Source organism: Copadichromis virginalis, linkage group LG7 (assembly GCF_057382275.1).
Source record: "Copadichromis virginalis isolate Kocher_CV1m ecotype Utaka linkage group LG7, C_Virginalis_male_GT1.1, whole genome shotgun sequence".
Classification (NCBI taxonomy): domain Eukaryota; kingdom Metazoa; phylum Chordata; class Actinopteri; order Cichliformes; family Cichlidae; genus Copadichromis; species Copadichromis virginalis.
In genome coordinates, this window is record NC_140624.1 from 56,864,060 (window position 1) to 57,109,089 (window position 245,030).

Here is a 245,030-nt window from a genome sequence, read left to right on the forward strand (position 1 = left end):
CCTCTGACCACCACCAGTAGGCAACGGGTGAAGTGTCTTGCCCAAGGACACAACGACCGAGACTGTCCAAGCCGGGGCTCGAACCGGCAACCTTCCGATTACAAGGTGAACTCCTAACTCTTGAGCCACGATCGCCCACAATCGCCCATAATAATAGGTAATAATAATAATTACCTTGTAATAACTAAGAGTGTTACCAAAACGCCTTTAGCTAGTTATAAGTATTACATTTTGCTATGTTAAGGGCCTCAAGCGGATTTTTTTTTTTTAGGATAAAAGTTTTCCCTGTCAACTGGTATGGTTCATCGCTTCATCACTTAACAACTGAATTGGAGATTCGGTCATGTTCTCCCATTTGGCTACTGATGGGTCCTTTAAGAGCAGGAGCTGGCTCAATCATCTATTCATTCAGGTGTCTTTCATATTGTCAATGACAATCACAGGATGCACAGTTGTGCTTTTATTGTGGAGTAAACCTACAATTGACAGTTACTGCTTCAAGTCACTATTTGTTTCAACAGATCTCAACAGCCACACAAACACAACTACCCAAATTCAGATTGTGTGGGAGTTTTAAATTCCGCTATGTGTAGCACTTTGTGGCATACACAGCAACGCATGCAAACATGCACACACTCGCACGTCAGATTAATTTGCCAAGTGTGCCCGACTTTAGCTATCACATGCAGCCTTATTTCCTTGCAGGTTAAAGTCCACGCCCCTGCAGAAACTTGCTTCAGCTGACACACCCTACATATCAAATATATTGATATATGAATTTGTTTAACCAGTTAGTGAGGGCAACAACATCACTGTTAATCACACTTCAAAAACTGTTTTACCTTTCCATTCTGAACCTCTTCTCTGGCCAGCTGAACTACTCGGTGGACTTTGGAGGCAATGCAGAGATACTTAAAGAACCTTTGGTGGGCAGACCAAAACTGACCCCACATGGACTTCTTCATGCGTTGCTCTGCATCCATGAGGTTTGCAGCCTGCTGGAACCTTTCCCGTGCCCTCACCCACTGGAAGAAGCAGGAGACAAAGTTGAAATAAAATAGTGCAAGCACAAACGGAAGAATTAAAGTGATGAAGAGGTAGATGCTCACCAGTCTAACAGATTTGTTGTACATATTGATATATTTCTGAGTCAGGGGAACCTCGTCGATCTTGAAAGTCACACCTGTAAAACTCAGCTGTCTTGCAATGTACATCCCTCTCAGCTTCATGTCCATAGCTACAATCTCCATGGCACCAACACCTCTGGAATTGAGAGGAAAATGTATGCAAAAATGACGTGCATGTTATGACCTACAAGAGGCTTCTATGAAGTATGAAGCAGCCAGTGGAAAAGTAGAAAAGCTATTAGCTAGCACCCTTTTTCGAATGTTAGCTCATGTAACTTTATCCTTAATTTTTTTCCCCTCCTTGTATCAAAGCAAGCACTTAGTGGAAAAAAAAAAAAAAACCCCACACATACAAAATTAATCACAGGGCTGGGCGATATGAGGAAAATCTAATATGGCGACATTTTTCGGCTATATCACGATACATGATATACAAATGTTATTTTCAACCATATAGTGCCATAGAATTCAGGACACAAAATAAAACAGCGGAAATTAAAAATGTCCTCCTTTGTGCTTATAACGTATATATTAAAAAATAATAATAATGTGACAACCTCAAATTACAGAAATAACAGTGTAGACATTGACTATAAAAACTGACCAAGAACAGTCACAGGTATCACAACAGATTTATTTAACGTTTTCTTTGGTGTGCAGGGAGACAATGACATGCCAAGTTGAAAACAGTCTTCGTTTCCCAGTGAATGACTTTTCAGCTGGTGAAATAAATTCGTGGTGCTGCTACCTTTTTCCAGCAATAGCTTTAACACATGCTTTGCAAATGAGTGCATTTTGTCTGTGGTGGGGACCAGTTTGCAGCATAATTTGCATAGTACAGTTTTCTGGTCCGTGTCAGACTTTTCATAAGCCCCTCATTTAGGAATATGGCCCTTGATTTGCTTTGACAGGTCCTTCTGTTTGGAGCAACCTGGTTCTGCCTCAACTTCACTCGCCATGTTGGTATTCTTTGTGTCTGCATCTACGTGGTGACCATCCAAACGATGAAGAAAAAAATAAAAAAATAAATAAAATACTGCAGTAAACAATGTATTTTGCGACACCACGAAACAAACGATAGCGTCTAATATGAAACAATAGATGTTTTACTTTCGCCATCCGATATATTTCATCATACCGCACAGCCCTCATTAATCATTTAGCAAATTTTTCAGAGAGACCCCTCATGACCTTGATTCCAATATCAGACTTCTTAATGACTTTTGGGAACTTTGTCTTTCAAGTCTATGGCTTCTTCTGCAACTTGAAAGGCTTACCTGCGCTCAACAGCTTGGATAAAGTCCCCAAATTCTCTGAAGGGTGTTTTGTGTCCCCATATGCCCAACCGGTTCATGTAGGCCATGTTTCGTGGTTCAGAGGCACCTACATAGGAATTTTTTTTGTTACAATATTTAATGTTTACAAAGATGCATAATAGTAGGATTTAAGACTGCCAATTTATTCATGGATCAAATTATGTTTGTGTTGTTAACAAACCTGTAGCACTTGCATACACAACCCGAGCCTTTGGGAGCTTGTTCTGCAGCTCCAACACTGCAAGCCCAGTTTTTGTAGGCTTGGAGGAGCCAATTGGACAAACGTTTTTGGCTTTATGACACTCATCATAGACGATCTAAAGGACACTTTGTTAAGGAAACCCCTTATATTTATCTTATTTATATCATTTTACATATAACTAATCATACTCGTGGTTACATGAAAACAAAAATGGTCTAATCAACCTTTTGTATGCATTTAAAAAAAAAAGAAAAAAAGAAACACTTCTGAAAGGATACGACTCCATCAAAGTCTTCGCCACACCAGTGGAGAAGCTGCTCAAATCTGGTCTTATATTTCCCTCCTGACTGACTCTCTCCTATCAAAGAGGAGTAGGTGGCAAAGATGACACCTTTCTTCACACTTCCATTGTGCTTTGAAGAGATTTTGCCATATTTGAACTGAAAAACAGAAAAGTGTAATGTCATACGAGTGAGTAAACACTTGACATTATTGTGTACATCATAAAAGTGTTTTACCTTGTTGAGGGAATGAACCTGGATGTTCTTGGCTCCAATGTCTCTTAAATCCCTTTCAGCGTCATACTTCAAATCATTTGAGACACTAAACCTTAAGAGAAGACAATAAAACACAAAATATTATACAGAGGACATGTTTAGGTTTTATTTTACGGTCAGTCAATCATCTGTCAACGACTGTGGCGAATATTAGAACTTACCATAGTGACCTCTTCCTGCCCAGGAGGTAATTCTCATAGATGATCCCTGCAATTGTCCTGCCTTTCCCCACACCAGCTCCATCGCCAATCAAATAAGCCGCTCGATCACCATTTGGGAGGAATGTCTCATGTTGCTGTGGTACAGTGAGATAAGAAATTTTATTTTTCAAGATAGGGAATAGCAAAGAACTCCGCAAAAACAAAAATACCTAAACAACAATCGCAGAAGAACAGAAGATCATCACATTAAATATTATACGCCGTTTTCAAATAGCAAGTTTTGGTGAAACAACAACAGAAGAGTTAAAGTGGAACAACCAACCACAGATGCATTTTTTAAGTCTTTTTTTTTTTTTATTATGAATAAAAGAAAGAAAGTTACTGTATAGTCAGTCAGTTTCCAGTGATTACCTGAGCTGCATATGTAATAGCTTCCAGCTGCAACGCAGAGAGGCAGCCCCTATCAATGACTTCCTCTGGGATGGTCAGTCTGTACCACACATCAGGAGGGCTCACACTGGACAGAGAACTGGTCTCTACAACAGGATCTGGGTGCCTCAGGCCAACCTTTACTGCAGTGACAAAACCAAGTGGTCAGAGGAAGAAGGAAGCAGCAGCAGCAGCAGGCGGCTGCTTCTTGTTTGATTTGATGGAGCAGTATTGATTAAGGGTGATGCTGACACTGCTGTTACTCCACAGTCTAGTTCATTGGCCTTGAGCTCCTTGCTTTGTGACAAAATGCCTCATTATTGATGAAACTCTGATTCTTTGATTTAAAACAGTAGTACTTACATTTCTGTGGCATGTACTCTGCATAAGTCTCAGCATGACCCAGCTCATCCTCCTCTTCCTCCTCAGGCTCATCCTCTTCCTTCACCACTGGAGGTTTCTGTATAGAGTCATGTGTAAGCAATATTCTGCTTTTAAAATTGTACGCCAAGGCCAAGCAAGACCAAAAAGAACTATTTAGAATCACTTATATCTACTCTATAAAGAAAAATTAAAAACATGAAAAAACCACAACTGTCCACCTTTAATATTATAACACTTACCAGAGAATGTGGAAAAGTTTGTAGTTTAATGTCATCATGAATCCAGATCCTGGCAGCATCTTTACCCAAAACTTCTCTCTTGATTCCATTGTTCAAGTCACCTAAAACACCAACACGCCATTAAACTGTTACTGATATGGTCAATGCCCCATGGATGACTTGTCATTTTTGAGGCAATGCTTAAGAATCAGAAAGATGTCTCTGCTAAACTATAATAGTTAGCACAACAAATAAACAGCATATTGTTAGCATATTGTTTTATTTTCCAGGTAAACATCTCTGTCTCATGAGATGCAAAAAGAAAATGTTCAGCTCTGGATGAGCTCAGCCAGGATTTAAACCAGTTACAACCGCTTCAACCAACTACAACTTTAAAGATCATTTTAGCTCTCTGGGATTGAGGTGAGCTTAATGATTCTTATCAACAGAATAATTAAAACGTCACAGCTGTGGCATGGAGTTGGAAAATTAAACTTAAGACTTAATACAGACTCATGATAAACCCATCCGAAATATGAATGATGAATGAAAACTAGATCAAAACCCCATCACCACTTACCTATGTTTATTAATACTTTTCAATAGTATAACAATAGCAAAAATAATAGGTCAGAAAACTACCGGCAGACTGAATGTTAATCAGCAAAAACTTCAAATATAAAGTTCTTATATTTATATGAACACATGTATTCAAATAAAATATCAGTTTTCAACTTCTTAAATGCAGAATGTGTTTTTCTCATGTTTTAGTCATTTCAATTCATAGACTAAAACTTTTAACTATGACGTAAACTCAGGCTCTAAAGTTATTATTTGCCCCTCCCCCTTTCCTATGTTTTATTAACCTACCAATAAAGTGATGACAATGCTGGTAAATAATGTTAACAGCAGCCCTACTAGGAGTCATTTAGGATAATATAAAAAAGTCATTAGGTAGGTAAATCCGCTTCCTCCCACAGTCCAAAGACATGCTTACTGTTGGAAATCCCTATCTAAATATACTGGAAGAGAAACATATATTCAATTTCAGTGGTCAGGGGACATCAAAATGCATGCATAGATTTCCTAGTCAAACTAAGTTTAAAAAAAAAAAAAAATTATTTGTTTTTTTACTTCTTTTTTTTTTTAAAGCAGCATTTCTACAACACAACAGCTTTAACTCAACTAAGAAACTCCAGACTGGCAACACAACGAGCATCTCTGGTTCCTCCCACCAGAGCACTGGAAAAAAGCCATGCTAATTCGTGTTATTGATAAATTAGGCCAACCATAAAATTGACTTTTTCCCCATTGCATTAATAATGACAATGAAAAGACATGCTTGCCACCACACACTTTTAACTGTCATAATCCTCTAATGTACGCACACGTCAGCAGAACAACATGACTGTCTAATGTGTTAGTCTTTTTGGCTGTTCGCATGGAAACAGGAATGGGACGATTCTATTTCTATTCAGGACCATTTGGGTACCATGTCTTTCTCTGATAATGCCTTTGATATAAGTTACTTATGAACAAGTGCTTAATAAGTTTTTGCTACAACCACATTCAGTAACACTGTAAGAAATAGACCATTACCATCTATGACATGATTTGAAGAACCTGAAATGATTTATTTATGCGGCCTGCTGTGTTAAGTATTAGTCGAAATGTTTACAATACATATTTACAAGAACACATGATAACTCACCTGGGCCTGTGGCCGTTGCTACTGGTGGAGCAATATCAGGTGGAGGCTTGAGCTTCATGAGCTCTATCAGACTGTTGCCCTTTAGACCAGTGCTCTTCACACTGTTGGGCCGAAGGAGGTCTTTCAACTGAATCTGCTGAGATTAGAATGATTACCATAACCAAGTAAAATGCTTTTCCACTGACTAAACTATTTACCCACTGAAAATATGAGCTGCATAAACTCACCTGATCTCTGTTAGAAGGCACTACTGTGGATGCTGAAGGGGGAATACTTGTGGAAGAGGGGGCTAGTGAACTTCGCAGGGTTGAATTCGCCACATGAACCACCTTGGTGACAGTTATGGTATGCTTGACAGGGTTAATAGCAGGCTGTTTGGTCACAACAGCTCCCAGTGGAGGCAACTGATTCAGCTGATTTAAGACAAACGTGGTGGTTGATGGCTGAGGTTTGTGCTGGTAAAAAAATAAAGATAGTACATTTGAATTCACACCGCAAAACATAAACTGCAAAATACCAGAGTTAACTAAAACAAGAGGAACATATTGTTCTGTAATCTCACCCTGATGGTAACAATGGGGACTGCAGCAGGATGTTCAGGTCGAACAACTTCTACTGACTCTGTCCCCACACCAACACCAACATCCAGGGCACTGATGGAGATAGACTGTAGGAAAGCAAATGATAACATTAACATATATACAGATGTATAAACAGTAATTTCTCCATAAGAACAAAAACTAAGGATCATCTTACTTGCTGGGTTGTAGAGGGCTGTGCAACATCCTGAGAATCAACATCAAATAAGCCAATATCATTTGGGCAAATTCCACTCTCACTGAGAGCGGCGAGAAGTAAATCCTGTCCGGGATCCATCTGCAAGACAAACGTTAATATAACCTTATGGAAACATCTTCCATTTAGAGTGTTGATTATCTACAGGTCCAATAATGATGGTATGATGGAAATCACACTCAGAAGTTAACACGGAGTGGATAGAACATCAGCAGCCATTTTGTTAATTGTGTTATAATGAACCAAAGGGGAAATCAACAAAAAAATGTTTCCAGCCTCTCAAGTGGGAACATTCCCAGCCTAATACGAATCCCTCTAAAAACAAGTAATCCGAAGACCTTTTTGTCATGTGTTAGGTACGTGTCATCTGCATTTTTTACAGTGTGTAATCAGCCAATACAAACAAAGACTAATTGTTAGTATAACTTGTCTTCATCCGCAGCCCTAAAAATTCTCCAACACAGAGAGACACCCTTCCCTGGGATGCAAAAGAAACTATTCACTCTGTGCAACCATGAAACTCAACTGTGAATTTAAAAGTGAATGCTATTTTCAGCCAAATGAAAACTTTCCACGTCAAGCAACATGTGTAGCCTCATAAGGTTACATCTTTTACCCATTTAAAGCTCATTTTAGTCTCTAGTTCAGATTCAGATGAATTAGAAAAACTGAGCTCTGCTTAAACAAATACAATCAAACGTTGCCATCAAAAGCAGACCAGTAATAATCAATCCTCATTCTTACATGTCATTTACAGTAACCAGACATAGACATACAATGGGGACAGCTTACAAAGGAAACCCAAAAGAGTAATGTAAACCACAAATATCAAGACCCACATGTAAAGCACACGTGGGGTACAAAACATCCATCCATCCATCCATTCGCTTCCGCTTATCCTTTTCAGGGTCGCGGGGGGCGCTGGAGCCTATCCCAGCTGTCATAGGGCGAGAGGCGGGGTACACCCTGGACAGGTCGCCAGTCTGTCGCAGGGCCAACACACAGGGACAGACAACCATTCACACTCACATTCACTCGCACATTCACACCTAGTGGCAATTTGGATTATCCAATTAACCTATCCCCACAAGCTGCATGTCTTTGGACGGTGGGAGGAAGCCGGAGTACCCGGAGAGAACCCACGCAAACACGGGGAGAACATGCAAACTCCACACAGAAAGACCTGATGGTGGAATTGAACTCAGGACCTTCTTGCTGTGCGGCAACAGTGCTAACCACCGTGCCACCGTGCTGCCCGGGGTACAAAACAATCAGTGTAAAACAAAATTCAAAGCTACGCTTTCCAATGAAAAATAAATATTTCACACTCAGCATGAAACAACAAACTTTTGATGCTAAACTTAAATCCGCAAATACTGTTTCAATCAAATATAAGCTGTTTGGATGTTTAAACTCTCCTCAACTCTTGCAGGATCGAAACAAGCAAATTAATGATGAACAATTCTTGTAAACTCTGACTCGATATACTTTAATTCAGTCGTTGGTAGGATTAACAACACGAGAATTAAAGCTAGTCGAGTACTATAGCAACTTCTACACACCCGTGTGATACAAAGACTTGTTCCAAAGTGACCCAAAACAAGACACGTGTTTGCAATGCCCTCTTATAACTTCCTGCTCTCATCAGAGGTTCTCCTTCCTCGTTAGCTCGGGTGGTTCATAGCCTTATTATTTATGCAGACAATAATATCGTATATGCTAAAATATTATATAAGCTCAAAGAATACATATATAAGATAAACACCAGTCTGCAACAGCCACTGCGTGGTTTTTCAGAATGTTGTACAAGCTAAACTGGCCTGCTTAGATCAGGGTGACACAGCTAAGCTACGCTAGCTTGCTCACTAACCGAAAGCTAAGCTGCTGAAACTGAAAACCAGTTTCATATTCAGTATTTCAGTGACAAGTCAGAAAGGTGAAATACTCTCAAACTGACAGAGGCTAACCTAATGCCAAGTTCAACCACGTACAAAATTCAGAAAGAAAGCTTACAGCCGTTATGGCTCAATGTTATTAATGGTAACCACGGATACTTGCTTACGTCCATATGTCAGTCCATTTATCCTACTGTAGATTCTCGCTCCTGGAAATGTTTGTTTTCTCCAGGTTTACTTTATCTCTCACTGGTCTAACTATCACGGATACTTTGATTCCACTACACCGTATTAGAGACCTCTAGCTAGCTTGTTACGTCGGCGCTCCTTGAAGTTGATAACGAGTTGCTGATAAATGACGTTAGCAAGTTTTTTCAGCACTAAGTGAGTTTTAAAAAATACCAACTTCGACTATTTCCAGCAGGCTACCACTCCTACTCTCCTGCACCACAGCTAACGAAAAAAAAAGAAACATGCTATCGACCCCTCACATTGTTTTGATACTCACTGTACTCTCCCCCACTGTGTCGCGGCTTTTGCTAGCTAACATTAGCAACAAGGAGCGTTCAGACCAGCTACCCGCTATCTTCAAATCGAGAACTTGGAATTTATTCTTCAACAATCAGCGCAACACCGTAATTTTTACATTTTCCTCGCGAAGAAGTTGAGCTAGCGTTAAAACGAAGCGTTCCCACGCCGATATGCTCACCTGGTGGTTGAACGGCCGCTGCGGCTCGCGATCGGCAGCGCTCAGCAGTTCGGGGCTTGTTGTCCTATCCGCTCCGTCGCGCTCACGCCATCTTTTTATCAAACGCTCCGCCGCATGCTGGTCACGTGACGTGTAGGCCTACAGCGTCCGTTTTCGAAGTCAAACTCTTCGGGCAGCGCCGACAAAAACGAGTCTCTGAGCAGCCGCGCGGCATCCCCCGATGACAGTAAACTGATAAAAGCGTGAAAATCAACATTTCTTCAACGTTTCCGCAAACGATAAACATAGCAGAGTCATCGAGCTAATACCACATCACGTGACCCGACCAGGTCTGGATAGGAAGTGACGATGAAAATTGTTTCTTCTTCGTCTTCTTGTTCCTTTCACACCTCTTCTTGGTTCTCTTTTATTAAACAGAAATATGCGCATGCCTCAAATATAGAGGCAAAGTATCGATATCGTTCGTTTTTTAAAAAAATATTTTCATCGTTTTTTCATTGTTCTATTTTTTTATTTTACTATGAAATAAGATGTGAACCCAGTGGGTAAAATTTGGAACGACGGGATATTTCAAAAGGATATGACTGTTATGAATATCTTCCAGCACCCCTCGACCCTGAATCGTATAAGTGGGAGTGAATAGATGGAAACAGAGGGGTGTATACTTTACAACTGCATGAAGTTAATCAATATAAGTAATAAACAAATACAAATACAAAATTAAATAAAGGTAAATGAATTTTTGGGACACGAGGTTTTTACAGACTTCTTGTTCAAGTAAGAAGAAATAATGCTCACATTAGCTGTCCAAAACACTAAAGAAGTGTTTTTTGTTGGCAAAGTTGATTTATGAAAGTTGAACACATAAACACAGAATAGTGATATAATGAATTTATGGTTATTCGTCATTCTTTCACCTATAAAAATCAGCAGTCCACAGTCATTTCATAATCCAAAATCAAATAGTCATTTCTAGAGGCTCTAATAATCTTAGTAACCACAAGGTTTTCATTTAGTAACAAAGCTAGAATATGATGAATGTGCCATTAAAAAAAAGAAAAAGACATCAATCCAAAATCAGTGAGAGTACATATTACAGGCCGAAACATAAAACAGGAAATATGGATTTAGGACTAAATGAAATACTAACTGGAACAGATGAACAGCCATATGTTTCATGAGCACCATGAAAGAAAATGTTCTATAGTTCAGTACTTTGAGTATAAAAGAAGCTGGAATAAACAGAATTAGCAAAGTAGACATAGCAGGTGGTATTACACCTTATAGTGGAACAAAGCAGCTTTAAAAATTTGGGCAACAGTGGATATAATTATGTTGTTCAACAAATGGACAGTTATTCAAACAAATGGACAGCTATTCAAACAAATGGACAGCTATTCAAAGGCTGTTTTCTTGTATTTCCGTCAGTGTTGATGGTATACTTGCACATAAACCACTATATTGGACACTGATGTCTCACTCCATACCCTGCCACCCACTGGTCGTTTAATGTTACTATAGATGTATGACGTGTTTCATTGTAATTATTGTTATTTAACCCTGTCATGCATGAATTATGACAATCAATCAGGATTTTGTTTTTAAAGTATTTTATTCATCTTTACATCCCTAAAGATGAATACAAATTCTTAAGAAAAAAATCCTGATTGAGGTTGTCATACTTCATGCATGAAAGGGTTAAGGGCAACTCCAGGGCAGTTGCACAAGTTGTCATCAAGTGCAGAATATAACAAGGTGATGCCCTGTCCCTGCCGTTGTTCTGAATACGCTTCAACCCCCGAAGCCAGCTCTTTAGTAAGTGTGGATTTGATAGATTTAAGAGTGGAGTGACTACTAGTTACCTCCTGTACATGGATGATTTGAAGATGTACACAAGCAAGCAAGACATCGACTCACTGATCCACTTCACCAGGATCTCTATTGTGGACATCAGGATGTCACTTGGACTAGATAAGAATTGCCAGAATACACACTAATGGTACCAGCTACAAATACCAGGGTATCCTACAGGCAATTGGGAATCATGATGAAAATTAAAGGTCAGCTACAGCCAACTGCCTTGAGAATTATGGAGCATCCACAAATACATCAGGAATATGGACCCAGAGATGAGCTATTACGAAAATGTCTTAGGTAGCTGGATGAGATGGAGGAACTATCATGGAAGACATATCATTGTACCATTCACAAACAGAGGAAGTGGCTGACATTAGGAAATATTACCAGTGGAAGAAAATACAAAAAAGGCTGTGGCCTAAAGAGCAACACAGAGGCTCTGATAATAGCAGCACCAGAACAGGCCTTAAGCACCAGATCCACAGAGGCAGGAGTCTATCACAGCCAACAGGACCCAAGTTGCAGACTATAATCAAAGGTCCCCAAGAAACAGTCCAGCACATAGTACCAGGATGTAAGATGCAAGCTTGGACAACATACACTAGACACAAGTGGGAACACACAGCTAAGGGTTTTTGAGAACTGTACAGAGCAGAAGACTGTTGTGATAGAGTGGCAATCTCAGTGGACATCAACATAAAATGTAGGAGCACAAGAAAATAGAAGAAAAGAGGAACCGAGGCCTGAAGAAACAAGTGGAGCAGATGTGAAAGATTAAGTCCAAAGTCTCCCCAGTGGTAACAGGAGCATGAAAAGCGCCAAATCACAAAAACAGTTACCTCAAGGCGCTTTTTATTGTAAGGTAAAGACCCTACACTGATACAGAGGAAACAATATAAACCCAAATCTTCAAGAGTGGCTCCAGTAGATTCCAGGCACAACATCAGAGGCCTCTGCTCAGAAGAGTGAAGTCCTAGGAACACCTAAGATGCTGTGCAATACCTTCAAACTCCCAGGCCTCTGGCAGAGGACCCGAGCTTGAGGAAGCATGCAATGCACTCATGTTTTCTCTATAAACAACTAAATTTCCTGGTTTCTTTAGTTAATGTAAACATATAGAGTGAGTAAACAACAGATTCCCTTTCCTATCATAAATTATGAACCAGATTCAACTCTTTGAGTCATTACAGCATGGTGCTGCAATGGTTGATACTGTAACCTCAAAGCAAGATGGTTCTGGGAGAGAGTACTGTACGGCTGTCTGTTTGTCTGAAGAAACAATTTTGAGTAATATATGAATATATGAAGCGCCTTGAGGCGACTTTTGTTGTGATTTGGCGCTATATAAATAAAATTGAATTGAATTGAATTGAATATATTTTATGAATGGTCATGGAGAGAGCTGTACAACACAGTTTTTATTTTTTTCACTGTGACAGCTTACAACATCACAATGACGCCATAACAGTCTGATGTAATCATATTGTAGCAAAAGCAGGCTGGCGTCAGCAGTAATACAAACAGCATAAAACATCAAAGCTTTAGCATAGCCCTTGTCCATCAGGGGGCCCTGCACTCTCTGAGTGCTGTTGTTTATAAAGCTACTGTTTTTATCTTCATTATATCAGTGTAAAGAGTCAGATTTGGTGTCTATACAATCATTATGATATGTTACAGCTTTGGCAATATTTTGGGGATTTTTCACTCTACTGGTATCCACATACCTTATGACAGATATCAACACAGAAGCCATGTAGTGTTATTCAGTTATGAAAAAACAGTGGCTTTATGTATTGTACTGAATTGTATTATAAAACCCTTTGCACAGAGGCAATTGTAAGTGTGAGTATTTTAAAAATGTGACAGTTAAGTGAGATTTCCGCTAAGCTAAGAAATAGCACATAGTTTTAATTTCAATCTTTTGCCCCTTGTCCTGTAATTTTTTTTAATGTTTAGCAAGTAGACCTAAACTGATTTTAGTAAACACAGATACTCAATAAAGAAATAAATTATATTAAAATGTACAGTGAATGTACATTTTATTATTATTATTTTTCTTATTAATTGATATATGCGCACATGATGACTGACATTTACTTTTGGTACTTTGTACTAAGCTGTACATGAAAGATTTTGAAGCAGAAATTAAATCTTGCCTATTTCTAACTCTATAGCTTTACTCTTAGACTCTACTGTTGCTTTGATTCACAGTTACAAATAATCTGTATTTTTCTTATACTGGGCCTTTGTGATACACCTCAGTTCATTATCTGGTATAAACGGGACATTTGAGTTTTCTAAATTTTAAGCCAATTTTCTTCTCCCACTCTCAAACAGATGCTCTGAAAAGCAAGTGGGTGTGGCTCCTTTGCCTCAACAGTGAACTCACCATATTATGGATATCATACTTTGGCATAATAAAAATTAAAGAACAGAAAATAAATCTGAAAAGAAAAACTGTCTTTGGATTACAATAGCTGTACACATACTGATCTGAGAATCTGAAACTTTGCCCATGTTTAGTATGACCATCTGCTACTGTAACAGTTATGATATGTGTTATGAATATTGAATCTAATTCAGTTCAGTTCAGTTTTATATACCACCAAATCACAACAACAGTTGCCTTAAGGTTCATTATATTGTGTAGTGGAGGGAAACGGGACAAAAGATGAGGGGGGGGGGGGGGGGGGGGTAACCAGAGATTAATAATAACAGACATAATTTATAACCAAGAACTTATTAATTAATTAACTAAGAGGTCCTCTTTAATATAGCTTTAGCTTTGTTTATGGAAGACTTGCTCAAAAGGTAGAGTGGTAGTCTACCAATTAAAAGGGCAGAGGCCTCCAGTCCCCAGACTGAGCCATACTTGGGCAAGGTACTCAACCATCAGAGTGTGTGTATGTGTGAATGTTAGAAAGCAATTAGGCATAGATAAATTACCCTACAGTAGAAAGTGCTTTGAGTGTTCAACTGGGTAGAAGGCCACTATTGAAACATAAATCCATTTACAAACTTACAGTCTGCACTGGTGCCCTCTGAGTGTTGATAATACAGTACCTACACAGGCTTACTGCGTTAAAATACCAGTTAATTTTAAAAAATAAGACAACATGGAAGCCTGGAAGTGTTGGTTTGTTTTGCGCGGCAGACACTAAAGGTATCGAAATTTTGGCTAATAAAACCAGAGAAAACGTAAAGACAAAACACACAATAATTGTACTGTCGCTGTGGACCTGCAGGGGGCGCCGGAGCTCCTCCACACCTCTCCTTCATTTACAAGCAGACAGGAAGATGGCGGAGCGGAGCTGTGGAGGCTGTATTGGCTGAGCTGCTGTAGGTTTAAATGCAACAGAAGGGCACGCAGTCACCGTGGAAGCGGCCGACGTGAAGGGACATCTTTCCCTTGTAGGAGCAGGGCGAGGTTAGCCTTTTACTGGATTTTCTGTTCGTGTTTTTCTCTAATCGAGAGGAGAGTGCCGAGCGAGGAGCAACGAAAACAAGTCGGACATGAACGGGGTAAGTTTTCTTGTTTGGTCATCGCCGTCGAGCCTAACTGTGGTTAAATACGGAGAGCTAGCTAAAGTGGGATAACTCTTGAGACTAAGGTGCTTGTCGGTGGAAATGTGTTTAGTTAATACTTGTAGCCCAGTTGGGTAGCATTTTTTTCTGTAAGTTAGTGTCGTTAGACTCGCTACAGAGGTGCTGTTTTGTTGGGGAGTGCTTGTTTTGGCTACTGAAAGCTACATGCATGTGTCAGGCAGCCGAGGACACGGCAGCATTTTCTGATGTTAGAAGAGATCGAAATACGTGCATTTGTATTTCTATTTTTGAGCGGGGTTTATAGATTAAAATCAGTTCCGTGGTTTGGTTTGAATGGATGTGATCGGGAGATAATGAGTCAGGAGGCCTATCTGTGCCTTGACTCTGGATTTAAAGGGGCTGACTGGGGAGTGTAGGTGGGTGTGGATCCAGCGTGGTCCCCTTTTCCAGGCCCCACCCACAACACTGGTGGAAAGTAGCGACTGTTTTGTACTGAATGAAATGATAAGATTGAGGAGAGCTATTAAGGAATCAATGAATATAGAAAAATAATTACACGCATATGTAAATAAATGTGTGTGACAAATTAAAGGAAAAGCTGAACCTCCTACCTCTACAACGAGGCGATCCGCTGCGCGTGTCATGCTTTGGGGCCATTTATGATGGATTTGCTTAGCTACACTTCTTCTCGACAGAGGATAAGATCACTCAAGTGTCTCACCAGAAAGAGAGCACCAATTTGTTTATTTGGTAGTTCAATGAAAGGCTTCAGTTAAGAGTAATGAAAAAATGCGTTGACTTCTGCAGTTTTGTCTTGTTATACAATATTGGAATTTTTTTTTAAAAAAACTAACAAAACACTAAATTTTCGGAAATATTTGTGGGTGTTTTCTTGTTTGTTTGTTTTTGTACTACTCTGAACACTAATGTGGCCCTCGAATGAGATGACAGTACCAGCAGTGACCCACAGCTCATTTAAGTTTGAGACCCCTGCTCTAAATGAGCACAAAGTTACTGTGAGTGATCACCTTCGTCCTATGTTGAAACATTCTGCCCTGATAAGAATGCTAATTTCCAGGATGACAATGCTTCTGTCCTGAGGGTACAAGGTTCACTGAAGGGTTTATTTAGGATGAAAGTCATGTGGGTCATATCTTTTGGGTTTCACAGTCTTCAGATCCCAAGTTAATCGAATACCTGTTTGTGATTTGGGTCAGACCTATGAGAGTTCTCTCTAAATATTAAATGAATACATTTCTTTTAGAAAACTATCTATCATTTGGCACCCATCTTGATATTTTATTATAATGATTATAATATTGTCTTTCCTGTGTGTATTCTAGTGTTTAGACATTTCATTTACATTTAATATGCAAATCAAGCTCTAGATTTTCAAGTGAAGTAGTTTAATAGAATTACCACAAAACACACCCCAATCTGACTGTTTTCACCGTGACAAAGTAAAAGTGGCTGTTGATCTTATCCCTTCCTGTTGATTGCATCATTTCAGCTTCATTCCTACAGAAGAAAACAAGCTACATCTTATAAACAAATTATCTAGAGAGTGATCAAGCTTTCTCTCCTTTCACAGGACACTGTATGCAACAGCCATTCATTCGCCCTCTTAAGCTGCACCAACTCCATATCATCAGTTCAAGATGAAAAGCCCACCATCAGGTTGACACAGGAAGGAAAGTGCTCTCCAGTTTTGTCCTTGCAGAATGATGTCCAGAAGCCAGGAGAAGGTGAGTATGTTTACTCCAGTTCTTCAGTTTGATCGCTAGCAGAGGAGAGCTGGTTGAACAGTCCATGGGACAGTAACTGAATCCCTGTTAATATATATATCATGTAAGAATTTCCAGTGAGAGAAACTAGAAGCACAAGATTTGTCTGAATCTTAAGGATGATGTTTCTCTCCATTCACTCTCAGGAAAGACAATGAATACCATCAGCACTCCAACGAAAGACCCAAAGGCAGCTTTCACAGAGATGGAGAACAGCTACAGCCAGTGTTCACCCTGCTGGTCTGATGAACAGCCATCACCTCTGCAGCTCCACTGCACCGAAGCCTACCTTTGTTCTCATCCTGAACTCTCCCTTCCCCTCAGCAATGGCTTAACTCATACTCCCCTACATGCCAATAATGGCGGCGCTCTCCATGGCCTCCAGAGGAGGGGAGCCCGGGTCAAGGTCATAGGAAAGAAATCCACTCGAAGAATGTATGTGTTGATTACTGGTGCATTTTTACGACCTTTCCTCATGGTACATGCAGAAGAGTGTGCCCTCATGCTGCCTTTTGTATACAGGAACCATACATAGTATAAATGTCATGTTCATACCCCAGATACCATGTATGGATAAGGTGGTCTGATTAGGTTTTGGAGCACCTTTGTAAGTGAATTTATATCTTAATTACTACATTTTCTTGTAAACACGTTAACACACAAGAGCTACACACATGGACACTATATAAGGAATATAGTTATAGTCTGAACTCTTTTGCATAATGTATTATATGTGTTTTTGGTGACTAACTTGGACATAATGTTAGACTTTTAAAATATTTGGTCTAAATTTTCCAGTGCTTTCTTGACTAGTGGTAAGCCAACTAGCTGTGACTTAGTTACTTAGAATATATGTGGTAAGTTTTAGTCTGGTAATGTTGGTTGATGAAGAAATGTAAAAATTGACAGTTAAATGACTAAATCAGCCCTGGTAGCTTGGATGAACGAGCCAGTCTTATCCACTCAAGGGAAATTTTGCTACAGAAAATCCTAGACATTACAGTTGAAGAGCCTACAAGGACTTGGCTAACCTTAGTTAGAAGAATGTTGGCTCAAGGTCAGATTTGATCTCAAAAGCCAAGTGATCCATTAATAAACTGAATGTCTGTTGACTGTAGTTTTTCACTGACAGCCAAATTTCTGTTTGGCTAGATGGGCTTAATTTGATTAAACAGACTTTCTTCTGGCTAATCTTGATTAATAGACTAGTGTTTAATAGTATAATATTATACTATAATATTATATTATATAATAACAAGTTAAACCATCACCACCGAGTGTCTAAATGTGGTTAGGGGAAGGCTTTTCAGTTGGAAGGTCAGTAGTTTGATCCTTGGTCCTCTAAATCCAAAGAAAACTTTTTTCCCTTTTTGGCCTGAATGAATATGGCACCTATCCATGAAGGAGTTCAAATGCCTCTTGGTAATAAATGGTGCAGTGCTGTAATAGCCTATCATTAGGCTGAATGGGTATAATAGTTGTTGATGTTGCAATGTGTTTTATTTACTATAGGGCAGGAGGGGAAAATTCCCAAAACCGGAAAGTTACTGACTTCTATCCAGTAAGACGAAGTTCAAGAAAAAGTAAAACGGAGCTCAAGGTAAGAAAAAAGTCTATTTCATAATGTACTACAACATATGTTATAGGTAGTTAGGCATAGGTGTTCATATTATTCGATATTGAAGTGGTTTTATTTGGAGAAGTGGGAAAAGTATGGGTCTTATTAAAGTGTTTGCCCTCAGCCAAAACCTGTTTTGTCTTTGTGACAATTATGTGCAACTCCCACCCCCACTCCACACTTTGACACAAGAGCAGGTCTGAATTGTTTGTGGTGTCACTGAATATCAGAGTAAGGGCTGAAAATAGCTGATATAAAAAATGTTTTTAAATGTATACAAATCACCATTAGAAGATATTCTCTACAAAAGCATATCTGAATATGAGTGTTTAGTACCTGTAGGTAAGATGCAACATACTAGAATCTGCTTTTAGTTTATAGTGTACCTGTATTTGTAGGCTATGGCTGGATACATTATGATGATATAGCCTTTTTGTGTGTGTTTGTTAGTTCTTGTTTTTTCGGTTGATCAAAATTTGTGAACAATAACTGTCAAGCAGAACAAGCATGTTTAGTATTGCCAAAAACATTGTCTTTATGTTTGCACTTGTGTGGTGCTCTGACTGTGTTTGAGGGAAATATACTTTTTATTAATAATGTGGATGTACCGTGGGGGTAATAGTTATCTGAGCCCTGCTTAAATTATAAGTTTGCTCACCTACAAAATGAACAGTTTCTAATTTTTATGGTGGTTTTGTTTTAATGGAGAGAGACTTAATATTTATCAAAAACATAAAAAAAAAAAATTGATTTCCGTTGATTTGTTATGGAATGAAAGTATTTGATCCCCAAGCAAAAGATGAGTTGGCACTTGATAGAGAAACCCTTGTTCGCAAGCACTGCGAGAGATCTGGGGGTTAAATAACTATTACCCCCGCTGCATGACTCTGTGTATGAAGAGAAATCTGGTCTGGCCTGTTTCATGTTCCATTTTGTTACCAGTGCGAAGAAAAGAAGCTCATAGACGATCTCATTACAAGTGGAATAGAGGAAGGAATGGAGGTACGTTGAATTTTCTTTGTTTCTTCTTTCTTCATCTGAAGGAAAAATCTTATTGTCATTGTAAATGAGGATTTACTGTAGACCTTTAAAAAATCCTTAAATTTTACTCAGTCATGTTCTCATACAAAAATGTCTTATTTTAAGAATTAATTTGAATATGAAGCCCGCAAAAAGGCTCAGAGTGACCAAATTCAAATTGTACATTGTTCATATGTTTACTGAAGAACCTTTACTTTGCCAAGCTGTGTCATCACAGAAAGCCTCTTGTACTGTTTTTGTAGGTGCAATACATAGAAGGAAAAGGGAGAGCGGTGTTTGCCACTCGGTGTTTCCAGCAAGGCGATTATGTGGTGGAATACCACGGAGACCTGCTACAGATCACCGATGCTAAAAAGAGAGAAGCCGAATATGCTCAAAATCCAGCAACCGGCTGCTACATGTACTACTTCCAGTACCTCTGCAAAACATACTGGTAGGAAGAAAAGACTTCTCTGGGATTCTATGAACACTCATTGGACATTTTGGAATTTGTGTTATATTAAGTTATGAAACCAAAGCCACCAGTTTGATAGGACAAATTATTAATTTCAATTTTTTTGTTTTATTCTTTTAATGAAAATGAAACATTAGCATAGCAGCTAATATGGTCACTGAAAACAATTCAGTATTTAATGTGAAAATGTAAATGCTGTCTTGCGAACATATTGTGTATGTGGGACGATTGTGGCTCAAGAGTTGGGAGTTCGCCTTGTAATCAGAAGGTTGCCGGTTCGAGCCCCGGCTTGGACAGTCTCGGTCGTTGTGTCCTTGGGCAAGACACTTCACCCGTTGCCTACTGGTGGTGGTCAGAGGGCCTGGTGGCGCCAGTGTCCGGCAGCCTCGCCTCTGTCAGTGCGCTGTGGCTGTGGCTACAATGTAGCTGCCATCACCAGTGTGTGTGTGAATGGGTGGATGACTGGATATGTAAAGCGCTTTGGGGTCCTTAGGGACTAGTAAAGCGCTATATAAATACAGGCCATTTACCATGTATATTAAACAACCTCTAATACGAACACCAATGTAAATGTATGTGTTTCTGCCAACAGTGTGGATGCTACAAAAGAGACTGGTCGAATGGGTAGGTTGATAAATCACAGTAAAAATGGGAACTGCCAAACCAAACTCCACGACATCAACGGTGTCCCTCACCTCATTCTCATCGCCTCTCGAAATATTGACGAAGGCGAGGAGCTGCTTTATGACTATGGAGACCGCAGCAAAGCTTCCATCGCTGCTCACCCCTGGCTTAAATATTGATTAAGAGGTCCAGAGAAAAAGTAAAGGGGAAACGTACAGTAAGACTTGTTTTTTCATTAGCTAGTGTACAAAAGGCCTTAGAAACAGAATGTGTACTATTTTTTTGTTTGTTTCAATAATGAGGAAGCTGGGGTGTGTGAGGGTTTAGTAGACATTTATGGGTCCAGGTCATGGGGGCTGATTGGGTTCATATCACATTTCAACTAAGGTCCATCTGCCTTGTCAGATGTTATCTGTACTTTTTATTTATGCGTGTTTCAGAAACATTCTTTTGTTTTGCAGCACATTTGTTTTGTACATTTTGTATTACCTATAGAGTAGTGCTTCTACAGCATGCAGGTAGTAGTTGATGCTCTGCATTTTTATACAGCTTTTTTAATTAGTACGTAGATACTTGGCAATACTTGTATTTGCTCCCCTTTTTGAATCAGCAGAAACTATGAGATGCAAATTACAAACTCTTTTTAGATATGTATTCTATTCAAGGGGCATCTATTTTCAGCAATCGGACCTCACACTCATTGTTCAGTGGGGTAGAATAGTTTATCACATTCACGGTTTATTTGGCATTTCAGGGTTTTGGTTACCAAAAAAGATCACATGTTTTGACACTGGATGAAATACTTTGTGTTGATCATGGAAAAGATTACATTAGAATATGGAAATTACTGTTATGAATGTTTATTTTTTAGCATAGATTGTATTTTATAATATTAAACATGCCATATACAAAGAGTTAGTATGTGGTAAATTTTAAAAATTAAAACGAAAAGTATCTGGGAAAACCTACAGAATATTCTGTGTGACTCGAAGAGATGATTCGCTCATGCAAGTAATAGTTTCGGTGTCTCTCTCTAACCTCAATTGGCACACACGATTATTTCATCTGTTTAGTTTCACTTAATTATAACTTCTCCCACTGATGACGACACTGTCTGTGGTGCTGCACTTTGTAAATATATTTATTTGCTTGCTGTTACAAATCCAAATATTGTTTCAAAAGAAATACTGTGACATTTTGGGAATTATGTTGTATTTTTTTTTTAGTTTTTGCTGAGACTTAATGGGAAGATTGATCAAACTCTCCTGTCTATGCAAAATGTCAATCTGATCACCTTTTTTGAGAGCGGACACCTGAGCTTAAATCCAATGCATTATACTTGCAGTTGCATTAATTTAAGAGGGGAGAGAAAATGTTGATGGTTAGGCTAAAATGCAAATTCTCAGTTTTATTCATAAAGGTTTTATCAGACAGATTACACCCGTTGCCTTAAAATTAAACTCCTAGCTGAAATATCATTTTGAATTTTTGGACTATCAAATCTGTCATTACTGTCAATTATAGAGAAGTTGTGTCATGGTTTGAAGAGCCCAGGGGCCAGGGGAGGTCAAATCTGCTTATTACTGTAATATAACACCACTGTTAGCATTATTAGAGTATTTGCTTCTGAATGATCGCTTAAACACACATCTGGATGGAGAATAGTTTAAATTTGCTTTACTGGTGAAACTAAAGTTGAAAACCAGCCAGAAGGGTGTGTGCTCTTGTAATGAACAAGGTGCAGTACAGGTACCAATGAAAGAGTTTGTTTATGTGCCAAATTTTCACGATTTTTGGTAAATATAAACTGTGATTCAGTTCCAGTATCAGTAGATTCCTGTTTCAACATACAGACATCATAGTCTTATTGAACCCACAGTAAAATGGGAAAATTAATGTATTTTAAAAAATACACACAAGCAGTTTTTGACTGTGAACTCCATTAGTTTCTATTTACGTACACATATAAAACAGTCTCACAACAACTGCATGGCTTTTCTTCTTAGATGTTCCAAATTTATTAGCTCAATTGCCAACAGATTTGCTGTTGTTGCATATATATCCATAATGAACAGTGCTTATACAAATCAGTGGACAACAAAAAGCCAACTCGATAACAGCTGACCCCTTCCTAACAGTGTAGTGTGTTATAAATGGGTAAAGCTCAACAAGTTAAACAACAGAAACACAATCAGGCTTGGTTACACACAGTGTTAATTGGCAGCTTAATCCACATTTGGTGTTCTAGTGAGGACAGCACAGGATTAGATCATGCATTTGTGTTTATGGTAATGAACAAACATGTCACCCAGTCCCACAGTCTGACGCACTTATGTTCTTGAGCAGTTTATCAGTAACAACAGAACTCTGTGGTACAAATACAAGTAGTTAATTAACAGCATAGTTCGTTGTTTGTTGTGGGTTATTCTGCAAGTGTGTGAAAATGATGATAGAGTTCAGTTCCAGTTGGATAAGATAAGATAAGATAACCTTTATTAGTCCCACACGTGGATGAGTTTAAACGTACTCAAGCTGCCACTGATGCTTTTCATCGCACTGATGCAGTGGTTTTAAAATGGTGTACACATGATCTGCTTACCCATCGTTTGTAGTAGTAGTTCAGACTTATACTTTATTTGGTTTTCATTTATTTTTATTTTGTGTAGTTTTAATTATGGTTTTAGTCGGGGGGATCCATCGGGGCCTGTGTTTAAAGACACAGTGTTACCAGATCTCAGAAAAAAAAGTGTGACAAACAGTGTTTATGTGGGACAAAGTAGGACAGGATAATGCAGGGAGGCAGTCCAAGATATCTGAAAGCAACTTTTCTGGCTTTCTTGCTCTCTTGTAAATACAAGAAGAATAAAAGGAAACGGAAGCTGCCCTTCTTACTAGCGCAAATTTAAGACAGTTGGGATACACAAATGCATACTGTGCCACCTCACACCATATTTTCTCCTGTGTGAAACTGAAAAATAAATTTAAAAAAAGACATGTCAATTACTCAAAATATACTGCTGCAAAGCTTGTTATGTTTTGGTAACTTGAACTGATGGGCTAAGCTTCAGTTGACTATAATAAACGTGTGCTTGATCAAAGCCATACTTTAGAAAAGTGTGAACCAGTCAAAATGTGGGGCATTGTCTCAAGATGTGGGACAGGAGGACAAGGAATGAAATTGCAGTGCAGTCCCACATGCAGAGGGCATCTGGTCACCCTAGCTCTTACTTATTGTCTAGTTGAGAGTTCAAGAAGACTAGCCTAGTTTCATGCAAAGACTGAAAGTGAGAGAAACCATGTATGACCTGTGGCTGCTTCCAAAGGTCAAGCCCACAGACTGGCATGTTATATATTGTGTTGACTCAACCTTGCAAACATTTGTACCTAAATAACATGTGGTCTAATTCAGCTTTTTCAACCGTAACAAGTTAATCATGAATTAAATAAACTGAAATGCTGTCATTTAATTTAGACTAAAGCTCATTTAATTCAATTCAGTGAGTGGCTAAGCTTAGCTAGCTCATTTTTTTTTTTTAAGACATTAAAAAAAAATTATTCATTACTTTTCTTCACCAATTTTACCAAGCCTAATAAACTCATAAACTATTTAAATACATTAAAGTATGTGATATATGAGGTAGCTTGTACTCATGAAACCATGAAATCCATTATAGAGACAGGCACCACAGCCAAGCTTGACTAGCAATTTTAGCCTCCTAGCTTTTAGAAGGATGAATTCATTCCCCTTGTAAGTTGTCCTGTGTCCTGTACACATTACTGAAGCTTAAAACTTGCACAAAACAAACTAAAAGTTCTTCTAGAATCAAGTCTGCTATCTTGTTTTGTTTTTGGGTGTTTGGCATGGTGCCATATTTCTCTTATAAAATCTCTACTTAGCTGTAACTAACTAACTAGGTACATGTTGTTTCTTTTCTGTTTCATAGTTATTGTGATTTTTTGTTTTGTTTTGTTTGCTCATTTCCCCAAAATTACACTCTAAAATATCTTTGTGGTATATTTTTTTTAAATTTATTTTTATAGCCAGGCTACTGTTTCCCTTGTTTCCAGCCTTTCTGCTATGCTAAACTAAGCAGTTCCTGACAAATTCATGTTAACTGTACAGATATGACTTGTATTGATTTTTCTCAGCAAAAATCCAAATGAAACACAATTTCCTAAAATGTTGAACTATTTCTTTAAGCCTTTTATTTTATTTTTTTAATTTCTTACCTGATTGTAGCAGCTTTGTTTAAAAATGACCCAGCTAAACAGTATATTGTACCTTTTGCACCAATTTCTCTACGTTCTTATTGTCTGTACAGCTGTCGAGGTTATGGAGATTTCCAAAAGACAACAACAAATCCAGCTCTCCAAGTTATTCTTAAAATATTCAGTATATTTAATGTTTGGATTTCTGTTCTTGTTAATATTATTTAAATGCAAAAGGAAAAAACAAAAACAACCCAGTGTTAATAATAAATAGCCCAGTCACGTGTATCCGACGAAGTACATCTTAAGTGATGCACTGTGTTTAATACATAAGGATACGCCTTCCTCTACTCCCTCTACCAGTAGCATTGTGTATGAAATGTTTTCATATGAGCCTTTCTTGACAGAGATATTCCACTCTGGATTATTCCCTTGTCTATGTGGAACTAATGCAATAATAGTTGAGGGGCAAAACAAACCTGTTGGCTGTTTTTTAGGGCATGATAGATCTTTGCTGTTGTAGCGCTGATTAAATCTTGATGCTGGGGTTTTAGGCATTGTTTAATAAAGATGTAATATGCAAATTAAACGTCTTGGGCATCTGATTTGTTCTTCCATTAAAAGAAAGAAGTACGTTAATGCTTAAAACTGTTTTGAATAAATGAGAATTCAAAAAAAAAAGATGGGAAGAACTCTTTTCTACCATGAGGGTTGTTGTATAGTTTGTTCACCAGAGGGCACTTTGCACCACGCCATCTGTCCATTTAGGGTTGGGGCTGGATCCTATCTCAGGTGTCACAGGGCGAGAGTTATAGTACACCCTTGACAGGTTGCCAAGGTCAATTTAGAATCACAAATTCCACACAGCAAAACCCCAGGTTGGAATCAAAACGAGACCAGGACTTTCTCACTGTGAGGCGACGGTATTAACCCCTGTACCACCATGCTATCATCATCTAATTGAGATAAATCATATTTCTTCTTGTCACAACTCTCCACACTAACCCAGCATCTTAAATAAATAAATAAAATCATCCTTTTTTTGGTGAATTGGACGACTACTGCTGTGCTTTCTGTTATGTTTCATATTTAGTCTTCTTCATATAGACCTGATTTCTAAATTGTTACATAAGTGCAAAAGGTGATATATTCTGTACAATGGAATTTCAACCAAATACACTGCTTTGTGCCTTATGTTTAAATTGAGACAGAGGAAAATTAATGTAGTTAAACTTTTCCCCCACACCAGTTATTTTACCACACTGGATGTTCTTTGTTTACAAATGTATGTTCCCTTGCCCATTTCCTTTTACAATTATGAACAAATCAAACACTTGAACGTGACTGCGATCTGTTATGCAAGTTAGGAAAAACAACAACAAAAAAAAAAACACGTGCAAAAATGTCAAATATTACAGATTTTTATTACTGGTGTGACATGTTTGAATTTCATAAAGCACTGATCCATTCAATATATCTCTTAAATCTCCACTTTAATGGGCTTCATAGGAGACTCAAAGGAAAAAAATGAAGATTGGAGTAAGCACTCGGGTAGCAGTTCATTTCCCTTAAAATATTTCACTGTTTAATTCCTTCATGAATAAATTGAGCAGATCCCTTTGACTTCCAAATAACATGTAAAATATAGTTTCTCTTTAACATATCTGTGATTTAATAAAAGGGGGGAAGCTGCTTTGACACACGTCTTTAGCCTCATTTCTCAATCTTTTCATTTGCCATTCATTTATTCCACCTTCCTGGGTGAGTATAAATGAAGATAAAGTGCCACTACTGTTAACGTTTCCATGAAGGCATCAGCTGTTAAAGCACAAGCACCATCCGCAAAATAGTCTTTTTTTTAAAATAAATGTAAACACACTCTTCAGCTTAATTACCATTATTTTAAACCATGCACAATCTGAGAAATAATTAATCCTTCATGACTTACACTGTTTCTAAACAGAGCCTTGATTCATGTTTAAATTTGAGGCCTTGTATAAATGATGCATATAAACACAAACGCACTGACTTCTATTTTGCACATGTGTGATGATATTCGGGGTTATTATTGCTGCTTATGCTGAATATGAATATTTTATCTAGGGAAAAAGTGCAAATGTAATGTAAGATTTAGGCTCTTACTGATGACATAATATGTATTAATTAAAATACATTTTAATTTATTTTGCTTTTATTTGAAGTGAAAGCTGCTGTATGTTTTTGTTATAAGTGATTCAAATACAATATTACACTGTCTCTTCGGGCCTATGTTTGATTATAGAAATTAAACAGAATCATATAGATGTAATTTATTATTGCCTGCTATGGTTTGGCTGGTGTTACAAAACTGCAGGTTTGCATGAGCACAGTGTGGAGCGTCACGTTTGTCACTGAAAGCATGAAATCAGACTTTATGACAAATGTAAGTTTGTATGTAAAATATTAGAGGAATTCCCATGGCACAGCTATTCTGTGTTTCACAAAAGAGAAATCTGTGTTAATTGTTAGAGAAAAGGGGCACATAAAAAGAAAAAAGCATCACAAACATAAATATATACAAATTTCTCGAACAAAATAAAGAGATACTAAGTCAAAACTATAGTGGGTGAAGAGCTTACTATGTCAAAATTATGAGACAATATCATTATTAAGTTAATAAATTAGAATTAGATTGACTAAAAGAAAATAAAAAATTGCAGCAATGAACAAAAAGCTCAAGCTATGATTTACAACTTTTAATCTATAAAAAGATCACTAGTATTATAAAGATCTAATAAATAAAACGGGCTTGCTAAATCTTACAATTTAATTTGTAATTTGTTTAGTCAAATGCATTACATTCATTTACGGTTTTCAGATCATAAAAACAAGAAATTATTAAGTCAGGTGTTAAATTTATACTAAACCATGATGAGTGAGTAAAAAATGTAAAATAATTCATCAGTAGTAGTTGACTTAAATAAAACTGGAAAAGTTTTATAATGAACTAATTCACCATGTCAAAGCTTTTATATTACCATGAAATGATGGAATATTGCAAACATTGACTTAAAAAGTACAAATATGTGAATTAATGACTCACTAATTCAACATTAAAGCCACAATGTTGCTTATTTGGCTACATACAACATGTAGCCAACATTATAGGAGATGTCATGAAATGCTAAAATGCTTAAACCATCCTGTAATAGGATAGTAAAAACTATTATGAATGGGTAAAAATGCAAAGACAAATTGGGATTATGATGGCCAAAATCTAACTTTCACTTTACACGAGTACTTTAAATTCTCATACCCAAGTGTTTATGCATTCATTCTTTTTAGTCACAGAAACTGCTGCATTAAATATGAGAACAAAATATCTTCACACCTTCACACAGCTTTAAATTGTGACTGCATGCAACATTTAAACAGAGGCCTCAATTAGATTTCATAGAGCTGCATACTCAACTTGCAAAACGCTGGTGATGGACTGATTAGCTGCCTACTTGACAGAAATTTGAAATAACTAAATGGGATATTAAAATGTTGCTCTCATTAAAAAAACTAGTGACACTCAGGTGTGCAGTCATTTCCCCCCTTGTTTACTCCGGACCTCCGGCTCCTTATCATTTACCACCTGCCAAAAAATTCCACTTTCCACAGTCAACCTGAGTTTACCCTCTCGCCTGCACGTCAATCCTGTAAAACACTTTCAGGGATTTTTTTTTTTTTTAAATGGCAGAATTTGAAGTATACACAGTATTTTTTCCAAGGACATTAGATTCTTCTTGTTTCTTGCCATCTTCTCACCTCATGTACATGGCATTTCAGCTGCAGTGTGAGTTGCTAGTGTTGGTTTGGTGTGCAGTTGAATGATGGGAGTGTTAAGAGTTTTAAGTCCCATACGGTGTCTACATGTGCTGCAACGCCTCCTGGGCTTGTTCGGTGTACACGTCGTCTTTGCCTGCCCACGAGCCGAAGCCGACATCGAAATGTGCACTGCGCTGCGAGCTCCGCTGCTTGTCACGTGAGAAGAAACTAAACCTGAGACGAGAGAACGGAGAGAAGAAACAGGCGGTGGGTTACAACTCCATGTGTAGGGCTAACACTGAGTATGAGCTACATGTAAAGCAGTGTTAGAGTAATGGCAAATTTAACAGAATGCATCACAAGTGAATTATTTTAGTTTTTAATTACGACACCTCCTGTAAAATTAGTGTAAACAAATGCCTCTATGTTACACCAGTCGTTTTGTTTGGATATCTGCTCCTGACACTTAAAACTGGTTTCTCTTAATCTGAACACTTCTAATGTCAACAGGATTGTTTTCCTTTTGTCATATGTCAAGTTCTGTTGTAACCCTGATTCAAATTAACACAAAACTCTACAAACCACTTAAGGTGAAATAACTATATAGGAATTGAAGTAAATTTCTGCTCATTTAAACGTCCCCTTAATTCCAATATGTAATTTTCTTTCCAATTTAACCTTGTCAAGTGAGGTGATGTGCTGCATTCATCACTACAAAACACAGACACTATTTTTCAGCGATTTTTCCCTCATGAACCTATTACTTTCATCTCTAAAGTTCTCTGTCATTTTACCCCCTCTTACCCAGCCCCTTTTTCCTCTTCACCTGCCCTAATACACTATTGTAAAAATTCATAAATTGTAGCAGAAATTATTTCGTCATTTTCTGTAAATTGATCCGGGCAGATGATAAAATATTAAAGCATTAAAAATTAAATTAATCCCTAGCTATGATCTAAAAGCACTTTAGATCAATTTATATTGTAAATTCCACACAATCATTTTTAGTGCGCATGGTCAGTCAGGATGGTCAGTGAGGGCAAAAGTTGAGACATTAGACTACACACTATTCTGACTGGCTGATTTATTTTTTGCACGATCCTTGGTCGTCTCATTCGACGAACACAATAAGACAGCCCCACAATCAGCCAATCAGAATACTACAAAGGTGCGAAAAGAAAGCAACCCCGTGGACATGCAAAGGGGGTGAAGCCTGTTAGCTGAGACAGTGATGGATTGCAAAGCCAACCAAATATAGAGTCATACAAGTGACATGAGGCGTCTGATTGGCTGTAAAGTGGGGTCATCTGGGATCAAACCAGCCGCTACCATCGGCATTATAGCGGTGAAGATCCTGTTACACAGAGGTAAAGACACGAAAACACACATACATAGGGGATGGGGGAGGACAAGGACCACATCAACCGTTGACCTCTGTCTGAACCAAACCTCATTAAAGCTCAAAAGATGTCAAGCTGAGTTTATTTTAAACCAGAGAGGAAAATAAAATTATGATATTGAATTAAAAAATACAACAAAATCCAAGAACAACTCACAGCATGTTAAAAACCAAAACACAGTGAATGCAACTTAGTTTGCACAGATAAACTGTATAAACATGCAAACTGCTGCTAATGTTGCCACCATATTGGTATAGCGACACCTCCTGATACATTTAATTAATGTCCCAAATCTTGTACTTACACTTGCTACTGTGCACACTGACAGAGCTGCCATAGAATTAATTTAAAAAAACTTAACCAGAAAGCTTGTAATAGTCTGCCACACACACTGGGGCAGCCTGGGATTGAATCATTTCTTCCTCCTGAGGCACAGCCACCTCGTATAAATAATGTAATGCATGGTAAAATACAAAGAACATGTTTTTAAATACTAAAAAATATTGTAAAAATGACCATTTATTGATATCACCCTAATCTTCTAATGTCTGTTTATTTTTTTTGGAAAACAATTGTTTTATATTTTGAATACTTTTAGTTTTACATTCATGAAAATATTTACCCTCATACAGTCACAGGACTTACAGGAATGATATGTACTCTGTATCAGAGAGCTATACAGAGACACAGATTAACAGGTAAACAATTTCATTAAAAAATTCTCAACACTAAAAAAAAGACATTCAATTAAATATTACGTTAATAAAATAGTAAAGTGTCCTACAATTAGAATACTTGGAGCTGCTTTTAGTCTTGAGTCCTTGTCACAATGTGACAGCTAATTGGAAACAACCACAGACTCCAGTTTGTACATGGCTGACAAACACAGGATAATGTATGTTTACTTGTTAGTAGCCCAGCTACCTCTGTAAAGTAAAGTATATATAGTATATGGTATCACACGAGGGAAGCGAAGTCTAAAGCTAAAGCTGCCAGCCTGAAACAGCGTCTTGCACTGCTGCTGAAGAGACAAGAACAAGCATGTAATATGCAAATGACTGAGCATGTAGAGACCAAATAATCAACCGCTACTCACAGCATGCAAAGTTCCCATTAATCACAGGAAGCAAGGTTTTCACAGGCAAGTGTTTTCATTAGCAGATGTTACATGAGTGAGAGTATTTGTGTGAGTGTGAGCTCCACATACAGGCGTTTGATTCCCGATTCTGGCTGGGCAGAAGAGCGGGAGCGAGTCCTTAGTTCAGGGGAGGGAGAAGAAGATGGAGTTCCAATCTCCTCGTCTGCCTCATCACTACAAACACAGAGACAACCAGAATTACAGAGATCAGGATTACTTTGTCTATGAAGCACAACATATCAGGCTTTTTCACAGATGGACAAAAAGAATTAGATGTAAAAAGTGGGATTTTTTTGGAGTAAATACATTTTTAACTTAATGTGCTGGCAGAGGGATGACCAAAAGATGTGCGGAAAAAAGGGAACAAAAAATATGCTTTAGAGAATTTAAATGGGTTGTTAGTCAGATTTTAAAGCTCTGTGGCAACTTGTGTTGGTTGTGAGCAACCCTCCAAGAAAAATATTAAACAATGTCTAAAACTAAGAATACATCAAGCAATACATCTTAATTGGGAAATGCATATGGTTTCTTTATGGCTTCTTCATGCATGTCTTTTTTTCTCTTCATCATCCCACAACAAGTCATAGTAAATGTCTATCCCTTGTGGAGGGACTGAATATTTCTTTACTCAGTCCCTCCACCCATACTTATGATATAGGTGGACACCAATAACATAATTTGCCAAAGTATCATAATAATCTTACGGCCGAAAAGGCTTCACAAGCACATAAACAAAAGTCTGAAAGTTGAAGTAAAAGCAGAGATAACAGTACAAGAAACACGAGGCTAAAATATAACTGTGCTAAGTAACAGAGCATAAACATGAAAGAATATAATAATTAAACTGAAAACAACTACAAATAAGTGCAATTTTAACATATATTAATGAGGAAACAGCAACTTAAAGCACTCAGCAAGAAGCTGGCCCTGTGTGGTCTGACTGAGAAAACTAAACTTCTAAATCCTGTTGATGCTTTAAGCACACGATAAACACAGTTTTGTGCAGCTCATAAATATCTCTCTCCACAGGAGGTGGGTAATTGTCAATATTAACATGTTTAACACCTATATGTACCTTTTATAGTAGGCCAGCTCCTCCTGCAGCAGGAACACTTTGGCCTTTAGCTCATTCCGCTCATGCAGGACATCCCTCAGCTCCTGCAGAGTGAATCTGGGCCTGTTGGGGTCCTTTGGATCCAGGCCCCCTGACTCCTCCTCACACAGCGCCTCCTGCCGAGAGAAAAATACATTACACAGAGTAAACTAAACCAGAGAACAGAAGGGAAGAGGCAGGGGCGGGGAGTAAGGATACCTTAGTGAAATATTGGAACACAGCAGGCATATCTTCATCGCACATCGCCTCCTGGTGGCAAATGTTTAACTACAAGTCAGACACAGGGCCTTTTTGTTCCAATGCATTGGTTTAGTTCAGACTTCACCCCAGTCTGTGAGCTAAAATGCTGTTAGCTTTTTTAACTCAGCAAAGAGAAATTCACTTGAGTGTTAAAGGAAAACACCTGAAACACATGCTGCGGACACGAGGCACTCATGCAAAATTCTACTCTAAAATGTCTAAAATTCTCACGCTTTTCAGGATTCTGTACACAATCTCAAAGTCCAACTGGAATCACATGTTTCGTCAAACTTTTTAAACATTAGAGATTATCCGAATGTGTGTGCAAATGAATAAAAAAATGGTTTTGTGATGCGCTTTAGCTCAGCCACTCCTGACTTTGTTGTCTGCTCCAGACATTTTCAGCTCACTTGGCTGTTTCACAACTATTCTTCCCTGCATCACTTCAAACAAATTATTTTACATTTATATGTTTGTTATATATTTGTTTATATTGTCTATCTTATTACTTAATGTTTTCTTTATTTTAACCTTTGTGTACAGCGCTTTGTGACTGCCTGTCTACAAAAAAGCGCTTAATAAATAAACCTTACTTACTTACTTATATTTTTTCTTTCATTTAAAACCAAATAGTACAGATTTTTTCATGTGGTCGAACTGACAAATGCTTATTGTCTAGCAGCCCCGATGCTAAAGTGAGACCATCTTTGCATCTTGCTGGTTAATGTCAAGCAGCAACAGCAGGAAATGTTTGCATAACTTGGATAACTTGTAACCACTGATTGTACACCAAGGTGAACAGATAGGCATCTCAATAGAGTTGGGCCACCTCCTGAAGGCTGATCTCGGACATAAAACAGTCGTTTTGGAGGCTGATGAAGTGAAAAGGACCAGATGTGAGTCAGCTGTGGTCTGTGGCTTATTTTCTCATTTATCAGGGATCAAAGAGCCAGAACACACAGACCTGTTTGACTCACTGAGAGCACACAGTAGTAAAGACAATGGTGCATGTACATCTTCCACCGCAGCCGTCTAGTGTGTTTATTTGGCTCAGATTCAGTCCAGGTTCAGTGTCACCGTGAGAACAGATTTATCGGCATGTCTCCACCTTTGTTTAGCACGTCAGATGTTTCCATCAGTGTGGTGAATACTGTTGAGCGGCTAAAAAAACCTCAACCATGAGCTTTCATGTCATTAGCTGCACTAACTGGCTAGTTAGAGCTGTCATTCATTTATCATTTATGAAATTTTTCTGAATGTGTTTTAATGTGTTTCGAAACATAACATCAATTGTAGTTAATATAAAAGTCTTAAATGTAGCTACATTTAAAAAAAAAACCATTGTAGTACTCTTGTTTTTTTATTCTTTCTTACCACTATTACAGCAGAGAAATAAAAAAGAAACACTTAATTGTAGCTTTTCCTGCTGTCTGTGTTTCAATCTCAGGGTGCATGAAAGGACAGATTCAAGTGTCGTTGAAGGCTGGGCTCTTGCAGTATTCTATATTTAGAGGGGTCATGAGTGCACTTGTCCAGAAAGTCACTTAGCTGTGGAGAGGAAATCCTACTGATACTCTGTTAGCTTTCTGACACCCATGCAGAGTTGTTTCAGCACAGTCCACATGTCACAGAAATGTTAGTCTACTATCTTCCTTTGTTTATACCCACAAGGCTAATGTTCCATGGGGAGGAGTGCAGGTTTGGAGTTAGAGTCAGGACAATCACATCACTCTAGTTCCAATCAGCACATTTGCATTACCCAAAGCAACACTGCATCGTCCTCAGCATCCTCGTGTGTCTCTGGGCTGAGGGAACCACACAGAGGCCACGATACACCATCAACCCCCCCGGGTGTCAGCTCTGAGGAGCCCTCAGCCCCCACCAACACTGTAGCAATTTTACCACACTGGTGAGGCAAAAGACAGTTTGTGAGACATATAAATAAACTATTGAGTTGCTCCGAGGATTTGTGGTGCACAATCTACAGTTCAAATAAAAGATGGTGGTTTGAACAACTGCATGTGAAAATGATCAAATCTGTTATACAATGCAAACGATTTGCATAACATGCTAGTTTGTTTGCTCATTTCTCACAACAAGTCAAGAGAAGATCAAACTAAAAGGTTAGCTTCACACAAAGATGGAAGCTGGGGGAAACTTCCAATAATGTTTCTTTTATTATTTTTCACCATCATTTTCTGTTCCAATGTATGTACAAATATTCCAATACCTCAGGCTTCAGACTACCCTAACTAAAGTATTTTTTCTGTGTTTGGCTCTGTATGACATTATGACAGTGGATATTCCTAATATGGTCATCTCACATTGGCCCCACCTACTTGCTAGTACAAAACTTCTGTGTTTTGTTTGCAAAGGGCAGTGAAGAAGAATTTGGGGGAATTTAGCAAAAACATCTTGTTTCACACAGAGAATGACCTGAAGGGCTTCACCAAGGCCCAGCATAAGATAGAGAAGGATTATTTAACTATATAACATACAGAGAGTCCAAAAATTAAGAAATATAGAGCTTGTGTAATAGGTCCACATTAAAGTAAGCAATGTTATCTGTACAAAAAACTAAAACGTGAAAAGAAAAAGTTATGCTCAGTTTTCCCTGTGCTGTTACCTCTGCGGGTGAAGGAGGCTGAGGTGGGGGCTCGTCCGGGTTCTGAGCAGGCAGCTCTCCTTGAAGCCGTTCCCTTAAGCGTGCCGCTTCCTGTCGAAGAGCAGCAACTTCCTGTCCCCGAGCCTGAGCACTGGCCTCCAGCTCAACCTTCTGTTCAATGAGAGCTTTCCCTTGAGCTTCTACCACAGAGATTTTATGGCGCAGGTCATGGTTGATTTTCATTAGTCGAGACTGTTGCTGCTGGAGCTGGAGAAAGAAACAGAGAGACAATGGGCTGCATGGTCTCGCGTTTCTCAGAACTGCCACACAGGAGGTAAAAGCCACCCATCAAAGGTAAGAGCACGCATTTTCAGGCAATCTGTCTGAGGAGATATTGATTGTGCTGTACTGGGTGACACACAAACCATTAGTGGGTGTCAGGGGGTTTCTAAAGCCACAGAACAAATGAACAGCTAAATTCATGGACAAGTGAAATAATATAAATGACTGAAATGGAAATTCACTGTTAATATCCTAAAATACCTGGGCCTTAGCATTTCAGAGTGCGAGTGCCTAGGCTGCCTTTCCCAGCATGACAGCAAAGGAAACCAAATGAGTGACGTCTGAGTACTCAACTTCACTGTATATCTAAAGTAAGTTTCACATGTGGAAAATCTTGGACTAAAGAACATTTTGAAGTCTCACAATGCACATTATTTTTCTACCTACCCATGCGTACAAATTCACATAACTCCTGAAATGTTCAGGAACCTTTACATATCAGCCTTTACTTGGCTGATATGTTTCCTGTTTTGAATGTTCAACTGTAGTATCACATACTATCACATAGTTCTGTGTTGTGTCTTATCTGCCTATCCAAGTTTTTTTTCTTCAGATCTCTAGTAGCTATTTTGGTGTCTCATCTGTCCTCTGCTGTCTCCCATCCTGCTCACAGTAAACAGGAAGGTTATGACAACAAAAACTGTTCCCTAAACTGTATTTTTTTGTCATAATTAGATCATTAACCCATGTTAATTATCATTTTACTACACACATAAGCACATGTCTTGGTATCAGTCTTATCTATGATGTTGTATACAGCTGTATTCACAAGCTAAAGTGTGAGCTGCTGATATTTATGTTAGTAATGGTTTAGTTTTCTGACAAAGATTTGGAAAACCAGTAGATCAATAGTAGATTAGCTGACTTGCTAAAGAATCTTCTTCATCGACATCCTGAACTTGAGGCCACAGCATTTTTACGTTCCCTTTATCCACCACCTCATCCAGGACTCATCCATCCTTTTTAAAAATACTTCCATATTCATAGCAGAGCTATGGCCAAAGGCCAAAAGATGAGTTGTGTAACCTCTTCTGTAACATGTATAACCTCTCTCGCTCTGAGAGAACCAAAAACCTGCATATTTGCATTTTGCACCAGCACATTCTGGGGGTGTTTAATGCATGACTGGAATGACAGATCAACAGATCCGGGGCTCTTTTTTTTTTTTTTTTTTTACAAAAAATCTGAAGCTTTGATGCCTATGGTGACACGTCAAAATGTCTGCTGTGAAAAAGGTTTTATTGAACCTGACATTAAAAAACTGGCTCTGCTGTTATTTTCTGGAAAGCCATCTTGTGAAATTTTACATGTTTATTGGAGAAATTTTAGTCCTCTATGTCAGCTTCTGACTCGTTGACCTTTTCCAGATCTATGGCCATGTCTTCAATTTGCCACACAATCCAGACTGGTCTGTAGTGATGTCCTTTGCATGACCTTTACTCTGGCTTGTTCACACTACACTGTCGCATTTAGGTGGGGTCTCTTTGTTATCTGAAACCTAATCTATACAAAAGAAATACTCACAGGCAAACAAAACACATCAAACACCCTTCATCTGATAATGTGAGACTTTGTAAATTATACATGTAGGCTATTTGTTTTTGAGACTTGTATGATCCACTTCAAAGGTTTGTAAAATCAAGATAAAGAAGTTAAATTATTTGAGACTTTGCAGAAATTATTTACGAAAATAAACAAATACTTTGCACATTTCCAGGGTTTCTTAGCCTATGTTGAAGTGGGAAGCTAGAACTTGAAGGTAGGGAACTTGGGCACTCTGATAAAATAATCTTAAGAAACAAAAGTCTGATCAATGATTGGAAAACTAATTTGTTACAATCTATTTTTAGCTATTTTTAAATAGATGCTCGGAAGACCCATTCTATCCCTGAACTTTTTTTTTTTACCTTTTTTTAAACATTAAAACACTGGCAGCAAATATGTCTGCTTAATACTGAGCCAAAACATTTGCTGCTCGATCTAACCAGGCCTCTCTTATATTTAAAATATAGAAAATATCTGAATTCTTTATAATTCACACAAGAAGAAAAAAAACAGCTTCTTCTCATTGAGGCACCGAGTTTTTGTGTCCTTACTGCTTCTATGTCCTCGTTTTTTAGAGTCAGTTCACGGTCCTTGGCTCGAATCTCATCTCTCTGCTTGTCCACCACTTCTTTGAGCTTCTTCATCACCTGCCTCTCCCTTTCTGACATACCTGGAAATCGGTGACAGAGGGGGGAAAAATTGTCAGCCATAAAAATAAACAGGACAAATAGATTTTTCATCTGGGCTGACAGGCAGACGTGAGCTCTGATTTGTGTGTGAGGCTGGCAGGTGTGCTTGTATACTGAAGCTGGTCTGTGCGTCAGGGTGACTGTGGCCTCTGTGTGAGACCACGGAGAAGCCTCTGACGCAGGGATGAGACTGGCTCACCATTAACACAGAGAAGGCTCCCTTTGTTTGTGTTTGTATCTGAGTGTGGTACTGCGTGCACAGCAGAGAGAGAGAGGGACACACACATGAGAAACGTATCGAGGGCAAACGGACAAGTTTCGGGGCGCACACGGCAGAAACTTTAACTGAATTTCCAGGAAAATCAGCAAAAGACAAGCTGTTTCATGCTCTGCTGTGATGTAAACATTACTAGGTATTAGCAGGTTTTGAGTGGTAGCATGCAGACTCCCAACACTGAAGCAGGAGTCTGTTATTTGGAATTATTATCAGGAACATGCTCACAGTGTTAGTAAAAAAAAATTACCCATGCACATGTTTCAGAAATCCGACAGTAACTGCAAAGCTCTTTGTAGGAACAATGCATAACCACACTTTCCCTGAAAAGTGACAAGCCTACTCAATGAGCCTACTTTTGACTCGATTCAATCTTGGTCTCAAAGATTTGCGTAGAGGGCAGTAACATTTCTACACACATATTAGTGAATAACACATAATAATGTTTTAAAGCAACTGACTTGTAAGTCATTCACATTCTCAGTCACTTGTAAACTGGTGTGTATCATGAAAAACACACATACAAACACATTTTCTTTTTCTTTTAAGCTAGACAGTACTTTTCTTAGATGGAGCTCCACATCCTCACCCTCATGCCTCTGCAGCTCCTCCTCGCTCATGGGGTCTTTCATGGACATATTGGTGAGAAGGGTTTTGTTCTCTTCCTGCAGCTGAGCAATCTGGGAGAGCAAATCCTGAGCTTCTCCCCTCCACACATCCTCCACCAGCTCCAACTCCTGCACTCAGACACATACACACAAACTGTTATACTGTACATGTATCATTACCGATCACGTTTGTTATGGCTCGGTAAAACTAGAGTTAAAAAATCGGACTGAAGGCCTCATTGCATTGAGGTTTTTTTGCTGCCTGACTGCAAGGTGATTGTACATAAAAGCAATATTACCAAGCACTTATGTACAGACCTGCTTCCCTGGTTCAAAGAAACCATTTTAAAGCCAACAAGCAATTTCACTGCAAACATTCGCAATAATTTTGGTTGTGTAATGGGAGGATCAATGCATTGCTCCACTTTGGTCCTGACTATCTCAACAACAACTGGATGGACATAGTTTCTACGAGCATTTATGGTGCCCAGACCGGCATTACAAAACAAAACTGGCACTGCTGTGGTCTTCTGAGTTTTTCCTCTTTGTGGTTTATGCGCATGTGTAAGAAAAAGAAATCTCAACATCTCTAACTTTCAGAATTTACTGCAGTAATTTGCTTTTAAAGAACACAATTGTCATATCAAAGAGTAATGCGTTAATGACAAAAGCCTATAAAACACAATCGAATTGACTTGCTTTAAATTGTGGAAAATTTTTGGCAGATACTAAAAACGAAACATCTTCCTCAAGTCAGTCACTCAGACCCTAGATGATTCATATAGCAACTGGAAAACCAGGAACAAACAGGAAACAGGAAGCATGAGTCATTCTGTTCATATTGTCAAAGCAGCCACATTAACAAGAATGCATAATTTGCTGTTTGTACTTCATTTTTCCAGTTTACCTGTGAATGAATAGGCAAACATCACTATTACTTTGAAAGTGTGATGCATGTTTTTCAAATGTGATTCCATATTTAAATGTTTATTTTCAATTATATCAGAGGTGACTGTATCCGAATCGTTGTTGAACAGCTAGTTAGGATTCTGAGCAAAAGTAAGAGTTGCAGTCATCAACAAGAGAGAATTTTAAAGACTTTTTAAGGATTGTAAACATGCAAAATTTGACACGTTGGTCGCTACCATGGTGAAGGTACCACGGGAGGCTACGCAGACTGTGCACGGGAGGAGTGGAAATGACGGATTCTGTGGACATGTGCCATTTCACACTGCTCCGAGGCCTGCTGGAATCAGTTTCATTGATTTTAGTGGGAGCATGTGCACTACACATGGGCAACATATGCTACATGTTCAGTCATTGGGTTCATGACAAAAACAAAACAAAAAACCTACACAAAGTTTTATTATTATATACACTGCTGCACAACTCTTACATTAGCTTTTATATACACAAAAGAAAACTGTGCACGGAGCCAATAAACACTACACCGCATATTTTCACTGTGGATGTGAACTTTTCATTTCCATGTGAAAACTGTGCTGGCTTCAAATGGCCTGTGAGTTGCAGCACAAACAGCCTTCTCCGCTTTATCACGGTCACGAGACAGTTAATATGTGAACCACTGGCTCAGTCACTGTCACGAGAAACTGACACTAACTTTTTTTATAGCACTGAGCAGTCTGAGTGTCCGGCTTATTTCAAACCCCAAACACAGGGTCTCCTTTTAGATTCACAAAGATGGAAAATAAATGAAAACATTTAAAGCTCGATGCTTTAATGCACTGCATTTAGATTTTACTTGACCATTTCATAATACTTTACATTTAGATTCCAAAGGGAAATGTACTTTTTACCCAGTTCCTTTATGTCTGTCAGCTATAGCTACTTTCAGATTATATACAAATATATAATTGCCTTATAAAATACAGCATGTGGTTAAGGATGATTTTTTTCCTTTCATGGTGTATGAATACATTTTTACTCCATAAATTGTTTTTAGTGGTTCTTGAACCATTGGAAAAAGAAACCCATTCCTAGACATTTCTAAAGTTTACCCAACTCCTACACCAATGAATATGAATTAATAATTTATACTCACCTCACTACCACACTGGATGAATCTATATCTAGATTTAGAATAAGTACTATCTGTATGTAAAGTCATTTCAACCACTGGAGCTCCACCTCAACCAACTTCAGTCACAGACTGTATTTAATCTGACAGAAGTGCTTGATGATACTACGTACAGCCACACTGTGACACTGTATTCATACTGTAGTGATTTTTCAATCAAAGTAAGCCTCGCCCCAAACCTGATTTGTCGATTTTACTTTAAATATGACTAGAATTTACTAAATTAACATCGTATGTTATTAAATGAGACTTGAAAAGGCAATTCAGATCATAAGTTCACAAAGTAAGTGTTTGCCAAGATTATAAATCATGTCAGAAACAGGATCACTTTATCGTAGACTTCTTTCTAATCTAACTTCCGTTTGAAACCAGAGTCACTTCCCCCGCTATCTATTTAAAAAAGTAAAGGTTTAGAAATTTCACCTCCTGCTTCACTTCTTAGAGCTTATGTCCAGCTTTTATTCTGACTGAAACACAAAAATGCTACTTACTATGGCTGCAGCTATGATGTTTTAATTTTTTGACCATTTTGTGCATTTCTATTTAGTGTTATACATTAATAATGTGCACTAAAAGCATTTTATACATGTTTTACTTTCAGTACTTGCTTTTATTTAAATATAATGGAAAAAAATACTCTTTTAGCAGGGCATCCTTCCTGTTATAGGATTTTTACTTAAGTAATTGTTACCACTATCCACGTGCCTTGTAATGCTTTTTGTCGATATTTTACTGTTTGTTGTTTTCTTGTTTTTTCTATGGTTGAGTGCAAAATATTACTATACAACATTGACTGTAATGGATCATATTAATACTCTGTGTACGTGTAGGGGTGTTGTTGTTGTTCAACTTGTTTAACATCCAAAACTTTATTGTGCCTGATTCGTTTTAGAGCAGAGTGACACTTTGACTCTGATCACATTATAAATGCAGGACATTTTACTGTGGTATTAGTATTGTCCTAGGAAGACGATCTGAACACGTCCTACACGGATCAAAAACATAGTCTGACAGTCACTGACAAATTAAATCTTGACTTCCACTTTTATTCTGTATAGCAGAGAGTGATTGGCTCTGTGGCTGTGCAGTGTGAGACCTTTCTATGCTTCTTCTCCTTCTCCAGCCGGTCTATGCGCTCCAGACGCAGCTTGTCCAGCTCCAGCCTCAGCTCTTCGGTCTCCGGGCTGATGCTGCTGCGGCTCACCATCACCTCCAGGATCTCCAGGACCCGCACCACTTTGGGCATGAGCCTAGACAGAGCCTCGCAGCCATACTGGTCTATGATCCGCTCAAACTCCTGCCCCACCACTGCGGCGATGTCATACACGTCCATCACCGTGAGGTCAGCCACATTTTTCTCCAGGGCCGACCCGAAGTCCTCCATGTCGAGATAGTTTGTCCCTCCCCGGTTTCCTATTATGTTCCCTTCGCCGCAACAAACTTCCTCCCCCGTGAAGAACAAGCCTGCTAAGTTACGCTTTATGTCCTCAGCTTGATAAGCGGTGTCCAGAGACTCCTTAAAGCAGCATATAACACTGGAACTACTGCATATCCATCACTAGCGGCTCAGTCCAGCCTTCCGTTTGATTTTTTTGAGATACATATCGCCTAAGTGCCATCGCTGTCCCGCCGGAGCTGCGGTGCCCTGTAAGCTAGCAGCTACCACTGTCAACCACTACAAAAGTAAACTTCACAATTTCGGCAGCACGTTTCAAAATAAAACCCGCAAGGAGAAAGATATTCCAACCTCTTCTCATATATTCATAATTGAGATGTTTTAACTAATGCAAAGCAAAGCAATGTGCTTTTTAACAAATAAAAACAAGATTCCAAAACGTTACTTTTAAGTAAAGATGGAAAAACCATTTAATTCTATTCTTATACAACGAAAAGTAAAGGCTCATTCATTGAAGGAACATTAGAAGCACACTTATCGACTCCTGTATATCAAAATAAGCCCTTCCAAAATTAAATAGCTTCCAGCTGAACACGAAGAAACAACTGCTATGATTTTATGGTCAAAACATCTGTGTATGGTGTTGAAGAAAGATCAACAGAATTTTAACACGGGGCCGAGTCAGCCTTTCAGGTAATACCTGAAGGCGACGCCTTAAGAACATCTTATTTCCTGGCAAAAGGGGGAGTATCTTGAGGGAGTGTGTGTAAGGCTAAAATTAAATATGAAACACTGAAAGCGCCTACCTTAGAAAATTTCAACATACCCCGAAGTAAAACGTGGTGGAACGCTGATATATTTTGCATCACCATGTCACTAGTAACGTCATCCCTTTTTGCATGTGCTGTTCATGAGGGCCATGACCTAGTGTATCCACTGCTGTTCCTATGGAGATCAATAGTCTTATCTCAGTGGACAAAACAATAATTTAACAGTGCAGCAGGTTTGTGCAGAGTACCAGTTGTGAATACACTGTTACCTTGTACCGTTTATTAGTGCTTTTATTTTAAATATGATGAAGTCGAACGCCGGTTGCCTTTCCCTAACTTTACTTCCTGTTTGGTCCCTGCGTGAATCACAGTGGCTACTTCCATAGTGGTGAGGTTGCAGTTTGTATTGCGCATGACTGAAATAAGAGACGGACGAGGTCGCTGTGTGAATATATTACAGCACGAAGAGACGATTAACGCCTAAAACAACGCATTACTCTTCAACTAAACCGAATAAAGTGTGCTTTATGGAGGGGGGTAATCCAAGTCTACATAGAGTCTTTGAACATTTAATGAATCCAGAAATAACAGAACTGCATTCATATTTACTGATGTCATATTATATGAATTGTAACACTGGGTTATAATAACAATTATAGGAACAATGATATATAAAGGAATATTTCTAAATGTTAACAAAGAAGGAAAGAGAAGTTTAGGGCTTTGAGAATTTTACTGTTCATAAACCAGCAATCTAAACATTTAGATTTGTAAATTTTGTGTCAACAAATCTTTTGACAAATCGTCCCAGCTTTACTTTACACCTGACACTCATACTGAAGTCAGTTAGATGTATATATGAAGATCTTGCTGTGAGGCAGCAGTGCTAACCAACGTGCTGCCCACTTCTACAAATAAAACATTTTTACTCAGCTGTGCAATGTAGTTTGTAGTTTTTCAGCGTAAGTGTTTGAAAAGAAGAATAGCTGTCTGTGGGGGGAAATTAGCTGAGGCTAAGAAGGATGTGTGTTGTGCGGAAAGAGTTAGAGAACTGGATTAACTCTGTTACTTGAGGGCTTGAGTGGCTGAGGACCAGGAAGGGTCATTGTGCAGGTAGGGACATTTCTGGAAAGTCCTTCACCTTATAGGTGATAGATTCTGGTGGTAAGCAGCTGATGGTGAACTCAGATTTCCTCAGAGCAACATGAGGAGAACAGGAGAGGTTTTGCATGGCTTGGCACAGACTGGCAACAAGGTAACAAAGTTAGTCAATGACAAGCAGAGACATAGCAAAGACAATCTGGCAGACATCTGCTACACCATCCAGCCCCCAGGTATGAGAAGGACAATCTGAGCAGAACTCCGCCCACAGGCAAACCCACAGAGCCCACTTCCACCTAGAACTCAAAGCGACTTTTACAAAGTGAGAGAGGAACAGAAAATAAACACAAAAACATCAGACCCTGTACAGACCATGACAACTATGTTGAGAAATGAGGGTTGAAATGTGGGGAGAGTTCAAACTGTGGATTTTTGAGAAATATAAGAGCAGGTTATCACTAGCTGGCTAACCTAAATGCTAAGATCCTCAGAAGTGAAAAATGACCATTGTGTGCTTATGTAAAAATTTTTAAGCCCAATAGCAAAAACTGTGACTAACAAAGAAAGGATAAAGCTTGAAGCATATGGAAGACAGAAAAATAAAAAATGAATAACATGCATTAATGCATGGTAAAGATGAGCTCGATGAATCATGGGAAGTCCAAGGTTAATCAAAAATGGAAGTTATAAGCCACGTGACTGTTAAAAATCACATTCTTTAAGAACAGAGGAATGCCACTTTCAGGAAGTCAAACATCTTTCTTTTGTTTTTCAAGAGGAGCCAGAGGATCATAAGCAATGAGTCTGTAGGACTACTGATGATCAGGCTTTCAGATATCTTAAATGTAATAAATAAAGCACAGTCAAAAGACAAACAGCACCTTAACGAGAGAAACAAAAACAGATACACAAACTTAGCATCTTCTTGTGTGAGTGTGATAATGAGGGTGAGAAGCTAAAATAATGAATCCCCTTCCTTGCACAGAAGAGGCCTAGCCACGCTGGATCACAACTCCCAAGGAAGTGGGTCGACAACTACACCAGATCATGTGGCCATAAGCCCTTGAAACACCAAGTACTCACATCCCCAAGGAGGCAGCAACGAGGAGGGGCAGTAGGAGGGGCAACCCTTCATCCTCTATGTTGTACTGAAGTTGAGGCACAGCAACCCCAGACATATAGACATATACTGGCCACACAAACACAACAATGCACAAAAATACACATCCATCCATGTTGATGTGTGTATGAACAGAGGGTGGGTGCTGGGATGTAAAACTTGAGAAGGCGAGAAAGGAGAGTAGGCTCCAACTGGCTCAGTAGGTACCTCAATTCCCCATACTACCCTGCCACACAGTGGGAATAAGTGGGCCTACTGCAACCACATCCCGGAGCACCCCAACATCCAAGGCCAGAAAAAACAAGATAAGGGTCTCTTTTACAGAGTGAGGGAGGGTGGCTAAAGTCAAGAGTTGTTCATTGGGTGGGAACGTACTGCTTTGGCGACACATTTGATATGCATCTAGACAGAAAGTATTGAGTCCAGAACGACACCCAGGTGGCAAATTTCTGGGCATAGCCAGATGGTGCAACTGTCTACATCAATGAATAGTCTTCCAGATTAGGGCCATGGGAGCTGCAACCAAGAGCCGTTTTATTACTGTTGACCTTGAGTAAATTAATATGTCTGACTCTTATCTAAACAGATTTTGGCAGTGTTCTCAACAACAGCATTCACATAGCATTTGGGAGTTCATAAGCAGGTGGCAGCACCTGTTGGTGCGCCTTAGTATCAGTGGCGTCAGACACTTGGCCCTCAGCATCTGCTACCACTCTTTTCCTTGGTAGGAGGGGTTTAGGTGACTTTCTGCTTTATAGCATAAATTGGTCCAACAGATGAATATGAGTGAGACTGGTCATGTTTGATAGACACCATAGCTGAGAATGTTTAATTTCTGTGGTAGGAGTACAAGCATAAGATGTGGTTGCAGGTGAGGGATTAAGTGTTAAAGCTTCCTGTGCACATTCCCACTTAAATGCAACTTCCAGAGCTTGAAGCAGTAGATAGAAACCAGCAACAAGGAGTTACATTGCTGTTAGGGAATGCATCTGATACCAGCCTTATAAGTTCTGCAGCATATAGTCCTCCTGGTAGGATATGCCTGGATAACGGAGCCTTCGTGGCGGAAGCTGTTTTGCCACCAAACATTTTTGAAGGTTAATGTCTGACACTCATCCAGTGCTGTTGTCGTTAATGTGATCCAATCACAAAATGATTAAAATATTGTGAATAGAAAACCTAAAGAAAACTGAACAATACAACTTTATTTCAGACAATTATCTCATTTTTAATATAGCCATCAGTGTTATAATTCAAATATTACCATTTAATTTCCAAATTAAGAGCACAAAGAAATGTTGATTTGAAATTCCTCTAACACAACATTTTCAGGAGCCTTAACAAGTGATACATGTAGAGGTAAAAGTCAGTGTTTCCAAAATATGAAAGCATATTTTTTTTCCTCTAGTGAGTGATTAGCTTAAATCTTTAAGTCAGATTCTTCCTCAGTCAGCTTCAAGATTCTCCTGTTCCATGTTCACTCCGTTTGAACTGCCAATAGAAGAAAAACAGGACGCATGTAAACACCACCTACTCCAAATATCCTTGGGATAAGATGATTATAAAACTTTAGTAAGAGAAGCACTCACCGCATTCTTCAGCAAGTTCCCAGATTTGGTAAAGATATTTGTTTTTTTTAGGCTTAGTTTGGTGTGTTGCTCTGTGCTGTTATGTGAGGCAGCCTGGGTCTGTTTAGGCTGAGCAGGACTGGATGTGGGTTGTGAGGGTTGTGACAATGAATAAGAGTGAGGATTTAAGTTACTTTGGTTTGGAGTGTAGGGCTGAGATGGTGTGAAAGGCTGAGGTGGGATATAGGGCTGGTAAGGCGTGTAGGTCTGAGAAGGCGTGTAGGTCTGAGAAGGCGTGTAGGTCTGAGAAGGCGTGTAGGTCTGAGAAGGCGTGTAGGTCTGAGAAGGCGTGTAGGTCTGAGAAGGCGTGTAGGTCTGAGAAGGCGTGTAGGTCTGAGATGGCGTGTAAGTCTGAGATGGCGTGTAAGTCTGAGATGGCGTGTAAGTCTGAGATGGCGTGTAAGACTGTGGCAGAGAGGAGGACTGTGTTTGATTCGGTGCAAAGGGATTTGATTGTGAAAAACCTGGGGTGTTTGAATAAGGTTGTGTCTGTGCAAAGGACTGGGGCACTGCAGTGGAGTCAAGCAGAGCAGGTGGTGGCGGTGGTGGGAAGCTATCAACTCCATCTCCTTCATCCCCTGACACACCAAGCTCGTAATGCCTCTTCCTCAGTTCCCCCAAGCGTACTCGCTCCTGTTCCAGCTGGCTCTCCAGCTGCAGCACCTTAACCTGAAAGATTCAAAGAGCACAAGATCTGGCAATGGCTTCCAGACGTCTAAAAACCCAATGACCTAGTCTAAGATCCAAAACTGTCATTGCATGTTTTTAACTACATTGATTTCACATAGTCACAATACTGTTTCTTTAAAAGGTGGCTTAACTTGTCTTATACATGATCCAGAACAACAAGCAAGTTGCACATAAGGACAAACAATTAAACAATCCATTCAGAGACATGTTATCTGACCTGAGCTTCCATTTCTTCTTTTTTAAGCTTGATCAGAGACATGCCGGAGAAGTCCATCAAGCCTGTAAAGGCAACAATATCAGTTGGAGTGTCAAAGCTGCATCATAGAATAATCAGCCAATTTCATGGTTACTTTAAGCATTTAAACATTTTGATTAGTCTGGTTGATTTTATGCTAAACTGCTGCTGATCAAACGGACTAATGAGATAGATGAACAAAAAACCCTCACAAGCCTTAAAGCTGTAGGCTAGCTCAGCTATGCTATGCTCAGTGGTAGACAGGTTGGCCCGCTGTTTAACACAGTTAAGTATTAAGCAGCAGAAAGTGTCGGAAATAAGAGGCCAAAAAAAGGGCTAAAGTAAGTGTTAAACTTACACTCACCAAGTTGTATAGATTTATTGTTTGCTTACATGTATGCTGCCATTTTTAGCCAAAACTATGCTGTTATTATAAAGGGTTACTAAAAATGTGAAGCATCAGCTATTTTCTTGCAACATGAGCTTCTCCTCTCACCGTGGTCAGAGATCTGCTGCTGCCCGTGTTTGGTGGAGGTGACGACCACAGCAGCCATGTCATTTACATGCCTTGAGGCCTGCTGCAGCGTATTCAGCTTCTTGTTGTTGCGGTCAGCTTTTACCTGGAATGAGTAGCAGTAAGTTTGTTTTCCATAAGGACAGTTTTTCACTATGTGGTGCATGTATGGGCACAGAGCAGGCACATTTCAAAGGATGTAACTGGGTGACCATGCTGGCTGAGGTGGTTCTAAGTAGTTACATAAAGTCACAGAGCTGTATGCATGTTTTGTCTTTGTTCTAGGTTTTAATGTAATAATGGCTATTTCTACCTCTTTGAGACTCAGTCACTGAAGTGAAGTTTCCCTTTAAACCTGAAAGGCTTAAAAGGGAAATTTCACTTCATAAAAAAACCACGTCTTTTGGTTTCATTGAGAAATCAAATTTGGAAAGTAACCAGCAACTTCCACTGTCACATAAAAGCCAAAAGGCTAAGAAGAATTAAATTCCTTCCAAAATGTAGCAAAGCAACAATCATCAATGCGCAACTGTGCAATTTTCACGGGACAGTAGTGAATCTGTTTCATTCCATGGTGTACTTGCTTGAAAAAAGAAAAGAAAAAGAAAAAAAACAAAACATCAAACAAATCACTTCATATTTGTATTTATAGAAAACAGATAGAAAGGCAATTGTACATTTTAGTAGCTTCACCATAATGCAAAAACAGCTTTCTGTTCATTCAGCTATAAAGATTGAGAAGAACATTCAGTAATGACAATTTTGAGTAACGCATCTGTGTGTATAATAATTTTAGAAAAAACCTGTAGCTATAAGGTACTTGAGGATGGTTTGGACAGAGTTAAAGGTGTAGTGAAGAGTGACCTATTGACCCCCGAACATTCATCTGAAGGTGTAAAAAGAACTGTTACTAAACATTGGCATATTTAACCTAGTACCTTAAAATAGCCTTTAATAGATCTCTTTTGTTAAGAAATTTGCTAAAACCAGAGAGATATGAATGAATGAAGGGTGGAACACCAAGGAATGCTGTGGATCAGCAGATACTTTTTTCCTTTCTTTTCATGCTTCGTATGATGTTCTTTCCCTTGAATGTAGAGCATTGCACACATTCTTTTATCACCTTTATGTTTTATGTTTCTAACATTGTGCTTAATGACACTGTTGTCGATTGGCATTTAGAGCCCATTTGGCATATATGTATGCCACTATCAGCTGCTTTAACTTGCACTGACAACAGTTTATTGCTGATACATGTCCAATTCTTTTTGCCCTTTGATAAATATAGTGAAGTGTTTGTTTGTTGTCAAGTGTTTGTTCACCTGGTAGTTTAAACCACATTTCCGTGGAGGCATTTTAGCCCACTCCTCTTGTTTTAGCCACACTGGAGAGTTTTTGTGCGTGAACATCATGTTTACAATCATGCCAAAAGAACTCTTGTATTTAAATTCTGATAATCCATGTTTCTCCTTCAGTGGATCATATGATCCAGCTCACTTTTGTTGTTTGTTAAAAAAACGAAAAACAAAACTGGATAGCCTCACTCTTGTCCAGATTTAGACCAAATATAGGTTATCAGTACTTTAACTGTGATGCAGGTGGCGCCAAAATTCAGACAAAAGAAAAAATCCTTAATTAATTATATTAAGTTTGATAGTAACAGCTAGTAACTTATAGTCCACAAATATGTTATTATATCAGTATCAATAAATTCATTTTATCCACGACCATGTTTACCTCACCTACTTTGACATGACATGTATGCAACAATTCAAGTTGAAAATACTGAGAAGTTTTTCTAATATTGAAGAGGCTAATTCATATATAACTGAAGTAACTGTACTCTGCTATATAAAAACATCTTAGAAACATGGTGTCTATCTAGATTGTTCTTGGAGTCATTTTTGACCTGGATATATCCTTCAAAATGTATATTAAACAAATATGTAGAAGGAGTTCATGCATTTATTACTTCCAGGTTGGACTACTGTAATTCATTATTATCAGGTTGTTCTAAAAACTCCCAGAAAAGCCTTCAGTTGACCCAGAAAAGAGAAAAGTGACAGGGACTAGAAAGATGAAACATATTTGTGCCATTTTGGCTTCTCTTCATTGGCTCCCTGTTAAATCCAGATTGAGAGCTTCACTCTCAGACTGCTGGTATTCCTGTGGTTCCTTGGATATTTAAAAGTAGAAGGGGAGGTAAATCCTTCAGCTTTCAGGCCCCTCTTCTGTGGAACCAGCTCCTTTGATCCATTTCATCTCAGTAAATCAATAGTTGGTTGGGACTAGGTTTCACAGTGGATTAATAATGGATTGCATTTATATAGCGCTTTTCGAGACCCTCAAAGCGCTTTACAATTCCACTATTCATTCACTCTCACATTCACACACTGCTGGACGCAAGCTACAGATCTAGCCACAGCTGCTCTGGGGCAGACTGACAGAAGCGAGGCTGCCATATCGCGCCATCGGCCCCTCTGGCCATCACCAGTAGGCGGTAGGTGAAGTGTCTTGCCCAAGGACACAACGACCGAGACTGTCCGGCCCAGGGCTCGAACCGACAACCTTCCGATTAAAAGACCAACTGCCAACTCTTGAGCCACGATCGCTCCAATTCACCTAAAACCTTGGCTGATTGCGACCCACACCCATTTTCACTCATTGGCTCATGTGATTAGGTAGAGGATCAACAGGGGGTCCGTGACCCTCTTGGGGACACTCCCATAGGGCTTAAAATCAGGGACTCCACCAATTGCTGCAGTGAACTTGGGTTTATGTGACTAGATGCTTTATAGCATAAATTGGTCCAACAGATGAATATGAGTGAGACTGGTCATGTTTGATAGACACCATAGCTGAGAATGTTTAATTTCTGTGGTAGGAGTACAAGCATAAGATGTGGTTGCAGGTGAGGGATTAAGTGTTAAAGCTTCCTGTGCACATTCCCACTTAAATGCAACTTCCAGAGCTTGAAGCAGTAGATAGAAACCAGCAACAAGGAGTTACATTGCTGTTAGGGAATGCATCTGATACCAGCCTTATAAGTTCTGCAGCATATGCTCCTCCTGGATGACCTTCACAAACATTAGGCTTAAATGACTTTTTCAAGCTAGATTTTGGTAGTTTTTTTCCCCCTTAATAAATAAAATCATTATTTAAAACTGGATTTTGTATTTACTTGGTTTATCTTTACCCAATATTAACATTTGTTTGATAAACTGAAACATGTAATTGGGAAAATATGCAAAAACACAAGAAATCAGGCAGAGGGCAAATGTGTTTTCACAGTATTGTTAATTTAACAGAGGAGTGCTGGTACTTTTTTTTTTTTAAATTCCACATTTCTTCAAGATTCGAGAGCCTGAACATGACTTTGTATGTTGATACCTAACAAACCAACACAAATATGTTTGACATGAGTTTGTACCTTGGAAGCAGCAACTAGCTGAGCAGTGCTTGCAGCAATCTCATGTGAGCAGGCGATGAGCTCCTCATATGTGCCTTTTTCACCCACAACCCGGTCAGCTGAGTCCCTAAACATGAAAGTAAACCATCCATTTACAGTTTTATTTATTATTTACAAATTGTATTGTTCAGAATATCAATCAGTAAGTGGGTTTTGATAAATTTCTGAACTTACAGCAGCTGTGTGGCCCCCCAGCCCACAGCTTTGGAAGCAGAGATGAGTCCTTCGGTCCAGCGAGAGTTTTTGGCATAGAATTCAGTAACAGTTGCTGCACCCTGACAGCACAAATGGAACAAATGGGTCACTCGATAAAACACCAACTGCAGATTCTGCTTCTTGCTCATTGCCAAAATTTAGCAAAATGCTAAAACACTGGATATATTGAAATTTATAGGTAAGACTGTTAGTTGTTCAAATGGTATCACAATGGAGAAGATAATTGGAGCCTCTCTTCCCTCCATCACAGACACTATTCGCACCCACTCAGCATTGTGGAAGACCCCACGGACCCCTCACACACACACACTCTGCTGCCTTTTGGCAAGTGTTACCAGAACATTCAGGGCCTCACTGCCAGACTACGAAACAGTTTCTTCCCCCAAGCCATCAGACTGTTGAACACTCAGTGACTGGACTGACACACACACACACACGTCTGTAAGCCCCACTCACACACAATTTTGCTCGAGAGCTTTTAGCTCTAAAAAGGCCACTTTTACATGTTAATGTGAAGAAGAATAAGGTAATAATAATAAAGGATAATCATGATTTTTCCCACATTTTTTCCATTCTGCATCGTGTTTGATGAATAAAAAGACAGAATGTCTGAACTTGTCCTGCAATTTTATCTTTAGGGTGACATCAACTTACCCTTCCTCCTTCCACAATGTCTTTCTGTAGGTCAGTAGCAGCAGTCACCAGCATGTGAACAGCCTGGAGAGAAGAGAGAGCACCACAGTAAATACAGGAAACAAGAGTTAACTAAAGTTCACAAAATTATTTGAATATTGCCCACTTTCTTACCTTCATCAGGTCTGAGCAGGATCCCAGGATACTGTGATGAAGCAAACACACAGATTGTAAGTAAGAGAGGAGGAAAATAACCACCACAGAAATAAATAATTTTATGATGATTCTTTAGGATTTTTCTTACTTCTGATTGACCTCCAGTTTGACACCAGTATTGTCTTTCTTTGCCTGACTCAGTATTTCCTATGAAAAAAAAAAAAGAAAGAACAGATGTCTATGTGAGATAAATGATAGAAATATAATTCAGAGAACAGTAGCTTTGCGTAGACAGGTCATAGTAGAGAATGCTTATTTTTGATATATCAAAAAGATCATCTTATATATATTTTATAAATTATCTGATGGTTGTTCTTACATCCATTCGCAAGACAGCCTCTTCAATGGCAGAAGATGTGGCGAGCATCTCTTTGTCCACCATGCTTCCTAGTTCTTCTTTTAGCACATCATGCCCTTTCGGACGCAAATCCTAAACAAGAGTCACACAGTTACAGCAAACATGAGTCTCAGTAGCGAGTATTGAGAGGTCAAGTTCAGGATCTTTGGAAACCTGCAAAAAAGTTGGCACTTTTCTTGCCATTATCTCAATAACATGGAAACATGGTCATGGAGGGAGCGGTTCACTGCTCACCCACCCTCATTTTCAATTTTACACATACACACTTGACAATTTCTCTCTCTCACACTCATACATACACACAATACTGTCTTGTTAATTGGTTAAATATAAATTCAGTCCCACCTGTCCTACAGCGAGGATGCGTTGAACAGTATAGCGTATTGCAGACGGGTCTGCTCGCTGTAAACTCGCCTGAATCTTCAAATCCTTCAAGAAGTGAAGGCAGTGATTGGCACAGTCCCGACAGCTGTCAGTCAGATCTGTATGAGTCCAACACACAGCATTCAACTTTCTGTGTAGAAAATATTTAGCAAGTGTTACGACAGTTACAACAACTATGTACGTTTCTTACAGTTCGCCTGGTCGACAGGGGCTGAGTGAGATGTTGCCGATCCGTTAACAATTGTGTCAGCAGCAAGGTGGGAAAACTGTGTGACTGCTCTTAGCAAACCACTGGCATCTAGACAGAACAGGGAAGGATTAAACAAACTAATCAGTTGATGTACCTGACTTGAACTGAACACACCCACAATTCCCAACGTACCATTACTGTTTCCCAGATAGGCCGAGTGGCTCTGCTGCATTTTGTCAATAGAATTCAGGGTGATTTCCGCTCGGTTCACCAAATAATCTGTCAAACACAAAGAACTGATCAAAAACAAACTGTATGGAAAAGCAAAATGGCAAGGTCTGAGGATTAAAGATTTTTGGTTACCATGTTAATTTATTGTATGAAGTTTTGTGTAGCAGTGCTGAAGTAACAACTTATAGTTTTCCATCATGATGAATCCTTAAATGTGTGTGTAGACTGAATCTTTATTTTCAGTGGAGGATTTTTTTTTTTTGCCATGTCTTTCCATATCATAATGTGCACATCTGCACATCTGTGTTGAAGATTGCTGTTGCTATTGAATGCTATGAGTTATATGAAGAACTTCAGTCATCTCTGAAATTTAAAAGGCATCAGCCATGTGTTTACTTTCTTCGTGTGTTTCCTCAAACAGATGAACCAATGTCAATATTTATTAATGTCTTAGAATAGAGGTTTGCTGATTTTATTCAGTTTGTTTTGTTTTTGTATTAAAATGCCTATTCTATGGCTTTTCTTTGGTTATATAATGTACTGCACACTTTTCAAACACATGGGCAACTGAATGCAAATAAATAAAAAGCTTCCGTCCTTAAAATATTTTTTAAAAACTCTTTTTAAAGGGATTTTCTTTGAGGAGGGAAAATAATAGTGATTTTACCAGGAGAGCTGATGCAGCGGACATGTATAGGGTCATCCAGTTTGGCCACAGCGTCCAGTATGATGCCCTCAGCTTCCACCACTGCACACTGTAGCAGACAAAACTGCTCCTCCTGCAGCTTCTGGGCTAGCTGACTTTCACGAGAAGCCTGATTTATCACACACACATACACACGAAGTTAATAATTAGTCAGTTATAAAGTCTTAAAATAGAGCGACAAACAGAAAACTGGACCTGTTGCTGTAACTGGGCATGTAAGCCTCCCAGTTCCATGCTGCTCCTCTGCCTCTCCTGCTCTAGAGAGGACTGTTGAAGATGAGTTTGTTGTCTGAGGGTTTTCAGCTCAGCCTCCTGTTCCCGCATCATACGCAGCAACCCCTCCTTTTCCACCTGCAGCCCTGCCAGTGTGTTGTTTAGCTGGGTACCACTCTGAGAAACAGATTTTAAAAACGTTTTTCCATTTACAAATAAGTCTTATCTTATAATCTTCAAGGCTTGTAGATGCTAGAAAATAAGTTTACAGCAGTTTTGATCTAAATGTTCTGACCATTTCTTTGCTTTGCAGGATGTTGTTTGCTTGTGTCAGTTCTGCTCGTGTGGATTCCAAATCTCGCTTGAGTCTGTCAATTTCCAACTTCTGTGCTGCATTTATGGCAAGCTACAGGAAACACAGAAGACACAGAAAAGCAGACAGAATTATATTATACAACAAGTTTAGGGGCACTTTTGTGCCAATTATAAATGCTTCCAGTACAGCAAAGAAAAACACAATCATCAATGAGGCAAATTGTTAGCTTCATAGCATAATTGCCTAAGTCATTGACTTAGTCAAATGACTTAGGCAATTATGCTATGAAGCTAACGAAATAAAGTAAAAGTAAACACAAGACAGAGCTGTGTTTGATAAGGAAGTAAAAAGAAAGATGGGCCTAAGTGGTTCAAGGCTGAACAACCAATATCATGACAAAGGTCAGGCAGTCCTTTTACACGCAGTGTTACAGATGTTGTACAGAGGCTATAGGAGGGAGACAATATGTGGAATAGAAATCTGGTTCTGAGGCTTTTAATCTTAGCTTTTAAAGTCTGACAGTGTTACAGGACTGTCATGCCAAGTTAATGGAGCACTCAACCAGTTTGGAAAGTTCATTTAAAGATCACTAACATGGCTTGATACCTGGATATTTATAGCTCTAAGGAGTAAGTATGATTTTATAATGTAGTTTAACATAAAGAGGTTAAAACTGAATTGATATTTGAACATGTCTTAAACAAAGCTACTGAGCCAATTCAATTTTATTGTATTTATATCGCACCAAATCACAATAAAAGTTGCATAGTGCTTTGAACTGCAATTGAAAAGACCCTACAATAATACAGAGAAAACACATAAGCAAAGCGTTACAGATATCAAAATACCAAAGTGTGGACATTTTTTGCAATGCCTGAAGACGAAATCTTTCCATTCATCCTCTGCTACTTATTGAATTCAGTGTTGTGGTTGGGTACCTAACCTAGCTGTCACAGGGCAAGAGGAGGGATAAACCCTGGATAGGTTGGCAGTCTATTCCTGAGCTAATACATTATTGATATATTAATATCATTAGCCCTGTGAAAGACATGTTGTATTTCACTCTGGACCTTTTAGTGATGCGTGTTTCAGACCTGCTGCTGTAGCTGAGCTCTCAGATCCTCCAGCTCTCGGTTGGTCCTGTCTCTCTCCAAGTCCAGGGAGCTCTGCTGCAGTTGTGCCTGTTGTCTCAGAGTGGTAAGCTCTGCATCTTTTTCTCTTGCAGAGCGTAGCAGCACTTCCCGCTCAGCCTGCAGAGCTGTCAAACTGCTGCTCACCTGAGATCCCTCCTAAAGAAACACAAAGACATCTTGAGAACTCATACTCATATGAGAACTCAATGCCCAATGTGTTTTTGGCATTGGTTATCAGGCACCAAGATGCTTTCAACACTCTAGAGCCTATCCCAGGTACTATAGGATGAGTCTGAGAAGTACGTGAGGATGGGATATATGCGACGACAGACAGTAGTTAGGTGTGCGGTAGATGTTAAAGATGGGTTCAAGATGGAGGCAAGACTACATGAGGGATTGGCTCTGAGCCCCTTATTGTTTGCAATGGTGATGGACAGGTTAACAGATGAGGTCAAGCAGGAGTAAAGGTGAAGCTGCAAGGAGCAATAGTGATGGTAGATGAATTTTTTATAACTGGGGTCAACAATTCACATAAACAGACAAGCACAAGCGAGGGAAGAAGAGACTGCAGGCAGGGTGGAGACAAATGTCAGGGACAATTAGTGACAGCAGGATAGCAAAAGTCAGGAGGACAAGCTAGAGGTAGAAAAGTTAAAGATGTTACGTTTTTCATTAGGGGTAAAGAGGACGGACAGGATTAGAATTACTATATCAGAGAAATTAGTACATTGAGGTCGACCATTATGAAGACAAAGTTAGGGAGGCAAGGCTGAGATGGTTTGGATATATGCAAAGGAGGGCTAGAAGCTATACTGGAGAAAGGTTGTTAACTTTAGAGCTGCCAGGCAGGAGGAAAAGAGGAAGGACCACTGCAAAGGATTCATGGATGTAGTGAAGGAGGACATGCAGAGGGTTGGTGTGACAGAGAAGGATGCTTGGAACAGGTTGAGATGGAGGCAGATGGCCAGCTCTGGCAACCCCTGAAAGGAGCAGCTGAAAGAACAACAAGGGTTTTCCCAAAAGTCTAAAAATAGATGTGTTCTGCCATGAAATCTGTGGTCATATTACAGTCTTACCTTCTCTTTACTCTCCAGAGTACTGCGCAAGGTGGCAAGCTCTGCTCTTTGCTCCAGCAGTTCTTGGTTCAGGCGGTCCACCTCCATCTGCTGCTGATTCATCTGATCAGGACGAAAAAAGAAAAAGAAAGAAAGAAAAGATCAATAGTGACAACAGCTTTTGTTCATCAACACAAAACTATGTCTGATGCAGGTCTTACCACATTGCTTTTCTCCCGTCGTAGATTTTCCAGCTCAGTTTCTAGCTGATATTTAGCCCTCTGCAAATCATCGTGCTCTTGTTTGGTGCTTGACATAATCTTCACCGTTTCTGTATTCTGCACATGATTAAAATACATTCCATAATAACTAAGAAGGTAAAGGCTGTGTTTCTCATTGCTACAAAAATGAGAAACACAGGAAAACAGCAGGATGGGGTCTGTAAGAAGGTAACAAAATTCACCTATCACCATCTCCAATTATCTCTATCATTAATTGAGTTGAACAATGTGGTTCAACGTTCTAATTTCAATTTTTAAAAGGCGACAGCTAAGGAAGTTAAAAATAAACATAAAAGAAACTGCAATTTACCTTCTTCATTAGGTCAGCATGGCTGCTAACCAGCTCTGCATGTCTCTCTTTAAGTTGAGTGAAACGAAGCTCTGCTGCTTGAGCTCTGCCTGTGTAGTTAGGAAGAAGATGCACCTTTTTACTCAGTTTTAGCTCTTTTTGTATTGCTAATTCAGCTGCATGCTCACATCTGAACTCTCACCATCTGCCTCCTTGAATCCAATCTGTGCCCCGATGTTAGCCACATTAGTGCTTCGTAAAGCCTCCACTTCCATGCGCAGGTGTTCGTTTTCAACCATTGCCATCTGCTTGTGGGTGCGCTGCTCCTCGACCTCAGCCTGCAGTCGGTTCACTTGACTCTTTAACTCTGTTACACACCTCTGAGCCTGGGGAAGGAAGAAGAAACTTACAATTATTGACAAGGACTTCTTGTCTTGCTGTTTTGGTTAATTTGTGAACAACACAGAAACAAACACATTTTACAATTACAAGCTGTAAATGAGACATTTGAACATAAACTTGGTAATGTTTCAATATGACTTTCAATATACAAGTCCTAATGAATGCACAATGATCACAATGTATCAATATCACCAATCACAAAGCAGAGGATGCTACAGTTAGCATCCTCTTAGCCATCATATGGAAGGACCATGGCTGACTGCATAGAGGAAGGATTTTCAGATTTATGTGACCAGCCACTCCAACACTGTCATCTTATCCCATTTACCTCATTCTTGAAGATCTGTAATTCTGGTTTCAGAACATCTAGCTCTCTCTTCAGACTGTCATTTTCCATTTCTCTCTGCTCCACTGAAGAATCAGGTGTTCTCATTTGGTTGAGCAGATAGTACTGGTTTGATAAAAAGCTACATATCAGCACTGACACCACACAAAGCTGGTGGAATTTCAAAGTACCATATCCTCTGACAACTATGTACCATACCTGTGGCATTTGAGAAGCTTCTCTAAACTCTGGTTGTGGCTCCACATCCTCCTCCTCCTCATGATGCTCCTCATTTGGCGTCACTACTACTGGTTTTTTGTACTCAGCCAAGGCAGCGGCTCGGAGGAAGTTTGGAGGAGCCTGAGGGGCAATGATACAATTAACATACACAAAAGGCACAAAAACAGAAGGAGCAAAGCACGTATATGTTAAAAAAAGAAATCTGTGGCACTTACATCTGGGAGATCTGGGATCTGGATGAAAGTTTTAAAGAACTCCATTTCTCTGGCTTTGTCAAAGAACTGTGTGAGGCTACAGAAAAAAATAACAGTCAGTGTCAGACCTCTTCTTTTAAGGTCACTGTCGTTCTTTGTCGTTTTCAGATTTTTATTTACATGTTTTTCATTGTAATGGAAATTAGGTTTTAGCTACCACTTAAACAGCAAATGTATTTTACTTTGTTCCTGTTAAATAGATTAGTGAGTTTCTCTAATAAATAATTCACCTCATAAACAGATCACGGAACCGGTCTCTGTGTCCAAGAAGAACATCTGGAGAAATGCCTGTGACGAAAAGGTTATGATTGATTTAAGGCATTTTTTAAATAATGCTGACTATTTCATGATTTATTTTAATAAATAAATATTTGTTTTTCACTCACGGCTGTGAAGCTTAAACAACAATCGCACACAGAAGTGATAGAGAAAGCTGCAGTCCTGTATGAGAGGTATGAGTGGCATCAGTCTGCACTGCCCAGCTGGAGTTGTAGATTTGGCCTGGTTGGCCTCCACCTGGCGAAATACTATTTGGCATTAAAGCCAAATTAGGGAATTTGATTAGGGGTTTTTAACTTGCTGAAGAACAGAATGAACACTAATGTGTTGGTTCAAACTATCTATTTTTTAGGTAAACTAAGGCGTATTATTTCAAGGAATCTCCAGTAGGCGTGGTGCAGAAAACACGACACACTACAGTAATGTACAACATTTGCAGTACAACTTTTACAAAATGCTGCAGCCCTCCTTTTGACTCTTGTGAAGAGACACCAACATATTACTCCAGTGCTTGCTTCCCTTCATTGGCTTCCAGCGAGTTTTAGAATTAAATTTAAAATCTTACTTTTGACTTATAAAGCGCTAAATGGCCAGGCACCAGACTATTTGTCTGACCTTTTGCAGCTTTATACGCCCTCTAGAGCCCTTTGATCAAGTGATCATATACTCCTTATCTTACACAAGTCTAGGATGGTTCATAGAGGGGATCGGCGTTTGTGGTTGTGGCGCCGAAAATGTGGAACGATCTACCTCTCCAGAAAGCACTTCTGGATGGATGCAAACTGCATTTCGTTGCCCTGTACCTGTGCATGTGCAATGACAATAAAGTTGAATTCTATTCTATTCTATTCTCTCCACATTAGAAAGGCCCCAACTGTCACATCTTAAAACACATTTTTTTCACTTTGGCTTTTGATACTGCACGAGAGTTACCAATTCTTTTTATCCTAATTTCCTTTTAATTTTCTTACCTGTTGTTGATGTTAATGTCACTGCTTAATTATTACTTTGTACAGCACTTTGGTCAACTCTCTGTTGTTATTAAATGTGCTTTATAAATAAATAAATGAAATGAAAATAATGTCAGAAAGTATTGAGAGACTGATCAAAATATTCCTGGTTTAAGTAGCAACTTATTCTAAACTAGTTACTAGTATTGTATCATATAAATTATAGGGTCATCATAGCGCATATATATATATATATATATATATATATATATATATATATATATATATATATATATATATATATATATATATATATATATATATATATATATATATATTACATATTATAGATATAGATATATCTATAATATATCTATAAATATATCTATCTCTATCTATCTATAAAATGACCCTCCTAACGGACTAACCTGTGTCAGCCATCTTGAGTCCAGCATCCAGGTAATCCAACAGCTCCTGTGTCATATCCAGCCTACAATATAAAACATTTAACAAGAAATATTCAAGCAGAACTGAAACACATTACCTGTGCTTAAAAAAAAGTGGACGACTTACACTTTGTTCATGTCACTTCCTGCTTCCTTCTCCAAAGTCTCATCACTGGCCTCCAGGTTGCCTGGGATAACCTTGTGCTGTAAAAAAAAAAAAAAAAAAAAAAGTCATATTATGCTACTTGACTAAAACAACTGATTAAGGAACCTTTTCCTGTAGCACATGGATGTTAGCTGCCTACAGACAAGAAAGCCTGTATTGTACTAATTAAAGGTTTTCTAAAAATTCTGTACAATTGTCTTTAATTGCCAGAAATGTTTAACCTTTATTTATGAGAGAGTAAAACTGTTAATACACTTCTTTTGGAAGTGTTTCCAGGATTATGATGGGCACACAAAGAAAGCTCTGTTTGGTTAGGATCTGAGGCCTTTAACTAAGGCTAATAGAAGCAGTGAAGGCAAAGTGTGTCCAAACTTTTGACTGATACAGTACATGCTCGTGTTTTTCCTCCTTTTTTCACGCTTAACTGACTGCCATTTGGATTAGCCGCTTTTTATGTTTTTTGAAATGTTAAAGGTATATGGTATGGTCCGTATATGGTAAGGTATATGAGCAGTTCAATTTAAGTACAACTGTACTTACAGTAGTAAGTACAGTTTAAGTACACAGGAGATTGTGTAAGTCTGCATGTGGGTAGGAACAGCAATACAGAGCATTTTGTTTCTAGTTCTTGAAACAAGAAAGCAACAAAACACCGATTATGCTGTAAAAATGTACCTTTGTTCCAACGTAACACTAAAATTATGAGTAATTACCTTTTTATGAAATTCCATTTTTTGGCAGAGGTATTTGGAAGACAAGGCGACAATGTGCCCATATCGATCATGCAAGTTTCCCTGGACAGGAAAGAAAAAAAACAGAACAAAAAAAAAAAGAAAGAAAAAAAAAAAAAAAAGAGTTTGTTGCTTAGAAAACAATCATATTTAAACTGAATCACCTTACTAACCCAACAACCAACTCAGTCAACACAAATATTTTAATAAATATTAATGCGAGTCATACTGATGTTTCCAAATATGGACAAACAAAACCACCAATTTAAAAAAAATAAACAAAAACAAACAAAAAAGGACTATTTTAGAAATCAACATCTTAAAAAGGTGAAACAAAGATGCATGTAACTGCAGATCTTTTTACAAACTCTCAATATGAAAAATAAAGCTTTTTAATAGATAAACCTCCAAACTGTATTCTCTAGTTTAAATATAAGCTGCGGCTTCAATATGGCAGCTACTCACCCAGAGGGTGCCCATATCTTTCACATTACGACAGTATCTGTAAGAATCCGTCACCACCTGTACATCAAACAGACACAAGAGATTACATATCACCAACCGGAGCACGGGAGAGTATAAGGTGAAGGAAATGCAAAAAACTGAACTTACATTTCTGTGTCCATCCCTGAGGATTTTGTGAACCAGATAGCAAAACTTCCAGCTCACAATGGAGTTGCTGGATAGAGGTAGGTTCAAGACATACGACCAGAAGGCCGTAGCTCCACCCTCTTTATGAGTTCCCATGATGATATCTGTACAGCTGTCAAGGAGACTCCCAAGTACCAATGCACAAACAGTTCAAAGAAAGTACGGACACACTATCGCAGTCGACTGTCAAACTGTCTGAAAAATGAATGCAGGGTGGCAAAGCCTTCAACAGGCAACCTTTTTAACTGGTTGGCAGGGTGGTGACTGCTCTGGTTGAAATAAAAAAAATCTGAGAATATCTGGTTGATCTGAGAAGATTTAAATTATGACTTCAGTAAATGTTTTCCCGATACATTCATTTACTCAGTCCCTAGTTTGAAATTGTACTAAATACAATATGTTCATTTTGTAAATTAAGGCCCCACTTACTGGGTGTCCCCTGATAACGACTGTGTTACGGCTATTCTTCCCGTCCCATGCAAGGACACCTGGATTGGCTGGAGGACTGTTTACTTAGCCTGATAGGCCGAAGGACACTGTCTCAGCTAAACTATGGACACGCACACACATACACTTACACTGATAAGCACTCACTCATCCCCCCTCCCTTTCCAACGCCTTCGATGCTTGTGCCCTACCGGGGAAGATGGCAGTCAACTGGACCAGCGCAGATATGCTGCAGGACCGGATGCGCTGTCTACACCGGCTCTCTCTTACCCTTTACCGCCCCTGTTGCTTGACTTGTGTTTCTATGGTGTATTGATAGTCATGTGCTTTTGTGCTGAGGTGTTTTTTCTGTTATCAAACTGTTCTCCCACTAGGAGCTCAGTCTGAGTGGAGTTTTTTTTCTCCTCCTCTTACCTCATGTAGTGTATTTTCGTTGTTTTTTTCCTATCAGCCTACCTTTCTGACATGTCTCCCCAATGTGATGTTTGTGTAAAGTTGGTCAGAAGGTTCCTTTGTAAGTGCGCATGCGCCATTAGCGTGCTGCCTGCTGTAACCCTAATTTCCCTCGGGATTAATAAAGTATTCTGATTCTGATTTATTGCATTTTAATACAATTTATGATTTGGGCTTTCAAAAATTATGAAAAAATCCTGGGGGGAATTAGTTGTTTTCATTCACTTTTTCTATTAAGCTTTCATTCTGAATTGTAATTCAAACAAACCCCCTGCACATCAGAGCGGTGTGCTTCCACCCCTCTGTGGCTATCAGTTTCAGTCACTCTGGCTACTGTACAGGTCTTCTGAGAGTCCACTGGCCCCTTGGCTCCCTTTGCTCACCGTAGATGCCCGGTGGTGCCCATGTGAAATTGGTTCAAAAACACCACCACAATCAGGACTTAACTCTCCTGGATCCATGACGACCACTTGGTCCTCTCACCTCTTTTTGTTTTCTGTTTAAATTATACTGACAGCTTAATAAATCCCTGTAACAGTTTTAATACAGTTCAATAACTGCATGAGGTTTTCTAAGTGACAATAAACACAAGCATAACATTGATTGCCATAACTGAGCAGTTTCATCATAAAAGGAGAGACTGACACCGCTCGGATCATATGAAGAGATAGAATCCCTCAGTTCCTCAATTAGATCAACATCACAATTATGAATTTTTTTTAAAAAGAGATGGTGACAGTGGATAAGCTTAAGACAAAGGGGGAGAGAAAGCAATGGTTTATATACAGTCAACATATTTTACACACGCTATGGCTTTGATCTAGGGACAACTGCTGGTCAGTTCACCACTTTACCATACACTGAAATATTCCAAACATTACTGCATGTATAGTCAAAGTTGAAGAGTGTTGGACAGTTGAAAACTCAAGAAATCACGTATCTAAACTGATTGACTGATACACTTCTCAGGCTGTTATTTGCCAGAGGTGGGCGATAACTAAAGTTGATAACTAAAAAAAGGTGTTGAGGGTCTCCATCAGATAATTCTTTTTAAAGAAAATGTTATGTTAACTTTAAAATATGTTAACTGACAACTTTACAAAGACTTTCAGCAAAGTTGATCAAAGGCATATTGTGACTTTTTGCAATTAATAATCCATTTTTTTTAAAGGAGAGGTCCTGATTTCCCCCCCCCTCCGGTATTGCCAACAACTTTTCACTCATGCATTCAAATGTCTAAATGTCTCAAGATGCTCTCCAGAATGTGACATTTAGCACATACACTGAGGATCCCCAAAAGCCGAATCTCAGTTGCTTTTCTTTAATTTGATACCTATGAAGCCTACCCAAATACCTTACAGGGATTCGGTTTTATTTCCTTAGCAAATGTTAGCATTGTCCCAATAAGCCAGTCAGCATGAGCTATTTATAAAAAAAATAAAGATGTATATATGAAATTGTATTTGTTTTGTATATCCAGTAAGCCTGGTTAGCAGGAAACCTGCTGTTAAAAGGATACTGCGTACATGTTTGTCTTTTGGTGGTGTTTCAGCTGTGGTGACAGCTTTGCTGATGCTGTGGAGCTAAAAGAAATGAAAGAAGAGCAATCAGGACACGAGGAACTAGTTAACACAGCCACATCAGATTGAACTTCAAGATTAAGACATGACAGAAATAACACCAGTGAATTTCCTTGACACGTGATATATTTAACAAGATTTTCCACTAATATGTCAGAAGAAGTGAAGAATTTGACATTTCGATACTGTCTGGTAGTACCCATTTGACAGTTAAAACTAGTTATCATCAAGTACACGGTGTGAACAATAAGGAAGACTTTAAAATCCACAGATTGGGGGGAAAGACATCAAAAAGTTATCCGTCACAGGAACAAAGTGACTAACCTGTTGTTTTCCGAACTGTTCTTTCTCCGCAGCCAAAGCCTTTTCCGTCTTATTATCACTCTTATTCTTCGTTTTACTCATGTTTTCACCGAAAAATAGAGACACATAAATCCAAAGTGGTCCCACACACAGGTTCAGGCTCCTTGTCCGTGCTCTCGCGTCTCGTTAAACCACAAAGGTGAGTCAGGTGCGGCGCGCGCACGTCACCACAATCCTGCTGGTTTGGCTAGCTCCTTCAAATTACCACAGGATGCTTTAAAAAAGCTGTCCGAACAAAGCAGCTTCCATCCAAACCCATAAATAACACAATGAAAGGAAATGAAAAAAAAGTGTGCGACTGTCAGGTAATAAAGTACCATACATGTAGGTTATATACAGATATTTTTATTTAAAAAAACAAACAAAAAAACGTAAAAGCTATTAAAAGACGCAGACATTTCGGCTGAGTCACCAGGCTGATCTGTAGCCCGTGAAACTGGAAAAACGGTACAAGGACACACCACCCATCAGCCCTGTAGGACTGGTTTCCCATCTCACTCACTCCACACGTTTCAGCCTTTAAAAGCCACAAATAAGATTTTAAAAATACACTCTTTGGCTTTGTTAATCAATGACATTTTTGTATGTCTTTATATGTTTAAATACTTACAGAGGACATATTCACATCTCACAATTTAAAACAATATCAGTGATATAAAAACATTTCACAGTCTGTATTTATACTTCACCTTTTCCTGGGAGGCCTTAAGGTTCAACAAGTGGTGCATGCAGTGCTTAATATAGTAACACTGATTTTTCAGTTCAAAGTTAGTGCTCAACAGTTGTGTCACTTTGGTAAATACTGAAACATACATGAGGAAAATCAATTCTTCAGCTGAGTCATCAAGTCCATGTGATTTACTGGCTGGTTGGTGTTATGTTGAGGACGAACTTTGGGTGGAGCTGGACTGGTCTGTTAGAGAAAAAGAAATAAGATCAAGCTGGTATGATTAACACACCCAAACAGGAGGAACTGAATATTTTTTATCCTTTTCATGTCACACCCCATGAACACAAATAAGGAGAGAGAGAGATGAAAAGAGGCCGAAAGTCATGAAGGTACTTGAGGATGGAGGTACTTGGGTGATGTTGGGGTGTCTGGGACTCCTGGAAATAAAAAGGGTCAGTGGGCTACAACTCACCATTTGGCTGCTATTCTGTAAAGAACTGTGGAGTCTCAGGATGCTGTTCCCTGAACCAGCCACAACCAGCCTGGACTCATCTAACAGCTGCTGCAGAGAGCATCTGGAAAGAGGGCCGTCCTGATGAGAGAAGGAAAGAACTCTTGGTCTTAATGGAATACTTCAATATGGTGACGGATTTGTTTTGCAATGCCTGAAAAACCTTACGTCACTTTTGTCTGTGCTTATATTAGGAGTTACTTAAAATCTTGCTAGTTTAGCTTAAAATAACAACTAGAAACAGAAATATCTTAATTTTTCCAACCTGAGCAGCATTAAAAGACAACTCCATTGTGTCATCATTCTTTGCCAACGCATGTTTCAGAACTGTCACCAGCCTAAATTGTGTGGTCAAAAGTATTTCATTCCGGTTTCCATATAAAAAAAACACAGACTTACTTCTAGCACAATATTTTTGTTTTTGGACTCTATCAGAGTAGCTTTGGGTGACTGACAGTTGAATTTAACATATACAGGTCCTTGGTGTACCCCCATAGTTTAACTTGTAAAATGGTAAATGGCCTGTATTTGTATAGTGCTTTACTAGTCCCTAAGGACCCCAAAGCGCTTTACACAACCAGTCATCCACCCATTCACACACACATTCACACACTGGTGGAGGCAAGCTACAGATGTAGCCACAGCTGCCCTGGGGCAGACTGACAGAAGCAAGGCTGCCATATCGCGCTATCTGCCCCTCTGGCCATCACCAGTAGGCAACGGGTGAAGTGTCTTGCCCAAGGACACAATGACCGAGACTGTCCAAGCTCGAACCGGCAACCTTACAAGGAAGGTTGTCAGTCTCCCAACTCTTGAGCCACGATCGCCCCTTGACATCGCCCCATCTTGTCTTAAACAACCTATTTTAGCCCCATTCCCACCCTCCCTACAAACTTTCTTCTTATATGCTGTCCCTGACAAACAAGAGGTTTGTAGAGAGACTTTATAAAGTTGTCTTACATCCATCAAGTAAGCTGAGAAGACTCCCTGGTTACAGTTGTTTGAGCTTTGAAGAGCATCTGCAGGCAGATCATCATACACAGATTTTAAGTTCTTCCCTCTGAGTGAAGAAGGTGACTCATCCTTCGGATAGTTACATGTTAACTCATCCTGGCTGAAACACAGAGAGAGACGCATTCATTAATCTTTTGTTCCTGTTAAAAATCTAGAAGGATTTTTCACAACTTTACCACATTCAATTTAATATACAAAACACAGACACTTACTAAATTTGAGATTTAAGAATTAGACATTTAGACATTATCTGAGTCTTACGAAACAATTAATTCATTCCTACATTGGACTGTACTGGACACACACACTGAATGTTTATGGGGTTTTTTAGTATGTTGTCCAGTCAACAAGCCAGCTGTGGGTATGTGTGCTGCTATCAGTGTCCAGAGTCTCTAAAAACCCCACAGTATACCTACTGCCAACAATATAATCCACACATATTTACTCAGTGAAAGATTAGTTTGCTGGAATGGGTTTGTGACATGATATGCCTGCAAAGGGTCTGTAACCATGTTGGTTTAAACCACCTGCTGCCAGCTGTGCAGCCTCTGTGGTTTTAATAACTGTGGGCTCTAAAATGTATTTCTGGCTGCACAAAACAGTGGCACTGCCAAAAAGACAGAAGGCAGTATGGATGGACATAGTGAAGAAGACAGAATAAGACTCTATGGAGGGGAGGGTGAGATGGAGGCAGATGATCTGTTGTGGCCACCCCTAACAGGAGCAGTCCAAAAGCAGCAAAATTAGTGCAAACCATTGAACAACAATATGTGGAAAAGCTACTATACTGGGGTCAGGACTACCAGAAAGTAGTTCCTTCACATATTTTTGTTACATGGTTTGCACTTTTTTTGCTGTTTTGTTTGTTATCCTAGGACATTATTCACCTGCCCAATAATCCCTGACTGGTCTTCCCCTTCAGGGTTTCACAACTCAGCTGCATCAGCTGCAGGTCATTCTGCTGATTCTCACAAACCTGCACACACACAAACATGATCACTTGAATGCATTTTTTTTAAACTTAAAACTTTCAATTATTAAAAACATGACCCCACATGACAGGCGGGGTTCAAACCAGAGTAAATTGTCTGCATTTATGTTGAAAAGAGAGAGACGCTGAAAGAAAAATTCTAGTAGTAAAAGTGGATTTAAAGATTCTCACAAACAGATGAAAACTACCTAAAAATTGTAACTTAATATAAAAATATGTTTAATGATCATTTAGAGGCACACTATATCAAGTACCTAGATGACAATGAGACAGAGATGTAACAAAAAAAGAGACTCTGGACACTTGGAAATAGATTTGAAATTACTGCATTCCCCCTGAATTATAGACACAAAATGACTGCAATTACGTGAAAACATGAAGCACATTCAGACACAAAAAAGTTTCAAAAGAACTGGAGAAAATCATGGGAATGGCTGAAAAAAAACATCAGCCAAATTCAGTTCAGGGGTTTTACTAATCTACAGGAGAAGCAGGAGACCTTCATGTGCCTGTGCCTGAGGTTCCACTGTCTCTCTTTATTTACCCTTTATAGCCTGTTACTACTTCAAGAAGCACTAGACAATGACAGTATCCCAGAGTCAAACATCTGCGTTGTGTAACTGCAGAAACACTGAGGTATGTTGTCCAACCGGTAAGTCACCTTATGCTGGAGGAATGAGGAAAGCTGTACTTCCAGAGCTGGGCTCCAGTTACCACAGTATATTTTATGGGTTCACGCTTATGATGTTTTGTTCAGTACTCTCAGGGAAATACTACATGTTAGAAACTATACCTGTCGTAGGCAGCGGAGCTCAGACATGAGGCGTTCCTGTTTGGAGTGGGCCAGTTCTAGCAGCTCATCTTTCCAGCTGTTTCCCAGCTCCCCTGGTCAAAGAGATCAAATGCTGTGCTTATCTCTGCAGGAGAGTGTCTTTCTCAGGCTGAGAGGTATCTGAAACAATCTACCCTACAGATTTCTATCGAGAAAAGCAGACTGCTGAGATAAGACAGGACTGCATACCTCATTATCTCTACATACTCCTGGCTACTGAATCTAACACTGTCACTGTTCACTGACGCCATCTACTGCGAGTCATTCACTGAGAATGAAATGCCGATTATTCTCCGTTTCTAGAACCACTTCATATAACTGTCACATCAATATGTTTGGTCTTTTTTACATTAGAAAAAATGATGAAGAGGTTCATCAAATAAAGGAAAATGAAAACAGTTATTTAAAATAGCTATCATACAGATATTCACTCATTATATAATATCAAAGATGAGGACCATATACCAGGATAAAGCACACAGAACTCTACGTAACACTAGCCAGTCCTAAATCTATCCAGCGAGCCTTCAGGGTTCAAAGAGACTTATACGTCAAAAACATATCAAGAAATACATCATGAAGTTTCCACCAATGAAATAGCAGGAAAAACAGTGAGACAGTGTGTTTGCGATGTACCTGTCAGGGTGTCCCCATGAAGCAGATGGAGTTCTTGCTTGAGGCGGATGATCTCCTCTCTCTGGGTGCTGCTCTGTGTTACCTGCTGTTGTAGCTCCTCTATGAGCACAGCACGACATAGAAGAACACGATAAACGACTGATCATGCAAATAAACAGATAACTAATTTTTAACAGAAAGGCCAAACTTTTTTTTCTTCCAGATTTTCTGCTGAAGATCTTTGTTTTTTGGAGTGTGCCATTTGATGGTTGGACAAGTTCTCCGTTTGAAAAATACGGTCCAACCTGCATCTTGGAAGTTCAGATACCATTAGAGTTTTTATAATAATGATCCTTCATAAAAAGCTCCTGTGTTTTCAATGCTTTATGTGTCAGCACTAAATGGTATGTGTCTTGTAGTCTGTGTTAACAGAATTTATTGTGCATAACTCTGTGAATGCTGGAAAAAAATATACAGCCATACATCCAGACTAAAAATGTCACATGGAGCACATGGAGACAACGTATAAGGGCAGATCTTCTAAATCTGATTCCCAAAAGGCTTTCAATTCCTTTTTATGAGCAGAGTTGCAGACTACTGTTCCATTATCCTTATTTTTCTTTTAACAATATCAGTGTCCTCTGATCATCTGCCCTCTAAAGAATGAGAGTAAATAGGCAACAAAATGACACAAAGTTTTAATAATGTACCTTTGAGCTGTGTGACTTCATGTCTGGCTTCCTTGTAAGACACTTTATTCTCCTCCAGGTCTTTCAGGAGCTTGCTTTCCTGTGAGCGACTCTTCTTTAGAGATGTCTCAAGGTCTTGCAGGCGCCCTGAGAGATCGAGTATACAACTCGAGGCTTTTGCCATATCTTGGTCCTAAAGGGTTAGAATAATTAGATAAAATGATGGGACATCATAAATTGATACAAGACCAGCAGATTATATAGAGAGCAAAGATTTACACGTGTACCTTGAGTTTGAGCATGGAACTGAGCTCCTCCTCCCTGACCTGCAGAGAGCTGACTTGTGTGGACAGAGCCGTGACTGTGGAGTTGAGACTCTGGTTCTTCTCCTGAAAAACAGCATGGACACATAGTTGTATTAATGTGCTAAAATAGTTTTGCATGACTTCCAGTTCAAAATATTCCTTGTTTGTGTTATAACAAGCTGTTTTATTGCCTCTTCATTTAAGAACACAAAAACACAAGGTTTCAACAGCTGCTGGGTGGGGCTCCTTTGGTGGGGGTCTTGGTCTCCTTCATCACCTGAATACCTTTGGGTTTGGAGACTTCCACTGAAAAATACTCAGTTATAACCACAGAGATTGTTCTCATCACTAACAATTCAAATGAAATTTGAATGCAAAGTTGATGTGACTTGTGGCTCAAGAGTTGGCAGTTCGCCTTGTAATCGGAAGGTTGCCGGTTCGAGCCCTGGCTCGGACAGTCTCGGTCGTTGTGTCCTTGGGCAAGACACTTCACCCGTTGCCTACTGGTGGTGGTCAGAGGGCCTGGTGGTGCCAGTGTCCGGCAGCCTTGCCTCTGTCAGTGCGCCTCAGGGCAACTGTGGCTACAATGTAGCTTGCCATCACCAGTGTGTGAATGGGTGGATGACTGAATGTAGTGTAAAGCGCTTTGGGGTCCTTAGGGACTATGTAAAGCGCTATACAAATACAGGCCATCTGTTTATTATTGACCTGTTTGAAATCCATGATAAAATCTCAGAGAACAGAGTGCAAGTGATAAGAATAGGATTAGAGCAACATCAGGTTAGACTGATAGACAGTGCAGGAGGAGCAGCTGGTAGCAGCACATGTGCTTTGAGTTACCGTAGCTGTACACACCAGTACATCAGGAGTGTAAATGATATAAAAGGCAAAATGAGAATGGAAAAAGAAGACTCAAGTCGCAGAATTACCAAAAGTGATGCTCCCAAAAAAGGCTCAAAAGATGAGGAAATGCTAGAAATAAGGATCCAAGGAATTTGGTAGTGTGAAGACCTTTTGGCTACACAACATTAGACTTAACACACTTTATCCTGTACCATACTTGAAGACAGAAAAAACAAACAAACAGACAAAGTGATATCATGAATGCATGATGTCATGAGGACAGCTAAAAAAAATAGATTTAATGAAACGGTACTAAAACATTATGGTTATAAATTGTTGTTTTTCCCATATTGCCCAGGCCCATATTAGACAAAGGATGTTCAAGATGGAGCTGAGGGAAGAGGAAAAGGGGAAGATCACATAGAAGCTTCTGGAATATTGAACTGCAGTATTGAGGGTACTGAATAAGCACATGCAGAGATTTGGTGTGACAGAGAAGGATGAGAGGCACAGGGTGAAATGGAGGCAGATGATCTATTCTGGCGATCCCAAAAGGGATTAGCTGAAAAAAGTAATTGTGTATCAGGGAATTTTAAAAAACAAATTAAAAAAAGAAACCCAATTCATTCCTGAATCATTTTTAACATTTATCTTTATGTTTCATCACATGAACGACCACACCCAGCAGTACTAAGTGTATCCAACTGTGTGCTGATGTTATGGCGGTACCTGAAAGTACCTGAAAGTCTTGGCATTTTTCACTGATGTGCTTCTGCTTCTTTTCAAGCTCACAGATCTGCTGTCGGGCTTCGTCGAGTTCCTTCTGGGCCTCCTTCTCCCTGGTTTCCACCAGCCGCACATGTTTAGTCAAGACTCTGATCACCTCGTTACGCATCTGCACCTCCTCTGCACACACAAAAAAGAACAAAGTCCCGCCATATGGCCGTTTAACAAAATGGCATGTGTACGCACCTTCATCAACAGCCTCAGTCTGCAGATGATGTGCAAACTATAGAAACAATGTGCAGACAAAGAAAAAATGATTACTTATTAATATAATGCATTTTTGGTCTCTTTACAACTCAGCCGGGGTTCCTACTTTTATTATGGCTTCATAACAACCATGTTATTACCATATCTATACAAATTAATTACACTGTCAGCAACAAGAGAAAAGAAAATCACAAAGCTATTTACAATATTGTCATGGTTTATCATAAACATATTGATATTTCACTTTTGAATCTAAGGAGCTTGGAAAGAAAAGCATCTGGACTTTATTAAGTTTCTTGAAGACTTTTCACCTCTCATCCAACAAGCTTTTTCAGTTCCAAGAACAATTGGTGGAGAGTCACAGATTTTTAAGCCTTATTGCGAAGGCCTAAAAAAAGAAGTCCGGTCACTTTTCTTTCCAAGGTCCTTAGATTACCATAACTGATTATGCTTAATTTCCTTCTACATTGGATTGGTAAATCTTATGTACAGTGCGCTATTGAAGCTGCTGTATCCTGCCTACAGTTGCTGGACATCTGCAAGCTGCTTTGCAACCCAGCTTTCCCCTGTGAGTTTCAGCTGTATTGAACTGACCAACATATCCTTAGCTTTCCTCACCATCTAAATGGGCACACTTCTGCTCCAAGGTCAACACCCTCTGGCGGTACTGTTCCCAGGTATGATGCTGCTTAAGATGGGAAGCAGCCATGGCATTTAACTCTGTTTCCCGGTCCTTTAACTCAGCCATCAGCAGGTGCAGTTCCTTCCTTTGCCTCTGGATGATGGTGCTGCTCAGGTCAGTTGCAGTAAACTTTTGCCAAACACACAAATGACAGAAAACCTCAAATAACAACTGAAGGAATCAATCAGTTATTGTGTTGGTCAAAGGATATAAAACTTTTAAAATTATTTCAATAACTGGGTTTTGAATGCAAAAAACAAACAAACAATATAAACAATAAACACAAATGTGAAAGATTTACCAGCAACATCCTGCTTGATCCTCCTAGCAATCCATCCTCTCTTACCTTAGTTTCCTGCATGCTGGGAGTACGGAAGGTATCTGCTAAGATGGGAGGGGTGCCTTTGGTGCCCTGTTTTGGTCTGCTGTCCATCTTAAAGCTGTTTCGACCAGGTATTTGGTGCACATCAAGTGAAGCACCTTCATTTTTCTTAAAAGTGTCATATAATACAAAACAAATTACAATCACTCTGCTACAATACTATCCCGACATGTGTCGATATTACTCACCGTTTTAACTGGAGTGCTATGCCACCGCTCACCTGAAGCATCTGAAACAAAGCAGAAGTGGATGTTGGGTGGATGAAACTACACCTCTTTTAAAAAAAATTTTTAAAAGAAGGATGGTGGAAATGTAGTTGAAAACATCTGTTTACCATTTGACCAGAGGGAACAGGCTGAGGCTTTTCCAAGAGCACTTACATTTGTGCACAGTCTTTTCCCTTTCTCCATCACATCATTCCAGCTTTTTACTAAAATCTGTTCAATCTCTATCATCAGTCACTGTTGTTATTGTTGTGCCGAGCTTTTTCTGGGGCATCTCTCGAGGGCAAGTCGGTAGCTAGCTAGCTTATTAAGATAGCTAAGATTATCTTACCATATCAACTATCCAAAAGCTTCAAATCTGCTCTAATTTAGAAACATGCTACAAATGTTCCCCCAAAAGTTTAGCTCGTAGAAACTTCAACCAACTTTTGAATGTTGTGACGTCAGTGACGGAACTCCTGCAGAACTTTTCAAAATAATGTAATATAACTCCAAAATAAAAGAACAAGAATAACAAGACTAACAAACACCTCATTAATGCCATATTTGGGAAATTATTTTTAAAATAGTAATAATAATAATAATTGTTATCATTATTATTATTATTATTAGTAGTAGTAGGAGGAAGAGGAGTAGCAGTAATTTATTAAATTTATTTCTCCTAAATGGGTATGCCCCTGAAAATTGATAGATTTTCTCTGCCAATGCCAAACATCTTGTTCTGGTATTCACTCTTGTTTTGAGCTTCCTTCCTTAGACGTCTATGAAGGTTCTTAGACAGTAATGAAAACAAAACTAGATGTAAAATAAATCTGTGATGTGTGTTTTTACTCCGAAGCACAGGGGGCGCTGAAGCATATAATCCACCCCTATAACTAAAACAAGAAGTGAATAGGTAAACACTGTACAGGGGAGTGTGACTGCAGTAGGGAACAGGAAGACAACTGATCAAAAAGCTGGACGATATAAAAGTGAAGTTGGAATTGTTTAATTTTATTTCCCGTGAGCTCTATAAGTGAAAGTTATCAGGCTGTATTTTGGTTTTTAAGGCAGACCCATTTGTTCGGGAGAATTTGAATATTTTACTTATTTATTTATTGTAATTTCGGTCCACACTCCACACCAGTTGGTGGCGGTAATGCACCATTTTGCTGTTTGCCAACCGCCAATAAACCCTATACAGAAGAAGAAGAGAACGAGACGCGTTACATGGCGTGCTCCAAGTACGCCAAGTGAACCATATTTCATGAGAATGCTTTTCTAAAACTCTTACGAGCTTGAATAATGCGATCGGTTTCATTGGAAAGACAACAGTTTTAGAGTATATCGTACGGGGTACGTAATTTGACATTTATTCTGTATTTATTCAGCAGCAGAGCGTGTCCACTTTAGCCGTGCGTTAGCTCAGTTAGCCGGCTAAGCTAATTCCTAGATGCTTACGGTGACAGCTGGGCGAATTAATCTTACCTGATGAATGAAGCAGTAAAACTAAACTCGATATTTTTTTTAAAGATATCAGCTCGATGCATCGTGTCCACGGGATGGGTGTTTGCAGAATAATTACTACGGTTTAATTGTAGACTTTACTATAAGCATTGTAGCGAACTATTCTGTTTAATAGGTCAGCTAATGCAAAGAAGCCGCATGTGTTAGCAAGCTAAAGCCTGTTCTTTCCACAGGCAATATCAAATTCATACTGCCTTATATGTTTTATTTTTTCTGTGGTTCTTTCCACTTATGTTTTGGAGCCAGGCGCTAAATTACAGTCTGAGATCGGCTGGTGATCAATTTCACTTCAGTCACATCTGTTTGATGCTGTTATCTAGCTGGTACCCTTGTGCCCGATATGTCGTGAAACTAAGGGAAGAGTGTTGGCAAGGCAGGCTAGCATGATGAAATACTGCCAGGAGCCGTGCTCATCCATGTATTATTGTCTGATAATAAATCTAAAGAGACTTTAGTCCGTCGGTTTATAAGTTGTAATGTAAACTTTAATCATGAGTAGTATTTAAACCTTTTCATGTTGCAGTGTAGTCTATGTAAGCGCAGTTTTCACAACTTGTAAGTAAATTCTCTCCCATTCAAATATTTGCTCACCATTCGGACCTCTATTTCATTCCGAACCCAATCCATCCAATCCATATTTTCATGGGATAAAACATCTGATATTGATTCTTAGCCTTTATTTATATATATACATAAAATATGTTGAGGTTGACGCATATTCTTTCTCACAAACGTGTTGGTTAAAGTGAAAAGTTAAAAACTCCACCCAGTTATAATGGTACTTGCTACATTTAATACGCACAGTACCTAGAGTCAGATTCACTCTGGTGGACAAGCTGTGTTCAAACCCTTTCAGAAAAGTCACCCTTTTCTCCAATAATTCCTGTACAGAATAAATAGTTTGCACGTTTTTGCATGTTCACACTTTTGGAAAATGTAAACGCTAATATATCGGCCATGGGCCAGTATCAGGCAAAAAATATCTGCCTGCTGATATTTCACATATATCTGCAAGCAATGCAAATACATGCAGTGTTTCAAACTAATTTAGCTTCTATATATTGACATTTGGTGCCAGCAAAGGAAAGCATGGATTCCTCTGTAAATGAATTATTAAAGAATGCTGTCTGCAAGTTTCTTCCTTTTTATTTGCCAAATAACTTAGTGATATAAGTTCAAACAGAGATGAGACGTGTTAGCATCACGCAATTAGCAGAAACCATAGACAGTATAAAATATGGATGTAGCTTTTGGGTGTGAAAAGTAGCCCAGAATGCGGAAGTGCCTTAAACATGCATTCTATCGAAAGGCTGCCAGATGGTGATAGCTGGGGTTGCAACAAGATTTCAGGTCCTACAGAAGACTATGGGAAGATGGATTTCTGTATTGACGATTATAAACACTTTCCTGTTGCGTTTACAACCTCTGTCACTTGTTATGGATCATACTTCATTAAAAAATTCAATTTGTCCCATAAATCTTGGGCATAACATGTTTTACAATGGATTATCTGTGGTGTCTGCATTGGCTTGTTGTTGATGTCCACTAGTCACTCCTTACCACATCCGGGGTTGTTTTTTTTTTTTTTTGTTCTGTTCTTTTAAAACCAAAATGACAGCTTTGGAGACTTCAAAATGGGACTTCAGGAATAGGTGACATCACTGTAGCTCTGTCCATCTTTTATATGGACCAGGGCACTGATTGAACCTTCAGTATAGGAGAAATAAGTATTTCACACATGAATTGATGTGGATGGTATTGTTCTCTAACCTAGAAAAACAAACAAACAAGAACTTGCTGAATATTTTTGCGTTGCCTTAATATACTTGGCATCTCATCAAAGTGTCTGTGCGTGGTAAATATAGATATAAAGTTACCATTTTTTCTTTTTGAATATGTACATTTACTTTGTGAAATGTTGGTAAACTGAATATCTTTGGGAATGTTGTGATATTGTAAATTCTAAAAGGCTTTTTTTTTGCCATTTACTGTCAGTTTAAAGAACAAAAAACTTGCACCCATTTTAAAAACAAAAGAAAGCACATCTTTCTGTGGTATTTTTTAATTGTAATCCTAAAACACAACTCACAAACTACTGGTATTTAACATGAGTTGGATAAATGTTGTGTGTGCCCTGTGTTCATTGTCCCTTTTTTTCTAGTTAATTTCTGATGGCTACTACTGAGATGGAATCTGGGTCCTTGGAAAGCAGATCAGAGCAAGGGACAGCTGACCCTGATTCAAAGTACCCAATGAAAGTTCTTTATTGTGGAGGTGCAGTATATAAAACCACTCATCAAAACCACACTTCATCTTCAATTGTTTTGCGGTGGCCCCTTTTCAAAATGTGACATTAATTTTTGATTTGTTTTTCTCTCTCTCTGCAGTGTGCTCTCTGCCTACAGAGGTGAGTTTGACTATCAGTTTCCATATTTAGTTGTGTGACCCACTTTTCTATAAATATTCAGTTGGGGGTATTTTTTCTGCTGCAATGTAAATAACTGCAGTGTTGTGTCTGCAGTACTGTGAGTACATGCCTGAGCCAGCTAAATGTAGGCAGTGGCTGGAGAAGAACTTTCCAGATGTGTTTGCCAGGATGACTGTAGGTGAGTGGCGTTTCAGATTTTAGATATATAATAATGAATGAATGTAACCATTTTTGCAAGTTGGATGCTCTTATTGATCATGGTCATAGTTTTAAATGTCAGTGTAGGTGCAAGTAATGAGCCAAAATTTCAGGTTTCAGACTGCTCTAAAAACTCATGTTTCAGGCAGATTATTCTACTCTTGGATGTGTTTGATGTCATAGAGAGGGACTGTTTCTAATATGGTCATCTCAGGTACGTCAGAAAAGACTGTCTTAAAGAGGGACAGATGGTCCGAGGGGCTGCACTAAAACAGCCATGAACATTATTTTGAAATCGTGGGTCATTCACGGACTAAAAATACAGTTGTGGACATTAACAGAATAGCCTTCCTCTAAAAAGATTAGATGAGGTGATAATTATAGACTTAACATTTTGACTCCAACAAAAGCCACAATTTTCTAATATTAGCTGCAGTTGCTGGGTCCCTCACAGTCAGTCAGGATTATTTTTTCTCTAACAGTAATGCTGTTCCCTTACACTGCTGCTCTGAGCAGGCTCTGACGTTGTTCAGGCTGACTTTGTTCTGTGGAAGCTAAATCATATATGTTATAATACCAAACTGGTACTTAGCCAGCTGTTGTGAATAAACTGATCTCTCGAATCGCTCATTTAGGTCATGCTGACATTAAAGTTTTTCTCACGCTGCTCTTTGGATTGATAACATTTAGTGTGATGAATTTTTGGTCAGCTCCATGCTACATGAAATGCTTTTGATTGTCATGTGTACTTTAAAAATATAGTTTTGGAGTTCTAGAGGTCCTGTCTTTGCAAGGTTCACCACAGTGTGAACAGAACTGGCTTTTAATTGTTTAAAACAGACTTTCAAGGCCTGAAAGGTGAAACGATTTGCTGTAAAGATCTGTAATGATTCCATGCTTTCAAGCTGCATAATAATCCCTTGAAAGCTAAACATGTTGTTGAGGGAGTGGGTTTAATGTTGTTCCATTTTCCATTTGTCCCACTGGCCCAGCAGCGAATGCGCCTAAGCAGGAACCGGGCACTGGAGATGCTCCTCCTGCAGGCGAGGAGGAGGAAAAGAAGAAACAGAAGAGAGGTACGTAAACGTCAGAGGGAAAAGGAATCAGAATCTACTGGTTCATGATTCACTGCTATAGTGCATCAAATTTCCTACATATAAAGTAATGGAATAAGTATGAAACCTGCCTTGTTTAAGGTTTATTTACACTCTGAGACCTCATAGGTTCATTTTAAGACATGGGTCTGATAAACTTGAGTCTACTGATTCCAGTAAGTCTTTAGGATTCAAATGATAGCTAAGGATTGATTGCTTCATGTTGTCTGCATTTCACTTTTTATCAGTGCTTTAATTGTGTGCGACTTAACACTGCATGAGTTTAAATCCGGTTCATTTTAATTGACCTTTTAAGGTGGAAGAGGCCAGATCAAACAGAAAAAGAAGACTGTGCCTCAGAAAGTTACAATAGCAAAGATCCCAAGAGCCAAGAAGAAATACGTCACACGGGTGTGTGGCCTGGCGACATTTGGTGAGAGCTCTTGTGCTGTCCTTATCCTCTAGGCTGCCAAAATCTTATTCCCTTCATGTTTTATTCTTAACATGATTCTCTGGTTTGACTCTTGCAGACATCGACCTTAAAGAGGCTCAGCGATTCTTTGCCCAGAAATTCTCTTGTGGTGCCTCAGTTACAGCAGAGGATGAAATAATCATTCAGGGAGATTTTACAGACGACATAATTGACGTCATTCAAGAGAAGTGGCCTGAGGTAAGCTGGAGAAAACCAGGGTGTGCTGAAAAGGTTCATTCTTAACTTACTCTCTCACTGGCAATTTGTAAAAACGTAACAAAGTTCAAGTTGTTATCAGTGACACCGGCTGCCTTTAAGTGAACTGCAGTTAGCTTCCTGTTGCTTGCATGTGCAACACAGCATACTCCAGCAAACATTTGCAAGAAGAGGGGAGACATGCATAAGAGTACTTTACATTGTACAGTATGTATGTGAGGGACTGGTGTATATACTGTGTCCCTACAGTAATGTGTTTTTAAAAAAATAAGTGCCCCCACCCCCCTCAGTATGTTGCTATGTTGTGGAGGAATTTTGGCACTCTCTTATTTATAACGTTCGCTCAGTTTTATTGAGTCATTTGTTTATGCAAATCTTAAGGTGCCATCTAGGGCTGGGCAGTAAAACAATAAATGCCATAATAACTATATTGTTCTCAACAGCAGCATATGTTAGTGTCAATATAAATTGGCTAGAACTCATTCAATCCAAAATAATAGCACAGGACAGTGTCGTGGGTCTGTGGACGGTGTGAAAAGCGGATTTTCTGAACTGCTTTTGAAAATGTCCTCTATAATCTCAAACATGACACACAGTTCAGTCTCCGTGTCTCTCTGTGCGTTGTAGGTGGATGATGACAGCATTGATGATCTGGGTGAAGTCAAGAAGTGAAGACCAAATATGCACTTTTGCTGAAAGGATGTGACCTGTAACAGCGACGACCTGGCCAAATGTACACATTAAGTCATTTTATACCTATTTTATTTACTGTACATAAAAAGCTGTGGACTCAGCCACTCACTTGGCATTTTTTTTTTTAGTTAATAGCTGCTTTCTCTCGTTTGCCAAAGGTGTGGTATGACATGAATCCTTCCCAAATGTTCTTCACTCAAGCAAAACTGTAGGCTAATAAATTTCAGTCTCCTTCACCCTTACACTCTTTCCACATTTGACTTTTTTTCTTCTAATGGTTGTGTGTCTGTTATTTTTAAAGCATTAAAAATGAGTTCTTTTTCAGGGCTCTGATATGCTGCTTTATCTTAGTTACTTAAATGGCCGCAGGTTACTTGTTTTTCATCCATCCCACTCAATACTCGTGAGTAAACCTATTCCCCTGCATAATAGTTTTATAATGAAGGTGCACTCCCCGGACAGATAACATTTACAGTTGTTTCCATGCTCCTTTGGGTCAATACCGCTTCCCCATAGATAACGGAGTGCACAGATGTTCACTCCACATAAAGATTAGTATGTTTGGCTGAGCACCTTTTGCATATGCGCAAACACGATTCAGTTTCCAAAGAAATCACCTGGTGGAGCCTTTCTTTACCGACACTGTATGTTACAGCAGCCGTTTCCTCTGATGGGTCAGAAGATGAATCTCACAGTCACAGATCTCTGTTGTGCCTTCGAATCTCCCATCCTGGACCAAGTTTTGCCTCCAGTTCTCATCCTGGAGTTCATGTTTGGACTAACGGGGAACTTTGTCGCCCTGTGGATGTTCATCTTTCACATGGACACATGGAAACCCAACGCTGTGTACCTCACTCACCTGGCAGTTGCAGACTCCATCGTGCTCTTCTGCTTGCCTTTCCGAGCAGATTACTACAGGCGTGGGAAAAACTGGCTCTACGGTGACATCCCGTGTCGCATCTTGCTCTTTTTGCTGGCAGCCAACCGCGCAGCTGGGATCTTTTTCCTCACGGCCGTGGCTGTAGATCGTTACTTCAAGATCGTCCACCCGTCGAATCGGATCAACCAAATGGGGCTGGGCTATGCTTTCTGGGTCTCATTTGGCCTCTGGTGCTTGATCTTCCTTGCTACGGGGTACCTTCTTGCTGATCAGCACTTTTATTACAACAACAACCGTACGCAGTGTGAAAGTTTCAACATCTGCATGGGCTTTAGTCCCCTTTCCACCTGGCATAACACTTTCTATGTTGTCCAGTTTTTCCTGCCCACTGCCATCGTGGCCTTCTGCACCATCAGAATTACATGGCAGCTGAGAATCCGGACTGTGGACAAGAAGGGGAAAATCAAACGGGCCGTTCAGTTCATCCTGGCCGTGGCTTTAATCTTTATCATCTGCTTTTTCCCCAGCACCATATCGCGTATTGCAGTGTGGGTCCTCAAGGTATGGTACAATGAATGCAAATACTTTGAAGAAGCCAACCTGGCATTCTACACGTCAGTGTGTTTGACTTACTTCAACAGTGTCCTCAACCCTGTTTTGTATTATTTCTCGAGCCCTGCCTTCAGTGGAGCCTTCAACAAGGTCCTTAACAAACTGTTGAGAAGAAGCAGCGACAAAGATGAGAAAAAGTCATCAGAGAATGACATTTCCACCATAGATGATAGAAGGCTGTAAAGCCAGCTGCTTGTCCCTGTTCTAATTCTGTAGGGAAACTAAGATCCACCTGAATACACAAATGCATGGTAAACTCCTGGCTATTGAAAACATTTATATTATTGTAGTTGAAATTAAATGTCAAATAGTTTTTGCTGTAATTATGAACAAAATGACTCACTTACTATACATCTTAGTGGTGTAGTGCTTTTATTGCAATGATGCACCTGTTGTGACTTTGGATGTACTTTGTGATTATAAGCCACTTACCTGTCGTTAGTAGCTTACAATTACATTTCCCTAGTAGCTGGGCAGGTGAGTAAAGAATGAACTTAAAAGCTTGTCAAGGCAACATCTCACATAGATGCCATCGGCTCATGTATCCACGATACTTGATAAGGTTGGTTTTAATGTTTTTATTAGGCAGTTCAAGTGTAACACTGATCTTTTGGCTGCCCACTGAAATAATATTTATTGAATGAAATGGTTGTACAGCCACAGAAAAGTTTAGCTCACGTTAGTGCTAACAAACTATCAGGGCAAAACCCACATGCAAAGGGAGGTTTTTTGAGATAGTCTAGTATGGTTTGCAGATAATTTCAGCTAGTTTGAATAAAGCGCACTGTGTATGTAAATGCCTTTGCAAGTGTATTTCTGCTTGTATAACATTTCAGTCTGTGTACCCTGTCACATTTTGTTTTCAATAAAGAAAAAATTAAGATTACGCCTAAACATTACATAGTTCTTTTGGTCCACTTTTCAGTGTCTGAATGGAACCAAGCACATTTTGCGCACTTTTACTTTTGAATGTTTTCTACTTACTAATAATGTACTTTCACTAAGGTCGTAAATAAATAAATATTTATTTATTTTAAACAATGGCTGTTCCATAGTTAGGTGGGTGGTAAAATTAGCCTTTGAAAAGTTTTAAAAATATTTTGCTTTGAAAAAAATCCAATAAAAATCATTTAGTTGTTGACAGTAAATTAGATATCTAAGTTATTTAGATATGTCTCTTTGGGGTTCAGGGACTGTGATAATATTTCTTGTTTTTTCCTCAGTTTTTACAAAAACAGTCGATTGAAAACGAATCCAGTGAGCTATTCTTTTTCAGCTTTGCGCAAAGTGTAGAAAACAAAGCTATGATTCAGAGAGCTAAAGCAGCAAAATGAAGCTCTCGCATTATGCGTCAGTGACAATAGCGTACATCTACAAAAGTACATTTTTATGTCAGTACTTGCCTTTATTTTTACTGTGAGGTGTTAAGAATTTTATTTATTTTTTCTTTTCCCACTTTAAGAAATTGCATTTCAATAACTGCTGATGACATTTTATTATTAGTATTTTATGTATTTTTAGTTAGCATTTTTTTTAGTTAATGTAGATTCAGATAATTTCCATTGTGAGTTTCCCTATTTACTTTCAGTTTTTGTTTTATTACTCCTTGATATGTGATATTTTTAAGGGGCTAGACTGAAGTTCACAATATCATTAAAAACAAAGAAACAAAACAACACTTTGACAGTAATGCAGATATCCCAGCCCATATTAACTCACGCAACATTGTATCTTCCTCCTTTTGGTTGTGAAAAATTTGATAAAACGGATCAAAATATTTTCCTGATATTTGAAATGTTATATTACCTAAGTAAATATTATTGTTTAATTCACATTTTGTATTTTTCTCTACTCTAGTTTTATTTTACGCTAACAAAAATATTAAGTTCATTTCCAGAATTACCTTAATTTTTGGCAACGATAGTAACCTCAGATCCCCAAATTTACAACTAGGCTTCACAGTTCACGAGCTTATGTTGGGGCTGTGAAGGCAGCATCATTTCCAAGAGTGACGTCAGATTGTGTGAGTCGGGGCTGGGCTGGGAAACAGTAGCTGTTGGAAAAAACATGTAACGGTGCAAGGTACGCTGCACCTTCTCACGACATTCCTTACTGAGACCCAGTTCATCTAACGAGACAAAGTAAGCTCTCAAAGCAGCTTTTTTCCCCACTGTTGTCTGTGTTTAGTCTGCTTTAATATCGCCTCATTAGAGTGTTAGTTGTCTTATATTAACCACAGTTTGTGCGTTATTGCTGTTTTGAAGCTAGCTAGCTTTGGCATACCAGCAACCACCGTGGCTCTAGCTAACAGGATGCAAAATATGATAAAAAAAAAAAAAAACAAGTGCCTGTTACCTCACGTAAATCACTATAATCTGCTGCTAAATGACATGCCAGTCAGTCCGCCGGTATTGGTTAAATGTGCAGGATGCCTAGTGGGAAAGTGTGGCGGGTAAAAATCCAAGTTATCTCACTAGCTCCATAGATACAGAGAGCCCAGCCCACACAAACAACACACACCAGTCTTCTTATGTGTCTGTTATGTACACTAACGATTTCTCCCTTCATTAATTGCTTTTGTGTGATCATGCAAAACCGGAGATAATTGAATGGTCGTTAGTGAGCTGGCAGCAGAGAATGGAGAGCAGGCTGATGCATGACAGCTGTAGGTTTGCTTGTTGTGTTGGTCTGGCAACACCTGCTGGGCGGGGGAAGACCTCTGAAGTAATGTTACCTGCACAGGATTTCTCTTCAGTGTTGTGAGAAACGATTTAGTGCTCCAACTAAAAAGGTCGACCTAAATGAGTATGATATACTTTTATTACCATGGACAGAGCAGGTACTGCTCACGGTGCCGGTTGCTTCGGAGACAAGGCTGCGTTAAGTCTTTGGTGGCCCAGGAGGAAAACTGGTGCCCCTGAGTCCCATTAGATTTGAGTTAGATTTAAACATCTGTTTTTGAGAATAATTTAACAACATTTGCCTCCATTATGAAGCTATTTTTCGAATTCTTAAAGATTTCTTATCAGTTATATCTCTCCATGTAAATATGTCCATTGTGATGTTGTCATTTCATATAAAAAGAACATATTCTCCAGTATCTTACAAACAATAAAGAAGATGTCTTTCATGAAAGACACATCTTCTTTAATTAGATTTTTCTTTATAACCCAAACATCATCTTTGGAAGTTTTCAAGATACTGGATCAAATTAACACATAATCAAAAAGCTGTCCGGATTTTTCAGCTAAGATTATTCATAAAAACTTTTCACCTGTATTTTCATGTCTGTACTGCTGGTGCTGGTATTCGACTGTGACGTTTAGGGAAAATCTCCCACTGGCCTCTGTTTTCTGTCTGTTCTGTTCTGCACTTAATTTAATTATAATTATTTAAAGGAGGTTTCTTGATTCATAATCCTGTTTTAAGGCAATTGAACACTGTGACTGTGGACCATTGATTTTTCAGTCGAGTTCTTGTGTACATTTTTTATACCAACATTTTCCTTTCCTTGAGGCTTCAGCAAAATAGATCAATGGAAGGCCCAAATGTGTCTCTCAGGTCCTATGTTAGGAGCTGTTTTTTTTTTTTTTTAAAGGACGTTGCACAGCATGCTGAGATATGCCATGTTTTTTGGCTATAGCTCTTTGGGAATAACCTTGTTATTGAAAAAATAATATTTTATGCCTGTCAAACCGTGTTATCTTTGGTATTTTTCATAGATTTAGCTAAAGAAATGTGAAAAAAATATGTGTTTTTGCAACTGGGTGTTAGTAACAAAGTGCCATGACAAACTATTTAAAACAGCTCTTTTGCTAAGTTGGTTCATCCCTTGACTCAGGTGTCTTTTACATACTTGAATGATTCATAGGTCAGTGTTAAGTAGCTGATAGAACCAAATAAAAAACACTCCTCTGAAAATGGTCAGGTACAAAGATTGGACTGGAAATGAGTGAAAAAGCAGCCAATGTCATTGAAAGCATTGAAAGACCTGCAGAAAGCCTAGACAACTTTGCCCAAGAGCACTTCAAAAATTACAACAAAGTCTGGCTCCTTGGAAGCACAATATAGTCTGTTTGATGTCAAACGCTAATTTTGTTATTTAGTGACTGGCGTCTAAGCTAATACAACTCATCTCACCCTGCCCATCTCTTTGATAAGAAGATTTCGTGAACGGTTTGTTGAAACCTTTTACAAAATCTTAACATTTTGTAAAAATGTTGAGCTTTGGTTAATGAAAGGTGAAAATCTGTCTTTTCAGGTTGGGCCATTATAGCATGTGGAAACACACATCTGAATTTGACATATAAATAAATGGTGTAACACATGTTTTTTAATATTTAAAACGTTGTTGTCTAGAAACACTAGTCGGTAAACCTGGGGTAGATGTATGGCTGTCTGAAATAAACCATTTTACAACCAAATAAATCAACACATTTTGTCTTCCAACATCCTGAAATGAGTTTTTACCTTTAGCTTCCATCCATGAACATCTAGTGCTTGGTGGCTTTAGTCGCTTAGCTTTAATGTCCAAAGACGTTCTTGTTGTAGTCAGTGTGACTTATATACGTACCTTGTGAATTAAATGGTAGCAGAGATGTTTCTACTAATGGGCATGTGAGCTGAAACTGGAGACATACCATGTGGTCAGCTGAATATGACAGTGATTTCACAGATGATAATGAACAGCTCTGTAATAAACACTGGGCTGTGACTTAGTGACATACAGTAGGAGGTGTTGAGACAAACTGAGGCCTCACTGAGCAGAGCGACAGCTCTCACTGAGACACTGATGTAATTGTGGGGGTTGTAGGCCTCTGTGAATGGGCTACAGTCACACATGAAAAGTCCTAAGACAAGAAAGATTTGATGCTGATTAACAAAAAACACATTCAAAATAACCAGAACGATTTAGAATTTAAATTTAAAATCTATCTTTTTGTATAATAGTTTATAACCAGTTTAGATTTTTACAATTAAAAAATTAAAACACATGAAATTGCCTTGATATTGACATGTCATCTTTTTATTTCTTAATGCATGCTTAGTCATCCAGGTAAGGAAATAACCAAAAGTTGATTATCTTAATCTGGATGTAGCATTTTCAGTGTCCTCTTTATTGTCACTGTCATCTTTTTATATTTGTTTTTGTTGAGGATACATTCTTCTTTTCTTTTTGCCAGCTCCTGTTTATCATACTGTGACCGTGTAAGGTGGTGGGGAAGGCCTAATCCCTCATCTTCAATAGGCCCCCCCCAGCCATGGACAAACAAGGAGCCATGAGTACATCAGGCAAAGCCAGTGGGCTAAAACCCCCCAGTAAAATAGTCCGTCCCTCCGGCGTTCCATCACGGACATCACCGTCATCTGGTAAGAAGCTGTTGAAGAAAAAACCCCTCAAGGATTGTGTCTGTTTATTAAAGTGTCTAATTCTGTCAACAAAAAGTGTCATGCTATCGTTTGTATCTGTTTGGGCCGTTCTTAACTACAGAACTTATCAGTGAGTTTTCTCAAAGTGTGCTGGACCTCCATGTGTATTTCTGTATATAGTATCACTAAAGGTGCTTTTCTTTTTAATCATCTACATCCTTAAATCAGTCTTTGGATGATTGTTATTTGGATTCAGCATTATTTATGAAGCGAAAATGGAGAAAGACTACAAGAAACTCAAAATGTTTACAGCTGCAGATTTTTTTTTAGAATGCAGACTGTATTAAACAGATCATACTGACATTTCTCACCAGGTACTAATCCCCAAACAGAAGCATTTTTGGGGGTTAAATCTCCCTAGAACTTAATCTGTTCCTCGTACTACTATGGGTGCACCAGTCCAACAACTTTTCCAACTAATTACAATATGATTCCTTGGATTCTGACTTGGTGTTTATTAATAATTTAATAAATAATAACAAAACCAAGGAAAATCCAATAAATAAATTTGATTTTCATTTGTTTTAACCTAATTAACCTAATTCTTTTTGGCAAAAAATGCACCTTTTAAATCTAACTATAAAAAAGTAATATTTAAGATTATTAACTATGGTTTATTAAAACATGATTCCAACTGCAGGTACCTCGAAGCCAGTTCCTCCTGAAAAGTCCCCTGGCAGTGTGACCTCACCAGTCCAAGATGGAAACACAGACTTTAAAATTGGAGAGAGAGTCTGGGTGAACGGCAACAAGCCTGGCTATGTGCACTTTGTTGGAGGGACGCAGTTTGCTCCCGGCCAGTGGGCGGGCATTGTGCTGGACGAGTCGATCGGGAAAAACGATGGCTCTGTGGCAGGGGTCCGGTACTTCCAGTGTGAGGACGGACGGGGGATATTCACGCGGCCTTCAAAGCTGTCCAGAACAGCACTGCCAGAGAAGGAGACGAATGGAGGCCGGGCCAGCCCAACACAAGGAGTCTCCGCAACAAGCGAGGCAGCACCTGCTGGCACTACTTCATCTAGTAAGTTTATTTGTGAAAACATAACAGGGTGGATAACTGTGCTTTACAGACCAAATATTTTCAGAGATGCCCTTATCAGCTTTGTTAAACTTAGGGAAAGACTTGTATCTTAGCCTTAATGTTGCACAAGAGCCATGCTCCACTATCCTCTATCCTTTAACATTGATTGCAGAGTAGAGAGACTGAGAGAGGCACCAGGGAGTTTATTTCCTACTTGCAGCATAAAGAGAAAAGTGTGTGTGTGTGTGTGTGTGTGTGTGTGTGTGTGTGTGTGTGTGTGTGTGTGTTTCTGACTAATGGGTTTAACAGCAGATGGTTAACATCCACTTTAGCCATTTGCTTATTCTTAAAATTCCCTTATAGTCGTGCTATATTTAAGAGATTTTTTTTCCATGTTGTCAGGGTTACCTTTGGATGTAGTTTGAAATTTGAATGTTAGTTTGATCACTCAGGGTTAAGTGGGCGACACACATGCCTCAAGGCCACCACAGAGGCTAGATTCCATCCCAGGCCATTTCCTGTGTGCTGTTCTCCCTGCTTTCTCTCTCTCTTTCTCTCCTTTCTGTCCTGTTCAACACTAAAAGTTAAATGTACAAAGCTACATTTTGGAAAATAACTAACTAAAGTAAAATAAAAATTAGTCAGATAGTAGAAGAGAAGATAAACTTCTTAATGCCAAGTGCTCTTGGCCCTCTTACCTTGAGTACCTCTCTCACAGTCATCGTCCTGCTTCAATTCAACTCACTGTTGCTGACTTAGAAACTTTGCCATAAAACTTTTTAAGCACCTAGCTAAAAGTCTATAGGTAGTAGACTACTGCTCTGCAACAAGTCTCTAAAGATACAAAAAAAAAAAAAGTAACAAACCTTCTGCTGCTTATAGCGTTTTCTCTGCCTTGTTATTTTAGGTAGACACACAGTTGATTTCACAGCACAGCCATTTTCTTTACCTAGTGTTTAGAATGAATTTGTCAAACAAATTTCCAGTTTTAAAATCAGACTTTGGTCACATCACCCCACCTCCAGCTTTAACAGCTTTAAATAAAGGCTGTTGATCACAGCCAGAGACTGGAAGAAACAAAATAGCATTTGGGACATCTCACAGTTTTGCTTCAGTTAAGATGTTCTTACAAAGTGACTGACAAATGTGGACCCTGTGATCGTTCTTGTATTTGTTTTTTTTCTTCTTCCTTCAGCTCCAGGCACCGCCATTAAGACAGGCGGAGCACTTAACCGGATCCTGACATCCAGTGAGTCAGTGTCCAACCTCTCCGACCCAGATTCCACGAAGAAGAACAGAAGGGAGCTAAGGCTGGGAGACCGAGTGCTGGTAAGAATGACTGAATCCACTGTGACGGCTGGCGTTAGGGCAGAATATCAGTGATGTAGACATGGAGCCTCACAGAAAAGTTTATTGCTACACTACTCAGTGCTTTTTTTTTCCTAGGGCTGCTTGTGTAAATGTTTCAAGTTCGATAAATTGCTTGCTTCACCTTGAATAATTCCACTAGATTGAAGCCGTTATTGTAAATAGAAAAAAGATAACATTTTTAGATAAAAATGAATTTGCATGAATTGTTTTGTGTGTAGGTTGGTGGTACCAAGGCAGGAGTGGTGAGGTTTCTCGGAGAGACAGACTTTGCTAAGGGAGACTGGTGTGGAGTCGAACTAGATGAACCTCTAGGCAAGAATGATGGCGCTGTAGCTGGAACCAGGTAAAGAGCACAGACAGATTTTTAGTTTTATTTGCATAGCAAATTTACAATACTCTGAGCTCTGTCTGTAGTACATATGACAGAGGATAATTGCATAGTACAACCTGTCTCCTCCTCAGGTACTTCCAGTGCATGCCCAGGTATGGCCTGTTTGCTCCAGTTCACAAGGTGACCCGAATTGGCTTCCCCTGTACCACCCCTTCCAAGGCAAAGAGCTCACGGAGGAGGTCCATTCTCAAAAGAAGCCCCAGCGCTTCCTCCATCAGCTCCATCAGCTCCGCCACCTCCTCAATCAGTGGGAAACCCAGCCGAGCAGGACTGGTGAGATATCTGGTTAATCTGCGTGGTGCATGATTTAACATCTGCAGTGTGATTCACGAGTGCTTGTGTCATTTTTACAGCTGACAGAAACGTCAGCTCGGTACGCTCGTAAGATTTCAGGCACCACAGCCCTGCAGGAGGCTCTGAAGGAGAAGCAGCAGCACATCGAGCAGCTGCTGGCAGAGAGGGACCTGGAGAGGTGCGAGGTGGCAAAAGCAACCAGCCATGCAGGAGAGGTGCAGCAGGAGCTGACTCTGCTGAGGAAATGCCGGGATCAGGTGAGACACGTGAACAGTTCAGAATTTCAGAATAAATAAATAAGAAAATGAAACAATATCACATTTTGAAAATGGCATCAGTAGGTCAAACAAAGTGTGGTCTGTCACCAACATCTAACAGTTTACTTGTGATGTGTGCACTCATGTTAATTCTGTATGCCGCAGTACGCAGTGGAGATGGAGGCCAAGATGGATCAGCTGCGGTCGATGGTAGAAGCAGCAGATAGAGACAAAGTGGAGCTGCTCAACCAGCTGGAGGAGGAGAAGAGGTGGCTGACTTGACTTTACCTATAACCAGCTCCATATCTATATTCTGGGACTTAAGAATAGCTTAGCATGATAAGCAACATTTAGGCAAGAGTGGGAAGGAGTTCTTTCGAGGATGACTGGGGACAAAATATGGAATTACTAGATCTATAAAAAGCTTGGTTTTATAGTACACTGGTACCCAGGGCAGCTGGGCTAAAACAGTAGTGATGTGTTGCCTCTTCATTGTACCCTTTTAACTTCTAGCAGCTTTGTTTTGAATAAATTTTAATCAGGAAAAAGTATAATAAACTGACTAATACCTATATAGTACCTTTTTAAACACTCAAAACTCTTTCTGCTACAAGTCTCATTCACCCAGTCACACACAAATTAATTTTTACAGCGCTTTTATCTACACCTAAGCGCTTTCTCCCATTCACATAAGCAGACTTCATCCATTTGATCCACTGGGAGCAGCTTTGGGTGCAGTATCTTGCCCAAGACAGCAGGAATCAAAGACTGATCTATCACCTGGTTGGTGACCTGCGACCTCACCTGAGCCACAGCCTAAACCTGTACAAACCTATACACAGAGAGTTACATCTTAGTCCAGCTGAGAGGTGAGACAAGCATGGGAATCTTTTTCTAAGTCCTTAGGAAATTAAACTTGCTTTAATTTAGCAATTGCTTTTACATAGTAAAAGCTTTTTAGCTGTAGTTTGTGCATATGTCAACAGAAAATCAAGCACCCGTTAAGCTTTTAACAGAGCAAAGATATTAGCAAAATAACTTTAATTTTGCTGTATATTTAGTTAAGATGAATTTTTTGCCATTTAGGATTTGCTGTCTTCTAAATAGTCAGTTTTTTCCGGATGAGCACTGTCAGTTGTAGCAGGTAGATCATTCTGATTGTCATCCACATGACAACGATACCGTCTGCCCTGAAATGCATACTTTGGAAATGCCTCATTTAATACAAGAGGGAGAAAAAGAGCAGCATCCTGTTTTCACAGAGAAGGTTCTTTCTTTGAAATAAGAAGGCTGCCAGAATGACTGGCAGTATCAGCTTGTTCCAGCTCTTCAGTAAATCTGTAGGGTTTTAATGACTGAGCCACTTGTGTGTTGTGATTTTAGAAGATTTTATTATTGTCCCTGTTTGACAGGAAAGTGGAGGACCTACAGTTTCGAGTAGAAGAGGCATGCATCACCAAGGGAGACCTCGAGGTAAATGTGGTTACATAATCCGATTCTCAATTAAACATGTTCTCTCACTTGTCCTATTCACCCGAGCTGTCTGCCTCTCACTGATCAGGCTGATACTTCTTTAATGAAAGTCTGGTATGATTTATTGACTCCAACCAAGATGAATAGTTTATCATCACTGTCAACTCGGCGTTCCACTGAGTGACATGTTAGTTTGATTTTCACTGTGATTCCTGACTCTTTTTAATTCACAACTTAGGATGACACCATAAAGCTGATGATCATTTTCTTCCAAAAAATGAGAAGTTGATTAAATCAGACTTGCTGCATAATGTTTTTGCCTTTCCTGCACTCTATCAATCATTTATCTTTTTTTGTTCAGACTTGTGTTCTATTCCTGCTCTTTTCATTTATTCATCTCAGATTTTTCTACCCATCTGCAGCACTTAAATTACCATTACTCTCATTATCTGTTTGTCCACATGTCTGTGTTTGAATGCCGCTTTTGTCTTCACTTTTTTTATGCCTTCATCGTGCATGTCTTTTCTGCATCTTTCTCACTCCCGGATTAGTCTTGTTCAATTGCTTCATGAAATGGAAACAAAAGTATCTGAAAGAAAGAGATGATCACAGTAACTAACTCTGGATACTCCAAACAAAAAAGCTGAAATGCTGCAAACCATCAGTGCTTTTGTACTTCCTGGTCTTCTCTTTAAAGTCTTGCCTTCTTTCTGTCTGTGGCACAAAGCTGGCAGCTCAGTGTTCGCAATGGTGTTTGTTTTTCCTCTCTTCCTGCTCTCTTTTACTAACAGACGCAGACCAGGCTGGAGCATGTCCACATAAAGGAGCTTGAGCAGAGCCTGCTCTTTGAAAAGACCAAAGCTGAAAAACTCCAGAGGGATTTAGAGGACACTAGGGTAATTCTGGCAGTTGTAGTGCCACAGCCTTTTCCCCCCGCTAGACTTAATAATCACAACTGGCATATACTGAAGGAACTGCAGCATGCAAACACCATGCAAATTGTCCACAGCCCTGCAATAGGGACATTAACATTTCATCTGCTTTGAGCTTTCCAGATAACCCATGTTTATTGTTTATACTAAACAATATACATATGTGCATAAAGCTTTATTAAAGGATATTTTTTGGAGATTATGGTTCTTTAGACTTAGTTGGCTTTAAAGAATAAGGGTGGAATCCTTCAACATTTTACTCCTATCAACAAATCCCATGAAAAGAGCAAAATCAAGCATTTTTGCATGATTTTGTCTCAGAAAATAAGCCATCAACATCCTCCACTCTATATCTCGGAGTGTCCTTGAGCAAAGTACTGAGTCACAAAACAGTGTGTCACAGCTGTGTGAGTGCTTGGAAGCTAGAAAAGTGGTGTAAAATGCAGTCTGTTTGAGAATACTGCCTTGTCTTTACCAGTAACATTATTACTCCTGTAGATGTCATCCTTCACAATAACTCACTGATGCATAGCATCAAAGAAACAAAGGATCAGTCTTGTTGTTTGCACAGATTTGCCTTTAATCATGTTTTTTCTTTACAAACTTTACAAACTAACAATGTAGAGATGTCAACAATATGTTGCTTTGCTTCATATACATTTTAATTCCGAATATTGAAACCAGTTCCGTGCCCTATCATTTTTATTCTGTAAATAAAGGTGTGTGGGCACGATTTCGCAACAATTTCAGGACAGTTAGCTCATTAAATCGGTGACGTTGTCCTTTCCCATATGTAGCACACAACAGGAGATAGTCCACTTCAGATGTGCTCTTATGACATGCACTGTTATGTTTGGACTATGTGATAGAGTATGCAGGAGGTGTAAACAAACATTATCAATGTAGGGAGCTGAGAGATGAAAGTATACCTATTATGCTTATTGTCAATGTCATGTAATTATTCCGGGACTCTACTAGAGTAGTTTTGCATGATTCAAAGTTGAAAATAATTCATATTTATTTTATGCTGGGTCCTGTTGCAACTGGTCACTGTTTGAAACAATGTTAACAACTGTTTTGGTGTCCTTCTCTTTAAACCCAGCTTTTGTGCTCCTCACAAACCTTCTGTTTTAGACTGGGGGTCTGTACCTGAAGGCCCTGAGATGATCATATTTCAGATATCTGATGTCTGAAACCATCAGAGCCCTGGAGAGCAAACAAATAGTATGTGTTTGAGCCTTTCACTACCTGACCTTTTCATGGGACTTGCTGACCTTAAGATAAATGTAGAAGACTCCCATCCTATGTCTTTTAACCTGAAGCTTTGACATATTTTTGATGAGTCAAACGCTTCTGTAGTAAAGCAATAAATTCCCATTTGGACCAGGTCTTCTGCTGGTTGTTGGAACTTTGCTGCAGATCTGCCACCTCTCTTTCCAGTGGGAGTGGATTTTTTTTCTTATGAATGAATGTTTGGTTTGTTTTAGCCAGTTGTATAGCCAAAGTTCTTGATGTAATCTCTCTCTCTGTGCAAAGGTCTTAAGCCATCCCTCATCTCTTTATTATTAAAACAAGTGCAAACACACATGGAAATCCAGTATATAAGGCAAAAACAGAGTTTAAACCATTCTTACAAGCTTTAAAGCCAATATTTGGTATGACCACCTTTATTCTTCAACACAACCTGAACTGAAGTCTTCAGGAATATTTCTCTAGGCTTCCTGAGGGACATTCTAAAGCTCTAAAAAAAACCCATTTTTACATTTTAAGATGATCACACTGCTTCAATATTGTAATGTTGAGTTCTGAGCTATGGGGAGGCCAAGCCGGGACTCATAGTGTTCCAGTGTGTGTGTGTATTGCATTGACAGTGTGTTTGCCATGCTGAAAAATGTTGCATTGCCAATGAGATGGTTTCAAAGTAGTATTATGTGGTGGATCAAAATCCATTTATAATTACATTAACTTTGACAAGATCTCCAACATCACTGGCTGAAATGCACCCCACACTGTGACAGAACCTCCACCATGTTTTACAGATAGGTACAACAGTGAGCATTGCTTTCTCCTGACCTCTTCTGTATGTAATATCAAGGTTTTAAAATTTGGATTGATCACCATCCAGAAGTCCAGTTATTGTGTAATTTACCATACTTAAACCTTTTCCTTCTTTAAGAATGGCTTCTTGACAGTCACCCTTCCATTGAGACCATTTCTGATGAGGATTTAGTGAACAGTAGATGAATCAACTGAAGGGGCATATGCATCTCTCAGGTCCTATTTTAAGTCTTTGCTGGATTTTTTTCCTGCTTCTTATTGACATGACATTCAGATGCGTTACTTCTACTGTAGTTTTTGGGGCTGCCACTTCGTCCTTTCTTCTTTACGTGTCCATTTTCCCCAGAACATTTTTTTTAACGAGACTATGTACATATCCATATGCCAAGATATAAATATATGTCATATGCTAAGGTTTAAACTAATAGCTTTTTGGGAATCACGTTGTTTCAGTAATATAATTTTATGCCTATCAAACTGTTATTGTTGGCAGTTTTTATGGGTTCAGGTAAAGAAATTGAATAAATTGTGTTTTTGTGAAAGATTGCGTGGGATTTCCTTTGAAAATGGTGAGGTACAAAGAGTTGACTGAAAATGTGGGCAAAAGTAGGCAGAGTTCAAAGAAGAACTTTGAAAGACCTCCAGAATGCCTGGAGAAATATTGCTTAAGACCACCTTAAAAAGATCTAAGCTAAAATCTAAGCTTTGGAAGGTTTGGAAATGAGGGTTGGCTCAAGATTTTTGTACCTGTATTGTATAATGAAATGTACAGAGGCTACTTAGTTTAGCTTAACATAAAGAATGTAAGCTGTCAGATGACACAAAGATTCAAATAACTGAATATGTATTCATTTCTACTCCTTGGTGCATTTTGGTATTTCTTTGTACCGCAACAGGCTATTTAATACCTACTTGGTTCAGCCACAATTAAATAGCAAAAGTGCAGATTGTTACAGGCTGTAGTGTTCATAACAGTAAATGTCATTCATTATAGGGCTTATGTCTAACACATTAATGTAAGGGAGAAACATTGTGATATGTTTTACTCAATTATATGTCATATTTAAAAATACATTCTTTTAAAAGTACAAATAAACTGATATTCAGTAAACCTTTACTTCTTAAGGCCAATAAAATAACCCATTTGATGTTCAGCATGACTATATTTTCTATTATCCCCAAGATAACGTCCATAATATACTTAACATTTATTCAGTCATGAAAATAAATACATTTGCCAAACAGGGGTAAATTGCAATAGCTGTAGTTGTAATAACCATTCTGTGGTGTCTATAACAGGAAGAAAATTCAGCGGTTCCCTTTAAAGCGCCATATCTTGAATATGAAGATTTCATACATTTCGACACCGTATTTAACAAGATGATAAAGTTGCAGAAATCGTCATAAACAGCAGCTTTTAGCTGTTTGACTGTGGCTGCTCCATCACTTTTTTCAGTCTTTATGCTAAGCTAAGCTAGCTGCTTGTTTTAGGTTCATGTCATGTCATGGTGACATATCTTACAGATTCTGTCTAATTGATTTCTGACCCAAGTAGGCTAAGTAACCGTAGGCTCCCTAATTAATTAGGTAAGTATGAAAAAGGAAAATGAGGCTATAAATTAATAATTAAATTAATGTGTTTCCCTTACTTATGTGACTGTAAAGTAAATGTCTTTGCATTTTGGACAAACCAAGCAAATGATTACATATGAGCAGGCACTACTAATCTCCTCTCTCATGCCCCCTGTCTCCTCTTTGCCCCATAGCCTCCTCATGACTCTGCTTTCTGCTGTAGGTGGCCACAGTGTCTGAGCGCTCCAGGATAATGGAGCTAGAGAGGGAGGTGGCAGATCTCCAGCTCAGGCTCCGGGCGTCCCAGCAGAAGGAGGATGCTGTGTCTCTGTCACAGCAACAAATCAGCAGCCTCAAGGCACAGGTTCAGTCTCAGGAGAAGAAGGTTTGTAGAAAGCACCAGAGAATTCTTGACTATGGTGTTTTGTTCAGCGATTCCTGTGCCACAGCTTTATAAGAAACATAATTGCTTGTTGAATGTGTTAGTCATCATTTATCATTATTATTGAAATTGTTACATGATTGTAAAATCAGAAGAACTGGTATAACACTCTTCATTCAACCCACCATCTAGTAAAATGTGATACTCTGTGTGGTCTGTTGAAGTTACTGTGATGATGCATAATTTATGGCTCTATACAGATATACATGTGTATGTTTTATGGTCTATACTGTGTGCTTCGAACAGATCAGTGAGCTGAGTGTTGACCTGGAGAGCAAGCAGAAAGAGCTTCAGTCTGTACAGCAGGATAAGACGTCTTTGGAACAACAGCTAACCAGTCTGGTAAGAAGGAAAGAGACTCTGGACATAAATAAATACAATACACATGTTCAGAGAAATGACAATGTACTGTAGCCCATCTTTGAACTTGTATACTTTACCTGTCTGTCAATAATAATGGCTTTTAAAGTGATACATCTAAGAGAACGTAGACAAACATAGCTCTTTGTTATGATAACTCACATTTACATTATTTTTTACATTGGTCTCAATTATTAATATCTAACTTATTGTGAACTTTTCAAGCAAGTATAAAAATATAAAAGGCCTAAAAACATTAATAGAAAATTATTTAAAATGTACAGGTTGGCTTACATAAAAGCAGAGTGTTGCGTTTTTATTGTAATAGCACTTATATTCTTCTATTCTGACACATACCTCACATATTATAATAATTTAAGAAACTTAAAATGAATAAAACTAAAACAAAAGGAAATAATTTTAAAGTAGAAACCATAGAACTTAAACAAAAATGAAAAAAATCAGAGAGCATTATTGCCAATAAAATAGCTGTCATAATGCATTATAAGTCAGAAACAAATAAGAAGTACACAAAATGAGTGAGTAGGTGGAGAAAGACATAGGATTTGTGAGGTAAGGAAATTATTAGATCATCCCCAAAACAACAAAACTGCAGGCTTGGAGATTGAGGAAACAAACCATCTATAAGAGAGACAGTCATGCATAACACTACTTGTAGTCTGGATTAAATACAAAAATCATTTGAATAATCGTATAAATTCTTGTTTTCTCAGTACAATTATTGATTTAAAAAAATTCTTTAGACCCTCCCTAACTTGGTAAAAATGAAAATTAAAAACTAGTGAGGATTAAACTAGATTAATAAAAAAAATAGATGCAAACTCAAGACAGTGTGAGGAAAGTGTTACACATTATTGAACAAATTAAAAAAAAAAAAAGGAAAAAGTTATTCTACTCAGTTTGAGTGCTTTTGATTGGATTGACTGGGATTTTCTTAATCTTGTAATGAACATATTTAGTTTTAGTGAAACGTTTGCATCCAGTCTTTGTATTCTTCACTTACAGCATGGACAAACGTTAACATTACAATGAGACTGCTTGCTCAGCTAGCCCATATTTCTGTAGTAGGTGAGGAGTACAAATCCTGAGTTTTAATCAGTGATGCAAGATCCTAGATTTGGGCAGTGTGCATATTATTCCATTGCCCCTGTGTGTAAGATTGTTAAAAAGTGCAAGCTCATTCATTTTAGAAACTTGAGCCAGACATATCGGCTTGACAAATCAAACAAAGGTTGAAGTAAACTGTCACCCATCTAGGCTTGCTGGCAGGAATGTTGATCATGCCCATAAATTTTGACTGGCACCTTTGTCCTACCTGTTTGGAAGGAAGTAACAACCATTATTTCTTAAGTATTGGGCTTTAATGTTTGTAGAACTTGGTTAGATCTTAGATCTTGGTTATAACCCTGATGGACTAAGCAGTGCTGACAAAAATAGCTTCTGGAAGCAGCATGCAAACAAGCCATTACAAGACACTGGCTTCAGAAATTGTCCTACTGCCACACTGTCTGTTAATATTTTCAAACATATACATTATATGGAAGAAATTACTTCTATACCGCTCCAAAAAGAACTGGGAGAAATGGTTAGTTATTTGGCCTTTGAGACAAATTGATAGTACTGATGATGACAAGCATGTTATTTTAATACATTTATACAGAGTTTGTAAACTTCATATTTGCCAGAATTTTTATAATGTGTAAACATTATTTTTAAAAAAGTACAAAAAAAGGTCAAAATGAACTACAAATTAAAAACTAATTGGGGTAAAATAAAAGTTAAACTGCTCTGTTTCCCATTTTTATATATTTTTATTTTATATATATATATATATATAAAAAAACAAATCAATGCAGGTATTTATTTTTATTTTGAACTACTTACTGCAGGAATTACATTCTTAACACTTTATATATTAGGATCAGGATTAAAATTTATTTTAAAATCTTGATTGTATATAATTTTTTTCTTAATGCAATTATTGTGATTATGTTAACCCTTCAAAGCCTGACCCATAAAATAATTTTATTAATTTTATAGATTTTTTTTTAAATAAACTGTTTATTAAATCTTGTGAGAAATGAACTGCTTTTAGTTGTTCATTGTTAAAAAACTACTTCTTCAGCTACCTGTGGCTTACTGTATGAACTCAGCAAACAGTACTTACTGACAGCTTATTCAGTTTGCCTACTGACAATAGAATAGGATAGAAAAGAATAGAATAGAACAGCCCTTTATTGTCATTGCACATGTACAATGAAATTATGGGTGCTCCACGCCAACTGTACAGGAATGCAGGAATAAATAACAGACAGGAGAATTATATATAATACAATATATACACTATACAAGAGGAATGTGTACAAAACACTAGAGAGGCAGACATTGGAGAAGAAAGTGCTTGGAAGCAGTGCAAAAGGTCTGAGTGTGTGCGTGAGTGGCTGGAGTGATGAGGCATCTATAAAAAGACCACAGATGTTTGGCTAAAACAAACAAGCGATACAGCTTTCTCATCCTGTTAACCCCATTCAATTCAACGGCATTTAAATAGAAAATGGTGGTGTCAGGATATAGAGCACATTTAACTCCTAAATTTGATCTTTTAACTTTGAACAGCAATTACTACTTTGACATAAGGCCTGTCTCATCAAAATAGCTGGAGGAAGTTTTGGTGTAGACATTTAAAAGGTGATCATTTAGCTGGTACACAGGATGAATAAATTGTGACTGTTTAGTAAGTGAATATTATATTGTCATCGCTCACAAGAGTGCATATATAATAAATGAAAATGCCAGACCTATTGGGAAACATCCTTAAAGATTCAAAGACAAGAAAATTAATATGTTCCATATGGAGCAAGCATGAGGAACACATGGAAATAATTGTGCTGTATAATAAAAGAAAGAAATCCTCAGTAACTGTTGCTGTATTGATGTACAGGGCTATTTACTTTGAGAATTAACTCTAAGTAAATATGCAAGTGGATATTTTGGCAATTGTGCCAAAAATCAAGAAACATGAATCAATCACAAAAATAAAAGTTAAAATTATTATAGTAATATTTTGGTCTGAATTGTCACAATAATGTTACAGAGTCAGTCGTTTTGCTATTATCACTGACAGAAAAGCAAGAACATGAGTTGTGCTTAAACTCTTCAGCACATCTTCTAAATGAAGTGCAATGTTTGTGCGGGTGGTTCGTGGAGCTGTAGCTTCGTCTTATTTAATCACTCTGTGTTTTTGTTTGTGAGGATCGTTGAGAGCAGAATTTCATCCAACAACCTTGTATGCTTTCTGGAGCCAGTCATTATTCCCTGGTTAGCTCAAGGTTCAAGAATGCTGCTGTTTGAGTGATTAGCTCGTGGTCAAGCTGATGCCTCTCCGTTTCAGAGAGAAAAACTTGAGACAGCTGAGGAGGAGAACAGGAAAGCAGCAAAGACAATGCAAGGTAAACATATCTGCTGTATATCTGCTACCTTTATTCTCATTTCAGTGAGTGATTTGTTAAAGCTGCTATCTCTTTTCTGTTAGGATTGGAGCAGATTGTGGAGCGTTCAACGAAAGACTACCAGACCCTGAAGGAGGAGAATCATTCCAGGGAGAAAGAGCTGAGAGCCCAGCTGACACAGGTAGGTGTGCACATGTACAAAATACACTTATTCAAGAGGTTCAGTTTGACGTTACTCACTTTTGATTTTCATTAATATTTTTTTTTTTTTTTTTTTTTACTGTATTACATTTACATTTACATCTGTTCATTTGACTGTAAAAGGCCATACCCACAATCCAAACATTTGTCCTAACACCGTACAAAAAAAAAAAGAAATATTTAGAGTAATTTCATAGTAATTCTCTAGAAAGAAAAGTTGGCAAGATATTAACCCTAATTTGATACAAATTACTGATAAGTAAAACGGTTCATTTAACAATTTATTGTGACTGATTATCTTGGTAATTTGGGCATTTTAATTGAATTTATGAGTGAAATTGTACATCTTGTAATTTCTTATAATTTTATTGCCATGAATTTTTTTTTTGTGTGTGTGTGTGTGTCTAGTGTGTTTGTTGTGTTTGGGAACAATAAAGTTACCGTTGACTATTCACAGTATTATTTCCATACATTTTGAGAGGAATTACAGTTGCTGCTTTTTTTAGAGAGATAGTTTTAAAGAGCTATCTGTTATTGTTAAATTAAGGCACACTACACATGTGGCCGATCTCTAGCCACATATACTGTATAAAACGCAATTAGGTGGAATAACAACGCCCATATAGGCAACAATATTCAAGATGGTGGGGCAACATGGCGGCTTCCGCAACGTGGCGCCTGCTCCAGATTATGAAACAGTGCTACAACAATTCCTATAGAAGACTTTTGTTCCTTTACTACTTTTACATTCCCAGTGGTCTCTTTTTCAGATTTTTTTTTTTTTTTTTTTACACATCAAACATGGTGGGAGAAAATGTATAAATGCAGCAATGAAAAATTGAAAAACTAGACAGTTTTTCCTGCTAATGAATATCTGCTGAATGCATGTAGTCTTTTTTTCTACTGCTTTTGTTTCTGAAAGTAGACCGGACAGTTTGCAGTTCTTTTTTGCCTAAAGCCACAGCTTTCATACTTCTGTTCATGCTTCAAGAAACCCATTAGAGATTAATGTAAGGGTGAAACAGCAGGAGAATCTTGAGGCTGACTTTCCTTTTTTAGCCAACATCCTTAATGAGTTCTAATCGCTCTGTTCTATTAATAGAGTACTGTTTTTGAGTGCTAATATGACTCTGTTTCACTCTGTACTTAGTTTTTTTTAAAGTGGTTTGTTTAGTTATCCAAAACAGAAACAAGACTCAGGGAAGGTGTATGCATTAACTCTACAGTGACTAAATCTACCACAGTGTGTGAGGCGCACTCTACCTGGTAGCTTTTTTTAACCCAAAGTGTCATTTAGTGAATAATTAATGAAAAAATTTGTATGTGAACGTTTTTATATATCCAGAGGGAAAATAGGCTTGTTGTTAAACATGTGCATTTCTTTCTGTACTATAACATACATCTCATACTGGCTGCATTATATTTTCCAGGCCACTGAAAAGTCAGAGAGGTTGGCCTTTTCGCTGGAGCAGTTGACCCTTGACAATAGGACACTGGAGACACAGGTGAGCAGAGGGCTTTCATTGGACATATGTGGGATGATGTTTATCACCTGTGGATACTGTGGATACACACTGCTGTGACTGAGGTCAACACAGTGGTTTTACAAGTTCTATTCTATCCCTTGGTCTTGTTATCTTCTCTTTCACCAGTGTTAGCTGTTAGCTGAGCCCTGCCTCCCTGATAGTTACTGCACTTGCTATTCTACTTTGTGTGCACTGATCAGAGTTTACAGAAGTTCAAGCTGTTTCAAACCAAAGCAGTTTCTTATTTTGAGCCATTGATTGTGTCACCCGACATGATGACTGTCTCTAACAGATGTTCTTGGCTGCAGCTAATCAATCAGTTGAAAATATTTTCTATAGCTGTCTTTATGTTATTTTTTTATTTTTTATGAAAATGCAAAAATGTTGCATATAGGCTTGATGCTGACAAGATCGAGGCGACAACAAAGTTTCCCAAAATAGCTTGTAAAAGCATTGCCAAATATATTTTAAAGTAATGTGTTTCCTCTTCAACATTTAACGGATTCCTCTATTAATAGACTTTTGGAATGAAGACTAACACCGTTTGGCTGTTGAAACAATATCTCACATTAGCATTTATGCTCCAGCAACTCCAGCAATTGACTGAGCTTATGCTCAGTCAATTGCTTGAGCATAAGCCTTTTGTAGGGCAGATCAGAGCTGCTTAACTATATCTTGTGCTGCGTTCCATTTGAAGTGGGAAGTCAGAAATCCTACCTTTTAGTTTAAATCAACTGGAATGCCCCCTTGAATTGTGCTTCTCACTTAAAAAGTGGGAGAAGCCTCACCAACCCCAACTTTGTAACATAGGAGTAGTTCATGTAAACATGAGCAAAACTGTGTTAAACAGTGTGCCCTCCGGATCTAATTTTTTTATTATTATTATTATTATTTACACTTTTTAAAAAATTATTTACCCTTTATTTTAGTTTTCATAATAATTAATTATATGTCCAAATTGAAATGAAATACCAGTAATTCTTCATGAATCTAAGGATTTAATTAATTTTAATCTGTAGTCTCTGGCAGGTGGATGGCATTTATAACCAGTAATGAACAGTCAGAGCTACACCAGCATCTAAGCATTGGTTCTTTGTGGCTGCTGTTTGTTGCATGAAATTAAAATAGCAAAAACTATCAACTATGACACAGTGGATGTGTTAGTTGTAAACAGGAATTCCTTTAATTATTGAATTATGCATTAGAGCAGCAAACACTATTTAATCCATCTCTGACCCTTTGCTGTTGGTATTGTACAGTTTCAGTGTCACATGCTTGTGTTCTACTTCATGTCGCCACAACCCCGTGAAAGAACTTGCACATGCACATCAGTTCAGCTTCTGTAGCCTGCAGGGTTTTTGTTACATATTCACATCAACATTCCCACACCGACCGCATGTGATTGGGCCAGTCATCGTATTTAATCAGCCACCCATGAAATACTACAGTCCATCCCTCTTGTTGTATTTCCTCCTTCTATGCTTTCCTGTGTTTGCGACTTGCACTTTCAGCTGTAACTTTATATTTTTGTTATCTTATACTCAGCAGCTCTACTCCGTTTGCACTCCACATGCAGAGGATCATTCACTGCATGGCTCTTGCTCAAATAATGCATGTTCATCTTTGCTATTTGTCAGCTTGCCTGTGGGCTCCAGATGGCGAATCTCCTCACTACAAAAGAAATGCACAGGAGATTAGAGTAGGAAATGAAAAATGAACATAAACATGCTTTATGTTTGACATAAACTATATAATTTATTGGCCCAGCATTTTTCCTACACACTTTGATCAGCACTGCAGCTGTACTCTCCCACTGTTTTACAGAGAAGTACTGAAGGAATTTGAACACAGCTTCCTTTCTATACCGTTTGTTACTTGATGAATTCATGGATAATTAAAATACCATCCTATTGGTGTAAGCAGAAAAAGAGACACTTAAATTAACATTATAAGAACATGATTACATATATAATCAAAGTTGTATGTGCATACTGATGACAAGCAAGTTATGGCTTGTTTCTAAACCCCTGTTACTCCAGTGGCAAGTTTATATACTTGAGTCAACTTAAACTGAGTATATAATATAACACCAGCTTGACATGATTTAAGTCATCTATGACCCCTGCCTAATCTCCATTTTTTTCTGTCCTCTCTCCCACTCTTTCTCTATCGGATGTCTGCTCTCACTTTCTCTCTGATTCTCTAAAGAGGGTTTCATGGTCCAGGAGAGGTAGCATGTTTGCTCTCCACTTAGCTATATTTAACTAAAGCTAAGCTAAACAGCAACACTAGATATGAAAAAACACTTAAACTAAAATAAAAATAAAAAACTGGCAATTGAAAAAGACAAAAAATAACCGAAATATCGTGTGCTTATGAAATTTCCAGTTTTTGTCTTTGTCAGTGTGCTTAAATGTGAAGATAGCAGGTTGCTGCAGATAATTATTGTGACTGAAATATCGGCACTACATGAAGTTTTATGTTTGTATTATAATACCTATAATAAGTCTTGCAAAAATACCACCCACATTATAATAATTGAAAAGCTAAAACTAAGACTTAAACATAAAACTACAATGTTTCTGCTAATCATTCATTAGCAAGTTTAAATTGACAATTCAGTGTGTTATTCTACCATTGAGACATGGTGAGCTTTGGAAATGGATACATATTTTTAGCTAAGGTCCATTTGGTGTCAGTTGTCTCTAAAAGGACGAAGGATCCCTAATAATTTAATAAATATACAAATTACATTTCTACATAGATTTAACTACGTAATATTTTCTATTTTAATATGTTGTACATAATATTTTATGCAGTTTTCGTAAAATATTTTTTGTTAGTCATTCTAAAGGTTAAAATAGAATTTTACCTTGTTGGTTATTTATGTAGTAAATGTTAGTCATTTTGAAGTTACATAATTAGAACTGTGAGCACTCAAAATAAGCACCTCCTGCACAGTTCAACTCCTCTTTGTGTAAATTATTTAAGCTTTCATCAATGACGTTTTAATTCAGTATAAATGTTACACTGCTGAATAGTAGCATGTATCAAATTCACGTGTGTATATTTTAATTCCAAATTTTTTGGTAGCTGCAGGAGGGAGAAATCTGACTTTGTGCACTAAAACTAACACTCACGTGATCAAGCAATTATTCAGCAGAGATGCTCTTACGTCTAGCTCTCTTCTCCACTCACCCATGATGCTGTAGGTAGTGATGTAACACTGCACATGTCAGAGTGAGCTGCTGTGTGAGCGTGTGTGTGTGTGTGTGTGTGATGGCAACATTACATCAGTATGCATCAGTATAAACAACTGACTTGAGATCAGTCTCTTTTGTGTTTTGTGTTGTGTCCAAGTTATTATAGTTTTTTTTTTTCATTAATATCTTCATTGAATTAATTCCTACTCTGAGCATTCTAATATGTATACAGAGATGAAAAGTAAGGAAAAAGAAAAAAGGGGCTGACTGCAGATCATCTTAATGTGCAGTTCTCTAATTAAGCATGTTATTTTTCGTTCAGCTGCCTAACAAATTTAAAAGCACCAAATTAAAATCACAAGAGGCTTTTTATAGACAGATCCTCAGGAACACAACACAGAGGTCTTATCACTTTAGATTACTTATGAAAGAGTCCCAAATATTCTGAAAGAGTAGCATTACCTGTTTTTGCGTTTGTGCTGATATGCTGTGTTTGGTCTTCATTGAGTATGTTACTGTGCATTATGACCAACTTCATGGACATCTTCATTTTAGACTTGTCTGTGTTGCAGACGTCTTGGGGTTTGTTCAGTTGCAGCTTTGAAAACCTAATCTGTGCTGTCATGTGTGAGAGAAGAGCCTTTTTCCTGGGAACACTTTGGGAAAAAAGACATACTAACCTTTTGTTATCAGTTTTAACATTTAACATGCTTTATGAGACCTGTAGAGTCTGAGATGTTGCAGTTTCTCTGAATATTACAGTCTGACCTTTGAATACATTTTTTTAGGATGTCCACTCTTAGAAAGATCAAGATCACGGGTGATGTCTTTCCTTCTTGGCATTGTGTTAACACATGGACTAAGTGCTTCAGTCCAGCAAACTACCAAAGCTCATACTCATCCCGCTCTTGCTGATGATCAGTTAGTTTATTTGATTAGCAGCACCCGATTGTTACTTACCCTTTGAATTCCTATGGAAACAGTAAGGATCTACTTCAGCTTTGTTTTAAGACCTTCTAAGGAGCAGATGCTGTTTTTATTATAACCTGAAAAACTTGAAATAGGGCATACTTTCTTTTCCACATGACTGTACATAGCATACATTAGGGGTGGGGGGAAAAAATCGATACTGTGTAGTATCGTGATATTTTGTTTGCTAATAATGTATCGATACAGGGACAGCAGAAATCGATATTTTGTTACAAACAATTTGCTCTGACTTCAGAGCATGTTGATCAGCTCCTTTTTCTGAGCAAGAATCCTGACATTCCTTCACTGTCCAAATGTGTTTAACTTTTTTTTTGGCAGCAATAAACATGACAGTTTACTTATTTTAATTTAAGACATGTTTTATTTTAATTAAGTTTAAAACTTTTTTTATGTAATGTAAAATTATATTTTGTTTTAATTTACTTTCAAAGTCTTCAGTTGCTGAATGGGCTGCATAGTTTTCATAAATTGCATAGTTCAGAATAGCTATAATTGTACCAGATGGTTGCATTCAGTTAAGTTGGACTAGACTGTAATACAAACCGTTCAGTTTGTCAACAATAAAGCTGACTGAAATGAGAGAAAGACTGAGTGTGAGACTTTGAATTAGATAAAATGAATATTGATAAAGTTCACCTTTATGTACAGAATCTGAATATCGCAAAATATTTTAAAAAATTGCAATAATATCGTATCGTGCGTTAAGTATTGTGATAATATCGTATCGTGAGTTGTATAGTGATTCCCACCTCTAGCATACATTGTTACATTTGAAAGGAAAATGGTGTGGCACACGGTCCCGTAAAGACTAAAGAGTACTGTAAATAACAGGGTTGGAGCAGATCTGCCTTTTAAACAGCATGACTCCATTTCTAAATTACCCTGGCCTCTCTGTCTGCATTGTGTTCTGTAAAATATAGATTCATACTGGCACATTATAGACGACATGAAACAATAATTCTGATATTTTTGCCGTGTGCCATTATAGACAAATACCCACATAGCAGACAGGTCTGGCATAGATGGCACTGTTTATGTAATGGCATGCCATATCTGGCCCGATTGTGGTGTGGTTTATGTGGCCCAGGCTCATAGAAAACAGGTCTTCCCTAGATACAGCATCAATTGGCACTTCTGACTAACTGGTGTCATGGTAGGGTGTAGGTCAACCAGATGTGGGCCAGGTCTGGCAATGATGGCACTATTTATGTTCCTGTTTTCCTGTTTTAGTTAGAAGACCCAAATGCCACGTTGCAATACTATACTGCTATGGTAGCCAGTGTTTCAAATGCTGGTTTGACAGGTTTGTGAGTGTACACTTTATCCAAAACCTAGTGAGGGTTTACTCATGTTTACCACTTGGTGGCTGTAGCTCAGGAGGTAAAGCAGGTCACCTACTGATCGGAATGCTAGTGGTTCGATCCCTGGTTCCTCCAGTCTGCATGTAAAGAGTGTGAATGTGTATGAATGTAGTTAGGAAGCACTCGGTTTAGAGAAAGTGTGTGATTGGGTGAATGTGGCATGTTGTATAGAGCACCTGGAGTAATCCGGGAGAGTAGAAAAGCGCTACATAAGAATCAGTCCATTCACTGTCTGAACAGAGTTTCGTCATGTTACTTTTGTGCTATTATGTTCCGGCACATTGTTGTTATTACATGGCTTGATTGAGGTACACATTAGGCTGACATCTGGGGCCAGAGCTGAAACTGTTCTGGGCCAGCACAGGACCAGCAGTGTGTCTGCAACTGGCCTTGTGCTGGACCATGTATGGGCCACATCTGGCAAACCAGATGTGGGCCACCAAAGGGCCGTCATTTTTTGTGGTATGTGGGCAATGTGTAAGCACATTGTGTGGGCCAGATCCGGGCCATACCAATTTTGCTATGTGGGTAATATTTAGGTCCGGCCATAAAGACAAATACACCACATTTAAGTAAAGTGCAGTAATTTCCTAACTTAGTACATGGAAAGAACATCTTCATTTCAAATAAACTGTTTTACCATTTAAACCGTAACGTGTAATAACCTAACATAAGTATTTCTAATAATAAAAATAATTCTACATGTAGATGCATTTCTTTTCTATTAGCTGGTTCCTAAAGCTGACAACTAAAACTATGGACTGATTGATCTAGAATCAGGCATTGCTGTATAGACATTAACTGGTCATGTGGATAATGATTAGCTGCAGCCCTAGTTAGATTTCCAGAGTATCCATGCTATAACACATCACTAAACGAGTGCAGGAGCCTAAAGTATGAAGGCATGTCTGGTAGAATGTACATTACATGTTGTTGCAGTCTCCAACTGAGGGTTCAATCTGAGATGCTGAAATTCACCAATGAATGAATGGTCAAAATTCTCATGCGCGTGTGTGCATGTGGTGTGCACAAACCAGATTGTGAGCTGCAGAAAGGTGGGGGGGAGTCTGAGGAGGAGCTTATTTAGGCTTACATAATGGAAGTGCTAACCTAACCTGACTCTGTGTGTGTGAGAGAGAGTTGTACAGGCAACACGCTCTCCATTTCTCTCTCTCAGTCGTGCACAGCAGGGTATGAGAGCTGATGGTTTATTGATGCCTAGCGGCTTGTGTTGGTGTATGCATTTTATAGACAGAGTGAGAGGGGAGGCATTGTCACAACACTGCTGTCGTTTAGCGAGGGAACGCATCTGAAATCCAGCAGTGGTAAGCTGTGTAGGTATGGACATAGCTGCTCTGCATCAGGGTTACTCCAACAACCTCTATTCGCCTCACTACCAGGTAGGATCATTCGTTAGATTTATTTATTTATTTGTTTTTAGCACATCAAACTGAGAGGAAAACCTTCAGTGCTGCAGTCATTTTCTAATACAGTAGTATCTCTTGGTCATTGTAAGCAGGTGAATGATCCTTGCCTGTGCCTGTAACCTATTGGATAATTCTGTATTTTGTGCTTGTTTGTGTGTCTTCATGTGTTTATGCATTCAATTTGGACATTATCATAATAGAATTAAAAAAAACTCTGAAGCTCAGCTGCAGTTAATATCACAATGTGTAAATGTGCAAATGGAAACATGCTCTAAAAGGCTAGCATGAGGTTTTTATAATGTATTTATTTTCTTTTTTGTTTCAGCAAAAACATAGACTTCAAAGTCATACTCGTTAATTAATTATTGACTGGCGCTGTTCTAAAGCAGCTGATATCACAGCGCTGTATGTGTCCGAGAAGCGCTTTGAAGCTTCAGGAGTGATTTCAGATGTGTTTGGAATCTCTGCCATGTGACTCAAATGGGAAACAAAAAAGTTTTCTTGCAGTGAAGTTGAAGGAATAGATCTTTCTGGGGCTTTTATTTTTAGTTCCAGCTCATGCTGCTGTCTGCTTGCCTCTTTGGTCTGCTGGTGTATTTTAGGTATTACCTCTGGTCTCACTCTTAGTGACCCAGATATTCTTTTTTTCTTACTGCAGTTTTCTTGAATGCAAACCAAGGAATGCAACGATCATTTAGAACAAGATGTTGAATATATCTGTGTGTTTTGTAGAGCTCAAAAATGTTGCTGGAATTTAAATAAGGGAGAGAAGGAGAGAATTAAACCATAGACACTCATGTGTGTGGTCACTGACTTAAAGCTTTGGGGATTATCCCAGCCAGTAAATACCTTGATAATTGATTAGATGGGGATTCAGATAAATTGACAGTCACTACTTTCAGCTTCTGTGCTTTATGGACTGTTTTTCACCTTTGCTTTCATTTTTTTGTGAAAGAAAGATCATAAACATGTCTTTAGTAGGACAGGGATTTCTGTTGATATATGGACGAATGAGAAGTGGAGTTTTATATTGTTAACTGACTGTTACATACGCAATGTTATGAAGAAATCCAAAATTAATTATCCAAAATTAAGGTTTTTTTGTTTTTTTTCTTGCTTCATTCTCTTGGTATTGAATTCTGACTTTCCTTTTCCTGTTTAAGGTAACTTCTTTGTTTGAGCTATTTATGCATAGCATTTACACAGGTAGGCCAAACACTCATATCCCTCACTAGTGATAAAAAGCCTGAAATGAGACATTTCACACTGAAGTAATGAGGTAGAAGAACAAAACCAAACTCTTTAAAATTGCAGAGCATCACTGTTAGAACAAAAACTCCTTTGAGTAATTGCAGCTTTAATTACAGCCAAGATGAAATAAGCATAAATACTCCAGACGGGATCCAAAAATCACTGACCAGCACACAATTGCAATATTTGTTTGTTTCCTCTAGAGAAATAATAATAAGGATCGGGTGTAATCTTGTATACCTGTAGTCCCTGTGTCTTTCTCACCCTCTTTCCTTTCTTCCATCTTGCTCCTCTTCAGCTTGAGGCTTTGAAACAGCAGAATTCCAAATATCAGGAAGAGCTCAGTCTGTCAAAAGAGGGGAGCAGCTCAGAAAACCAGCGTATTGGCGTCCTCTGCAAGGAAATGTGAGTACTCATGATAACTAATGTGTTTTTTCCTGCCTCTTGCCTCCCGTAAAGGTGACCCCCCAGCCAGCCAGTTCATTAGTTTGGAGCTGCTAAATTTGTCCTGGGGGCCAAATGTTCATTAAAAATCCAGTCTGCATTTTCAAGCTCTAATTCTGCTCAGTAAGGACTGTGTGAGAATGTGGCTTGACAGTTGTTAGTTGTTACCTTAATGGGTCAAAAATACTTTTATTTTTATAGCTGAAATGTCAAATGTGCTGTTGAATTGGCAACATGTGTAACTCTCTAGAGAGATGCTTCCACTTGTAAATATGCTCTAAATTGTTGTGGAAAGTACAATTAGTCAGAGCATGCTGTTGTGTGATAATGGATGTGGAGGACAATGTACAATACTGTTTAGAAACACAGCAAAGAAAGCCCATTTGCGTAGTACTCCTATTAAACATTCCTGAATCATGACACCTGACTGGAAATTTAGATTGAGTGTGCATTCATTATTCAGGTTTGAGATCCTTAACTGTACAATCCACGTTATGGTTTTTACATTTCTGGATGTATATGTTTGCAATGTTTTTGACAGTGTGTCTTCACAGATGCTTAAAAAGTCTGAGAGCCATTTATGCAAAATTAAGGCCTTAACTATACTTAAAAATGTCACAAAATGTGATCCTGAAATATCTTGATTGAATCTGCAGTTTTGTCGACACAGTAATCTCACATGTCAACTTTTGGCTGCTTGCTCATTTACATCAGGTCTTCACAGCAGGTAGCTCCGCATGTTTGATTCGGCAGATGTTTTATGACAGCTGCCTTTTCTGATGGGATTTACATCGTCTCCTGGGATTGAACTGATTGAACATGGAAATAATAATCAACCCCTTCTTCCAAAAATAGTAGAGAAGCTGTATGTGTGAAAATAGTGAATCATGAACCTTAGCCACATGATCCTTATATCTTGACTTTTCTCTGCTCAAGTTCATTTAAAACATTATCTGAATTAAAATTGGACATTTTTTTACAGCGTGTTATCTACATTATTAATTCCTTCTATGTGTTTGGTGTTGACATGTAGATGTGGAAAGTCTTTCAATTGCACTGACTCAGCAGTATATCTTTGGTTGTAAGCTGAAACATGGTGCTTTTGATTCAGGATAAAAGTATTCTCTCTTCTTATGGCATATTTTTTCTTCTTTTCTTTTCTGTTTTTTTGTTTCTGGTGAAGTTCCAGTCTGCCGCTGAGCTCTATTTATAGAGCTTGCGTTTCTGTCAAGCTGTCAAGTACCTCTGTGTACATGTGTAAATATGTAGTGTCCATGCGTGTGTTTTTGGAGCCTTTACATCATCCTGCCACACGTCCCCTTGAGTCATCAGAACCCTTAAATTGCAGAGCTCCACATGGATTTAACTGGCTGGATTATAGTCATCAATATGTAGCATGTAGAGGCAGCAAATGGAGATGAAAAATGTCAACAAATGACATCAGTGACAGTGTAACGGTTCCAGTCTCCTCAAGCACAATTTTGTCTTTTTTTCTGCCTTTGCCTAAATAATTGAAAATAAAAGCTCTCTAAATGGATGACTCATGTTACAGTCTTATATTGTTGTTTTACATTTTCTTTCCCTCCACCTCCACCCCGCCTTGTCCCAACAATGTTTTCCGCCATCCTTTTTGAGGCACGTCCTTCCTCACTCTGCTCCTGTTATGTAATCCCTCCTCTCCTCCTAGGACCGCCTGGCTCCGACAAGGCTATTTCTCTTGTTGTGACATCAGCATGTGTGTGTGTGTGTGTGTGTGTGTGTGTGTGTGAGTGAGAGAGAAAGAGAGAGAGACGGCAAGAGAGAGGGTTTTCAGGCTTGTACGGAAACAAGGTGGCTTTGTGCTATGAAAGAACAGCTGTAAACATTGTAGCTCACATACGTGTCATGATTGTGTTATTTTGGTGCTGCTGTAATTTTATCTTTGAAGGCCAAAAATATTGTTCATTAACTTCATTTGGTTTGGATATTTTTTTATGCTTTCATTTCTTTCACTTTTTCTTTTACTGTTAAAACGGTCACACAGGGGGTGTTAAGATAGAGAACTCAGCTGTAGGCCACCTGCGTAATGGAAGAGTGCAGAAAATTGGATTTGCAGTATAAATAAACAGTTCAGATGATGTTTATATTTATCACAGCTGTGGGATTCATGAAAGCGAGAGATGATTGTCTGAAATCAGCATCAAAATTAGCTTTGCGAAGAAAGTATTCAGTCATAGTCTTGTTTGAAATAACACTCTTGACAGCAAGCAGACACACTACATGAGACATGTCACTTATTTTTCAGGCTGTTCTTTCTTGTAAATAGATGGCTCATTATGTGAGAATATGTATGTCTTCAGAGTGTACTTCTGTATGTCTTTACACTAAGAGAAAGAATACACTTATGGGGGCATTTTTTTCAGGTTTTAGGCAAGTATGCAGCCGTTTTAATGATCCAGTCCAGTTGAGATCAAATTGTGCTTTATGTGGAATATGAATTAAAGTGATCATGCATTTAAATAATCATCGATTTCCTGCAGTGTGAAGGCAGCAAAAGATATTTAGATCTGTAAGCAGGGTCTGTCCGTCTTTTATCTAAAGCAGGAGTGGTAAACTCATTTTACATCATGCCCTATTTTTTACTATCTAAAAAAAATGTATTGTAGAATTAGAATTTAGAAATATAATTTAGAATAGATATTCTATTGTTAACAATGACCAAAAAAACAGTTTGCTGTTATTCAACTGCTAACCTGCTGATATTTAGCAGGTGAAATGTTGACATTTTCCTCATCTCATTTAATTATTTTAGCATGTTAAAATGAATAATTAGTACCTAACACAAAGCACAACTGGAACTGAGACGAGAGGTTTGTGATGTCCTCTGAACACAGAATATGCAAAAAGAACTGCACAGTGGAGCGCACTGTTGTGTTAGAGTGCAGGATGCTATAGAGGCATGGGGAATGTAATTATACTGCAGACAGCTAAATATTTCACCCAGATGGTGCTGTGATTGGGCTATTAGTCACACATAGCTTCAGAGTTTTAACTTTGACACAAATCCTAAGAATGACCTACATGGGGCTAAACTCATTTTCCTGAACAAATCATTTAGTTCCGGCATCCAAAAATATCCAGATTCATAAATTCCCTGACAACACTGTCTATGCTGCTGTCTTTTTTATATACAGTGGGGCAAAAAAGTATTTAGTCAGCCACCGATTGTGCAAGTTCCCCCACCTAAAATGATGACAGAGGTCAATAATTTGCACCAGAGGTACACTTCAACTGTGAGAGACAGAATGTGAAAAAAAAATCCATGAATCCACATGGTAGGATTTGTAAAGAATTTATTCGTAAATCAGGGTGGAAAATAAGTTTTTGGTCAATAACAAAAATACAACTCAATACTTTGTAACATAACCTTTGTTGGCAATAACAGAGGTCAAACGTTTACTATAGGTCTTTACCAGGTTTGCACACACAGTAGCTGGTATTTTGGCCCATTCCTCCATGCAGATCTTCTCGAGAGCAGTGATGTTTTGGGGCTGTCGCAGAGCAACACGGACTTTCAACTCCCGCCACAGATTTTCTATGGGGTTGAGGTCTGGAGACTGGCTAGGCCACTCCAGGACTTTCAAATGCTTCTTACGGAGCCACTCCTTTGTTGCCCGGGCGGTGTGTTTTGGATCATTGTCATGTTGGAAGACCCAGCCTCGTTTCATCTTCAAAGTTCTCACTGATGGAAGGAGGTTTTGGCTCAAAATCTCACGATACATGGCCCCATTCATTCTGTCCTTAACACGGATCAGTCGTCCTGTCCCCTTGGCAGAAAAACAGCCCCATAGCATGATGTTTCCACCCCCATGCTTCACAGTAGGTATGGTGTTCTTGGGATGCAACTCAGTATTCTTCTTCCTCCAAACACGACGAGTTGAGTTTATACCAAAAAGTTCTACTTTGGTTTCATCTGACCACATGACATTCTCCCAATCCTCTGCTGTATCATCCATGTGCTCTCTGGCAAACTTCAGACGGGCCTGGACATGCACTGGCTTCAGCAGCGGAACACGTCTGGCACTGCGGGATTTGATTCCCTGCCGTTGTAGTGTGTTACTGATGGTGACCTTTGTTACTTTGGTCCCAGCTCTCTGCAGGTCATTCACCAGGTCCCCCCGTGTGGTTCTGGGATCTTTGCTCACCGTTCTCATGATCATTTTGACCCCACGGGATGAGATCTTGCGTGGAGCCCCAGATCGAGGGAGATTATCAGTGGTCTTGTATGTCTTCCATTTTCTGATGATTGCTCCCACAGTTGATTTTTTCACACCAAGCTGCTTGCCTATTGTAGATTCACTCTTCCCAGTCTGGTGCAGGTCTACAATACTTTTCCTGGTGTCCTTCGAAAGCTCTTTGGTCTTGGCCATGGCGGAGTTTGGAGTCTGACTGTTTGAGGCTGTGGACAGGTGTCTTTTATATAGATGATGAGTTCAAACAGGTGCCATTCATACAGGTAACGAGTGGGGGACAGAAAAGCTTCTTACAGAAGACGTTACAGGTCTGTGAGAGCCAGAGATTTTCCTTGTTTGAGGTGACCAAATACTTATTTTCCACCCTAATTTACGAATAAATTCTTTACAAATCCTACCATGTGAATTCATGGATTTTTTTTTTCACATTCTGTCTCTCACAGTTGAAGTGTACCTCTGGTGCAAATTACTGACCTCTGTCATCATTTTAAGTGGGGGAACTTGCACAATCGGTGGCTGACTAAATACTTTTTTGCCCCACTGTAGTCAAATAGTGTAGTGTAGGTAGGTTAGTTGTAAAGCACTACAGTATATAAACTACTCCTTTTAAAATAGGACTGTGTCATGAGTGAATGTAGGCAGCAGACACAGAACAACACGTGTCTTTCTAAGTGATGAGAGCTAATATGTAGATTAGCTCATCACGTTTCACTACTTTAAGATTTAGGATTGTTGTGCAAAATGTTTGACTTTTTTGGTTATATTTTCAGAAACTACTAAACTAATAAATGTCAGAGATCAGTTTCATCACAATCATGGCTGTATGAAAATTGTCTGTATATACAGCATATAATGTACACTGACAATCTCACATTCAGTTTACACTGAAGTCAGGTCAGTGGTCAGTGGCCATTGCTCTTGGCACAGAGGGTTGTTCATTTTAGTTGTAGCCTGATCTCTTTATATCAGAGAATATCTTAACATAGATTATGTACATTTTAGAAAATGACGTCACGGTGGTGGTTCATCCTTTATACTGTCAATATCTTGAACTGTGCCTCCCATAAGAGATTTCGGAGACCGAAGAAGTCACTTGGATGAGCGACGAAACGTTTCTCTCACTGAAAATCGTACATCTAGATGAACAGAATCAACCTTTTGGGATTTACTTACCTGGATAATTGAGCATACATCAAAACATCTTAAACTGTGGTGGCCCTCTACCTCCCTATATTTGTACTGCTAACTTCATGACCATTAATATGTTAAAGCCTCACCCAGGCCCAGAGAGCTAGGTTCGTGAAAGAGCTTCTGAAAATTTTCTGTGCTGCTTTTGTGGGAGGGGCAAACAGCACTCTCTGATCGTCCCTGCTCAGACATCACAGACATAGAAATAGCTTTTCTAAAGTCTGAGAATGGTTTCCAAATATAAATCCATCGTGTTTTGAAACAATCCATTTGAAGTAATGGTTAACTTTTTTTTAAGATCCACTGAGCATTTTTACAGATATCTCTTATTTAGTGACAGTTATAGACATGAACTGAAAGTTCAGAATTCTAATTCAGAAATAGGAAAATAACAATTGTTCAAATATCACAGCTGGGTAGAAAAGCTGAGTCCATGAGCAAGTTGAGTTTTCATAGTTAGCTCAGACATGTCTGAATAACAGCTGGACACTGCTGTAGAGATTTTTGTAATCAGTAAAGAATAGAAGAAATAAGTTAGTGAGGTGTTTACACAAACTGCACATAACCACAGTTCCTGTAGTGGAGGCCAGTGTGTTCTTAGGGACATACTTTTTTGGTTTCTCAGCACGACCAATGAAAGACTGCACTGAAGTTTGTAGAAAAGAAGATGGCCTGAATATGATGTAATACTTAAGCTCTTTGTAGCTGTTTCTACACATTAACTCCAGCCCTGAACTTTTCTATGGTTTACAATGGGTTATCTTCTCAAAATTTTGGCTCACTCAGTATCTGGAAATTTCAAATAGTAATCAGCTACAACTGTCTGTGTTGTTAATTGTTAACAATCCAAACTGGTGAGTCATACAGTTGTTATGATGGAAGGTGTTGAATTTGACTTCTAGCATATAATCAGCTTTTAGCAATTTCACATTGGCTTTATTATTTTCAGGTCAAGATCCATCAGTAAGATCCATCAGTGGCTTTGCACTTTAGTGTACTTTCACATTAGCCTCAGAATCAAGCCTGTTGCCTCTGGTTGATGCCATATGTAGCTCTCAATCACCATTTGGGTTGGCTGCTTGGTCAGTGCATCTCCTGTAGAGAGATGCGATTTAATGGGAGAACATGTACAGCTTATAAAACAAACAGCAATATGAATGTCTCCTAATAACCCCTGTGTGCTTTTATTTACTTCAGATGTTGTGTGATCATATTATAGTCTTTAGATTAGGGAGTATCAGCTGGCAAGGACATCTTTGAGAGTTGAAGGGAACTAATGGGTGCTCAACATGAACATTTCATCATTGAAATTAGGGGTGCAACGATACACAAAATTCACGGTTCGGTTCGATACTTTGGTGTCACGGTTCGATATTTCGATACAAAAAATGTTCATGCTTTTTTAATTTGTCATTTATTAAAATTATAAATATATATTTTAACTCAAAAGTACAGTTTTTATATTTAATGTTGCTGAAACAACAAAATAATAAAAAAAATAAATCTCTCTGATCGAGAAATCACTCATCTTTGGAAAAGAGAGTTTATTACAGAGAAATGACTCTTTCCAAAATAAAAGCTATACTATAAGCTTCTTCTGGGCTATATTCTCAGCAGCATATTAAACATATCAGGTCCCCATAAGGAGAATCATGTGCTAACGGCTGTCTAAATGACTCGGGTAAAGTTTGTAGCATGCGTGCTTGTTGTTTTTGTCTACTTCCACTTGTCTTTGCACTAGGATGATGTCGGCGTAAATGTGCAGTCATATTCATTGTGTTCCCACTAGTGCTGTCAGCGTTAATCTGAAATGACGTTAACGCCACAACACGGCAAATCTCCGTTAACGAGCTACCGTGAATCGCCCCGTGCGTGGGGCTGGATGGCGTCAACACATTAACGAGCTGACTGTGCTAACGCAGTAGTTCCCACCCATGTAATTGAGCATTGCGTGGCACATCCGACATACTGTTTTACTTTTGTCCATGACGCGCTTACCTTCAGGGTCATACTTCACATGAAGACCAAAATAGTTCCAAAGGCCAGATCTGAATGAGGGTGGGGGAGGTTCAATTTGCCATGTTAGCTTCTGTCTTGCTAGCTTGCGCTGCGCTTAGTGGATCTGCACTCGACAGTGCAGCCTAGGCGGAGTAGTCAAACGCAGATCCACTGAGCTCTCAACACAGACAGCATCGTCAGAAGAAAAGTTGATAAAATAAATTAAAAATTTTGTATTGTTCGATACATATGCGTACCGAACCGAAAGCACTGTATCGAACGGTTCAATATCGATACGAGTATCGTTGCAACCCTAATTGAAATGTATTCATCATTTACAAAAATAGCCTCTAATATATTTGTTGTGTATATCAGTAATGATTCTTGTAGCAGTACAAAGTCATTAAGCATTAGAATATTTAGCCAGATGTGTATTGGATATGCTTACTTGGGTTTGTATAGGTGAGATGTTAACAGATGCGAATATCTGGGAATCACCAGATTTAAGCATATAGCAGTGTTGGTGACACAGACATCACTGGGACCCGACTACACTGCCTTTAGTGCAGCCCTCAAATGTGTGAATTGTCTTTTCTTTCCCTAGTGAGGAGCTGAAGCTGGCATCCCACAAGTCTCAGCATCCTGATGAGGTATTGACCTTTTTAACTTTCTTATTATGTAAATGCTTTTCCTTTATCCTGTTAGAGATCAGGGTTTTGGCCTAATGAGGTTTTATCTCCTGCTGTGACTAAATTGTTGAAGCTAAGACGGGTTTAGATTCTATTTAAATACTTCTATATTTTGTCTGTGTGTGTGTTTACGCCTCAGCACAACGAGGATCACAGCTGTCAGCAGCCAGACATGAAGACCAGGTTAGATACTATGAAATATGTTCTTCAAATTTTGAATGTTGATTTTCTGACTTTTTAATATATTTTCCTGTTTAGTTTTTAAACATTGAACATAGAATGTTATAGTGTTCGTCACTGTATCTCTCAGTAATTCCTCTGCTGATGCATCTAAAACTAATGTAACAACCTATAAAAGACTACAGCCAACATCAATAATGATGTCATATCTTTCATTTTTTAGCAAATAACCATTTAACTCATTTTTAAAAAGTGAAAAATTAGTTGTTTCCCAAAGATGAGGGGCAGCACCAAATTCCTCTATAACATAAATAATCATTAATTGATATGAATATGTATGAAAGTATGACTCATGCAACCCTACTTTAGTAGAGTTCAAGAATACAATGAACTCAATGTGAAAATGAACACACTTGGTCCCCTTTAACTCTTCAACTATAAACTAGCACAACACAGTAGCTATAACAACAAAGCAGCTAAACAAAGATACACACAAAGCCATCAAAACAACACTAAACAGCTTCTGAAGTCATTATCAGGAATGACCAGAAATAAAACCACAGTATTATAATGTTTTCGTTCCTTAAGTGCTGGTTGATTATTCAAATATTGACATCAGGAGATTGATTCCTTTGGAGATTTGGAGGGTAGCTTTAATGTGACGTGGTTCCTCTAATGGGACTCCCTTCTGTACTTACACACATCCCTCTGTTGACTGCTGGACTGTTTTTTCTTATCAGAGATGAGCCAGCGTTACATCTGTATTGTAGTCCTGGTAACAGAGCTGATGAAGAGCTAAAGTGTGAAACTTGGTGTGAAAGTCTGTAGATAAAAATCAAAAGCTCTCTGGTGGTAATTTGCTGGTTTGTTGCTGAAGGTTTAATTAAAGACTGGGAAAAAAGAAGTATAATAAGAGATTGTAACCAAGTAACTTGCTGACTAACTGATTGTTGGCTCCAGCTTCCTACTCGGTCAACAGCTATGAGTGCAGGATTGATCTCTGATCATCAGGATATAAGAGGCTGTGTGACCAATGTCATTTTTGCACATCTGGATGTTTTCTTCAGAAAACAACTAGCTTTAAGAAGTTTTTATCAGAGTCAACTGGTAATTTTATACTTGCAGTTTTTATGTCCTGTTCACCACTTAAAATTGAGATTATTAGAGATTAGTTTTAAAAAGTGCTTCAAATAACTCCCCACATAACTGAGAGGAGAGGTTTTAAGATTACTCCTGAGGAGACAGACTTACATCTAGAAAGACTTGATTGCTATCTATTTGAGAGACTCACTATGAACAAAGTCCTCTTCCAGTCATTATCTTTCATATTAATGTTCTGGTCAAACGACCAGGGGCAGCATAATGCTGGGATCCTTGGCACTGTGCCTCACAGCAAAAATGCCCTGGGTTTGAAATAACCACCCAGTTTGGCTGTCAAGTGGCGTATGGACGATCTACATGTGACTGCATGGGTTCTCTCCAGGTGCTCAGTACAAAAACATGCACATGAACTCGTCGTAAACGGCCCTAGGTGTGAAAGGTTGTCTATGTATCTGCATTAGTCCAGTGAGGAACCTGGTGATCTGTCCAGGGTGTAACATCCCTTTGGTCCCATGAAAACTAGTCATTGAGGGCTAGCAGGAGGGACTATGCGCTTACCTGCTGCTCCTTGGCAGGTAGCTCCATGCCCTCCTGGGTTTTAATTGCACCTTAGAACACATATGCATCAACACTACAATGAGCGGGTGGAGGGAGGTTTGGAGTCTTCTCCCACCCCCATTCTCTGCGGCCTGCTGGAGCGGGAGGGCTAGTAGGAGGAGTTGGCCGTCCGACTGCGGTCTGGGGTGTGGGGCCTCCCTGCTGCTGCGGAGTCGGGGTGGTCTGCCTCTCCCCACCGCAGGGAAAAGGGTAACACCACCTGGGTCTGGGTGCAATTCCCCCCTCCAGGGGCAAGGGTACCTAGACCCGGTTTGTAGAGTACGCTTGGGGAGTGTGATTGTGTGCACAGCGTCTCTTTATGTCTGTCTCCACGTTGGTTGAGTGTGGAGTGAGTGCATATGAGAGCATGAGGGTGGGAATGGATGTTTGTGTCTGTGTGTGCCCGTATGTCTGTGTCTATATGTCAGGTTGGGTATCAGACGCCACCTCTCTGGGGACACCTCAGGCCCTCCAAGGTTTGGAGGCCTATCTCCACCCACCACCACTTCCCCTGCCGGTGGCGGACTCCCTCAGGTGTCGGTGTGTTGGTGGTTCTTTGTGTCTGGGGGTGGGCGTCCGGGTACACACCGGCTCACTCCTTGGCGGCCGCTTGTCGGGGCCTGGGGCCTGGGGCTCGCTCGGGCCCCTTTGGAGGTGGGGTGCCCCCGGCCTCTCGGCCTGGGGCTCGGTCACTCAGGCACAGCTGGGGGCCGGCGGAGCTCACGGGCGCGTCACTGCAACTCCCCCTGACTTCTGCTCCGCGGCTGCTGGGCGAGCCCTCATCTGGGACTCTCCTCAGCTCTTACTGGAACAGTGGCGCGGCTGCCCCTCTGTTGGTCTTCCATGGTCTCTTGTATTCTGGGGGCCTCTGGATGTCTGGAGTTTTGATCTCCTCCATACCCACTTCACACCCTGGAGGACGGGGCTGTGGCCCCCCCACACTCCCTAGCAGATCATTACATGGAGAAACCTTTGGAATGCAAGCATGCTGATCCACACAGGTATGCACACATGGGTATTCACAGACGCGGACTAAAGCTTTCTTGGCTGCTGCCTCAAAGCACACTGTGCGCTGTCTATCTTGCGTGCTGCACAATATCGTTTATTATTTAGTAAATATTGATATCTATGACTAGCTAGTTTATTGTGATGGTGCTTTGTTTTCTCTATTATTATGTTGCTCTTTGTTGTTTGCTGTCTCCTCTGTTTGTTTTTTTTGTTTGTTTTTTTTTTTCTCCATACAGGTGACCCAGGAGTTCTTTTTTTTTTTTCTCTCTCTTCCCCCCCCCTTCTCACCGTCTCTTCTCCCCTTTGGTTTTCTTTCTTTCTCTCCCCCTCTTTCTCTCATTCATTCCCCCTGTCCTATTTATTAAAAAAAAAAAAAAAAAAAATGACAAAGGATGAACTGAAGCTCTGCCATCACGTAATGTCGCATACTGCTGTTTCTGATGTCATTTATAAAAAAAAAAAAAAAAAAAAAAAAAAACTAGGATAGGCTCCAACCAACCCTGAAGTGGATAAACCGTTAAGAAAATGGAAGGATTGTACAGCATAGAGTATAAAAAATAAATAAATGGACAAAGATATGACTATTACAAAAGCAGAAGAGCAACCTCTGAATCTTTCAAATCATAAGACATAAGGGCACTCTTTGTTTAAATAAAAAAAGAAACTCAACTGAATATCTTTGGATATTAGACTTATAGTCAGGTAAACCAAGCAATATAAATATGTCACTTTGGGATTTAGTTCCAGGCCACGTTGCATTAGTACTGTGTTTTTTCTTTTAGTATTCCCAGATTTGCTCTTAGTTGGATAACATTTGATTTTTTTAAAATGTAATTTTAGTTCCTTCATCTATTTACTGTGACGCTGTTTGGTCTTATTTTAAGCCTTGTCTAAGTCTTGAAACAAAAGAAGCTGTGAATATCACTTCTGTGGCCCTGTGCCAGTCATAAACATCCCACCACTTAATGGAGACCAGTGACTTAAGTTCCGAGTGAAAGGCACAGTCTAACATCAAAGACAAATATGTGGTGTAAGATCAGAGTGAGGAGCAGAGTGAAGTGAAGTCAAAAAGATGTAAGATGAACTGGCAGCTCTGCAGTTTTGGCTCGAGGGGAATGGCAAGGTTGCATACAATTAGAGCAGAAATAATAGATGTGGCGGGAGAGAGTGTTTTAAAGTAAACATTAAGAGACATGAGAGATGATTCAGTAAAACAAACTGCTCTCCTTCTCTTTGGTTTGTCAAGACTGCTGGAACGGATATGTTGCCGGAGTGTCAGCTGGTTGCTACTATTCTGTTGTAAGTGTTTTTTGGCAATCGGTGATAAAATCTGCTAAAATACAGCTAAGATGATTATTCAGGTGCTACAGCTTTCAGACTCTGAAAGCCCCAGTTTATATGGGAAATATTAAAGTTCATGACAGCACGATTACTACACTTGTTCGGAGGGGTTGCCAGAAGAAAGCTTCTCTCTATAAAGAGAGCTTTGCAAAGTTGCATATGAACAAACTGCAAAACTTCTGGAACAATGTCCTTTGGACAAATGTGAGCATAGTCAAGCCAAGTCAAGTCATTTTTATCTATATGTCACATTTTTCAAACAACAGAAGTTGAACCAGTGCTTTACTGATACACTTATTTGCCAGGGCTCCAAGTACTAAGTTCTAAAACTGGTAAAAACAATTACAAAACACAGACCTCACAGGGCAACATGACAAGGATAATAACTCATTTCCAACAATGGTAAAACAATGATTCAGGATTCAGAAGACTTTATTTATCCCCAAGGGGCAATTAAGAGACTGACCTTGCCGACCGTACATACAATACACAAACATCACATTGGGGAGACAGGTCAGGCTAGGTAGCTGGCCGGTCAGCCGCACGAGCAGCGACCCGGAACCGGACAACAATGGAAAATGCACAACATGAGGAAAGACGAGGAGAAAAAAAGAACTCCCCCCAGACTGAGCTCCAACAGGGAGATCAGTTTGAGAACAGAAAAAACACCTCAGCACATGAATCATCACATCTCACAACATGGAAGACATAAGCTTTGAAGGCGTATGGAGGGGGTGGGGGGTGAGTGTAGGTCTGTGTCAGTGTACATGTGTATATGTGCGTCGGTGTGTTTGTGTTCCGTGTTCAACCGAGAGAAAGTGTCCCTTCACCTGGTTAAGCAAAAGTCAACAATCTTCGGTCAACGCGGGTGAGGAGGGAGAGAGTCATAACAAACAGTCTTATTATCTAGGGAGAATTGTTATGAGCATCCAGCTGGCGCCAGGGGGGCCACATGAGATGAAGATGGTAGTTGTTTTGGTTAGTGCGAACAAACTGCTTCCAATTTTACAGTTGGTCTAATGTCCGTCACTGGCCACCAGGTCTCTCAATTCCCGTTGTTCTTCTTCAAGATGTTATCCATATTACGTTTAAAAAAAAAAAAAACAAAACACACAGTCTGAGTACTCACAGCCCTGCCCATCGTCTATCATGTCGGCAACCCTTGTGGTATTTTGAACAGCTGTAGTTGCTTCTTATTCTTCGATAAGCCAGGTCCAAGCCAGCTCCAATCAGCTAGAACTCTGTTACCGTAGTTCCAAATTGGTAGATGTCATTCAAAGTCCTCCATCGAGAGTGTCGCCAGACACGCGACGCAACTGACCATCGAGTATCCGGCAGCAAACGTCTCTGCAGGACAATCGGGCTCTCCCAAGCCCAGGAGGGTGTCAATTCCGTTAAGGGACCAGTTGATCAAATCCATAATTCTTCTTTATGTTTTTAGAGAACAAGTCTGGGAGACTCTCTTAGGGTTAGAGAATAAGCAAGACTATACGAAAGACATGAGAAGCCAAGCAGGAAAGATAAGGGAGAAGGAGAAAGTGCGACCGCCTCCGTCAAGCGACTGAGATGTGTCAGTAAAAGCATGAATATAAAAAAAAAACCATTTATTCCAAATAGTCAAGAACAAAATTTAATGGTAGCTCTAAATAATTTTGGACTAGCATACTATCATGTGATGACACTAATAAATATTCTGCTATAAAAGGGGTCTTGTCACAATTTCAGAAAGAGAGCCATTTAAAGAAATGAGTTTATTCCTTGCCTTGGATTAATACTGAGTGTAAACAGCTTATGAGACTCAGAGACCAGTTACTTAAAAAATTGTTACAATCTGGATTAAATACCGATCGATTAAGTTTTATATCTGCAAGGATTAAAGTCACACAAACTTTGAGAATTGCAAAAGCAAATTTTTTTCATGACTAATTAATAGTGCCAAAGGAAATTGTAAGCTAATTTGGGAAAATATTAACAAACAGTAAGCATAATGCTGATAAAGACCTTGAACTTAAATTTGCCAGTGAACTGGTATCCGAGCCTCTCAGCCTCGCTACTAAATTAAATGATTTTTTCCTTTCCATTTCCAAGTACCATTAATGAAATTCCACAATTGTTTTCTAATTCTTGTGACCTTCAACAAAATATTGGGAATACCGACACCAAAGAGGATGTTTCTTCTCAAGATTCAAAGTTCAATATTCAGAAAATGAAGTAGAAAATATAATCTCTAAATTAAGAAGTTCTAAAGCAAGGGATGAGTTTGGATTTGATACCAATTTCTTGAAGCATTATAAATCTTATCTTTTGGTGCCTGTGACCAATCTTATTAATTTATCAATCACGCAGGCAGTTGTTCCTCTGAGTTAGAAGGTGGCAAAAGTTACACCAATTTAGAAATCGGGTGATAAATCAGACCCTGCTAATTATCAACCTATTAGCATACTCCCTATCTTTTCAAAGATTGCAGAAAAGTGGGTTGCTAATTCTATCATGGAACATGCTAATGACTCCAATTAGTTGTGCAACGGATCAAATATCTCATGGTTCGGATCGGATTACGGTTTTAAGTCACGGATCGGATAAATTTTCGGATCAGCGAAAATAGGAAAAAAAAGACAAAAATTTCATTCCACGCACTTATATAAAAATAAATTAGGGTGCAATATGGACATTATGGACAGTGCTGGGCATCCTCTGCACACGGCCATAAACAGCCAGAGGAGTCTGTTCAGTGAGAGGTTGCTTCTCCCAAAGTCAAGGACGAGCATACTTAAAAAGTCCTTTGTCCCACACGCCATCAAACTGTTTAACTCCTCGCTGGAGGGGAGAGGGAGGGGGAACGGGGACAAAGGAGGGGGGAACAAGTAAGCTGTAGTGCCTTTTCCCTGTGCAATAGTTTTTGTTAATATCCAATGGTGTAATAGACTCACAAAACTTGAAATGTGCCGTTCCCTTGTATTCTTATTCCTATTTATTCTATTTATCCCTTTTGTATTCTTTATATTTATATATGTGTATATGTGGTATATTTCTGCTCACTGTGCTACTGGAAACTGAATTTCCCAGAGGAACCCATGGGATTAATAAAGTTTCATCTAATCTAATCTATTGGGCAGTACAGGGCTTTGTATCTACCACTCCGCTGTGATATAATGAGCGGTCACCGCCACGTGGCTTTCCGTTGCCCTGGAGTTCCACCCATTTGTAGTTAGGGCAACAGAAGATGCCTGGGATAGTCCAGCTGTAACTTTTCCTGCTCATACGTGCTTGGAACGATCTTGTCACTGAAGTGGACGCGCAACGAGATATCATAGCGTGGCTCAAGCATGTTCATCATAGTTTACCATCATCATCAACTTTATTTATAAAGCACTTTAAAACAACCACAGCTGACACAAAGTGCTGTACATTGGAACTGTAAAATAAAATTACATGAGATATAAATAAAAACAAATAAAAGAAGAGTGAAATCATTAATTAAATAACTACTTCAATTAAAAGAGAAACTAAGTCTCACTGAGGTTAAAAGCCAAGGAATAAAAGTGGGTTTTAAGACGTGATTTAAAAGTGGACAGTGAAGGGGCCTCTCTAACGTGCAAGGGCAAATTATTCCATAATTTTGGAGCCACAATAGAGAAGGCCCTGTCCCCTCTGAGCTTCCTCCTGGATCTCGGTACCTCCAGGAGCAGCTGGTCAGCTGACCTGAGAGACCGACAGGGTATGTGGGGATGAAGAAGCTCAGAGAGGTAAGGCGGGGCAAGACTGTGAAGGCATTTAAAAACAAACATAAGAATTTTTAAATTAACTCTAAAAGACACAGGCAGCCAGTGCAGAGAGGCTAGCACGGGGGTTATATGCTCTTTTTCGAGTTCCTGTTAGGAGTCGTGCAGCCGCATTTTGAACCAGCTGCAGAACCCCTTGTGCAAAACCCCTTGTTTTGCACAACGGAATACGGCCTCCCGTCTGCAGCTAAACACCCCAATAGTTTTTGTAATAGCTGTAGCCCAGTCGGATTGGGCAGCAAAGGCCTGCTTAAATGCCGCAAACTCCTCTGCTCCTCCACTTGGACCGCTAGCGGTGGCCATAACTATCGCTTGACAGACTGACCACCATACACATATTTTCTTTTCTTCTTTTTCGAATCTTCGGATCACGTGCGTTCCAAACCGTGGAGTGGGATGGGTTCGGATTATGGATCAACCGTGATCCGTTGCACCACTAACTCCAATCCGGGTTTACACCCTATGCAATTTGGATTTCGCACTCTTCATTCAACTGAAACGTCTGTTTTTGTTGAGAGAGTGAAATCTTACTTAGACAAGAGCAGTTATGTTACAGCTGTTTTTCTTGATTTCAAGTGTGCGTTTGACACTGTGAATCATCTTAAGCTCTTGTCTAGGCTGTCAACATTTAACATTAGTAATCACACCGTTAAATGGATACAGTCTTATCTATAAGATAGAAAACAATGCATGCAAATAAAGAATAGCAAGAAACTGGAAATAAAAAGTCCTTTCACTGTTTACTCCTTGTACACATTTTTCTGCAGAGAAATTGTCTCAAATGTGGAATCAGAGGGGGACACAAACTTCCAGAAATCCACTGGAGCCTTAATCTCAGACAAAGACCGGGAATTAGAAACTCTGAGGAATGAGGTACTCACGCTCAACTTATAGTATCTTGGACACGCTACATTTGTCCTGTGTAATGCCAAATATGTAAGGTATTTGTCTGTCTCTATCGGCAGATCACGGTGCTGCGAGGAGAAAATGCCGTGGCCAAGACCCTGCAGTCGGCCGTGGAAACGCTAGAGAGAGACAAAGCTCAGCTGCAGAGCCGCGTTCATAGTCTAGAGCAAAGGCTTATGGGAGCACAAGCCTCGGAGGAAGGAGACAAGGAACTCCCACCCTCTGGTGAGAAAATACCTCAGAAAATACCTGACAAGAGATACAAAAAAATAGTTTGTGTACTCTTTTTCTTGACTTTGACATACTTTTGCAGGTGATGCAGCTCTGGAGCAGCTGAGGGAAGAGAAGGAGTTTGCAGAGGGACAGGTAAGACTTGCTGCTAACAGAACTGATCTCATTCTCGGTTTCCAGTTAATGTTTGCACACGTTTGCACACATGACCCCAGCGTCCTTTAAGAGGAGATATGTGTGATTTTCTCCATCAGATCAACTTCCTGAATAGTGTGATTGTGGACCTGCAGCGGAAGAACGAGGAGCTGAAGATCAAATTGAAGAAGCTTGCTTTGTCTGAGTTCAATGGTAACGACAGGACTGATGGGTAAGAAATGTACTGTTAAAAAAATGTAACTAATGAGCACAAACAAATCATCTAGAATTGATCAGCTAGACTAATTAACTAGTTTTTCAATCAAAAGTGCCAATCAATCTCTCTTGCTTGTGTAGGCAGTTTTCTGCTGTTCTCGCTTATTATAATTGAGCAAAGCTTTTAGTTCAGACAGACAATTGACAGAAGTTGCAACGCGCGTTTGCGCACATATAAAAGGCACTGTTTTTGTCCGCTAGAGTGACATTTCTTTGGAGGTGGAGGAACACCAGAGTAATTGCTTAAAGGAGCTTGCTTCTTTGACATCTTTAAGAGTTCTAAACAAATGTCTGTCCTCCTCCAGAAAATCTTATGTACGCAAACGCGTGTTGCAACTTCTTATCTGGTGCGCGTCTTTTATTTTGACAGCGAATGTGCACCTGCGGACCACTTACGTGCACCCCTGGTCATAACAATTAAAACCGCTCCTGGACCACCAGCGCACTTGACTCATCACATTGTTGTCTAACACTTTCAAGGAAAAAGACTAGGAAAACACTAGTGTAGTATACAATGATTTACATACAACATATTCAGATAAAAACCCATGGCCACAGCTTGTGTGTTTTCGCTTTTCTCTATAACGTAGGTTTGATGAAGGCATATCTAAGAGAGAGAAGAAGGCAACCCCGCGTCTCTTCTGTGACATCTGTGACTGCTTTGACCTCCACGACACAGAGGACTGCCCCACTCAGGCTCAGAGCCCCGACTCTGTACCTCACACCACCTACCATGGCAACCCTGCCGTTGAAAGGCCCTACTGTGATATCTGCGAGGCCTTCGGACATGCCACAGAGTCCTGCAATGATGATCAGACCTTCTAGAGGCTCCAGGTGTTTTATTCTCCTTCCCCTTCCTTTTGCTTCCTCGCCTTAAAAAGTTCAGTTACCACCGTTTCCTCTCCTGTTCTTTTTTCCCCACAGTCCAACCCAACATGTCTGAATATAGCCGCTGCAAATTTTTCCATAATGTATTTTTATACCGTATTTATGCATATCAGAAGTAGCCACTGTCCTGGTCTGAATCCTTTACTCTGCAGCTCCATTCTGTGTCATGAAGAATGCTCGTCCAAATACTGTATGCTGCTTTGGTGCAATATTGATGTTAATAACAAAAGGAATCCGTCCTCTGCACTTGTCATTTTTAATGTTTGTTTTGCATTTCAGTTTCTCTAAAATAACTTCGGCTGAATTTGTTGATGGTCAGCAAAGGGAAGCACAGTTGAATGAAGGGAAGATGAAGCACCTCTCCACTCTGTTTCACATAGCTCAGTGTGATGCTAGAAACCAATCACACTGATGCTGCCATAACTTTTTTTTATGTTTTAATGCAATATTTTGTGAAGCCCTTTTAATAAAAAAGGGAAAAATATTTTTGGGAAAAAGTAATTATAATAATAAAACTGAAAAAGTTGTAATGTTTTGGTGGACATATAGGTGAAACAAGAAAAAAAAAATCCATGCACATCCTCACCACTATATGGGGCAGGTGCTGAAGAAATGCATAAATACAAAAAACGAATTAACAGCTGGCATACTGCAGAATGCCAGCTTTATTTATTTATTGCATATTAATAGTGTGTAGCATACATGCTCTTCATCACACAGTGAAACAGTTCAGTGCCATCTTAAATCACCTGTGATTATACTGCCATCAGGTTACTTTGCCATCAGCAAGTATAAGCAAACTTTTAACGGGGCTCTCTTCATAATTAGATCCAATAAATATGATTAATATTAAATGGCCCAAAGCTCAAAGCACAACAACACATGAATCCTTGAAGAATACACAGATTTCAAAATGATCTAACATGGTAATGCAAGGAATTGTGAAAAAGTAAGAATGTCCATTTCTGAAGTGTGTATGAGCTGGATTCATTTTTTTTCTTTTTTTCAATATTAAATCTTTGCCGTTAAGTTGCATATCATTCCTACTTTGACAAGGAAAAGCAGACAAATTTTCCTCAACACTTTGTTTCAAGTGCATATATTAAAATAGACATTTGGAATATTATTACTAAATTCTTATAATGGTAATTATCATAGTTAGTATTCTAAAAATACTGCATCACTGTAAAAAAATTTTGTTCTCAGAATATTACAACTTTTTCAATAAATCATTTGGCTTTATTATTTAAAATGTTATACAGACATTTTTAATGAGGGGATTTCTTTTTTCTTAAATAATTTATTTTCATAATATTGCGTGTATTTTCAAAATGTTACGGCACGTTGTTTTCTTAGACTGTTGCATTTACTTTAGCAAATTAATATTATATTATAATAGTAAGATATTTTTTCTTAACTTTATTCTCATATTCTCACACGACCCCTTATTCTCAAAACATGATCACTTTATCATAAAATATTATGATAAAAGTGATCATAAAATAATATTATTTCTTGTAATATTTCATATTTTTTCTTAAATTTGTCACAGATTTCCAATTAAAATAGTTCAGTTTAATATTTAAAATAATTTTGACTTAATTTGTTTAAACAGATTTAGCAACCTAAGTTCTAGTAGTAACCTAAATGCTGACAATGTAAATATTTTCTGATATGGATATAGTTCAATCTTGACCTTGGAAATGGTACTTTCCAAAAAATAATAATTTCAGGCCCTTTTTTCAAAGCATGGGTTTACCTTCACACGTACTTTTTTCAGTATAAAGTTTCATTGCTTAACTAAATAACACAATTCTGTCTGTTTAGTAACTGCTGAGCTTTTCATTATAATCTCACATTGTTCTTATTTCTAAGAGATTTTTAAGGACCATTTCCTGAGATGCCTAAAAGTTTACAATTTAAAAGTTGCCTGCAATATTGTGACGAATGGGGAACTTAATCAAAAGCTACTAAACAGATCTCATGGTTGGGTTTCAACAGCTTTTTCAACATCAGGAATAAACACATTTTCCTGTTTAGTCTCCCACAGGTTGATATGTTTCAAACGATGCAGTAGAAAGTTACTGAAGGTTAATAATGAAGTTGCATTTTGTTATTTATTGTATGATCTTTTATTAGCCAGTGACACCCTTAAGGGAAAATAAGCTAGCACTGATTGAAGGTGTATAGTCAGTGCTAGGACTACTGTAGTATAGGTGGGCTTTTGAAATGCATCTGCCTAATGTTACAGGAAACTGCCCAAATGAAACTCCAGAAGCCTCTACTAACTTTGATAGCTTTGCACTATCCACTTTAAAGATTCAATAAATGTACGTTTTCTTCTCAAAGTATTTAAAAGCTATTTTTTCAAGGAGGACGGTGCCGATCATTGAGCACTAACTTTCATGCCGACCTCTTTAAAGGTATTTTTTGCAATCTTCCTCTCCGGCATTTAAGGAAAACTTGCAGCGCCAAGGTGCAGGGTTTGATCAGCAGGTGTGTTGAAAATAAGAATGTGCTCGTAGTTATTTGCTTGGTTAAATGTAGGTTACACTGGGTACCCCTACAAATAGCATTTTTAAGCAGGGGACCAGGGATTTGAGTCTGCTTTCCTGTCTATTCTCTATACTGTACTAATAGGCTGAAAATGCCCAAAATAGAGTTGTACGTTACACTGACTTGCTACACCACCTTGTTGTGGAAATTGGTATTACACATAGTGTAGTCCAGCCCTGCTTAAACTTTAGTTCTCTCTTTTTCTCTATTTCGTGAAGAATGATTTCAAAAAAGGAATTTGCAACAAGTACCTTTAAAGCAAAAGTTTGACATTTTAGTAATTCTGCTTTTTCGCTTTGAGAGTTTAATGACACTGACTACTAAAGTCTATTCCAGTTGTATTGTGACTGTTAAAAGTCACAATACAACTGGACTTTACTTTGTCAAATGAACATACATCATTATTTAAAGTTACCTTATGAAAGCCACCTTATTATACACTAAAAACATTTACTGTGAACATAGTTACCACACAGCATGTGTAACTCCTGTATAACCGGGTTTCTTACAAAATAATGATAACCTCAAAATACATCATTAAAGCACACGTTAGCACATATATAGAAATTAAAGGTAATCCTAACATCTGGTGGATTTTGTAATTATAAGCACAATAAACAAAGAAACAGCAGTGATATGGTACTGAATGGATTTCAATGGATTTCTAAAGTGCAGTCAGCTTAAAGCTACACCAGGTTAGCTTAGCACATATTGAAGAAATATTGGGAAGCATTATAAATAATGTGTTGAAAATAAAACAAATTGCCTTTTTTTTTTCTTTTTCTTTTTTTTTTTTTTTTTACATTTTTGTACTATTTAAAGCAACATGATCATATAACTGTTTGTGAGCTTTAGAGGTGCTACTACAAGAATATTAGCTGTCAGAAAGCGACTAAGTGAATTACCTTAATTGCCAAACTATTTCTTTAAATTAACCCTGTATAGCAGTTTTTATTTGATATATCTTATACTAAAGCACAATTTTGGATCATATTGAATCTTCCAGTGTAACAGTGTATAATACATGACTAACCACTGACCCTAGTTTTTGTAAATACTAATCAGAAGTTTCCTTCTGCTAAATGTGTACAAAGTGCCATGGAACAAAAAGATAGCTTTTATGTGTACATCTTATTTTTTTGCCCTGTTGACAAGGCTGACATTCTATAAGGAGGTTTTCACTCAAGGGGAAAATTATTTGTATAGACTTTAAAACATTGTTATAAGTGATGCGTCTAATTATTGGTGTAATGTTTTATATGTAACAATTTCAGGCACCATCTATAAATGGTTTCAAACCATTTTACAGATGTTAATGTGGTGGAAAATGTCACTGTTTTCTATGTGCTGTATACTCCTGAACAGAACAATACAAATGCTAAGAAAAGAAAAGCTGCTCTCGTCCTTTCTTTCCTCTTTACCGGTCAGCCACTGCTCGTCCCAGATGCACTTTTTTCACATTTCAATAGTTGTCTGACAAGAAAAATAAGGAAAGTATATACATAAAAACATCTCCATTGTGAAATTGATATACTTATTTTCCTGTTGTTTTGGTTACATTAATAGAAATATAAATCAACCAGGGCTTCAGTACCTCAGATATTGTGGGAGTGCATGAAAAAAGGAGAAATTTGGAACTTGGCAGTGTAATTCACACATGAAAAAGACGTGGCAATCATGTAAAGTAAAACCGCTAAAACCACTCTAAAACGTGCATGTAACTTTTGGCTAAAAGAAATTCAGGCAGTGTGTACGTGCATTAAACCTACATTCTATCTGAAGACCACCAGATGGTGGTAATTGTGGTTGCATAAATGTTTTGCTAACGGCTGAAGTTTGGTTTTTCTCTTTCTTGTTTGATAACCCAGTTTTGCTTTCTTGATTATAGATATGACTCAGTCTTCATTAGCAGTCAACTTAATAAAATTAATTAGCTGTACTGTAAGAGTTGAGCACTGTTCTGTAAGAACTGAATGGACTAAAGCATTTGTCAAAGTGGCATCTAAGCCTCCACTATTTTTTTTAATTATTCAGGTAACTTAATGATTACATTAAGTAGAAGTAAAAATTGTGAATGGAAAACTGTTCATTTGAGGCTTCCAAGGGCCCCTCCTGGTATTGGGGCCTTGGGCAGTCAGTCCTACTATTAATATTTTCATATCTTTGTTCCACTGTAACAAAGGTATGAAAAAAAAGTGTGTCTGAATATGTAGCTTTCACATACTGGCAAAAGCAAGCTGAAACAAGCCACTCAAAAGCAAAAAGCATACTTTGATAAGGCTGCTATTTCAGATGTCCTCATGATTCGTGCCCTTTTTCTTCTCAACAAACACTGAACATCAACACCCAGAAAATTTTGTGACTTTTATTAAGAAAACAAAACCATTGGACATGATAAAAACCAAGCACTACTGATGGAATAAATAAGTCAAACCAAACCATAAATCTGTACAAGATCTAAAGAAAAACAATATGGTCCCAAGAAAAAAAAAAACCCCAAAACATACAAGATCTTATATCTCACAGCTCTTTTTTTCCATTTTTCTTTTTTTACAGTTATGAGCAAACTATAAGCAATTGGCTCGATCAGATGAAAGCTACAACATAAGTGAGATTTTTTTTCTTAAACTGAGTGTACATAATGCTGTTTATAACTGTTAATGTCAATACAATAGCATTTTAAGTTCCAGCGCTGCTGGACTGGGAATGAGGTATATGCTAATCCGTCCTCTATACCAAGACATTTTTTTTTTAAATTTCTTTTCTCTCCATCCATGTGAATGCTGATTTGCTGAAATCTGATCAAGTAATTCTGCATCATAAAGCCCCTGTTATGTTATGAAATCATTGATTTGTGGTGAGTCAATTCATTTCAATCCAAATTGACAAGGAAATCTCAATTAATGAAAGTAAATCTTAGATGTGTGAGGTTGTACATTAGAGGTCACAGGCCTGAATCCACACAACAAAGTTCAAGTAAATTGCACAACTTTGCACAAAACCAAGAGCTTGATGCCACATGTGTATGGATTCAGCCAACAGACAGCACCTTGAAGGAGGATTAGAACCAATGTTTGAGCTAAAAGACTTTAGTAGGTCATAGAGAAGTAGTGATACACAGAAGACTTACACAGAGGAGAAGTGATTAAATGGTGGAGCAGGTGGGAAAACCGGTCCAGGAAATTGGTCAATTTCTACTTAAAGGTGCTAAAAGAAAAACAAACAAACACCTGAAGTAGACAAAGACCAACAACTGGTGTTCTGACTGAAGTTTACAAATTGCAACATTTTCACAAGACAAAACTAAATTAACTTCTGGGTAGTGTTCAAATTCCAGTCTCCAACTGTGTAAAGGAATAACACGCCAATTTGCTTCCTTGCAGAGAGTTTTATGATAATGCGATATAACGCGATTACATGGCAGGAGACAGTTAGACACTTTCTTATGTGCCAAGAAGTAATGAGGGACTTCGTCTCTTTCTTCGTCTCATTCTAGTATAAAAGTAAAAATAATAATTGTAAATAAATAATAAATAGCATGTTAACATGTAAGCTAGTTTCACCTACTAACATCTCCAAAGCTTTTGGACAAAAACAACAACAAAAAAAAAAAACAAATCTAAAACTTAAGTCGTGTCATTCACAGGGAGTTATGCGCCAGACTGTCTTTGACAGAAGCTGTGACCCCCTAGAGAAAAATTCACAAAAGTAAAATAACCAAAATCAAATACTATTTCTGCTAGGCTAGCTTCTCCCTCTGCCACTTCCTGTCCCGTCCTACTTTGGGCGACACCCATCAAGGAAATTTAACCTGGTGGATTTGTGTGTTGCTGCAACATTACAGGTGTTCCTAGTTCTTATTTGACTGATTTTAGACCAACCCAGGCCAGCCATTTCCCTTTTCCAGCTTTTATACCAAGCTAAGCTAACTAATGCCTGGCTGTGACAATGCCATATTTTTTGTTTGACTCTCTGCAAGAAAGCAAATATTTCCCAAAATGTTCATCTATTCTTTTTAAATGAAAAACAGTTGTAGGTAAAAAATAAATATCGGCTAAAACTATTTAGTGATAATTGTAAGGCAAAAAACAAAACAAAACATGGCACCAAAATTGTAATTCAAAACCTGCTTGACCTAAAACGTGTATTTAATCATAGCAACTCAAGGCACACCTCCAGGACCTACGCTAGCTATGCCTGTTTTTACTACTTAACCAAGAGTGTATCTCAACCAGTACCGTTGTCATATTCTTCCTCTACGAACCATAAACAAACTCTCTTTGAAAGCAAAAAAAACAAAAACATATGTCAATGGTGAACTTTTCATGGATAGAGAAAAAAGACATCCACTACAGCAGCAAATCTATCTGTGATCGATTGTGACATACCATAACAGTGCATTGACCCTCCTGAGAAAAAAACCCTAAACACTTCCTAAACAAATATAGAACATTAGTCTAACAGGAGGCGCATCGGGAGGATTGAAGTGACGTGGTCCTAGGGTGGAGGTTCCCCCCGCAGCCGCTGATCTGAGACCAGGCTAGCCTCTTCAGTTATCCTGAGCTAAACCCTTAGCAGTGAAACGTTTAAAAAATGGTCTCAGAGCAGTGTCTGCGATTGACCTCATCCTAATCCCAGTGTTAACTCTTTTAGTCACAGAAGCAGGTCAGTGTTTGTCATCTGGCCTGGTGGTGGCTTGGCTGACAGCGCTGCCCCTGTTCACAGAGGGGGTTGCAGCCCAGGTTCGGCGTGTCTCTTGGCATTAGTGAAAAGTGTGGAGGACTGGAAGGAAGCACGGAGGGGGACCAGTGAACAGAGGTAATATCCATTCTCCCTCTGTGACAGGGGAGTGTCAGGGGCAAAGATGACAAACTGGAGGGGAAGCAGCCATTAGGGTGAAAGTGAGAGAGGAAGGGTGGGAGACGTCCATTATCCCTTTTAGTTTAGGTAGAGAGGAGAAGGTGAGGGAAGAAAAACAGGAGTGAGAGGAGAGCCAGTATGTCCATTAGCCCTAAATTATCTAGAGTTAATGGAGGAAGGACAAAGGGAAAGAGACAGGAGGCTGGAGAAGAGTAATGACTCAGCCCCAAACATTTAACTCTCCTCAAAGTCCTGAGATGAGGACTCCAGTTTGCTTTTCTTGCTGGGCGGGGCTTCATCCTCTAGGTCCTACAGGCAAGAAGAAAAGAAAATATTGAGGATTTTTCTGGACTAATAAATAGTAATATGATAGACTGTATATAAAGGATATCTTCTGGGTCTGAGAAGCGAAGTAAAGTGGATGTACTTTCTTCTTCTTTCAGCTGCTCCCTCTAGGGGTTACAACAGCAGATCATATGACACCGATTCAAATTTTATAGACAGATGTGTTCATACCTGAGTGGCTTTGCTGTCTGAAGAGTCCTTCTCCCCTGAGGACAGGCTGTCTCTCTTGGCACTTTGTGCTCTCTCTGAGGTCTCTGATGAAGGGATGCTCTTACCTGGAGATTGTTAAGACAATGATAGATCAGCACAAGAGCACACATACCTGTTGAATTGTCTTATACTTTATACTTTAATGACAGTGTGGTCACAGAGATGAACTGCCAAAAACACCCTCAAATTTATCTACAGTTTTCACTTTTGGAGTTACACCAATTCTTTTCAGTGTGTTTGGCATTTTTTCTTGGAGCTTATTTATGATCAATTCAGAAACAATTGGTTTGATTAATGTTATGGTTGCAAGACTATAGACGCACACTGACACACTCATTGGCCTGTTTACCTCATTCTAGGATTTATTTCTTGTAATGTTTTTACTTCTGTGGTCCATAATTGAATGGTGAATGTATTACACTATTCTTTGAAAAGTATAACATGTTTAATCTTTGCTTATTGTGCACTCAGTTCAAATTCGTGGTGCAATATTTCCAGGTTCAATCCCCCACAAGACTGCTGCTGTGAGGAGTACATTGAGATATGCAAAAATATAATATGTAAGTTAGAATGTGAATGTATGAGAGGGGGTTTTGGCATTAAGATGAATTGAGGGTGGCGGTAAAAGATGGTTGACGGTTAAAGTCCCGGGGGGAACAGCACGGCAGCTGCACTGTGTCTGTGGTCCCCGTATGAGGGTTTGACTATGTAGAAGCAGTCATTTTAATCTTCTCACAGTGTGATGCTATTTGTTCTGAGGATAAAAACAAAAACAGGAAGGGGCTCCTCACCCATCTGACAATGCAACTCCACCACCTGCTAGAGGAGCTTTGGATAAGACTGTCATTTAAAGTATGTGTGTCTGTCTGTTTATTTGGAAGTGTGTTTGCAAGTGCCTAACCCCTCTTGCTGTCTGGGCTCTGGTCAGTCTTGGCTTCACCATTGTCACGGTGTGATGTGGAGGTGGGCTCTGGGGCAGGGCTGGTGCTACAACTGTTTTCCTGTTTCACTGGGGACGAGTCAGCGATGGAGCTCTGGTTGCTGTTGTCATCTAGCAAAGACACAAATTGAAAGTATTGCACAGTCACTTTAAAGGCAAACAGATTTTGGTTTGCAGCATTAAGTGTCATGCTCATATTTTTTTTTATAAATACTTGATTCATAATCAAAAAAAATTAAATGAATGACTCCAAAGAGTATTAAAGGGTCTACGCTGTCAATTTTCACGCCATGATAATGCAACAGAAGAAAAAACAATATGCAAAGGAAAAACAGGGAACTTTAAAAAGGCAAGAAAAAAAATCCATCCATTCTCTTCCGCTTATCATTATCAGGGTGTAATCTCTGTGATAAAATCTAGCTAATTATTGTGTCATAGCACCACTGCTGTCTTTGGAAAAAAAAAACCATAAAACTATTAAAAACACATCAATGAGCCACACAGACACACTGGGTGACATGCTTCTTCATTAGCATGAACACACACACTGTAGGTTTTGCAGGGAATGCTCACTGCAAAAACAAATCAACTTAATGTGTTACTCAAAAGTAGTCACTAACAAATCCACCATTTCCTCCAGTTTAGAAACCTTTGATTAAAAAAAAAGCACAGGGCCTGCCTGGTTTTCTTTTTGTTTTCTGTTTTTTTGCCTTGAGATGATAGGTGGCGTGTTCAGACCAAAGACTGGATAAAGGTTTGCCTGTTGTTACTCACGCAAGTATGGTTACTGGAATGTTTCAGCCAATGGAAGAACTTCCTTCCAAAAATGCCTGGAATACATTATCTCACTTTCCCAAGCTTGCCTGGAAGTCCTACAGCTTCACTTACTTTTCTCCTTTTTTTTGCCATTTTCTGTAAAGTGAAGCTGTATCATACAACTATAAATACATTTTATATTTTGGATTGTAGTGGCTGTGGGGAGACTCCACAGTTTATGACAGAATATCAGATGATAGGCTTTTGGAGCATGGCATAAACACCCACCATGCATGTCCATCATTCCTGGAGAAGAGCTGTTCTCTGGAGTCGTCACTTCTGAGCCATATTTCTCGTCTTTGCCCTTCTTCTTGTTCTTGTTCTTCTGAAGCAGGAGAATACGCGCAATGTTAGTTAGTAAAACTGGTTCCAACATGCAATAAAGTGACAGGAAGATGAACAAACACAGCCCGGAGCTTGGATAAATCAGTATACAGCTTTTGATGATTTTGATGATGGTGGTGGTGATGATAATGAACTCACATCATCTGATTTGGGCTCTGTAACTGGCACCCACTTGTAGATGCGAAGGGACGTGTCTCCAACAGTCACCCATTTCTTCTCCCTGTAAGGCACAGAAAAACCAAACTGACTCAAGGGCTCTGGGCCAGTGTGAAAGCAGTGTAGATATAACTGTAGCCACTCTATAAATGATGCTATAGGAATGTAAAATACAATTAAAAAAAAAAAAAAATATTGGATTAGTATAGCAGTTATGTTCTTAGAGTACAGAGTGTACCAACTGTTGTTGGTAAGGTACCACTGTTTCAATTAAGTAAAAATGATCCTTGGGCGATCGTGGCTCAAGAGTTGGGAGTTCGCCTTGTAATCGGAAGGTTGCCGGTTCGAGCCCCGGCTTGGACAGTCTCGGTCGTTGTGTCCTTGGGCAAGACACTTCACCCGTTGCCTACTGGTGGTGGTCAGAGGGCCCGGTGGCGCCAGTGTCCAGCAGCCTCGCCTCTGTCAGTGCGCCCCAGGGTGGCTGTGGCTACAATGTAGCTTGCTATCGCCAGTGTGTGAATGTGTGTGTGAATGGGTGGATGACTGGATATGTAAAGCGCTTTGGGGTCCTTAGGGACTAGTAAAAGCGCTATATAAATACAGGCCATTTACCATTCTCCAGTGAATATTTGAATGTCTTAAACATTTCTGATAGTAACCTGAAGCTACAAAATAAGAAATCCTATGTTACCTGACATTTTGAACACCAAAGGTTAAAGCTTGCGATTGGTTTGCTTAGTCACTCGTATGCTGAACACTCGTATTCTCAGTTACTCATTTCTCTGGTCTTTAAAATGCAAAGGGGTAAAAAAGAAATAAATAATAATCACAACCTTGTTTTTTTACTGCCTTTTATCAGCTCACATTACTCGCTGTAACTTTCAGCCTCTCAGATCAGATACTTTGCCAGTATTCTCCTCCTCATACTATTGAAATTAATACTTTGGGATTGTTGATCTGACAAAACAAGCGATGAAGCAATAAGTTAGGCTCTAAAAATAGGCACAGAAAAGTACTATAAATAAGAGTTGTGAAGTTGATACCAGGATTATTGGTGCCTTTTAAAAATGGCTTTGAAAATGAATGAAACAGTAAATTAGTTCATTATTATTTTAATTAATGCTGAGAAACTTTACATTTTAGTTGTAGTTTTGAGGGGGGGGGGGGGGGGGATGAAAAGAAAGAAAAAAACTCTCAAAAAACTCTAAGAGATTTAAGACCAATTCACAACATCAGTCACCTAAGGCACTTTGTACTGTATAGTAAAGATGCTACAATATTAGAAACTCCAACAATCAGACAATCGCTTATGAACAAACACTTGGTTACAGTAGAAGGAAAAACTCTCTTAATAGGAAGAAACCTCCAGCAGTGCCAGGCTCAGGGAGGGACGGCCGTCCGCCTTGACCGCTTGGGGTTGAAAGTGAAGAGCATAGAGAGAGAGAGATGACAAAAGACATACTATGGGAGAAAGAACCAGAGTTGAATATTCCCTAATGACTGAATACAGTCGGGCTGTATAAACACACAGAAAGTAAAAAGAGACGAATGTTGAAGAAACACTCAGTGCATCACGGGAAGCCCCCAGCAGCCTAAGCCAACTGCAGCATAACTAAGGGATGGTTCAGGGTCACCTGATCCAGTCCTAAATAGAAATTTTAAAGAAAAAAGAAAGGTTTTGAACTTTAAAATCTTAAAAGGAGAGAGAACTTATGGAAACTGAAGCCTCTGAATTCTACTGTCTAAAATTCTAGGAACCACAAATAAACCAGCAGCCTGAGAATGAAGTGCTCTGGTAGGATAATAAGGTTCAGGGAGGTCTTTCAGAAATGACCGAGCCTGAATATCTTCTGTGTGGGGAGAACGATTTTCAGTTCAATTATGAATTTAACAGGGAACTCATATTAGCAATAAGCTAATATGGGAGAAATGTGGTCTGTTGAATCATTTTCTATGGATCCATTACTGATTAATCAATCGAAGGAGAGGTCAGTATTCTCTGTAATCCGACCAGTAACCCAATAATCTTGGGTAATTATAAAGTGAGAGGGGTAAACATCTTACTGGCTCTTCTTTTCCTCTAAACTAACAACCAGTAAGATGTTTTTATTGACTCTTTCAAAAATAACTCAATGCCGATTACTTAAAAATACTTCAATTCTGATTCTTCAGTTTGACCTTCCGATTTTTAACATCTTGTTGTGATTTTAGGTACTGAAACTTAAATTCTGGTCAATTTAAAAGTTGTAAAATTATACCAAAGTGATTATGCCAAAGTGAAGCGCTACAAACACGCGAGGGACACAATTTGGATTTTTTCACAAATGAACATATGTGTGTGTGTGTGTGTGTGTATATATATATATGTGTGTGTGTGTGTGTGTGTGTGTGTGTGTATATATATATATATATATATATATATATATATATATATATATATATCTCAAACCGGTCTGTATTAACTAAAATGAGTTTCCCTGCCCTAAGTCATATTTAAGTTTAATTTCACAATATTAGTTACATCAGGGACATTATTAAACCACGAAAACTCTACGCCGACCTGGGAATTACATATAATGTATGTATATAAATTATTTTTAAAATAAATAAATAAATTTGGCCATTAAGTAAGCTTTCACACCTAAATTGTGTATACTATCATAACAAAAATCGGCGTATCGGAGCCTTCAAATGTGTATAAAAGGCTTTTTTCTTGTGTTAAACGTTAAGACTGAGTCACTACGTGTTCAGCCATGCACTACAGTAGCCTACTTCCCTCTCCCAACCCCCACCGTGCCTCAGTCTCTATCAGACCTAAAGGGCGACTCAAAGCGCTTAATTTAAAACTCCAGACGGACTAAACTGCTCCGACTCAAGAGCGCCGTCGTCAAATTGTTTCCAAGTCCGGACTTATTAGACGTTTCGATCCTAAAAACCGCCGCCTGTGCTACGAGCTCAACAGCGGGCAGCAATGGCTTCATGTGACTGCATCGAAATATGGCTTCTGGGTTCAACCCTTGCCGTTAAAATCAGTGGAAAAATACGCCGGCTACATGTAGTCTAAACGTGCTAGCCCGCCGATGGACGGGGTGGTGCACCACACTAGTGCGCCCCGGTGCACCTGAGCTGCAAGTACATCTGCCGTGAAATCCACTTCAGAAAATGTCCTTTTCTTTCAATTTCATCCCTCGCTCTGTCTCGCTCCTTCCCTCTCCTCCCCCAACAAGCAAGCCTTTCTCGTGATAGATAACGAACCCTGCTTTTTTTTCTACTTTTCCTCTTACCATTTTCGTACTTTCTCAATAGCGGCCATAACCCTCTTGATGTCATCTTTCGCCCTGCTCCGGGTTTCAGCTCGGACCGACCTGCCCGACATTGCCGCGGTGGGTATAATATTTTTAAAGCTCGCCGGCAGCTCAGACACAATGCAAACAGTAGAGCGCACAGAGGAGCCAATTGCGCCTGCGCGGGTTGATAGAGCAGCGAGAGGAGGGGGGGGCGGAAGGCTGCAGCTGCACTCAGAAGAGCCGTCTCCCTGCTGAGCCAGGAGGAGAACAAAGAGGCTGCAAGCTGCCTGATGTTCTCTACTTCACTCCAGCCAGAAAACTTGACGCTAAAACTAGAGAGTGTGCGAGGAAAGGACGAAGAAGATTTCATATTTTTACTCTGTTTGATTCATTATTGTTTTTTAGTACTTTGCATAGACTGGCCTCGAGTAAGAGTATAAATGTCCCCCACGTCTTAACACAAGACTGAAAAACAACAGCAAAATTACACCACTTTCATTCTGGCAGGTTCTGTCCCATGTCTCTATTTGTCACTGTGCATCTCCTTCAAACATCTGACATTTCTTTGGAGTCATTATGTGTCTTTTGGCCTTGTTTTGTATCCGTCAGTCATTTTGAGCATGTCTCAGGAGCTTTGTGTTCTTTTCTGCTTGCCTCATGTTGTCATTTTGTGTCTTCTGTTCTGTCCTTGGTTTCATCTCTTTCTGTCACAGATTTTAAATCTCTTTATAGTTATATTGTGTCTCTGTGGAGTCTATTTGGATTTGTTTTGCATGTCTTTGATGTCACTTAATCATGACATCAACAACCCCTCTCACACACTCTTCACACTCCTGCCATCTGGAAAAAGGTACCGAAGCATTCGGGCACACACATCCAGACTGTGCAACAGCTTTTTTCCACAAGCCATCCGTCTCCTCAGCAAAAAGGGACTGGACTGATAAACGCGCACGCACGCACGCACGCACACACACACACACACACACACACACACACATTATCACTCAGCTTAACTCAACTACCTCAAAACATTGAGACTGGACTGACTAATCAACACAAGCGCAAACACACTGACCTACACCACCAATCTATCGTACACACCAACCTGTAAATGCTCTTTTGCACAATATTATTACTGGACTTTTTGCACTAACTTCTTTACTTCCTAATTTTTGCTGCTACACTAAGGAATGTTTACTGTTCCTCCACTACCTCAACTCATCATCACAAAACCTTATTATTATGTTACGTTGTGTTTTTTTGTCACACTGTCACTTGCTGCTCTTGTTTGCACATTTGCACGTGCACTTTGTTGTCTGCTGTCTGTTAACCAAAAAGAAAAAGTCTTCCTTAGATAGTTAGATAGTTAGTTTTTGTTAATTTATGTTGTAATTTATGTTAGGTCAGTCTGTCTTGTCTCCGCTAGCCAGCTAACTAGGCCTCTTAGTTAGCTAGTTTAGTGTTTTCTGTTAATTTATGTTGTAAATTTATGTTGCATGTAGCAGCTTGGTCCTGGAGGAACGTTGTTTCGCTTCACTGTGTACTAACTGTATATGGTTGAAGTGACAATAAAGCTGACTTGACTTGACTTGACGACAGCAGAAGACCACACCAGGTGCAACTCCTGTCAGCTAAGAACAGGAAACTCAAATTGCTGATGAATGTTTCCAGCACTTTGTTGAGTCTATAACACACAGAATTAAAGCCTGTTCTGAAGACAAAAGGCAGTCCAAGCTGAGATTAGTAAGATGCAACTAATAAAGTGGCCGTTGGATCTATATGTATAGTATATGCATGTAATTACCCGTGCCAAAAGGACAAAGGACTGTATGTATTTCTGTGTGTTTCAACTAAACTTCTTCTTAGAACGTGCTTTCACCCGAAGGACAATTTCACTGCTAACACCAAGAGTGTGTGACTGTATTTGCTCATTTTTACATATTTGAAAACAATTTGAAATAACTTGATTGTAAACACTAATGCAGTGCTGGACAGTATTCAGGAAAGTGACAGACCTAAGGTTCTGACTAAGAAACATAAACTGTTTTCATAAGTTGTAAAATGTCATTGTGAGAAGTGCATCAACACCATAACAAATATCTCTAGAAGTGTATGTAGTTTAGTATGTGTAGAAATAATAGCAGTGTGTATAAAAATACTCAGACAGGCTACCTCTATCACATCCTATCCCTGGCATCCTCTCCAGTCACACCAGGCCTCAGCATGTCTTCTTTCTGTGCGACTCTGTGCGATCTTTCTCTATTACTCCTGCCTGGCAGCTCCATATTTAACGTTCTTTGTCTAATATATACATTATGCCCTATTTACACACTTCCAAACCACCCCAGGCTTTCCTCTTGAACTTTGTCTCCAAACTCCTGAGCTGTCCCTCTGATGTTCTCATTTCTAATCCTGCCCCTCTTAATCACACCAAACAGGGGTGAATCTTCAACTGTGTCGCCACTCTTTTCGTCACCTCTCTTGTGCACTGCCCATTGTGATAGATGTTTAAAACCTGAGATTTTCTGGAATTAAAACACTTTAAACGTGTTCAGATTTTGTATAAAAATGTTTTGTATGTTTCCCAGCAAACTGTCTGTTATACCCACTGTCAGTAAATGTGCATTGTTTGTTTCTGGAATTAAATCTGGACAAACTCCCTTTTCACTGTCCTCACTGTCCTCATTTCCTCCTTACTAATCCTCTGGACTTCCTGATATCATTTTCCCATCCATCGCCCTCTCTATTATTATTTTTTCATTCATCAGCTCCTCAAAGTACTCCTTTTTATCTTCTCACCATACTCTCATCACTTGTTAACACATCTTTCCTACTATGTGACAAATCACTGCTGCACATCCTTTCCAGCTCAGTCTCTCTCACAAGTTCCCTTATCCTCACAAGTTCCCTTATCCTTAGCTCATTGTGAGGCTGTTAGTGTCCAGCCTCACAATGAGCTTTTAGCCTTTGCCTTTGACACATCTCTTTTTGCCATACACCTAGCCTCCCAGTACTCCTGTCTGTGTTCTTCATTTCCCTGACTATTCCACTTTTTCTTTAATAGTCTCTTCCTTCACATACTTCAGCTCCTCCACGAACTCTGTATAACATTCTTCCTTCTTTAACTTTTAGCATTTAATCTTTGGCTTTTCCTTCATGTGCTTACAAGCTATTGGAATCAAGTTAGCCCACTAAAAATCATTATTGACATTAATTAGCAAGTTTAATTTAATTCATTAACATTTTAAAATATGTATTTTCTTGCTATGTGCGTTGGTGTTTACATTTTTAGTTCATATACTGTGGTACAGGTTAAAGGTTTGGGACCAGTTTAGCTATATTTGTGGCTGTGAAAGGTATCGAGATTAACTGGAAGCTGGATTATGGAACAATAAAGTATGTGTTGACACTTCACCCTGTGTAAGCAGTATACTTAATTTCATAAATGGCCCGTAATATTGCTGTGTAGTTCAATTAAGGTACATCATTATTATAAATGTCATTATATCATAACTGCTGGTATGAAGACATATTTCATAATAATTTCATAATAAACGTTGTTTTATGCTCTTGTACCTCTTTATACCCACTGTGCCCAGAGCACACTAAGAAACACTTATATGTCCTTTAAGTTACATTACAGAATGGAATAAGCAACTTATTAAATGTCTGTGCTGTACTGTTCATTAACATGGATGGACCTGACACCAATAAAAAGTTCAAATGGTTCCTCACCAGTTGTTTTGTCTCTGACTCTCGTATGGTCCGGTTGTCTCTCGTTATAGGTAAGTGAATATCTTTGAGGTTTTAATAGACAATTCTATCTCTCTGTTGTTGCTTTATGGTCATTTCACTCACTTTGTGGAGATTCTGCATTACTATGTTACTATTTTACAATCTTTGCTGTTATTTTGTGGTTTATAAAAACAAACAAACGAAAACAGAAAAAAAAACACATGACCGAATTAAAGTCACATTTCCAACTTCACGTGAACGGCACGGCGTCTGGGAGACGTTTTTGTCTACGTCATTACTCTGCGACACGTCAACCTGCCTTCTGCAGGATGAGCTAATGGTGTGTAAGTTGGAAATAGTGACAGGAGCAACTTTTAGACAGAGTTCAGCGGGGTTTTGCTGCCATTCAGAGTGGGGCTGACTTAAAACAATATTTCAAGCGCTGTGAATATTTTCGTTTGAAAGAAAGAGACAGTGAGCGGAGTCAGCCGCTCTGGCATGTGTTAGAAAGAGCGCACTGACTGAAACCTGTAGAAATCTTCTGTGGTTATCTTTTAGGCGCTGTTGTTGCTTTCAGGATGAACAACGAAGGTAAATTACTCTATTTTAAAAATAATTTTCTGCTTTTTGTGTTAGAAATATTAACTGGATATCTCTGTGCCTCTATCTCTGGGACAGAGTTGGTGGAGTATTTCAGGGATCAGATGAAGAAAGACCCGGACATGGCCTCTGCTGTTGCTGCTATCCGCACTTTGCTTGAATTCCTAAAGAGAGATAAAGGTTAGTGTTAAGCCCTTGGTGTTAATATAGACACCTCTCGGCTTTTCTTATTCTCGCTTGGATGTGGAGAAGAAGACGTGAAATTTAGCCTTTTTGTGTTTTCTCAATTTGTAAATAGTGTTTTTTGTCGTTTCTCTGCGATAATCATGTGGGCCAAGATCTGAAAACAGCATCTAGAGTGCTTTAAAAAGTTACTGAAGCCCACATGTCAAGTACAGTTTTAATAAGAATTATTATTTTTCTACCATAAATGAAATAAAGATTTCACAGATTTGAAAGAGCACTGTAAGGAACTACTAGGATGACAAAGCTGTCTCTCCCCCTTCAGGTGAAACAATCCTGGGCCTGAGGGAGAGCCTGACGTCAGCCACAGACTGCCTTACAGGAGTGGACTCCTCTGTGGCTGTCTCCTCGGGAGGGGAGCTCTTCTTGCGCTTCATAAGCCTCACATCTCTGGAGCACCAGGTGAGTGAAGACAGTTTGGCGTTGGACATTCAAACATTGAACAAGATTAAGCGTGAATAACTTGAGTGAAATCATCAGAGCACTACCAGATCTGTTGTACGTTATCGAGTCAGACCTTATGGATGCTGTGCAAGTGCTACTGTTCTCGAAAGAACTTTATTAAAAGAGACACTGCAATTCTACAGCAAAATTGTGGTTCATACAGGAGAACAAATATAATCAAAGTAAAGAAAAAACTGTTAGGTTTGGAGGTGTCACAATTTGACAAATGAAAGTAGTTGTGACTATTTTTCATACTTTTTTGCAGTCGATGCCTGGTTGAAGCCTGGAAATTACAGACATCACCAAAGAATGTGTTTCCTCCTTCATGACATTTGCCAGGCCATTACTGCATCTGTCTTTAGTTACTGTTTGTTTATGGGTCTGTATTTTGTTTTGTCTTCAGTGAGTGAAACACAGTTTGATCGGGTTAAGATAACGTGATTGAACCAACAGCTTCAGGATATTCCATTTCCTGACCATCAAAAACTCCAGCGCTACTTTTAGAGTGTGTTTTGGGTCACTGTGGGACTTTGCTGGATGTGGCTGTTTTTTGCTGTAAGCAGAAATTGTAGCTCTGCATACCTCAGTATAGATTCAGCTCTGTTTTTCACATCACTAATAAAAATTTGTGACCTAGGGACACTGGAAGCCAAGCTCACTAGGGACCCCTCCCGTTATGCTGCTTCCACCATGTTTTATTGAGCCTTTTATTTGTCGTCCTTGGCAGTTTTGAAATGTCATTCTCCTTCCCAAAAAGGAATCCAAATCAAAGAAGTTCTAGCACACATTGTAGATGCACAAATGCAAGATTTTAGAAAAAAAAAAGACCATTAGAAGGAACTTAGAAATAGCAGTCCTGCTGGAACTGCTATGGAGATTGGCCAGATTTAAAGAGGTTGCATGATCAGACCCGTTATCTTAATCCAAGGCAGATGCTAACATTTATTCTTTTCAGGACCTGTCTCGCTGTAAGAAGGTGATGGAGGAGAGAGGAGAACTATTTTTAGAGAAGATCTCCATGTCAAGGACCAAGGTTGCCAAGCTCTGTCACACCTTTATCAAAGATGGCGCTGTAAGTATGGAACACAACCTAATTCTTGCTCTGTACAGGGAAAAGGTTCAGTGATGCATTTTTTTTTTATTTTTGTTTTTCTCCCTGTCTCTCTCAGAAAATCCTGACTCACTCCTACTCCAGAGTTGTCCTCAGGGTGCTGGAAAAAGCTGCAGCTGAGAAGAAACGATTCTCTGTCTATGTGACTGAATCACAGCCTGATGCAGCTGGGTGAGGGAGCAGTCTATATACTGTACTGTAGTCTTACTCTGAAAGGACACAGGCTCAATAATGTCCTTTTTTTTTTAAAATTATTCAGGCAACACATGGCAGAAGCCCTGAGGAAACTCAATGTTCCAGTAACGGTGGTGCTGGACGCAGCTGTGGGGTGGATACAGATGTTAATAACGTCTGATTTTAATGTCATGTCTCTTGTCAATGTCATTTGCATTAGTTTTGTATTTTCTGTCATTCTTTACAGATACGTCTTGGAAAAAGTGGATCTAGTCATCGTTGGTGCTGAGGGAGTTGTGGAGAGTGGTGGGATCATCAATAAGGTGTGTTCCAGTAAAAACTCAGATGCTCTTCAATTGAATCAAATTCAAATCAGTGTTAAAATGCTGGTTATTGCTTCTTCTTTGGGCCTCTCTTGGCCTCCTGTTTTTCTTTACTTGTTTTTGTATTAGTGCCGTCAACTCCAAACCATACGTCACAACATTTTGTAGTCTAGGCAAGCCATAAATGACGCTTTATGATAAACCAAGTATGTTGAAGGTGATCTGTAGTTACATTTGTAACGTGGTGCATGTCAGGTTACAGCACAGGGTTCTCTGTGTTGTATTCTGATCATTTTATAAATTATTGTCTCCATCAATGTCCCGATAAAGCAGGGTATGCTTTACTGTGTGGCTCTGCTCACTTTTCATATCTTGTTTTAAGACACCAACATGGAGACAATGGAAATGTTTAGTTTGCAGCTTCATAACAGGGCTTCGCTAACCAATGATGCCTCAGTGATATCATGGCAGCTACATCTTTAATATAGAGCAGGGGTATCAAACTGAAATGAGCAGTGGGCCACTGCTGGCACTGTCATCTCATTGGAGGGCCACTTTAGTGTTTGAGTAGTACAAAAAAAACCCCAAACAAGCAACAAAACACCCACAGATATTTCTGAAAATGTAGTGTTTTGTTTGTTTGTGTTTTTAAATTTCAAATATTGAATAACAAGGCAAAAAAAAAATGTTTTTCTCACTCTTAACTGAAGCCTTTCAGTGAACTACCAAAAAACAAATTGGTACTTTCTTTCTGACCACACGTGGTAGCAGTTCTGCTATAATTTTGTTCGTATTAAACAAAAAAAATGCAGACATAAGTGTACACATTAGTTTTTGACTGCTAGTGAAAATAGTTTTCTTAACAAATAACTCTAACACAGCCAGCCCTGTTTGTGCTTTCTGCTCATATTGCCTTTGTATTAAATCATTTTTTTGCTTTTTAAAGAACTTAACATTGCACTCAACAACACACAAATCCTCTCTAACAAAAAAGTAACTTCAAGTGCCAAATTGACTTATAATTATTCACCTCAATATATGAGTTTGAGACCGCGATATACAGTCTGTTTAAAACCGTAACTTAATGTTTGCTCGCATGTGTTGTCTTTATGGGACATTTTAAAATTGTGACACGGGTTGCACTCTGTTCACCCTAAAAGTGATGTGACACAGCTTGTGATACAATAATAGACTTTTGTGTTTTGTCTTGCAGATCGGCACTTATCAGATGGCTTTGTGCTCCAAGGCACACAACAAGCCCTTCTACGTCGTGGCAGAGAGTTTCAAATTCGTACGTCTGTACCCGCTCAACCAACAGGACGTGCCAGATAAATTTAAGGTAAAACTGTACAGATTTTCTTTCTCTCCCCCTTATTTTATATTCAGAAGCTTTCCTTACATATCTATTTTGGGGCTCAACAGTACAAAGCAGACACCTTGAAGACGGCAAAGAACCTGTCAGAAGAACATCCAATTATTGATTACACACCTCCCTCCCTCATCACCCTCCTCTTCACTGACCTGGGAGTCCTTACCCCATCTGCAGTCAGCGATGAACTCATCAAACTTTATTTATAACTGCTTCACAATTCTCCAATAAAAACTACCAACAAAAACTAAATGTGTGTCAGAGATTTAATTCAACTCCGGTGGATACATCTGAATAGCTGTTATATTGTCCATTGTCTTCTTCCAAACTGTTACGGTTCTTCTGTTTTGTGTTTCGACTTTGCTCCACTTGTTATCTGTTGCTCAAAGTCCTCCTCACTGATTTGGCCTTTCTTTAGTTTCTTGAGGAGACGAGTGTCATCTAAAAGCTCTTTCAGGTCTTCATCATCCACATCAGAATCCTGCAAAAACACAAAAGTTAAAACTGTAGTCATCAGATGTCTTTAATTAAACATTAATGATGAATGAACGGAAATACCTCGTTGTGCTTTCTCTTGGCTGCCATCTTTTGCCTGCGTTCCTTCTTGCCCTTCTGTTTAGACCAGGCCTTATTCTTTATAAAGTTCTTTTTAGGAAAGGGAGTCTTATCTTTGAGCTCAGCCAGTGCTTTCTGTCTCTGCTTCTCCCTGTTCTTGTCTTTGTAACGGATGGTGTCTGTGTCCACTGTCGTCTCAATGAAATCAGGAAACTTTTTGTCCCTCAGTTCAGGCATCCTGGGCAGGCGAAGAAGTGCAAAGCCATGTGCCAAGCAGCCAAAATCCAGATCTAGACATCGAAAATGTGACACATTACATTTGTCTGTTTGTGGATACAACAAATTTGTATTTGAATAATATTTAGGATGCTCTACACATGTGCTTGCTGTTTTGTTTTTTTTAACCTTTGGTCCTGAAGATGAGGCTACATTCATGTTTGGCGTAGGCCTGGACGTATGAGACAAATGCTTTCATCCCTCTTTCGAACATGGCCCGGTCCTCCAGAGCCATGGCCTTCACTTTTGGCAGAACATCCACCACGTCTTTTATTGGGGACATCCTCTGGAGTGGACACTGGGGAGTAGATGAACAAGATGAGATTTTGCAGGTTCCATATTGTGCACCTTATAATTTTCTGAAGAATTTAGCTGTGAATGGAAAATATTTCCAAGAATTTCCTTTGCAATTTGATGGAAATTATTACTTGAAATTTTTTTTTAAAAAGTAAGCGTGACTACAGTTGAATATATTACCATACCATACCAACTTTATTTCTAAAGCACTTTAACATAAAACCAGGGTTTCACAAAGTGCTGTACATGTTAATAGCATACGTAAAGAAAATTAAAATGAGATACGATAAAATAAATAGATACAATAAATTAAAACATGTTAAAACAAATTGAGTCAACCCCTCTAATCAATGCCAAAGGCTTCAAATTTTTGTGAAAGACAAGCTGACAGAAACCAAAACATGCAAAAATGTGTACTTTTAGAAATCCTGTGGTAAATATTATCAACAGCAAATTTATTTCTGTTTTTCTCCTTTTTGGTTGCAAGCAATTTTAAAATAATTCTGAGCTTTCATATAAATATAATCCTAGTAAACTTAAACCTTGTACTTGGGTTGGATTTTTAAAGGTGTGGGACATTACTTGCCTACAGATCATTTAACACTACTGAGCATGCAGGTGAAAGGGGGCTTACATTTTCTTAAATGTTGGTTAAAGACCTTCATTTAAAAAACACATTGCTTTTTACAACTGAACAAATTACAAATATGCAACAGTAATCCAATGAAGGAGCTGTGATACTGAGGTTGTTTACTTCCATAGTCCTCATGATCATGTGATCACCTAACCCGACTGCTGATGTTCTGAGTAAATGGTAAATGGTAAATGGCCTGCATTTGTATAGCGCTTTTCTAGTCCGTAAGGACCCCAAAGCGCTTCACACTACATTCAGTCATTCACCCATTCACACACTGGCGATGGCAAGCTACATTGTAGCCACAGCTGCCCTGGGGCGCACTGACAGAGGCGAGACTGCCGGACACTGGCGCCACCGGGCCCGCTGACCACCACCAGTAGGCAAACACGGGGTTAGTATCTTGCCCAAGGATATTTGCCATGCAGCCTGGGATCGAACCACCGACCTTCTGATTAGTGGATGACCTGCTCTGCCACCTGAGCTACAGCCACCCCAGTAAGTGAACCATACAAGTAAAGAGGTCTCAAGTATGCTGAACTAGCACAGACTCTCGGTTAGGAGCAACCAGAGCAGAGAGGTGGTGTGAAAAGTTACTGATCACTTTCAGTTTCTGCTGAACTCACCTTCTGATTGATGGACAGGAAGTTAACATAGGTTTCCTCCATTGGAAGCAGGAAGACGAGAGCATTGCCATAATTACCGATTCTTGCTGTTCGCCCACATCGATGTACAAAGGCACTGAGTCAGACCAAATAAATAAATAAAATGCAAAAACAAGAGGTGCATACAGTGACCAAAAGATCCAGTTATGTAGTTAGTACTGACTCACCTGGCACTGCTGGGAGGATCATACTGCAGCACCCAGTTAACATCAGGGATATCGATGCCTCTGGCCATCACGTCCGTGCACACCAAGATCCCACTGCATGACACACAAGCAAAAAAATGATGTACAAATCCCCCCCCCAAAACAGCCATATTTTCTGTATCTGTACACACAAACTGAATTTTACCTTTTTAGTTTCCGAAAGTCAGCAAAGATACTGTTGCGTTTATGTTTCATCTTGCCGTGGATGCAGTGGATGGTGACCTTTTTGACCAACGTCTCTAGAGCTCGACCGTAATACTCCACACAAGCACAGGTACTGAAGACGAGATGACAAGGAATCGTGTCATAACAGACCTAATCGGACATGTCACGGAGAAAAACATTTTCCAATAAAAGAAACTGTTGTCATGACAATGAGTTTGCAGTCCAGTGGTTCACACAACACACGAGCAAAGTTGAAAGCTACCAAGTTTTTTTGTGTACCGCTTTAACTTACCTAAAGAAGACCAGAAGCTTCTCATGCTTGTGCTGCCTCAGGAAAGCCACCAGGTTGTTGAACTTGTCCTCTGCTCTACAAATCTGAAATAAAAGCATGAGATTTTTTTTGTGTCATTGCTACACTTTTCTACATTAATGAATAAATAATTGTCTCACAGTGTAGTAGTTGGACAGCCTGGAAGGGGTTTTCTGGGCGGTGGCAGCAGGGGCCAGGCCTTTCTCTTTGACGGTGATCCGTACGGGGTTGCGGAGGCCAGCCCTCACCAGCTTCTCCAGCTCCTGGGTCTGAGTGGCTGAAAACAAGCCTGTACGTCTCTGCTTAGGCAGGTAACCTAAGATGGTGTTTAGACTGGATACACAAATACAGACTATTACCCATAACGAGTTAAAACGCACTACAAAATTCAAACACACAAAGTATTTGGATACTTCTTATTGTCGTGCTCTGTGCTTTAACATTAGACTTCACCAGCAGTGACGCACAAAAAACTGCAGTTCCTCTAACAGTCACTAGACCTTTTTTCAAAACTGATTCAATTCCCATAGACTCACATGTTAAAATGTCCAACTTTAAAGCATTAAAAAGCAAAGTCCTTTTGACTATTTTGGCAAGTGAAATTCTATCCATCAAGTGAAATTCTATTCATTTTGTGGGCTCCATGTTTCATATGCATTTGAGTAGCTTTCTGAAGAGGTGCTATAGGCCTCAGGATAATTTCTTCTGGCATTGAAAACAATAAATGTTAAGAGTTTTTCCATACCTAGCCTCAAATCCCATGTCAAGCAGCCTGTCGGCCTCATCTAGAACCAGCACATCCAGGCTTTTAACTGAGCTGGCCAAGTCCAGACCATCAGACTTTCTCCTGAACATATCTTCGAGGCGTCCCGGTGTCGCAATCACAATGTTTGCTCTGAGACACAGATGCACAAATTCAAGCGGTTTGGATGTTTTTAATATGATTCTGTGATGGATAGCACAGGAGTTTTTGATATAATACTCCTGGGTCCATTGATATGAAGAGCCATTCAGAAAAACTAATTTCATTAACACAGCCCAATTTTTACTTCTTAACAGAACAAGATTGTGGATCATTGTGCTTATAATGGATATATTTCAGTCCAGCTGAAAAACTCTGATAGTTGTGTGTTAGTGGAAAGGCCCTCAGATCATCGCATACCCTTTATCCTTGAACTTCTCCACATCCTCTGCTGGGTTACTGCCACCGATAAGTAAAATCTGCCTGAAAAACACCAAGTGGGAAAACATGAAAGACTTCTCTGATCATTAATGAAGTAGAGGTTTATACAACCGGTTACTATTTCAGTCACAGTTCAGTTAAAATAATAATTATGTTTTTCAAGGGGTTTTACTTGTATTTTGTGGGTGACATAGGTTCACATTAATAACATGATCAGTGATGCACTGCTATTTGTTTAAGGAGCAGAGTGGCAACTTTACCTATTACACATTGTATATCCTCTGTCTGCACACATTCATCAGTTTTATATTTCTTTCAGTAACTGTGACAGTACCACAGTAACTGTGTCACATATGTAAATGGGCACATCGCCATGGTCTTTTCCTGTCTGCTATATAATGCCAGGTATTTATTAAAGCCAGTATTATATACTGGGATAATTTCGACATTAATCTAAAACACTTTCATTCTTAGATTATGATGATGACGACATTTGACAACCTCTGACACCTCAGTATATATCAATAATGAATTAACGGCCATTAGAATAGTTTCCAGTTTTATCCAAGGATAGCTGTAGAGGCAGAGGCCACCCTCACCAACTTCGGACTTTTCTAACCACACTCTTAAAGGCAGATTTTTTCACCATACGAGCACATCACAAATTTCCATCCACTATTTGCTCTTTCTGACATATGGAGTGCAACCAAACATGTTCACTTTCACACTTTTTTTTTTACCATTACACTTCATTTAAATAGGCTTTAAGAATTTTTCATCTTATTAACTAAGGGGTTTGTATTATATACAACACCCCTTTCACACTGTATCTTCTACTTACTTGAACTGTGGAAACTTCTCAATAAACTGCTCCATCACTTCACTGATCTGTACGGCCAGTTCTCTTGTGGGAGTGATCACAAGGGCACCAACCTGCAAAAGACATTATTTGGGGCTTAACAAAGTGTCCAAATCATATTGTTGAGGCTTTGTATATTTCACAGATTATCTGTAAAATATCAAGAACTATCATAACTCAGAGTTCAGCTGTTCAGGATCAAGGAGGTATTAAACTCTATAACAATATCACAAAAAAGAACAAAAGCTCATTTTAATTACTTCAAACACTGCTAGTCATCCTATTGTTTTTTTTTTAAACTGGGGTTAAATGCCATCTTTGCTTCGCTTTCAATCTTACCTGCATCTTCTTTAGCTTCTCTTCCCGCTTCAGGAGGAGTTCTATAATAGGAATGACAAAAGCCAGCGTCTTTCCACTCCCAGTCACCTGCAATCAAATGACACTCAGTGAGCTACAAGAGGCTGCTGCGATAACTCACAGGACAACCACTCTCTACACGTGTGCTGAGCAGATAACCTTGCGGCAGACGGGGGTGTCAGGTTGAGGTGGTTACATCACCTCTGAGATTCCGGAAGCTTATTTCTGCGTTTACTTTCAGGCAGCATCAAAAACCCATATTTAAAATTATTGATGATAAATGAGGTTTTTGAAAAAGTTCACATTCTTAAGGTAAAATAGCATGATTTATTATAACATACATTGAAAATACAACAACCAGCGGATATGTCTGGGGGTCCACTTTTCCAGATTGGGTGGATTTTATATGGAATGACCCTGTCAAGACAATTTTTCCTGTCCAGTTAAATTCAAATGTCAGTACTTGCAGTGGTGGTTAATCGGTATAATGTATACTGTGCACATGGATGGTCACCACGTTTGTCAGCCCGGGAACACACTGGCGACCTGTCCAGTGTGTGCCCTGTCTGCAGCCCTGGGACAGCTGGGAGAGGATCCAGACACCCGTGACACTGAATGGCTGGCTGGCTGGCTGGATGTGCGGGTGGATGGGAGGATGTTTACCATAACTCTGAAACATCTGCAATAATAAAATTCAGTGATCTTTATTTTTAATGGTTAAATGGCGCACTTACCGCCTCGGCAGCCACATCCTTGTTACTCATGAACAGCGGGATACAGGCAGACTAGAAGGGAAAATTCCAACAGATCAGATTTAGTGTTTACTGAGGAGAGGTGTGAGCCACGGGCTGAAAGTGTTCACTGACCTGTACAGGTGTCATGTGTGTGAATTTCAGTTTATCGAGCGTTTGCAAAATCTTCTCGTTGAGTTTAACTGGTAATCTGTCCCACGTCCCGTCTGTTGTATTGTCCATGCTGGAAACCAAACATTCAGCAGAGCTCGAAACTAAAGTCGTTCACAGTGGGTCTGCTACAGTCGCACTCCACGCTGCTCCTGTTTCCGGGTCCGCTGCTGTTTACACGCCGGGTGGGAACAGAAGCTCTCCAAACTGCATGGTTCCCAGTGACTGTACACAAGATAAATAAAACCTTCCTGCAGTTGCTGGTCGTTCTCCTGAACAATGCAATTGTCATTATGATTTAGGATTGTTTTGCCACAGATTCTGGGCACCCTGCAATAGTGGTGTTTTGCCATGGCAAGCGAGAGCTAACAAAATCTAAAAACAGATATCTATAAAAACGTACCAAAGTGAAAGCTGCAAGATGCATACTCCACCAGCACTTTTAACATCTCTGGAAAATCACCTGGTTCACCAAATGTACATTTTTACATTACATACATTTTTCATTCATTTTTATCCTCCTGTAGATGCATACAGTTAACTATGTCACAGTCCTCAATCTTTTTAATTCATCTGCTTTTAAATATACTTAAAAAAAAATCAATATGTAGTGTTTCTGATGGGAAAGCTGTTGTGTTCCTCACAGGACAGCCACCACAGACATCTGAGTAGGATCCATTAGTGGACAATAAAGTACTTAAATGGAGTTTAATCTTAAACATCTGCAGCAGCAGCTTGGCAGCAGTCAGGTGTTTTCATATTATATTATTGGTACTTTTGTTAAAGTACTTTTTTCTCTAAACAGTTCATGTGGAAACACTAGAAAACTAAAGCTTTTCTGGCTTCCTCTCTGAACACAGTTGCTTTAGTTTCTTCTGCCAGAGATTCTCCTGTTTTCTGGCCGCAGAGGTGCTCTCAGAGCCACAGACTGACATCTTATTCTTTCAAGCTAAGATAACACAATTTAAATCTGCTACCATCAGTCCTGTTCCAAAGACCTCAGCAGCATTCATGCCTGAATGACCATCACCTAATAACTCCTATAGTTATGAAGTGCTTTGAGTGGATTGTCATGGACAAAATAAACAGGACTGAGTTCCTGCCCCTCTACTTTGGAGGAGCTGCTGTAGAGGTTATCACCAGTTTCAAGTAAATGGGGATTCAAATAAAATACGTTGTCATCTGGAAAACTATCTTTACTTACCTAGGATACTTGAGCAGGCTGACCTCTGTATTGTAGCATTTTCATCATGGCTCAGGTGCAGACAGAAAGGCAATGCACTGACCAAGTACCACACAGAAGGTCATTGGCAGCAGCCTTCTATTCACTAAAGACATCAATGCTAGCAGATGCAGGAATCTTCTCACCCTGCTCATTAATGAAGCAGAAAGGAGGATGTGCAGCATCATAGCACCAATCATATATCCACACATCAGGGACACATCATAATACATTACACATGACAATTTCTTATATACTGTAATTCCTAAAGTTTATATTTATATTCATACCAGCCCTCTCTTGCACTCTAAAGCTTAAAGCTTGTAAAGGAAATTTACATCCTAACAGGAAATTCCTTTAATGCCTACACTGCAACCTTCCATGCCATTCCAAGTCCTTGTGGTATGTGTCCACCCGACGTGTGGTTACATTTCTCAGGAAGTGCATATCAAGTTATGTAGAAGGCTAGGACATACTGCTATAAAGAGGCTCTGGTTATGGTGCAAGTTATGATGTAGAGCTTACGCGTAAGTATAATTCTCATGTAAAACCCATTGGATATTAATGTGAATTATTTATATGCATTTTTTCCTCTAAATTTAGATTGGATTGCCTAATTTGTATTACTCATTTTAAGTTAAGTTGATACAGTGTTGCCTCACTAGTCCTTATGTTCTGGGATAATAAACCTCTTAAAATCTTGAAAAAATATAGGAGCAGCTGTGTTCCAAGGAATATTTTAATGTAATGGTGCAATTACACCTGTTGACAAGTCCCTTCTCTCTAATCATAATGAAACATCACACCCATTTATAAAGACATCAAAAATAATTGTACAGAATTTTGGCTTTATTATGAAACCTGGGGCATTTTTTTTTTACAGACCACACTTCTACATTTGTAAAGATCCATTTAGCTGATTTCGTTGCACTCACAAAAAGGAGAGACTGTGTACAGAGCAACTTTCCTGCCCGAGCTCACCATAAATTCTTTGAAATACAAATCTGGAGCATATCTAGTGCATGTACCATGGTGTGGCTAAATGGAAACATCTACTGCCTTGGACGTATATACTTGGAAGAAAGACCTCATCCAAACAGCTGTCACAAGCAATGCTCAAGGGGAGGGGGGGGGGGGGGGGGGGGCGGGCGAATTAACAGTTCAAATTTTATACATATAATTTAAAATCCCCAACCCTAACAAAAATAACTATAGAAGCAACTAAAGAACACAGCAGTCAAGTGTTTAAACCCCCTACCTACCCAACCCACCCAAATCAACATGTAACATGGATTTCAGTATTCCTCTATACTTTGAGAGGCACCCCAAATATTTCAGTTAAAATTCAACCCTGCCTCTGCTTTTTATAATCTTACAGCCAGGCCAAACTTTTTAAAATCCAAGAGTTTGAAAATCATAAATGTTAGTTTATGGCAACACAAAAGACTTCCCTGTCGAATTCTATTTCTGAACTATGTGGGGAGTGAGCCAGACAATTTCCCCTGGAAAAGATGTCCACCCACCTGTGCCACAAATCGCTATGAATCAATAGACAGTGTTAGAAGCTGTATAGTTTCCCTTAAAGACCAGCTGCAATGTACATTTTTTCAGATAGCTAGACAAGTTCATCGGGAGTGCAATTTGTGGTTTTTGAGAATTAACACATTGGCAGTATCTGCCAGTCTGACTTGGCTTTGACACCTGAAATCAAACTTTTCCTATCTCAGACACTAAACTAATGCAATGATGTTTTCAGATGTGCCATTTTTATCATTTCAAAACGGTTCCCATTTCAAACTTAATATAGGCAACATTCCACTCTGACGCCACACATACCTGTCCATTCATGTGCAATTTTAAGTCTTTCATTTGACTGCGGACACTGAGCCTTACAGTCATTTGCACAGGAAACAGCTGTACTAACTGTAATTAAACAGATCTGTTAAAAAGAAAAACTAATAAACTGAAATTTATCCCACAATCTTTTGGCCATTCGTTCCAAACATAAATTATATTTATAAAGAAGAAACCAAACAGATAACAAGAGAACAAAACCTCTGAGATCCAATCACATGTAGGCTTTACTCAAAACTGCCACTCTCATTTCCACAGTGTAAATAACTGTCTTGGTGTTGGAGGGGAAAAACAAAACAAAACAAAACAGTACAGTGGAGGTCACAGAGGAGTATCATTTGAATAGCACTACACCACTCGCCGCACTTCGAAAAATCGCTTCAGGTAGTAAATCTGTCCGAGTGTCATTGCCACCAGAACCAGAGCTTCAAAGAATGACCACAGGACCACTCTGCTGTTTGTGTTGTCATTGACTGGATGGAGAAGAAGAGGAGAACAATTATAAAGATTTATTTACACTTATTACAATGGTTATTGGACTTAATGTAAAAGCTCTTACTTGCTCTGTGTATCCTCTCACGGACCTCCATGTACTCCTGCTCGTGCTTCACGGCTGTCATGGCAACTGCCAGCTCGTTGATCATCTCCTCCAGCTTGTTTTGGTGGGCTGAAACAAGAGAAAAGTGACTTGTCAGTGATGAGTCACAACACAGTGGTAAGGAACCCTGCTACCCCCATTTGAAAAAGAAAACCCCAAAAACAAACAACAACAAAAACATGCAAGATGTGCATATCCTTTTCACACCTGTGATGCATGTATCTGCCAGTGCTGTCCCATTATCAGAGACATTTATACTTCATACATGTTCTCAACATGTGCAACAAGTCAAATCATTCGCAAACATCACCACGTCTGTCTTATGTATGCTTAATTAGTTTTTACTACAGAAGCAACTCTGGTTAGAGAAGACTGCAGTGCATCACAAGCTCAAAAATTTATTTCACAACAGTAGTTTAGTCAAAGCCTGCTGTGCCCTACCATCCCAGCTGTCACCACCTACGAAGAGGGAAACAGTGAATCCACATAATAAAGTCAAAAAATAAGAAATTAATAAAAGGAACAATCATTTTAAAAGCAACGGGAATAAAAAGAGTTGCGGTTAAACTACATAAATCCCCACTGTGTACCTTCTGTCTCCATATCCTGGCCTTTGGGAGCCTCTCCGATATCAATGGTGAACATGACAATCTTGGGTGTCATGGTTGACATCTTGTTGCTGAAGCAGAACTTGTAGGTTCCATCCATGTGCGCTGCCACCGAGTATTTCCCACTGGACTCTCTGTCCCCTTTGTAAATTTGCTTACCGTCAGGTCCTGTTATCTGGAGATAGAAGAATTTCTGAATAACTGACATTGCTGCATGACTGGAGAATAACATGACGGGCATGATGTGCTTTAGGAAACATATGGCAGAAACTAAGTCAGACTGCAGAAATAGCTAGATTTTCTGCTTAAAACTAGCGAAAATAAACAAATCCTACAACGTCTACAGCGCATTAACTATTCAATAATCAATAATCGTATTAGCTACATAATTAGCAACTTAGAAACAATGCTAATGCTGCACTTCCTATATCATAATGGGTAATTTAATCATCATTATGGAGCAGCTCTTAGCGGGAAACTAAAAAAAGCAACTCTGTAAGATGTAAATTCTAACGTTTTCCATTCAACTGTATGTTAAATCCTTTACACCTGCTTTGCACCCAACTAGTTTTACCAAACGGTACCGGCTAATAGCTAGCATTAGCACAGGCCTTGTGTTGCATTGCATTTTATGATTTACAAGTACATCCTGCCTCGCGTTAGGTGACTCTTTTGCTATCCGAATGAAACATCTCACCTCGACGTCGATGTCCAGGAAGCCTCCTTCGGCCACTTCAAACATGAGGCCCATCTTGGTGCCGGAGTTGACCCGCTCGTAGAAGCACTCCTCGGCATGGGCGTCTATGCTAACGAAGTAACCAGAAGCAGTGGCCGACAGGACGGCCAGCAAGACAACTAGCTCCGACAAGGTAAACATGTTTCAGTGGTTGTGTGGAAAGCGTAAAAATAAATCTGACGGTATAAAAAATTTCCTCGCTACTGTATATCCAGTTTGTGTGAGTGGACTGTTGCAGGAGAGGAGCCGCAACAAGCTCGGCTACTCTGTGCTGCTCTCAGACTGCCACGTACGGGCTTACTGCACGGGTACCTGCGAGGGCCAAACCTCCGAGGATACGTGACACACACTGAAAAGGAAGTGAAAGGCAACTTTTCGTTTTCTCATTTGTTATTGGAAGAAGTCCCTTAAGTCTATGTAAACTTGCCAAAGTCAACCCCGTAAAGACTCCTTATGTGCAACGCGAATACTTAAAGACTCATGTTCTTTAGTTTACTATAATTTGTGTTTTTACACTGAATGTAAATACTTTTATTTATTGATTTATAAAAAAAATCAAATCAAAAGAACATAAGTGAAAATGCACTAATTTAATGAGTAAAATACATATGTTTATACAAATATATAATAAGAATATAATAACAAAATATCCTAAACAACAGCACCAAGTCATCTAAGTAATAGTACACGATTATGAAAACAATTGATATCAGTTGACAGCATTTTGCAATAACAACAATAATAATGATAATAGTAATTTATTAATGTTGCATAGCAGTTCAAAACTCTACTTGAAGATAATACTGCTTGAAGACACAGTGCATCACTGTAAGACTTTTTTGTAGTGTGGCATGAGTGACAGACTTGAATACTTTTTTGTTAGATTTGTAACTTTATAATATTTTGTATTATTTAATTCAGTTTAGTAAGTTACTGTTCTTACTGTCTTGGAGTGACAGTGACCAAATAATTTCCCCTCAGCTTAATAAAGTATTTTGATTCTTCTCCATTCCTCAGGTTTCCTGTCACTCTACAACATTACATTAAACAGTTTGAACCAAAAGACTGTTTAGCACAACCTCCTGGAACACGTCTCTCCTAGACATCTCTATGCCTTCACAGGTGTGTCATCTGGATAAACTGGGTTTGCACTCTTCATCCTCTTCATTGCTGCCCTCACTTCCTCCTTATTAATCCTCCACTCTTTGTGATTCACTAACTTTTCTCCATCTGTTTTCCTATCGTCCTCATTTTCTGGCATTATCAGCACCTCAAAGTGCTCCTTCCATCATCTTAACACACTCTCTTCTATTGTTAGCACATTTTCATTTCTATGGTTAACCACTCTAACCTGCAGCATATACTTTCCATTTCAATTTCTCTGTTTAGCCAATCAGCAAAAGTCCTTTTCTCCTTCCTTAATTTCTAGCGTCACTTACAACACACTACAATCCTTTTTCTTTGCCACCTCTCTCGTTGCTGTATTCCTAGCCTTCCTGTCTATTTTTTTCATCTCCTAAATATGTCACTCCTTCTTTACTAACCTCTTCATTTCAATAGTTTCTTGTACTTCATCATTTCACCACCAGGTCTGCTTTACCCGGTTGTGTCCAGAGGATACACCAAACACCAGTGTCAGCACTAAAGCTGTACTTTCCCAGTCATCAGGTAACTCTTTCCTTCCACCCAGAGCATGCCTCAACTTCTTCCTGAACTCTGTGCAACATTCTTCTTTCTTCAACTTCTTTCACTTACTCCTTGCCTCTGCCTTCACTCGCTTCCTCTTCTTAATGTACAAAGGCATCCTACAGACAACCATCTGATGCTGTTTAGCGACATTCTCCTCTGACACCACCTTTCAGTCTCCTATATCTTTCAGATTGCACATTTTGCATAAGATGTGGACCCTCTGTGTGCACCTTCCTCATCTCTTATGTCACCCTGTGTTCTTCCCTCTTCTTAAAGTACATGTTTAGTACAGACATTTTCATCCTTTTCACAGAATGTACTATTATCCGTCCCTCTGCATTTCTCTAACACCTTACCCACTAAATACCTCTGTTCCCTTTGTCTACATGTCCATAGAATTTTGCACCAATCACAATAATCCCCCCCCCCGGTGACATTATTGCTTCATCTAACTTACTCAACTTACCCCAGAATTTGTCTTTCTTTTCTAATTGACATCCAGCCTGTGTTGCATGCGCACTGACAACATTCAACATCGACCATTCGATTTCCAGCTTCGGACTCATGTTCCTGCCTGACACTTTTCACCTCCACAACACTGTTCACATACTCTTCCTTACCCCTACTCCACTCCTCTTTCTATCTACACCATGGTAGAGCAGCTTGAATCCACCTCCAATACTCCTGGCCTTGCTTTCCTTCCATCTGGTCTCCTGCATAAACAATATATCTACCACAATATATTTATACTGCCAACTTTAACCCCCAGACTTCTGTCTTTCCTACGCTCTCATTGCCTCATAACACACCCTCCTCCTCTTCTTTTCCTTTGTCTATGGCCAATATTAGCATTTTACACCAGCACCCTGTTTGAAAGGTTGAAATCTCATCCATCATGACTTGAATGTTGGCCAAGGTTTTAATGGGTTTGTCCAAATATTTATATTTGTTGGATCAAATATAAATAAAAGGATTTAAAAGCAAGATGCATTTTCACCAGTCTTATGGATGTACTATTTTGGGGAAAAGAGTACAATGCTTCAGTGATAAAGTTACTTACATCACCACTTGACTTTCTCCTAAGTTAGTCTGTTTTATGTGAAATATTTTATATGATTTTGCTTACAAAGCAAATGACAAATATTAGATAGCTCAAAGATTGCAAGTAAATGTTCAAATAGAAAAGAAATTGTTATACTAATTTTTTTTATCTGTATTTATTTCTACGCGTTTCTAATAACCCTAGACGCCACAACAAAACATTACGAAAGTTTAATAATATCATTTTTAAAATGGTAGCGCATCTAATTACGTCACAAATAACATATGAAATGTAATTTATCTCCCTTTGCCGTGAGTACAGACAGTCAACGAACTGTTCGAGAAGCCTTCGCAGACGTTCTTCGTCGTTTACCGCTTTCGCCGCTGTATCGTAAAAAAACCTTTAAAGAGCATGCGCTGAGTGAAAGTGATCTGGCTCTTTAATTTATCTGACGCCGTTTACCAGACGGACTGAGATCTGTAGCTTTTATTTAAGCGGGTTAAAGCGACCACGAGAAACGGACGCCCAGGGTGAAAAAATCCATTACACCCTCTGTTTTGTCGCAGGTTTGGTGACGTCCAATAATCGACTTGCTGTGAAGTCTCCGGGGCCGAGGCCTAGAGACATTTTTTTTGTAACGGGCGCTATAAAAAAAATTGGTGTCGATGCTTAACTACATTTAAGGTGCCCGTTTTGACCGGATGTGAACCAATGAAGCACTTTATACTGTAACTGAAGCTTTAACGGTGGGAAACGTTAGCCAGCTAATTAAAGCTACTGCTAACTGCCAGCGAGGAAGTGAGGAACGAAAAAAAATGACATCTCGGAGGTAAGCGGGGGCTGTCTGGAAAACAATGTCTGCTGATAATGCTAGCTGAGTCTGCTAACTTTAAGTGAACTCAGCTGTTTGGATCTTGGTATGTCGGTAGACAGTCAATGAGAGTTCCGACGTTTCTGGACATAGACAGAAATAGGTGGTGTAGGGCTGCTTCATTTAGCGTTACACCGGCAACTTAAGGCAGTCTCAACTTGTTAAGTAAACAGCGCTGTAACATTTGTACAGAACATACAAAGCTAAGCTGTCCACAAACTGTAGTTACTAATAGATAAAGTTCAAGTTAACCAACTCTGCTACAGCTGCTGTTAACAGATGCATCTTGCTGGATTGATTTGTTATGGTTTGAGCTGCTGTCCAAGTCAAACCAGCTGTATTTACAAATAACTGAGCATAAGACACCCCATATTGGTACAAAAATTAACGAGTCATTTTAACGAGAAAACGGGAAAACAGCAGGAGTGCATCAGAATAACGGAAATGAAGTACTTTGACGTTGTAGATATGTGCAGAGTAGGAAGAAGTCATAGCAGTTTCAACATTTTAAGTAAATTAAATTCCTTAGGTAATAAATGTAACGCGTTAAAAAGTCATCGTTAGCGAGTGGAATAAATATATTTCACATAGATGGTGCACAGAACACAGACTTCTTGTACAGACGAGAGGCAAAAGATGAAAATAATATTCACAGGGAGGCAGAGGCAGGAGATGACCACAATGGACGCATGAGTGAAACAGGCAGGCAGTCTTTTCGGGGGAGTGCAGGGTGGCAACTTGTAGAAAGAGCGCAGTCAGCCTCTGAATGTCTTTACTGGAATATACAGAGTTGGATAGAGAGGAAGTGAAGAAAGACAGAGACAGTGTGGCTCTTTTTTACCCTTGGTTCCAAATGAGTCTCATTGTCAGCAAGCATCCTGTGCAATAATACCAGAAACATTATAAGAGAGAGACAAGACTCTCAAAGGAATCCTTTATTGAAATCTAGGCAAGAAATTTTTAACAGCAAGGATGGTGATTGGAGTATAACTTCCCCAGTGGCCTTTTGAAATCCTCATTAATGTGTAAGTCATTGACACATTTAAGCTGTTTTAATCAGATTTAACTTTCATGTCCAGGTGAGCATTAAAATTAAACTTGATTGATACTTCAAAATGCCCAGATAAGTGAGTGGAGATGAAACTACATGCTTTTAGAAGAACTTTGATAATACTGTCTCTGAATAGTGGATTGAAAATTGCAAATAATCAAGTTTTAAGCAGTTAATTCATAATTTTGAACACCTCTTAGTACTATAATTGACCATCCACTCTGAGTTATGTCATGTTGTTGTTGTGCAATGTATGGATTTTTGGCAAAAAGTTCACACAATGCACTATATAATGAGTAAAAATGAAATGCATGTACTTAACAGTAAGTCTAAATTGTTATTTTACTTGTCCTCTTTTAGGTGGTTTCACCCCAACATCACAGGTGTGGAGGCTGAAAACCTCCTGCTGACTCGTGGAGTGGACGGGAGCTTTTTAGCCAGACCCAGTAAAAGCAATCCAGGAGACTTCACGCTCTCAGTACGGTAAGTGACGTTACACATGTTTGTACAAAGCACCATACTCCAGAGGTGCATCCCTAGTGTACTGTGGGATTGTGAAAACTAAACAGTGTTACTGGAGCAAACATTTGGACATTGAATAATCTGTCTGCTGATCCAATGTTTTGTTTTGTTTTTTTGTTTTTTTTCCCCTCCCTTTTAATGATCTGGATGCCTTTCTTTGACTTTATAACAGAAGAATTGTTTTGCATTACCCTTTTACAAGTTAGATTAAAATAAAAATAAAACAAAACATTCTTGCTTGTGAAACAAGTAAGGAAACAAGGAACATACAAAGTTGACTGTCAGAGTCAACTTTACAGAGGTTTGCTTTGATATTTTGGCTATCCCTGTGGTGTGCATTAAGAGTTTTAAAAACCATTACAATACAGGAAGCAATGGATGAACTGTGATTGTTCTGCTGTTTTAATAAAATGTGCTTTTGCACTTTATAAATAATTTTTACAAATCAACTTGAGAAAGACTATGAGCTCTGTTAAGGTGATCAAAGTAAATTTTGAATGGTTGGACATTTCAGTATTGCCAGCCTTTAGGTTTTTCCTAATATTTTTTTTAATTTTTTTTTTGTGGCTTGGTCACAGATGCTGAAGGACTTTCAAAAAACAGGAGTTATACAGCATTATCCCTTCGACTGGAAGAGAAAATATAAATGGATTGAATGAGCAACAAATCGTTTAATTTTCACTTTACATATATTATCTCTTTTTATTATCTCTTTCTCTTTATTCTCTTTTTTTTTTTTTTTAAACTAAAATTTTGCAAGAGTGAAATAATTTACTGGATTCTTCTGTTTTATGATCTGCATAAAGCAAGATTTAAGACACACTTTTTGTAGGACAGTGTAGTTTCACAGCAAAATTGTCCTACCTACTTTGCTTTCAAATAGAACCACATTCGTGGTTCTATTTGACTAATCTATTGGACTAATCAGTATTTCAGCAGTAACAGTTAGTCAAAAGACTGTGGAACTTGAATTAGGTTTTGATAAATCCACAGAGAATTATCCCTCAGTTCTGTAGGATGTTTTAGTCTATTCAGTATAATTGTCTGTTTTCCACGCTCTGCCCACATCACATTCGTTTCCAGGAGCAGCAGGCAGGTGTTTTGAGTGAACAAGCACAGATAAACCCCTGCAGCACATTAGGTACCCAGCACTAAACTAACAAGCAGTCAAAGTTGGAAACTAGCACATCTACATCTAGCAGCTTAATGGCCAGATGGTTCACTTAGGAGCTGGTGCAGAGCAAGCCTGAGAGTAAATATTAGACTTATATTTAACAGGTGGACACAAACATGACTGGAAAAGAGTAATAGCTTTGCTTGGTGTGTGAAGAGGGAATTGTTTAAGTAATAACATGATACAATATGTCTGTATTAGTTCTTTATGTTCTGTCCCTTGCAGCATAATTGGACTATTAAATTGTTGTCTTTCCTTTACAATTTTGGACGATAGTGAGAAATCCAGTATTATCTGAAGAAGGCAAGACCAGTGTTTGCTGATGCAAAAAACCCAAACAACTTTGTATTTTTCTCTTGAGGCCTGTCAAGTCATAAATTCTATTTCAAGATAAAGTATCATTAAGTCAGTTTGGCTGATGTAGCCAGTGTTATTTTTGAAACAGCCACATATTTCATCTCTACGGTCTCTCATCTTGCACCATATTTACTTCCTATGGAAACAAAACAAATCATGCTTCTCGTGTGGAAACTGACATTTCCACAAGGACGCTAGTTTAAATCAGCGTGTCTTGTCCTTTTAAAAAAATTTTTTTTTATTTATTTATTTATTTTAAACTAAGTCACTGACAGTTATTGAGCCGCATATCTGACACAAGTTCTCCTTTTTTCTATTTTCTGTGTTGATGGCAGTCACCTATAATTACTCAACAGTTAGTCTGGTTTGTATCACCAAAAAACATATGCCAATAGAAATGATACCTATGGTGTTAGTGGTACATGTTACACAGTGTTAAACTGATTATCACTTTGCTAATTTTGTATCATTTCTCGCTCTGCATCAGAAGGGCTGGAACAGAAACAAACCTAAGGGTTGTTTCAGTTCAGTTACCGGTAATATAATGTCGTGCCTGTAACAGTTTCCTAAAGTTGGTGACAGTATAAAATTTTGTGTTCTGTTTGAAAGACGAAAGCTGGAGGCACAGAGTACCTCCATAGAGTAGTTTTCATTATCACCTAATGTCCTGATTGATTGAGATCCAATGAATTACTTCATCTGAAAAATGTCATAAAATCTTGTTTTGTCAGATCAAAAGAACTAATTTTCACAAGTGAGAAATACTGTGAACATCTTAATCTTGGGGATTAATCATGGTCAGATTGATTGCCTATAGCTTTCTGTACTTTCATGACGCCATCTCCTCTTAAAGCTGACACTCACAACACTGTCATTTGTAGGTTCATCCTGTTTGTTATCAAGTTACAGCTTAATGTAACTTCTGTGATTCAAGAGCTAAGAGGCAGTTTATATCCTGTCTGCAACTTTTTGCAAAGTAATCATCTTCTGTTTATACATTTTTTAAAATTAAATTAATTCAAATTAAATTAAATGAATTCAATTTCATTTATCTAGTGCCAATTCACAAGAACACCTACCTCATGGCATTTTATATTGTAGGGTGAAAACATCCACCTGCCACGATCATTTGTGAGTGAGGGGAAAGAGAAGAGTGCAGAGGGAAATGGAACAAAAGACACATATGGGAGAAAGATTAAGAGTTTAGTAATTAGTAATGATTTGAATGCAGTAGTAGTGAGTGATGAGTAAGGTGCTGAGTGCGTCATGGAAGTCCTCCATCAGCTTGTTGTGGCATAACTCACCATTAGCTCCAGTTATGTTTTCTTTTCACATAACTGGAGCTAATGGTGCTCATTTTTATTTTATTTTTTAACCCTCCCTAACCCTTTCCCCAAAACTGATTATTAAAGCTATTTTTTAAAATAAAATATTCAGTCATATAATTGAAGACAGAAGAGGGCAGTGAAGAGTGAAAAACAGACCAGTTTTGTGTGTACAAAAATGGACAGAACATGGTGGTAGAACTAAAATAATTAGAGAAAAACACGCTGAAAAATTCTGCAAATTTTATGACTTATAATATGTAACATAATATTTTGGCTGTTTAGCTTGTATCTGAGCTCAAAATATGAGGAAAAAATGGATCATAGGCCAGTTGTTCCTACATTTGTAACCTGATGATGATCTTTCATGTGATAGTAACATAAATGTTTGTGCTGTTCTGCAGGCGAAATGGAGCAGTCACCCATATTAAGATCCAGAACACAGGAGATTACTATGACCTTTATGGCGGGGAGAAGTTTGCCACACTTGCAGAGCTGGTGCAGTATTACATGGAACATCATGGACAACTGAAAGAGAAAAACGGTGATGTTATTGAGCTGAAGTATCCACTCAACTGTGCAGATCCCACCTCAGAGAGGTAAGTGTTAATGTTCATGTAATATTTTTTGTGGCAGAAAAGTTCTAAAAAAAACAAACTCCAAATGAGTTGTCAATAATTTCTGAACACCTTGTATATTTTGTATATTAAATTTACATAAGACCATTTTGGACACAGGTGTTGTTTTTTTATTTTTTAAACTATTTGATAACACTATAGTTGCCAGTTCAATTCACACTTAAACAGTAAGTAAGAACTATAAGCTTCAGATTTTAATGTTATGTCTTTTATCTTTGATAAGCTGTGCTTGCTTCAAGTTAACTAAGGCAGATCTTGCAGTTTACATAATATGAGAGCACATCTCTGTTACGTGATATATTCTACTACCTTCATATTTTCCCATTGCAGATGGTTCCACGGACACCTGTCGGGCAGGGAGGCTGAGAAGTTGCTCACTGAGAAAGGCAAGAATGGCAGTTTCCTGGTGAGGGAGAGCCAGAGCCATCCGGGAGATTTTGTTCTATCGGTCCGTACTGGAGATGACAAAACAGACAGCAGTGACAGTAAACCTAAAGTCACTCATGTCATGATCCGCTGCCAGGTAAGATCCAGATTTTGTACACACTCCGTGTGTTTTCCACACCTAAACTCTGCCTCTTAGTTTGTCTGAATTCTGTGCATCATGTAGCATGCAGGTATACCAGCAGCCACCCAAGTATATTTAGAAATTTAGTTTATCCTTTTCCATCTTTCCAAGGGTAGCAGATTTATTTGTTGACTTTTTTTTTTTTTTTAAAAGCCTTGCTAACCAGCTAGCCCTGGCCCTTAATTATTCTTAACTTTTGGCTGGTTAACAGGCCAGACTGGTGTTGTGGCATTACTCAGTATTACTTAGTTGCCTCTTCAAAATCATGACATGGATTACCTAGATTTTTTCTTTTTTGTAATGAAAATTTCGAGTTCAGAAGCAGAGTGCTTTCTTAGAAAATACTTTTTAATAATACCCAGTGGTATAGCTGCTGCTACCCAAGGTGGATAAGCTAGAAGTTGTGTTGCAGTCACTCATTTTCTATAATATAGAGTTTTTGCACATTACTGAAAGCAACAACATCTCAGTATTTTAAGACAAGATATTCAGTCAATTAACATACCTTGTAAAATTTCACCTAGGTCTTGAGGACTGTATACATAGATATGAATTGGTTGTATACAAAAGACATCTGTATCTTGATTCTGGTAACATAAGGCTAGTCTGTTTTTAATTATATTGCTGATGTACCTGTGTCCTTTTGCTCAGCATGACCTGAAGTATGATGTGGGTGGAGGGGAGAAGTTTGACTCCCTCACAGACTTGGTAGAGCACTACAAGAAGAACCCTATGGTTGAAACTCTGGGCACTGTGCTTCAGCTTAAACAGGTTTGACCCATCTCCTGTAGCCATGTGTTCCCAAGCATTTGTGCCTATATTACCTGCCTCAGAATCTGTTCAGTTGTAAAGGAAGAGAAACATTGGAAACATTTCCTGATTTGTTTCTCTTCTGACTCTTGGTCTTTGCAGCCTCTGAACACTACCCGTATTAACGCAGCAGAGATTGAGAGTCGAGTTAGGGAGCTTAGCAAACTAGCGGAGGCAACAGACAAGGTCAAACAGGGATTCTGGGAAGAATTTGAGGTGAGTGGTCCTACGTTTGTGTTAATTTTTATTATTCGTGTACTTTTGTATTATCGACATCTTTAAAAATGAAAGTAAATAGTCATAACTTTATTACACAAGAAAAACAACACATGGATGTGAAGTGAACTGCCTCCTGTTGCTCATGCTTTCATGCATATCTATTTTATGTGCAGACAGTTTAAAATATGGACATAGCTTCTGTAGCATTTTTATGCCATTGTGAAGCCTCATACTTGCATAGACATGGAGTTATAGTGAATGAAGTGAAAGACTTCATTATTTGTCTGCAAAGATAAATTTATAACCATAAATTAGGTGAAGTTAGTGAAAACCGGGTTCTGTTTACATGATAAATTTTTTTTGGTGTCACTATAATCAATGAATAATCATAGGTAATTGTGATCTTAATATTTAACCAAATAATTGTGATAAGGATCACCGTGGAGCCCTAATTATAAAATTGACAGCTGACTAAAATTAATAGTGTTGGACATTAACTGTAAATTAGTGTCATGGATCACAGTAGCCAGTGAAATAATTTAGCAAGCTAGCGAATTAGCTTTTCTACGTACCGTACATGATTTCAGGAGGAATAATGTTAGCAAGCAAATTGCAGTTAGTTGCAACCTTATGCCTGTACTGGCAACATACAGTAATGTAAGCTAATAAAGTAATTTGAAAATGGCAGACTTTGGAATTAGCTGACCTTTTCTACTCAAGATAGTATTTGTTTATATACGATTTCTTGTGATTTGTCTGCATCAGCGATAGTTGTATTCACTAACATTAACCAGAAGAGCGATAGGTTAAGGGTTTGAGTCTTGCTATGTATTGAATTTCCTGTTAATGTTGACAATAATTTTCTCCTGAAGGCCAAATCTCGTGTTCGCAAGGCTTCACTCAACAAATATGCCTAGTGTCGGCTAACTTCAGCTTGCCTGCTAAGGCTAACAAATAACTTGACACCTAACATAATGTGGCATGATTGTTGATGTCAGAGTATTTCAGAAACTCCTCATTTACTGGGTTATTTCCCCCAGAAAACCATCTCTGGATAAAGTGTGATTAAAAATTTTAGAAATCTTGGTTGGAAATGGCATTTTAAAATGTGACTCTCCTCTTTTTTTCCTATTCAGACCTTACAGCAACAAGAGTGCAAGTTGCTCTACAGTCGCAAAGAGGGCCAGAGACCAGAGAACAAAAACAAGAACCGATACAAGAACATTCTGCCTTGTAAGAAAATCACTCATTTTTGTCTATAAAAACCCTCCAGTTTAACTGCTCAAGGACCTCCTGAAGGGATTTTTGAGGCAACTAACTACTGATTTTATTTCCATTTCCAGTCGACCACACACGCGTGGTGCTGAAAGACGGGGACCCAGATGAGCCAGGCTCTGACTATATCAACGCCAATATCATCATGGTAGTATCCACTGTCATGGTAAACTCATGTCATCTTTGGGACACACATTGCACACACTGCATATGTATGTGATAGTATGTAGATGGCTTCATATGTCAACTTTCACTCACGCCGCTATTCATCAGCCTGTGTGATCAGTCAGTTTGTGTTCTTGTTTGCTGTATTTCTCAGTTGCTGACTGTGTCATGCTTATGTGTGTTTATGCAGCCGGATTTGGACTCAAAGTGTAATCAAGGCACCAAGGTGAAGAAGAGCTACATTGCCACTCAGGGCTGTCTACATAACACCATCAGTGACTTCTGGAGGATGGTTTTTCAGGAGGACTCTCGAGTCATCGTCATGACCACCAAAGAGGTAGAAAGAGGGAAGGTAAGCTGCTCAAATTCTTAAAATAATTAATCTAAGCAGACAATATGGTTGATTGTCAGGGATAAACACCATTGTTAACAAATTCTAAACTGTTAGGTCATTAAGCTTGAGTTAGTATTTTATTAAATAAAAAGAAGTTAATTAGTAATGTTTATTAATTTGTTAACAGTTTGAAACTACCTTTAAAGTTAAAGCACCAAAACTGCATGACAGGTTTATCATGGTTCAAGCTGAAATGCACTGATCACAACTTTAACCCTGCATGTTTAGAAAATATACTTAAAAGTTCCCAGTGTCTTTAAAAAAAAAAAAACAACCCCCCCCCCCAAAAAAAAACAAAGGTAAAGAACTTCTGTGAGACACTATCAACGCTCCTAAATTGACGTGTTTAAGATAAAACAAGATAGATGCCATCCCAAAAGTTGGAAAATCCTTTTACAGCAGCCAAAATGTCATACACAACCCATGAGAAAATATCTTGACAGTAAAACGACTCAATAAGTTAAATATAAAATTAGAATATAGAGCACAGTAAACAAAATAAAATAAAGATGCACCAAAGGGAACAACAGAATAGAATGCCATGCAAAAAGTTGAGTATAATACAATTAGAACCACAATAAGAAAAATGTACAAATACAAAAAGAAAAACTACAAAACTTCAAAATTTTATACAAAAGTTCAAAGTAAAGGATATAGTGTGGAAAAAGTAAAAAAACAAAAATAGTCAACTTCCTGATAACTAGCTATCTTAGCTAATATTAGCAGTAACTTCTAGTATGTGAAATTTCCATGTATGTATGCATGTATGTTTCCTTTAAAAAAATTAAAATGTGTTTAACATATTTACAGAAAATATCGACATTCACAGGAACTTCAAATGTTCTACTACTACTACTGATGAATATGTAATGTGTAACTATGTGATTGTGTTTCAACAGAGTAAGTGTGTGAAATACTGGCCAGACGTGTCAGCGCTGAAGGAGTATGGGGCTATGCGTGTTCGCAATGTCAGAGAGACGTCTGCACATGACTACATCTTAAGAGAACTGAAACTTTCCAAAGTTGGACAGGTGAGTTGTTTGTTTGTATGAAAATATACTGTGCAAATCTAACATGATGATTCTTTGAAAAAAAAAAAAAAAAAGTTGTTATCCATCATTGAAGTTCACTGCAATAAATGCCAAAAATTACTAAAGATGACAGATTTAAAACCTGTTCAAATCCCATGAACCCCTTTGATTATGGACTCTTTGTTTTTTGTTGTTGTTTTTCAGGGCAACACAGAACGTACAGTTTGGCAGTACCACTTTAGGGCCTGGCCAGATCATGGAGTCCCCACTGACCCAGGTGGTGTACTTGACTTCTTAGAAGAGGTCAACCTTAAACAGGAGAGCATATTGGATGCTGGGCCAATAACGGTACATTGCAGGTACCTCAAATTCCACAGTCAGAACACTTTATCATTGATAATGAAAGAGATATGGTTATTCAAAGTCTTGTTTTTCAGTGCAGGGATTGGGCGGACAGGAACCTTTATAGTGATTGACATCCTAATAGATGTGATCAGAGAAAAAGGTGAGTACACATGCACTCTGTGGCCACTGTAGCACCAAGCTCACAATTCTCCATATTTTCTTCTGCATATTTTCTTAGTCTGTAAATGCATTTCTTTTTCTTTCTTTTTCTTTTTTTTTTTTTTTTTTTTTTTCCCCAAAATTGATTTTTGTTCCAGGCTGCATACATATTAATGTCTGCTCTGAGTCTGAGCATTTTAAGTGTGATTGTGAGGACAGATATATATTTGGTGAAATAATTAAATAACTTTGTATTTAATTTAATGGTACCTGTCCTGCACTGTATCATGAATTTATTTTATCTGTCAACCTTAACCTCTGTCACAGTCAGGGGCTAGGGCTAACACTGATCTAGTCAAAACTTACTTTGGCCTAGGGCCAGTTCTTTCATTGGTTGCTTCTTAATAGCAACTACACAGTTTGTGCTTGCATACTTGCCAGTTTCTTGCCAGTACTTGAAACGAACACTCAGCAGTCTAGACGTGTGAGGATGATGTCTTATACACGTCTACATAACTCTCTGCTTATCCAAGAAAAAACACACACAGATTACATGTTTTTTGTTTTGTTTTTAAAATTCTACTAGACTTCAAAAACTTATAAGAGACAACTGATGTTTAGAATAAATAATCTAAGCTTTGTTGCTCCCTTGTCACAAAGGGTTGCTACAGCAGGTAGCTCCTCATATTTGATATTAGCAGAGTTTTATGCGAGATGAACCTTCCTGATGCAATCCCACAGAGTACTTGTATCTCCCCTTTTGCTTGCCGAGTTGTTTCATTAAAAATATATATAATTTGATCATTTCTGGAGAATGTAGTCCAAATGTTTCTGCACTCATGCCTGGATGTCATGAGTGCCTGGTCAGCTGATACCTTGAGAGATAAGGGGACTGTTATGTCTCATATTTTCAAATACGTCGAAGCGCTTTTCCAGGTTCTCTTGAAAAAGTGACCAGCTGTTTGAAGATTACGCTATTACATTGTCATCAACAAAAATGTGCATATTTGGTTTCCCTGACTTATAAACTCTATAAAGAATGGTGTTTGGGACAAGATCTGGACTGCAGTCTGGAGTCTATTTTTGACTATGCAAAATGCATTAAATTTGTTAAATTATTTATTTATTTTTCCTGGTGCAGGAGTGGACTGTGACATTGATGTGCCGAAGACCATACAGATGGTTCGTTCTCAGCGTTCTGGGATGGTGCAGACTGAGGCACAATACAGATTCATCTACATGGCTGTACAGCACTACATAGAAACATTGCAGAGGCGCATAGAAGAAGAGCAGGTACGCAGCACTTTGTTTTTTATTTTTCACCTCACTTCTACTCACACTTATACCATTCATCTGCTTTCTCCTCCACAGAAAAGTAAGATTAAGGGACGTGAGTACACAAACATTAAGTACTCTTTGTCTGACCTGACTGGAGGAGAGCAGAGCCCTCTGCCTCCTTGCACTCCTATTCCTACTCCCACCTGCACAGAGTAAGTGCCTCTTAAATGACCTGTGGCATTTAAACCCTTGTAAAGAAAGCATTGACAGTTTCTTGTTGATTTGTATTTGTTGTCAGGATGAGGGAGGACAGCTCCAGGGTGTATGAAAATGTGGGGCTGATGCAGCAACAGAAGAGCTTCAGATGAGATTCACCTTTTGATACCAGTGCTCTATCAGCTCCAGGTAAATCCATGAAGAACATACGGAGAGAACTGTCATAGCTTTAAATGAGAGGAAGCTGATCTAAAAAACAAAAATACAACCAGTTCTGCTTGTCAAAGAGAAGGAATTAGAAAAAGACAGTTGTCTACAGTAGTTAAAACAATAAAGGTCAGTCTTTATAGCATTAAATACAGAGTTATTGTTAATTAAGGAGAAAACAACAAAACTAGCTTTGATTAACTTTTACCTTTTTAGATTACCTAAAAAAAAATTAAATATTGTGTTCTAATCTTTTGTAGTTTATATATAGCTGAGAAGAAGGCTAAATTTACTGAAGGGAAATTTAAATTATAATAATGGAAAACATTTTTTAAATTATTATTATTATTATTATTATTGTCACTTAATGCATGAGCTGACATTGTGATTAAGTAAGCACACCTCAAATATCCATGTAACATCTCTGACCATTTCTGCTAAAGACTTGTAATCTGTTTCCTTATTTGGAAGATGAAAAGTGCCAGTCCTTTTTTTCTTTTCTTTCCTGCATTTTTTCATACCTACTGTTAGTACATTAAATGTCAAGCAATCAAGTTATTAAGTGGGGTCATTTATCTTTCTCATACCTACACTGTTTCTGTTATCTGTACCTAATTGTTCTAATGCTCTTAACTATGTTTTTAAATCATTTTAAGCACAAAGACATTCCACAAGATCTTTATTCCATTTTTAGAAACCTGCACCTTCCTCTGAAAACTTAACAACTTGTTCGTCCTCACAGAGATCAGTCCTAGAGATAAAGGCTTTTGGATAACTGAGCTATAGGCTTTGTCAAAATGTTGTTGAAAACTGTAGGTTTGTTCATGGTGTCCCCTGCTGCTCTGTTTTTTCAGTTGTTAAACCACATGTAATTCAGGATATCTCTGAATCGTGTTCTAGTCTGTTAACCAATCACTACTGCATCAAAACTACGACATTACAATTTAATCTTGATGCAGGTTTAATATTCCAGGTAAGAAAATTCATTCACTTTACCTGGAAGGAGTGTTTTCAGTAGGAGAAATTTTTTCATCATTCATTCAAGTGACTTTTGTCAGTGGGATTACAATGCAGTGATTAGTGGAAAATTGCAATAGAATTAAAGTATGTAATGTTCAAAACATAAATATTTCCTTGAAGCATAAATGATCCTACACGTTTCCTATGAAACAATAACAAGTTGTACATTTTCAATGTTTAAGTGTTCCCTTTCAGTCATTTAAGAGTTAAAATGCAAATAATTAGTTTAACTGACTGATATATCTGACTAGAGAAAAGAAGCAATGTTTAAGCAGTGCCATCCAATGTTTCACCTCAGGATTGTGCTGATATGAAAATGCTACAACTGAAAATTGCCAGTTTGTCACAATGCATGTAAATAATCCTCAGTGCATAAATAACATCTTGCACCCCCCCCACCCCCCACCCTCCACCCCACCCCTATCTAACACAGACCAGTATTGCATCCAGACAATCAAATTAAATCAAGTTTGTTTGTTTTTTTCTTTTTAGGATCTTGATACCTGACAGTTTTTTCGCCAGCCACACCTTGAAGCCTGAGACTTGACCATAATGATATGGAACAATGGGGGAAAGAAAACAAGAACACACACACACACACACACACACACACACACACACACACACACACACACACACACACACACACACAAGATACGAGGGAGACCAGAAACTGGGGTTCCCCTCCTGTTCTTGCTTATTCTTAAGTGAACAATTTCCCTCTAGTTGAATTCTAAACCACTGTGATCGTCAGAAGAGCCTTTGAGAAGCCTAACATGCTAAATCTACTACTAAACCACAGTTTGGGTTTAGGCTTTGTAAATCTCACTGCAAAAAGGGCTGCCAACAGCGAGCACCCTCCTCAGAGGGAAAAGAACCTAACTAATCTTTGCTCATCTCTCATTCTTCTGTGTAATTTTTTTTTTTTTTTTTAATTAACCAAAGGAAAGTGAAATTGATCGTTTGTAGATGGAAGTGAAGAGTTTACTGAAAAAGGCCTGTGCCAAACCCACACACAATTTTATTCACATTTTGCACCTAGTTATACAGTCTTTGGGCTCAACAAAAGTGGGGGAAAAACTTCCAGTGGTTTTTACTGTTGATTTGTAACTACACAAATTAATTTTTCTGTGGCAAAAACACCTCAAAGAGAAACAAAAATTCAGGTTCTTGGGAGTGTAATTAACTTCTTTGTCTCCTAGTTCACGAGTTTAGTACGCTTTCATTAGGATTAACAGTGTTGGTTAATCATTCCAGAGCTCAAGCCGAATGTCCTTAATGCTGCACTTTGAATTGGCAGCATTAGTTTCAGTTAAGCCTTGATTCATCTGGTGGATTTATGAATCTGGATTTTTGGGAGGAGTTTCCTGAAGCTATGCACTTATGTTGCAAAGTCAGGATGTTGACATATTAGGACTTCAGGGGAGTCTCTGTATGTCATTTGCAGGCATTGCCATATGCTGATGGCTGCCAAAAAGATGTCTCTTTTTTTTTTTTTTTTCCCCCCCTTTTTTTTTGTAAGTGCATTTTCCCTTTTTTTATTATTCTTTTCTTGTTAAAGATAAATGCCTTTATATACCATTGCCTATTTTGAACACCACATGTACTTAAGTTTAAAAGTTTGTTCTAGGAAGTAATCACACATCAGTTTTGGTAGTAGATAAATTGTTATGGTTGTGGTCAGTTGGATTCAGGAGCTTATACACACAAACAAACATTCACACATTTTATAGGAGAGTATTTTCTGGTCTTTCTTTTGTGTGTCAATCAAAGTGAACAGTTTTATTGGAATACTTTGACATTTTGGAGAAAAACAATCATTTACTCCAGATAATACGATGGATCCCACTCTCACATCTGTAAACTATGAAGCTATAGCTAGTAGCTATTTGTTTAGCTTAGTTTTGCTTAGAGACTGAAAACGAGGGAACGGCTATATTAAATCTACTTAAAGGTAAATCAATAAAACAAATATTTGGATTAATAGTATTTGTATACATGTTTAATGACATCACTATTCTAAATTATCTGTAAAGAAACGTACTTTCGTTCTATCAAATCCATGAAACCATGCTGATTTTAAGTTACACATTGGACTTATGAAAAGTACTTGTGTTACTTTTTCTATATCTGCTAATGTCTGGGTGCTCTTTATTCTCAGATAATAGTAATAGACACCTGGTTCAAATTGACCCGTATTCTTTTTGGTTTGTTCACTTTTACGTAACTTGTGATGTTTATTGTAGAGTCTGCATGGAGCAGCTATCAGGTCCTCCTTAGGCCCAGCCGGGTATATGAAAATTGTATTGTTATCATGTAACTTACTAATATTTACCATTTGGCATCGCATGCAAAATAAAAAAAGGGTTTTTAAAGATGTCATCACTTTTGTAGATATTCACCAATTTGATCTCATAATGGCACTACATGAGTATCCTCAGGGAAACTTGAATGTACCTTGCATTCAAGATTAGCACCAAATTTAATGGCTGTTCATCTGTTAGTTACTGAGATGATTTAAGTCTGGACTAAGGCAGTGGACTGACTGATTGAAATTGCCATCTATAGTGCAGTGCTCGAAGGATGACTAACATCACCTTGAGGAAGCGTATGGTGGAAGCGATTCTTGACTGTGCTTATACAGACTAGCCTTATGCTAAGCCAGCTTTATATTCAAAGTGCAGATATGAGAGTGGAATCTTATCAGCTAACAGTAAGAATTGAAAATGTATTTTCTTAAATGTCACTGTTTCTTTATCTTCACGATCAGCTTCAATATTAGGATAGTCACTTTTTTTCAAACATGTGGCCTCAGTATTTTGTCAAGCATTGTCAGTTTCTGCACATTTGCTTACCATCACTACGCCTTGAGAAACTGCAGTTTTGCGATTGAACTTGCTGTAACAGTGCTGACTCAGAATCTCTCCTTTTGAGAAAAAGGAAGAAGCAGCTTGCCTTGTGAATAGTTCTCCGTAACCACTGATTTTGGACTGAACAGCTTCTTTCTGTGATTTTAAAAAAAAAAAAAAAAAAAAAAAAAAAAAAAAATCATGACATCAGTGTTTCCGGGAGCTGCTTCCTCTCATTGGAGGACTCTGCAAATATGTGGCTGCTCCACAGCAAGTGTTCTTTGGAACATCTCCCGTGTAAACGCCATCATCTGACTGAGATCTTCTGTAGTGTGGTGTACTGTATGCAGTTTTTATCGTTGAATGGTTGACTTTGTACCTGCTTAATGTTTTGTGGAATGTGTGTGTGTGTGTGTGTGTGTGTGTGTGTGTGTGTGTGTGTGTGTGTGCGCGTGCGACATTGTGGCTGCTGACGGCCATACTTGTTCTAAGTTACATTCTTGGCTTTGTTTTTTTTGTTTTTGTTTTTTCTCCCTGAGATGATAAAACTGCTTTCCATTTATCATGTAAGCAATTTAGATACATAGGCATACGCATAGAAGGCGAGTCTATGTGTATGTGATAGCTATTAAAAAGAAACAAACCAACTTAACAGTGCTCTTTAGTTCCACCGCCGTTCAAGAACCCATAACACTTAAATGTGAATACTTTCATCCTTAACATCCTGAACAAAAAAAACAAACAAAAAAAAGGTGATCGCAATGCAAACAAAGTCTATTTTTTAAATTGTACATGAGTTCCAGGTAGAGGAGAATGTACTTAAACATATCTACTTGCCAATAAAATATACTGTATGTATATTCCTGCAGCTTTCCTCCTCTGGCATGGGGAGGAACCTCTCACAACGCTTAAAGGTTTATTGTATGACTTTCAATGCAGTTAACCATGTTAACTTCCTTAATTAACAATAAATGGCTGATAAATGCCTCATTAAGTCATTGTCTGTCTTTTTTTTTTTTTTTTTTAGCGAGAAATATTAATCTAAAATTATACTGATAGTCCAAATTGATATGCTTGGTGAAATTTAAGCACTGAAAAGTGTGATAAACTTGAGTTGGCCAAGTAAGAAGCAAAAAGGGGAAGCTGCTTTAAAAGTTAAAGTTTGTTTTGTTTCCTGTTTGGACGTTTAATCGTATACTAATGTTGATGTAGAGGTTTTGTCTTGGTGCTGACACTTGTTCACAAGAATAGTGCAGTGCCTGCATAAATGGTTACTTAATTGTCAGCTGGAAATTAAAATATCACATGGACATCACATGCTGGAACCATAAAGGTTTTAGCCTTGAGGATGACACAAACTGTTGCAAAGTTATGCTAAGCAACACTAATACAGGTGAATCTGCAGAAACATGTTCAGTTACTTCAAATTGACTTCATGCTGCATTCATCTAGGATTCTTCCATACATACATGCTGCTTGACTTTTTCTGGATCAACGTGGGGGCTATGGACGCTGGTGCAGACTTTCCTGCATGTTTCTCACACAGTACGCTGTTGTTCTCAGCTTCCTGGTCTTTGCTATTGGTTGTGACCAACTGGGATTCTGGGCTTGTGAGCTCTCATCACCTCATCAACACTCTGGATAGGTTGCTAATCTGTTGCTGGGCTAAGATGTGGCGAGAGACAATTTTGGAGTCATTAGAGAACCTGCAGTTTTTTGTCTAGACTCTCTGCTCCAGAGTTTACTGCTATTTTTTCACATATATTTAATTAGTATACATAACTGCACTGTTTACCAAATGTGTTGAAATTATGTAATCAAGCATGAACATCAATGCCAGCTCCATACTCTAGTTGAAGCATCAAATTTGCTGCTGATAACTCCAGGGTTGGTGTTGTGGACAAGACTGTTCTAAACTGAACCAGATTAATTGTGACATGAATGGAACTGCAATGCAAATTAAGTTGTACCTTAGTCATAAAAGCCATTAAACCGTCAATTATGAAAACATAATGGATGAAGAGTAAAAGTTGCGGAGCGGCAACTAACTGGAGCTCGAATGTCAGCAGATGAGCAAAAAAAATAAACATTTTCAAGTGTTCATCAAAGTGTTAGTTTGCAAAGAATGAGTGAAGTATTTAAGTTATTAAAGTCAAATCAAATCACTTTTATTGTCACGTCACATTACTGGTACACTGGTACAGCACACGTAAGTGAGATTCTTTTGTGCAAGCTTCACAAGCAACAGTGGTGTGCAAAAATACAAGAAACGTAAGAAACAAGCCGAATGTGAGAATTATGAGAATAATGTGTCGGCTGACAACTGATGGATAAAGTATCAAAGTTAATAAAGCTGAATAGTTTTTGTTATCGCTGTAAGTGGCACTGTTACAAACGGTTGGTTATGTGGTGTAATCTGTTGCAGTGTGTGAGAGAGAGTTTGTCCATGTTTTCATGATTTATGCTCATAACACACAGCTGGAAACATGCACAGATGGATTCCATTTATAGTAATTAGAGAAAATGTGTCTTTTTCAATTTTAATGTGACCAGTTAAAGAAATGTTATTGTTGGAGTTAAATGTGCCTCTCACAATCAACTCTCAAACCCCTTTTGTTGTATAATGCATGATTGGCATAACCTCTTGAGATCTTTAAGACTTAAATATTATTGTATAGGCTATAAATAGACTTTTTTAGGCTAATCTCATTTACCTCAGAGGGCAAGGCTTAATAAAGCTGACATGAGCTCAGTGCTTAATGAGTAAAACAGCTTTTAGATAGAGAGAGGGCGTGATATTAACTGAGGAGTACCAACCAAAATAACAACAAAGCAATTTCACAGTTGTTGAAAAGTATGTATTCAATTCAGCATCTATCCCAGCTATCACAGTATGGGAGGGCAGGTCGCCAATCTGTCACAGGAGCAGATTACTTTAGACAATTTTAAAAAGGTCAAAACAGTCTATCTCATTGGAAGCAAAACATAAAGAAATGAAGGGTGATTTAATACTTTTTGCACAATTTTTTTTGCACAAAATTTCTGTTAAGCCCTGATCAGCTTATTTAATCTTTTGAATTTTGGGTCATGACATATGTCCAACATCCTCCTGCAAATATTTCTTCTGTGGTCCCATTAGCAATTGATTCTCAGTTAAAATAAGCTTAGTTTAGCTGTAATGCACAAATTATTTAATTTACTGTGTGAAGAAAGATTGGTTAATAAAAAGCAGCAAAAGATATATATATATTTATCGCACAGAAGAGAGAAGTGAAATGACAAACCGCTGGAGAGTCACGGACAGCTCAGAGGGCAGAGGTATCATGTCGGAGCTCTGTCAGTTTCTAAAGATGTTTGTACAGGGTGTGAAGAGAGAGGCTGCAGAGGAAGAGAGCAGCAGCAGAAGCCCCACTCTACCAAAGAAACACTTCAGACTGTGAAGCCTTTTCTGGAGAACCTATTTTCTCAAGACTTTAATAGTTTTAAGACTTTGGCACTGCTTCTATGAACTGCGTTGGACATTTGTCGCGGCTGTGACTGGAAGTTGAACCAGGCACATCTATTGTAGAGCCAACTGTAAATTGGTGCAAAATGGACTAAGGATCCATAAAGACAGTGCCAAGTGTAAATTATCCTCTGCTGCATGTTAGCCATCAACAAGAATTAACAAAGTGGTAAGTATTATGTAATGTTTAAGGTTGTCTCTAAAATGATGTCCGAAAATGTTGGAAAACATCTTGAGGTTTTAACTTTTATTGTTGCTTTTCTGCCTTTTGTTTTAAATGCTTTAAATCTAAGAGCTACTGGCAAATCTGATGAGGGTGTGCCCACACATCATCTAAATCACAGAGCTTTAGTCCCTCTCGTACTTGTTTGAGTTTTGGGATCAGTCGCACCAGTTCATCCAATGTGATGGCACTAATAGACAGGGAGAAAATAATACATGAATTCAGTCTGAATGAAGACATCATGCCAAATATTTTTTGACAGCAAAATCTGGAACAAGGTTGGGTTTGATAGTTTTAGTTATAAAACTATCTTGAACTATGAAAAGTTAAGTGTGACCTACTTAGCTCCCACTGATTTTGTTTAGTTTATGTTTTTTGTTTTATGCCAGCTTTTCATTTAAAGGTTTCCAGTTCTGGTCTCTTCACTGTGCTGTGCTCCACCACTCCTGCAACCTAGAACTGGTCTAGTAACTTTTATATAGTGTCTTACAGTGACATATCTCTCAATCTCTTTCCCTAAATATTCATTTTTATTTTCACTATATACGATGTAGGTTTAGATTTTCCCTCCTAAATTGTGATCGTCTCCGCCAGTCGATCTGCTGCTTGTGTGTGTGTTTCTCTTTGTTTTTTTTTTTTGGCTCCTCCTTTATGTCTATGTGTGTTTTCCAGTGTGCCAGTTTATAGGCGTCATCAGGCCAGAAGGTCTTTCCCACGCTGAAGCCAGCCACACCTGTCTTCCATCTAGATTCCAGGTGCTGCTGATCACTTTCGCAAAGTGGTTGCTAAACTGTTTGACTGAGCTTGAGTCAACGCTGGATCGTTCAGTTACTGAGTTAGTGAAGTCCCAGTTCTGAGTGGAAATAGTCTGTGTGTTTTTGTGAGTTCACCAAACTGATCTCTACACCTTGTCTTGTTAGGAACTTGGAGAGGAGTGTGTCATGGGATTGGAGCATTTGTAAATATCAAGTGTTGGAGTTGTTTGCCTGTCACACCACGGAGCGGGAGTTGGGAGCACGTTCACGGAAACCACTTCTTTGAAAGCTGTTTCACGATTGTTTACATGTCTCACTGTAAATCAAACGCACTGTCTTTGATTGGAAAGTCCTGCATTTGGGTCCTGTTCTCACCACGCACCTTGACATAAATAATAAACACTTTGATTTAGAAACTGCATTTTGTGTTTAGTTGTGTTATCATTGTCTAATATTTAAATTTGTTCAATGATCTGAAACACTTTTTTACACCAATGTATGTACGTAAAAGTTCTGTTCAAAAACCATCAACAGAATCATTCCAACAATGTGAACCTGAAGCTGTCACTGCAACTCTACTAATGCCCAGTTTGTAACAACAGACATGATGCCTCATGCTACAAAACAGCCCTAAGAGATGCAGTTAAATGCGGCCTCAAAGTCCGAAAACACACACACATATTGACCAATTGGGCAAACTTGTCGACACTGTTCTTCAGAGGATAAAGTGCTGGTGCCGTGTTCCACCACCAGACTTCCAAACAATGTTGCAGAGATGTGCAAACCAGGAAAGAACAAGAGCCTTATGGCCATTTTCAGAACTTTTTTTTAAATTGTAATTCTAAGAATCGTTTGGCACATGGTGTTTTGGAAATGTAAATAATGATCAAATGATAACTACAACAGCAATAATAATAATAATAATAACATTAATGGTACTAAGAGTTATATGATTACTACATTTTTAAGAATTACTGGACTACATACTTATTTATTATATAGACTATATAGTACATAAAATCAAAATTTGCATGTTTTATGTAACTGAAATGTTTAATTATGTGGGTTAAAGAAAATATTACAGTTACAAAGTATATTTATATTAAACATGTCTATACTTACTGCATTTGATGTACTTTAACCATGCGGAATGTAACTCCTGCATTTGTGTAATTATGCCACCCCACTTGATTTCCATGCCACCCTAAGAAAATTTCTTTAGATCTGCCCCTGGTAGTGGATGAGACCTCAGAGATGATGACTAGGATTGGAACATCTGTCAATCAATATGGTAATGCCCATAACTCAATTATCCAGGTGGATGAGTTATAAAAAAGTTGATCCAACGTGTTGGCCCTGGAGTTGTTATAAAGGAAACTATCCTTAGAGGCTAAGATTTTGTTTGATGTCATGTCATAAAAATGCTTTTTAAATCCTGTAATGATAGACATTTCAACATGAAAGTTTAGAGGGGACTGAATCTCATTTGCACCCAGCCTCAACTGGTACCTAGACGAACTGCAGTAAGGCTTAATTTTTCATCTCCAGAGGCTGCCCTTTGTTTCCACAGTGTTGCAGATGAATCAGAAGAAGTGCAGTGTCTAGCGTAAAATTACACACAATTAAAAAGTGCTTCATTAAACACAGTCTAAATAATAAATCACCTAGTTCCTAATCTGTTTAAAGAGTTCCTTGTCTCCTTGCTCCTGGGTGTCTTTGCTCACCCAGACGCTTCTCTGACATCTCACTGACCCGAGGCCAGGATGACAGCTTCAGAGCATGCTGTTGTGACCAGATGAGACATGCTAGACATGTTATTTTCTTCATTTCATACAGCTGAGCAGCCAAAAATACTTCTACTTATTTCTGCCCCTACAGCATTTTTACATTTAGCCATTGCCTTGACAAAAAGTCTTAATGTAAAAGTCGTATATAATGAAATGCTGTTATATATTAAAATACTTTACATTGTTAGCTGAGGAACAAAAGCCTGCTGTTGCAACATAAAAGCTGTTTTAAAAAAAACGATTTTTTTTTTAACAAAGCACAATGATTTTCATTGATTCTAGCAATGCTACTATGTAGCTCCAGCCAAGATAACTGTCACATGTAAGGTGCAAAACGTAGCACAGCATTATGAAACTACAGCAATTAAAGGTGTTGTAATAAAGTAGACAGGAGTACCAATGTTGTTTAAGCAAATGTTTTTCCTTCTTCCAGCCAGTAAGACAGTGCTGTGATCACACAAATATATGATCTAATATATGTTCTTCAAGATGCTTTTTTTCCTTCTTCTAGCCATGCATTATTGACTCAATGACCCCTAGTTGCTGCTACCAATTTGGAAAGTTTCATTTCATTCAGTGAACGGTTTTCATTTCGCTCATATGTATGGCTGTGTCATTTTACAACACACGAGCTCACCATTCAGTGGCTGGCCAGCGTCCACAATATAACTTTCAAACACATGTGTGAACCCCAGTCACCACACACTAGACAGAATGTGCTTGTGAAGCAATTTTTATTGTAAATGTAAAACTTTACTGGTACTTTTCAGCTCCAGTTGGACAGCTCTCCAGCTCTCTCCTGCTCTGGTCCCAGCGTCATTTAAATATGGGAGATTTTGATTACTGGATTGTCCACAGCGTCCCTGGCAGCCTGCACAGCCCTGCTTTTTGAGCCTGCCATATCACCCCTCCCCTGCAGCAGAGCCAGAGATCACACCTCTGCCACAACATGGTATATTCGTACACAAATCAGACATGCATGAACAATGGTCCAGTAATGTGATGTCACAATATATTCTGCTTCTTCAAAGTGGCAAACAAAAAACAGAAAATAACACTTATTGCAGTTTAAATTTTTCTAGTTGTATCTCTCTTTATATGAATTGCCTCTTTGCCCTCCCTCTTTCTCGCTAGGTATTTCAGTGTAACACTCAGTGATGGAGGGAGACATACTGCCTGATTCCTAATGAAAAATAATGTTACTCTTTCGGGACAATTTGAGTTCTGCTACAAGACACCTTTTCAGATCGCAACCACACATTCACAGGATTCAGTGCATTACCAGATACAATTCATTAGGGGTATTTTATGTTGCTACTAAGTTGTTAATTGGTTATGACATCTGTGCTGCAGACACACACACACACTTACAGGGATTCTGGCATATAGAGCAAACCATCAAGAAACTGTACAGTTTCTGGGCCTGGCGTCAACTGTGTTTATTACCAAAGGTGATTAATGACATTACTAGACAGAGACATGCAGTTTTATTCTGGGTAGGCAGGCAGTTATAAGCGCACACGCAGACACACAAACACACAGGGTCCACACGTCACTGACCTTAAGCTCTCAGCATGCCCGGTCATGAATTTGGCATTTATCTGTCACTTGTAATTAACCATGGCTCTCTGTCTTTTCCTTTCTCTTTTTTTTTAATGACATAGGTTTTTCATTCCTCTGAATTTTCCTCTACCTTCCTAAATTTAACTTTGACTAAGGATAACTGCATTGTATTTGAATTTATCTGATAAACTATGATTAACGTTTTACTTAACCCCCCAGCTCTAAATCCTGAAAAATGAGGGTTGTGGCAATAATACACGCAAGTGACAGAATCATGTTGGAACCTCTGCCTCAGAGGCTTCTGTAGATGAAAGGATATTTTCAGAATCTCCCGAAGTAAATATCAGCTTGGTGGAAGACCATAATAGTCCCAGGCTTTATTAGTCAGTCACCGTGCTCTCGGAGCCAATGTGAGTGTTCCCATTTGTGAGCCACATGAAGACAAAGAATGCTGTCAAGTGATGTTTCTGCATTCAGCAAAAGCGGTTAATATTTCTAATATCAAAATACAGCCTGAATATCAAAAGACACATCCTCTAGTAAAGAGAGGCTGGTTTATTTCAAACCCCACCATAAAACTGACTAGCTCAACTGTGACTAGTTACAAAAAATTACAAGCAAGAAAAATAATAATAAGTCAATCCATTTAACTTTTCCTCTATTTTGGGGGGAATTTGAAGAAAGTAAGCAATAACTCAAATCCCATAAATTTGGTGAGTAATGTGTGGTTGCAATGCAGGTACCTTCAGTCCAAAAACGTTTGACATTGACGTCCAAGACATTCATATCAAACAATTTGGTCCACTGCCTTCTCTCCTACACATCTATGTGCCTCGAAAGGTATATTATCAGGACCAACAGCCTTTTATTTCTTAATTACTGACATGGCTTAAGTGTCAGCTTTCGGGGATCTACTACTCTTCCCTGCTGAGAGAGCTGTGCACCCAGGGGTGGCAACTTTCGAGCCCACCTGTAACTCATTACCGGCAGTAAGGCAGCAGTTTTAAGGAGCAGCCCGGACCTCCACTCTTTGCCACATTGTCTGCCTTACTATGGCGGTAAAATTGGCTCTGGCTCTCTTGTGTTTTCCTTGAGTTGTTTTCTGAGTAGTTGTATGTTATGTTCACAGTAACAGTTCACAGTAGTGGCTTCCTGGTTCACCTTCCACGCCTTCTCAATACTCACCTAGTCAGCCCTGTCGCTGCTCAAAGGCTGCTCATCAGTAAGGACGCTCGCTTTTGCTTAGCTGTATAATCAGAAGAACACTCACCTCCCCTCCTGTTTCCTGTCCGCTATCTTCAGCAGTTCCGCTCAGAAGGACGTTTCTCTCTCGTCTTCCCGACATACCGGACCTTCGCCCGCTTTCCCCCAGAGTACCGCTCACCCTGGTGTCAAGTAAGCCCCCCCACACATTCCATAGTGCGATCACGTTCCCACCGGGGAAGTGCACATCACTAACTCCTCTCTCTCTCCCTTTCTCATTCCAGACCCGCCGTTCCGCGAGAATCGCCGCGTTTATATTCACTGTGCACTAGTAGATAAATTCACCTTTGCATTGAATAATTTTGAATTCAGTGTCTGCTTCTGGGTTTATTCCTGTGCTGCCTGTGAAAGTACGATCTGGGCAGACATGGACCCAGCAGACTTACTCTGGCCCGCAGTGAAATCACAGGGAGTTTTATTAGGGACTCATGAGCAAGTGTTGCAATATATGGATAAGCAGTGCTAGGCGATCAGTGGCACACAGAAGGAAATGTACACGGTCGTTAGAGACATCCATGCCGCACTCACTCCCGCAACTTCGGCAGCCTCTGCCGGAGCCGTCCTAGTATGCAGGATACAAGAAGTTGCAGGAGTGAGTGCGGCATGGATGTCTCTATCTTCAAACCTCGTTTGAGGAGCCAGTTGCACTAGCCCTTTGCATCGATAATCAATTGAGTGAAAGAGAAGCCGAAAAGGAACCCAGAGTTGGTGACCCTCGGTCAGGGCTCCTCGCCCCACCAGTGTCTTTCGCGCTGGAGTCATTAGAACCGCCCAGCCCTCTACCTTGTTACCAGGGGAGCCTGTTGAGCCCATGCAAATCAGGCAATTGAGGCTCCCTCTGGAGGAGAGAGAGATGCATTTTCGCGCTCAGGAGTGTCTGTACTGTGTTCGCCCTGGGAATTTCATTGCCGCCTGCCCGCCTGCCAAAAAGCCCTGGCTGGCAGTAGTTTCAGGGGTACTGGTGGGCAGCTCAGGTTAGTCTAAACCCAGCCTCCTGCTTCCTGTGAGACTCAACTAACTTCAAACCTCTCACGCTCTCCAAGCCTTCGTGGACTCTGGTTGTGAGCAGTTTTAATAGATGGGTCTACCCCTCAGCTGGCTCTCCCATTGGTGTCCCTTGAACCTCCCATCCCAGCCTTGGCCCTCAATAACAAGGTTTTTGCTCACATCACTCACAAAACCAAACCCGTCCAGCTTATCATATAAAGCAAACATCGGGAAACTATAACCTTCTTCACATTCCCATCCCCAGACACTCCACTTATCCTCACTTTTCCCTTGCTTAAGAAGCACAACCCGCACTTGTACTGGACTACGGGCAATGTATTTAATTGGAATTTAACTTTTGATTCCCTCTGTCTTTATCCAGCTCTGCCTTTGACTCCCAGTTCCACTAAGCCCACGGACACAACCTCTCCCGATCTCTCGCTCGTTCCTAAGGAGTATCATGACCTTCAAGGTGTTTTCAGTAAGGAAAAAGCACTCTCCCTGACACTGCATCAACGCTCTTCCCTCCAGCCCAGTATAACCTTTCTTGGCCGAAGAGGCCAAGAAAAATATATTGAAAATATGGAAAATGGATATGGAACAATTCTTCCATCTTCTCAACACACTTTTATTTTTTCTTCCACGATTGCCAAAAATCACAAAACCCCTAAACAAAATGGAAAAAAACCCCAAAAACCTGTGACTGTCTTTTACCCTTAGCTCAGGTTGAATTAGACTCCAGGCAAAACATCTGAGGTCTCTATCCAGAAGATCAGAGTTCTAGGAACAATTAATATACCGAGTAGAATTTCAAAACTCCCGTCCATTATGTAGAGGATTTGAGCTTGAGAAGGACACACATACTACCAGAGCAATTTTATTTCTTGTTGACATGTATGTTTATAATATCTTCCACCAGCCTTACAGTTGGTAGATGACCTACTTTACCACCTCTTTACAACCAAACCTGACTACTTTAGATTTTACCTTCTGCATCTGGTCTAGTTATTCCTTCAGCACTTTGTACTTATATTCTCATTCCTCTTCTTTCTGATGTTTGTCTCCATTCGGATTGCCACATCTATCACAACTGTACCCTTCAGCTTGACATACTTTGTTAAGGACAGGACCCAAACGCAGGACTTTCCTGGTGAACCACAGTGAATTTAGTTACAGTGTAAGAATAACCAACTTGAAGCAAACAGTGTCCCAAACAGCAATTTCCTCCATGGCAAAATTCCTGACTCCCGTGTGGTGCTCTGTGTAAGAGTAATCCAAACAGCAGTGCTCACTCCTTTCGTTTCTCCTCCCGTGGTAACCCAACAAAACAAGACGTAATGATTTTACAAGAGTTCTTTGCAACATGACGGACTGTGACACACTTCAGTTTTTATGAGCTGGAATTGTACTAATAGATACACTGAACGATCCAGCGTTGATCGAAGCCCAGCCACACTGTTAAATAGCTGACTGTTGACAAGGCTCGTTGTCAGCAGGTGAATCCCGATTGCTATCATGTGTGGTTGGCCTCAACTGACAACCACTCAATGACAACCCATGACACAGCTCCTTGTGCTTGGTCCTGGTCCAAAAGTGCTTTACTGGTCGGTGAAACGTGACATTACACAGGACCTTAGTCCTGTTTTCAACCACCATTGGTTTCTGTACAACCACTTATTCTCTGAGTGTATACTGTCCCAGCTTGCATCTTACCTCCTGCTACTATGTGTTGGCTAGTCTGTGGGTCACCTTTACACAATCTACAACAACCAGCTGTAACCCAGGCAGCATGGACAGACAGGAAGAGGAACCCACAGCACTGCAGGAGTCAAAGGACAGTGCACAGAACTAAAGCCCAGGAAGGACACCAGCCAGCACAATCAGGCCACCAAGGGCTCTGAGGCACAGGCCAACCCTAACCCCATAGGCCATAGGTCTTGTGTTGATGTTATTGCACTAGGCTTCCAGGCACTTCTTAATCAGGGTGGATGTTGGTCTTCTATTCATCAATAGTTCTCACATCTGTTGGATATAAAAACGCTTAAAGAATGATTTAGCTTTTAACAACACGTAATACACAAAACCAAGCAAGCAACCAAACAAACAAACAAAGAGGGGATCAGAAAATATAAAAATACTTTTCTCTGTGTTTACATATAGTTTTACACAGTGATCTAGTTTATTTAAATTATTTATTTATTTAATTTATTCTGAAGTTTCGCTTGTAACAAAAAATCCCCCTAAGTATTCTGTAAATAAAACTGCACCATTTAATTAAGTAATTCATTAATTTTTAAAGTCTGTTTCACTTCCTGTGTGTTTGTATGAGGATGCAAAAATCTGAAATGTGAAGACTAAGAAAAGACTTTTTATTCTTTAATAAATGTAAGCCCAACTCAAATGCCCATTTTTTGTTGCATGACACTTTGCTCAAATCTTGTGGTTTACAAAAACCCTGTTGTGGCACTTTTTTTCAAGCTTGAATTAAGTTATAATTTTGAGCAATTCTCTAAACCAGGGAAATTTATGGTCAATTAAGTCTGTAATATAGTGTTATTACAGGGCATCAGAGAGGGGAACGCCATTGGCAGATAACTCACTGTACAATGAAAGAGCCACAAGAGGGCAATGGCGGGTCAGCCTTTTGCACAGTTTGAATGACTGGCAGCTGTTCAGATTAAGCTGAACTTTTAGATGACAGAAAGCAGATCTGTGGGATTCACCAACCATAATTCAGTAAATCAAAGTGGCTTCACTCACAGTGAGCCTTATTTCACTACTGCGACCCCAAGGTGCATTTCACATATTAGGGTGAATTACAATAACAGCGTTTGGCTTTGTTGCTCCAGTGACTAGCCTAGAAAATTGCTTAAGGTTATCTCTGGGCTACCTTTGCGGAATAATAGAATTACATAATCATTATGGGCCCTAATTGCACAGTGCAGAAAGCCTATTGGATTTGCATTGTATTGCACATAATAAGTGCAGCTGTTTTGCTTGAGGGATAAGAAAGCACTAAAAATAGACCTATTAGAAAATATTCCCATATGGTACATTAATGTAAGCTTTTTGCAGTGCATGAATAAGAAGAAAATTTTAATGGATGGGAGTGGTTTTAAAATCCATAAAACAAAAAGGAAAAACATTCAGTTCCTGTAGAAGTAGCAGTACAATATAAAATATATTTTACTACTACTATTATATATTAAGCTTTCTTTATAAAGCAAGTAAGACCAATACAATTAAGTTACAGACTAATTTTAACGACACCAACAAGCAAAAAATAGAAAAAGATAATAAATACCAGTGAAAGACTAAAAGGACTAAAAGCAAATAGATGAAAAAAATGACAACATGGAATTTGCTTGTATGTGATGTCACGTGACATGATTGTATTGTTAATAGTTATGTGTCAATAAATATGCATTTTATTCAGTAACTATTTCATATAGTTCTGTAGTGCTTTAAAAACAGAATAAACAATTTGGAATGGCAATTCCAAAATAAGGTTGTGGCAAGAAAAATCTAATGTAGTCTATATAACTATGCAAAAACGTATCATTTGATTACATATAAGATGTATCCATCAATACATTAACTGAGATGTAAATGTAGTAGGAAAAAAAAGGCAACATTTGTATCTGAGATACAGTGGAGTACAAATACTTTGCATGGTGAATTGTATTTAGGTTGACTTAAATAGCTCACTTTGGCAGCACTTGTGACCTCACCATTTCATCTTCTGCTGATGAAATGAGAGTGGACGGATTTAGTTGAACAGAGAGAGAGAGAGAGAGAGAGAAGGGGAAATGAAGAGAGAAAGGGAGGAGGGGCGATGCTCTTACTACAGTGTGTGTGTGCTGAGGAGGCTGTCAGTGAGGATAGTGATACAAAGGATGCTGAAGCTGTGCTGTTGGCATTATACCTTGTGTCACACTGAAGCAGCCTGCTCCTGGCAGAAAAAAAGAACAACACAACATCTGTCTGAACACCTCAGGTAAGTCCTCACACCCTCTTTCATGTATTTTAATGAGAAGAAGAAAATGACCTTGGAAAGCTTTTAGTTTAGACTTTTTTTTTCATTTTTGTTTCTTTTACTTCTTCCTTGCTTCACTGCTACCTCTGAATTTTGCGTAGTCTCTGGTTTACTTTAAATGTTATTCAAGCAGTCTTTAAAAAATGAGTGCTAACTCAAAACACTTAAATTTAGATATTTTCCTAAAAGCTCTGATTTTTTTCTTTTAAATAATAAAAGAATGTAAAAGCTCTGACACCAGTTTATAAGTTTAGAAAATTCTTTATCCATATTAGCATATTTTGGATTCATTTTAATACAGTTATATGACATTACATTAATATAGACATGATAAATATTTCAAAAATATTTCTTTATTTTTTGTATTTTGCATTTGACTAAACAAATTACCTAATGCCTGTACTACAAATTCTTGTTTTTTGCTGGCTGACATTTGACTTAACAATGGTGTAGCTGTGATAAGCTAAAACCAGTCAGTCGGGCTCTGTAATATGTAAAAGCTTAGTAGACAAGCAGTCAAGTGTGTTTTATCCTCTTTTACACTAACTACTCATGACAAGCCTTTCCAGTCATGGTTTACATTAGAGGATGGAAACTGCTTTAAAATTTTTGCTTTAAGGGCAACACTGTTTTTATCTGTTATTTATTATTTTAGTTTAGTGTTGGACAGAGCCGGCATAAATGTTCCACCATTTTTAATGAATTATTATATATGATATATAATATAATAATATATAATATATAATTATATTATTATATTTGGTATGTTTTTTAGGTGGTAGGGGCTTTCCCTTCAGTCTGTACTCCACTTCAGAATTTTCTTTGAGTGATTTCTGAAATGTTAAACATATAAACACAGATAATGATCATTTTGATAATGATTATGGTAGACAGCTGCAGCAGTCAATAAAATGACGCAGGCACTGTAATTCCACACTTCATTGAGTTAATTTACTCTATTTTATCACTATAACCTCTAGATAGTCTCCTATACACTATGGATGTTAGCTAGCTGTATCACGTTAACTTAGCTGAAGTTACCTATTCTACTGTCTTAGCTAGTTTTCTTATCTTTTAATATTCTTGATACTGTAATGATAAGTTTGAGAAATCAATCTAGAGTTTGCAATAATCTCACAGCAGTTGAGAACTGGGCTGGTTCTGCCATCTATTTGCAGAGGGAATGAACCCACAACTTAGTGTGTAATATGCAGTGACACTGAAGAAGTCAACACTGAGGACACAGAGATGAAAGGAGAGGAGGAAAATTTATGTAGAATTGTGTAAAATTGATAAGCAATACTATAACTTTCTTTAATCTTCGTTCTATTGTCTCTAACAGTTGGGTTCATTGAGCCCCCTCTTCTTTCCCATGCAGCCTATAATCCCTGCTAAAAATCCCTTGAAAAGCCTTGAAATCAGGTGCATTGGCTGCAGTTTGAACGAGATGGATGCCTGTGGATTACAGGGTGCTGATCTCTCAGGTCCTGACTGATGTGGCTAATGTGCTTGAGGAGAAATGGTCAACGTTAGCTCTATACACCCTGACTGCTGAAGTCAGGGGAAAACCATCTTACTGCTTGGCTTTTTTTCTTGCGTCTGTGTTTTTTGGGACATTTCCATTCGATACCTAATTGTCCTGAAAGCTGCTTTTTGCAGTAAAGCAGTTTGGTGATAAAAGAGTTGTCAATATAAGGTCAGTTACAGCTATCTTAACCAGCAATACCTGCTTTTTAATGCTTGCACCTTTAATGCAGTGGAAACATTTTCATTCACTTGTTTTTTTGTATCTACAAACGTAATGTAAGTCAGACATTCTAAACTTTGTTTCACTTTTTGGTCTCCACCATCTATTGAGGGATCTGACAGCAGTTTTGTTTCTCTTTTTTGTGAGCAGTATTTTAAGGAATACATTTAGAGTGGTACATCACAGGATTTAAATACTTAGACAAACAACAAGACAACACAGAGCTGGTGAAGAAAAGAGGGGAGGTGTAAATGTGAGTGGGTGTGGTTAATGTGAGGATGCTCATTTCTGTTCAGTCTGGGATGAATGGAGTGAGGAGGGGGAAAGGTTCAAAGTTCAAGTTTGTTTTATTTATATAGCACATTTATTTACAACAGGAACATTGACCAAAGCGCTGGACAGAAGTACAAAATAACTTATAACTTATTATTACCAAATACCTCTCGTACTGTCTTAAAAAAGAAAAAAAGAAAAGGAGGTGAATATTATCTTCTGTTAATGATCATCGCATATGTATATGTATATACAGTGGTGTGAAAAAGTGTTTGCCTCCTCATAGTGTTTTGCATATTTTTCACACTTATATGTTTCAGATCATCAAACAAATTCTTATTATTAGACAAAGGTAACCTGAGTAAACACAAAATGCATTTTTTAAATGATGAATTCATTGATGAATTCAGAAAAGTTATCCAAGCCTACTGCTCGTGTGTGAAAAAGTAATTGCCCCTCTTGTTAAATCATGAATTAACTGTGATTAACCACATGCTTTGGAAAGCTGAGCTCAGTTTCATTAAACACATCCAGGCCTGACCTGCTGAGTCAAGAAATCACTTAAATAGAACATGTCTGACAAAATAAAACAGGCTAAAAGACGTCAAAAAGCAACACTTCATATCACGCTTTAAAGAATACCTGAGAAATAAAGTCACCGACATCTGTCAGTCTGAAAAGGGTTACAAAGATGTTTCTAAGGCTTTGGGACTCTATTGAACCACAGTGAGAGTCATTATACACAAAACAGAAAAAAAGAACAGCAGTGAAGCTTCCAATAAGTGACCGGCCTACCAAAATTACTCCAATGGCACTCAAACCAGGAGGTCACAAAAGAACCCAGAACAACAATAAAGGACTGCAGGCTTCAGATTTCTCAGTTAAGGTCAGAGTTCATGATTCAACAATAAGAAAGAGTCTGGGCAAAAATGTCATCCATGGGTTCAAGGAGAAAACCAGTCCTGACCAGAAACAACATGAAGGCTCATCTCACATTAGCCAACCCCTCCCCCAAAAAGAGCCAAAAAGATTTGACTCCCACACAGCATTTCAGAAAAGGAACATCATACCAATAGTAAAATATGGTGATGGTAGTGAGATCTGAGGCTCTTTTGCTGCCTCAGGACCTGGAAGACTTGCTGTGGTAAATCGAACTATGGATTGTGCTGTCTACCAAAACATCTTGAAGAAGAATGGCACTGTTCAGTCTGTTCATGACCTAGTTCTGCAGCAGGACAATGATTCAAAACACACCAGCAAGTCCACCTCTTAATAAAAACAAAATGAAGACTTTGGACTGGCTTTTTAAGTCCTGGCGGTCCCAACCAGTTATTAGGTTTAGGGGGCAAACACTTTTTCACATAGGGTCATGTAGGTTTGGATTTTCCCCCCCTTCAATAATAAACACTTTCACTTAAAATTGTGTGCATTTTGTGTTTACTAAGATTCTTGAAAAAGTCCTTTTTGACCAGCTTCAGACATTTTTTGTTTAACTTGCATGATACGTAGGATAGTTTCAGTCATGTTTCAGATCACATTACAGCACAGAGACTAGACAACTCTAGAGTTCTGGTCTCTGTACTCATATACAGTGCGTATTCTGACACTGGCTCTGAGTACGGGCTGATAACAATGATGGACTTGCAGTTGTGTTTATTGGTTTTCAGGAACAAGAAGTGACAATATTTGGATGACAGGGTGGACTTGAGCTAAAACTAGCTAGCTTGGTTAGTAAGCAATCCATAAACTATACAGGTGCAACACAGAGACAAAAAATGTAATGCTAATAAGTGCACAAATTTTTCACAGCAAGCCAAAGTATTAGTCAAAGTATTATTTCCTAATAAAGTTAAGATAGATAATAGAGTTAAGTATAAAACTTAAGCATAAAAAATGTGAATGCGGCATGTTGTATAAAGGATTTTGAGTGCTCTAGGAGAGTACAGGCGATCGTGGCTCAAGAGTTGGCAGTTCGTCTTGTAATCGGAAGGTTGCCGGTTCGAGCTTCAGCTCCGACAGTCTTGGTCGTTATGTCGTTGGGCAAGACACTTGACCTGTTGCCTACTGGTGGTGGTCAGAGAGCCCAGTGGCACCAGTGTCTGGCAGCCTCACCTATGTCAGTGGTGCCCCAGGGCAACTGTGGTTACAATGTGTGTGAATGGGTGGATGACTGAATGTAGTGTAAAGTGCTTTGGGGTCCACAGGGACTAAGTAAAGCGCTATACAAATACAGGCCATTACCATTTAGAGAAGCGCTATATAAGAATCATTCCATTTACCAAAATGGTTTCTTTTACCAGGCTGTATACATGCTTTTTAATGCTATTTTAGTTGTGCAGTTTAACATGGGCATCTATGGGGACTGACTTGCTCTTGAAACTGACATCAAATGCCCATTAGAAGAACTGCAGTTTTTGGCACAAAGGCCCCAGAGGTTGCCTTGTGGGTCAGAGAATAAAGGTGCTTTTGCGGATATCTGGAGATATTATAGTTGTTATAATTTAAATATTAAACAATAATACTGACTAACTAAAAAAATCTTCCACCCTGAGAAGCTTGTATTTCCTAAAATCCAATGCCTCGAGAGCATAAGTATATGTCAACCTGCCTATGAACACAGAAAAATAAACAAACTAAAAAAAATAAAACCCTAGTAGGACTACAGAGATGGTAAATAAAAACAAAACTGTTGAGTATTGATACCAGCTGAAATTAATGAAAAGATATGTTTTTGTTATAGTTCCAGCCTTTAATGATAAAATAATTGTAAATTAACCTACCATTAGTAGAGTTCCCTTAGAGTTTGTTGCAACCTGACTTATGATTTCTACATGCAGACATTTTATTGCAAAGTCTAAGAGACAATGTTACAGTTTTACTCTAAAACTGATTACAAGAGAAATGCTGCAGCATTAGCTTATGGCAGAGTATCTAAGACATCTTCATTCTCCAACTTAGGACCTCATCTAATAAATATCAAATGCATTCATAGGGCACAAATCTTTTGTATGTTTTAGGGTAAAAAATAAACAGCTGCCATATGTTTTGCACCATTCCAGTTAAGTGAGTGAAATCGCCTTTTTGATGATAAATTGGTGCCGCGGTAGGGGTCGTGTCCATTTTGCCCTAATCCATTACAACAATCAATTGAAACTGATGAATTTCAGATTTCCCATTACTTCCAGTGGGGGCTGTTTCCACATGAGCTCATTCACTGGAGCATGTAGCAATACTGACCATTGAATTGGTTATACTCTTCCTCATTTCTGCAGCTGAGGCATTATTGTTTTCAGTGGGAATTGTCTCAACACAGCAGGAACAGCAGATGTGCTGCACAAATCCACTGTGGCTAGGATTGTTTGATTAGCTGTGTACTGTGAGCACACTTAAATTGTTCACAGACAGGAAGAATAGGTGGGCAGATGTGATTATCTAACAGAAGCACAGCTGTAAACAGAAAACTGATATGACACTTTTATGTGCTGCTGTTGTCTGTCCCTTGCATGACCCAAATATTATTTCAGGAGCCTCAGGGCAAAAATGTCCAACACATAATATGCCACCAGCGATCTGTGCATCAACTAACAACAAACTGTTATTTGGGTTGCTTATTTAGTTAAAAAAACAAACAAACCCTACATACAGGGGTCCTAGTGCCAATGGATTCCAGAAGAACAGATGCATTGAATTAAATACTTCATATGCTTTTGCAAGGAATGTTCCTTGTTTTGTAATTACTAGAACACGTCAGGAGACCTCCATATCATTGCACTAGAAACAAGCTAACACAAAGACAAGAGGCAAGAAGAGCCTTGATAGAAAAGTGACTAACTTAGCTACCAAAAATTAGCATTCACCACTAAAAGATGCAGTTGAAACTGAAAGGACTTTAGATGTCTTCATACTCTATGGGTACACTACAGAGAGTGCAGAATTATTAGGCAAGTTTATTTTTGAGGAATAATTTTATTATTGAACAACAACCATGTTCTCAATGAACCCAAAAAACTCATTAATATCAAAGCTGAATCTTTTTGGAAGTAGTTTTTAGTTTGTTTTTAGTTTTAGCTATTTTAGGGGGATATCTGTGTGTGCAGGTGACTATTACTGTGCATAATTATTAGGCAACTTAACAAAAAACAAATATATACCCATTTCAATTATTTATTTTTACCAGTGAAACCAATATAACATCTCCACATTCACAAATATACATTTCTGACATTCAAAAACAAAACAAAAACAAATCAGCGACCGATATAGCCACCTTTCTTTGCAAGGACACTCAAAAGCCTGCCATCCATGGATTCTGTCAGTGTTTTGATCTGTTCACCATCAACATTGCGTGCAGCAGCAACCACAGCCTCCCAGACACTGTTCAGAGAGGTGTACTGTTTTCCCTCCTTGTAAATCTCACATTTGATGATGGACCACAGGTTCTCAATGGGGTTCAGATCAGGTGAACAAGGAGGCCATGTCATTAGTTTTTCTTCTTTTATACCCTTTCTTGCCAGCCACGCTGTGGAGTACTTGGACGCGTGTGATGGAGCATTGTCCTGCATGAAAATCACGTTTTTCTTGAAGGATGCAGACTTCTTCCTATACCACTGCTTGAAGAAGGTGTTTTCCAGAAACTGGCAGTAGGACTGGGAGTTGAGCTTGACTCCATCCTCAACCCGAAAAGGCCCCACAAGCTCATCTTTGATGATACCAGCCCAAACCAGTACTCCACCTCCACCTTGCTGGCGTCTGAGTCGTACTGGAGCTCTCTGCCCTTTACTAATCCAGCCACGGGCCCATCCATCTGGCCCATCAAGACTCACTCTCATTTCATCAGTCCATAAAACCTTAGAAAAATCAGTCTTGAGATATTTCTTGGCCCAGTCTTGACGTTTCAGCTTGTGTGTCTTGTTCAGTGGTGGTCGTCTTTCAGCCTTTCTTACCTTGGCCATGTCTCTAAATATTGCACACCTTGTGCTTTTGGGCACTCCAGTGATGTTGCAGCTCTGAAATATGGCCAAACTGGTGGCAAGTGGCATCTTGGCAGCTGCACGCTTGACTTTTCTCAGTTCATGGGCAGTTATTTGGCACCTTGGTTTTTCCACACGCTTCTTGTGACCCTGTTGACTATTTTGAATGAAACGCTTGATTGTTCGATGATCATGCTTCAGAAGCTTTGCAATTTTGAGACTGCTGCATCCCTCTGCAAGATATCTCACTATTTTTGACTTGTCTGAGCCTGTCAAGTCCTTCTTTTGATCCATTTTGCCAAAGGAAAGGACGTTGCCTAATAATTATGCACACCTGATATAGGGTGTTGATGTCATTAGACCACACCCCTTCTCATTACAGAGATGCACATTACCTAATATGCTTAATTGGTAGTAGGCTTTCGAGCCTATACAGCTTGGAGTAAGACAACATGCATGAAGAGGATGATGTGGACAAAATACTCATTTGCCTAATAATTCTGCACTCCCTGTAGTGCACCAAGTTCATTTCTCGTCTATGAGTTGTTACTGGATGCAGCTACCATTCCTAAGCTAGTCAATAGAACACCTAACCCTGAATGATCATCATATCTTAAAAACCTCTAAATATCATATAATCCAAGTAGAGTATTTTATCTCCGATTGTAGGCTTACATCTGGTTCCCAGAGTTTGCAAGAAAGAAGGCACAATCTTTAGTTATCAGGCTACTCCCCCATGGAACCAGCTCCCTATTTGGGTTCAAGAAACAGATGGCCTAAAATAAAGCTTTATAGTGCAGGTGACCCTGAGCAATATGTTACTATAAGTTGCTGTGGGCCTTCCTAGACTGAGGTGTGAAAGCAGGACGAGCTGTTCCTTCCTTTCTTCTCCACCTACCCCTTTTTAGTCCAGATGCATTTATGTATACCTGCTACTGCATATCATTAACTTTTCTCTCTTGTAATTTGTGTTTTGCGCTTTTCTCTTAATTCTCACTTTATTTTTTCCTGCTTCTCTTTCTTCTCACAATTCAACTGTGCTGCATCTCCCTAAGCCTGGTTTTATCAGAGTTCTCTTTCTGTGAATAAATATTTATATAGGTTTATAGGTTATTCCTTCCCACTGTTGCTAAGAATAGAATAGAACAGAATATGTGAAGAACAAATAGCATTCTTAGCCTAGACAATAGTTTCTCTCTGGACTCACAGTTTTACTGTAGCACCTCTTCTCTTGTCAGACAGTCAATCTCTTTGTCATTCAGCTGAATTAGTAAATTCAGCTCTTGAGAAATAGCCAACTTTGAAAAGCTCACTTTGTTCTCTCACAGCAATCTTTTTGTCTGAAATCACCAGTTCTCGAGATAACGGTAAGATCCAAAAGACAAATCAATTGGATTTAAAATAAACTGCACATTATCTGAAAATTGTTGCAGCAATTCATTTCTATAGATGTTACCTGCTGCTTTTCAAGCGTTTCTCTCAAATGCATTGAAAAATTAATCCTTAATTGGTGGGCATGGGGAAGAAAGTTTGCATCTGATGACGCAAAGAAAAACAGCTTCATTGGAAGATCATGTTCTTCTTTTCTGAGGACTTAATGGATTTCTAAACAATCTTGGCTTGAAAATTAAAAGTATCTATAACTTTGCCACCCTTTTTAAACCAACCTCTTTTGCATTAAGGTAAGCAGTGTGAGAGATAGCACAGATGAGAAACAGACATGGGAAGTCTGACGTTCGTGTTCTGGTTTGCTCAGTTTAATGGTTTCAGTGCTGCCCCTGGTGTTTACACATAGACAGAAACTGTGATTTCCACTCTTTGCTCACCATATGGGCATGTGCTCTTACACACACACACACGCACGCACGCACGCACGCACGCACGCACGCACACACACACACACACACACACACACGGCAGCCACAGTGAACTGAACACAGTGTATACACACTGCTGCCGATACGATATTTTTTCCTGTTCCATGTATCTGCTTTTAATTTAATAAAAAGTCCTGCCAATGACAACATATTTTTTAGATATATGCTGCAGTTGCATAAAAATGTATTTTTAAATATTTTGAAATAAATATTTTTAAATAAATATTTACACTTGGGTTTTAAGGGGTATTTGTTTTTTGTTTTTTTTTACGGGTTGTACGGAAGCCCCAAACGCAATTTCATTGTTCTTTGACAATGACAATAAAAAATAAAATAAAAAATACTTATTAGTGTAAAAACCTAAGAGAAAACAGGAAGTAAGAACACATGCAACAAATGACCCTTTTAATGAATGGTAGGTGTCTTATGCTTAAAGCTATCAGAATGCTCTAAATCCAAACAGACAATAAATCCAAACAGATTCGGGCAGCACGGTGGCACAGTAGTTACAACTGTCATCTCACAGAAAAATTGTTCTAGGTTTGAATCTCCTTGTCAGCTGGGGTATTTTTGTGTGGCTCTGTGAGTTTCCGCCGGCTCCCTCCAATAGTCCTAAGACATGAGTGTAAACGGCTATTCTGTTGGTTGGTTGCATGAACACAAGGTACAAGGTATAGTACATATAAAAGTGCTATGTAAATTATCAGTGAAATGTGTGGCTAGAAGTGCTTTAAGTAGTGAGTAAGACTGTGCTATATAACTGCCATGCATACAACACTTTTTATCTGTCAGACAAATGGAATATTAGATGCCTCACTGGGGTTCAGTACATTACCCAAAAACATTCTGAGGCACTGTGAGAGCCATTAAATTAAAGAAATGTACTAATATGAACAACTTTTTTTTTGCTTGTGTTGTTGTAATGTACCACTACATATTTGTACACATTATTTCCAGAAGTAATAATGAAATTTAAGTTTGAGGACTGAATCTATGCATAGATCTAGCCTTATGTAAATGTTGGGATACGGACACAGTCTGAATTTAGTTCAGGAACTGATTGTGCTAATCCACCAAACTCTGGTGAAATATGTTTTGGTAATCTGAACATCTGCTCAAAATGTGATCATTGTAGTAGTAGTTGATATTTGAATCACAAATGCACTTTGGCCGATACTTGATGTCTTTTAAATGTGCTATATAAATAAAGCTGACCTGACTTGAAAAATGAACAGCTACATTTAAATTTTTTTAGCTGCTTTTTTCCCCAAGTATTAAAATATTTCACTAAAAACTAAATATGTCAATGTCAGTCAGAGGAGAAGTAAGGGGCTCACTAAAGTCAGGAGACTCATCATACTGAGATCATGAATGTCTGTGTAAATGTAATGTTAAATGTAATCTCATCCAGTACTTATTGCATTATTTTGGTTGATAAATTAAAAGTACTAAAGTTAGTGCTGTATTGAAGTTTAGATAAATGCATCCTTTTTGTACCATGAACAAACTTAAATTGAAATGTATAAAGTTCTCATTTCACTTGAAACAAAACATGTCAATCCCATCGTGGGACTAAATGAAAACTGAGGGAATCAACACAAGTATGTGGGTTTATCCTCTGGGGAACATGAAAAACTGTAAAAAATTTAATCCTACTCCATACAATAGTGAATATTCCACTGGCAAAAATAGGTCAGCGCAAATTTTATTTCTGTTGCACATAAAAAAAACAGGTTTACTGAGGTTGACTTGCTTTTTACGTTAGTTTAAACAAACAAGATAAAACCATGCATCAATAAAAATAAATACAACAAACAAAATCAAACAAATAGAATAATAGAGCGCAATGTAAAAAACGTTGTGGGACTCGAACTGAACTCAAATTAGAAGCCAAAGTAAAAAAAGTGATTTTTTAAGACAGGATTTAAAAGACTGTATAGACTCTGCAGAACAAAGATCAAGTGGCAGGTTATTCCAGAGTCTAGGGCTAAATAAAAAAAAAATGAAATGCATCCTCATGAGCAACTAAACTGTCTTGTCCTGCTTTCATCCCTCAGTTTACTTGTAAACAATATGTTCTGACAGGAATATGTTTTTTGTCCTGCTGATTCCTCTTCTACGCAGACTAAATACAGTCATTTCAGCTATGTGTCAAAGCTTTGAATCACCAATGTTGGTATTTGGAGACTAGATTACTGTGCTTTTTACCAAGAGTCGTTAGACACAGGGCTGGGGTGCTTGTGTGCATGTGGGTTAAGGTTTAAGAAGAATCATCAGGCAGGGGATAAAGTAGGTGGTGATGGGTCTTTGTAAAACTAAGCTCTGTAAGCTGCTACTTCACAAGTCTGACAAGCCTCAGCAGAGGAAAAGAGAGACATATGGCACAGCCGCCTAAATAGATGGACAAATGATGATGAATGGGTGAAAGGATGAAGCTTTTGCAGAGGGCGCTGGTAAAGAAGTCAACGCGATCTGTGATGATTACAGAAATGACAGCTGTGGGGGCAGTGTGAGGAAAGGGATAATAAACAGGGGGATGCCGTGGAGTGGGATGATGAAAGTGTTGAATAGAAGAGGGTGCGTGCACATAGGAGTGCTGAAATGTTCCAGTCTAATTCAGATGGGAGTGTTTGAGCTCCTTGGGGAATGTTCTGTGTACCATAAATAACTGGGATTTTGCTGTTGTAGTAGATGAGGGTGCCTGGGCTTCCTGAGCTGGCTAACCTCATTTAAGGTCTAACAACGGATATAATATGGCACAACCCACAACCTTAACATTTTGTCTTACTCGACTCATTGCATCTTTGAAACTCCATCCATCCATCCATCCATCCATCCTCATCCGCTTTGTCCGGGGCCGGGTCGCGGGGGAAGCAGCCTAAGCAAAGAGGCCCAGACCTCCCTCTCCCCAGCCACCTCCTCCAGCTTATCCGGGGGAATACCAAGGCGTTCCCAGGCCAGCCGAGAGATATAATCTCTCCAGCGTGTCCTGGGTCTGCCCCGGGGCCTCCTCCCGGTGGAACATGCCTGGAACACCTCACCCAGGAGGCGCCCAGGGGGCATCCTTGTCAGATGCCCGAACCACCTCAGCTGGCTCCTTTCGATGTGGAGCAGCAGCTGCTCTACTCTGAGCCCCTCCCGGATGGCCGAACTTCTCACCCTATCTCTAAGGGAGAGGCCAGCCACCCTTCGGAGGAAGCTCATTTCTGCCGCTTGTATCCGCGATCTCGTTCTTTCGGTCACTACCCACAGCTCGTGGCCATAGGTGAGGGTAGGGACGTAGATCGACCGGTAAATTGAGAGCTTCGCTTTTACACTCAGCTCCCTCTTCACCACGACGGACCGGTGCAGCGTCCGCATTACTGCAGCTGCAGCCCCAATCCGTCTGTCGATCTCCAGCTCCCTTCTCCCATCACTCGCGAACAAGACCCCGAGATACTTGAACTCCTCCACTTGGGGCAGGAACTCATCCCCGACCCGGAGTGGGCACTCCACCCTTTTCCGGCTGAGAACCATGGCCTCAGATTTGGAGGTGCTGATCCTCATTCCCGCTGCTTCACACTCGGCTGCGAACCATTCCAGTGCGAGCTGGAGGCCCTCACCCGATGAAGCCAACAGAACCACATCATCTGCAAAAATCAGAGATGAGATTCTGAGGCCACCAAAGCGAAAGCCCTCCGCCACTTGGCTGCGCCTAGAAATCCTGTCCATAAAAATTATGAACAGAACCGGAGACAAAGGGCAGCCCTGGCGGAGCCCATCACCCACCGGGAACGAGTCCGACTTATTGCCGGCAATGTGAACCAAGCTCTTGCAACGGTTGGATAGGGATCGAATGGCCCGTAGCAATGGGCCAGACACCCCATATTCCCGCAACACCTCCCACAGGACACCCCGAGGGACACGGTCGAATGCCTTCTCCATGTCCACAAAACACATGTAGACTGGTTGGGCAAACTCCCATGCACCCTCAAGTATCCTGGAGAGGATAAAGAGCTGGTCCAGTGTTCCGCGACCAGGACGAAAACCGCATTGTTCCTCCTGTATCCGAGGTTCGACTGACGGACGAACTCTCCTTTCCAGCACCCTGGCATAGACTTTCCCAGGGAGGCTGAGGAGTGTGATCCCCCTGTAGTTGGAACACACCCTCCGGTCCCCTTTCTTAAAGATGGGGACCACCACCCCGGTCTGCCAGTCCACAGGTACTGCCCCTGATCTCCACGCAACACTGCAGAGGCGTGTCAACCAGGACAGCCCTACAACGTCCAGAGCCTTCAGGAACTCGGGGCGGATCTCATCAACACCAGGGGCTCTGCCACCAAGGAGTTGTTTAACTGCCTCAGTGACCTCGCCCCCGGAAATTGGCGGGTCATTCCCCTCATCCCCAGACTCTGCTTCCTCCTCGGAAGACGTGTCAGTGGGATTAAGGAGGTCCTCGAAGTATTCCTTCCACCGCCTGACAATTTTCTCAGTCGACGTCAGCAGCGCTCCGCCAGCACTATACACAGTGCAGGTAGAGCACCGCTTTCCCCTCCTGAGACGTCTGACGGTTTGCTAGAATCTCTTCGAGGCAGTCCGAAAGTCTTTTTCCATGGCCTCTACGAAATCCTCCCACACCCGAGTTTTTGCTTCAGCCACTGCCCGAGCCGCATTCCGCTTGGCCTGTCGATACCTGTTGGCTGCCTCCGGAGTCCCTTTGAAATCTTTGAAACTCATTTAGTCTTAATCTTATTTAACTCCATTACTATCTTAAAGCCTTCTGGTTTTATTTGACAGTACTGACAAATATTTTCAATTGATTCAAGTCATCATAGGTGGTATTGGCAACCCTAACCTTAAACCTCAATTGGAGAAAAGCAAAACAGACTTCTCTTTTTGAGGAAAAAGTTCTTGTTGTGTGTCAGTTAGAATTATATTTTTCTTTTTTCCCTGGTTGCCAGGACTCAGAGACAACAATGCAATAAAAATGAAAAATGCAAAGTGGGATTGCCCAGGGTTGGGGTTGTCACCGATGCTGACTGAGATGTCCAAGAGTTAAATGAAGCATGTTAGGCTACTTGGTGAGTCTACACTGGCTTTGGTTGTGAAGCAGATAAAATGTGTAGAACTAAGCACTGAATGAACACGTGGTGAAATGTGACTTCTAGTCATAAAAACTTTGAGTGGTAAGTAAGACAAGAAAAGTATTATATACAACAATCACTGATTATCTCTTCATCATTGCAGCTGTTAGTGGGTGGAATATATTAGGAAGCATCATTCTGTCCACAAATTTGATGTGTTAGAAGCAGGAAATAAGGATTATTGTAAGTTTTTTTTGCAGATTTGACAATGGCAAAATTAATCGTTAGATAACTGGGTCAGAGCATCACCAAAACTGTAGCTCTTATTGGGTGTTTCCAATCTGCAGTAGTCAGTATCGATCTAAAGTAGTCCAAGGAAGGAACACTGGTGAACCAGCGACAGGGTCATGGATTGCCAAACCTCACTGATGCAGTGAAGGCTGGTCCATATGGTTCAATCCAACAGATGGACTACTGTAGCTCAAGCTGGATATGGGCTACAGACTAATCATATTGCCCATGCACACCCTTGTCCACTCCTGAAAGTGCCAACAATGAACATGTGAGCACCAGAACTGGACCATGGAGCAATGCCAGACGGTGACCTGATGGTCTGATGCATCACGTTTTCTTTTACATCATCTAGATAGCTGGATGTGCGTGCTTCACTTAACTTGTGTGCAGTGTTCTAACAAGAAACCTTGGATCCTGCCATCCATGTGGATATAAGAATTGTTGCAGACCACACACTTTCATGTAAATGATATTCCCTGATGACTGTGGCGTCTTTCAGCAGAACAATGCCCCCTGCCACAAAGCAACAATGGTTCAGGAATGGTTTGAGGAGCACAACAACACATTTGAGGTGTTGACTTGGCCTCCAATTTCCTTGGATGGCAATCCAATTGAACATCTGTGGGATGTCAGTCTGCCCCAGGGCAGCTGTGGCTACAACCGTAGCTTGCCTCCACCAGTGTGTGAATGTGAGAGTGAATGAATAGTGGTATTGTAAAGCGCTTTGGGTGCCTTGAAAAGGGCTATATAAATCCAATCCATTATTATGTGAAATCCTAATCATTGGAGTGACTAAAAACATCCCTCTGAAAGATAATGAATGATGCTAAGTAATGGTAAATGGACTGATTCTTATATAGCGCTTTTCTACTCTCACGGAGTACTCAAAGCACTCTATACAACATGCCTCATTCACCCAATCACACCCATTCTCACAAGCACTTTATCTACACTTCGTGCTTTCTAACGACATTCATACTCCGATGGATGCATCGGAGAGCAAGTTAGGGTTAGTATCTTGCCCAAGGATACTTGACATGCAGACTAGAGGAGCCAGGGATTGAACCACTGACCTTCCGATCAGTAGGTGACCTGTTCTACCTCCTGAGCTACAGCCACCCATAAGTCAGGTACAAATGATAACTCCAATTACTGTGCATTTCTAACACAGTAAAGATGGCAGTAAACAGAAGTGTCAGTTTGTACACAACCAAAAGAGCTTGCATCTTCATGTTTTGTGATGGATTACTAATTTGTGATTTAATGTGTAGTTTAAAAACTAATATGAAAGGTACTTTTTGGATAATGAGTAAATACTGAAGCAAAAACTAAGGGAGACCAGTTGACTGCAAGAACAGACTAAGACTACGACCTTTATGGCCCCAGCACAGATACTGTTTGGGTTTCCTTTTTCTTTGCTTCAGTTTGCAATGGTTTTCTTTTGGGCCACTCACTCTGAATATAAAGTCTGTGGCACGCGTATGTCGGAAACTCACGGGGAAAAAGTGTATGCATGTTTATTATAGTACGTAATGCAGTACTTGTAATGTTAATAAGAAACTGGCGAGAGTTGTGATTGTAGAAGACCTATAAGCATTTTAAGTAACACTTGCAGGCTAATTGAATGAACAAGCACATGAACACATATTTTTGTGCATTTATTAAACCAAAGCAATAGTTGTTTGTATATATTTTTCTTATTTTGTATATCCCTCTTGACTTTATATATTTCTCCTGTTTGTCATTTATTCCTATTGTCTACTATTTATATTTTATTCCAGCACAGTAGATTTAAATTTCTCTGTCACTCTCCGCCATCATTATAGAGTCATTAACCCTGGCTTCACCTCACAAGTTATGACCTCTAATCTCAGTGTACACACACACACACACACACACACACACACACACACACACACACACACACACACACACACACACGTACATGTAAGTGCCAGTGATCCCTGGAGCCAATTTCACCTCTCTGTCAACTTACACTATAAAAAAGTTCTAAATCAAGCCAGGCTTAATGTGGTGACATGTGTCCTTGGTGTAGGGCAGGAGTTCAAGATGTGTGGTCTTCTTATGTGGTTTTCTCAGGAAAGCACATCATCTCTCTCATCATAAACATGGAACAGATTGTGGCTTTGTAACCTGATATGCATTTGTAGGGTTTTCTTCCCTAACATTTTGCAATTTTGCTTGTGAACCAGAAGCTTTGTTTCTTGTGGTTCTATAAAAAACTCCCTCCTATGTGTCCAGAAGCATCACTTATAGGTGACCAACACACCTCTGCAGGTCCCTTTCAGTTCAAATGAGCAGCAGTTTGCCACTGAGGTCTTTTCGAGTCACTGAGCTCTTGACACATTGATGTGGACTGTAACCTGCCATCTGTCAGGGAAAGGTCATCTTAACTGATTGTATCTTTGATGTCATCTGTTTGGTCATTGCTCAATGTCAGCTCCCTTAGCTCTTTGCTCACTATACTTTAAACCTCACATTGTGTTTGGTGCAAATTGAATCCATTTTGATATTTAGTCATAAGAATAACATGTCATTCTTTTCTTGAATTGGATTTTTTTTTTTGGAAATTATACAAAAATGCACAAAAATGAAAATTTTATAGCATTGCATAAAATTGCATGCAAATTCTTGCATATTGATTGTACTATTTAGATTGATTTTAATATTGAGATGAGTCAAATTAGCTAAATAGTAGTTTTAGGAATATTGAAATTGTCAGTCTACAGATGTCATGTCTGTTCTTATTATATAGATAGATTATATAGATTATAGATTACATACATTATATAGAGTTATATGGGTACTTTCAGGCTGCCATGAGAACTTTATGTGCTCCCACCATATTCCCAAGGCACCTGCTGGTCTTTGATGGATCATGGTGGATTCTTAAAACAGTAAAATATTGTAGCATTACAGCAAAGAAGTGCTATTTACATGGTGTATATATGCATCAGGGGCCACTTGGAGTTCAGCTTCAATTTGGCCAAGAGTAAGTTGGTACATGAACAGGACGAGCCAGTCACCAATCCACAAACCTTCCAATCAGTAAACACTACTACCCATGATATAACAAAAATAACCTTAAATTAAAAAAATTAGAACCCATTTACTCCAAGCTAATTGAGATTAAAATGACAAGGAGCTTCTGTTTCAGTGAGTGTAGAAAACAAAGTGCAGGGCCCACACACATGAAGTATCCCACAACTGCTTTGAATGCACATACTAGTTTGTAATTTATGTAACTAGTTTGCACTCTGTTAATTAAGGTTGAATTAATTTTGACAATTATAAATGACAGCTATGAGGATTGGAAAGATCATACTATGGGTTTTTAAATTTTTCTTGGTTAAGAGTAGAGGACAATGCTTTTCCAGCATTTTGTTGACCCATCCATCACCCCAACCTCCATACTGTTTTCACTTGGTTAAAAAAAGATTTGAGAAAGTTTTATATTTTCATTCATGGTTGGTTCTATGTGCCCCAAGAGGATGGCAGCAGACAGACACTACTAAGATAAAAATACCAACGAAATATAACTTTAAATAAAAAGAAATCCCATAGTGTTATTTGCAAGGTTGATACATACATACAATATATGACTAAAGAAATATCATTTACATAAAGTTTTACAACTACATTCACATAGTTGAATGCTGGTGGCCCATGGAGACCCACCAGTGCAGCTTAATTATGAGTAGAGCAGCTCCGTTGTAATGGTATCACTGCTACAAAATCAGTAAATGAGACACACCAAAAGGGCATGGGGTGAAAATAGGGATAATGCTGACATGCTGTCATGTGTAAGCGGTTTGGCCTTTTTAGCATGTGACATTGAGAACCAGATAGGAGTGTCATGCCCTGCTGCAGAGCCCAAGTGCACATTGATCTTCTCTAATGCAGTGAGCTCTCGTCTCAATGGTCAATTTATAATGCACGTGCATGTGTGTGTGTGCAGAGTGATGATGCAGAGATGATGAGGAACAACCAATTGGAACTCTAATTCATGATTTATGTGATCTATTATGTGCAGTATAAATTAACAATATTCTCTGCTATAACTATCTGTAGTCTGACTGACTGATGCTAACTATGGAATAGTTGGTGCCTTTGCATGGCAAATATGAAGCCAGTAGCACATTACATTAACATCAACAAGCCTGATCACAATTAATGTGAAGCATAAAAGCAAATTCTGACATTTTAGTCATTTCTTTGTGAAACAGATTTAACTAAGTAGATTTTTCCCTTTTTTTTGTAGTTTTGCTCAAAGGCAAGCTGTTTTCTATATGCTGAACTAAGCTTGCAACCTGCTGACTGTAGTTTTGTGACTAGCAAACGTATATGCAAATTCAATATCCCAAATTTATTTCCTTACAGTTCAAAATATTTTGATAGAGATATATTACTGACTTTACTCATACAGATCATTTGGGGGTTTTTTTACAGCAAAATCTAAGCGCAAATTAATTTTCTGCTATAACGGAATTTTTTTTCATGGCATAAAAATTGTTTATTTGCAGATGGTCCAGGCTGTAACTGCAGTGATTTGACTCATGATGACAGCATGTGTGTGTGCTACCCGCTGAGTGTAGTGACTCATGGGCTGAAAGTGTCTGCCATTTCTGAACATTTCCTTTCTCCCTGACCCCCCCACCTTTGTTTTTCACTCAAACCCTTCAAGGCACATAAGCACACACACACACACACACACACACACACACACACACACACACACACACACACACACACCAAGTCGCAGATATCAATCTGTCAGGTTGCCACATTGTCTGCAATGACAGCAACCTCTGACATTTACATGCATTGGGGACAGGATATTCTTTTGAAGAGGAAAGGGATGAGAAAGAAGAAAAGCAGTCAGCTGTGAAGTAAGTGAGGCATTACTCAGCAGCCACTGCCCGATTTAATGTCTGATGCTTGGACATTAATGAGGCAGGTAGCAGATATAGTTGGAATTTGGACAATAAAATGTGCTAACTGTGGAGCAAAACTATTTTCCTTCTGTACTTACTTGGAATTGAGATGCAGTCTGCAGGATCAGGAAAATGACTGGTTGGTCCAGAAGCAAGAGGTTGAGGTCATTCTTTTCTCTTAACAATGTTCTTGTCAAAAGATAATGAGTGTGCTACTCTACAGTGAAAATGACTTCAGGCATGCACATTGCAGTCCAGACTTGAACAACACATTACTGCTAACAGTTCACTTACTACAGTCAGCAGTCAGCTTCAATTAATGCCTCATTTTTTCAAGCACAAGTACAGAATTTATGTGCCTGTGGACCAGCAGACAGTCAGGTTTTAATGGCCAGAAGCACTAATATAGCAGTAGGTGTGGTCGAGCTCACATAAATCATGGGTAACCAAATTAACTCCTCTCAGACCTTTTTAAAGGCGTACCTTTTCAACCGTGGCACACTGAAAGTTGAATGGACAGCGAAAACCCTGCAGTCATGTCTTTACAAGCAGAATAATGTGAGCTGCTTTCAATGGAAATATCACTCAGTCACATATATTACTCTGAATTTCTTCATATGAATTGATGTCAGCTTGTTCTATTCATTCTTGCCATTTAGTTATTCTGTGAATCACTTTTAAAGTGCACTTTCAGCAGGAAAAACATGAATAAAATATAAGATGTAATATGCATGTTGAAAAACAAGCAGTTTTTCATTAAAACAATAAATTCTCCTTAAGATGATATTAATCAAAATCAGTAAAATCTCAAGTGAATTAGAGAAGATGTTAACAGGCGGTGTAGTTGTATATTGTTGCTTTAAGCTGCATGAATTTATTAAATATTTGCATCATCATAGTTTTCCACATGATCCATGTGTACATCCCCAAATACAGAGTTGTGAATGTTTATGAATGTGGCACAACCGTATTAACTTAATGGTAACACTGTTTGAGTTGGCTGTTGAGTCTTGAGCTCCTTTGCATCTGTTGGACATAGTGTAGTGTTTTACATATTTGCTTGGCAAGTGAATGGCCACTTGATTAATTTCAACCAGAGACACAACCGAGGTTGGATCAGGAAAGGCGTTTGGTGTAAAATTCAGACAGGATTTAACTTCTTTCAGTAACAAATGACTGCCATATATTGGATAATGTTTTTTACCTGATAAAAAACTAATTTGCTGAATGCAGTGTTGCTACCTTAATTTTAGTAAAGTAAAAGAGCAAACATACAACAATGAAGAGACATTCAAGACAAGAGGGCACATATTCACATCCGTGGTTAATAGAGAAGTCTAACAAAAAGAGAAGAAAAAAAGGTCATATTGCTGAGGTTTGCCTCACTCTATAATATGCATACAAGAACAATCTGCAGGATGCAAGTAGATTATAATTGATCTTATAATTATCCCAGGTTTAGCAAAGCAGCCATTTGAGTTCCATGTAGCCCAAAGGGATGTGTTTGACAATTATACATGCAGCATCTATAACCTTGATCAAACCTTGCAAAAGTTAAATATCTTTATAAATTGGTGAAAAGCTTTCTTTACAGCTTGGACAGAGCAGAATTATAAGTAAGGAAGTGTTGTGGTGATTGAATGAATAATGAATCCTTGTTAAATCCACTGAAACTACAAACATTCATTTTGTTGGAAAGAAAATGCCCACAGGCAATTAGAATAATACATTAAGTGACGTAAACATGATCATTATGGAGGGACCTGCTGACCACATGTTGAGGTTTTTCTTTTCTTTTTTCCACGGTTGTTTATCAGATCCAATTAGATGTTAACTCAGGTGAAAACCAGCCAGGGCTGGACTGGGACAAAAAATCGGCCCGGGCATTTTGACAAGAGACCAGGTATTAAAGCCATAGGGCCTTTGAATGAAAGCAAACGCTGTTGTGACAGTGATACACTGTCTTGTTGGTATATGTATGATTTCTATACATTTTATGTCAGATAAAAACTTTGGTTGTAAGATTCAGATAATTATTTATTAAAAGCGAGACATTTTAAATAAGAACAAGAAAGAAAAGTATTTCTTTGTGCCCCCCTTTCCCTGTTAATGCCCTACCTGACCCCCTGGCAAAACTTTGCTAGACCCGCCCCTGCATAGTTACCAGCTGTCAGCTACAAAGGATCCTGGTGTTATTTGTCTCTCAGAAACAGTTCATAACTTCCCTTCAACTCATTCATGTCACCTAAAGATAAAGCTGTTTCTCCATCACCTGTTCAGCTCTGATGATTCAGTAAGGACATCTCCTGGTTTCATCTTCATGTTTCCCTCTCACCACATATCCAAACCGATATCATGACCAGCAGCTTTTACCAGCAAACATCAGCAGATACTAGAAAATAATATTAAATAAATTCTAACAGCAGCTGATCAAGCTTAAACGTGCTGCTGTTGTTTAGCGCAACATCCGCTGGTTTCCTCTTTCTGGTGCAAAGTGGGCGATAAATAAATGAGAGAGAAAAGCTGATCAGCTGATCACTGATCATGACTGAAGTAGCAACAGGAGAGGGAGGGGGAGAGAAAGAGAGAAGGATAAGGAGAAGCAGCTGTGCAGCGTAAAGACAGAATAACTCCAGCTTTGTGTCTTTTTCCATTCTGGCTGAAGTACAGGACATACTGCGTTTCCTTTCAGCTCAATACAAAACTCGTAATATTTTCTCTGGATACGGGACGATTCCGTTTTTTTATGGGACGGTTGGCAACTCTACTAACTAACCTTATGAATAAAATAAAGTTCACTATTGGTAACATCATAGCACCCACCCAGCTGTATAGAAACTGTCATGCTAGCTCACGCAGTACGAGTTATTGTAACTGACAGTAAAAAGTCAGCACAACGAAAATAAACTACCCCTAAAGTTGGTTTATATCTGACCCAGACAGACTGCAGGTCATATAACTTCTTACCTGAAGTTCAGTTCACCTGACACTCGGACCTGCGGCCGCCTCGGGTCTCTCCTCCTCCTGCCTCCCCTTTCCCTCATCCACCTGCTGGCCTCTGTGGAAGCTCCGCCATAGCCACCACCAAACAACGGAGTTATTTTTACACATCGGCCAGCATCTGGTCAATCCACCACCTCTCATTGTTTATACCGTTACAAAAAACCCAGAAAAAACATCAGCCCATAAAAACGAAAAATCACCATCGGTCCACCGATGGAGCCAGCCATGTCCCATTATGCCCCATGGTCTTGTAATTGTGGAGGGCCAACTGTGCAGCCTGGTTTCAAGAACTGCTGCTGCCTCGATCTTGTGAAGATATTATTACTGACACTGTTGCTGTCAGAAATCTAAGAGACATGCATTTTTCAGAGCAAGCGTGGGTTGCGCCAGAAAATCCCACCGTCACTGAAATTACCACCATAGACACTTTCCCAGGAAAATCCAACACTTTAGTTCACAGACTGATGAGTTTGATTTTCATTGGCCAAATTATTTTTGCTGCTCTCCGAGTGAATATGCCAGAGGTTTTCCAACCATCCAGCAGCATTTGCACTAGTGGCATCTTTTTTTGCCAGTAAAATTTCTTACACAGTCATCTTGTGAGTGACAAACTAAATTATTGGTCTGTCTTTGTCTCAGTACAGCTGTTTAAAAATCCAGATATTTACTTTCTGTAATGAAATTTTAAGATTGTTCTTATCAGCCATATGCCAAAGACACATGTTTAGAAACCCGCAAGATTCTTGTTTGCAGCTAGTCTTAATTTGACGACACTGATATGAAGCTTCCACATTGGCACTGAGTGGACTTATGTACTCTGTGACCAAATTGGTGGAAGATGATATTCTATAATATCTCCTGATCCTGGTACAGAGCTGATTATAGTGTGCAGGAAGAAATACGTTTGATCTTTTGTTCTTTTTTTTGCTCTCAGTCTAGGGTGCAGAGAACTGAGGGACCCTTGTAGCACAAGTAACGACAAAAATTACTGTAGTACTGTAGAAATGTGATGTAATGTTACTTTGTAACACATTACTGTAATGACAGTAATGGGTATAATGTGTTATTTTGTAATGTGTTATTGTTAAGACTGGTGCTGTGTCACATAATCTTATTTGGTCATCCCCCCTTTTTTGTTCTTGGTCTTCACTGAGCAACAACATTAACAAGAAATCCTGGAAATGCCCCTGTATGTCTGCTGAGTTTATTTACCCGCAGTGGGGGAAATGATCTTTTTTGGCAGCTCATGGCCCAGTTGAAAAAATAAACAAGGAATAAAACAAAAAAATATTCAATCCTATCTTGTAGGATTAAATGTGATGATAAAACAGTCCCAAAATGTTCTAACTGATTAATTAATTAACTACATTTATTAAGCATATTCTGTTGGCCTTTTCTCCGTAGCTTTAGTTTAAAAAATGACCAGGTCATGTGAAGCAAGCTTAGAGTATGACCTGCAAGAAAAGTGACTGATCCCCACTGGCTTGTCACTGAATCTGTGAACCATTTAAACTTTAATGGATTTCAGATCACAGATCACTCTTAATTAAAAGGCTTATTTTATGTGGGTTTTGGTCACAAGATGCAAAATAAAAATTGGACATCATTTGTGTTATTGTGTATGAAAACAACTGCAGCTGCTCAGTATTATTTCAAGTCCAACATGTTTCCAGCTGTGCTTTGATGTTAGTGTCTAGCACTCCTTAGGCACTTTTTGGATGTTTTGGCCATTTGTCTGAGTCTTATTTTCACTTTGCTTGTCACTTGTACTCTGTGTCTGTTCTGTGTGTTTGTGTGTGTGCGCTTTGGGTTCAGCAGAATTAGGTGGACAATGAACATGCCTGGCGGCACCCCAGGGGAGGAGCTCACAGATGAGGAGAAGGAGATCATCAACAGTGTGCTAGCTCGGGCAGCTATGATGGAGGCCATCGAGCAAGAGAGGATTGAGTGAGATGGAAAACCGTTGTCTCTGTTGCACTGAATCACATCACCAACCATGCACAGATGCTCACTGAGATGAACAACTTTTTGGTGACAAACCTGTGCCAAGTTTGTGTCCCTGTGCTGATAATAATTTGCATGTGCTCTCAGGCGTCTTTCCAGTCGTCTGGATAATATCAAGAAGACAGCGTGTGGTGATGGAGAGATGCACTGTCTGCTGTGTGGTGCGTCGTTTGGACCACAGGGGGTCACAGCTGTCCTCTGTGTGCAGTGCAAAAAAGTAGGTGGATTTTGTTACTTTTTTTTGTTCATAGGGGTTGAAGGGACTGTGCCTGGACTGGAATTTTCTTTACCACTGCTTGGAAAGTAACATTTACTCAAATACTATACTTAAGCACAACTTTCAGGTTCATTACCTTTTCTTTAACATTCTGCTCTACTTCATCCTTCTACCTAATGGTATTCCAGAGATTTATGTGACATTTTTAGTAACCAGTGCAATTTCTTGATTCATTTAAGTTGTTGAAGAGTTCAGGTGGTGATTACTGTAAGTCACTATGACCCATAAAGCCACAAAAGGGCGACACCAGTTTGAAACAAATGTAAAGAAAACAATTAGGGTTTAATATTAAGTTCTGGTCAATTGTATAATTGAACATGTATACTAAAATACAATCTGATGTTAAACATTAATTAAATGAGTGATAACCAACCATTTGGACATCTGCCACGTCACAAAAAGATGAAAAACGAAAATAAAGCTTATTCAGGACCCCCTAAACAGAATTCTTGTTTCCTGTGTTCTATACTAATTTTCTTATGATATATATTGTATGATATATATATGGGAAACCATTGGTGCTTTTTTGTGATTAATGATATACAGTACAAGATATCCCATGGCCTTTAGGTGTTGTTCCTATTTGCGTGCAGTAGCGCAACCACCTTGCACTTATGTAGTGTATGTCATGTTTCTTGTGTAACAACGGGAGACCAGTTTCTACTTTATATTTGAGTATAATGAAGTTGACTTAGAGATGATGAAAAAGTCATTCCCAAAAACACACATTAGGCACCACAGCTAAGTTACAGCTAACTGGCTAAAAGCCACAATTCAAGCTATTGTAGGTAGCAGTGTTACACATATTTGCTTTATGGTTTAAAATGATTTAACTGACAGTTAAACAACACTGTTTAACATTGGCAATAAGTTAGTATCATGGATCATATTTAGAGTTGAAATTATTTGGCAAGCTAAATCACTTTATTATCTGCTACATACTTGTAGTGTCAGATACATTTCTGTTTTCTTGCAACTTTCAGGTTGGTTGCCCCTCCTATGTGCATTTCAAACCTCATATTTAGTGCAATGCATTGTCGGTAATTTCCTTTGGCAAAGTCGAGGGGCATGTTGGTTTGCTGGCTTTTCTGTCACTTTACTTTGTCATATAAGAAATAAACAGACAGAGGTGTACATGCTACTTGTACATCTGAGTCTGCACTCATATGTCATGTTTGCTTACATTTATAAACAATAGGAAACCAGTTACATTTTTACTTAAAACAGTATTGCAAACTAAACGTTGGACCACCTTTATGGGCTAAAGAGGCAAAACAAATTGAAGGATAAAGAATAAACAGGCATGTGGTGCCCCCATATAGAAATGTTGGCAGAAATACAAAAGTGCAGAGAAATTTGTCAAAGTGCACCACTGGAATGATGAAGTCATTACACTAGGACAGGTCCTCAATGCACTTGCGCACATTTTTAAGTGAGGTCATGCTAGAAATCACACCGAAAAACATAAAAGCTGACACCCTGGTGGGGTCAGTGACTTCTTTGTACTAGTTTACTGTCGCTGCAGCTGCACTAAGCTTATAATACTGCATCTCTGACCTAAGCTTGGTTGTTACTGAAATGACTCACTATTGATCTGCTCATTCAACTCTTTCTTTACCAAAATATATGAACAATTTTTACTTATGTCTGTAAAAGTGTGTCAGTAGAATTTAGCTGAGGGTGCAGAGCGACCTTTTTGGACAGCCCGGTCCCCCAAGCCCCACCCATATTGCCAACACTGCAGGGAGCCCTCATGCACTTGATGATTTGACAGTGGGACAGTCCTGAATCCTCCAGGGTTTTAACGGAAACATGACTCAATGTCTGTAAATTTGTGACAGTGGACATTGGGCCTAAGAGTTCAAAAGAGGACCCAAATGCAGCACAAAATTAATTTAACAAACTCACAAAGGATGTGAGCAAAATGTGCTGCAAAATACTGACAGGATACAAAGTCCTTAAACTGAAAAAGGCAGAGATGGAAACCTGGGAGTGCAAGTATAGAGGGAAACTCATGTCTTCACACTCAAGGCTGAGTGGAAAATGAGATATAGGTGGAAACAATTACGGACTCACAGGAGGGGATTGGACAAAGACAGAAAGGAAAAGACAGAAAGGAAAACAACAAAATACACATAAGGAAAAGCATTTACCAAAGTACAGGGTGGGCCATTTATATGGATAAAATGGGAATGGTTGGTGATATTAAAGTCCTGTTTGCGGCACATTAGTATATGTGAGGGGGCAAACTCCTCAAGATGGGTGGTGACCATGGTGGCCATTTAGAAGTCGGCCATCTTGGATACAACTTTTGTTTTTTCAATATGAAGAGGGCCATGTGACACATCAAACATATTGGTAATGTCACAAGAAAAACAATGGTGTGCTTTGTTTAAAAGTAACTTTATTCTTTCATGAGTTATTTAAAAGTTTCTCTGTGTTCACAGCCATTGACATGTCAAAGAGGTTAACACGTGAGGAGCGGATCGAAATTGTGTTGATATCTGGTGAACGCAGTAACCGGGTCATTGCAGCAGATTTCAATGCAAGACACCGTACGAGACCACCCATCTCCCATGCTACAGTTAGCAAACTGCTTGCTAAGTTTTGTGAAACTGGTTCAGTGTTGGATTTGCCAAAATGTGGACGCAAGAAAACTGTCACTAATGAAGAAACATCAGTGGCTGTCCTAGCTTGTGGGGCGACCATGGCCCAGGGGGTTGGGAATCGCATCTGTAACCGGAAGGTTGCCGGTTTGATCCCTGGGCTCTCTCTCCTGGTCATTGTGTCCTTGGGCAAGACACTTTACCCTACTTGCCTACTGGTGTTGGCCAGAGGGGCCGATGGCGCGATATGGCAGCCTCGCTTCTGTCAGTCTGCCCCAGGGCAGCTGTGGCTACAACTGTAGCTTGCCTCCACCAGTGTATGAATGTGAGAGTGAATGAATAGTGGTATTGTAAAGCGCTTTGGGTGCCTTGAATAGCGCTATATAAATCCAATCCATTATTATTTTTATTAGCTTCATTCAGCAAGAGCCCACAGCGTAGCACTCGCTGCACGTCACTGGAGAGTGGCATTAGTCGAACATCCCTTCGGCGGATATTAGCTACTCACAAATGGCACCCTTACAAACTCCAGCTACTGCAGCATCTCAACGAGGATGACCCAGATCGGCGCACAGAATTTGCAGAATGGGCAAAACAAAAATTGGAACAGGACCCTCAGTTCACGCAGAAGATTTTGTTCAGTGATGAGGCAAACTTTTATGTGAATGGTTAAGTTAACAAACAAAACCACCGCTATTGGTCTGACACTAACCCACATTGGATGGATCCCTCCAAGACTGTTGGAACAACAAAAGTGATGGTTTGGTGTGGTATATGGGGTACAACGATAGTGGGTCCATTCTTCGTCAATGGAAACCTCAAGGCCACTGGATATTTGAAATTGCTACATGATTATGTGTTTACCTCTTTATGCACTGAAGCTGGCACGTTCCCTGAGTTTTTCCAGCAAGATGGTGCACCACCACATTATGGGTGCCAGGTCCAAGCATTCCTAGATGAACAGTTTCCTGGAAAGTGGATTGGTCATCGTGGGCTGGTTGAATGGCCCCCAAGGTCTCCCGATCTGACCCCCTTAGACTTTTATCTTTGGGGTCATCTGAAGGCAATTGTCTATGGTGTGAAGATACAAGATGTGCAGCACCTGAAACTATGGATACTGGATGCCTGTGCTGGCATTTCTCCTGCGGTGTTGCTATCAGTGTGTGAAGAGTGGGAGAAGAGGGTTGCATTGACAATCCAACACAATGGGCAGCACATTGAACTCATTTTATAAGTGGTCAGAAACTTGTAAATAACTCATGAAAGAATAAAGTTACGTTGAAACCAAGCACACCATTGTTTTTCTTGTGACATTACCAATAAGTTTGATGTGTCACATGGCCCTCTTCATATTGAAAAAACAAAAGTTGTATCCAAGATGGCCGACTTCTAAATGGCCACCGTGGTCACCACCCATCTTGAGGAGTTTGCCCCCTCACATATACTAATGTGCCACAAACAGGACTTTAATATCACCAACCATTCCCATGTTATTACGCTGTATCCATATAAATGACCCATCCTGTAAAACAGCTGTGCCTAGAGCAGAAATGTAAAAGCACAATTAATCAAATAAACATTAAGTAAAAATCAAAAATCCCAGCACTGTGACACGACTCAGTTGGAAAGCTTACAAACTGATGCATCAGTTCACATGATCCAATAATGTCAAATAGAATCAGATATCACAGGGGATATTATTTTAATACTTTCTGTACATTTTTCCTATGTTCTCTTACAGCTGACACATTGGCTGTTTACGGTGTTTTCTATATTGTTCAACAGCTCTTAAAACTGCTGGGCCATGTGCAAACAAATCTGGACATACGTGGTGCATTTCAGGGTCTTATACACTCAACAAAAATATAAACGCAACACCTTTGTTACTGCTCCCATTCCCCATGGGATGGACGTAGAGACCTAAAATTCATTCCAGATACACAATATAACCATCCCTCCCAAACAGTGGTCACAAATCAGTCCAAATGTGTGGTAGTGGGCACATCTGCTATATTGAGATAATCCATCCCACCTCACAGGTGTGCCACATCAGGATGCTGATCTGACATCATGAGTAGTGCACAGGTGTACCTCAGACTGCCCACAACAAAAGGCCACCCTGGAATGTGCAGTTTTTTGCGCTATTGGGGGTCTGGGGACCCAGAACCGGTCAGTATCTGGTGTGACCACCATTTGCCTCATGCAGTGCAACACATCGTCGCATGGAGTCTATCAGATTGTCAATTGTGGCCTGTGGAATGTTGGTCCACTCCACTTCAATGGCTGTGCGAGGTTGTTGGATATTCGTGGGAACTGGTACACGCTGTCGTATACGCCGGTCAAGCACATCCCGAACATGCTCAATGGGTGACATGTCCGGTGAGAACTGGGACATTCTCAGCTGCCATCGGCCAAGGTGGGAAAGTGGGCGTGGGTCCCAATCAGCCAGAGTTTCGGGTGTGTTCATTGTGAAACCTGGCCCCACCTTATCATGCGAATTCCTGAGGTCAGATGGCCCAGGATGTGAGTGGGCGTTAAGGCGTCTGGGAAGGGATCTCAAAACTGGATTGTCCACTTGTCCACAGGACAAGACTCAGCAGTCCATCTGCATCTTAAGGATAAAGGACACTCTTTCGAGGATGCCAATGTTCACATTTTGGACAGAGAGGACAGATGATTTGAAAGAGGAGTGAAAGAAGCCATCTATGTCCACTGTGAGCGACCATCTTTGAACAGAGGCGGGGGTTTACGACACCAACTCTCTGCCATCTATAATCCAGTTTTGAGATCCCTTCCCAGACGCCTTAACGCCCACTCACATCCTGGGCCATCTGACCTCAGGAATTCGCATGATAAGGTGGGGCCAGGTTTCACAATGAACACACCCGAAACTCTGGCTGATTGGGACCCACGCCCACTTTCCCACCTTGGCTCAGGTGATTAGAGGATCATCAGGGGGTCCTTTTGTCCCTCTGTGGGGGGTTACTCCCACTAGGTTTATATCTGGGACTCTCCACCATTTGACCTTAGAACTGAAGAAGCTTCTCGGATGAGAGGTGAAACGTCTTCAAGCAACTTAAAGAAGTCCAGACGCTTTTCTTTGCAAGCTCCTTTGACTACGATGACCTGGATGACTGAGAACCTTCACAGACATACAGTGAAACCAATATAACATCTCCACATTCACAAATATACATTTCTGACATTCAAAAACAAAACAAAAACAAATCAGCGACCAATATAGCCACCTTTCTTTGCAAGGACACTCAAAAGCCTGCCATCCATGGATTCTGTCAGTGTTTTGATCTGTTCACCATCAACATTGCGTGCAGCAGCAACCACAGCCTCCCAGACACTGTTCAGAGAGGTGTACTGTTTTCCCTCCTTGTAAATCTCACATTTGATGATGGACCACAGGTTCTCAATGGGGTTCAGATCAGGTGAACAAGGTGGCCATGTCATTAGTTTTTCTTCTTTTATACCCTTTCTTGCCAGCCACGCTGTGGAGTACTTGGACGCGTGTGATGGAGCATTGTCCTGCATGAAAATCATGTTTTTCTTGAAGGATGCAGACTTCTTCCTGTACCACTGTTTGAAGAAGGTGTCTTCCAGAAACTGGCAGTAGGACTGGGAGTTGAGCTTGACTCCATCCTCAACCCGAAAAGGCCCCACAAGCTCATCTTTGATGATACCAGCCCAAACCAGTACTCCACCTCTACCTTGCTGGCGTCTGAGTCGGACTGGAGCTCTCTGCCCTTTACCAATCCAGCCACGGGCCCATCCATCTGGCCCATCAAGACTCACTCTCATTTCATCAGTCCATAAAACCTTAGAAAAACCAGTCTTGAGATATTTCTTGGCCCAGTCTTGACGTTTCAGCTTGTGTGTCTTGTTCAGTGGTGGTCGTCTTTCAGCCTTTCTTACCTTGGCCATGTCTCTGAGTATTGCACACCTTGTGCTTTTGGGCTCTCCAGTGATGTTGCAGCTCTGAAATATGGCCAAACTGGTGGCAAGTGGCATCTTGGCAGCTGCACGCTCGACTTTTCTCAGTTCATGGGCAGTTATTTTGCGCCTTGGTTTTTCCACATGCTTCTTGCGACCCTGTTGACTATTTTGAATGAAACGCTTGATTGTTCGATGATCACGCTTCAGAAGCTTTGCAATTTTGAGACTGCTGCATTCCTCTGCAAGATATCTCACTATTTTTGACTTTTCTGAGCCTGTCAAGTCCTTCTTTTGACCCATTTTGCCAAAGGAAAGGAAGTTGCCTAATAATTATGCACACCTGATATAGGGTGTTGATGTCATTAGACCACACCCCTTCTCATTACAGAGATGCACATCACCTAATATGCTTAATTGGTAGTAGGCTTTCGAGCCTATACAGCTTGGAGTAAGACAACATGCATGAAGAGGATGATGTGGACAAAATACTCATTTGCCTAATAATTCTGCACTCCCTGTATATTAGCTGTATAATACCAGTAGGCCAGCTCTAATAGTAATTTGGTATGGCTTCGCGGGCCAAATGTAATTAGGCTGCGGGCCAAATTTGGCCCACGGGCCAGAGTTTGACACCTATGTTTTATGCGCACCTGCTGTTGAAGACTAAATCTGTGTGACACTGCAACTCTGTGCACGAGTATGTCTTAATGTCTATTTTTCCTTTCCCGCAGCATATGTGTACCAAGTGTGGAATTTCAAGCAACAGCAGGACATGCCCTGTGTGGCTGTGCCAGATCTGCAATGAACAGATAGAGGTGAAGGAAAAGGAATGATGAAGAACAGATTCCATGTTGTGCCACATTAGTCTGCCATTAGTCTTTTGTCACGATAATACTGTTACACAATTCTGTTTTTATGATGATGTTGTGCTTGCTGAGGTCGCTGCCCTGGGGAGCCCAAACTCTTTAAACAAATGCTCATTCCTATCATTCATACAGAATAAGTACTCAGTAATACTGCAGATACAAAGAGGTCATGTTTTTGCATCAAATAAAAGAATTCAAATTAAACAAATAAATTGGAGTTAAAATTATGGCCACTAGAAACTGACTTCAGCTATGCTTAAAAACACAGTATGTCTATACAATATCTGCCAAAGCACTGTCCCTGTAACACATGTTACACATGTTTGAATTGTGTGAGCCATTTCCATTCTTGGAAAATATTCCAGTGATGCAAATCTTTGTGTTACTGCAGGTACAGAAGCGTTCAGGAGCTTGGTTCTTTAAAGGAAGAGAGCAACTGGGTCTGCCTGCCCCCCTTCCTCTGTCCAGACCTGGACAGTCGAGCACAGAAAACTGCTCTACTCCAGCAGGCTACAGTGGATCACATCAGGGATACGGTATTTTTTTGGAAGTGAATGTTTCTCACATTTGTGCATGGGTTTTCAGATATGCCTCTTAAGAACTGATAAAAACCATAAGAGCTAAATACGAGTTGTCTTTTGATCTTATGCCAGAGATATGCTTCTTTTATTTTATTTTTATTTAAAAGCTGAATTAGCGTATAAACATCTTGGGATGCATCTCCTTGTTTTTGAAGGTGTTGTCAGACAAAAAAAAAATGGAAAAATTGCCACCTTATTGTGGTAGAGGTTGATCCCTAATGATACCAGAGCAATTTGTCTCTGGTTGGGTTTCCCAAAGCAACCTGATTGCTCACCTGAGGTGAGGGCCAAACTAAGTACAATTCAGAAGATATCAATGGCATGGCAATGGTAGTTTGCTTGGATCAGGGTTACTGGGAGTCTCCTGGAGTCAGACCTGGGGGAGAGTGCTGGTGACTAGGCCCTAACCCACAGGGCCCAGCTTGGCTCTGGTTGGTCCTGCACCCACCACCCACATGAGGAGCTGAAGCAGTATGGTGCAATGTGTCAAAGGTAGAGGTACTTAAGTTCTTTGTGACCACTTTACTAATTTTTGGGGTTTTTTTGGTCTCTTTGTGGATATTTTCTGTCTTTTGGAGTTGTAACTTTCCACCATGAAATATTAGTGGTCCCAGGGGGACCTGGCAGTCCCATTCGGTAATGCATCTATTGAAGTGAAACATTATTCTAACAGTGATGATAATCTTACTTTGACTCCCAGAGCGCATTGCAGGGTCACAGCAGCACAAGTCTTTTGGATCAGAACAATGGGAACAGACAGCAAAAACAACAGCTGACAGTTGTAATGAGGGTCATTCCCATCCAGCCGCTGTAATGAAGACAGAGAGACATGTGTCAGCCTCCAAACCACCTCAGGCAAACACAGAGCACACAACCCCTAACTCAGGTAAAGTCACACTGATCCTTCTAAGAATAAGCCCAGCACTACAAGGCTAATTTCTAAATGTTCCAAATGAACACTGATACATAAAAAGACACTTCAGATTGTGTTAACTGCTGATTATATTTTATAAAATCTCAAGTACCTGCTGCAGGTATGGAGAACCATCACGCGGAAAGACAAGAAACATTGCCCCCTCCAGCTGTGGAGGAAAAAAGACCACCTGTTATCTCTGGCTCTGTTTCATCTCATAAGCCTGTCTCCAGAGTTGGTCCACCTGTTAACCCACCTGCCAACAACCCTGCTCCTCCCAGACCCCCACCAGATCAAACAGAGGAAGACAACAATGACTATGACTCAGATGATGCCAGTAAGATTATTCCTCAAAATTTAAAACCTTTATTTGTTGAAGACAAATGTATTATTACTTTTATTTTTTGCAACGTGTATGTCTGTGTGTTTCTTACAGCCACTCTGGGATCTCTGGAGTTCACTCTACTCTATGAACAGGAGAACCATGCACTACACTGCGGTATTGTTAAAGCTAAGGTGAACGCTCATACACATGTATGAATAGAAATGAGATAACAACACAAAATAAAAGATCAGTTAAAATAGGACAAGATAAGTAATTCGGGCAACGTGGTTCAGGGGGTTGGGAAGCTCATCTTGTAACCGGAAGGTTGCCGGTTTGATCCCCAGCTCTGTCTGTCTTGGTCGTTGTGTCCTTGGACAAGACACTTCACCTACCGCCTACTGGTGATGGCCAGAGGGGCCGATGGCGCAATATGGCAGCCTCGCTTCTGTCAGTCTGCCCCAGGGCAGCTGTGGCTACAACTGTAGCTTGCCTCCACCAGTGTGTGAACGTGAGAGTGAATGAATAGTGGAATTGTAAAGTGCTTAGAGGGTCTCGAAAAGCGCTATATAAATGCAATCCATTATTAATGAAGATTGGAAATGATATAGTAATAATAATATTATACAGACAGATTAGACAAGATAAAATCTGTGTTTTGGCTCTCGGAGGAGGCGGACGCACTTTTTCTCCTCTCCTCTCCCTTATCTTCCCTGCTTAGTTTTTATGTCCTTGTCTAGTCTTGTGTTTTTTGTATTACTTTCCCTGGAACACTCTCTCACAGTCTGTTTCTAAAACCTAAAGAGAATTATGGATTTGATCAACTGGTCTCTGAATGCTATTGACACCCTTTTCTCAACGAGAAGTCTGGGCTCGGGAGAGCCCGAGTGCCCTGGAGGGACTTTCCCTGCCGGATACACGATGGACGGGTGGCAGACATGGAGGATCGTGTGCCTGGCGGGACTGTCGATCGAGGACGCTGAAGATATCTACCTATTCGGAACCGTGATAACAGGGTTTTTGCTGATCGGAGCTGGCTTGGCCCTGGCTTATCTGAGAATTAAGCAGTGTTGGGAAGGTTACTTTTAAAATGTATTCCATTACAGAATACAGAATACATGCCCCAAAATGTATTCTGTAACGTATTCCGTTACGTTACTCAATGACAGTAACGTATTCTGAATACTTTGGATTACTTAATATATTATCATGCTTTTTACAACAACGTGAATGTACTATTGCTGGGTGATTTATTACTATTACTGAAGGTCCGCGACTCCGAACTGTAGTAAAGGGACCTCTGACTAATACGGCGGGGTCCGTGTCGGCTCGTAGCCGAAAAATAGCTTTACTTTGTTGTGTGGGTCAACTTTTCTTGCGAGAGACAGAGAGAGGCGTTGAAAGGCTGCTCCAACGGAACTTATTGTTTTCGGAGGAAAACACGAACACGGTGTACAGTCGAGTCTTAATAGCTTACTTACAACTGGGCTCGTCAGGCACTCTTCTTGGCTGAAGTGGTTATTATTATATTTACATGCTTCCAGCTCCAGTTTTTGCTCGATGACAACTCGTACCTTTCCACTCCCCTTTTTCTCCCTCCTCGCGCTCACAGACATATAGCGGGTATGGCAGTCCATTCTCCCTGCAACACGGACTACACTGCCCATGATGCTACATTCTTTAGAGCTATGCTTGTAGCATTCTGCCTGTTAGCTTAGCACAACAACAACAACAAGGAAATGCGCTCTCTCACCCAGGAAACACACAGTCGCAGAGAGAGAGAGAGAGCGTCGCCCTGTAACCATGGCAACCGTAACGCTGCCGCCTGGAACGAAAGAACGTAGCTGTCAAACAAAACCCAAACAGTCCTGACCCGCGACAATATGAAACAGGAAAGTACCGCAGTGTAATCCATTTATTTCAACAAAGTAACTGTATTCTGAATACCACCTTTTTAAACGGTAACTGTAACGGAATACAGTTACTCATATTTTGTATTTTAAATACGTAACGGCGGTACATGTATTCCGTTACTCCCCAACACTGGAATTAAGAAAGCGGAACCGGCTGTTCAAACCCCCCCAAGGCTGCCTGCTGGGATTGAAACGATGGGACGAGGCGCAACTTCTCAGAACAGGCTCATTGAGAGCAGCATGGATAAGACCTTGGAGACTCTTACAGCTGCCGTGAATACTCAGAATAACACCTCTGAGTGTACATTGGATTACATCAAGGAGAGGCCTGCTAAGAATAACACCTTTGTTAAGTTGGATTACATCGTGGAACAGCTGACTGCAGTCGTGAGTTCTCAGAATCGGCTCTCTGAGCAAAAGAATGACAACACCACGGAACGCAAGTTTGATACCATCATGGGGAAGCTCGCGGTTTTCCAACGGGAGATTGAGAGACCAGTGTCGGAGTGTTAAAGAACAGCTTTGAAATTCTCACGAGTTGTTGCAAAAGAAAAATTACCATCACAATCCAGCTACCCCTTTGGCGCCAGCTGTGGGCTCAAGGCTGGAGCCGAACAAAAACTCCCTGATAACGACTGTGTTGAGTCTGTTCCTTCCCATTCCATGCAAGGCCACCTGGGTTGGCTGGAAGACTGTTTACTTAGCCTGGCAGGGCGAAGGACACTGTCTCAGCTGAACTATGGACACGCACACACATACATATACTGATACTGATAAGCACTCACTGACGCATCACCCTCCCTACCCCGGATCCAACGCCACCTCCAACACTTACCTCCCCTCTGATGTGGACATCGGGTCAGCTGGAGGCGCAGTCGAAGATTGCAGCGATCCCAGATCAGATGTACACACTGGAACACTTTCCCATGTTGCTTGTCTGTGTTTATTGTGCTATGTTGTGTTGATATCTGTGCATTCCTGTATTATCCTTTTGTGTTACACATTTCGATGTTTTTTTCCTCGCTACCTAGCCTGACCTGTCTCCCCAATGTGATGTTTGTGTATTGTATGTACGGTCGGCAAGGTCTGTCATCTCGGTTGTGGGCAAAAGACCTGCAACTGACAAATAAAGGCTATCTCATCTCATCTCATCTCATCTCATCTCATAAAAACAGACCATATAGAAGATAAGACAAAACAAAACATTTAAGGTGATGGCTGGAAAAGCAACAACATAAAAATTATAAAGTGGGACAAGGTAAACGAGTACTTGAAAGGAGAAGACAAAAGGACACAATACAACACAGGAAAATATGTGCCAAAACAAAACATCTCAGGTCCAACCAAACTAATAATGGACAGGACAAAATGAGACAAGAAGAACAAGAAGGGACAATTGGGACAAGACATGCCATGTCTAGAAGAAATGAGAATAGACAAGAAGAAATAAGGAGCTTAATGTTTTCATTGAGCATTCTGAAACCCGATGTCACAAGCACAGAGACTGAGTCTACTTTGAGACTTGTCAATCTCAAAGTGGGTCACATAGAGCATGCAATGCTTTGTCATCACTGTAGACACTAATGGGAGCCATAATTTAGAAACTACACATGATGTTGTATTCAAGAAGATTTGAAGTTATTTGAAACTATTGATTAAGGCCAGCACGGTGGCACGGTGGTTAGCACTGTTGCCGCACAGCATGAAGGTCCTGAGTTCAATTCCAACATCAGGCTTTCTGTGTGTCTGCGTGGGTTCCCTCCGGGTACTCCGGCTTCCTCCCACCGTCCAAAGACATGCAGCTTGTGGGGATAGGTTAATTGGATAATCCAAATTGTTATTAGGTGCGAATGAATGTGAGCGCGAATGGTTGTCTGTCCCTGTGTGTTAGCCCTGCGACAGACTGGCGACCTGTCCAGGTTGTACCCTGCCTCTCGCCCTATGACAGCTGGGATAGGCTCCAGCGCCCCCCGCGACCCTGAAAAGGATAAGCAGAAGCGAATGGATGGATGGATGATTAAGGCCATAAAATCTATAGAAAAATGTTTACTGAGACAAAGGAGCTGAAGGCTGTTTACACAAAGCCTTCTTTTTGGTCACTGGGAGGTTTAAAACACTTCTGGCAGGCTTCATTTTCAAACCCTGAACTTACATCCATATTTAAATACAGTGTATACACAAGACAGAACAAGGTAAAATGGGATATAAGAGAGACGTTAACAATAAAAACAAACAAAAATAATAATATAATAATAATATTTTCATCTCGAATGAATCCAAGCATTGTGTTTCTTGTTTTTTTCAGGGTTTAAAAGCAATGGACTCAAATGGACTTGCAGACCCATATGTTAAGCTGCACCTGTTACCTGGAGCCAGTAAGGTATTTACATGCTTACTTATTTATTTTACTCATTTAAGAAGTAAGATTTTAAAAACAACAAGCTAATCTTTATGTACAAATAAATATGGCAGAATAGCCAGGAAAATGTTGCCTATATACAGGGTAGGAAGTAATTATTTGATTCCCTGCTGAATTTGTACATTTTGCAGAATTCAACCCCCCACCCCACCCCAATAATTTTGGCTCCCACAGATTTGCTGTGTACCTGTGTGGCTCTCAGATTACAGTCAATCAGTTAATCATTTTTTAGATATTCCTGATCTCAATTTGTTATAAAGCGCGCGTGTCCACAAAATCAGTTTCTTCCATTCCAACCTCGCCACCACCATGGGCAAGAACAAAGAGCTGTCAAAGGAAATCAGTGAGAAGACTGTAGACCTGCGCTAAGGCTACAGTGGGTCACAAGACCATCAGCAAGAAGCTTAGTGAAAAGGTGACAACTGCTGATGCAATTATTTGGAAATGGAAGACTATAAAATGACCATCGGTCACCCTCAAGCTCAATGCAAGATCTTGCCTGGTGAGAATGATAATGACAAAGGTGCTGAATCAGCCAAAAAGCTACATGGGAGGACCTTGTTAATGATCTGAAGACATTTGACACCACAGTCACCCAGAACACCATTGGTAAGACACTAGATTGTAATTGAAATATTGCAGCACCCACAAGACACACAGATTACCTGTCCATTAGGGAACCTTAAAATTTTGGACGACAACCTCCTTCCCTCAGCCAAAACACATGGATGGATCTTCTAGCATAACAATGACCCAAAGCATATCACAACAAAAGGAGTTGCTAAAGAAGAAGCACATTAAGATCATGGAGTGACCACACCAGTCGCCAGACTTCAATTATTTAAAAAATCTATGGAGAGATCATAGCTTCAAATTGCCGAGGAGCAGTTGAAAAACCGTAAAGATTCAGAGGGTTTTGTAAATTTGCAAACAGAAAAAATGTGTGATTTTTTTCTGGATTTTTCTCTCCGTTAAAATTAAGCTACGATGGAAATGTTAAGACTGTTCATTTCTTTATAATTAAGAAAATTTATAAATTCAGCAGAGGATTGATTAACTGTTTCACCAACTGTATTAATTTAACAGAAATTGACATTAGCAGGAAATTGGAGGATGGGATGTACGCAATGTGACCCAATAAATGTAAATACAGTGTTAGAAAGCTCCTAATGACAATCCTGTTTGAGAAGATGGTGTTTTGGTGAATTTATTTGATTTGAAATGCTCTTATATTATATAATATTGCAATAACAAACTGACTAATGCTCATAGCCTTAAATTTAGGTTGGCTGGTACATCGCTGATAGGAGTACTGTGTCATTTTGAGTGAAATAGAATAATCAGTTTGCTTTGAGCTAAGTGTTTGATGTTCTGATGGGCATTGGTTCTCAGTTATTCCTCAGTTTCTTTTATTACTTGAGAAATTCATCTGAATTTCTTATCTTTAGTCTAATAAGCTTCGTACCAAGACACTTAAAAACACCTTGAATCCTGTTTGGAATGAAACCCTGGTTTACCATGGCATCACAGATGAAGAAATGTCACGCAAAACCCTCCGGTATGAACGACTTTTACATACTTTAACACTGATTTGCTACTTATATCAAAATAAAAGCTTTCATGGAGTGCATCGTTTGTTGTTTGCAGGCTTTCGGTGAGTGACGAGGACAAGTTTGGACACAATGAATTCATAGGAGAGACACGAGTGGCCCTCAAGAAACTGAAATTTAATGAGAAGAAGAACTTCAGTGTTTGTTTGGAGAGAGTGATCCCAGTAAGTCTGAGGGCAAAACCGACAATACGATGAGGTTTTGACCTGCTCTAAATATTTGCTTAATAAGGCACATAGTTAGCTACTGTTTTTCTGTTAGTTTAACTCAGCACTGGCAGATGAACTCACAGCACAGCTCAAGTACATGAGATGCAAAAATGAGTACAGATCACAAGAGATGCCAGTGTTTTTAAACTGTGAGTCACACATTATCTGAAATGAAGGTTACACATTGTTTTGTATTTTGGTGCAAAACAGCATCTTAGAGGATGACAAAGCAGTTCAGAACATCTTATCTTGTTCTTTCCTTAGACATTTTAGTAAAGCACTAGTAACTTGCTGCTTCCAAAGGCATAAAGTACTTTTGCAATCGAGTGAAATCTTCACATTTTCCGCTTGGTGTAGGTACGTGGTCAGTCTGGGCCACAAGATTACTCATTACAGTGTAAGTGGTTACCTCAGGGACACCAAGGGGACACAGCTCTGGCTATAGCTGCATAAGTCCCATTTTGCTTCGGTTTAAACTTGCTTAAGGGACAACAAATGAAAAGAAATCGAATTTAAGGGGGGAGCGAGTTAAAACAGCTTGTTTCAGATAGTGAATGAACTGAGAGCTTGCACCAAGGCTCAGTATAAAACAAATGAGAATCTTTTAAAACCACAAATCACCCAAAACTGTCAGGGGTGTTGTGTGGATGCTAGGAAAGGAGGACCTAAACGCTGGACTCACAGGTAGGTGAAGGCTGGTGCTTATTATGACGAGCAGGTGAGCTGAACATAAGATGGCTCGCTGAACTGAAATGACTGGCTGAACTGAACACACGTACAGAGTAGACAACATTAACATCAATGAGACGACAAAGACCAGGATGAAACTGAGGACTTAAGTACACTGGCTAATGATGATGATTAGGGACCGGTGAGAACACAGCTGAACATAATGAAACAGGAAGTAGAACTAATGACACTGAAACAGAGGGGTGGCACGGTGAAGCGGGAAATATGAATGTGGAACATAAACTGAACATGAACTGAATACAGCTGGTGAACCACCCAGGAACCCTGACAAAAACTACTTTGGTGGCCAAGAATACATCTAATGTATTAGTTCCCTTTTAAAAACACTAGTATAAATGGAATTCTCGGTATGTATAATTTCGTGATAGGTCTGTCTGCTGATCCTCTAGTAGGATTAACCACCAGAGCAGCTGTTTTAAAACAGTTATTATTTATAGTGCTCATATAATAACATTTTATTCATTGAAAACTGAACATCTTCAGGTGGACCTTAAATGGATCTAAACGTGAATGTTTTAATCACAAATGGCTAGACACTTGAAGAGATAAAATGTATTATTTTGTACTTTATGCATACATATACACTTAATAGTGTATATGGAAAAAGTATGCATAGCTTGGTGTCCAGTTTTATTACCCTGTGGCATGCACACTGACAAAACCTGAAATTAAAGATTACGAGGTACCCCAATACTTTGTCCATATAGTTTGCAGGCCATACATTGTAGAAGTGAAAGTCTTTGACGAATTGTTTGAAAAGTTCTCATAAATACTGGAAACAGGAAAGCATTTTCTACAGTATGACTGGATTCTGCTTGACACCTTAAGTTTTGTATGGTCTATGGAAATGGGATACAACATGTTACTTACTGATCTTTAACCGTGCTTAAATAGCTGTTTTCCCGGGTTTTAGTTCTTATACTAAGAAATGCTGAAGTAGTCCTTGAACAGGGACATTTCCTATTTTACTTCTATACACACAAACTAATGATAAAGGCTCTAGCTTCAATCATGATGAGGATGATGATGATAATGATGATGGTTTGCTCTCTGTACAGGTGAAGAAGGCTGTAGGAGGATCCATCCGTGGCATGGCTCTTTATGAGGATGATGTAAGACCTTCACATAGATCTTACCACTGTGCATTAGTTAATATACGTATTTAAAAAATAGAAATTAAAACATATAAGCTACATTTGTGTAAATGTAAAATATATAACATTACACAGTTTCAAATAAAAATCAGGTAATATACTTAAGGCCACTGTTCCTTTTACAGGCATCTTCTATACTGATGTTACTTATGTTCTTTTATTCGATGTATCTTGCATTTGCTTATTTTCAGGTTTTATCTGAAGGATGTATGTATATACAGTGGGGCAAAAAAGTATTTAGTCAGCCACCGATTGTGCAAGTTCCCCCACTTAAAATGATGACAGAGGTCAGTAATTTGCACCAGAGGTACACTTCAACTGTGAGAGACAGAATGTGAAAAAAAAATCCATGAATTCACATGGTAGGATTTGTAAAGAATTTATTCGTAAATTAGGGTGGAAAATAAGTATTTGGTCACCTCAAACAAGGAAAATCTCTGGCTCTCACAGACCTGTAACGTCTTCTGTAAGAAGCTTTTCTGTCCCCCACTCGTTACCTGTATGAATGGCACCTGTTTGAACTCATCATCTGTATAAAAGACACCTGTCCACAGCCTCAAACAGTCAGACTCCAAACTCCGCCATGGCCAAGACCAAAGAGCTTTCGAAGGACACCAGGAAAAGTATTGTAGACCTGCACCAGACTGGGAAGAGTGAATCTACAATAGGCAAGCAGCTTGGTGTGAAAAAATCAACTGTGGGAGCAATCATCAGAAAATGGAAGACATACAAGACCACTGATAATCTCCCTCGATCTGGGGCTCCACGCAAGATCTCATCCCGTGGGGTCAAAATGATCATGAGAACGGTGAGCAAAGATCCCAGAACCACACGGGGGGACCTGGTGAATGACCTGCAGAGAGCTGGGACCAAAGTAACAAAGGTCACCATCAGTAACACACTACAACGGCAGGGAATCAAATCCCGCAGTGCCAGACGTGTTCCGCTGCTGAAGCCAGTGCATGTCCAGGCCCGTCTGAAGTTTGCCAGAGAGCACATGGATGATACAGCAGAGGATTGGGAGAATGTCATGTGGTCAGATGAAACCAAAGTAGAACTTTTTGGTATAAACTCAACTCGTCGTGTTTGGAGGAAGAAGAATACTGAGTTGCATCCCAAGAACACCATACCTACTGTGAAGCATGGGGGTGGAAACATCATGCTATGGGGCTGTTTTTCTGCCAAGGGGACAGGACGACTGATCCGTGTTAAGGACAGAATGAATGGGGCCATGTATCGTGAGATTTTGAGCCAAAACCTCCTTCCATCAGTGAGAACTTTGAAGATGAAACGAGGCTGGGTCTTCCAACATGACAATGATCCAAAACACACCGCCCGGGCAACAAAGGAGTGGCTCCGTAAGAAGCATTTGAAAGTCCTGGAGTGGCCTAGCCAGTCTCCAGACCTCAACCCCATAGAAAATCTGTGGCGGGAGTTGAAAGTCCGTGTTGCTCGGCGACAGCCCCAAAACATCACTGCTCTCGAGAAGATCTGCATGGAGGAATGGGCCAAAATACCAGCTACTGTGTGTGCAAACCTGGTAGAGACCTATAGCAAACGTTTGACCTCTGTTATTGCCAACAAAGTATTGAGTTGTATTTTTGTTATTGACCAAATACTTATTTTCCACCCTGATTTACGAATAAATTCTTTACAAATCCTACCATGTGGATTCATGGATTTTTTTTTTTCACATTCTGTCTCTCACAGTTGAAGTGTACCTCTGGTGCAAATTACTGACCTCTGTCATCATTTTAGGTGGGGGAACTTGCACAATCGGTGGCTGACTAAATACTTTTTTGCCCCACTGTATGTACTGTAGCCTAAAGTAGTTTCTTCAGATTCCCCGGCTTCAGCTCTTATGGTGAAGCCAAGTATTACCACTGCTTATTAACCACTGCTGTGCACTGCCTTTGTGCCAGACAATGACCTGATCACATACTATGTTAATTATATCAGACAGATGTTACTGATCATTTTTTATTTATTTATTTTACTTTTTCTGTCATCAGTTATATTCATTTAACAGCCATGGTAGATCTCACTTTTTTCTGTCCCAGTAATCCTTTTGTCTCATGTTATCTTACATAAAACTGGTCTGATGAGTTTCAGTAAGTTATACAGATATCTTACTATGTGATTTTGGGAACAGGACACTTTGCCTCAGTAGATACTCAAATTGTGGTTTATTGTCTTTCAAATAAGGCATGAAAGTGGTTGCATCACTATCCAGGCAAAAACTATGAGTTTTCAGTTCAGTAAGAGAAAAACTTCAACTCATATTGGCACTATATAAAAAAATAAACAAAGCAAGAACATGGTGCTTTACATAGTAGGTTCAAGATTTTACTGTATTAAAAAGAGAATCCCAACATTTCTGTAATAGAAAGCAACTGGTGGCTTGAGATGAAGTCTCAAGTGAAATGACGCTAAAACTTGCTAAGTAAACACAGGCTGGAGAAAGATTATGGATGCTGGATACTGCGTGCATCCTTTTGTGAGATGAGCTGAAAATAGAGCTCTTTGGTCACAGTGACACTGCTTATGTTTAGAGAAACAAGGAAGTGGCGCACAACCCAAAGACAACTATCCACATTGTGAAACACACTAGGAGTACACTAAGAGTATTGTACTGTGGGGATGCTTCAATGCATCTGGAACAGAGAATCTTGTCAAGGTGGAAGGACTCATGAGGAAAAAATAATATGTGAAGATTTGTGTAAAATCTGTGGGGTGCCTGAAAACCAAGATCTATGCTGAAGACCATCAGATGTGGAGGAACTTATTTAACAGAACTTACTTAAAAAAAAATTTCATAACGGGGTTCATAGTTTTATCCTCATTTGTACTTCTAGTTACATCTCAGACAGATGCAAATTCTCCAGCCATCGCAGAGTAAAACATAGGTCCTAGGACAGAACCCTGTGGAACTCCATGGTGAACTTTTGGGTAGAGATTTATCCCAGTGACATATTTTAGTGTGTTTACTACAAAGACAAATTTGTTGAAATAGTTTTCATTTATTTATGTTAAAGTTATTTGGTACATGTCACTTACGCATGTGTGTTCACAGCTGAAAGAAGTTGAAAACTCAGAGGAGAGGGGCCGTATCTTGATATCATTGATGTACAACAGCCAGCAGAGTCATTTGATAGTGGGTGTGGTCCGATGTGCTCACCTGGCTGCAATGGACTCCAATGGATACTCTGACCCGTTTGTCAAAGTGTATGTGTTTTTTCCAGCTGCATCTGCACTAATGTCACTACATAGATAAACTCTCTATGACAGTGGGGAAATCCTTTTTTCATTTGTTTGGTTTTTTTTTACTTTGCTTTGCTAAGAATTGGACACAAGTATCAGTAACACATCTTGCCTCCTCAGTAAATATGAAGCTGGAGTGACAGTTTCTTAAGTTAACTAGCCTAGACCCGTCAAAGTTAAAAATATGGAATAAACTCAAAATAGACTTCTGATTATGATTATCACTGCTAATCTGACTTAACTGTTGAAATGTGCTTCGTTAACATTTAAATAGATGTTAAATTTTCGAGCAAAGTCAGTGAGCTCAACAAAGTAAATAAACATTCCCAGAAATCTTGAACTTCATTCCCAAGGGATGGCATTTTACCTTTGTTGTTCTGTCCTCTTTGATAGATGTCTCAAGCCAGACATGGGAAAGAAAGCTAAAAACAAGACACAGATCAAAAAGAAGACACTTAACCCAGAGTTTAATGAGGTGAGTCTGCGGATTTTGCCATTTTCTGCCCATCCAGATTTCACTCACAGTTTTGTAATAAACTTTCTTCTGTCACTATGTTATAGGAGTTCAGTTATGAAATTAAGCATGGTGAGCTAGCCAAGAAAACACTTGACATCTCAGTCTGGGACTATGACATGGGGAAATCCAATGATTTTATTGGTAAGTTAATAACTTTGATCACATATCCTTATTGATGCTTGTCCACTTCCTGATTTTTTGTATGTTTGTCACACTTAAATGTTTCAGATCATCAAACAAATTTAGACACAAAAGGCAGTCTCTAAATGAAGGTGTTTATTATTGAGAGGGAAAAAATCCAAACGTACATGGCCCTGAATGAAAAAGTGATTGTGCCCTAAACCTAATAACTGCTTGGGCCACCCTTAGCAGCAACAACTGCAATCAAGCGTTAGCGATAACTACCAATCAGAGAAAATTTGGGCCACTCATCTTTGCAGACTTGTTGTAATTCAGTCGCACTGGAGAGTTTTCAAGCATGAACCACCTTTTAAAGGTCATGCCACAGCATCTCAATCGGGTTCAGATCAGGACTTTGCCTAGGCCACTCCAAAGTCTTCATTTAGTTTTTCTTAAGCCATTCAGAGGTGGACTTACTATTGCGTCCTGGATCATTTGTCCTGCTGCAGAACCCAAGTGCCCTTCAGCTTGAACAGATGGCTGGACATTCTCCTTCAGGATGTTTTGATAGACAGCAGTGAACAGTGAAATTGAGCTCAACTCAATTATTCAGGACATCATTGGCTAATATTAAAATTTGTTTGATGATATAAAACATGTTAGTGCAACAAATATGAAAAACATTAGGAAATCGGGAAGGGGGCACACACTTGTTACACTACTGTATTGATGTAGCCACTGTTGTATCACGTATTTGTTAGTTAAGTCCAGTCATGAAGCCACAATCTGGCTGTTGTAACTGCCATCACCATGGTGTTTTGGATGTTGAAAGTGAGGGGTGGATCTGAGTGTTCTAATGAGTAGTCAATCACAGGATGTTAGCTAATAAGAATGCTCTGGTTTATCCTCTTTTCTGACTCTAATAAGTACCATAAACTATAAAAAGAACTTAATGTTGTAGTTAGTATAACTTGAAACCAGTATTAAAAGCCATGAACTCACTTGGAACTGCTGAGAATTGTTTGCCCACAGACATATATAACCGTCACTTTTTTTCCTACCAGAGAACCCCCTTGCTGGCGAGTTCAAAGACAAAGATTTGAAGCCCTTCTTGCATAGGTTTCACTTATAAGACCACGTATCTGTGTCTGTCTTTTACATGCAGTCAATTCTGTAAGCTCCTAATGTTGTGCATTATTAGACTTATTAGTGTCACAAAGATTTTCATTTTTCTGTCCAGGCAATTTATATAGAAGTTGGCCAATTATCAGAAAACCATTGACTGATCTTAGCACAGTTTGACCACTACACAATTCTAAAGCCTAGCCCACAGCTATACATCTGCCTTGTTTTAGGAACCCTCAGATGTGAACATGCTGCCACTGCAAGTATTATAAATTTAGAAATAAGCTTGTACATAATGAAATAGACAAATATTCATCTTTTATAATGGTTTCCTTTCTACCTTCAGGTGGCTGTCAGTTAGGCATCCAGGCTAAAGGAGAGTGTTTGAAGCACTGGTATGAATGCCTCAAGAATAAAGACAAGAAGATTGAGCGTTGGCATGTTCTTCTAAATGACAACACCACTCAGTTTGAGGATTGAAAGTTAAAATCTTCAACTCTTGTCTGTATTTTTTTCTCCATATCTCTCTGTAAAATGTCTTCCATGAGTGCAGGTAGACAAATAATGTACTCTTGCTTTCAATGTAGTTTGCTGCAAAATGCTATATGAAAGCTTCATTTTAAGCACTATTGTTTTTTGTGACCAACATGGATGTTGACCTTTATGCTTTTTGTCAAAAGGAGTTTATCATATCATAAACTGTATCAGACTATAAACAAATATTCTGACATGCAGTAATGTTTGAACTGATTATCGTGTTTTATGGACAAGATAACAGCCCTTTATTTTCGTCATCAAGTCAAGTATCTACAGAACTTACACATACTGATATTGATATGTATCCATGTCACCTAAGGTCATGTGTTATCATCTGATTTTCCATATTGTTTGGGTATGGGTGTTATGTTTTTATTTTCATGTGTTGTGGTACATATTTATTCTGCTTTATGCATCTGTTAAATATTACGTTAGGCACTGCAGTGAACAATCATTTGTTTTGCATGTGACATGCAGATAACATACTGTTTTCCATATCTTCATGGTCGCTACATCACCTTCTTCCATGCATGTGGGGAGTATTCAACAACCTAAAATGTTTCTGCATGAAATTATAATAATGATTATTTCAAAAACAAGTTTAATTATGCAGTGGCTGTTAGGTTGACCAGATCCTAGGAAACTAAATGTGGGGAAAAGGCACAATGTGGCCTGTGTGAATTTGAACCCAGAGACTAAGGGTTATACCTCATGTTCAGTTGTTCAGAATATTTAAACGGACAACACTGTTCTGTCTAGTATTCATCTTTGGAGTTGAAAAGGTGTTCATCCATATATACTGGCAAATCTATTATTGATCATTTTTCTTGTTCTATTTTTTGTGAGACTTTTAGGAGATGAGTTTGGTAAACAAGAACTAATAGAACTAATTAAAATGTGTGACATTGTCTAAATATATGAATATATAGGAAGAGGGAGTTAAGGGCTTAAGTAAGGGTTCCACTTTATGTCCAGTCTCACATAAAGTGGAATATCTGGTCACCGGAAGTTCTGTTTTTGGAATATGATGAAATATTGCTCCACGGGTATATCTTATATACATTTGCAGGTTGTTTTCAGTTACATATTCAACATTGTCCTGTCTGTACTGATATTGGTGCATGTCTGTAGCAACACATGGCTAATAAATAAAGACCTGATGAAACTTGCTCGGCATTTGTTGTGTATGACATGGCATAAACTTTGTCTGAATCAGGTGAGGTTCAAACCAATCAGCTCAGACAGACACGCAGCTGAAAAATTTGTGAACTTTGACTTCTCCTGATAAAACTTCTTCTGTCTAACTGGGGGAAAGTTTATAGACTCATTACACTCTAAAAAAGTCTGATCTTGAATGATCTACGAGCTATGATCTCACTTTTGATGTTATCAGAAAGGTTCTACCACAGCTGAAAAGATAGGCCTGGCAAGAACTCCAATATTTACATTTCAACTCCAAGACCTTCAGACAGAGCAAAAGGCTGTGTAGAATTAAGCTGTGAAACTCTGCAAAGGTCTGCATCAAACTATATAATGGCAAAGAACACTTTACTGACTCTAGAAAAAAAATGCAAACACAAAAACCAAGAGCAAAAAATGTCAACACACAAACACATTACAGACCATTACAACAAAAAGATAAGGAGACTAAATGAATATATAAAG

At 39.2% G+C, this 245,030-nt stretch overlaps 14 protein-coding genes and 1 long non-coding RNA gene across 37 annotated transcripts in view; 7 read left to right on the forward strand and 8 right to left on the reverse strand.

The window, feature by feature from the left end:
* The window catches only part of sbno1 (strawberry notch homolog 1 (Drosophila)), an 18,492-nt gene extending 8,856 nt beyond the window's left edge, over positions 1-9,636 (reverse strand). The window contains exons 1-15 of one of the 4 annotated variants that reach the window (XM_085464364.1): positions 9,505-9,636; positions 6,862-6,981; positions 6,668-6,772; positions 6,333-6,560; positions 6,106-6,241; positions 4,416-4,516; positions 4,156-4,252; positions 3,775-3,935; positions 3,364-3,497; positions 3,164-3,254; positions 2,924-3,085; positions 2,625-2,760; positions 2,405-2,510; positions 1,110-1,263; positions 843-1,025 (exon numbers count right to left, since the gene is read on the reverse strand). In XM_085464364.1, the coding sequence (XP_085320490.1) occupies positions 843-1,025; positions 1,110-1,263; positions 2,405-2,510; positions 2,625-2,760; positions 2,924-3,085; positions 3,164-3,254; positions 3,364-3,497; positions 3,775-3,935; positions 4,156-4,252; positions 4,416-4,516; positions 6,106-6,241; positions 6,333-6,560; positions 6,668-6,772; positions 6,862-6,981 (1,914 nt within the window). In that variant the 5' untranslated portion in view covers positions 9,505-9,636. Of the gene's footprint in view, positions 1-842; positions 1,026-1,109; positions 1,264-2,404; positions 2,511-2,624; positions 2,761-2,923; positions 3,086-3,163; positions 3,255-3,363; positions 3,498-3,774; positions 3,936-4,155; positions 4,253-4,415; positions 4,517-6,105; positions 6,242-6,332; positions 6,561-6,667; positions 6,773-6,861; positions 6,982-8,962; positions 9,277-9,303; positions 9,485-9,504 lie in introns of those variants that run through there. The other 3 variants (XM_085464361.1, XM_085464360.1, XM_085464362.1) reach the window with 3 other exon arrangements.
* A 5,010-nt stretch (positions 9,637-14,646) lies between these two features.
* Positions 14,647-23,953, forward strand: kmt5aa (lysine methyltransferase 5Aa). Of its 2 annotated transcripts, none has more exons than XM_085464376.1 (7): positions 14,647-14,883; positions 16,499-16,652; positions 16,838-17,126; positions 18,204-18,291; positions 19,252-19,311; positions 19,593-19,783; positions 20,397-23,953. In XM_085464376.1, exons 1-7 carry the CDS (start codon positions 14,875-14,877, stop codon positions 20,605-20,607), a joined length of 1,002 nt encoding a protein of 333 aa, XP_085320502.1. In that variant the 5' UTR covers positions 14,647-14,874; the 3' UTR covers positions 20,608-23,953. The 2 variants fall into 2 exon arrangements, with proteins under 2 accessions (XP_085320502.1, XP_085320501.1); XM_085464375.1 differs by lacking the exon at positions 14,647-14,883 and adding an exon at positions 15,789-15,923.
* Positions 23,954-26,042: 2,089 nt separating this feature from the next.
* On the reverse strand, positions 26,043-42,031 carry rilpl1 (Rab interacting lysosomal protein-like 1). Of its 5 annotated transcripts, XM_085464370.1 has the most exons (10): positions 41,579-41,928; positions 38,366-38,513; positions 37,365-37,483; positions 34,948-35,193; positions 34,081-34,227; positions 32,280-32,330; positions 32,043-32,197; positions 31,037-31,141; positions 29,696-29,783; positions 28,600-28,663 (listed from the first exon to the last, which is right to left on the reverse strand). In XM_085464370.1, exons 1-10 carry the CDS (start codon positions 41,864-41,866, stop codon positions 28,658-28,660), a joined length of 1,353 nt encoding a protein of 450 aa, XP_085320496.1. In that variant the 5' UTR covers positions 41,867-41,928; the 3' UTR covers positions 28,600-28,657. The 5 variants fall into 5 exon arrangements, with proteins under 5 accessions (XP_085320499.1, XP_085320498.1, XP_085320500.1 ...); XM_085464373.1 differs by lacking the exon at positions 29,696-29,783 and having other exon boundaries at positions 26,043-28,663; positions 41,579-42,031; XM_085464371.1 differs by lacking the exon at positions 28,600-28,663 and having other exon boundaries at positions 29,690-29,783.
* Positions 42,032-46,059: 4,028 nt separating this feature from the next.
* On the reverse strand, positions 46,060-65,191 carry hip1ra (huntingtin interacting protein 1 related a). The gene is made up of 33 exons (XM_085464368.1): positions 64,875-65,191; positions 64,490-64,553; positions 62,032-62,174; positions 61,885-61,941; positions 61,402-61,482; positions 60,650-60,726; positions 60,505-60,566; positions 59,234-59,374; positions 59,078-59,135; positions 58,809-58,884; positions 58,573-58,713; positions 58,357-58,479; positions 57,829-58,012; positions 57,648-57,736; positions 57,278-57,394; positions 57,078-57,179; positions 55,963-56,157; positions 54,848-54,958; positions 54,535-54,729; positions 54,301-54,448; positions 53,595-53,681; positions 53,403-53,510; positions 53,174-53,310; positions 52,790-52,900; positions 52,559-52,617; positions 52,429-52,459; positions 52,276-52,338; positions 51,580-51,680; positions 51,367-51,472; positions 47,919-48,042; positions 47,405-47,466; positions 46,459-47,166; positions 46,060-46,360 (listed from the first exon to the last, which is right to left on the reverse strand). The coding sequence occupies exons 1-33, from the start codon at positions 64,953-64,955 to the stop codon at positions 46,325-46,327; spliced, it is 3,978 nt and encodes a 1,325-aa protein (XP_085320494.1). The 5' UTR covers positions 64,956-65,191; the 3' UTR covers positions 46,060-46,324.
* Positions 65,192-65,238: 47 nt separating this feature from the next.
* Positions 65,239-74,111, reverse strand: ccdc62 (coiled-coil domain containing 62). The gene is made up of 13 exons (XM_085464369.1): positions 73,775-74,111; positions 73,629-73,669; positions 73,405-73,548; positions 72,995-73,187; positions 72,123-72,289; positions 70,523-70,624; positions 70,257-70,428; positions 69,568-69,666; positions 68,893-68,984; positions 67,996-68,084; positions 67,055-67,208; positions 66,056-66,175; positions 65,239-65,826 (listed from the first exon to the last, which is right to left on the reverse strand). Exons 1-13 carry the CDS (start codon positions 73,893-73,895, stop codon positions 65,737-65,739), a joined length of 1,584 nt encoding a protein of 527 aa, XP_085320495.1. The 5' UTR covers positions 73,896-74,111; the 3' UTR covers positions 65,239-65,736.
* Positions 74,112-74,557: 446 nt separating this feature from the next.
* Positions 74,558-80,513, forward strand: denr (density-regulated protein). 4 transcript variants are annotated; one of them, XM_085464379.1, is made up of 8 exons: positions 74,558-74,635; positions 77,332-77,444; positions 77,558-77,577; positions 77,692-77,775; positions 78,782-78,872; positions 79,207-79,323; positions 79,421-79,560; positions 80,206-80,513. In XM_085464379.1, exons 2-8 carry the CDS (start codon positions 77,342-77,344, stop codon positions 80,248-80,250), a joined length of 600 nt encoding a protein of 199 aa, XP_085320505.1. In that variant the 5' UTR covers positions 74,558-74,635; positions 77,332-77,341; the 3' UTR covers positions 80,251-80,513. The 4 variants fall into 4 exon arrangements, with proteins under 4 accessions (XP_085320505.1, XP_085320507.1, XP_085320506.1 ...); XM_085464381.1 differs by lacking the exon at positions 74,558-74,635 and adding an exon at positions 74,815-74,999 and having other exon boundaries at positions 77,692-77,776; positions 78,792-78,872; XM_085464380.1 differs by lacking the exon at positions 74,558-74,635 and adding an exon at positions 74,816-74,999 and having other exon boundaries at positions 77,692-77,776; positions 78,789-78,872.
* A 138-nt stretch (positions 80,514-80,651) lies between these two features.
* Positions 80,652-82,649, forward strand: LOC146706262 (hydroxycarboxylic acid receptor 2-like). Its single transcript, XM_085464377.1, has one exon. The coding sequence runs from the start codon at positions 80,918-80,920 to the stop codon at positions 81,944-81,946; it is 1,029 nt and encodes a 342-aa protein (XP_085320503.1). The 5' UTR covers positions 80,652-80,917; the 3' UTR covers positions 81,947-82,649.
* A 1,147-nt stretch (positions 82,650-83,796) lies between these two features.
* Positions 83,797-133,737, forward strand: clip1b (CAP-GLY domain containing linker protein 1b). 4 transcript variants are annotated; one of them, XM_085464382.1, is made up of 23 exons: positions 83,797-83,904; positions 86,947-87,133; positions 87,834-88,214; positions 89,410-89,543; positions 89,804-89,928; positions 90,048-90,249; positions 90,330-90,527; positions 90,693-90,796; positions 91,940-92,000; positions 92,792-92,896; positions 96,786-96,947; positions 97,251-97,346; positions 100,777-100,834; positions 100,918-101,015; positions 102,466-102,540; positions 111,092-111,198; positions 119,260-119,305; positions 119,484-119,527; positions 128,121-128,226; positions 128,319-128,484; positions 128,573-128,625; positions 128,745-128,857; positions 129,492-133,737. In XM_085464382.1, the coding sequence occupies exons 2-23, from the start codon at positions 87,025-87,027 to the stop codon at positions 129,724-129,726; spliced, it is 2,778 nt and encodes a 925-aa protein (XP_085320508.1). In that variant the 5' UTR covers positions 83,797-83,904; positions 86,947-87,024; the 3' UTR covers positions 129,727-133,737. The 4 variants fall into 4 exon arrangements, with proteins under 4 accessions (XP_085320508.1, XP_085320511.1, XP_085320510.1 ...); XM_085464383.1 differs by having other exon boundaries at positions 83,800-83,845; XM_085464385.1 differs by lacking the exon at positions 92,792-92,896.
* A 959-nt stretch (positions 133,738-134,696) lies between these two features.
* Positions 134,697-143,474, reverse strand: bcl7a (BAF chromatin remodeling complex subunit BCL7A). Its single transcript, XM_085464386.1, has 6 exons — positions 143,302-143,474; positions 140,000-140,081; positions 139,745-139,841; positions 138,662-138,811; positions 137,722-137,825; positions 134,697-137,514 (listed from the first exon to the last, which is right to left on the reverse strand). Exons 1-6 carry the CDS (start codon positions 143,391-143,393, stop codon positions 137,440-137,442), a joined length of 600 nt encoding a protein of 199 aa, XP_085320512.1. The 5' UTR covers positions 143,394-143,474; the 3' UTR covers positions 134,697-137,439.
* A 3,861-nt stretch (positions 143,475-147,335) lies between these two features.
* On the forward strand, positions 147,336-151,512 carry eif2b1 (eukaryotic translation initiation factor 2B, subunit 1 alpha). Its single transcript, XM_085464388.1, has 9 exons — positions 147,336-147,630; positions 147,718-147,819; positions 148,148-148,284; positions 149,282-149,398; positions 149,496-149,608; positions 149,697-149,765; positions 149,859-149,934; positions 151,148-151,273; positions 151,357-151,512. Exons 1-9 carry the CDS (start codon positions 147,618-147,620, stop codon positions 151,510-151,512), a joined length of 909 nt encoding a protein of 302 aa, XP_085320514.1. The 5' UTR covers positions 147,336-147,617.
* Positions 151,513-151,634: 122 nt separating this feature from the next.
* Positions 151,635-158,063, reverse strand: ddx55 (DEAD (Asp-Glu-Ala-Asp) box polypeptide 55). Its single transcript, XM_085464387.1, has 14 exons — positions 157,677-158,063; positions 157,545-157,595; positions 156,793-156,879; positions 156,436-156,527; positions 155,574-155,636; positions 155,157-155,306; positions 154,552-154,744; positions 154,394-154,476; positions 154,082-154,213; positions 153,898-153,990; positions 153,692-153,806; positions 152,264-152,432; positions 151,862-152,148; positions 151,635-151,784 (listed from the first exon to the last, which is right to left on the reverse strand). Exons 1-14 carry the CDS (start codon positions 157,782-157,784, stop codon positions 151,635-151,637), a joined length of 1,773 nt encoding a protein of 590 aa, XP_085320513.1. The 5' UTR covers positions 157,785-158,063.
* A 2,934-nt stretch (positions 158,064-160,997) lies between these two features.
* Positions 160,998-163,051, reverse strand: tmed2 (transmembrane p24 trafficking protein 2). Of its 2 annotated transcripts, XM_085464389.1 has the most exons (5): positions 162,692-163,051; positions 161,977-162,169; positions 161,828-161,845; positions 161,348-161,455; positions 160,998-161,261 (listed from the first exon to the last, which is right to left on the reverse strand). In XM_085464389.1, exons 1-5 carry the CDS (start codon positions 162,869-162,871, stop codon positions 161,137-161,139), a joined length of 624 nt encoding a protein of 207 aa, XP_085320515.1. In that variant the 5' UTR covers positions 162,872-163,051; the 3' UTR covers positions 160,998-161,136. The 2 variants fall into 2 exon arrangements, with proteins under 2 accessions (XP_085320515.1, XP_085320516.1); XM_085464390.1 differs by lacking the exon at positions 161,828-161,845 and having other exon boundaries at positions 162,692-163,050.
* A 2,749-nt stretch (positions 163,052-165,800) lies between these two features.
* Positions 165,801-189,126, forward strand: ptpn11a (protein tyrosine phosphatase non-receptor type 11a). Of its 4 annotated transcripts, XR_014921479.1 has the most exons (17): positions 165,801-166,290; positions 167,744-167,866; positions 171,166-171,360; positions 171,730-171,922; positions 172,619-172,738; positions 172,880-172,993; positions 174,133-174,229; positions 174,340-174,437; positions 174,627-174,788; positions 175,730-175,861; positions 176,066-176,220; positions 176,299-176,366; positions 177,507-177,658; positions 177,737-177,855; positions 177,942-178,048; positions 186,336-186,498; positions 186,584-186,839. XR_014921479.1 is itself a non-coding variant. In XM_085464392.1 (16 exons), the coding sequence occupies exons 1-15, from the start codon at positions 166,277-166,279 to the stop codon at positions 178,009-178,011; spliced, it is 1,812 nt and encodes a 603-aa protein (XP_085320518.1). In that variant the 5' UTR covers positions 165,801-166,276; the 3' UTR covers positions 178,012-178,048; positions 188,976-189,126. The 4 variants fall into 4 exon arrangements, 3 of the variants coding, with proteins under 3 accessions (XP_085320518.1, XP_085320517.1, XP_085320519.1); XM_085464392.1 differs by lacking the exons at positions 186,336-186,498; positions 186,584-186,839 and adding an exon at positions 188,976-189,126; XM_085464391.1 differs by lacking the exons at positions 186,336-186,498; positions 186,584-186,839 and adding an exon at positions 179,579-182,929.
* A 6,780-nt stretch (positions 189,127-195,906) lies between these two features.
* On the forward strand, positions 195,907-244,534 carry rph3aa (rabphilin 3A homolog (mouse), a). 5 transcript variants are annotated; one of them, XM_085464394.1, is made up of 16 exons: positions 195,907-196,015; positions 220,052-220,183; positions 220,328-220,457; positions 227,800-227,883; positions 228,326-228,470; positions 229,216-229,401; positions 229,538-229,765; positions 229,865-229,944; positions 233,969-234,043; positions 235,531-235,640; positions 235,730-235,856; positions 237,710-237,763; positions 240,879-241,030; positions 241,460-241,541; positions 241,628-241,724; positions 243,175-244,534. In XM_085464394.1, the coding sequence occupies exons 1-16, from the start codon at positions 195,915-195,917 to the stop codon at positions 243,306-243,308; spliced, it is 1,917 nt and encodes a 638-aa protein (XP_085320520.1). In that variant the 5' UTR covers positions 195,907-195,914; the 3' UTR covers positions 243,309-244,534. The 5 variants fall into 5 exon arrangements, with proteins under 5 accessions (XP_085320520.1, XP_085320523.1, XP_085320521.1 ...); XM_085464397.1 differs by having other exon boundaries at positions 229,550-229,765; XM_085464395.1 differs by having other exon boundaries at positions 220,055-220,183.
* LOC146706270 (uncharacterized) lies at positions 229,254-231,501 on the reverse strand. The gene is made up of 3 exons (XR_014921480.1): positions 231,232-231,501; positions 229,541-229,597; positions 229,254-229,323 (listed from the first exon to the last, which is right to left on the reverse strand). It is a non-coding gene; the product is annotated as an uncharacterized LOC146706270 (long non-coding RNA).
* Positions 244,535-245,030: the final 496 nt, after the last annotated feature.

Bases quoted from the DNA above. Each gene is read 5' to 3' on its own strand.
- ddx55 (XM_085464387.1), bottom strand. From the start codon at position 157,784: ATGGACAATACAACAGACGGGACGTGGGACAGATTACCAGTTAAACTC. The intron at 154,214-154,393 runs GTAAGTTAAAGC...TCTCGTCTTCAG, and splicing joins AAGCTTCTGGTCTTCTTTAG to TACCTGTGCTTGTGTGGAGT. The intron at 152,149-152,263 runs GTTAAAAAAAAC...TTCGATGTCTAG, and splicing joins CCTCATCTTCAGGACCAAAG to ATCTGGATTTTGGCTGCTTG.
- denr (XM_085464379.1), top strand. From the start codon at position 77,342: ATGGCTACTACTGAGATGGAATCTGGGTCCTTGGAAAGCAGATCAGAG. The intron at 77,445-77,557 runs GTGCAGTATATA...CTCTCTCTGCAG, and splicing joins GAAAGTTCTTTATTGTGGAG to TGTGCTCTCTGCCTACAGAG. The intron at 79,324-79,420 runs GTGAGAGCTCTT...TGACTCTTGCAG, and splicing joins GTGTGGCCTGGCGACATTTG to ACATCGACCTTAAAGAGGCT.
- rph3aa (XM_085464394.1), top strand. From the start codon at position 195,915: ATGCTGAAGCTGTGCTGTTGGCATTATACCTTGTGTCACACTGAAGCA. The intron at 220,458-227,799 runs GTAGGTGGATTT...CCTTTCCCGCAG, and splicing joins TCTGTGTGCAGTGCAAAAAA to CATATGTGTACCAAGTGTGG. The intron at 227,884-228,325 runs GTGAAGGAAAAG...GTGTTACTGCAG, and splicing joins TCTGCAATGAACAGATAGAG to GTACAGAAGCGTTCAGGAGC.
- LOC146706262 (XM_085464377.1), top strand. From the start codon at position 80,918: ATGTTACAGCAGCCGTTTCCTCTGATGGGTCAGAAGATGAATCTCACA.
- kmt5aa (XM_085464375.1), top strand. From the start codon at position 15,834: ATGTGGCCCTCGAATGAGATGACAGTACCAGCAGTGACCCACAGCTCA. The intron at 16,653-16,837 runs GTGAGTATGTTT...ATTCACTCTCAG, and splicing joins TGTCCAGAAGCCAGGAGAAG to GAAAGACAATGAATACCATC. The intron at 19,784-20,396 runs GTAGGAAGAAAA...TTCTGCCAACAG, and splicing joins TACCTCTGCAAAACATACTG to TGTGGATGCTACAAAAGAGA.
- eif2b1 (XM_085464388.1), top strand. The intron at 148,285-149,281 runs GTGAGTGAAGAC...TATTCTTTTCAG, and splicing joins TCACATCTCTGGAGCACCAG to GACCTGTCTCGCTGTAAGAA. The intron at 149,609-149,696 runs GTGAGGGAGCAG...AAAATTATTCAG, and splicing joins TCACAGCCTGATGCAGCTGG to GCAACACATGGCAGAAGCCC.
- tmed2 (XM_085464389.1), bottom strand. From the start codon at position 162,871: ATGTTTACCTTGTCGGAGCTAGTTGTCTTGCTGGCCGTCCTGTCGGCC. The intron at 162,170-162,691 runs GTGAGATGTTTC...TTCTATCTCCAG, and splicing joins TCCTGGACATCGACGTCGAG to ATAACAGGACCTGACGGTAA. The intron at 161,262-161,347 runs GTAAGAGCTTTT...TTCTCCATCCAG, and splicing joins TGAGAGGATACACAGAGCAA to TCAATGACAACACAAACAGC.
- clip1b (XM_085464382.1), top strand. From the start codon at position 87,025: ATGGACAAACAAGGAGCCATGAGTACATCAGGCAAAGCCAGTGGGCTA. The intron at 90,528-90,692 runs GTGAGACACGTG...TGTATGCCGCAG, and splicing joins TGAGGAAATGCCGGGATCAG to TACGCAGTGGAGATGGAGGC. The intron at 128,626-128,744 runs GTAAGACTTGCT...TTTCTCCATCAG, and splicing joins AGGAGTTTGCAGAGGGACAG to ATCAACTTCCTGAATAGTGT.
- bcl7a (XM_085464386.1), bottom strand. From the start codon at position 143,393: ATGTCGGGCAGGTCGGTCCGAGCTGAAACCCGGAGCAGGGCGAAAGAT. The intron at 140,082-143,301 runs GTAAGAGGAAAA...TGTGCCTTACAG, and splicing joins ATTGAGAAAGTACGAAAATG to GGAGAAGAAATGGGTGACTG. The intron at 137,826-138,661 runs GTTAGGCACTTG...AACAATCTCCAG, and splicing joins GAGCCCAGACAGCAAGAGGG to GTAAGAGCATCCCTTCATCA.
- rilpl1 (XM_085464373.1), bottom strand. From the start codon at position 41,866: ATGGAGGACTTCGGGTCGGCCCTGGAGAAAAATGTGGCTGACCTCACG. The intron at 34,228-34,947 runs GTAACAGCACAG...TTGCCTCACCAG, and splicing joins AGCCTCCTTCACCCGCAGAG to TGTGGTAAAATTGCTACAGT. The intron at 31,142-32,042 runs GTACATATAGGT...CTGTGTTTGTAG, and splicing joins GAGCTGGCCTACTATAAAAG to TGATGAGGCAGACGAGGAGA.
- ptpn11a (XM_085464392.1), top strand. The intron at 171,923-172,618 runs GTAAGATCCAGA...CCTTTTGCTCAG, and splicing joins ATGTCATGATCCGCTGCCAG to CATGACCTGAAGTATGATGT. The intron at 175,862-176,065 runs GTGAGTTGTTTG...GTTGTTTTTCAG, and splicing joins AACTTTCCAAAGTTGGACAG to GGCAACACAGAACGTACAGT.
- hip1ra (XM_085464368.1), bottom strand. From the start codon at position 64,955: ATGAGTAAAACGAAGAATAAGAGTGATAATAAGACGGAAAAGGCTTTG. The intron at 62,175-64,489 runs GTATCCTTTTAA...ACAGCTGTACAG, and splicing joins AAAAGACAAACATGTACGCA to ATATCATCATGGGAACTCAT. The intron at 52,339-52,428 runs GTAAGAAAGTGG...TCTTCTCTCCAG, and splicing joins CCTGCTCAGACCTGATGAAG to GCTGTTCACATGCTGGTGAC.
- ccdc62 (XM_085464369.1), bottom strand. From the start codon at position 73,895: ATGATAGAGATTGAACAGATTTTAGTAAAAAGCTGGAATGATGTGATG. The intron at 70,429-70,522 runs GTACACGTGTAA...CTAACCCTTTAG, and splicing joins GTTCCATGCTCAAACTCAAG to GACCAAGATATGGCAAAAGC. The intron at 69,667-70,256 runs GTACATTATTAA...CTGTGCTCATAG, and splicing joins TGAAGTCACACAGCTCAAAG to AGGAGCTACAACAGCAGGTA.